This window comes from Heterocephalus glaber, unplaced genomic scaffold (genome assembly GCF_053883595.1).
Source record: "Heterocephalus glaber isolate CG9 unplaced genomic scaffold, H.glaber_assembly_v1.0 deba00000071, whole genome shotgun sequence".
NCBI lineage: Eukaryota > Metazoa > Chordata > Mammalia > Rodentia > Bathyergidae > Heterocephalus > Heterocephalus glaber.
In genome coordinates, this window is record NW_028258137.1 from 3,318,902 (window position 1) to 3,596,371 (window position 277,470).

At 51.5% G+C, this 277,470-nt stretch overlaps 10 protein-coding genes and 2 long non-coding RNA genes across 35 annotated transcripts in view; 6 read left to right on the forward strand and 6 right to left on the reverse strand.

Annotated features, from left to right (window-relative positions):
* Window positions 1-1,528, reverse strand: part of LOC110348705 (uncharacterized) — a 7,663-nt gene extending 6,135 nt beyond the window's left edge. Inside the window, exon 1 of the long non-coding RNA XR_002394185.2 lies at window positions 1,336-1,528. This is a non-coding gene — a long non-coding RNA (uncharacterized LOC110348705). The remainder of the gene's footprint in view (window positions 1-1,335) is intronic.
* A 27,653-nt stretch (window positions 1,529-29,181) lies between these two features.
* On the forward strand, window positions 29,182-44,202 carry Kcng4 (potassium voltage-gated channel modifier subfamily G member 4). Of its 2 annotated transcripts, XM_004842765.3 has the most exons (3): window positions 29,182-29,727; window positions 31,387-32,175; window positions 39,489-44,202. In XM_004842765.3, exons 1-3 carry the CDS (start codon window positions 29,542-29,544, stop codon window positions 40,266-40,268), a joined length of 1,755 nt encoding a protein of 584 aa, XP_004842822.1. In that variant the 5' UTR covers window positions 29,182-29,541; the 3' UTR covers window positions 40,269-44,202. The 2 variants fall into 2 exon arrangements, with proteins under 2 accessions (XP_004842822.1, XP_004842823.1); XM_004842766.3 differs by lacking the exon at window positions 29,182-29,727 and having other exon boundaries at window positions 30,990-32,175.
* A 9,097-nt stretch (window positions 44,203-53,299) lies between these two features.
* On the reverse strand, window positions 53,300-59,579 carry Adad2 (adenosine deaminase domain containing 2). Of its 2 annotated transcripts, XM_087201892.1 has the most exons (10): window positions 59,023-59,579; window positions 56,025-56,165; window positions 55,674-55,722; window positions 55,465-55,589; window positions 55,224-55,374; window positions 54,978-55,145; window positions 54,668-54,897; window positions 54,332-54,575; window positions 53,968-54,088; window positions 53,302-53,883 (listed from the first exon to the last, which is right to left on the reverse strand). In XM_087201892.1, the coding sequence occupies exons 1-10, from the start codon at window positions 59,471-59,473 to the stop codon at window positions 53,779-53,781; spliced, it is 1,785 nt and encodes a 594-aa protein (XP_087058018.1). In that variant the 5' UTR covers window positions 59,474-59,579; the 3' UTR covers window positions 53,302-53,778. The 2 variants fall into 2 exon arrangements, with proteins under 2 accessions (XP_087058051.1, XP_087058018.1); XM_087201925.1 differs by lacking the exon at window positions 55,674-55,722 and having other exon boundaries at window positions 53,300-53,883; window positions 55,465-55,590.
* Window positions 59,580-63,321: 3,742 nt separating this feature from the next.
* On the forward strand, window positions 63,322-72,888 carry Taf1c (TATA-box binding protein associated factor, RNA polymerase I subunit C). 6 transcript variants are annotated; one of them, XM_087202151.1, is made up of 15 exons: window positions 63,322-63,637; window positions 66,823-66,961; window positions 67,887-67,968; window positions 68,075-68,172; window positions 68,245-68,334; window positions 68,442-68,515; window positions 69,106-69,344; window positions 69,442-69,558; window positions 69,640-69,757; window positions 69,831-69,902; window positions 70,045-70,180; window positions 70,251-70,394; window positions 70,933-71,107; window positions 71,238-71,375; window positions 71,455-72,888. In XM_087202151.1, the coding sequence occupies exons 1-15, from the start codon at window positions 63,600-63,602 to the stop codon at window positions 72,366-72,368; spliced, it is 2,574 nt and encodes an 857-aa protein (XP_087058277.1). In that variant the 5' UTR covers window positions 63,322-63,599; the 3' UTR covers window positions 72,369-72,888. The 6 variants fall into 6 exon arrangements, with proteins under 6 accessions (XP_087058277.1, XP_087058298.1, XP_087058248.1 ...); XM_087202172.1 differs by having other exon boundaries at window positions 63,324-63,418; XM_087202122.1 differs by lacking the exon at window positions 63,322-63,637 and adding an exon at window positions 66,483-66,507.
* A 178-nt stretch (window positions 72,889-73,066) lies between these two features.
* Window positions 73,067-101,891, reverse strand: Dnaaf1 (dynein axonemal assembly factor 1). Of its 3 annotated transcripts, XM_013071472.3 has the most exons (11): window positions 101,537-101,891; window positions 98,832-98,967; window positions 98,215-98,306; window positions 94,124-94,345; window positions 93,824-93,990; window positions 90,217-90,338; window positions 86,211-86,374; window positions 76,621-76,739; window positions 75,189-75,248; window positions 74,073-74,426; window positions 73,067-73,387 (listed from the first exon to the last, which is right to left on the reverse strand). In XM_013071472.3, the coding sequence occupies exons 1-11, from the start codon at window positions 101,658-101,660 to the stop codon at window positions 73,184-73,186; spliced, it is 1,764 nt and encodes a 587-aa protein (XP_012926926.2). In that variant the 5' UTR covers window positions 101,661-101,891; the 3' UTR covers window positions 73,067-73,183. The 3 variants fall into 3 exon arrangements, with proteins under 3 accessions (XP_012926926.2, XP_021112308.2, XP_087058521.1); XM_021256649.2 differs by lacking the exon at window positions 98,832-98,967 and having other exon boundaries at window positions 101,537-101,863; XM_087202395.1 differs by lacking the exons at window positions 98,215-98,306; window positions 98,832-98,967 and having other exon boundaries at window positions 101,625-101,863.
* Window positions 101,850-122,706, forward strand: Hsdl1 (hydroxysteroid dehydrogenase like 1). Of its 4 annotated transcripts, none has more exons than XM_004842772.3 (6): window positions 101,856-101,980; window positions 110,966-111,027; window positions 114,188-114,413; window positions 115,199-115,644; window positions 115,841-116,068; window positions 120,423-122,706. In XM_004842772.3, the coding sequence occupies exons 3-6, from the start codon at window positions 114,194-114,196 to the stop codon at window positions 120,519-120,521; spliced, it is 993 nt and encodes a 330-aa protein (XP_004842829.2). In that variant the 5' UTR covers window positions 101,856-101,980; window positions 110,966-111,027; window positions 114,188-114,193; the 3' UTR covers window positions 120,522-122,706. The 4 variants fall into 4 exon arrangements, with proteins under 4 accessions (XP_004842831.2, XP_004842829.2, XP_012926927.2 ...); XM_013071473.3 differs by lacking the exon at window positions 101,856-101,980 and adding an exon at window positions 101,998-102,293; XM_004842774.3 differs by lacking the exon at window positions 110,966-111,027 and having other exon boundaries at window positions 101,850-101,980.
* A 3,864-nt stretch (window positions 122,707-126,570) lies between these two features.
* On the forward strand, window positions 126,571-181,674 carry Mbtps1 (membrane bound transcription factor peptidase, site 1). Of its 4 annotated transcripts, none has more exons than XM_021256644.2 (24): window positions 126,572-126,743; window positions 136,827-137,312; window positions 138,106-138,363; window positions 140,538-140,685; window positions 141,677-141,880; window positions 143,812-143,922; window positions 144,214-144,323; window positions 148,176-148,292; window positions 148,791-148,858; window positions 151,349-151,451; window positions 154,559-154,710; window positions 157,339-157,500; window positions 163,702-163,846; window positions 166,357-166,545; window positions 167,088-167,260; window positions 167,982-168,097; window positions 168,611-168,767; window positions 169,672-169,796; window positions 170,609-170,686; window positions 173,346-173,486; window positions 175,362-175,493; window positions 176,562-176,688; window positions 179,629-179,759; window positions 180,846-181,674. In XM_021256644.2, exons 5-24 carry the CDS (start codon window positions 141,868-141,870, stop codon window positions 181,040-181,042), a joined length of 2,547 nt encoding a protein of 848 aa, XP_021112303.1. In that variant the 5' UTR covers window positions 126,572-126,743; window positions 136,827-137,312; window positions 138,106-138,363; window positions 140,538-140,685; window positions 141,677-141,867; the 3' UTR covers window positions 181,043-181,674. The 4 variants fall into 4 exon arrangements, with proteins under 4 accessions (XP_004842832.1, XP_021112303.1, XP_004842833.1 ...); XM_004842776.3 differs by lacking the exon at window positions 140,538-140,685 and adding an exon at window positions 135,533-135,633 and having other exon boundaries at window positions 126,600-126,743; XM_021256643.2 differs by lacking the exon at window positions 140,538-140,685 and adding an exon at window positions 127,283-127,405 and having other exon boundaries at window positions 126,606-126,743.
* Window positions 181,675-182,830: 1,156 nt separating this feature from the next.
* On the forward strand, window positions 182,831-212,473 carry Slc38a8 (solute carrier family 38 member 8). 3 transcript variants are annotated; one of them, XR_002394249.2, is made up of 13 exons: window positions 182,831-188,939; window positions 189,362-189,567; window positions 192,991-193,189; window positions 195,606-195,738; window positions 196,472-196,573; window positions 198,962-199,019; window positions 202,508-202,622; window positions 203,751-203,898; window positions 204,217-204,425; window positions 205,222-205,273; window positions 207,207-209,325; window positions 210,158-211,211; window positions 211,997-212,473. XR_002394249.2 is itself a non-coding variant. In XM_021256651.2 (11 exons), the coding sequence occupies exons 2-11, from the start codon at window positions 189,379-189,381 to the stop codon at window positions 207,298-207,300; spliced, it is 1,299 nt and encodes a 432-aa protein (XP_021112310.1). In that variant the 5' UTR covers window positions 182,831-188,939; window positions 189,362-189,378; the 3' UTR covers window positions 207,301-209,328. The 3 variants fall into 3 exon arrangements, 1 of the variants encoding a protein (XP_021112310.1); XR_015447794.1 differs by having other exon boundaries at window positions 210,158-212,473; XM_021256651.2 differs by lacking the exons at window positions 210,158-211,211; window positions 211,997-212,473 and having other exon boundaries at window positions 207,207-209,328.
* An 83-nt stretch (window positions 212,474-212,556) lies between these two features.
* On the reverse strand, window positions 212,557-236,039 carry Necab2 (N-terminal EF-hand calcium binding protein 2). 5 transcript variants are annotated; one of them, XM_021256653.2, is made up of 14 exons: window positions 233,759-233,918; window positions 233,532-233,636; window positions 230,747-230,864; window positions 230,191-230,299; window positions 229,221-229,246; window positions 228,992-229,089; window positions 221,807-221,943; window positions 219,545-219,663; window positions 219,311-219,390; window positions 216,814-216,870; window positions 216,295-216,407; window positions 214,544-214,621; window positions 213,552-213,643; window positions 212,557-213,039 (listed from the first exon to the last, which is right to left on the reverse strand). In XM_021256653.2, exons 2-14 carry the CDS (start codon window positions 233,544-233,546, stop codon window positions 213,011-213,013), a joined length of 1,071 nt encoding a protein of 356 aa, XP_021112312.1. In that variant the 5' UTR covers window positions 233,547-233,636; window positions 233,759-233,918; the 3' UTR covers window positions 212,557-213,010. The 5 variants fall into 5 exon arrangements, with proteins under 5 accessions (XP_021112312.1, XP_087058661.1, XP_021112314.1 ...); XM_087202535.1 differs by lacking the exons at window positions 230,747-230,864; window positions 233,532-233,636 and adding an exon at window positions 235,830-236,039 and having other exon boundaries at window positions 233,759-233,783; XM_021256655.2 differs by lacking the exons at window positions 230,747-230,864; window positions 233,532-233,636; window positions 233,759-233,918 and adding an exon at window positions 231,412-231,932.
* Window positions 236,040-236,922: 883 nt separating this feature from the next.
* On the reverse strand, window positions 236,923-244,940 carry Osgin1 (oxidative stress induced growth inhibitor 1). Its single transcript, XM_004842779.3, has 6 exons — window positions 244,855-244,940; window positions 240,824-240,910; window positions 240,480-240,616; window positions 239,689-239,880; window positions 239,454-239,545; window positions 236,923-238,152 (listed from the first exon to the last, which is right to left on the reverse strand). Exons 2-6 carry the CDS (start codon window positions 240,888-240,890, stop codon window positions 237,219-237,221), a joined length of 1,422 nt encoding a protein of 473 aa, XP_004842836.3. The 5' UTR covers window positions 240,891-240,910; window positions 244,855-244,940; the 3' UTR covers window positions 236,923-237,218.
* LOC147830582 (uncharacterized) lies at window positions 244,838-263,862 on the forward strand. 2 transcript variants are annotated; one of them, XR_015447969.1, is made up of 4 exons: window positions 244,838-244,971; window positions 251,953-252,509; window positions 262,871-262,943; window positions 263,729-263,862. It is a non-coding gene; the product is annotated as an uncharacterized LOC147830582 (long non-coding RNA). The 2 variants fall into 2 exon arrangements; XR_015447966.1 differs by having other exon boundaries at window positions 262,871-263,736.
* Window positions 263,863-263,882: 20 nt separating this feature from the next.
* The window catches only part of Mlycd (malonyl-CoA decarboxylase), a 15,642-nt gene continuing 2,054 nt past the window's right edge, over window positions 263,883-277,470 (reverse strand). For both annotated transcript variants that reach the window (XM_004842780.4, XM_087202909.1), the window contains exons 2-5: window positions 271,083-271,195; window positions 269,686-269,842; window positions 267,441-267,590; window positions 263,883-265,556 (exon numbers count right to left, since the gene is read on the reverse strand). In XM_004842780.4, the coding sequence (XP_004842837.1) occupies window positions 265,023-265,556; window positions 267,441-267,590; window positions 269,686-269,842; window positions 271,083-271,195 (954 nt within the window). In that variant the 3' untranslated portion in view covers window positions 263,883-265,022. The remainder of the gene's footprint in view (window positions 265,557-267,440; window positions 267,591-269,685; window positions 269,843-271,082; window positions 271,196-277,470) is intronic.

The window sequence follows — 277,470 nt, forward strand, 5'->3', positions numbered from 1 at the left end:
ATTGTCCTGGCATGGAGGCTCCAATGGTTCCTCAAACACATCCTCACCACTGGGGCCATCACGGTCTGGTGCCCAAAGCCAGTCCTACGATCCTCCAGGAGCCACCCTGTTCCCCAGGAGGAGCCCAGGATGCTGCCTTCATCATCCTCCCTGGCTGTCAGTGCCTGGTCAGCACTCTCATCCCGCCAGGACTCCTGCCTCCTCCGCCGCTACTGAGCCCAGGCTCCTCCCACTGATGCCCCAACCCCACTCCATCCTTGCTCCTCCTGCCACCTCCTGTAGCTAGCAATGGTCCTCTCAGCCTGGCCCAATGGGTCTCTGCTCCAGCGCGCATCTGTTGGGCTCAGAATAAACCCAGGTCCCCTCATGTCACAGAGCCTCGTCCACTCTGCCACCCCTGAAGCCCTTCAGCACAGCTCTGCCTTCTACTCTGCTGGGCAGCAGGTTCTCAGCTCTGCCTTGAGCAGAGATGCACCCTCTGCTTGGACCACTTCTCTCACCCCACTTCGCCTGGGCAACCCCTCACCTTCTCCTCCTCTTTCCCATCATCCACAATCACAGCAACAGCAGATGACTTTTGAGAACCTACTACATGCTAGACACATGGCTTGCAAAACTACCTCCTAGCCCTTGGGCATAGGCCAATCTCACCACTTCGGACTGGGCTGATTTCCCCTTCTCGTGGCTTGGCCTTGTGACTTGCTTTGGTCAACAGAAAGCCAGGAGCCCAGGCCTTGGAAGATCAGCATCTCATTTCCCCTCTGATCACAGCTGCCATGCAGTGGGGAAGTCCAGGCTGTACTGCTGAGCAATGACAGCCTTTGTGGACAGATACATCAAGGGCCAGGCCACCCTGGCCACTCCAGACCCAGCCCAGGTGGCTGCCAAACCCCCAGTCACATGACAGGGCTCAGGGAGGAACACAGAGGGATGGCCCCACAGAGCCCAACAGCCAAGCCATGAATCCACAGCAATATCAAAGCCATGGTTGTTTTAAACTCCTAGCTTGGTTCATCTTCCAGCCTCAGTTTGCCTAGCTGAAAAGCAGAGAGCGATTCTTGCCTTCCAGGCTTATTGTAGGGTTAGGTGAAGTATCTCCTAAAAGGAGGTGGCCTGTTTCTAACTGGGGCCCAGCCATGAGAACAATGCTTCCTTTGACCCCTCTCCACCCACTGTGCCCCCAGCCCAGGCCACTGTCGGATCCCTAAATGGCCCCAGTGCACAGCTCTCTGCTCCCTCCCCGTCTCATCCTTCCACATCTGTGAAGCATCTGGGGCCGGGCTCTGGGCTCTGGCAGAGCACACAGTGGCCATGGGACAGATGCCTTCCACTCACCCAGAGCAGCAGCCCTTGGGTTCCAGGGGTCGTGGAGAATCCAGAGAAATCATCCCTTCCAGATGTGAGCACATTGTCCGGGGCACGCCATACCCTGGGCACACAGGGAACCCAGCCTGCTGCAGCCTCTGGCTGTGCAAGGCATCAGTTACTTGGCACAGGCAGCAGAAATGAGAAACAAAGGCCACTTCCACGGGAGGACATTCTCAAGGCCAGCTGTCCCGAGGTCACCTGCAGGGGCCAGGCCGGTGAGCAGTGCACAGACCAGCGAGCATGGGAACAGCTCTGTGTAGCGCCTACCGGGAGCTCTGTGGCCATTTCAGTACAGTCTTTGTTTGTTAACTCCATGTACAAGCCAAGCACTTGTAAGTCATTCAGAAAGAGGACCTAAGGTTGCCAGAGAAACACAGATCAAGTAAAGAGTGACCTGCATTCTTCTTGAGATGACAGAAATGTTCCAGATTTAGTTTGTGGTGTTGGTTACACAACTGTGAATGTGCTGCAAACCAACCACTGAACCATGCGCTTTACATGGCATCTATGGCATGCGAATTACATCTCAATAAAGCTGTTCCAAATGGGATGGCAGAAAAGAGCACAGAGCTCAGTGAATTCTCACATTAACCATGGCAGCACAACCAGCACCCAAGTTGGTTGTAGAGCCCAGCAGGTCCCAAGCCCGATCCTGGGCTCCATTTCATTTCTACACCCTTCCTTACTCTCAGAAAATGAGGACTTCTAACCATAGACTCATGTTTTTTTTTGGTACTGGGGATCAAACTTGGGACCTTGTGCTTGCGAGGCAGGCGGTGGCACCACTGTGCAAAATCCCCAGCCCATCATAGACTCATTCTACTGCCCTGTTCTTCTTATAAAAGGAATCACTCAGGGTATGCTCCCTGTGTCTGCCTTCTGCTCAACATGTTTGTGAAATATATCCAGATTCCCAGGTGGCAGAGATACAGTCATTTTCATTGCTGTAGAGTATTCCATTATAGGAACAGCTGATAACCAGCAATTCCCACGGTAAGCCTTCAGGCCACTTAGGTGTGACACCGTGAGCAGAGCTGCTCTGGGAGAGCATGAGCATGCACACGCACTTCTAGTGAGTCAGGAGCAAGGCGAGTGAGTGGGTGAGCCTGTGCTTGGCTCAGGTTACCTTGCCAGGTTACAAAGAGTCTGCTCTGAACCCCACCTGTCTCCCCCTGTGCTTGTGTCATTTGGCTGCCCCAGACACGCCTGCCTGGGAGCTGCCAGGGTCAGATCCCCCTCTGTATCCCAAGGCCACGTAGGAATAATGCCCCCTCAGTGCCTTCAAGGTCCAAGAGCACTGAGCCAGACAGCACAAGTCACTGAACTTGCCCACACACGTGGCCCTCAGGGGTGAGGTGGGCAGAACAGGGTTATTCTGTTGGATGTAGGGGTATCCAGGGAATTTGCCCCCAAAAGTACTCAAAAATAAATTGATAAAATCATGTCTTATTAATCCTATGTTTTCTCTTTAAAACAAAAAAATTTTTTTTTTGTTTTTTGAGACAGGGTCTCACTGTGTGATTCAGGCTGGCCTTGAACTCACTATGTAGCCCAGGCTGGCCTCAAACTCATAGTGATCCTCCTGCCTCAGCCTCCTGAGTGCTGCAATCACAGGTGTGCATGCACCACCATAGCTGGCACTGAAACTACTTTTGAATCATACATTAGTTCTGTTGTTTTAACTTCTGGTTTTCCGATTTTCTTAAGGTCAAGCTCATATTAAAAGTAAAAACATATGTGCAGTTGTTATATTTACAATTTATATTAGAAGTAAATAAAAGCCTTCAGGGTTATTAAAGTCAAATTGATACCAGAAGTAAAAGCACAGGCATTGGCTTCGGGAGCTTCTAAATCTGGCAGGCTCAGAGCAGCATCGGGTGTCTTTCTGTGAAGGTTCACAGCTGGCACAATGTCATTCTGGTGATCTTAGAGATAACTCACAGTCCCTTAGCCACTGTGGAGGCATCAATTTTCCCAGGCACCATTTTTGCAGGGGGACCAATGGCCTGGGAAGGAAAATAGGAGGCCAGAGGGTGAGATGCCCCTGAAGCCAGCCTCATGCTAGCAGAGGAGGCCCATATGTCCCTCGCTGATGATCTCAAGCGGTGAGACTTAATCTCGATAAGCTGCAATGTGTTCCAAATGATCTGGAACGGGCACCCAGCCCGGTTCCAATTTCTTGCCTTTTATTTTTTAATTCTCTCTTGATGACGGCTTAGTATAATTGAAGTGGTAGCTGGGGTTGAAAGATAAAACAGTTATTTGAGGGAGGGAATTTTTCCTGCTGAGCTGGAGGATCAATTAAATCCCCAGCTGAGATATCAGATCATTAGCACCTCTGGACCGGAGGTGGTGCAGCCCAGCCTATCACTCTGGCAGCTTGGAAGCGGCCCCCACTCCGAGCTTGTGCCATCACAGGGTGCAAGGCAGGAGAGAAATGGGGCAGGTGGTTCCCTGGCATCAAGGTGAGGAAGGTAGCAGGAGATAGAAATGCTGTAGCAGCTCCAGAGCAATTTGTGCTTAGGCTGTGTTAGTCAGCTTTCTCATCACTGTGACAAAATACCTGAGTAAATCAACTTAAAAATAAACTTCATGTGAGGCTGAGGCAGGAAGATTGTGAGTTCAAGCCCCACCTTGGGAACTTAGTGACTTAGCAAGGTCCATTTCTAAATAAAAAGGGCTGAGGATGCAGCTCAGTGAAAAGTCCTTCGGTTCAACTCTCAGTACCACCACCAACAAAAAAAATAAAAAACCAACAAAAAATTTAAAGGGAGGAAAGGTTTGTGATGGTTCATAGTTTCAGAAGTTCCAGTCCACGGTTTTGGCTCCACCACTGTGGACCTGAAGTGAAGCTGACCATCATGCTCCAGAGTGTGGCAGAACAAACCACTCCCTTCATGGTGTCCAGGAGGGGGAGGGCTTAGCTTAAGGCCATGCCCCCACTATGATCTACTTCCTTTCACTAGGCCCCAGCTCCGGAAGTTTCTGCCCCCTCCACATAGCACTGCCAGACAGAGAGCAAGCCTTGGCATGTGAGCCCTGGGGGATATTGCAGATCCAAACCTTATCAGAGAGGCCTGATTAGCACCCTTAGCAGGACTGTGCCCTCTGAGGCAGACTCCTCCTCCCATTTTTTGCTTTTGAGTTTTGAGAGTTGCCTGGCTTCACAAATCGGGCATGGATGTAGGACCCAAAATCCCACTTACCTGCCTTCTGGTGGGGTGGCCGTGTAAATAAGCTCCTGAAAGTGGTACTGTGTGTACCCAGAAAACTAGGCCCCAGTTTTCTTATCTGGAGAATCGGGCCAAATGATAACCCAGTTCTGCAAAGCTGTGGGAATTACAGGGAAGCTATCTCTTCTCAGCCTTTTGGCTAAGATCAAGTGGAATTACAGGGATGCTGCAGCCAAGCTCTTGAGTTGAGCCAGGTAGGTGCTCAGCACCAGCACTTCTTTCACTTCCTTTCTTGGCTCAGCTTTGCTTCAGATGTGTTTAATTTCTGCAAAGCCAGAGTGAGCTGGGTAAGATGGGAGTAACAGAAGACTAGCTCTTCGGGCTTGCTCCTTGCTGACCCAAGCGACCTCTGCTCGAGCTGACATGTGGCCCATGTGTAATCAAATGCCCATCTTGGCCACGCAGCCTAAAGGGTCTGTCCCAACCAATTAGCAAACAGCCTCTCCTATTGGATCCCCAGAGCCCCACACCAGCCTCCATGGTCCCCTCGCATCGTCCATGGTCTGCAACCAAAGGGCCAAGCCAGGGCAGCCAGGTCTCAGGGACACTGAGGGTCAGGCCCATTTGGACAGTGTCAACCGTGTCTCCACAGCACTGCACCATGGATGTGCCTTGCTTGGCTCACCAATGTTGTCAGTCCACCATCTGCGGAGCAGAAGAAACTGGGGTTCTGAGAGGGGACATAACCATTCGAGGTCCTCATGGGTGAGTGGCAGAGTCGAGATCTCCAGAGCCTCCCACATGCCTCCAAACGAGGTAGAAATGAGACAGAAACCACTGCAGGGTCAGAAGACAAACAAACTTCTGGGCCCTTAACCTGTTACTCATTAGAAGCACGACTTGTGTTTTCTTCCAAGTCAGGCACTTAAAAGCTATTTTTGCTTTTTTAAAAAAGTAACTGTTCACTGGACATACAGATGCTCAGTGGGTATCTAGAAGCAGGGCAGAGCTGGACCTTCATTTTGCATCTGTCTCCTTTATTGCCTGACAACTGTGAGTCAGATCCCTGCTCACCTCTGCATAGAGAGAGGCAGGTTAACCCTTCAGGGACTGTCTCAAAGCTGGCCCTAAGTTGATAGAACCTATCTCATCGCCCAGACTGGGGACACCAGGATAAAACATTAGCAGGTGCATTCAACTACCAGCGAGCACCCAGGAGTCTCTAAATCTACAGCCATCTTGGATTCCAGCAAAGCCTCCACAAGACTGAGACTATGCCCAGCAGAAACAAGCACCTCACAGAGTAAGGGGGAGGACTTCTCTGGAGCCACCTTGCAAAACCAGAACAAGGTAATGATGACCCAGACCCTGGCCCACCTTAGCCCCTCCATAAAACCTGGCATCATTCTTTTGTGAGTGGGCCAGTTAGATCATCTCCAGCAGAACTGTGTCCCCACTAGTGACTCATGCTAATGTCCCTTCCCTTGTTCTCTGACTTTCTAACTCTGCATAAAAAGTCAGTAACTCTGCCTATGCCTCTCATCCTGAAGTGTTTTCCTATGATGAATCTTCAAGAACCTGCCCAGACCCAAGATGAGGTCCCCATCTACTCTTCGGGGGGAACTGTCAGACCTCGTCTGATGACAGGAGTGAGCAGAATGTGTGGAGACATGCTACATGCAACCCATGTCCTTTGCCTCTGGGAAGACTGGGTTTCAGTATCAACTCTCCCATGGACAAGCTATGTCACCCCAGGCAACTAACTGGAGCCTTTTGGCTTCAGTTTCCTCATTCACAGTAAGACAAAAACAAAACAAAAATGAGGGCTTTTCAACCTGCCTACTAGGGACACCAGAAATAGTTCTTTGCCGTGGGACCACTCATGCTTGCAGGCTGTGTGGTGGCATCTGTGTCTACCCTGCTGTCATCAGTAGCACCTCCCCTCCCCCCAGCCAGGATGGCCACAGATGTCTCCAGACACTGCCTTGCATCCCGAGGGGCAAATTCCCCTTCCCCCAGTGGAGAACTTCTGCTTTATAGGGGTGTTCAGAGTACTAACAAGTTTAGAGAGAGATCCTGACATATAGTCATTCATCAGTTAGAACTGAGTTTGCCAATAAATAACAGTAACCCCAAATACTAGTGCCTTAAGCCAGACAGTGGTTTGGGTCACTTGCACATAAAAGGCCCACAGGGTGGGACTGGTCCACATTACTTCATCTCTATCATTTGGCCCCATTTTCAGGGTCCAAGGTGACGACAGCTCCAGACGACAATGGGAGAAGAAGTGTGTGAAAGGCACTTTGGCAGGCTGGCAGATTCCCAGATGCAGACATATTGACTTCTCACTGACATCCCATTGGCCAAAACTTAGCCACATGGTCACACAGAGCTGCATGGGAGGCTGGGAAATGTAGTCTTTATGGGGGGGGTGCCTTGTAGGAGAAAGAATCGGCTACCTGAGATCAGGGACACCCAGGCCTGCTGCAGTAAGGAAATGGGTTAAAGCCAAAGGCTTTCATAGCCGCTAGAATGCAAGGGTGATACAATCCTTGGAACATCTGGTCCATTACAGTTAATAAATCACTGGACAAGAAATATTAGCAGACCACACAAGAAATAAATACACAAGCTCTTCATGTTTCAGAAGAAATTCTGGGAAGTCCTGTGGGGCTGGTGCCCTTCAAAATCACCCTTGTGGTAATGACATCAGTACATCAGAAAGACAGAGCCCTCCTGATCTAACCATCTTTTATCAAGCACTACCTTCCAACAGTATTACCCTGGGGATTCCCTTTCCTTTTTTAAAAATTTTATTTTATTGGTGCATTTTATGTAGACAATATAATGACATTCATCATTGGAAATTTGCACCTTTACATAATCTCTCTTGGTTCTTATTTTTCCCCCCTTCCCCTGCCCTCCCTTCAACCCCTCCATCCCTCCCTATCTACAAAGACTTTGTTTCCATTTTTTCATTTTCTCATATTAATTCCATTCCCTTCTTTCCTTTCCCCTACCCCTCCCACTTCTCCTTCCCCTTTGCCCCTTTTCTTCCTATTTCACATGACCTATTATACATTTAGTCCTTATTTACACTTTCAGTTTCTCACACCAGAGAAACTATTTTGTATTTATACATGTGTGTCCTATTTATTTCACTTAAGAGTATCGCCTCGGGCTGGGGATTTAGCTCAGTGTTCTGCCACCTCCCTTGCAAGTGCAAGGTCCCGAGGTCAATCTCCAGTACCAAAAAAATAAAAATTAAATAAAAAAAAGAGTATCGCCTCAGTGTGCATCCATTTAGCTATAAAAGTCTCTAATTTCTCATTTTTTATGGCTGAGTACTACTCCATTTTATAAAGAAACCACATTTTCTTTATTCAGTCTCCAGCTGATGGGCAATTGGGCTGCTTCCAAGTTTTAGCTATTGTAAATTGTGCTGCTATGAACATGGGTGCACATATATCACTGTGGCATGATTCTTTTAATTCTTTGGGGAAGATAGCCAGCAGGGGAATAGCAAGATCAAACCAGTTCTAGTTCTTTGAGGTATCTCCATACTGATTTCCACAGTGGTTGCACCAGTCTACACTCCCACCAGCAGTGGAGCAGGGTTCCTCTTTCCCCACAGCCCCACCAGCATTTGTTATTGGTTGATTTCATGATAGCAGCCATTCTTTCTGAGGTGAGGTGGAATCTTAGCGTTGTTTTCATTTGCATCTCTCGAATGACCAGTGATGTTGGACATTTTTTCATGTGTTTATTTGCTATTTCTACTTCTTTGTCTGAGAAATGTCTGTTCATTTCAGATGCTGATTTTTGAATTGGGTCTTTAAATTTGGGAGATCTGAGTTTTTAAAGTTCTTTATAGATTCTAGATAGTAGACCTTTGAGGAACAACAGGTAAAAAATTTTTCCAACATTGTAGGTTGTCTCTTCACACTGTTGGTGGTTTCTCTTGGTGTGCAGAAGCTTTTTAATAAGAAGAGATCCCACTTGCTGATTGTGCTCATTCACGGACAACTGAGGTTTTGTTCACAAAATCTTTTCCTATATCAATGTTTTCAAGAGTTCTACCTAACCTTTATTCCAGCTGGTTCAGCGTTTCTATTTTAATATTTAGATCTTTAATCCATTTCGATTTTAGTTTAGTGCATGGTGAGAGATATAGGTCTAGTTTTAATCTTTGGCAAGTTGAAACCCAATTTTTCCAGCACCATTCATTAAAGAGGCTATCTTTCCTCCAGTGAGGGTGTTGGGCTCCTTCGTCAAAGATGAGGTGGCTGAGTGTGTCTGGAGTTGTTTCTGCATCTTTTAGTCTGTTCCACTGGTCCTCAGGTCTGTTTCTTTGCCAGTACCATGCTGTTTTTATCACAGTAGCTTTGTAGTATAGTTTCAAGTTGGGGGTTGTGATACCCCCTGCCACGTCTCTGTTACCTAGAATTGCTTTTGCTGTTCTGGGTCTCTTCTATTTCCAAATGAATTTTTGGATTGTTTTCTCAAGGTCCATGAAGTATGCTGCTGGGATCTCAATTGGGATTGCATTGAATCTATATAGCAGTTTTGGAAGTATGGCCATTTTCACTATGTTAATCCTTCCTACCCAGGAGCAGGGGATGTCTTTCCATTTTCTGATATCATCTTCAATCTCTCTTTTCAGAGTGCCATAGTTTTCAGAGAAGAGGTCTTCGAGTTCTTTTGTTAGGTTGATTCCTAGGTATTTCAGTTTTTTGGATGCTATTGTGAAAGGAATTATTTGCCCTATTTCTCTCTCAGTGAGTCTGTCATTCGTGTAGAGGAAAGCTATTGATTTTTGTGTGTTGACCTCATGTCCAGCTACTCTACTGAATTTGGTTATTAAGTCTAGAAGACTTTTCATGGCATTCTTCGGGTCTTCTATATAGAGTATCATGTCATCTGCAAATAATGACAACTCGACTTCTTCATTTCCTATCTGGGTATTCCCTTTCTAACACATGAACTTTCAGAGACACACTCAAATCATACAAGCAGTGCCTCAAAACATTAAAAACAGAATCACCATATGACAGAGCAATTCCACTTCTGGGTATGAACCCCAAAGAATAGAAAACGGAAACACACGCCATGTGTACATCTGTGTTCATAGCAGCATTGGTCACAATACACAAAGGTGGAAGCAACCTAAGTGGGCACTGAGAGATGAATGGAGGAACAGAAAGTGCAGTCTGGCCAGACAGTAGCACATTCGCTCTTAGAAAGGAAGGCAGTTCTGATTTGGGCTACGACAGAGATGAACCTTAAAGACAGGCTAAAATAAGCTGGTCACAAACAGACACGCGCTGTGGGATTCCATCTGTATGTAGCCCGCAGGGCAGTCAATTCACAGAAGCAGAAAGTGGATGGGGGTTGCCAGGGCCGGGGAGGGATGTGGAGCGTGGTCATTCGTTAGGCACAGAGTTTCAGTTTTGCAAGTGAAAAAGGTTCTGGAGAGGAATTGGTGGTGGTGGTTGTCGCACAACAATGTGAATGTGCTTAACACCCTGTATCCTTAGACGCAATGAAGTGGTAAACTTCATGTCACGTTATGGCATGTCACCACTTTATGTTATGTATATTGTACCAGTTTATTAACATTATTTAAAAATGTCTCTGTTAGTATGTATTTGCAGTACATAGTGATTACATTCATTGTGGGGAGCTGGTGCGTGTACATTGCACGTCCTGATTATTTTTACGCCCCTTCCTCAGCTCTCCTTCCCCACTCCCCCTATCTCTCGGTCCTTTTCCCACTTGCAAAAGCTCTGTCTCCCTGTTTCCTATCATCTGTCTTTCATTTTGCTCTCAAATGTATTATATTTGGGGTTTCTCATACAAGGGAAACCATGTGATATTTAAGCCCATGTGTCTGATTTATTTTACTTAACATTAGGGTCTTGTGGTGCATCCATTTTCCTACGAATGACTGAAGTTTAACCTGCTTTGTGGCAGAGTAGTGCTCCACTGTGTGTAAATGCTGAGTTTTCTCCATCCATTCACCTGTTGACCCTGAAATGCCTCTGCACTGTGGAAACACATTGGATAGCAGACTGAAGTGGGAGTCTCTGCACGGGCCAAGGAGCTTGGAGTCTCCGGCACACATCATGGAAATTTAGATGCCAGCCAGCGTTTTGAAGAGTTGGGGCCTTCAGGTCCTTCCTAACCCCCTGAAGCCTGCAGCAGGGAAGGGCAGTCCCCCACACCATGTATAACCGTGCTGAGTCCAGGATGCCGGCAGAGGTGAACAGTTTCTGGAATGGATCCCCTTCCCCTTCCCATCTCCTTCCCAGTGCTGTCAGGACAGTAATGCAGGTCTTCATGTTGAAAGAAAATAATAAAAAATAAATCAAATGATGTTGAAATGAAAGCTGGCCCAGGCTCGGGAGCCTGCCCTGGGGGTGACGCTGGCTGCAGATGAGCTGCTTCACACCCCGGATACAGGCCAAGGCTGAACCTGACTCTCAGAACATTTTGTTTGGGCTTACTCTTTAATTAGCTGCCAACGTGAAAAATTGCAATGTTTTGTTTAAAAACCTATACTTCCAGCTTCCCTTGGACCACGAGGAAGATCTGAAACTGTGGAGCCAGCTGTCCCACCGGGCAGCCAGCAGCTGGCTCTGGGACACTGCACCTGTGACACCGCTCCCTGTTGTCCGCCCGTCCGCTGGTGATGTTCCAGCAGTGTGCGATGGGTCGAGATTTCTGGCCTCTAAGGGTGGCTTCAGGACAGGAAGCCTACAGATAACCCAGATTGAGTCCATGTTACAGACGGGGAAGCTGACACTCAGAGAAGATAAACAACTGGCCCGGGACCTCAGTGCCTCAGGCAGCTGCACTGAAATGAGAAACCAGATCTCTAGGACCCCACTCCTGAGCACTAACCATTCTCGAGGCCTTAAAACATCCACACACCTGTGGACACACGCATGCACACACTCACACATGGACAGATCCCAGCAGAGGTGACAGATGGTCTTAGGGAACCTGGATCTGGACGGTCACTCTGCCAAAGCCCCTCCCCGCCAGGGTTGTCTTTCTGGAAGGCAGGCTTGGAGAGCAGGAGACTACCCATGCGGTTTTGCTCCAAGGCCACTAGCCTCCCCAAGGGGCTTCTTGTGGCCAATCCAGGAGGCCAAACAGCTTCCATTCCCTCAAACTGTCTGAGGGTCTTCCTTGGTCCCTCTGCCTTGGGCCTCCATCCAACTCCACCCCTGCCTGGCCGCCTTTCTTCTCCAAAGAGAGCCCAAGAAACAAGACGAGAAGAAGGCTGGGCCCATGGGCACCATGCTCAACATGGTGCTCACTGGTATAGACTCAGTGTGAGCTCATTTCCCAGAAGAAACACCAAGGCACAAGAGCTCTATGAGATGCACAGGCCAGCTGAGCTCCAGGGCCCGGCTTGATCTTCCAGACTCCACCGGCGCCCTGGGTGCAGTCAGTCTGGGATGAGCACAGGGTGACTGGCTCTGCCTCTGCTTCAGCCCTGCTGTCACCCGGCAGCCCGAGGGCCTGGCTTCTCTCTGGGTGCCTCACCGCTGTTCCGAACCCATAGCACAGGCAAGAGCTGGAAGTGTGCAAGTAAAGCCACAAAGGGCTGCCAGGATGAGACGCTGGGGCAGCACACACTCACCCTCCAAGCCTTCCTGAAGCATCTTCGCGCTGATGCTTCTCATAAAGCCATTCTGACTCAGATTGTAATGCAGAAAGGATTGAACTGGAAACACTGATCCGTACCCTGCTTCCTTCACCTAACAGGAAGATCCTCCCATGGCTGTTGCAGAAGGAGGCCACACTGTTATTTTTAACAGCTGTGTAGTGTTCCGTAACATGGCAGCTAGTTGCAGGTATCAATTTCACTGGGCTGTGGGCTGCCCAGATACCTGTTCAGACCTGATTCTAGGTGGGCCTGTGGGGTGTTTCTGGATGAGATTAGCATTTGAATTGTGAGATAGTAAAGCAGATGGTGGGCCTTGTGTCATCAGTTGAAAGCTGAGTCAGGCTGAGTAAGAAGGAACGTGCCCTGTCTCATGGCCTTGAGCTAGGATGTGGCTTTCTTCTGCCTTTGGACTCAGAGGACTCCATCAGCATTCCCATCTGAGGTTCCAGGTGAGCAGATTCCTCAGGGGCCGCTTTCAACCCACCATCCTTGCCACGACAGTTACACCAGCGACCATCTGCTGATGGCTCCTGCAGAGGCGCACTGCAGAGTCCCTACACCTTGGCCCTGGGCGGGGCGGGGCGGGGGGGGGGCACAATCCATGCTCTTCCATGGGGAGACTGGGCTGGAGGATGCAGCTCCCGCCCTGGGGTCTCCACTAGGAGGAGGCCGAGCTGGTTCTGTGTGGTTGTCCTGTTATCCGGTGCTTAGCCTCGGTGGCAAACATTCCCCACTCATGACAGGGCCCATCTTGTGAGACCAAAGCAACTCCATTTTGCCAAAATCCACCATTCCCCTAGCCTCTCACAAATTAATGGTTAAAATGTGTTTGCTCTGGGACAGAAGATACAATCTGTAACAAACCAAAGTTCCTAAGTTAATTACTCAGCCATCTGTTTGCCCAGGAAATGAATGTTCCGGGCCCCCTATCCATAGAACAATCTGTAGATGTGCTGACTGTCAGTACGTAAGGGTCGTGACTAATAGTCAGTGTGTCTGCTGGCCATCAGTACGTGACAGTCGACCACTAACCTTTGCCCTCATTTCCCTCGTAAAACCTACATGTAACCGCCCCTCAACCCCCCCCCCCACGCACCTGGCCAATCAAAAATGTACACTTCGTGCTTGCTAATTGTCAACCAATCATGTAACTGCTAAATGGAAAATCTCTAAACCTTGCTGTAACCTCTATAAAAACCCCGCTAATTTGAAATTCGGGGCTCTCGATCTTGATCCGCTGCGTCGGTGACAATTGAGAGTCCCTGTTCGAGCTTGAATAAACGATCCTCGTGCGTTTGCATCGGAATCGGCTCCTTGGTGGTCTTTGGGGACTTCGCGATCTGGGCACAACAATCTCACCCTCGCAAAATTACTTCAACCCCAGGCGTTTAATAACATGGAGCCGGGAAGACAGTCAGGCCCTCAGTGCTGAGCCCAGGCAGAAGACTGGCTTCTCCCCTGCCCGGGCCACGCCCTCGGAGTTGCCTCATTATGGCCCTGTGGGCGTTGATGGATTCCATGACTTGTAGCCCTTGTCCAGCCCAAGGCAAAACGAGCCTTCTGTGTGACTCCTGAGCACTTAAGTGCCCCCACTCACAAGTCATGAGAATCCTTTTTCTTTCTAAATACATTTGCAAATGCTTGTGTCTTAGCCTCAAGTCAACACCTCGTGAATAAGAAAAGTCCAGATCACAGAGAGCCTCATTGAGCATTTTCTCCAGGAACCAATGTGTCATTCTATTAAATAGGCCTCAGGGGTCTTTGAAAGTTACAGAGACTTGGGTTCAAATTCCTGCTCTAGGGCCTGGGATTTAGCACAGTGTTTCCACTGCCTGCCTCTCAAGCGCAAGGTCCCAAGTTGGATCCCCAGTACAAAAAAACAAAATTCCTGCTCTAGTCTTTGGAAGCTGTGTGATTCTAGGCCAGGGACCCAACCTCTCTGGGCCTTGGCATCACTGTCCACAAGGCTGGAGTGATACACCCAAGCCAGGTAAAGTGAAATACACTGTCGAGTGTGTGTAAACCACCACGCATGATGCAGATGTCTGCTGCTGTCCATCTTTGCAGAGTACGAAGAGGCCGCTGCCAGTGATTGACAATTGGGACCTCCTGGTTTTTAATCTAAGTTCACTTTGCTCCAGTTCCAACTCATTCCTTAAATAATTAATTTATCTTCAGACTTTCATCTTCAAAGCCCCACAGGCTTGTAGTCTTAGGGAGGAGGGGTGAATGAAAGCAATTAAACTCCCATGAGAGCCGACAGTGGCTGGCGGTTAGGAGCTCCCAGCTTGTTCCCGACGTGCTCCACAAGGCCCCTCTCAAGAGGCACTGTCACCTCTGCCACCTCCTCAGCCACACAGTGTGAGCCAGTTGGGAATTGGAAGTCCCTGGGCACCTATCAGCAGGCCAACATCCTTACCTTTGCTCATACAGGACACAGATTCACCTGTAAATCGCCAACATATATTTGCACATTAATTTGGCTATCTTTGTAAGGAAGGAGCACCACAGCAGGGAATTTACGGGCATGGGCTCACAATGCTTGGGTTCAAATCTCAACTACGCTTCTCTTGCTGCTGTGTGACCTTGGACAAGTTGCTTGATGTCTCTGAGCTTCTGATGCCTCACTGCACAAAGGTAATGTGAAGCATCCTGTCAGCGTTGTTGGGAGGGCTGAGGTCAGGATGAAAGGAAGCTCAACCATTTACTGCATGGGTCTGGAAATATGCACAGCAAGATGGAAATGAGGTGGAAGTGTGCATTTAGATTGGTGCACATACATGAAAACAATCATTAGGGACTGAAGGCTTGTGCTGCCCTCCAAATTTATAGGTTGAAACCCTAACCCCAGCAGGATGGTGTTGGGAGTGGCTGTCTTGTTCTCCTTCTGCCTAGAGAAGCCGGTCACCCTGACCGTGCCTGCACCCTGATGCCAAGCTTGAGCCTCCAGAGCTGTGAGAGACACATTTCTGTGCTTACACGCCACCTACTCCGTGGAGTGTTGTTTCATTAACTCAAACTGTCTCAGACAGCTCGAACTCATTATGGAAAACTCTTTGGAAGAAAATAATTGCAAGCGAGCAATCAACTTAGCCTTATTTCCTCTCAGTTGCTTATTTTGACAGTATTTTGGGAGAATCAGCATTTGAGTTTGTACAGATACATATTTTTTTTTCAACCCAAACAAGATTACCTGACATGTTCTGTGCATGGTTTTTGTTTCACTTTGTTTTTGGTCAGTGAGTTCCACCTTCTCCTTTCAGTAAGATTTCCAGTCCATATTCGAGTGACCTTGACATCGACCCACAATTTTTCTCAGTTAGATTGTCTACAGTGGCATCTTACTACCGAGCAGGGAACTGACAGCTCCTGACAAGACCCAAGACCTCAGGCAGCTTGAGGCATGAGAAAGACCCCTAGAGCCACACATCTGAGTGTCTCTCCGTCCATCCGTCCATCCGTCTTCTCATCTATGGCTCACACTGTGCCCATTACGTCAGCCCTGATGCCAGCTGCATACATAACCAGTTCTGGCTCTGGCTCAGCCTTACCTTCTGCAGTGGAGCCAGACCTGAGCCCTGCTCTCCAGACCCAGGCCCTCCCCACCCCCACAGAGCCAGGTGGCCAGACTGCCTCAGTCAGCCAGCACTGCAGGAACAAGGACACCCGGTCCCCAGCACAGTGGTCACGTCCAGACTCGCTCTGAACAGCAGGGCACCCACCTGTCCTTCCTAAGGATGGGGATAGGAAGAGCGTTAGCAGCAAAAGCCAGCATTTCTTCTGGCAGCAAAACAAACCAGACAAAATATTTCCTTTTACAATAACAAACATTTGTGCGTTCCAGCAAAAGGACAAAACTTCTACGTTAAAAAAAAGCAGGTCAATTATTCTATTGGTATTCGCTTCTCACTCTTTCCTGAGTCCTTGCTCCAGAATTCTGAGGAGCCAGAGGAGAGCAGATTTGCCTGGTGACCTTCTCACTCCCTTAGAGGAAAGTCACTGTCCTAGATTTGCCAAATCTTCAGGAAACCAAGAGAGTGTGTCTAGTGCAAACAGCTCTTAACAGGTATAAAAGCAAGTTATGAGATTTTTTTTCAGAAAAAACCCCCACAGTGCTCCTAGTACTGCAGATGCACATGCACGCATGTCTCCGCTCACACACAAGATGCTCGTGTGAGGACACTGGAATCAACTGTGACCCACTTATCTCTTTTCAGAGTTGTTAATCGACCCGCTAAGAATAAGCTCCATGGCTTGGCTCATGCCGAGTACTACAGTAGGGGTTAACATGCAGGATCTTTCTTCATCCTTACAATGGCCCTCTGACAGAACAGCTGTTAGCCCCATTGTGCAGATGACGAAATGGTTCCAGAGAACCCAAGACACTTGCCCAAGGTCCCAAAGCCGGACGTGCAAAGGACGAAGATTTAACCCAAGTAGGCTGATGTAGGGTTAGTCATCACATGACACCTGAGCTTTGCATAAAAGGCAAGTGTGTATGTGCAAAAACAAGAGAAATCGAGTCTCAGTCTTCCAGTCAGAGGAAACCTCTCAGCATCCAGATATATTTTCTTCCATTTTATTTTTCCTCTGCTTTTTTCCCCTACTGAATGTAGCATGAACATTCTCCCCTGCCAACAGGCACATTTCAGGCTGTGTTTTGGGTTCTCAGAGTGTGCCTCAGGAGGCCCAGACTCCAAGATTGAAAGAAACAAGAGGAAGAGAAATCACGATGGATAAAGAGCCCAGAGACCGTGTGTCAGAGCTGGGAAGAAACAGACTTGGGGGCCTGCTCTTCCCAGGGGCTCTTCCCTGGGCTTCTGATGGAGTCTCGTGGTTGGGATGAGGACCCTGTGTCCTCTGTCCTGGGGAAGCTGAAAGGTGGAGATGGAAGGGGAAAAGTGATAACTAGAGATTGCAGAGGGGCTGGGGGAGAGGTGGTCAGATTTGCTGAGTGCACATTGTAGGCATAGATGGAACTATGGCACTGAGCCCCATTAGTCTGCGCACACCTATGATCCCAGTACTCTGGGGGTTAAGGTGGGGGGATCACAAATTCAAGCCCAGCGTGGGCAACTTAGCAACTTAGCAACTTAGCAAGACCTCACCTCCAAAAGAAATTTTAAAAAAGAATGAAAAAATGGGCTGGGGATGTAGCTCAGTGCAAAGGCCTGGGGTTGAGCCCCAGGATCACAGAAAAGAGGAGAAGGAGATATCAAAACATAATTTTCAATTAAAAATTCCCTCTCCCACAAATATAGAGTGAATGCACAATCTAAACTACAGCTCAGAGGCCCAGGATTTAGCTCAGTGGTTTCACCGCCTGCTGCGCAAGCTCAAGGACCAGAGTTCAATCCCCAGTAACAACAAAAAAAACCAAAACTACAGCTCAAGTCAGCAAGGGACCGAGCATGGGACAGAAAACTGGCTGCAGAAGCACTGGAGGGCCTGAGGGCTCCCAGGAGCAAAGAGCAACACTGGGACCAGAGTTCTGGAGGAGACGGAACGACAACGCTGGCAAATGTCCTTCCCAGCCTGAAACCAAACCCCGGGTTCTTGCCAACAGACAGAAAACATTTTTCTCTCCCAGGCAAAACATTGCAAGTTAACCCATGAACCCGAGAATCTGGGCCCTACTCAGTAGTAGGAAGAGAGCAGAACAAGGGCATGATCCCCCAGAGAGTGGAATATAAATAACTCCGGCAGGCCCAAGTACAGGCGGGACGGGTTTGCAAGGACGCGCCAGCACTGTTTGCCTGACTCATCTGCCTGATTCCTGGATTTAGGTCACCTTTCCTTTCCTTTATTTTTTCTCTTTTGGGGGGGCTTTTTGAGTAGGGGTCTTGCTATGCAACCCAGGTTGGCCTCAAATTTAAGGTAATCCTCCTGCCTCAGCCTCCGGAGTGCTGGGATTATAAACTTGTGCCACCACACCCAGCCGTAGGTGACCTTTCTTATCAAGAGGCCTGGCCACAGCAATACTTGCTACCTTGACCACGCAGGTCAGACAGGCACGGAACCCTGGAGTCTTCACCCCATGTTGCTCCCTTCCTGAAATGGACATGGACACCAGAATCTGCCCACGGCCCACTTCCCACCTTGGCTGTGCCGACCTGGAGGCCTCAGGCCCTCCTGCCCCTCCTGCCTCAGGACCCCCAGTCCTCACACCCTTACTGGGCACCTCGGAGGCCCCAGACCCTCAATCTCCACTAAGAGCCACTAAAACACAGAATGATTCTGAAAACATATATGGCTTCCAAATACCAGAAAATCCCTGCTACTCATATAGATTTGGGTGTTTAACATATTGATTGGTTCATTGGCCAGTGTTGTGCTGGAAATGTCTTTGCCACACTGGAAAACAAGCCTTGGGCATCGCTGTCTCCCTGCAAGGCAGCCAGTCTGGGCAGGCACAGCGGCTGCTGCAGACTTGGTGCCAGTGCTGAATTAGATGAGCTTCTCTGAGCCAACAGCTCTCCAAGGCGATATGGTAAACACATTCCCGGTCTTTGCAGAGCAAGGTCCTTTCTCCATGTGAGAAAATGTAAGAATCCAGGAGGACATGAGAAAAGGCTCCCATGTAGGACTGGCCCTGCACCTTCCTTCGCCGTAGCTGTGTCCCCCGAGCCAACAGTTCTCACTCCTGCCAGTGGGATCTCATCCACCACTTCCAGCCCTAAGCAGACTCCACTCCTGGGGACCGACGTGTTCCACCACCACGCCCTGGGCACCACTGCAGCTGCAACTTGTCCTCTATCCGGAGCCTGGCACTAGCTGGGAACCCTCTTCCCCAGGACCTGCTGAGGCCCCAGAGCCTGCCAGCCTGCGCTCCCCACACGGGCATACAGGGACCTGGCCTCAGAGAGCAGAGGGGCTGCAGCTGCCCTGGCCTCTACCCCATGGCCCATGGAGAGGGAGAGCACCGTGCATATCACAGTGACACTGAGAAGCCCCTGGGAAGGGAGCAGCCTGACCCACTGGGCTGCACTTACAGAATAACATCTTTTACCTGGGAGCCCAAGGGGGCTGTCTTTAGGGCCAGCTCCTGGGACAGTGGCCACTGAGATGGCCTCTCAAGGATGAGGTTTCCTGGGAGGGGACCCAGACTGGGATGAGGAAAGATGGATGGGGGCATGGGGAGGGAACCTGCTAAGCACCCCCTTCACCCTGTGCAGGAAATGCCAGCAGCTGGCCAGATGTGGCTGAACCGCACCTGCTCTTCTTAGGGTCCTGCCCCAGTGGGGTCTTCCTTCACGGGGCCACACTCTCTGGCCTGTTCTTCAGCACCTCTGGAGGCCTCAGAGGGCTGGACATGGCAGGAAAGCTGCTCTCAGAGCACAGCTCAAGGCTCAAGAACCCTCGTGGTCCACAGCCCAGGACACCCTGTGAAATCCCCAGGACTGGCTCTGCGGGAGACTCTGTCCCTCAGGGACCCTGGGGACTCTGAACTCACTGAAAGTGAGCAGAAACCCTCATCTGCTGCACCTTTTGTCCACCAAATGCTTCCTGTGCCCCTCTTCCCTTGCATGGGTCTGCAAACCCCGCACTCACTTCCTTTCCTTCACTCTCAAACTCTAGGAGCCAGGGCTCCACGCCAGCTTCCTGCCTCCCCCCCCCCCCCGCTTCACTCTGCAGCCTGTGGCTTCTGCCCTCTATCGCTATGGAAACGGCTCTGAGAGGTGATCGCTGACCTTCCAAGTGCCCAACATAAGGTCCCCGGCAACGTGCTCCACCCTCCTCGTGAGTCTTCGCCAAGCATGGTGATTCACCCTAATCAGGGTGCTCTGCCCACCCTGCCTCCCTGTCCACCCCAGTGCTCCCCACTTCTGCACCCCTCTGGAGGTGACATCTGCCCCTAGATGGAGGTGCTGGACACGCTCACACCTGTGCTTTGGACTCTGACTCCCAAACAGTCCTGCCAACACAAGGGGCTAGAAATCTTGGGGTTGCAGAAGCTTCTTCTCGCTCCCTGCACCCAGTCCCTGCACCTTGCACCCAAGTTCCTCCAGGAGCACCCAGCTTGTTCCAGTCCCACCTTCTCGCATCTTCCCATGGCCCCTACTACAGTTGCTGTCCTGCCTCTGTCTTTGCATTCAATCCTAGATGCATCCTCTCTAAGCTATGTCCCAGCCCCGGTCGTGTGCTGCCCAAGATCTTTCCATGATTCTGCAATGCCTCTGGAATAATGTCCAAGGGCCCAACTGAGGATGGAGAGCCACCTTCACCCTGACCCTATGTTCCTTTCCAATCTAACCTCTGCCTGTCCTTCTGTGATGGCCACACACTCGCTCCCAAGACAAGCCTCTCCCTGTGCACCCGAACTTCTCGAGCCTCCGTGTCTGCCTCTCTCTGGGAGGACACCCAGAGTGACTGTGGAGGCTGTGGGTGCTGAGCTCAGTTCACGGGGCAGAGGAGGACCTCAGCACTTAGTGGCACTGCTTCGTAGCACCCCAGCCAGGCCCTCTCTGAGCTGGGACAAAGGACAAACCAGGAGCCGCGCTGGGGGCTCCCTGGAGAGGGAGCACGGAAACTTCCTACTCAGCTGCCCAAGTCCCTGCGTTCCCGTACCTCCTCCATGCCAGGACCAAAGAATAAAGAGTCAGGTCAAAGCATCACCCAAAAAGCTCACCGATAGCAAAGGTACAGCATGCCCTTGTAAGAGGGACATGTGCTGTGACCATGTGACCGGCAGCATGCCCCAGAGTCACCACAGAGCATAGCCATCATCTCGAATGCCCTGTGTCCTCACCTAAGAGGCATTCTTGACCAAACTGTTGAACCTAAGTATAATGGATACTTTCAACCTAGTTTCTCAAAAGCTAGGGACTCTGGGGATCACGCAGATAAACTGGGAAGGAGGAACTGTCTACAGCAGGCCTGATCACTTTGAAAAGGTCAGAGTCACAGGAGAAAAAGTACAGGCTGGGACAGACTGCAGGACAGTTGGAGATTACAAGGTAAAGACACGTCACCGGCAGTGACCTTTAATGGGATCTTAGTTAACACAGCTTTATGGGACATTTGCACAAAGAAAACTTAGATATGGAATATTAGTATTCAAGAGTTATTGTTCATTGCATTACATACAATCACAGTTTTGTGGCTATACGGAAAGTTATCTTTATTTTCCTGACTGTTCATAGGGAAGAAAGAATTGCAGGGCCAAATGTCACATCATCTATGAGTTACTTCTTAGTGTGAGGAAGGGAGGAATACAGAGAATGGTAAAAAAATACAGTGAAGGGGCCAGGGATTTAGCTCAGTGGTTCCGCCGCCTGCCCCGCAAATGCAAGGACCCAAGTTCGATCCCCAGTACCAAAAAAAAAAAAATACAGTGAATATTTGAAATTTTGTTTAAAAAAATTACTCTGATAAAAGACATATTGCCATTAATCCCCTTTGAAATACTCTCCCTCCCTCACTTCAAACACACTTGTCCCATCATTCTTGCCACTTTCTGAAGCAGTTCTGGAAGTAAGTCCTCTTTCGTGTCTTTAGTTGAACTGTAGGAGCTGTCTTGAGGTCCTGAATTACCTTTCAAGGCCATTCTGACTTCAAGGAAGAGCCGGAAGTTGCAGAGTGCCAGATCCAGTGAGTAAGGTAGATGAGGACACACCAAATCTTTTTACAAGCCTGGCTTTCCATTGGATGGCACTCAGCAGTGGCATTCGCCATATCTTTTATCACACCTTGTAGCGACACTCAGGAAAAAGGACTTCCAGGAGAGCTTCAGAAGGTGGCCAGGTGATGGGATCGTGGGTGTGAGAAGAGGGGGAGGATTTTAAGGGGGATCAGTGGCCACGTGTCTTGTACTGTAATAAATGTTTTTCTATTCAAACATACCATGGTTTTGATCAGTGAACATATATACACAGATGTATATATGTACATGCGCGCGCGCACACACACACACACACACACACACACGACAAAACGCTAGTGACAGGAGTGTAGGCACTGATTAGGCAGAGCCAAAGCACTGGCACTGCAGCCCGGAGCCTCCGATGCTGGCCTTTGAAGCTGATTCCACAGCAGGTCCCTCTGGGCAGGGGCAACTCTGACAAGCCATGGCTTCTGCACACTGCCCAAAGACAGGCGCTGGCATCTTGTATGGGGGATGACTGCACCTGGAGCCAGAGTTTTAAACAGTTTAAGTGATGGTGAGGGGTCCAACTGTGTCCTTTCCCTTCCCGGAAAAAGGACATGGAAGGTAGGGTCAGTCTGGCAGCGCTCACTCCTCTCAGAAGTCAGGAGGAGGTGGAGGGCATGGTCAAAGGTAAAGGTGTGGGCAGAGAGCTGGCCACATTATGGGCTTCGGCGGTGACTGACAAAAAATAGCTTGGAGCCAAGTGTGGTGGTGGCGCACGCCTGCATTCCCAGCGCTCTGGGAGGCTAAGGCAGGAGAGTCTCAAGTTCGAGCCCAGCCATAGCGACTTAACAACACTATCTTTAAAAAATAAAATATAAAAAAAGGCCGGGGACATAGCTCAGCGTGAAGGCCCCAGGTTCTGGTCCTGCAAAACAACAGCAAAACACCTTGTGAAGCTGGCTACTTGGAAGCGGGCCGTCTCTGCTGCACATGGTAGTTGTTCAAGAAAAAACCTTAACGGTGAACACATCATGCACACTAATATGCACACATCACTTGTCCAACTTGAGCTCCGAGTAAGCAGCCTAGACCTCTCTCCTGAGCCCTCCAACACAAGGCCATCCTTCCCACGACTCTTAACAGTGACAGTGGCAGCGGTGTCGAATTTTCCATGCCTGCTGTTGCACTGTCTGCACTCTGACGCCAAGCTGTAGCACCTGGCTGGGGTGCCGCCTTCTCCTTGCCATCTGGGACTTTGCCTGTTGATCACCGGGATGTCAGCAGGCATCCAACTTGTGGCTTTGTGACTCCGAGCCGTGACGAAGCATGTCATCCTGCCTGCTGGTGAGCATGCGCACCCTCCCTCGTGGGGACTGCCCTGGGAGCAGGATCTCTGGGGCATCAGACGCACAAGTGCAGCTCTGATCGCTGTACAAACCCCCAGCGAGTCGACAGCAGTTAGGATCTGAGCGATCAGCTTAGAACTCAGGTCGCCGCCCTTCTTCCAAGTGCCAAGCTACTGTGATGCGGCCACCTCCTCCTATGTGAGTGGGGGCATGGGCTCCCCATTTTTCCAAGCCCCTTCCCAGCCCTGTTTCACTTGGACTCACCTTGCTGTTGGGACTCTAGTGGTAAATGATTGGTGCGTACTTTTACTTCATGTCCATAATGACAATAAGTTGCCTCAGTTTCCCCAATGGGTCTGTCTACCTGACCCCCGTGACCTGAACACTGTGTTCGTATCACTTCAGTGGGGTCTGTAGCCTTGACCAGGAGTCACATTTCCCTGATATCAGGTGACGGAGGCTAAAGTCACTGAAGGCAAGTCGGAGGCCACCAGCCACCATCTGTCCTGCACATGTCGCCCTGTTCCTCCTGTCAACTCCCTGCCAGCCCTGCAGACCAGCCTTATTCACACTTCTGTCTCCCCCAGCCTGGCTTGATGAACACCCTCTTTCTTCCAGGCTGCCTTTTAATTAATTCCAATATCATAATACACAGAGAAAATGAGATCATCCTCACCCTTTCCCCAACCCCCTTAGCTTCCCTCCCAGTGCAACTACAGCTTCTAATTTCTTACCTTTTTTTCAGAAGCAGAACACACACACAGACAGACAGACAGACACACACACACACACACACACACACACACACACACACCCTTCTTGCCTGTGTTGACATAACCTAAGGCTTACGGCATGATCTCCCCCACACTGTGGGCTACCTGGTTCTTCCACGGCAGCACAAACAGACTTCCCTGGTTCCTTCCAGTAGCTACAATTTTCTCTTGCTTCTGTGACCATCTTTACTTCACTAGCCCCTCAGGGGATATCGTTCAGTCACTCCCAGTCCACTACTACCACCACCTACACTGTACTGATCATCTCTGTGCACACTTTGGCACACATCCCCAAGTATTTCTGTAAAACATCTTCCTGACCCGTGGTTATGAGTCTGAGGGCTCTGCATTTCCTCAGTGGATCAGTGTTGGCCCCTAAAGGAGAGACCAGTGTCCACTCTCCAGCGACACGTGAGGCAGCTGACGGAGCTGCAGAGTGGGCACAGCCGATCATTCCCAGACCTGGCTGCACAACAGGACCAGCTGGGGTCACGGCAATCCTGTAAGTGGGACCCCCAGGCCAAGATTCTGAGTTGATCTGAGTGTGGCCCGGTCGTTGCAGATTTCTTAAAACCTCCGAGATGATGCTTGAATGCTCCAAGGTGGAAACCATGGCTTTGAATTCACCAGTAGCTCCCCATGCCTGGCAGCCACAGTATAAACCCACACTCTGTGGCAGGCCATGGAAGGCCCATCATTTCCTGACTCCCACCTGCCTCTGCTCCTCCCCGAGGCACCTGCTCCTCCATAGCAATTCTCTGGCGAGGCCAAATCCACTTCGCTTTCCCAGGTTCACTCCTTCAGCCCAGCTGCCCCTCTGCCAGCACCTGCCCCACTTTGTGAGCCCATCAAGGCATAACCAAGGGTCCCGCCGTTGGGACCCCTCCATGACCCCTCTGGAAGCTACATGTGCAGTGACGTGCTGCAGCCGACCGGCACAGGAGCAGGAGCCTGTCCTTGTCACTTCTTCCCAATTCTGCATTCAATGGCTTTCTGCTGTTAGCCTGAAACTGGTCAGAGAGAGGGGTTTACACCACTGGCACTGGCAACCATCACAGATCAGGAACTTTTCCCTCCAGAAATAGCTCATCACTGTTTACCCTGACCCTTTTTGGTGGCCTGGGGTCACTTCGACACTGGATCTGCTCCTGCTGTCGGAGACTCGGGGTTCCTATAAGAACAAGGGACTGGCTGGGGATGTAGCTCAGTGGTTTCGCCGCCTGCTGCACAAGCGCAAGGACCTAAGTTTGATCTCCGGTTCCAAAAAAAAAAAAAAGAACAAGGGACAGTGAAGGCGGTGAGCACGAGAGTGGCCAACATTTGCAAGCATTCACCAAGGGCAAGTGTTCCACGAAAACTCGCTCATTGACTCCTCCAAACGGCACCGGGGGGGGGGAGGACAGTCACCACCCTGGTGCCCAGAGAGGTCGCAGCCAGTGAGCAGCGCGGACACAGCGAAGCAGACTCAGCAGGTGTCTTTCACATTAAGGAGGGGTCCCAGCCTCTGGAGATGAGCAAGATAGACAGGGGACTGGGGAAGCCCCAGCACCAACGTCCCCAGTGGGTGGCTGGGGACCCTCGTGGCCCTCCCCCATGGCGACTTTATTACTTTATTACTTTGCTAAGGCTGCTGTGACAGAGGTCACCACCTTAGTGGCACCAAACAACACACACATTTTCTAAGAGTGCTGGGGCCCAGAAATCTGAAACGGGCCTCATGGTGCTGCGGTCAAGGCGTGGGCCAGGCTGTGGTCCTTTCTGGATTCTGCAGAGGAGAATCCGTTCATTGCCTATTCCTGTTTCCGGGGCCACGATGTTCCTCCTTCCTTAAAGCCAGCAGTGCCCGGCTGAGGCCTCCAACCGAATCACTGGGCCTCTCTCTCCCACACCGAAGGACCTACTCAAGGGACTGACCAGCAACCCTGATTCCACCTGCAACCTCAATGCCCTTTGCCCCGTAAGGTAACACATTCACAGCTTCCGGGGATTAGGATGTAAACGTCTTTGGGATAACACTGTTCTACCTGCCACAGCCTCCTCCTTTGCTTGCTTGTTTTGTGGGAGGAAGATAACTCCTCTTCTGTAGAACACTTCCAGAAAGGGCAAGGCCTGCTGGGCACAGTGTCACACTCCTGCCATCACAGCCACTTGGGAGGCTGATCCAGGAAGACTGCAAGTTTGATGTCAGCCTAGGCCCTGTCTTAAAAGAAAAAAAAAAAAAAATTAAAAGGGCCGGGAGTATAGCTCAGTGGCAAGCACTTCTGGGTTCAATCCCCAGTACCATAAATGAATAAATAAATCAAGCAAGGCTTTGGTGACACCTGAACAGGATGGAGACAGTACCTCAACCCGCGTCTGGACTCACTTCCGCCTCCTCAGATAGTGAGGATGGTGATGGTGCCGATGAAGGCAGACCAAGTGCACAGCAGGCTGATGTTCCCACAGCAGGCTCTACAAAAGTGAACGCCTCTAACATGAGCAGGGATAATCGTCAGTACTGCCTCACAGTCGACACGGCTCAGCAAGGTCCTGAGGTGACGTCTGAGTGGCAGGGCTGGAGAGGACACAGGCAGTCCCTGTCCAAGCCCTCTGCCCTGCAGTCACGCCCCCACTCGCGGGTCTTTGGGACCAGGGACAGGAGCCATCTGAAGCAGGCTCTGCCAAAAACGGAGGAGATGTCTTGAGGGAGCAGGGACTTAGCACTGAGAACCCAGACAGCTGAGGCTCCATGGCCACCAACTGGATCTGGAGAGCGGGATGCAGGGAGCTCCTCCCTCCCTCTCAAGTCCCCATTTTTGCTCCTCCAATGGGACACGCCCCCTCCCCTTCCTCCTTGTGGATTCCTCTGCTGCTGCAGCACCACCTCACCTCTGCCTGATCTTATAGGGCCAGCATCCGACACCTACCTCCAAAGGCCCAGTCTTTTGGTCCAAACTCCCTGGAAAGAGAGGCAAATGTGATTGGTTCACCCAACCTATGGGTGCCATTCCCCCTTGGATTAGATGTCATTCCTTTGTCTGATTGGACGAAGGATATCATGACCCTAGCTGATTGGCTGGGGCCAGGAGGAGCCGGGACACTTGATATAAAAATCTGTGATAGGCAGAATAATGCTCTTCCTAAAGATATCCAGTGCAGCCTGTAAATGTTACCACACATGGCAAAAGGGACTTTGCAAAGGTGATTTATTTAAAGACCTTAAAATCTGAGACAATTCTGCTTTATGCTGTGAATTGATGCAATCACAAAAGCCCTTATAAGAGAAAGAGGGGAAGATGAGTCCCAATTAGAGGAGAAAAGTGAGGCAAGAAATAGAGGTAGGTAGACTGCTGGCTTTGAAGAGGGAGGAAGAGGCCAGAAGCAAAGGGATGCAGGCGGTCTTTATGCACAGGAAGAGACGGGGGTGGGGGAGGAAACGCAGCTCTGCCCACACCTTGGGGTTAAACTCAAAAGACCCCTTGCCAGCTTCTGAACTCCAGAGCCATGTGCTAGTGCAGTTGTGTTGTTACAGTGGTGCAGGACAGTAGTCATGCCACCATGGCCCGCCCCTTGTTCTTCAGAAGACATAGAGGAGGGGCCTGATCATGTGTCCAGCATCCCAGTGGAAGGGGATGGGGTGAGCCCAAGTGTCTCCATAGGGTGGGTCACTGGGAGCAGGAAGACGTGCACAGGCCAGCACAAGGACTCCGAGAATGCCTGGAGAGGGGCGGGCCCGCTGGGCGCAGGTTCAGTGTCAGGGCCCCTGGAGTCTGGGCGCAGCGCCTGTGCTAACAGGCACCCAGAGCTGTAGGAGGAGCTCTGGGCTGTGAGTCCTCACTGTATCCGGGCCCACCACGGCCACTGTGAAGGTCACATGGTCTTTCCCCTTGAGATCTCAGCTCCTTTCTAGGTCCAGTGAAGGGCTTGTGCTAGATCAGTAGGTCAGCTTTTCCTTTTCATAAAGTTTCCTCGCCAGATGTGGTGGCACATGCCTATGATCCCAGCACTCAGGGTCTGAGGCAGGAGGATCACCGTGAGCTCCAGGTCAGCCCAGGCTACGTAGTGAGTTCAAGGCCTACCTGAACTCTATAGCCAGACCTCATCTCCAAAGCCAAACATTTCAAAGTAAATAAGTCTTCTCAGCAGCAGATGTCCTCCTGTCTTCACCGTAGTCTCCCCTGTGACTCGGGAAAGGTTGCTCAGCTGACACTCAGAACCAGGGCAGGCACTGGTCTGCTCGGCACTCATCAGCGCAATGGAGGCACCATAACCTTCAAGTCACAAACGGGAAAAGGGAGGCCAGAGAAGCGAAGACACTTGCTCCAGGGCACACAGCGGGGAGGAGGTGCATTCTGGATTTGAACTCATGCACTGAAGGGAGTCTGATGGGCTCGAGGGGACACCAGCTCAGGGCGTCTCCTCTTCTCCTCTCAGCCACCACCGCCCATGCCAGGCCTTCAACCACTTCTGCAGGACACTGAGGCTCAAGTGACATGGTCTAAAAGCCACACAGGACCACCCACTGCCCGCCTGCCTGCCTGCCTGATGCCTTCGTCCCTGTCACCGGGCTGCAGGGAGCTGGGAAGCCCCAGGCTCTGGTGTCCCTTGCTCCAAGGTGGACCCCAAGTCTCTGTTTTGTGTGGGCTCCGGCCCCCTCAGGTTCTAGCCAGCAAAGTGACCTTGAGAAAGCCTCTCGGGGCCTTGACTCTAAACTGAGTTGTGAAGTTCACCTCCCTTCAGAGGCCAGAACCTTTTAAGGAAATGAAGAAGAACCACTGCATTAGACACGGCTTTGCACTTTTGGCTTTCACTGATTCAACTGTCCTCATTTGACCAGAGAGGTGAAGTGACTCACCAGGGCACACAGCAAGGCAGTGCAGAGTGGAGCTGGCCCGGCCCAGGCTGTGTGCATCTCCTCTTCACTTCTCCCCCAGGGCCAACCCCACAGTAGGACCTGGTTCTGGTGGTATGGATTTGATGCTCCTGAAACCCCTCTTGTTCCTGTATTTCCTGTAGACTGCAAAACTGAGGCTCGGAGGCACTACCTCCCTGCCTGAGGTCACCCAGCCTTCCGAATCAGAGCCGGGGCCTGGTGCGTGGGAGTCCCCAGTTCACACTTCCTCCTATCCCCTTTCCCAGTGCAGTCTCCCCAGTCGTCCATAGGCTCCAAGGCTGAGGTGTCCCCAGCTGTCCTAGGCACCCAACTTCCTCCAGCACCCCTGGCCCCATCATCAGTACCGAGGAGCCACCAGTGCACGGGGAGCTGCAGATGTCTGGCCCAGCCACCCCTGCCCCTCCCGGGCCGCGCTCCTCTGGGCAGGGAGGGAGGACAGCTCTCCTTGCCTGCCCGGGCGAGCAGCGTTGGCAGAGCAGCGGCTGCTCCTGCCTGCTGCCTGGCTGATGGAGAGATTATTCCTAAGCCCTTCCCATCCCCCCTTGCGGGACCATGCTGGCTGGCTGTCCCCGTGGGACTTGGAGCTCGAAGTCCGATGCTGAGGCAGGACAGCTGGCCCAGCTCCATCTAGCACGGACCTCCAGACCCTCATCTCTCAGGAGCACAGGGGCTTCGGGGTCATCCCCCAAACTCACCCCACTCCCCCAGGACTCCTCTGCAGCTGCCTGAGAGAGATGCGGAATGAATGAACTTCTGCTTTCTGGAGGAGGCGAGGGAGGAGACTGGAAACTAACTCTGCCAGAAACTGCTGCACTTTTCCTTCCCCTTCACCTGCACCACAGACCTGTCCCTTCCTTGGGCACTGAGACATGGGGTCCTCTTGCTCAACTAAGAAGCAGCTGGAAACAGCCTCCCAGAGACAAGAGGGTGAGTTCAGCTTCAGGGGAGGAAGTGGGTGTCTGTTGGGGGGGAGGCGCACAGCATTGAGCGATGCCTTAAGGCATCTGGCAAAAGCCCTGTGGGGAGTGAGCATCTTTCCCAGGCTCTAAAGCAGCTTGCCTGCCAGCTGCTGGGGTGGGTGTGCAAAACTGGGTTTGCTCCATGATTTCAAGGGGGGGCAATGTTCAGTTTCTGGAAAGAGCCCCATGCCGGGAAACTGAGTCCTGGGCTGGATTTGGATCTGCTGTGTAACCTTGGACAAGTCACGTCGGCTCTCTGGGTCTTGGCTTCTGTACTTGGAAAGTAAGAAAGCTCAGGAAAGCTCCCTGGATTTCCAGACCCTCTTCTCTCAGCAGACTGCACTCCTCTGGCTGTTCGCTGTGAGCACATAACACATGCAGCATACGAGAGCCCTGTGTGGGGAGCAGGTGAAAAACTTCAGCTGTGATTCACTTTCCACTGTCTGCTGGAATCCAGCTGGCTCTGAAATTGAGAGGAACTTTTATTTGCATTCAGCCGCCGAGGTTCCCTCCTGATCGGAGTGCATCTGGAAATGTAAGGGTATAGCAGCTCTGGAGACAGCCCTGGCTGAAATGAATAGTGTAAGAAATGATGGCAGAATGCTGAGGGGGAGAAACAGTGGAGACGATCTTTAAGAATATGTGAATGGCCTGGGGATTTGCTTAGTGGTGCCACCACCTGCCTCACAAGTTCAAGGTCCCAAGTTGGATCCCGGGTACAAAGAAAAAAAAGAATATGTTGAATGGGCTAAATCCGCAGGCAAGTGCTCCAAATAGGCCTGACATAGAGAGAGCACTGGAAACGCTTTCATTTTGTAGATACAAGACCAATACCCAGAGAGGGGGAGCAACTAACTCAAGGTCACACAGCAAAGGTAGCTGAGGCCAGCATGCACTGAGTGTGGAGAGGGACTGTCACCTCCATCCCCAGCAAGGTTCCGGAGGGAGAAAGCAATCAAGAGGGGTAGTGCCTTGCAGAGGCCTCCTGGGTGAGGCGCTGGGTGTAGCTGGCACAGCCTACCACCTTGGACCTTCAGCGGCCCTCACTGCTCCCTCCAGGATGGCAGGTGTCAGCTGGCTGTGAGGTGGCAGTGCTCCTGTCTACACCTTGGGGACGCCGGGCACATCAGAAGTGCCTGGAAGTGGCCCCGCCTGTGACCTTCCCTGCTCCCTAGATGTGGCTCCTGATGTGGCCAACACACCACCCCAGGCACCCAGAGCAAGCAGAGGGCCCGGCAGGCTGGGGCTGGGCCTCCCAGGGAATTGAGAGCCTCTTCACTCGCTGTCCCTGGCAGAAGGGTGTGAGTCTTGTCCTTGGAATGAACGAGGTTCAGATCAGAGAGGTGAAGCCACAGGTCCAAGACCATGCAGCCTGAAGGCCGTGCGGCTGTGCTAACACCCATTCCAGGCAGATTCTGTCTATAAGCTCCGTTCCTCTGGGCCAGGGTTGTTTACTGATACGCTTCAGGCACGTAGTAGCTGCCGAATAAATGTGTCCAGTGAAGTGTCAGAGAATGCATGATGCATGCGGCATTGCAGGAAAGCAAATGTGTGAAAATGTCCAGGATGCCCACAACTCCACCAGAGACTGACTACTCCTCGTCTTCTTGCTTTGCCCTCATGTCAGACAGGTGAACCCCCAGCTGCCGGTCTGGATGCCTCCAGGATGCCCACACCTTCCAGATACCGGAACCCGAAGCCCGGGCACCATCCCTATGGCTCCTGCAGCCCCCTGAGCCAGTTCCTGCACAGCCCCCTGGAGCCGCGGGTGGTCAAGGGCCTTTACTACCGCAGGGCACGGAGGGTGGGTGCGCCAGACGCCTCCCCGGCCACCGACCTGAAGAAGGAGATCCTGGTGAATGTGGGGGGCCAGAGGTACCTGCTGCCCTGGACCACGCTGGACGCCTTCCCGCTGAGCCGCCTGAGCAGGCTCCGCCTGTGCCGCAGCCACGAGGAGATCGCACAGCTCTGCGACGACTACGACGCCGACCGCCAGGAATTCTTCTTCGACCGCAGCCCCAGCGCCTTCGGCGTGATCGCGAGCTTCCTGGCGGCCGGGAAGCTGGTGCTGCTGCAGGAGATGTGCGCGCTGTCTTTCCGCGAGGAGCTGGCCTACTGGGGCATCGAGGAGGCGCAGCTGGAGCGCTGCTGCCTGCGCAGGCTGCTGAGGAAGCGGGAGGAGGCGGCCGAGCTGCGCCGCGAGGAGGCGTTGCAGCTGCGGCGCGAGGGCCCGGGGCCCGCCGTGCGCCCCTCGCGCTGGGGCCGCTGCATGAACCGGCTGCGCCAGATGGTGGACGACCCGCAGTCGGGTTTGCCCGGGAAGGTCTTCGCCTGCCTGTCCATCCTCTTCGTGGCCACCACGGCTGTCAGCCTGTGCGTGAGCACCATGCCTGACCTCCGGGCCGAGGAGGACAAGGTGAGTGGTCTCCAGGTGGCACGGGGAGCGCACCTCGGTCCCTCAAGGGCTCCATGCAAAGGTCTTTATTTCTTAAAAGCAAGAAGGAAACACTGCATAGCATTCCATGTGCCCTATGTTCATGTTTAGACCAGCACCGTCATAAAAGATACTTTTTCCTTTCTTCTTTTCAAGGAGGGGGCTCACAAAGGCCAAAGTGCCTGGGCCCTCCAAAGTCATTACGTCCCTGGCTCTGGTAAGGGGCCCTGGATGTTGACAAAGTCACACCTGGTCCCAGCCTCGCCTCACCAGGCTCTGTGGCGGGGGCAAATCACTTCACCTCTCTGAGCCTCAGTTTCCTCCTTGGTAAAACGGACATTGTCACCTCGAAGGTTCACAGTGGGGTGGTGTATGTTAACTGAGCAGCTACTTTATGCCAGTCACTAGCACAGTGTTCCCATGGGGGCCAGAGCTCCGTTTTCAGATGAGGACACTGAGGCATGGGACACATTTGCTTTTGTACCCTAAAGATGATGGCAGAGACTCTCTCAGCCTAGTCTTCCTGTCCATGTCTCAGTCGCAGATCCCTCGGTGAGTCTCAGTGGATGGGACTCAGAGGGAAGGTGATGTGTAAGTGGCCCTCCCCCAGGAGGCCAGAGCAGACATTTCACTTACCCACTCCTCTCTAGGGAGCTGGAGGAGATGCCAAGGTCGCCAGGGGACCAGATGGTCTGAGAAGTGAAGTAGGAACCTAGTAGTTCTCTAGGAGGAGAACTACTTGGAGAACCTCAGACTAAAACTGGATTGTTTCTCATAGGAACCGTTGCTCCTCTTCTGTTCTATACTCCCCTATGGCTCCCATTGTCCCAGCTCAGGGCACTGACCTTACAGGAGATGAAGAGAGCCGATGAAGACATACACAGATGCACCTAACAGGCGTGAGTGTATCTGAGTCCCCTTCCCTTGCAGACATGTCCCAGGGCAAGACAGTGGGGTCAGAGGACTTTCCAGATGGAAAACCTGCTTGTGCTACTCATACAGTAGGCTACCAATAAATATCTGTTGAATAAAACGTGTTTATCCAACCCATAAAGATTTGTCCTAAAAAAGACAACAAAAATACTTAGACTTTCAAACAGCAACCCCCACCCCCACGAGAGCTCTGATTGGAAGCATGTTTTCATTCTTTTGCACAAAAGTGTGGGATTTAGAAGGCCGCTTGCTCACGGACGTGTTTACATTTGGACTCTGTAGTCAAAAGATTAGGACAGAATAAGCCATCTCCTTACCCTGTTCCTCAGCTGTGGCCAGAGCCTGGGTGGTCACAAGCCTCTTCCTCCTAGGGCTCCACAGGGAAAGGAGAAACAGTGAGGGAGCCCCAATCTGAACTGTGCAGAAGCCTAATGGTTTGAAAAATAACTGAGGCTACAGACCCAGCATGGCTTAACATGACCTGGGAAATCAAATTAGAGGTGGTCACAGCCCAAAGCCAGAGTGGAGCAATCAGGCAGCCCTGTCCTTGGGGATAGGAGAGGTTGATGCTCATATCCAGCTGCAGTGTCTTTCTGTGTCCCTGCAATGAAACCACCTTTGCACATGCTGCTCAGATGTGCAGGCCAAGAGGGTCTGTCTTTGCTGCTGGGACAATAATTCAGAGATGCAGGGAGGCCGGGGATTTTTGTTCTTTCAAGTCTGAGGGTCACATTTGCATAAAAAGCTGCTGTTCCTTCTCCAACGCGTGCCTTGTATTTCATATTTGCCCTCCGAGACATCAGGCTAGAACAGCCCTATTTTATGAGCCAGCTGCTTTGCTGGCCAGCTGCTTCTGGGGCCACCCCAGAAGTTAATGTCACACCCTGGGGACATGATGACCCACAGAGCTCCTCCTGAGATGGAGGGGAGTGATACTTGTTGGAGAGAGAGAACCCCTAAGGATGCAGGTTCCCGTCCATCTCTCCTAGCTTCTCCAGCAGCGTACCTGGCTGTTGGGAGGGTTAAAGGTCTTGGCCCCAGATCACAAATTTAAATGGAGGAAGAAAGAGCCTCCTGCCAAGTGCCCGAGCACCCGAGAGGCAGTGGAGCCTGGAGCTCTGGGTTTTCTTGGGCTCCCTCTAAAGGGCCTGGCAGAACCAGGCCTGGGGTGTGGAAGACCTCATGGTTCTCGGGTCACACTTCCCCCACAGCCTGTGCTGGGAGATTCCGGCTCCTCACTAAGATTGGGCTGAGGAAGGAAGACACAGGGTGTTTTTGTTATATTGTTTTGCATTTTTGAGACGAGATTTTCCTGTGTAGCCCGGGCCAAACTCTCAGTCCTCCTGCTTCATCCTCCCGACTGCTCGATTACAGGTGTGCAGCACCACCCCAGCTACAGGGAGAGTTCTAAAGGCCAGGTGGGACTCCTGGGTCCCAGAGCCTTGCCCTCTTGTGCCATTCTAATTTGGCCACCTCCCCACTGAAGTTTCCACCTGCCCACTGCTGCCTCCTCTTTCTAGAAAACTCTCACATGCAGCCCGAATCTTCCCTCCTCTGTCCCTCTCCAGGATCCTGAGTCAGCTTCCCAAGGAGGCCCCTGCTCTCTACAGCTATTCTATGTTCAGTGGCATTTGGCAATTGTGCTAGCAATTCTTCACAGATTTCTGCTTTACTTGGGCTTTTTCCTCATCAAATCTCCCTCTATCCTGCCCAAAAAGATGCATTCCCCACTTTCTGGGCGGGGGCCACCTTTCCCGACTCTACTTCACACTGTTCCCTGCCCCTCATCACACGTGCTCAGCTCTGTGGGTTCCACTCCTGGCCCCCATCTGGAGCCTATAGCTGGGGCACAACTGGTGGCCCAACCCCATGAGAAAGTCCTCCTGGGTGGCCTCTGCCTGCCAGGATTGGGGGCCTGAAAGTCTTCTCCTTTAGTGACCATGGCCTGAAAGTCTTCTCCTTTAGTGACCATTCAGGACCCCAGCTTTGCAGCTGGGGACAGTGAGATTTGGAACTAATAGAGTTGTATATACAGGACTAAGTTTAGGGCACTCCTCACCCACCTGGGTACCAAAATCCAAGGATGCTCCTGTCCCTTCTATGAAGGGTGCCGTGTACCAACGTTCAGTCATGTTTAGATGACTTGTAACATCTAACACACTGCAAGTGCCGTGTAAATAGTTGTTCTGCTGTGTTGTATAAGGACTAGATTTTTTACAGAAAGAAAATCAGTATGTGTTCAGTACAGATAAAACTTTCCTTCTGAATATTTCCAATCCAAGGTTGGTTGTAAAACCGGTGGACACGAGGACCCGACTGTGCTTATTAGACCCGTGCTGTGTACCCAGCCCTGTGCAGTTATTTCCTTTGATTTCCTGATTTAATCATCATGACAGTTCTATTCTAAAGTGGGGAGACCGAGGCCCCCAAGGTTCCTGACTTGCCAGAGCTCAGCAACTCAGTGTCCTTGTATTTAGTGGAGCACCAGCCACCCCACTGCCCACGGTGTTGGGCCCAGGGCGGCAGCAGCAGCAGAAGAGGAAGGAGGAGGAGGAGGAGGAGGAGGAGGAGGAGGAGGAGGAGGAGGAGGAGGAAGAGCGGTTAGATCAGGAAGCATCTCTACAGTGCCAGCCCTGGGGCCTCACCCCAGAACATGCCCTGGGGGTCTTTCCCCATCAATCCACTGTGCCTGGCGGCAGTGCCATCCTGACAGCCATTCCGAGCATCCTGTAAGTGGGGACAGGCCCACAAGCAAGGACACCAACCATCCCCATTCGCCTCAGACAGAGAGGGGTCCCAGGACCTGAAGTTTCTGTGTGCAAACCCAGGAAGATGGAGCAAATCAGGGCGAGTCACTTCCCTCCCTACAAAATACAACTGGAAAGAAACTTTCTCAGAGAGACAAAGAGAAAACTTCTCTTTCCTTTCTTCTCCTCTCTTTTCTCCTACAAATATCTGCTGGGCTGGGGATTATTCTCCAGCTGGAGCCAGAAATGCCTCCGTCCCAGTCTGGCTGCAGAGGCTCTGACCTTTCTGACTGGTGCCTGTGCCGGGCTGGTTAGGGATGCAGAGCAGAGCCAGGTGCGGCACAGTGACTTGGCACAGCCGCTTGCTGCAGTGTGGGAGGAGCTGGCCAGGCCCAGAGGACGGAGAGGTGTGCATGGCTTGAATAGCCAAGTGACAGCATTGCAGGCAGCCTGGGACGGCCAGGTCTCTCTGGGCTGGGAGTCGCCCCCCTGCTCTTCCCAGGCTGCCAAGGGGGAAATTTCCAGATGTCAGCGAAGGAGGAGGCCTGGTTTGGAGGATCCAGCCCAGTCTAGCACTTCCAGCTGCTCAGAGTCCACAGGGAGTTGCCAAAGTGCGCAGTCCTGGACTCGGCTCCAGGGTTTCGTTTAGCGATGGGGGGGCCCTAAGAATCTGCATTTGTAACCAGCACCCTTGGGGATTCTCATGGCAGGGTTTCTGAACCAGCTATGAGAAATCCAGATTGTGTTTCAGCCTCTTCATTGGAAACCGAAGCACAGAGCGGGGGAGGCGTAGGGATCACTTTGAGGTCACATAGCAAGTTTGGAGCAGGACTAAGAAAAGAGGATCCAAAACTCCTGAGCCCTCCAGGATCCTGGAGCAAACCTCAGCCAGGTGGGGCAAAGCCCCGTCGGTGGGTCAGAAAATGTGCTCGGCGTCCTGTAAAATCCAGCAAGAGGAGGAGGTATGGCATCCTCATACTGAGCGGGTAGACTGTCTGAGGCCAGGGTATCCAAGTGGGCAGCGTGCTAATAGTTGTCGGCAGCATCATTTGCACTCATCACAGCAGCCTTTCTGGGCGGAGACCAAGCAAGAGTTGGAATTAGAAGCCAGACATGGTGGTGCAGAGTTGTAATCCCAGCACTTTCGGGGGCTGAGGCAAGATCACAAATCGGAGCCCAACCTAGGCAATTTAGCAACTAAGTGGGGCCCTGTTTCAAAAAGGGGTTGAGGTGTAGCCAATGTGAAGGTCCTGGGTTCAACCTCTAGTATTGGGGGACAAAAGAGGTAGGATTTGAACCTGGCCCATAAGCACTTAGGGCTCCATTTCTCAACAGCTCCGGCTCCAGGGAAGGGAAAGACATGCAGAGCAAGGGACAGGCCAACGGGGGTCGGCATGGGCCAGGTCCTTTCCTTTTCCGTAGCAGCCAGACTTAGAGAACATTTCGATTTAGGGTTCCTCTGAGCCTGGGCACTGGAAGTAATTTCCTTTTCCACTTTAAAGCATTTTAATGCAAAAAAATTACAGTTGCCAACATCTTGCTTTTCACATAGGCAGCTGGCTTTGGTCATTCCTTCACTCATCCATCAAGTGAGTGTGCACGTGTGTGCGTGCATGTGCGCATGTGTGTGTGTGTGTGTGTCTGTGCATCCATATGCATATATGATATTTATTACCAGATTCTCAACCCTGGCTCCCCATAGAATCATCAGCAGGGGTTCTGGAAAATTCTGCTGCTCAAGCGAAAACCTAGATCAATTAAATTAAAGTGGGGGTATGCTGGGCATCAGGAATTCTCCAAGCCCCCACATGATGTTAATGTACATCTGAAGCTGAGAACAAGGCACTGGAGCAGTTTCTCAAACCTGAATGTGCTGAGCATGGTAGCGCACCTTTATAATCCCAGCGCTCGGGAGGCTGAGGCAGGAGAATCACTGAGTCCGAGGCCAGCCTGGGCTACATGGTAAGTTCAAGGCCATTCTGAACTACATAGCAAGACCCTGTCTCGAAAGAAAGAAAGAGAGAGAGAGAGAGAGAGAAAGAAAAAGAGGAAGAAAGGAGGAAAGAAAGAAAGGAAGAAAGAAAAAAAAAGAAAGAAACCCAGAACCCAAACAAACAAACCAAAAAATTCACAGCAAAAAACCCAACTTTAGGGGCTGGGGATTTAGCTCAGTGGTTCCACTGCCTGCCTCGCAAGTGCAAGGTTCCGAGTTTGATTCCTGGTACCAAAAGACAAAAAACAAACCTAACTTTAACGTGCACCAGGGAATCTTGCTAAAATGCAGGTGATGAGGCTGGGTGTTCCTAACAAGCTCCTGGGAGACAGGTGTTTTGGGCTCTAGGCCCACACTCTGAGGAGCCAGGGGCTGGGGGCTCTGTGAAGAGCCAGGGCCAGGGAGCCAAGCCACACAACAGTGACCACAGATCAGCCGCACCTAGCTGGAAGCAGGCCAGGTCCCGGGGCGGAGGGTCACAGCCTCGAGTCACAGGGCAAGACAGCTGCCCAGCCCAGGCTCCTAGCCCCCAGAGCCATGCTGCTTCTGCACTGACTGAGACCCCAGAGCTGGGACAGTATCTGCAACAGGATGGGCCCCAGAGGGATTAGGGGTGGCACGCGGAGAAGTCACCAAACAGCCTATAGGGGCTAAGAGACCTGAATCGGGCTGGATGCTACCACCTACTAGCTATGTGAGCTCAGGCAAGTCACTGAGCTGCTGTGACCATTTTCTGGGCCTATAATGAGGCCATGCTGGACGTGAAGGCACTCTGGCTGTGACATCTGTCACCCCATTGATCGCCAGGGTTGATTCAGCTCATCTGGCTGGCCACCCGGGTGTTCCCTTCCTCTCTCTCCACTCCATGTGCTTCCCTCCTGAAGCTGCACACTCAGTGGAAGAGGACGGCCACCCCAATAGAGGAGGACCATTTCCTCAGTCAAGGGTATACGAGCAGCTGTGCTCCCAGGCTAGAACCTCCACACAAGCTCTCAAGGTCCATAATGACGCCATGCCACCTGCTCACAGCATTGTCATGTGGCTAAAGGGACAGTAGCAGAGCAATGGCGGTACCCAGAGATGCCTGTATCCGTGATGGCAGAGGTTTCCCTGTAACAAGGAGATGCAGGATAGCTCAGCTTCCAAAGCAGGGGCTGCTGATTTCTGTCTTGTGAAACACTCCCCGGGGGACAAACTCAGGCAAGCGGGCAGCTGTCCCTGTGAGACCCAGATTTTCCACCCAGATGTTCCATCTCCCTGGGGTGCTGGTCTGGTCTGCCTGCTGGGGTTGGTTGCAGCCCCATCTGGGCTGTGCTGGCTGCAGAAGGGGCTGGGGGTGCAGGAACTCACGCCAGTGTCTGACACTCCCAACCCAGAGGTGGTTCTAGGTAGGTGACAACTTGGTCATCTGGCCACACTTGGCTGGAAAGGGTAGTCTCCGACCCAGCTGACCTGCCACGTACCAGGCACTACCTGAAAACCATGCAAAAGGAGGTTGGGTGGAGAATTAGTCTATGCACAGAGCCGAGGCCCACACCTGTCTGTGAAGGCTTCTCCCCCGAAGGCGTCTCCCCTCGCCAGCGCTGCCAACCCCACCTGCCTTCTGTTGCTCTCCTTCGCAGGGTGAATGCTCTCAAAAATGCTACTACATCTTCATTGTGGAGACCATCTGTGTGGCCTGGTTCTCCCTGGAGTTCTGTCTGCGGTTCGTCCAGGCTCGGAACAAGTGCCGCTTCTTCCAAGGGCCCCTCAACATCATCGACATCCTGGCCATCTCCCCTTACTATGTGTCGCTGGTGGTGTCTGAGGAGCCCCCAGAAGATGGGGAGAGGCCGAACGGCAGCTCCTACCTGGAGAAGGTGGGGCTGGTGCTGCGTGTGCTGCGGGCACTGCGCATCCTCTACGTGATGCGCCTGGCCCGACACTCGCTTGGGCTGCAGACGCTGGGGCTCACAGTGCGGCGCTGCACCCGGGAGTTTGGCCTGCTGCTGCTCTTCCTGGCCGTGGCCGTCACCCTCTTCTCCCCATTGGTCTATGTGGCTGAGAACGAGTCTGGGCGGGTCCTGGAGTTCACCAGCATCCCTGCCTCCTATTGGTGGGCCATCATCTCCATGACGACGGTGGGCTACGGGGACATGGTCCCCCGCAGTGTGCCTGGCCAGATGGTGGCACTCAGCAGCATCCTGAGTGGTATCCTCATCATGGCCTTCCCGGCCACATCCATCTTCCACACCTTCTCTCACTCCTACCTGGAGCTCAAGCGGGCACAGGAGCGGCTCCAGGCCCGCCTCTGCCACCTGCAGAGTGCCCATGCGGCCAGCACCAGTGAGCGGGAGCTCCTGGCTGACGTGGACGACCTGGTATCCTCCGAGGGCCCTGCCCTGCCTGCCGCCTACCTGTAGCTCAGATGCCTTGTGTGTGCATGAGTGCAGCACGTGGTTCCAACCCATCATCCTTGCCAGAAACAAGCTATCTCTACAGATTCCTGGAGCTCTCCCAAAGCAGCCACTGTAAGCCCAAAGGTGTCATCTGTGTGACCTCTGGTCCTCCTGACCTTGAAGCCCTGTTCCCTTGTCCAGTCTGCTTGCCTTGTCCTCCCTGCCTGTCTGCTCAGCACAGCCCACCTAGCTGGGCAGGCTTAGTCCTCCATCTTCACTCTTCCTGCCCTGCCGAGGCTGTGATGTCCCACATTGGGGTCCCTGTGGCTGCAGAACTTCACAGTCAAAGTTCAGTCACTTGTCAGCGTCTGCCCTGGGACTTGCAGCAGTGGCAGCTCCTGCGCCCTCCCTGCCTCGGGATGCTGGGGGAACTGCTGGGAGGTGGCTGCTAACAGATGAGAAAACAACAGCGGCAAACAAAGAATGGCCAGAACGAGTCTGGGGACAGATCTAACCAGGGTCTGTGCCCCAGTCAGTGACCATGGTCCAGGAGACGGCAGGGGACTGTCCCCTGGACAGTCAGTATGGCGCCTGCAGAATCCCATTCTTCCCCTCCAACCCTCTTCCCTGGCTCTGTGGGAGGGGCGTGTTCTCTGTCCTCAGCACCGCCAGTGCTGTTTCCTAACGAGGCCACCATCTCTTCTTCCCGGGTTTGTGCAAACCTCCCACCTTCTACACCTCCCTCCCACACACACAGCATACCTGGGGCCGTGCGGGATGCCACTCGCCAGCACAGAGGCTCTCAGGGGCAGCTGCACTCTTGGCGGGATGCCCTCCAGCTCCCCAACCCTCTTAGGGCTCTGCACTGTCCCTGCAGAGACTCAGCTCTCTGTGCGTGGCTCGGTACCAGGGACATACCACAGCTTCGGGGAAGAGTCACGAGCAGCCTCAGCGTCTGCCCCACACAGACCAGGACCTGTACCCTGGGCGCAAGTTCCGAATTTCAGTGTGTTGGTTCATCCATGGAAAGATTCCTCGCCCTTCATAGCCCACAGAGGAGGCTGATGCAGGACCGTGTTGGGGCTGAGGATGGCAGGCCTCAGTGCTTCGTGGAGGGCAGAGTGATGTGAACGATTCCAGTGAGGATGACGGTGACACTCAAAGGGTCGTGCGACCAGACTGGGAGGGGAGGGTCCGAGTGTTTCGGGGAGGCCTGTGGGCCCAGCTCCTCTGGGTCCCTGACTGCAGCACCTCCGTCAGGCCCTGACCGGGAGCTCTTTGGCACTTCCCGGAAACGACACGGTCTGCACTGTTGCTCACACTGGCTGGGAGTCTATGGAGAAGGTGGCCAGGGTGCTCATGGGTGGGTGGGGCCTGTGGGTCTGGCCTGGGTGGTACGGGGCACAGTCGGCCTTCTATCATGGGTAATGAGTTCTTAGAGTTCATTCTTCCCTCATCTTTATTGTAGCACTGGGGACTGAACCCAGGGCTTTCTCATTGAACCACATCCCAAACTTTTTAATTTTTTTTTTTTTTTTTTGAGACGGGGCCTGGCCAAGTCACTAAGCTGCCCAGGCTGGGCTCCAACTTCTGATCCTCCTGCCTCTGCCTCCCAGAGTGCTGGGGTTACAGGCACGGACCATCACACCCAGCTTCTTCTGCTAGCCATTAGCAAGGCCTCCGGTGCCCCACACAGGCTCCCCTGACTACTGGGCAAGGCCGGGGGCACTGGCTCGGGGGAGCACTGGCATCTAGCTTGAGGCCAGGCCTGGCCTCCTCCTAGTATCCCCCAGCTGACCCAGGCACATGACCCCATCCATGTAGAACCGGAGTCCGGGGGGGACCTCAGAGCCTCCCAAGCTGACAGTCCTCCAAGTAAGCTCTTGGTAGAGTGGCCCATGGTTGTCACACGGGGAAAGCTCTGCAGCCTGTCAGACCCGCCCTGGGCACGCCACTGTGCCCCGGGAAGTGACCAGCATGGTCTTGTGGGCCTCTGGTTGTGTCCTGGGCACCTTGGACAACAGCCATATGAGTCTTGTTCTGGGCTAATTTGTCTGTGTATGGGGTGCTTGGAGTCAAGTCCAGGGCTTTTATACTGAGCTACATCCCCATCCTTTTCTTTTTCTTTTTTTTTTTTTCCATTTTGAGATGAGGTCTCACTAAGTCTCCCAGTCTGGCCTCAAACTTGCAATCCTCCTGCCTCCGCCCCCCAAGTAGCTGAGATTACAGGCATATGTGACCTCTCTGGCTTAATTTTTTTAAAATAACTACTCTTAGGCAAACTATTACTCTCACTGAGAGTTGGATAATTTGGGTGTCTACTGGGACCCCGTTTCTCACTCCCTCTGTGACTCTGGGTAGTCCTCATTCCCTCTCTGTCGCCTGTGGGTTTGGCTGGCTGTGTGGTTTTCTGACAGGTTCCCCCAGGCACCGTCAGGGGGGGTATAGCAGTCCAGCTGGGCAGACGGCTCTCTGACATGGCAAACCCATGCTGTTTAGAAGAATCTGAAATTTCCCAGATGCCATCTCTCCTCCAGTCAGTGCCTGTCCACAGCCCCAGGACCTGAGGAAAAATGCTCACCCCTCCTTCCCATGGGAAGCAGAGAAGAATCTTCCACAGCCATCAAAAGCCCTGGAACCTCCCCACACCCATTTGCTGCTCAGCAGGGACTGAGGAGTTTGTTCAAGCTGCAATAATTCCTAATTACCACTCTGCCCATTGCTGGAACCAACTTCCACCCAGACAGCTCCATAAAGGCCTTCCAAGGCTAAACAAAAAGTTTAAAATAAGTCCATCATCAATATTATAAGATTCCAGAGTCCCGGGGCCAGCGATTTAGCTCAGTGGTTTCGCCACCTGCCGCGCCCAAGTGTAAGGACCGGAGTTCGATCCTTGGTACCAAAAAAAAAAAAAAGATTCCAGAGTCCCAAACACTCCTGGTTGAAACTCTCTAAATTAGAGGTAGATAATTGGAATTGATTGCTTGCATGTGGGGCTTAATTAAATGCTCTAATTTTCCTCCTGGGTAACATCCCAGATGACAGGTTTAAATTGCCTGAGTCTCTCCTTGCTGAGCAGCCTCTCCTCCTTGTGGTTGGATGGGGTGGGAATAACAGGCAGGTGGCTGGCAATTTCTTCCTCCCCACAGGCCGGAAACCAAGTAGCCTTCTTCCTGCAGAGTGCTCTTTCTAGGGTGTCCTGCTGCTGCTCTTAGGCGTGTCCAAGGCGAAGTCCAAGCCCTGGAAGGAAATATTCAAACTGAGCTTAAAGCCCATTCTGCTGGGCTTTCCTGACAGAGGAAGTGGGGTTGTCTTGCGGTGTCCCTGGCACTTTCTGTGACAATGGACATGGACATCGCCTCCGTGGACCTCCTGACTCACCTGACCTCAGACAGGCTGAAAGTCCTTCCCAGCTGGGGCCGTGTGGGATTCTGGGAACGGTTTACACCACCAATCGGAGCAGGAGCAAAGAAGGAGAGGGGTACGGAGAGAGCCATACCGTGAGCCCTCTCCTATCCACAAAGATGCGCCTTCGACAGAATGTGGAGTAGTCCACCCGCAGATGGAAGTTCGCTGCAGTCTTTTCCTGCCCTCTGCCCCCAGCGGTTCCTACTGCCTCCCACGGGCACAGCTCTGGCACCCCCAGCACAGGGCCATCAGCAGTGGATTATTAGCCCCCTTCCTTTTCTTCATGCTGATGTGCCAATAAGGGGCATCGCCTTCTGAATTATTACTGGGTGTTGAGAACCAATCAGGTTTGCATCATTTTATTTGGAAAACATGTCAAATTCACAAAAAAGTTGCAAGAACCTTATATAGGGATAAAGCATCCGAACACACCTCTTTTTTTTTTTAACACATCATCCCATTTGCTTTGTGCTTTGTCCTATCTATATTTTAATTTTGTATCCATAGAGCATTCCACTAAACCACTTGAAAGTAAATTCCCTACACCATGGCCCTCTGCTCTCGAACCTAATTTTTTGGGGCGGGGGGGTACCAGGGATCAAACTCAGGACCTTGAGCTTTCCAGGCAGGCATGGTGCCACTGAGCTAAATCCCCAGCCATGAACCTATTTTTAAAACTATTATCAAAGATATATTTCATTGCACAGTAATAAGGAGTCACAAGCTTGGAATATGCAAAAATATCAATAAATGCCAACACATTTGTTAATTTAAGTAGATCAAAAGAAGATCATCTATGAGCGTTTCATTGCCCTGAGGAAATATAGTGTGGTTCACCCCCTACTCTCAGAACTGTAGAATGTGCTAACTGCAAGAACTCGCAGGCACCATCCGCCCAAGGATGCTTAATCAAGTTTGTTGGGTTTTTTTCTGTTGTTAACAGGGATCAAACGCAATTCCTTCTGCTTGCGAGGCAGGTGGCAGAACCACTGAGCTAAATCCCCGACCCACTTAATCAAATTTTTATGTGGTCCCAGAGGCCCAGGAACCTTTCCAGTCCAAAGTGTCTGACAAGTCCATCAGATTCCCATGGGAATCTATGGCCTCTGCCTGCCAAAAGGGCAGAGAGTTCAAAGGTAAACCAGCTCCTTCCTCCGAGGTAGAAGACCCTCAAGGATGACAGTGCATGGATCCCACACCCAAGGTCACTGCTGTCCAGAGCCACAGCGAGGAACTGCCACAGCACACTGACAGCAGATGCGAGGTTTTATCTCCTGTCTGCTCCACTTTGTCCACTAGCCTAATAATCTCCTTGTACAAGCCTTTTCCTTCCATCCAGCACAGAATCCAGGATCAGAGTGACTTTTCCTTGTCCTGTTGCCTTAGCCTCCCGCAATCTGGCCATTTCTACGGCTTTCCTTTGACTCAGAGGACATGACGTCAGGGTGACCACATCATACACATCACCCTGCACAGAACGCGCCTCCTTGTCTGTCTGATGTCTCCCCATGCTCGGGCTGAGGCTGCATGTGCTGGGCCAGGCCACTGCATGAGTGAGCTGTGTCCCTCCAGGATGTCACATCCGGGGGCACCTTGTCCCCCACAAGCCCTCTCTCTGGGAGGTGACCCCAGGAAATGCTGGCAGGGAGTGGGCACTGAAAAGGAGAGGAAGAGGAGGAGGATAGAAAAGTGCTAGCCTGGCCTAAAGACATCCAGTAAGAAACCAAAATGAACCCTGGTCCTCCTCCCAGCACAGCCATCCAGGTCGAATGTGCCAGCCTAGCCAGCCACGTGCCACCTCCCTGTCCACCTCACTCCGAGGACAGCATTTTCCCTGTGCAGATAAGCCGGTCCCCAGGGCTCGGCCTGTCACCTCTACCTGTGACAAGGAGGGAACCTCTGCTGCCCTCCCTCACCTGGCCATCTTCACCAATTCTTAGAGCTAAGAGGACCGGGGTGGTCACTGGGTCCAACCTGCCCATTTTACAGATGCAGATGAGACGGTCCAGGGAGGGGATGGAATTGGCAGGACACAGAGTCAGGGCCAGCCAAACCACGACCATCCTGGCTCTGGGCACACAGCCATGTGCTCCCCGCTCTGGGAGATGGGTCCCAGACCAGCCGGTCTCTGAGCAGCATCTGTCATCTACCCAAGGGACACCTCCAGGAATGCGACACTGGTTAAAAATAAAACAAAAGGAGCCAGCCCCACTCTGCAGTGGCTGCTTCCAGAGACACTCAGAGAACTACACCGTGTGTCTGTCGCAATTCACCTTCGCCGTCCAGGGAACAAAGCCAAGGGGCCATCAGGCTCCGTGTGATGCGACTTGGGAACACATCCCAGCACCCTGAACTAAAATTAGCTGATCTTGCTGCTTCCCAAAGCTCCCATTGTCCTCAGCCAGTGACCAGGCTAAGGTCCCCTGGGGACCAGTAGCAGGCTCACCTTGCGCCTTCCCGGGTGAGCTTTTGGGCCCCCTCCCTGTGCACCTGAGGGAAACATTACATGACACTAAGGCATAGTGCAGTGGCTTCTCTGGTGTACTGGGGACCACCTAGTCATGAGGCCACTGGAGTTGACCCTGGGGACTTAGAAAGAGATGGGGAGGATGTCCTGGAAAGGGATGGCGGGGCCCCGGGGTCACCCACCTCAGGCCGCTGGTAAGACCCAAGTCAGGAGTTGAGCAGGGTGAGGTCTTTTGTGTGAAGAGATCTATTAACTTATAGAAAATTGACAAGGAGGTGCAAAAGACATAGCATTTATTTACTAAACGGAGATTTGCAATTCAGTCCACTAAATCAGGGGGCCCTGAAGAATGTGCCCTATCTAGGACATGTTTAGTGTGGTTTGGTTTGGTGTGGTTTGGTTTCGGTTGGGTTGGGTTTGGTGAACCCAGGGCCTTCACGCTGAGCTACATCCTCAAGGTATTTTTACATACTTTAAAAAATTTGAGACAGGGTCTTGCTAAGTTGCTAAATTACCCAGACTAGGCTCAAATTTTTTTATCTTCCTGCCTCTGCCTCCCAGAGTGCTGGGATTATAGGTGGGCACCACCACGCCCGCTGGAACAGGCGTTATATGGGGGTTTCCAGTGTAAGTGTTTTCCAAAGGTGCTCATTGGCCGGGCACGAGTCTTAAATCACAAAGCTGATTGGACAGGTTAGTTAATTAGGGTCCTCGGCTGAGAGAAGCTGACCTCGCTGGCAGGGGCTCACAGGTCCATAGGATGAGTGCACGGTGAACATCCAGCATGCAGCATGTTACCCTGATGAGGACAAGGCACCCCTCCGCTTCAGAAAGCCTCAGCTTGAATGACCACATTGTCACTGACATCCAAAAACCACTAGTAGGGGGAAGGGGGACTCAGAGGAGGAAACCGCCCTCGCAGGGGCTGCTCAGACCTACTCATCACTGGGCAGCTGGAGTGAAGCACTGTGTGCTCCAGGAGACAGTGTAGGTGGAAACGCAAGGGCTCATGGGACAGATGTAAATTCCCTCTCATGCTACTCTCCCACTCCAGTGTCCCTGCGGTAACAGTGCAATACTTAGAATAACACACCGGTAAGTCTCAGAAGTGACTTCCTTCTATGTTCAAGAAGCTCCGTTCAGACTTCATTAGACAAATAAATGAACAAAATAACAAAGGAGGAATTGTTGGCTCGCATAGCTGAAAATCCAGGTGGAGTTCAGGTATGGTTTAATCCAGTGCTTCAGCCAGGAAGCAGAGCAGCCCTGAGGGGGGTAGAAGCCAGGTGTGGACCTTGCATTTGCACCCTGGGCAGAAGCAAGGTGGGTTCCTGTGGGGACTTGTGGCCGTAGGGACACAGGGACAGGGGCAGGCTTGGGTCTGCAGCAGAGAAAGTGCTGGAGGGGGCAAGAGAGGAAGTCCAGGGCTGGCAGGGCCACAGTGATGTGGAGCCTGTCAGTCATTCTGGCACCTGTAGAGTGACAACTGACCCTGTGAGGCCACCCACCCTTACCTCCTCCTTCCTGGTGACAGAAAGGATCTGAGGTGAAGCCAGAGCTCTCTTCACCAGCCCTGTAGTAAGGTGGCCTGTGACTGGACCTGGACCAGAGGAATATGGGCAGGGGGACTCCAGGATCCTCCTCTAAGAGCAGGCCACCTTAGCTGGGTGTGGTGGTGCATACCTATAATCTCAGTGCTCTGGGAGGCTGAGGCAGTAGGATTACAAGTTCCAGCCCAGCCTGGGTGACTTAGCTACTTAGCGAGACCCTGTCTCAAAATAAAAAATAAAAAGGCCTGGGGATGTAGCTCAGCGTGAAGGCCCTTGGTTTAATCCCTAGTACTGCAAAAAGGAAAATGAAAGATAAAAAGAGGAGGCCACTTCCCTTAGAGGTGAGGGCGGCAACACACACCCTCCTTGCAGCAGCCTTGTGAGGAAGAGCCTCCTTGGAACCAAAGGACTTGGCTGTTTGCATCACAGCACCTCAGCAGGCGCCTGCTGTGGACACAGGGACCTAAGTAGAAACTGGGTCTTTCAAAAAATAAGAACCAAGAGACTCATGTAATGGTACAAGATCCCGATGATGAATGTAACTGTATTTTATACCTAAAATGTACCAATAAAGTTAATGGGGGGAAAAAAAAGAATGTGCTCATAAGCCAAACATCCTAATTATCACAGTTTTAGTAATACCATATTTCAGTTATTCTAGGTATTTAAAAAATTTTATGGCTCAGGGAATCGAACCTACAACGTTTGCATTGAATTACATCCTCACCCTTTATTTTATTATATTTTCTTTTATTTCATTTTTTGAAACAGTGTCTTACTAAGCTTCCAGGTTGCTGAGATGGGGCTAGAACTTGATGTCCTCCTCCCTCATTCTCCCAGTGTGGCAGGATTAGAGCCGTGCACCATCATGCCTGGCTCTTAAAATTTATTTTAAAGTAATGTTTCATAGAATCTAATGGTTCCTATGGTCCAAATACTATTATTAGATTGATAATAGATAGATATTTTATTATACTTTAGGTAAAGCGAGAGCTGAAATCTTTCCTGCAGATTTTTTTGGTTACTTATTATCTTGTCTTCTCTAGTTGATAATCTTAATAAAAATTGATATCCTTGGGAAAAAAACCTGGGTCTTTCAGACAGCAGTGCACAGTCAACTAAGTTTTAAAAAATATTTCCTGTAACTACTTTTCTGAGATAGGAGCCACATACCATATGATTCACCCTAGTGTGCAACCTTTATACTTACAGAGTGATGCACCTGTCACCATATTCAATTTGAGAACATTTTCATCACTCCAAATGAAATCCCATACTCATCAGCAGACACACACACACACACACACACACACACACTCCATTTCTCCATCCCCCTAGCCCCAGACAGTCTCAAATCTACTTCCTGACAACAGATTTGCCTGTTCTGAATGTTTCATATAAACAATCCTACAATAGCCATGGCCTTTTGTGACAGCCCTGTTTCACTTAGCATCATGTTTTCAAGGTTCATTTATCATTCCACCGTATAGACAGCCACATGTGGCTCATCCACTCCTCAGTTGGTGGCATTTGGGCTGTCCCCACTTTGGGAATATCATGATAATGCTGCTGTCAACTTTTGTGTTCAGGTTTTTGAGAGAAGAATACATTCTCTGAGGATGATAGCTAGAAGTGGAATTACTGGAACTACTTTGAGGAACAGCCAGACATTTTTGCGCCCTGGCTGTGTCATTTCTGTTCCCCATGAGCAGGGCTTTGCCTCCTCACTAGCACTGTCCTCTTTGTCCTTTGATTGGAGCCATTGGTGGGGTTTGTTTTGCATCCCTTGATGGCTAATAATAAAGAGCTTCTTTGCCAGAGCATGCTGCCCTTTCAGGATCTTCTCGGGGAAAATGTTTATTCAGACCCTTGGCCTCTTAACTGGATTGTGTTGTTTATATACTATAAATACAAATCCTTTAACAGACAGATGTTTGCAAGTCTATGTCCCCCATTCTGTGAATTGTCTTTTTACTTTCGTGGTCCTTTGAATAGGAAAGTTTTAAATTTCAATGAAATCCATTTTTTTCTACTTTTTCTTTTTTTTGTCTGCTTTTGGTGCCATGTCAAAGAAAGCTGTGCCTAATTCAAGGTCATGACGTTTTCCTCTTCTATCTTTATATTTTCTTCTAAGAGTTTTGTAGCTTTAACTCTAATGTTGAGTGTATGACCTGAGTTGGGCTTTGTGCATGGCGTGTAAGGAAGGGCCCATCCCTATGCTGTCATCTGGGTACCCAGGAGAATGGATGTTCTGGAAAGCTATATCCCCAGTCCTCAGTAGGTCTTTATTGGCTGCTTCTGTGGGAGAGATATTTTCAAAGGGCCTGCAATGTCCTGTTAACTTAGAACAGGGTTCTATTCTCTCCCACCCCCTTCTGTAAGGCCATGCCCGAGTCCTAATTGCCAGTCAGTCAGTGCTTATCTGTCAGGCACTTTGATGTGGTAGCCCCCACAGGAGGGCATGGAGAGAAACAAGGAACCATCCCACCCTGGGGCTGATGGCAGAGCCAGGGACAGGTCCAGCCCACTTCCCACTGAAGGTCACTGAAACCTTGCAGCCTGCACATTTGTGAATGACCCTCACTCACTTGCCGGATGGAGAAACTGAGGCGAGTGGCCCCTTGGGCTCCCAGGTCCATCCTTCCACTTGGTGACACCCAGGGACAGTAAAGTGCAAAGGGTGCCCAGGGTCCAGCCAAGACTCCAGAGCCCCAGGCGACAGAGGAGGAAGGCTGGGGGCAGGGAGGAGCCGAGGAGGCAGTGCTGCCGAGTGCCAGGCGAGATCCACCACCTCCCGATTTAAAGGTGCTACTGTTGGCAAAACGTCCCCAGGAGGAGATTAGGCCAAGAAGACATCACCAGGCTCTCCGGTGCAGAAGTGGCATTCATCATCACCCTGCAACACTAAAGCTGAGTCAAAGAAACAAGCAACTGCTATGGAATGAAAGCACTGTCTGGGGAGGAAAAGGTGGGGCAGACAGACATCTGCCATCTGGGGGCGCACTGTACTTATTTGGCAGAGCACAGAGCAGAGTTGATGTCATTTCGGATAGCCTGTTTACCCAGCAAGTATGTGATTAATGAACACCACAAAGCTCACGGCACCAAGCTGAAGTCTGAGATGGCTGGTGTGTTTCTTCACCATTGCAGTACGAACAGTCAATCAATTTAAATTATCTTCCGGGGTAAACAATGGGTAATAAGTGGGCTAATCGAAGGGCTTGGGTGTTTCAAAAACTCTGGAAAATTATAAGCATGATATAATTATTTCGAAGTTGGCCCAATTTTTTAGAGATGATACCTAACGCTGGCTCAAACCTCCCTCCTGCTTGTCTCTCCCTCGGCAGGAAGTCACCCAACCTTCCCCTGGGAGCCCTCGGCACTCATCCCTCCCCCTTGGCAGCTCCCCCTGTGCAACTCCTCCCTGGGCTCTCCCAGCACCCATTTTCTCAGCCCAGTGACAGAGTTCTAGCTCTGATGCTATCTCCCCAGGCCCCTGGCCTGCAGCTCCCTCCCTGGGTGGCAGCTGGCTTCTTCCTGGCCTCCTGTGGCTTTCAGGAAAGGGCAGAGCAGAGTGACTAAGCCAGAAAAGGACCTCAGCAACAACACTGCCCAGTCCTCCTTTTGTAAATCAGTAAATTGGGACTCAGGGAGAGTTGTGTCCAAGGTCATAGAAGGGAATCCAACAGCAGCCCAGGCAATGCCAGAGGCGGGGGACCAGGGGGTTCAGACCTCAAACAGCTGGAGCTATGTACTGCCAGAAGGTTCCCAGCCTCACCCCACAGTTTCCTCACCTGTGCAACTGGGCTGTGGTCACACCTCTCATGCACTCCGGGCGGTTTCACTGTCCAGCCTGTGGAGGGCCTTGGGCCTGGGAAGGTAAAGCTCTCGCTGGTACTTTTCTCATGCCGTTTCCCAGCTGTCATGTGATGAGCAACTTCCCCCTACCACACTCTTCCACTATGATGGTCCTGCTGTGAACCAGCCAACCATGGACTGAGAGCCCTAAAACTGTGAGCCTAATTAAACTTCTATTGGCCCAAGGTGTGGGTATCTGGTATTTTGTCCCAGCAAGATGAAAGCTAACAGATATATCCCAAATGGCAGCAGCTGTGGTGCTGTAGGAATAGGGGAGAAGGGCCGAGCCAGGCCTCAGATTTGTCCTCCCTCACTGCCACTGCAGATTGGGCCCACGACCTCTGAGAATACCGAAGTCTGAGGATTCCAAGTCCTTTACTTAAAATGGTGCATGTTCCAGTATCTCCTGCACATCCTCCTGGTTTTGTTTTTTTGAGGTGCTGGGGATGGAACCAGGGCCTTGCACACTCTAAGCAAGTGCTGCCCCTAAGCTATGGTCACGGATGCTTCACGTCATCTCAAGCTTACCTATAATGCCTAATACAGCACAGTTGGCACACTGTGTTGTCTGACAAGAAAAAGCCTCTGTACCTGCAGTACCAGTGCACTTTTTCCAAGTATTTTCCACGTGGCTTTTGGTCGATTCTGTGGACATAGGACCTGAGGATTCACAGTTGCCACGCTTCTCTAGATGAGTGCACCATGTGCCTGGAGGTTAAGTGGCTGGCCACAGCCATGCAGTCAGTGGCGGGGACAGGCTGGGGGGAGGGGACCCAAACCTGGGCTCCAGGTCAGGACTGACCTAGTCCTGTGTGATAGCTCTGAGGGACCCGTTTGTCTTAGGTAAAGTTCTCCACAGAAACAGAACCGACAGGATGCACACAGAGTTACAGAAAGATTTATGATAAGGGTCGGCTCACACCATGTGGAGGCTGAGGAGTCCCATGACTTCTGGGCTGAACGTTGGCAGTCCAGAACGCTAGGCATATCATCTCAGTCCTAACCCAAAGGCCTGAGAACCCAGGGACCAGTGTGGGTGCTCTGGTTCCAGTCTGAAGGCCTGAGTACCAGGAGCGCTGATGTCCAGGGGCTGGAGTGGATTCATGCTTCCTCCACCTTTTGGTCTATTCCAGCTCTCAGTGGGTTGCACAGTGCCAGCCACGTGGGGGACGGCTGTCTTCCTTACCCTGTCTGCCCAAGTACACACCACTGTCTCCTGGAGACACCTCCCAGGCCCCCTCAGCAGGGATGCTCTGGGAGCACTCGGCCTAGTCATACTGACACATGGAATCACAGATGACCAGCTTTCCAAGGCCCATCTCTGTCTGCATCATGTAGTTCTGAACCCTGAAACTGCTGGGGACCAGGGAGCCTTAGACTGTAGAGCTGGGGCTCAGGATTGGCCATGGTCCTCAACTGCCCTCAACCCCAGGGCCAAGGATTTCAAAACTGCTGTGCTCCAGAACTGAGTGCATGCGCACCTACACTAGGCACCCTCTTCCACCCCAGCAGGGGCTGCAGAGCACCCACCACCCTCCTGGTTCACCAGGACCCCAGAGAGGGGGGAGGAAGAAGTACAGAGCTGGAGCTGGAGGAGCACTGTCCCTCGCCACAGAGGAGCAGGCAGGCTCTGGAAGCCACAGGACCTTCCCAGTTCCAACAGCTGGGTGGTCTGGGACAAGAACTGCTGAAGCCACTGCCCAGCCTGCACCCTTCAGCCTGGGGCTGCTCAGACCCATAGGGCTTCCTCCACAGGCCAGGATGGGCCTACGTGTCCCTTGCTGCTGCCCCAGGTCCAAGCCCTGGACAGGAAGGAATCAGAGTCTCCATAGTGAGTGGCCCTGCACCCACACTGCTGGAAGCAGCTAGGGCTCCACCACGGCCCTGTACACAAGCAGCGGGCAGGGAACCTACCTTCCTCCAAGCTGCTTCCACCAGTGTCAACTAGTGCCCACAACAGTGCAGTGACTGGGAGGAGGGGATCCAGGTGAGAGCCCAGCAGACGTGAGGCTTCTCAAAGAGAGGTGAAACACTCCTCCCAATCCCACTGGCCTCTGGCTCCCCCACAACATGCACATACCCAGAAACACCAGAAACCTTTTCTTTATTCGAACCCAAATGGGCAGCAGCCCTCACCCCATACTGCAGCCCCGACCCAGTTCACCCGGCATACCCCACGCCCTCCCTGCTCCCAAAGGGCCTTCCCTGGGGTTGCAGCTCTGCAAGGATCTCAGCCCCCTGAAAGTCCAGCTCAGCTCCCGAATTTGCCCACCAGTAGCTTGGAAGGCCAAGAGCCCAGGCCCTGCTGGTCCAGGAGGAGTGACAGCTGCTGGCGAGCCTCCTGGTAGGGTCCAGCCTGGACGGAGAGGGCAGGAGAGGTGAGAGGGCCCTTGCAGGGGCACAGAGGGTCTAGGGGAGGGGCGGGGGGAAGAAGACCCACCTTGGCAGCCTCATAGGTCTTTAGGGCCAGGAGGTGGGGCTGACCCAGAGCAGCAGCGGCCTGGCGGAAGGCCCGCAGGAAGGCAGCCTTACAGAGACGGGAAGGAGGCCCAGGCGTGGCCCTGAGAGGACGCGTGGAGGTCAGGGGGACATGAAGAGGCTAAGGGAAGAGCACAGTAGGCCTGGCCCACTCTTCACTCTCATTATGTGGCACTATCACAAGCCACAGGGTACTGGCCACTGCCACTCCCTGTGAGGGGCTGAGCCAAGGTGAGAACTACGCAGGCTCTCACTGCCCCCCAGCAGGGAGTGGGGAGCCCCCCACCCAGACCTCCCTCAACCCAGCTCCATGGAGCCTCTCTCACTTGGCCTTCACGCGGCCAGTAGCCACATCCACAACTTCCACGTCAGGGTCCCCCAGGCTCCAGTTGAGGCTCAGGCCGTGGGAGGCGCTGGAGACAGGGTTGGAGGGGGCCACAGGGGGCCCTGAAAACAGGTGCAGGGTGGTGCGGACGTAGGGAGGTGGCAGGCACGACCCCGAGGTGCTGTCTAGGCTGGGCCGGTCGTGAATGGCCCTGCTCAGAGTCGGGGGGTCATGGCAGGGATCAGCTGGGGGCAGAGGCACAGGACACAGCGTGAGTCAGCACCACCCCAAGTCCCCAGGGCCTGCTCCCTGCCCTGACGCCCCTCCCACCCCTTACCCAGGATGAGGCTGGTGGCGTAGAGTGGGGGCAGGAAGTGGGCCAGCAGAGCGCCACCCAGCCCCAGCACTGCCCAGCGCGCCAGCTTGTCGCTGGCTGACAGGCAGCCCACATGGGTGTCTCGGAGTGTGTGCGCCACGTAGGACACCGGCTTCAACTGCCCGCAGATGTGGGCCTGGAGGCGGAAGGAGGAGCTGAGCAGAAGGCCATCTTCCGAGGGCGGCGGGAGGCTGCAGACGACAGGGCATTTTTTGACCATGGTTCCTCAGGGAGCCAAGCTGGGGACCCCTGCCTCGGGGACCCCACATACTAGATGTCGTGGGCTGCTCCTTTGGGAGTGTTGCTGACGTACAGGTGCAGGAAGATCCGGGGCTTGAGGGCAAAAGGGGGCCCGGGCCCAGGCTGGGGGGCCAGCACAGAGCGCTCCTTGCCTTTGGGGCCCCCCTTCGTGGCCAGCAGCAGCTGCCGGAAGAAGAACCTGGAGTGACAGGCAGAGGACGACTTGGGACCACTGTCCCCCCAGGGCTGTGGCAGAGCCTGACCCACCTACCCTCACCTCATCAGGGCCCGGCGTGCGATGATCAGACCATGACAGTCGTGCAACTGCCGGCCCGAGAACTCCAGCCAGCTGGCACAGGTGCCACTGCCTGTGCCCAGTGCCACCAGCTCATAGATCTCCTTGGTGTGGCCCTTGGCACCCGGGAGCTCTGTGCAGGGAGGAGGCAGAAAAGGCTCAGCCCAGGGCAGGGGCCCAAGGGGGCCGGCCAAGGTGGGGCAGGGGATGGGGTGAACCCTACCGTGCTCCAGGATGACTGCAGCCACTGTCCCCATGCAGGCCCTGTAGGGAGAGTCATCGCCCAGCAGGCGGTCCAAGCCGGCACTGACCACGGCTGCGCAGCGCTGCTCGTGGGGCAGGATGTCCTCTGCACAAGGGCCAAAGGGCAGCAGTGGGGCCCACCGGTTTGCCTGCCTCCCCGATCTGGGGCTTGGGCCAAGAGCCAACCTATCTTTGCTTGGGTCAGTGACCGTAGGCTGGCAGGGGGTTTCGCGGGGCTCTGAAAGAGGCAAGGGGAGCTGGTTGCCGTGGGTGCCAGGCCTGACTTCCCACCCTTCCAGAAGCCAAGGAGAAGAGCTGCCACTTCCAGACAGAAAGGTCCCCAAGCTGCTCCACTCGCTCGTGGTGCTGGCCCCAGTGCGGGCAGGACTTCCAAGGACCCCAGAGCAGGGGTCAGCCCAGTTCCCTAGCCGGGAATGCCAGATGGTCCTGGCAACTACCTGGCCCACACACAGCCTAGAGCCGCTTCCGCCTCCTCCTAACCACTGAGACCCTGCACCTCCTGCCCAGGGGCTGGGTTACCTGTGCTCTCCAGCTGACTCCGGATGTAGCACAGGGCAGAGAGTGCCGCCTGCTGCTTGGCCTCCACTTTGGTGTTCGCAGTGCCCAAGGGGCACACCATCCCATCCAGTTCTGCACACACGGAGAAGGGGGAGCCAGGACCTGGGGAAGGAAGGTGTGGGGGAGGAGCCCTTTCTAGGAAGGGCCACCACAGCCACTTTCGCTGAGGCTCCCTGCTGACACCTGCTCGAGGACAACCAGAGTAAGGACCAGCCCTAACCCTCCCTCTCTGGGGACTCTGTGGACAGAGCTGCCGTGACTCCACTGTGTGGGGAAGCACAGGAAGGCAGGCAGTTTGGCCCAGCGAGGCCAGGACCCAAGTCCAGGTCCACCTCCGAGCCTGTGCTGTGTCTCAGGACCAGGACCTGAGCTCCCAGACAGCTTCCTGCCGGCTGCCAGGCACATCCTTTTATTTCCTTCCTCCTCCAGGGACCCCAAATTTGGAAGATTTTTCTCTCCAACACCATCATTTCATGTGTTGCTTATAACAGGACAAAGACAGATGAAAATCCTAGAACTGGGGTCACAGGTCAAAGGGCCAGAACATTTTAAAGTTCATGGTACTTGCTGCTAAACTGTCTCTCCAGAGGCCTGGCCTTCAGGAAGGGACCCCCCTCGGCACTGAGATGCACCAACCCAAAGGGTGACAAAACCAGCAAGTACAGCGTAGATGAACACAGAAAGAACGCTGCCTCTAGAAAACCACCATGCGGCAGCCACTGCAGCAACTGAATTTGGCATGATTGCGTCTGGAGGCTAAAACCACAAAGTAACTGTGCTATGGGACAGGATATTTACACAGGCTCCAAATGCTTCCCTTCAGATGACCTATTAAGCACAAAGAGGAAAGCAAAGACACCTGGCGGATTCCACCCTACCCTCATGACTGCCAGTTGAAAGACCCACTGAGATCCTAAGACCCCCATGGCCACCATTACAATGCAGACTGGACCAGATTCTGAGAAAACAGATGTCCAAACTGAAGGACAGTTGACAAGACCACTGGGCATTACGTTTCAAAAATATCAAGGTCAAAGACACCGAGAGATAGAGGGAGGGAGGGAGGTGGAGGGGAGGGGAAGAGGAAGTAAAAAGAATTAAGATGTGTCATGTACATGCATCAACTCCCCCATGACGGATGGAATCATCATGTACTGCAAACATGCAGTAATAAGAAAAATCAAAATTAAAAAGAGCAAGGTCATGCAAGACATAAGAGGGAATAACTGTCTTAGATAGAAAGATAAGTGTGATGGCCAAGTGCATTATGTCATGCTGGGAAGGGGGCAAAACGGCCCTTATGGAGCTGCTGGGACAAACTGGGAAAACGTGAGTGTGAGAATGGGTGTGGTGACGTGCATCTGGAATCCCAGCACTCTGGGAGGCTGAAGCAGGAAGATCACAGATTTGAGCCCAGCCTGGGCAACTTACTGACTTAGCAAGAGCCCATCTCAATTAAAATTTTAAAAAGGGCTGAGGATGTAGCTCAGTGTGATGGCCCAAGGTTCAATCCTCAGGACCATGAAACAATGACAACAGGAAAGGGAAAAGAGAAAGGGAAACAGAAGAAGTGACTATGGCAACTAAATGATAGCGTTTATTAAACTTCCACAAGTTGATCATTGTACTGTAGTTCTGTTCCATGTCTTTAAGAAATATATACTACCATGTCTAGGGGTGCAGAGCCCCTAGACATGGGGTCTGAAATTAACTTTCACACTGGGGCTCTGTTTGAGTTGGAGAGCTAGAGGTTGTACTCAGGAAGAGAAAAGGACTGGTCATGATTATTCTTAGGCTGTGTGTACAGTATAGTATTGCCTTTACCAAATTGTGTTCACTATCTGTGGTGGACTGACTAATGGGCCACTTGTACCACCCAGCTGAACTGAATCAGCGCGGTCTAGGCGTGAAGGATCCACCTGAGGACTGTTACCAATCGCCATAAAAAGAACTGGAGTCCCTTTGCCTGTTGATTTTTCTAGGAGAAGCTTGCTGCGGATGGTTTTCCTGATGGGAACTAGGCTGTTCTCATCGGAGGAGCTCAGGCCTCCCTGTCCTTGGGAATGGCTGCTGTTCTCGTCAGGGGAGCTCTGATCTTCACTGTGAGCATCACTTCCTGGCTCCAATGTAGATCTCTCAGCCTGGTGGCACAAATCCTTCATCTCACTGGCATAGGTTTTCTAGCTTCCACCACTGGCCTTTGAGCCCTCCAGGTGCAGCCCCTCAGTACAGACAAGCATGAGACATCGCCATGGGCTCTAGGCCACTGGCTGGACTCGAGGAGGACATTGCCTTGGACTAAGCCTTTAGCTGGACTTGTGTGGGAAGCTTCTGGGATCCAGGCCCTCAGCTGAATTCTTTGGGCTTCTAGTGTGTGGTTAATCTCTTGCACTCCTTTGCATTTGACTTTTTGGGTAATTATCATAAAATAATCTTATAAGTTATATGTCTTGTATTTAATGTATTCCTTTGCCAAATCCTGCTGACTACAACAAAATCTTTAAGTCATGGGCCAGGCCTCATTCAGGAATCTCCTACACTGGTGTGGCAAGGGAAACTGCATATAATTGGACCTTTAAAACAGTGTGTAGATGCTGGGTGGCACATGCCTGTAATCCCAGCACTTGGGACGCTGAGGCAGGTGGATTGATGCAAGTTTGAGACCAGCCTAGGCTACACAGTGAGTTCAAGGCTACCCTAAACTACCTAGCAAGACCCTGTCTCAAAAATAAGTGTGCAGAAGATAATAATATTCATCTAGCCATAATCCTGCCACATCTGACCTCAGCAGATGTTTGGTGGACCCTGCGACCCCACCGCCTCCCTGAAGGTCCCAGGCTCAGGTCTAACTCCGTCTTTCTCTCGTGTCCCCTGGGTTCAGCAAGTCACCCATGAGCCCTGGACCCCAGCTGGAGACGCTGCCCTTCCCCTCCCAGTCCCGTCTCTGTCACCACCTCACCTGCCGCAGGGTCCTCGTGGAAGGTTAGCGTGGCGCCCAGCCCCGCAGCGTACTGCGCCAGCAAGGCCACGGCCTGGCCGGGGGGCGGGTCCGCGGGCGGCAATCTCAGCTGCCCGGCCACCTTCAGCAGGTCCCCCGCCAGCCCTGTGGGTGGCACAGACACCCTCGCGTCGTCCCCAGCCCGTGTGGTCCCATGCTTCCCGCCGCCACCGCTGGCCCCGGCCTCCGGGCCACAGTCCCCTGCCGCCGCAGCTGAGGCCTGGGGCTGCTCACGCCCCTCCACGTCCTCCTCAGCCTTGCGGGCGGCCGGGGATCCCCAGGCATCCCAGCCCATGCTGGCTGACGACCGCCAGTCGCTGCGTGGGGGGTTGATCTGCAGCGACGCTGCCAGGCGGAGCTTCCTGCGGCCGACATCCTCGGCGCCAGTGCCCGTGCCGGCCGGCGAAGCCATGGCGGAAAGCGAAGGCCTTGACTATGGAGGAGACGAGATCTCGTGCCGCCTGCGGCTTTTTACACGCCAGCGCTCCCGCGTGGTGAGCACGTGCCTGATAGCAAGCTCCGCCTCTACCTAGTTCTGGCCAATGAGGGTGTACAGAGCTGGGGCGGGCGTGGTATGACTGACCAATGGGAAGGCAAGAGTGCAGACCTTGGAACTGCGGAGCCACCCGACCAACTTCCAGCTGCAGGGCGGGGCTGTGGGAGTGGGGTGGAGTGGGGTGGAGTGTGGGGGGGGTGTCACTGCATCTGCCTCTTCTCTAGCCGTGGGTGGATAAAGGAAGAGCAGGAGAAGATGCTCTGTAGGACTCACACTCGGGCTTCTACCCCAGGACACCCCCAAACCACAGTTCTATCTAGCCACTTCTCCTGAGACTGGGTCCTCCTCCGCCAAGGGCAACTGTGCACACTGTAGCAGCTCCACTGAATTATTAGCATCCTTACTGCAAAACTTCACCTCAGGCCTTTCTTAAATTAAAAGCAAGTGCATGCTAGCCAAAAACTAGCTCTCCCAGAGTTCCACCTGTGAGCGCATGAGGCTTTAGGGGGACATCCAGACACAAGCCGAAACAGAGATGGTCCTGTGCCGCAGACCAGCTGCAGTCGATGCAGGGTAGGAAGGGGAGAGGTCTCAGGCCGGCGAGTGAGAAAAGAACCTTCACAAGCAATGTGCAGGTTCCCTCTGAGAAGTCTCAGGGTCTGATTTATTTTTATATCTTTAAGCAATGGCCAGGAGGCATTGGGCAGAACATGTTTACATTTTAGGTTGCCTTAGCAATTTCTATAGAAATAAAGGTTATTTTTTACTAAACAAAGTATATTTTTCCTAAGCTGATTCATTTCATTGAACATCATGAATACATTTAAAAATTACAATTGTCCCCTTATTTACCCACACCTAAGCAGAACAGAAAGTAACTTAATCAAAATCTCTATATCAGCGGGGATACAAGCAAGATTTAGTTAATTAAATGTCAAACTTGTGGTCGTCAGCTGGCCCTTGAGAAACTGCACAATGGTTAATATAGTTTGCTATTAGCTCTCTATTTTTTCTATACCTTTATTCATCTTGCTTAAATGTTATTTGGGTTCATGGTCCATGAGCAGGAAATGTTTACAGTACTTTGAGAAAAGCTGAGTAACTTGCCTCCTTAGTGTATTTATCTGTCTTAACTTTCTTTCTATTTCCCATTTTCCACTGTGTCTTACATCTAAAATCTGTCCTTTCAATCTCTTTATAAGACCCCTTTAGTAAAAAGAAAGTCATCAATAGAAGAAAGGAGTTACAGTGTCAGGAAAACAGAGGGATTTTTAGGAGGGGTTTCTTTAGAAGTGGGTGTGACAATAAAACTAAGAGAAACAGGAATTTGGGACTTTTGAGCAAGATCAGATTTCACTACAACATTGCCAATTTGCATCATGGAGAATATGTTGTTAGTCACAAATACAATGATTCCTGTGACCAAAGTAACAATTGTAAACATTAGGGCAAGAAAAAATAAAACATGAGGGTACGATGTGTTCCACCCTCCTTTTCCCCCAGCTGGAACTTTGTCAAGCAGCATTGGAGGTTGGTTGGGCTTCGCCAGTCCTGGGTTATCCAGGTGAGTTCAGTGTAATCACAAGGGTCCTAGAGTAGGGAAGAGAGACAGCCACACAGATAGCCTCATTAGAAAGATGTGACTGGCTCCTGTTGGCTTTGAAGAGGGAAGGAGGGGTTCGATGAGGAATGAAGCCAGCTTCCAGGAGCTGGAAAAAGAAGACAATGGATTCGCACCTTAAGCCTCCTTAGGGAGCACAGCCCTGCTGACACCTTAACCTGAGCCCAGTGCCACCTGTGTTAAACTTCTGACCTTCAGAGCTGTAAGATACTGGGTTGTCTTAAGCCATTAGGTTTGTGGTAACTTGTTACAGCAGCAACAGGAAACTGATTTAAGTGTCCCCCCCATTTTTTGCAGACATACACCCTCAAATAATTGTGAAAAACCTATGGACCCTGATTCTTTCATCACAAGTTTGGTTACAAAGATGTAATTTCTGACTTATTATATGGTACAGTCATCCTTTAAATATATTTTTACCCAAACCATGGAAATGGCATCTTAGCTCTTCCACTTAGGAAAAATGCAGACCCAGATAATGGAATGGCAAAGCTCATGCTCTGAGTCAAACAAGTCAGCTAAGTCAGACCTACTTCCCATCAGAAAGCCTGACTTCATCTTTCAATTTAAACAAGTGTGCTGACATTTTTCCAGGAGAACCATCCCATTTCATTACCTCTTCACTGACTCAATATTTAAGGAAAATTTGCTCTTCTAGTTGTTAGGGATACAACAACTTCTGCGAGGGACTTCTCCAGACAGATTTCCTGACCTTGTAGGGAGACATCTCAATTCCAAGGTAGCTGGTTAAAAATCCATAGCCTAACCAAGAGTTGAAGTCTTGATGGGAGAAGGCATCATGGCTAGCAGTGTTCTTTTCTTTTCTCTCTTGAAAAGATGTTTTATGGAAGTATAATGTTACATATATAAATCATTCATTGAATTTTCACACACTGCCCATATTCATGTAACCAGTGCTCTGTTGAAGAAATAATAGCTCCCCAAATCTCCCTACTACACCCTTCAATCGTTGTTGTTGTTTTTCTTCACTGAACCTGCTTTACTTAGTCTTATAAGGGTTCTTTCTCATAAGAGGTCTGCTCTTTAGAATCTCCCTCTTGTTCAGTGGCATCCTAGGCCAATACTCCATGGTGGGAAGGGAGTACCTGGGAAAGGGAAGATGGGAACGGACCATCAGATTCCAAGCACCGTCCTCCAGTAGAAACTATGCAGAGATAGAAGCTGAGAATCTGCAAATTGATCCTTTAATACAGCATTTCTCAAAGTGTGGACCCTGTAGCATCAGCTTCACCTGGGAACTTGTTATAAGTTCACATAATTGAGCCATGTCCCAGACTTACTGAATCAAAAACTCTGGGGTGGGGCTCAGCAAACAGTCCTAACTAGGCCTCCAGATGCTTCCAGTGCACACAGAAGTTAGAGAACTCCTGGGCTAGGATAATGGTAAGATCTGTGACTGGATGGTGCCTCTTAAAGTGTGGCCCTGCTGGATGTGGTGGTGCACACCTCTAAATTTCAGCTACTCTGGAAGCAGAGGCTGAAGAATCATGACTTCAAGGCCAGCCTGGGTAACTTAGTCTGGGGGCGGGGCACAAGACTTACTCTGTGTGGGGGGGTAACTGGGGGTTGCTCCTGAGAGTATAGCTCAGTAGGAGAGCATTTGCTTAGTATGTAGGAGACCCTAACCCTAATCCCAGTGCGCGGGGGGAGTGGCAGGAAGCAGGAAGTCTTCACTCCAACCTCAATCTGACAGAGTTTAAGAACCACCCAGAGGGCTGCTGATGTACGCTAGTTTGAGAACCACTGCCTAAAGCTATTCCACCTGGGCATCCCTGGGACAGCCTCACATCCAAGGGCGTTTGTGTCTTTATTTGTAAAGCCAGCTCCTTAGCATTTAAGGACAATCAGGAAGGTATGTAAGACTAATACAGTGCCTGGGTTACAGTAGGTGCTCAGCGTTTGTTGAGTGAATTAACTTAGTCCTCACAACCGCTCTGTCAGATAGGAAGTTGCTGAAGCATAGGTGGGGTTTGAATCAAAGTCAATCCCGGTCCTCCAATTCTAAAACTTGATGGAATTTATTTCTACTGCTGTTCCACTTCCACTCGGTAGGTGGAGATCGAGGGCGCTCGTGGGGTCGGGCTGGGAGGCGGGAGTTCCTGTCACCCAGGGAGCACTTCCGGCCCAAAACGGAAGGCCGTTCACTGCTGCTGTTGGGGCGGGCTCTGTGTGAGTGCCGTTGATGGAGTGCTGCTTTCGGGTTCCCTTGTGGCACGAAGGTTAGGCGAGTGTCTCGGGGTAGTCCATTTCCCCGACAAGCACACGGAAGTGCGGCCACGGAAGTGCACGCGCAGACTCGGCGCGGGTCTGGGATGTTCGAGAGCGCGAGGAGGTGCCGGGGGTGCGGGGTCCGAACCCCGGTCCCCTGTTCCAGGCCCACGTGTGCTCCGCCTGGAGCTGATGCCGGCGCAGCCGGGTTCTGCCGCCCTGGAGTGGAGGTGTAGGACCTGGGGAGCTCCGGCGGGGGCGGGAAGCCGGCCAGGGGTAGTCGGGGCTGCTTTGGGGGGCTTTACTGAGGCGCCCTCGCCTGCCTGGGCTTGTTTTGGGCTATTGGAACCTTTCTCTTCCCATTCAGCCATTCCTAGATTTGTCCTTCTTTCATATTTATGTACTTCTGTGTACTGGTTGTTGCCATTGTAGGAATCACTAAGGGTTAGGGAGACTATACAGTTCCTTTTGTAAGGGGCCTGTTTGGACAGTTTTGTTTGTTTGTTGTGTGTTTGTTTGTTTGTTTTTGAGACAGGGTCTCCCTTTGTAGTTCAGGCTGGTTCTGAACTCACCATGTATCCCAGGCTGGCCTCGAACTCACGGCGATCCTTCTGCCTCAGCCTCCGGGAGTGCTGGGATTACAGGCGTGCGTCACCACGCCTGGCTTGTTGGGGCAGTTTTAATCGGACAGCTTCATTTTTAAATTCCAATCACAGCTTGCTACACACACTCTGGTGGGAGGAGACAGGGTGTAGTGGGAGTGTCATCAGGCAGGGTCTAGTGTAATGGTGGGATTTGGGTCCACGTCTCAGGAGGTCAAAGAATGAAGTTGAAAGGAGGAATCAAGAATAGAAAAAGGAAAAAAAAAAGAATAGAAAAACAGCTCCCAGGAGTTGGGAGGGTATCAAAAAGTGGGCTGCCATGGGAACTTTTTGTCTAGGAGTTTTTATACCAGAATGACCAGGGCTCAGACTTCTGTGGTTCAACCTATAGAACTACAGCCAGAGTCGAGGCACATAGCAAGGGTACATCTGCAGTGCTTCTGGGCCTCTATCCTATCCAAGTGGTTTATTAAAAAAAGAAAGTGAGAAAGAAAAAACATTTTCCAGATATGTAGGAGCAGAAGTTGTCATAGTGACCGTCCATCACCTTGCTTGTTAAGTCCCTGGACTTAATTGTCCATCTGGTTCTTATCTACTCTTGCTTGACCTCTTCTTATCTGACCACAGCCTGGTCATTCTGACTCTACCTTGGGCCCAGTCCCACCCCAGCAGCCTGGTGTCTTCTGCCTAAAGTACTAGGAGGTCCCCCTAAAGAGGAGTTGGGGACCTCAACTGTCCCCACCCACAGTGTAGGTTCTTTTTTGGTACCAGGGATCAAACTCGGGTCCTTGTGCTTGCAAGGCAGGCAGGCAGGCGGCAAAACCACTGAGCTAAATCCCCAGCCCTAGGTTCTTGACTTGTCTTGGAAGAGCATTTCAAGACTTGGACTTTGAGAGGAATAGATAGGTTTACTAAGCAAAACTAAAGACGTACGCACTTAGAAGGGAGTGTAGGCGTTCCAGGGGAGAGGTGCATTAGGATCAGGGTGGGCATATTTATGTGTTCTTGAGGATAGAGGTCCTGGGATTTATGGATCTATGGTAAAAGAAAGCATGGGCCTGTTGTATTTTTTTAAGGCTTAGGAATTTAGGAGTGAGCATCCTGGAAGGGGCAAAAAAATTTATAACCTTGGGTAACTTTGGTTGTGTCCTAAGGCTGCAAGTTTTTTAAAGTACAATTTTGAAGTTAAGATTTCCCTTGTCTCCTTTCTACCTATCTTTTATTCTATCCTACCTCGTGAGCCAGGGGTTGGGGAACTGGGAGAGGCATCCCTAACTCAAGAGCCAAAGGGCTTTGCAGTTGGGAACGTGCTGGTGCTACCAAGCAGAGACAGGATGGGCAAAGGCCCTGTGGTGAGAAATAGCATGGCAAGGAAGAGCCTAAAGGAGATCAGTGTGTTTGGAGCCCAGAGGCAGCAGAAGACCTTTTCTGTGCGTCTTCCAGTTTATCAGGAATGCAGCTATCTCTGGGAGGGCTGGGTGCTGTCCTGTGAAAGCCACATTTTTCACAAGGATTCACTGAGCACTTCCTCCATCCCTGGCAACTGTTCCCTCCTGTTAGGGAAAGGAAAGTGACAGCAACCACCACAGCAGGGACTCGGGGATGAATCAGATGCAGTCCCAGTCCTCAAAGAGCTCATGTCGTAGTTGTAGTGGTAGTGAAAGTGGAAAAAATACATGCCCCTCAGGGCATGTGTCAGTCTTGTTACAATTGTGGCACTTGTGTCTAATTAGAACAAGAGGACACATGCCCTGAGGAATGAATAGTCTTCTGTTGGCACATGATTACTTGAACTGTTAGGGGCTATGTGCACAATGCTGAGGGTTCATGGATGTTCATGGAGGTTGCAGAAAAAATGGATAAAATGCAGCAGGAGTTCCATGGGGAAAGATTTTTGCTTACTAAGACTGTAATGCAGGTTTTGCTTCTGGTGCCCGGGAGAGTAGTGGCTCACAACTCCAGCTCTGAATTCGATGAGGATCAGGGTGTGGCTCTGGCAGTCCCTGCTGTCACACTTGAGCAAGTTACGGCTTCCTGACCCTTAGGGTCCTGAAGCCCAAAGTATAGTCACTAGAAGAACAAAGCATGGAGCAACACACCTGGCAGATGCTGGTGTTCAGTGATGCTGCTGTCTTTGTAATAAAAGAGGAATGATGGGGCTGTTTGTACTCCTAGAGGGCTTTGTATTTAGCAGAGCTCTTTGGTGTAAGTTTATTTTTATTCAACACAAGGTACATTTTCTGATAAGCACTGTGCTTGACAGTTAGAGACAGATGAATGAGATTCACTCCCTAGCTGTGGAGGGACTGGAGCGTAGCCTTATGAATGTAGTGTGGTCTGCACAGGTCATTGTAGTACATAAGAGCTATGACAGAAGCTGACCTCACCCCCCCCCCCCCACTCTCCTTGTTCATCCTGTGACCTCCTAGTTGTTTCTCACGCGTTTCTCCCCCAGGACTTTCGCATTTGCAGGTTATTCTACCTGGAACGCCTCCCAGGTGCGTGCGGTGTCTCCCTCATGAGGTGCGGGCTTTCCTTGGTTGCCATTACTGAAAGTAGGTCCTTGCCCAGCACCGCCCCCTCCCTCACATTGCGTGCGTGCGTGCGTGCGTGCGTGCGTGGGTGGGTGGGTGGTTTTCTGTTTACTACTCTTTGGCTTTAGGCTGCATATTCGTTTGATTTTTAGTAACTGCTTCGTCAAAGAAAATATCCCTGTCTTAGGGCGCTTTGTGCACTCCCCAGGAACTCTGGGAGTCTTTTTCAGTGTCATGCGTCCAGAGAATGCTGGTGTGACGCTAGGTGGTGTTTTCCAGGATGGACTTCCCCAGCTCCCTCCGCCCCTCATTGTTCCTGACTGGCCCCCTTGGTGTGAGCGATGTCCCCGACCTGTCCTTTATGTGCAGCTGGAGAGACGCGCTGACCCTGCCAGAGTCCCCACCCCAGGACTGTAAGGTGAGGATGGAAGGGGCCCCGGCGGCTCCCGGCTAGGCCCTTTTATTCGGTCCCCTTGTTAGCAGTCATACCCGTTGGCATGGTGCAGAGTGGGCGGCATCAGTGCAAGTGTGCCAGTACCCAGGCCACGCAGGACCCGCTCCTTTGGGGGCAAGGGGACTGCCATCCATAGATCACTCAGTGGAAGCTGTAGCTCCCTCTTGCCTGCCTCCCTCTCCCCCAGACTCTCATCCTGTTAGGTTCAGCAGCCCCTGTCTGCGCCAATAATGCACGCTGTGTGTGAATTGGGATGGGTCAGGTGATCCCTGCCCTGGACTGGGTCAGGATGAGCGATCACATGAACGGACCCGTGGGTAAAATGACCACTCCGTGTGCTTATGGCTCTGAGCAAAACCCAGGGGGTTCTGAGGCAGCAGAAGGGGGCGGGAGGGAGGACAGACCGCCCAAGACTTGAACTGCCTCCTCGAATCCTGAGCCACAGGCAGTCAGGGGCAAGTGGGTGAGCGGATAAAAGGTTTCAGCAGGGCAGGAAGAGGAATCAAGAGTCAAGGCCAGTCCCTCTGGGAGCCTCAGTTGCGGGCCCTTTGGTCTGCCCTTGAGCCAACCCAGCTCTGGGAGGTGGAATGAGCTTCCGGTTCCTGATATGAGGGACTGGAAGGAGAAAGTGAGAGTTAGGTAGGATTCTGGTCAGCCAGTAATGGCATCAGGGCCTCCTTCCTTGAGAGCTAGCACAAGCAGAGATCAGAAACACGAACTCGGCCTGGGTTCAAATGGCAGCTCTTCTCTTTATCAGCTGTCACCTGGGCAAGTGGCAGCCTTCCTGTGCCTCAGTTTCTGCATCAGTGAAATGACGCTGACACTCTACCAACTTTGGAGGGTTGTTGTGAGGATTGTCTTGTCATCGTGGTGGTTTTTTTCCCTCCAGAACACAGCTCCGCACTTGGCCGAGGCCCTGCTATGGGAGCCAGCGATGCCTGGGCCCCTCCCGCTGCTGCCTCCCTGTCCCGGTAAGGGTCTCAGGCCTCTGAGCTCCCTGTCTGTCACTGCTCAAGCCCACCTCTCCACGATAGCCTGTGTCTTCCCTGCCCTTCCCTCACCTCCCTCTCCCCTCAGACCCCTGGGACCCTGGTGTGACCGCACAGGACCTCCTTTTCCGAGGCGGTTTCCGCTACCGGAGGCAGCCCCAGGTCGTGTTGGACGTCACTGAACAGGTGAGTGGTCCCACAGTGGAGGGCACTACATGGCCTGGGGTGTGCGTAGTGACCGGGCTTCTCCTGCCCCAGCTCAGCAGGTTCCTGTGGAATCATGGGGACATAGCCTTTGGTCCCCTGGGGAAGATGATGCTGGAGAATTTCAAACTGGAGGGAGGCCGGGTGAGTAACCCCTGCTGGCTGGGAGAAGAGCCCCCAATTCCCATCCTGTCCCCTCCACCTCGCTCAGAATCCAGGCTGTGAGAGCCTGACAAGGCCTTTCCACACAGAACCGCTCTAAGAAGATGACAGTGGTCAGCGCTAAGAGGCTGCTGCAGGACCTCGGTGGACACCAGCCCTGGGGGCAAGTGGCGAGGGGGAAGGGCCGGGCCAGGTAGGCCTAGTGATGGTGGGATGTAGAAGGCACTGGGACGCCGATCCAGGTCTCCCATCGTGTTCCTTCCCAGCCCAGCAGCGTGAGCCACACCCCTTCCAGCTGGCTTAGGGGAAAAGCGGTTTCGGTCCATGGGCTTTGTGCCTAGCTGCGGCCTGGCATTAGAGTCATGGCGACGGGGCTCCATGTTTTTATTTTCTCACTGCTTCCCTCTGCCTGCCTTAATTCCTAGCAAGGCTGCTGTCATGTGGCAGCAAGATGGCTTATGATTCCAAGGGAAGAGTCAGTGTCCTTCCTGAGGCACCGAAAGTCCCAGAAAGGACTTTGGTTGGCCTGGCGGGGGTCTCACGCCCAGCTGTGAACCAATCACTGTGCCATGGTGGTGGACAGCTTGCCCAGGTGGGGGTCTTGTGGCTGCGCCCCGGTGAGGGGACAGGGTGGTGGCCCCCAAAGAAGGAAACTAGGTAGATGAGGGCCATGTGCTCTGTGCCTGCCCTCCCTCGGGATGGTCCCCAGTCCTTGTTCTCACCACTGCCCCAGTGAGCCTCTGCTGTCCCCAGGTGTCCCTGGGCCCACCTCAGCCACCGACTGCGCCGCTTCGCCATCGTTGGGGGCCCGGTGCTGGGCAAGTCAGTGTCGAGTCTGCTGGGGAGGCTGCTGCACGAGGAGCTGGCCACGCGCTGGGAGCAGCTGCTCCTGGATGAGGCCTTCACTGGAGGCACCCTGGCCTGGCTGCCTGGAAGGACCCCGCAGGTGGGCCAGCTGGTCTACCCAGCTGGCGGTGCCCTGGACAGGCTTCGTATCCTTTCTCATCAGGCAGGGGTCCAGGGAAAGGGCAAGAAAGTTGGGGCTTACAGTGGCCAGAGCTCATCCCTTTTCCTTAGCCAGAGGCTCAGGTTTCCAGGAGGTCAGTCTGACCTCAGGCAGTGACCCCCAGGTCCTTGGGGACCCTGGGTGCATCCAGCTCCAGGGACCTGTGCGCCAGGTGGTGACCAACACTGTCCAAGGAGAAAGTAAGGCCCTTAGGCACCCCTGTCCCTCCGTGGCAGGCCTGCAGCCTGGCCCCAGGGCCTGATCCTTCCATCCCTCCTCAGCGCTGCTGGCTGTGCGCTCTGACTACCACTGTGCTGTGTGGAAGGTGAGGAGGCAGCGGCGGCCGGCCCCTCTGCAGGTGCTGCGGGTTGCGAAGGGGGCCACGGGGATCAGTCTCAGGTGAGGGGTGTTCAGCGGGGAGGTGGGCCTAGGCGGAGGGCGCCTGGCCACGCTAATCACAGTGTGCCTGTAGCCCTCACCTCCCTGGGGAGCTGGCCATCTGCAGCCGTTCCGGAGCCGTCTGTCTGTGGACCCCCCAGGATGGGTAATGCCCTTCCCCCTAAAAACCTCCACCACTGCAGAGCCCGTGCTCCCTCCCCAGTGTGTCCCGACCGGTCTTCGGTCCGACCCCTCAGCACACACGCCCTGCCTCCAGCCGTCAGCCCCCGCTTCCCCATCCCCCCAAGGCTGCAGCAAGTCTACAAGGACCCAGAGACCCTGGTGTTCCGGGACCCTTCTCCCTGGCGTTGGGCAGACTTCACTGCCCATCCCCGGGTGCTGACTGTGGGTGACCGCACTGGAGTGAAGATGGTCGACACTCAGGTATGGGGCGAGGGCTGAGGGGCAGCAGAGCCAGCTAGTGGCGGCAGGGCAGCTGACCTGTTCTCCGCAGGGCCCCCCGGGATGTGGTCTGCTGCTTTTCCGGGCAGGGGCTGAGGCCTCCTGCCAGAAAGGGGAACGTGTCCTGCTCACGCAGTACCCGGGGCAGTGCAGCCCCGAGTCACTGCCCCCGACTCTGCATCTCATCTGTACCCAGGTGAGCAAATCCCCCTTCCCTGTGCCATCCTGAGACCCCCCTCGCCGCGAGCCAGACCAGCCCCACGGAACCTGACCAGTGAGCCTGCGGGCAGGCTGGGAAGCCCTCTCTGGCGGTGTGGTCCTGCTTTGCTCCACTATGGATTAGCAGCTGCAGACAAGGAGGGGTGCCGAGGCCAGGATGCCTGCCCGCCGGGTCCCGAAGTGTGCAGAGGGAGGGGAGGAGTTCCAAGGTCACTTGAGGGTCTGCCCCCACCAAGGATCTCAGATGTTAGGTGGGTCCCAAACACAGGCCCAGGTGGCGGAAGGTCAGGTGGCTTCTGTGTGAGGAGACTGCTGCACATCTCTTCAGAGGCCCCTTCAGTCCATCCCTCTGCCTGCTCAGGAGGCACCTTCTGTTCAGGGCAGCACTGCCTGTTTAGAGTGCTGTCCCTCCAGGGTGTGCAGAAATCCTGAGAGCCCTGGGGCCTGGAAAGGGCTACCATACAGCTGTGCTGGTCTCAGCCAGGCCCCTCCCTCGTGTCCTTCTTGGCCTCCAGTTCTCGCTCTACCTGGTGGATGAACGCCTGCCCCTGGTGCCCATGCTTAAGTGGAATCATGACCTCCCCTCCCCCGCCCTGCTGGCCCGCCTGCTGCCTCCAGCCGGTCCTGGCTGCCCACAGCCTCTGTTCTTGGGTGGCCTAGGTGGGCAGGTACAGCTGCTGCATATCACAGGTGAGGCCTGGGGGGCGAGGCCATGGACAGGTGGGCAGGGCTTGGGAGGAGGGGGCCAGAGCCAGGGCCTCAGTCCTCTGTCCTCTGTCCTCTGTCCTCCTCTCTCCTCTCTCCTCTCTCCTTCCTGCAGGAAAGGAGGCCTCTGCACCCCGACTGGCCGGGCCCCCCCAGTCTCTACCTTCCCTGACTGACTGCCTCTCTGCATTTCCCCTGCTGGAGCCCAAGAGCCACCAGCAGCTGCAGGAGCGACTGGAAGCGCCAACCATAGGTGCGCGGATGGGGAGCTAGCTCGGGGCTGCGAGGGCTGCAGGCCCTGTGGGTCCGGGTCATCGTCATTCCTTCCCCAGGTCTGGCCTGTGCCTCCCCGCCCAGTGCCTCCACTCCCACAGCGTGGCTCTTCCAGCTCTCGGCAGCTGGGGATATCTTCTACCAGCACCTCGCTCTCCAAGCAGCGACCAGTTTCCACCGAGACTGCGGGCCTCCTGGCGACCCCAGGCCCGACTCCCCTGCACCCAGGGCAACAGCACCTCCTATGGATCAGAGGCCCCCACCCTCCTGGTCCCCCCAGGTCACTGCCTGGTGCAGCCGCTGGCTGGAGGCCCTGCTGCAGGTGCCGCCTGCATCCCCTGTGTGGACTGCACCCACCTTTTCCCATCGCCGCCTGCTAGGCCGCCTGGAGCCCCAGCCGGTGGAGGGGAAAGTGCCTCAGGCTCTGCGGGCGGCCATGGCCAGGGGGCGGATTCTGCAGCAGAGGGACCTGGGCCTGCTCCCTCGGGCAGAGCCACCCCCTGCCCCTGAGCCAGGCCCACAGGATGAGCTCAGTGAGCGTCTGGAGGCAGCCTGGGAAGGCCAGGGGGCTACATGGTGGAAGAGACAGCAGGGTAAGGCCTCGGAGCCAGGGAAGCAGACCAAGCGGCCCAAGCGCCGCACTCCGCTGTCCAGCACCTTCTCTTCGCTCACCAGCTGCTTGGACTTATCAGATACCAGCAGCCCCCCTCACAGCTCAGAGCTCAGGCCCCAGCCCCCTGTGACCCCACACTCCCAGGAGTCAGCTCAGCAACTGTGGGCCCAGGGTGACCACTCAGAGAGGTGGCAGACCCTTGGGGACTACATGGCAGAGCTGCCACTTACAAAGGGCACCCCTCCCCTGGGACATGTGCCCACACCCCCCTCCCAGGCCTCCAGTGTCCAAGCCACACCCTCCCGGCTTCCTACCCCTGGCTCTCAGCCCCACCGGAAGAGGCCACGGATGGGCTTCTGAGGGCACCAGTGCTGCTCCCACTGAGCCCGTCCTCCAACGTGGACCAGCTGTCCCTTCCTCAAAACAAACAGAACTTCCTGGTGTAGAGCTTTCTGCCTCTGGAATGCTATTGGAGACCTAGAAGAAAGCAGCTGGAACCAGGAGCTGAGTTGAAGGATCAGGACAAAGCAATAGTCTGTGTTTTGGACATCTGCCTACAAACAGACCCAGAAGCCTCTGGGAAAAGGCCTGGTGTGAACCAGTGTTGCTGCTGTTCCTGGAGACAGCAGGGCTGTGCTGGGAAGCAGGGCCCTTGTGTCTCCCAGCGTCTCAACTTCAGGAAATGGGGCACTTGTCCCACGTGTCTGACCTGGTGGCACAAGGCCCCATAGCCACTCCCTGGCATGGCCTCACAGGACGAGGGGGGCAGGCATAGCGCAGGCTGGCAGCTTGTGAGGCAGAACAGTCCCGTGTGTGTCTGTAGAGGGCAACACTTGGGTGCCAGGCTCACGGGTGGAATAAACCTGGCAGCCGAATGTGACCTGGAGTACTCATGTTTGCAGGCTGCGTGGTGTCCCCTCTGCTGGGGGTGAGGGGACACTTGCTTGAGGTTGTACGGACACTAAGGTTTGATCCACTGGGAGGGAAACCTCAGCACAGCTGGCAAATGCCTTGCACAGACAGCGGTCCGGGAGCACACTGATAGTACGTTTTCATCATGCTGACGAGACGTTTATACACTTTATCCTGTAAGTGACAGGGAAACGGGCTCTGGGCACAGGAGCGTCCAGTGAAGGCCGAGGGTACAAAGGGGGGCAGGGCCACACAGGCAGCTGTCACAGCCAAGACCCCAGAGCACGCTGAGCAGGCGGCAGCACTGGGGGGAAGAGGTGACCTGTGTCCACTCCTGTCACTGCTGGTGCGATGGTGGGGACCCTGGGCTCAGTCCAAAGGGAATTCCACGTCCCCCCAGCCTGCCCGCATGCTGGGCTCCTCGGAGGCCACCTCAGGCTGCGCTTTGTCCTTTTCAGTTTGGTCTCCTAGAGTTGGAAGAGACCAGGACTCAGTATTCCTAGGAGCAGAGCCAGTCCCTCCCCACTTCCCCTTCCATCAGGAGGGCATGAGGAGGTAGAAACAAGTCATGCCTGGCACCCCAATCTAGGTATCAAAAGGCCCTCAGCTCATTTGTTCTCCATGTGCGCTCACTGGCTTCACAGGCTGCCCCACAGTGCCAGCCACCAGCACAAGGGGTGGCCACTGGGCACTGTCCCTGCTTGGTATGTCAGGCGCAGGTTCTCCTGCCCCTGGAGCACCATACTATGCCAGCTATCGCCTTGGTTTTTTTTGCTTATTTGGGGGGGGGGTACCAGGGATCGAACTCAGGACCTCGCACTTGCCAGGCAGGTGCTGTGCTGCTGAGCTAAATTCCCGAGCCTTTATCACCTTGTTTTGTCCCCCACCCTTCCTCCCTCCTCCGGAAGCCTGGGTCTGGAAAGGCCAGGGCTGGGTAGTGAGGAGGGGAAAGCGGAGGTTCCGCAGCCCCCAGAGTACTGAGAGCTGCATGGCCACAGGGCCGGGGCACTTCAGAGTCATGGACTTAGGAGCATCACCTGTCAGGTCTCACGGCCCATCACAGACGCCTGCCAGGAACCTGGGGTTCTCGGGCTGACCGAGGTGCAGCTGGTCCCCCACTTCCACCCCAGCGTCCTGGGCTGGGTGCCTCACCTGGGGAAGAGGTTCCAGGCGGGGCCCGTCCCTGTCCCTGCCCTCCGAGGTGTCTCTCCGGCAACACGGGGAGGCTAGTGCTTGGCCAGAGGGCTTGTCGAGGAGCTCCTGAATGAGCGGTCTCGTGGACTTGGTGTCTTGACTTCGGATTTCCACGTCCCTCGTCACTTCTTTGTTTAAAATACCTTCGAAAGGTGCCTTGGCCTTCTTTGAGGTGTCCCTGGAGACTGTGAATATGTGTGAGAGCGCACCTGTGGGTGAGCGTTCTGGGCTGGGGAGCGCTGTACCGTCCAGCTCTGTGCCGCTGTCATGAGTCATGCTTGAGACGGCCTCGATCTTCGGAAAGCACAGCTCCTGTTGCGGGAATAGGTGTGTTTCAACATGCTGCTTTCACGACAGTCACTCTAAACCGCACCCTGCCAGCAGCTCTTCTGTGCCCACAGTGCGGTGACCCCAGGGAACACGACTCCAGCACTTTCTGCTGAGTGCTGCAGTCTGCTGCCCCCCACCCCGCCCTGGACCCCACACTGCACCCCGCACTGGCCCGGCCCCTCCCTGACACGGCACGCCTTAGCCCATCCTTGTGCAGAACACTCTGGAACTTTGCTCTTGGACACCAGTGCCCCATGGTGACCACAGCCACAAGGACCTGTTTCCTTTGATGGCGACATCATGCAGAGATGATGTCCCATGCTTCCTTTTCCCTCAGGCCCCTGTAATGCTGGGAGAGGGCAGGTGAATTAGGAAAGTGCCCGTGGGCCTTACCCACTCATACCTCCCTCACTTCTCCTTTTCCTTCCCTCTGTAGCTTTAGTCAAACACCTTCCTAAGATGAACATGTAAATGCACCATAACAATAGAAAATGCTTTCCAGTAATTATGTACAGTGCACAGTTATTACAAATAGCAATAAAATGGATGTGCAAGAAAACCCAAGTGGCCAATAAGAACACCTTAAAACAAGCAGGAACAAATAGCTACAGTTCCTTCAGGCAAAAATGTGAGCATATGCAATGCTTTCTTTGATCTCAGGACTTTTCCAGAGAGGAAACTGTGCTGAATGATAAGAACAAAGTGGAATTCGGTCTGATTATGGGACAAATGTGTACTGATAACCTTGTCCTGGTCTTCCAGAGGTGCGCCTGTGTCATCAATGTCTTCCAAGTCAGGCAGGTCCTGAAAGAGGCAACGAGCCACAGGTCACCAGACAGGCAAGATCAGGAAACACGGTGTGTGGGGAGCCTTTGGGATAGGCCTGCTGGGCACAGAGGAGGAGCACCGCTCCCACGCGGATGTCACTGTCACCAGCCCGGTGCTGCCTTTTCAAGCAGGGGCTCTAAGCTAGGAAAGTGAGAGTTTGCAGGCTGTGCCAGGCTCCAAGGATCTCCACATCTTTGCTTCATTTTATTTTGGAGACATAGTCGGTTCATTTTGGGAGAAATAAGGGGACCCAAATCAAAAGTACCGGTGTAGAGATGAGTCTTGGAACCCTAGTGGGATATTTTGTACCTCCCCAAGCTGGTAGATCTTTCACTTTGTTCTGTGTTTGTTCATCTGCACGCAGGGGAAAAGCACAGTGATTAGATGTGTGAACCCTGCAGCCCTGCGGCCTGGGTTAGAATTCCCACCCTGCCGCTTCTTAGCTGTGTGGCTCTGGGCGGACTGCGTAACCTCTCAATTTCTCCATCTGTAAAATTGGGATAATAGTATACACCTCTTAGAGTAATTAGAAGGGTTACATCAGTCAATGCAAATCATGCTTAGACCAATGCCACACACTGAGTAAGAACTCAAAAAATACAGGATACTAATATATAGTCAGTTCTCAAATGTTAAGCGATTAGTTGTCCAATTTTGTTTCTTACCTAAAGAACCAGAAAACTAGAAACCTCCTGAGGATATTGACCATGATCAGTTTAACGCTGAGTCCTGAAATTTTGAGATTTGGGTGTGAGAAATGAAACGCCAGTTGAGAAGTTTAACAAGATAATGATGCAGGGAGAGAGGGTGCCAGCTGCCCAAGGGGGGTGCGGTGACAGGTGCTGAAGAGCACTTCCCTGTCCTGCCCGTCAGAGTAGTTCCTGGGACACTGCGGCAGGGGTATGGGTTCCCACGGTGGCTGTCACTCGGCCAGTGTGTCAGACTGCAGTCACCATGAGGACAGCTTCAGGAAGGAAGGGTCCTGAGGCTGGGGTCTGACATTCACTCAACAGGCCCAAGGGACGGGGCTGGAGCAGTGCATCTGGAGGGCGATGAGAACTATGCCGGCCGGTAAGACAGAGAAGCTTGCCAGGCAGGAGACAGGGGCTCTGAGAAGCCCCGGTGACCCCATGGGGCTCTGGGGACATGAATAGCCCCAACTGCTTTGCTATTGACTTCGGGAAAACTTGTCTGGAGCTGGGCAAACAGCACTTGCTGGGCCCTCGCTGTGTGCCAGAACCACCTGGGCAGGTCTCCCCGCCTGCTGCCCCAAGGCCACACCGCAGAGGGTGGCGAGGACCACAGAGGTGGAGACTAACACATTCTCCAAGGCGGAGTGTGCCTGTACCTCGATGAAGAGCTTCTCCTCAGTTCCCGGGCTAATGGCTTCTGCGTCCTCAGTTCCGGTCCCACAAGGTTCTGTGGCCAACGCGCCCTCAGCAGCCGGCACCCTGGAGGAGGTTGACACTGGGGAACACAGCAGCAGTGGTCAGCCCTGGGTGCCAACAGCAGCCCCATGAGCCACAGCACAGGAATCACAGCTGAGGCCTGGTGGCAGACACCCTGAGCCCCTCGTGGAGAAAAGACCAGAAGAAGCCGCCCCTCCCTGCTGTGACCTGGAGTGAGGCCCAAGAGGAGGTGCCAGCTGGCCCTCAAGCAGGAGCCGGAGGGGGGACCTGACCCACAGCAAGAGGAAGACAAATGTGCTCACAACAGGGCCAGCTTCCCACCACTGGCCTGTGCCACCTTCCCGTCAGTCAGGGGACACTGCCCTCAGCCTCCAGGGCCCAGGATTTGTTCGAATCAGGAAGAGTGGATGGCAGGCCCTCCTTCCCAAGGCTCCCTGCGGGGCACCTGGGCCTGGGCACTACAGAGACCGTGTGTGACAGCAGCGAGCCCGAGGCTGAGAGGGCAAATAGCCCTGAGAGCTTCCAACAGAAGTACCATGCCTGTGGGGTCACAAGGCCCAGAGCGCCTCCATGGGGAAAGCTTTCTGGAAAATGTGGCCCTGCCAGGGAGAAACTCTTCCAGAAGCCCAGGGATGGTCGGGCCACGGAGGTGTTCCCTAGGGCGAAATCCAAACAAGGCAAATTTCTAGATGGACACAGGAGCCAGGAGAGGAGCAGTGGCCAGCACCTGGCGAGGGTGGCCGGGCTCCCTGGAGCAGCTTCTGTCCTCAGTGGCTGTGGCTGCGGCTCTGTCCTCTCTGTACTCTGTGGTTGGGCCTCTGCCTACTCTTCCTTCTCTTCATTTCTGACTCACCTGGCACCCAGTCCCAGTTTCAGGGAATCACTGATCCCAATTTTTGACAGGACAACGGCACGCGCACGCACGCGCGCGCGCGCACACACACACACACACACACACACACACCCCGTCTCCACAGCCTGTTCCCGTAGGCATTTGCATTTCCCACATAACTGTTTCTCTACAAAGATCCATGCTATGAGATTCCTCAGATGTTATTCAACATATGGGAAATGGCTAATAAGCCCGAACTCATAGAAGCACTAAGGCCAGGCATGGTGGCATATTCCTATAATCACAGCACTCTGGGAGGCTGAGGCAGGAGGAACGGGAGTTAGAGCACAGCCTGGACAACTTAGCAATCTAGCAAGAACTTGTCTCAAAATTTTTAAAAAATGGGGGAGGGAAAGGGCTTTGGGGCCACCATCCATCCTGCCACTCCTGGCCCAGAGGAAAGGGCTTTTTGGCTGCCTTCTGTCCCTCCGCTCCCAGCCCAGAGGAAGGGGCTTCTGGGCCACCATCCCTACCACAGCTCCCAGCCCCTGTTCCACCTCTCACCCCCCCACCCCCCCCCCCAGTCGAAATGAGAAAACATGTAAATAAGTCTCAAAACCAGACTTCCAGATCACCTACAGCAACCCCAAAGGGAAATGAGATGGAACACTCGGATACTCAACCACCTCGACCCACTGAACTGGCAACAAAAGGGGATCTGGAAAAAATGAAATCAGAAATAATTTCTCAGATAACAGCAGAGATTGTGCTCCTAGTGTAAGACATGATTAATAAATCTAGAGAGGAGCTGAGGAACATGATGGAATCCCAACATAGGAAACAAATGGAATCCATAAAACAGATGCAAATAGATTTCCAGGACATGAAAAACTCCACTGAAAGTAGACACAGCAGAATGAGCCAATGTGAGGACAGAATTTCAGATATAGAAGATAAGATTGCAATTAATGAACCAGGAAAAGAAAAATTGCTTCAAAATTACAAGGGAACATGAGAAATCAATCCAGCAGCTGCTAGACGATGCAAAGAAGAATAACATGAGACTGACTGGAGTCAATGAAGAAACAGGAGAGAGTGCAGATGACATAAAGAAAACTCTTCACAGAAGTAATGGCAGAAAACTTCCCAAGAAGGGGGAAACAACTAGACATACAGATAAGTGAGGCATATAGGACTCCAGATAGCCTTGATCAAAAAAAATCTACACATAGGCATATAATTGTTAAGATTCCAGAAACTCAACAGAAGAACAAAGTTCTACAAGCAGTCAGAGAAAAGAAACAAATCACATACAAAGGAAAGCCCATCAGAATCACAGCAGACTTCTCAACACAAACCATCAAGGCAAGAAGAGCTTGGAGTGACACATTCCAAGCCCTGAAAGAAAACAGCCTCCAACCCAGATTGATGTACTCTGCAAAACTATCTTTCAAAATTGATAGAGAAATAAGATACTTTCATGACAAAGAGCACCTTAGGAACTTTGTGCATACCAAACCAGCACTCCAAAAAATTTTACACAATATCCTAGGAACAGACATTGAGGATCACAACCCCAGGAAGCAAAGCAGAATGAATGCATCTGCCATGACAAGAAATTAAATGTAAAGGGGGAGAACCCAACAAAAAGAAAAAGTCATGGCAATGACAAGTCAATACGTTTCAGTTATAACTATCAACCTTAATGGTCTCAATTCACCAATCAAAAGAAATAGACTGGCAGAATGGGTCAAGAAGCAAAATCCAACAATATGCTGCATACAAGAAACACACTTAATTCAAAAGGAAACTCATAGACTGAAAGTTAAAGGGTGGAAAACAATACTCCATGCGACGGGAACCTGAAAAAAACCAGGAGTAGCTATCCTCTTGGCAGATCAAGTAGATTTCAAACCAACACTGATTAAGAGAGACGAAGAAGGACACTACATCCTTGTAAAGGGAAGAATCCCAGAGGAAGAGATGATAATCATAAATATCTATGCACCAAACACTAGTGCGCCCAACTATATAAAACAAATACTAACAGACATGAAAAGTCATATATACACTAATACAATTGTAGTGGGGGACCTCAACACCCCACTGTCACAGATAGATAGATCAACTAGACAAAAAATAAGTAATGAAATACTAGAACTCAATCGAACTCTTGAACAAATGAACTTAACAGATGTTTACAGAGTCTTCCACCCCACAAAATCAGAATACACATTCTTCTCAGCTGCACATGGGTCACTTTCCAAAATAGACCACATTCATACATAGAACATGTTTAAGTAAGTGCAAAAGAATTGAAGTTATCCCCTGTATATTATCAGAACATGGTGTGATGAAATTGGAGATCCATAGCAAAAGAAACTGGAGAAATTTCATAAACATGTGGAAATTGAACAACACACTTCTGAATAACCAATGGGTCACAGAGGAAATCAAAGAAGAAATCAGACAGTTCCTTCAAATAAATGACAGTGACAATACAACATATCGGAATCTATGGGACACAATGGAAGCAGTCTTATGAGGGAAATTCATAGCAGTGAATACTCATATTAGGAAAACAGAATGAGCCCAATTAAACAACCTGATGCTGAACCTCAAGCTTCTAGAAAAAGAAGGGCAGGACAACCCCAAAGGTCATACAAGGGAGGAAATTATAAAGATCAGAGCAGAAATCAATGCAATGGAGACTAAGAGAATGATGCAAAAAATCAATGAAGCCAAGAGTTGGTTCTTCCAAAGAATCAACAAAATTGACAAACCCTTAGCCAACCTTATCAGAAAAAGGAAAGAAAAGGCTCAAATCCATGCAATTAGGAATGAAAAGGGTGAAATTACAACAGACCCAGCAGAAATCCAGAGGATCATCAATACCTACTTCCAGAACCTATACACCAATAAGATGGAAAACACAGAAGAAATGAACAGATTCCTAGATATGTATGAATTACCAAATTTGAACGAAGAAGACCTAAAAATTCTAAACAACCCAATATCAACCAATGAAATTGAAAACGTAATTATAAACTTATCAACTAAGAAAACCCCAGGCCCTGATGGCTTCACTGCTGAATTCTACAAGACATTTAGAGAGGAACTACTGCCACTACTGTTTAAACTCTTCAATGAAATTGAAAGGGAAGCAACACTCCCAAATTCATTCCTGGAAGCAAGCATCACCTTGATCCCCAAAGCAGAGAAAGACCCAACTGAAAAGGAGAACTATAGGCCAATCTCACTAATGAACATAGATGCAAAATTCCTTAATAAGATACTGGCAAATAGAATGCAGAAGATCATCAAGAAGATCATACACCCTGATCAAGTGGGATTCATCCCAGGGATGCAGGGATGGTTCAACATACGCAAGTCAATCAATGTAATACACTATATCAATAGAGCCAAGGACAAAAACCATATGATTATCTCCATAGATGGAGAAAAAGCATTTGACAAAATCCAACATGCATTTATGATAAAAAACCCTACAAAAAATTGGAATAGATGGTCTCTACCTCAAACTGATAAAAGCCATCTATGAAAAACCCACAGCCAATATCATACTAAATGGTCAAAAACTGAAATCCTTCACACTCAAATCAGGAACAAGACAAGGATGTCCACTATCACCACTCTTGTTCAATATAGTTCTGGAAACACTAGCCACGGCAATTAGACAAGAGAAAGAAATAAAAGGAATAAAGATAGGAAATGAAGAAGTCAAACTGTCATCATTTGCAGATGACATGATACTGTACATAGAAGACCTCAAGAACTCCACCAAAAGTCTTCTAGACTTAATAACCAAATTCAGTCAAGTAGCTGGTTACAAGGTCAACACACAAAAATCAATAGCTTTCCTCTACACCAATGACAGACTCACTGAGAGAGAAATAGGGCAAATAATTCCTTTCACAATAGCATCCAAAAAACTGAAATACCTAGGAATCAACCTAAAAGAAAATCAAAAAAGAAATCAAAGACCTCTTCTCTGAAAACTATAGCACTCTGAAAAGAGAGATTGAAGATGATATCAGAAAATGGACAGACATCCCCTGCTCCTGGATAGGAAGGATTAATATATTGAAAATGGCCATACTTCCAAAACTGCTATATAGATTCAATGCAATCCCAATTGAGATCCCAGCAGCATACTTCATGGACCTTGAGAAAAGAATCCAAAAATTCATTTGGAACAAGAAAAAGACCCAGAATAGCAAAGGCAATTCTAGGTAACAGAGACATGGCAGGGGGTATCATAGTCTCCAACCTGCAACTATACTACAAAGGTACTGTGATAAAAACAGCATGGTACTGGCAAAGAAACAGACCTGAGGACCAGTGGAACAGATTAGAAGATGCAGAAACAATGCCAGACACACTCAGCCATCTCATCTTCAATAAAGGAGCCAAACACCCTCACTGGAGGAAAGATAGCCTCTTTAATAAATGGTGATGGAAAAATTGGGTTTTAACTTGCCAAAGATTAAAACTACACCTATATCTCTCACCATGCACTAAACTAAAATAGAAATGGATTAAAGATCTAAATATTAAAATAGAAACTCTGAACCAGTTGGAACAGAGGTTAGGTAGAACTCCTGAAGACATGTGGGAAAAAATCTTCACCTGCTTTTCCTCAGACAAAGGTCTACTATCTCGAATCTATAAAGATCAGACCTCCCAAATTTAAAGACCCAATTTGAAAATGGGCATCTGAAATGAGCAGACATTTCTCAGACAAGGAAGTAGAAATAGCAAATAAATACATGAATAAATGTTCAACATCACTGGTCATTCGAGAGATGCAAATGAAAACAATGCTGAGATTCCACCTCACTCCAGAAAGAATGGCTGCTCTCATGAAATCAACCAATAACAAATGCTGGCGGGTCTGTGGGGAAAGAGGAACCCTGCTCCACTGCTGGTGGGAGTGTAGACTGGTGCAAGCACTGTGGAAATCAGTATGGAGATACCTCAAAGAACTAGGACTGGGAAGTCCCATTTGACCCTGCTATTCCACTGCTGGGGATCTTCCCCAAAGAATTAAAAGAATCATACCACAGCAATATAGTGGGCCCATGTTCATAGCAGCACAGTTTGTGATAGCTAAAACTTGGAAACAGCCCAAATGCCCATCAACTGGAGACTGGATAAAGAAAATGTGTTTTTTTTTAATAAAATGGAGTACTACTCAGCCATAAAAAATGAGAAATTAGAGACATTTATAGCTAAGTGGATGCACATTGAGGCGATACTCTTAAATGAAATAAATAGGACACACATGTATAAATACTGAATAGTTTCTCTGGTGTGAGAAACTGAAAGTATAAATAAGGACTAAAATGTATAATAGGTAATGTGAAATAGGAAGAAAAGGGGCAAAGGGGAAGGAAGTGGGAGGGCTAGGGGAAAGGATAGAAGGGAATGGGATTAATATGAGAAAATGGAAAAATAGGAACAAAATCTGTGTAAATAGGGAGGAATGGAGGGGTTGAAGGGAGGGCTGGGCAAGGGTGAAAAATAAGAACCAAGAGAGATTATGTAAAGGTGCAAATTTCCAATGGCGAATGTCATTATATTGTATACCTAAAATGTACCAATGATTAGAATGAATAATCGATAATGCAAAATAGGAAGAAAAGGTCCAAAGGGGTAGGGGTAGTGGGAGGGGCAGGGGAAAGGAAAGAAGGGAAAGGAAAAATGCTGAGAAATGGAAAACATGGAAATAAAGTCTTTGTAAATAGGGAAGGGTGGAGGGGGTGAAGGGAGGGCTAGGAATGGGGAAAAAATAAGAACCAAGATGCATCATGTAAAGGCACAAGTCCCAATGAGAAATGTAATTGTGTTGTATACCTACAATGTACCAATAAAGAATTTAACAAAAAAAAAAATGGGGGAGACTGGGGACGTAGCTCATTGTTAAGAACTTGGGCTCAATCCCCAGTACTGGGAGGAGGAAGGTATACAAAGTATGATCAAAAATATGGTGTTTACTTTTTTGACAGTAAAAGACAAACTGTTATTAATCCTCCTCAAAATACTCTCCGTGGGCCAGGGATTTAGCTCAGTGGTTCTGCTGCCTGCCTCACAAGTGCAAGGTCCCGAGTTCGATCCCCGGTACCCCTCAAAAATACTCTCCCTCACTTCTTACACACTTATCCCATCTCCCTTGCCACTGCCCAGAGCAGCTCTGTAAGTCCTCTCTTGTGTCTTTACTTGCATTGTCATGGGTGCCTTGACGTCCTGAATGCGATCAAACTGTTCTCTTTTCGTGGTCATTTTTGTTTTAGGGAAGAGCCAGCAGTCGCATGGTACCGGATCTGGTGAACAGGGTGGATGAGGACACACTGCATGTGTTTACGACCTACCTTTCCTACCTTTCTGCATGGTACTCGGCAACAGCGTTTGATTTTTGGTGTTTTTTTTTTTTTTTTTTTGGTTCTGAGGATCAAACTCGGGACCTTGTGCTTGCGAGGCAGGCGCTGGAACCACTGAGCTAAATCCCCGCCCCAACAGCATCTGTTTTTGATCACACCTCCTAAAGAAACTCACGGAAGAGCACTTCCAGAACTGCTTCAGAAAGAGGCAAGAGTGATGGGGTAAGTGTGCTCGAAGTGAGGGAGAGGATTCTGAGGAGGACTCATGGAAATGTGTCTTTTGGTATAATAAATTGTTTTTGTGGTTTTGAGATAGTCTGTGCAGACCAGGCTGACCTCAAACTCTCTGTGATCCTCCTGCCTCAGCCTCCTGAGTGATGAGATTACAGGTGTGCACCACCATGCCCAGTGCTACTATAATAAATTTTTTAAACTTAAACATTTGCCATGTATTTTGATCACACTGTATATTGCTAATAGCTTTACATGTTTTTACTTTTTTTTAACACAGCTACTACAAGGTCTCTTCTCAGTGGCTCCTGCTGTTTTTCTGTTGACAGAGCTGCTCTGGGACATGGGACAGCTTGTGTGCTTTACAGTCTAGGAGCAGCAATAGAGAGGTGAGGCTCAGGTCCCAGATGGCACCCTTGCTTGGCCTGAGTTACCTTCCAGGGGCACCAGGTTCAGGTTTGGGTTTGGGTTCAGAGCAGGCAGGCTCCCTGCAGGCGGCCTGCCTTCCACCTTCAGCCAGTGACATCCCCAGGCCACACCTCTTCCCCGAGGGCCTCCTCTAGGGACAGCTCCATGTTCTGCTGCCCCTCCCGGCAGTCTGCCAGTGGCATCACCCCTGAACAAAGGATGTCACAGGTGAGCGTGGGGAGAGCACAGAGTGGTGCACTTCTGAGCTGAGCACAGAGGTGTCAGGCATCCAGGAAAGGAAGAACCCAGAGGGCTGGGCGTGGAGCACACCTCTGTAATCTCAGCCTCTGGGAGGCTGGGCAGGAGGATCACAAGTTTGAGCCCAGCCTGGGCATCTTAGTGACTGAGCGACACCCAGTCTAAAAATGAAAAATTAAAAAAAGGGACGGGGATGTAGCACAGCGCAAAGGCCCAGGGTTCAATCTCCAGTATCACCACACATGCACACACAACTGAGAGCGATGTTCACGGGAGTGTGGTTCACACCTAAATAAAGGGAGCTCAGTGTCCTGGAAGAGATTACTGAGTGCCTACTCAATGGAAGGGACATAGCAGTTGAGAAGACATCCAGCAGGAGGCCCTGAGGAGACGCCTGTAGGAGCCGTCATGTTTAAAGCCCACAATGTCCGCCTATACTTCCAAATGGTTCAAGAGAAAATTCAAATTCCTTGGGAGGCTGAGGCAGGAGGGTCTTGAGTTTGAAGCCAGTCTGCCCAACACAGGAAGACCTTTGCAAAAATAGGACTGGGGGTGTAGCTGTGCCCTATGAGGCCCTGGGTTCCACCCCTCAGACAAGAGGGGCAAAGAGTGAGCACAGAGACATGGAGATGCTGCACTGCAGGCTCTGAGGGCCCTGAGCCATGGGAGGTGGCTGCCACCACAGCTGGAAAAGATGAGATTCTCCCGGGGCCCCCTGAAGGGGCACAATGCCCAGGCAGCCTTGTGTGTGCCCAGTGAGACCACGGGGAAGTTTCACCCCCAGACCTATGATGAGACTAAGTGGGAACTGCGAGAAGCTGGAGTCACGGCCCGGAGCTCCTTGGGCCTGGACCCTGGACCACCTGCACAGTTAGTGCCTGGTCCTGGGTCCCAGTTCCTGCCGCAGAGGTCCCAGGCCCTTTCTTCCAGGGGGCCCGGAGCGCCTATTGTTCCTGTGAGGCGACCTCGGTGGGCATCTGGTGAGGGCTGCACGCCCCTCCCACTCCGTTCTCCAGGGAGGGGAGGCAGCAGGATGGAGCTGTCATCCACCATGAAGAGCCCTGAGCTCTGAGGTCAGCACCTCCGGGAGGTGCACATGGAGGTGGCAGGAGGGGGCAGCCCCCATGCCCCTGAGCTCCTCCCCCACACCTTGCCCTGGGCACAGCCCATCCAGCTGTTCATCTGGAACCCTTTGATGTCAGAAACCAGAAGATGTGGCGCACACCTGTGATCCCAGCACTCAGGAGGCTGAGGCAGGAGGATCACCATGAGGGCAAGGCCAGCCTGGACTACACAGTGAGACTCTGTCTCAAAAAAAAAAATCCTACACATTAGAGACTGAATTTGACAGCCCAGCCTGGCCTGATTGACATGGAACTGCTGGGATGCCAGCACGTACCTCCCTCTCGGCCTTTCTCTCTCCTATGCTCCTCTGCCCGCTGCTTGATCATGGCCAGGGCCTCAATGCTGTCTGTGATCTTCTTCTGCTCTCTGCTCTCCCAGAGCTCTCTCTCCTCCTTCTCTGCCGTGTACCCTCCTCGGGCCCAGGCCTCTGCGCATGCTCTACATGTGAAAATAAGACAGAAGCAGGGGAGACCCAAGGGTAAATCCTGTGCAGATGCTGTCTGACCAGACTTGCTCAGTTCCTTCAAAATCAAAACAGAAGGCACAAAAGACAAATGATTTAGGAACTTACATCCACACAAAAACCTGCATGTGGATGTTGACAGCAGCTTTATTCTAACTGGCAAAAGCCAGAAGTCCTCTATAGGCAACAGGACAAACTGTGGTACAGTGCCAATGCAGTATTATTCAACAACAAAAAGTAAGCTATCGAACCACACAGCTGCTATTAAGTGGAGGAAGCCAGTCTGAAAAAAGACAACATGCTGCAGATGCCAGCTCCCTGCATCTGCAAAACAAACGCACAACTGTGGTGACATTAAAGGACCACGATGCCAGGGGGGCTGGGTGGGGATATGGGTCAGATTTGCAGGGACTTTTGGGCATGAAACTACTCCATCTGGTACTGTAACGGGGCACACGTGATATGCATTTGTGTGACCCAAAGAATGAGCCCATAAGTACCGTCCATTGTAGAGTTCAGTGAATAATAAAGTGTCAGCTGCGAGACCCAAAGTATAGCAGATGACTCTCAGGTGTTAGTAACAGGGAGGCGGCAACGGGCAGGTGTACAAGGGAACCCTGAGAACTTTCTGCTTAACTTTTCAGCCAACCTCAAAGTGCTATCTTAGAGAGTCTATTTGTTTTAAAAACTGAGCAAAGAAACTGGATAGTCATTTTCCCAAAGAGTACATACAAATTGCTGCTAAAAGGATGCTTGACTTTCTTTTTTTTTTTTTTTGGTACCGGGGATCGAACTCAGGTCCTTCCGCTTGCAAGGCAGGCGGTAAAACCACTGAGCTAGATCCCCGGCCCAAGGATGCTTGACAATAGCCACTGGGGAAATGGAAATCAAAAGCACAATGAGACACCACTTCATGCTGCCTTCGAGGACCAAGTAAGAAGGTGGGTGGTGACAGGTGTGGTGAGAATGAAGAGCCAGAGGCTGCACACACTGCTGGGAGAAATGCGACATTGGCACAGCTGCTTTGGGAGACAATTTGGCGGCTCCTCAAAAGTTAAGCATAGAGTTCCCGTTTGATCCAGCATTTCTATCTGTATGCCCACAAGAACGAAGCCTACATCCACACAAAAACTTGTGCACAGAGACAGCAGCATTATTTACAATAGGCAAAAAGTAGAAGACCCAAATTTCCAACAATAGATGGAAAAACAGAATGCGGCAGGCCAAGATGGAATGTTATACAGCAATAAAAAAGGATGGAGCCATAGGTATGTGTGGTGCCATGAGTGAAACTTGACGACATGATGCTGTGTGATTGAAGCCAGGCACAGAGGCCGTGTGCTGGCTGAGTCCATCCATACAGAACATCCAGAACAGGCAGATCTGCACACAGAAAGTGGCCTGTGGGTTGCCAGGGCTGGGAGGAGGAAGGAACGGGAAGTGGCAGCCAATGGAGACGGTGTTTCCTTTCGGGGTGATGAAATACCCCGAAATGGTATTTCCGCAGATACGCTAAGAACCATTGCATTTAAATGGGTGCGCCATATAGGGAATGAGTTATAGCTCAATAAATCTGTTGTGTTTGTTTTTTTTTTAAGTCCAGTGGCTTAAAAGTAGGAGGTTTAACTTTACAGAGAGGAACAGATTCCCACTGGGTAAATCAAAGGTACAGAAGGTATCTGGTGCCACACCTGCCCGGCAAGCACAAGGCCCTGAGTTTGATTCCCGCTACTGGAAAAGAAGAGGAAGGAGAAGAAGAAGAAGAGGAGGAAGGGAGAGGGGGAGGAAGAACAGGAGGAGGGGCGGGGGGGAGTCTGGAAACAGTCAGGGTCTTGTGAAGTACACTAGAGCGGAAGACCACAAGTCCCCCAGGCAGAATGTGCTGTAGGAATTGACTCTGTTCTGGTCCCAGCCTCTTATCTCCAAGCGGACACCGGGCACCATGCTAGATAGGGGCTGAGGCCACGGTGACCCTGACACCCAGGGCTCCCAGGTGGGGTTGCCCTGCAGTGCGCTGGGTGGGGGGGAACAGGCCTTGAGGAGGAAGTGAGTCTGTGCTAGTGCTGGATGCGTCATCCCCAGGCGACAAGAGACAGAGAAGGTGCCATGCAGGATGGGTGGCAGGCCATGAGGTCCCTCCGAGGACAGCAGCACACACCTGCAGCCGTCAGGACAGCATGGGGACACCCAGGGTGGGCACTGGGACACGGCTGTGAGCAATGCCAGCCTGTGCTACCCTGGTGTGGGTGGCGGGGCTCACTGCTCACGGCTGCGTCTGCACTGAACTCTCATGAGCCTCGCCTGGCTGGGGTTCAGGCGGGAACCACAGGGCGCTGCTCCTTGGTTCACTGCTAGGAGCCCCATTCCAGGTTGGGGCCCGGCTGGGAAACCTGGCCAGCCTGTCCAAGACCTCCCGGAGCCCAGGGAATGGTCAATCACCCGGATTTCTGCTTTTCTTACCTGGGGAGAATAGGGGCTCTAACTTCTACTTGAATTGTTTGTTAGTTTGATTTCAAGTTATGAGCTCAGAAACACATTACAAGCTACATTTCTTTTGAAATGTCATATGAGTCAAAATTTGTATTTCATTTCTCCTCAAGCATTCCACTTTAATACACAGTTTTAGCCTAAATTAGAATTACTACTGACCTAAATCAAAAGGTAAAGACACAAGTGAAAGCAGTGACAGTAGCTGCTTCTCAGGAGGCTAAGGCAGGAGGATCGAAAGTACAAGGCCAACCTGAGTAACGCAGAGAGATCCTGTATAAAAATAAAAAGTTTTAAAGAGCTGGGAATGTATTTGTGTGTGTGTATATGTGTATGTGTATGTGGTTTTTTTGTTTTGTTTTGTGTTTTTTGAGACACGGTTTTGCTTTGTAGTTCAGGCTGGCTTGAACTCACTATGTAGCCCAGGCTGGCCTCAAACTCATGACGGTCCTCCTGCCTCAGCCTCCTGAGTGCTGGGACTACAGGCATGTGCCACCATGCCTGGCTGGGCTAGGGATATAGCTCAGTGGGTAGAGTGCTTGCCAAGTATTATCAAGGCCCTGGGTCTAATCCCCAGTACTGCCAAACAAACAAGCAGACGAAAGCTCATTTTAAACAAGGAAACTGGGGAGAAGTCATGAACGAACTATTCATAAAGGAGGGCTGGAAAATGACCAGCCTCATCAGGTAACCAAAAATGAAACTTAAAACAATGAGATACCATTTTCACTCAGCAAGTAACTTGGCAAAGATTCTTTTACAGGCTATGTGTGGTTAGATTGTAAACTGCTACAAACTCTCTGAAGAACAATTAGAAACTGTAAGAGTTTTTTGAAATTCTCAAACCATGTGTGTGTGTTACTGGGGATTAACTTCAATGAACCCAATGGTTTTACACTGAGGTATCCCCAGTGAGTTTATTTTATTTTTTAAAATTTGGACACAGTGTCTTGCTAAGATGCTAAGTTGCCCAGGCTGGGTTTGAACTTTCGATCCTCCTACCTGGCATGCACCACCACCCCTGGCTTCAAGGGACATTCTTTAACCCAGTGACACCACTCCCAGAATCCCATCCCAAGGAAATCTAGCAGTGAGGTAAAAAAGAAAAGAAAAAAAGCTTGTCTACAAGGACAGTTATCAAAGGAGTACAAGATTCTATAAATAAGTGCTTGGATTCTATTACAGGCAGATATGTGGCCGTTAGACTTGTGTCCAAAGAATATATAATGATGTGTGAAAATACACAAAAATCAGAAATGTAAAAAGCCTAATATTATGCATACTTGACATTACATATCCAAATATGACCCAGTGGCTTCTCCTTGTTCACCTGTCCTTTGGAAAAACTGGCCTGTCATCCAGGTAGGTCAGGTATTTCAGCCGCACGGTGACTGTCCTTCGATAATTTGGAATGTTCTTGATAACAGGGTTTCCCATCAGGTTCAGCACACGCTGTAAAGCACACAAGCAGAGCCAAACTTAATAAATGAAAAAAGACTGGATTAAAGTACATGTGCAGGGGCCTGGGATGTGGCTCAGAGGTGCCACCACCTGCCTCGCAAGCGCAAGGTCTTGAGTTTGATCCCAGGTACCAAAAAAACAAAAAACAAAAACAAAACAAAATAAAATAAAATGAAGCACATGTGCCGAGCCCCAAGAATAACTCAATACAGGGTCTCACTATGTAGTCCAGGCTGGCCTCAAACTTGCAGCGATCTTCCTGCCTCAGCCTCCCGAATGCTGGGAATACAATATATTTTCTTGAGCAAAATGGAAGTGCCAGGTCCTGTCCCGGTATGCTGATTGGCAATATCGGGACGTGTTGCCGCTCTAGTGCCGTTAGAACTGGCCAGATCACGGAGCGACCCTCTCTTCTGCTTGAGCTTCAGGCCTCAGACCTCAGTGTCCTTCCCGAGCAATACTGGAAGACATTTCCTGAGGCCTTTGCCAATTGCAGGGATTCTATTAGTTTTGCTGCCCAATCTCAAACTGAAGTGCATCTCAGAAAACTGATTGTTTTCTTTCCTCCCAGGGCCCATTTTGAGAAGACATTCACTGGTGACAGATAAGGAGCATGTGCCACCACGGCTGGCTGGGACTGAAGGGTGGAAAATGTCCTCATCCACTGTGAGCACCACAGCATGGAGGGCCTTTCTCATGGGGCCGAGGTCACAGACCAGGAAAGAGGAAGGCCCAGCAGTGGCCATGCTGTCCTGCCTCATCTTCAAATGCCAACCTCCCCATCTGCCCAAAGAAGCTCAAAGAAGGTGTATGGTTAAGACTGAATGAATCATTTTAAATCTGTTTGCCTAAGAACACTAAATATTGTTCATGTCTAAGCCAGGCATGGCAGTGCATACCTGTAATCTGAGCACTCAGGAGGCTGAGGCAGGAGGATCACTGAAAGTTTGAGGCCAGCCTGGACTACAAAGTTTTTGAGACCCTGTCTCAAAAACCAAACCAAAACAACACAATATTTTTCATACATCTAAACTGGTTTCTGTTGCTGCAGAAGATAAATGTGTTGCAAACTAGTTAGTTTACCATTTTTGACTCCATTCTGGTACCATCTGTGCCGAATTTTCTTTTTTTTTTTTTTTGGTACCAGGGACCGAGCTCAGGACCTTGTGCTTGTGAGGCAGGTGGTGGAACCACTGAGCTAAATCCTCGGCCCTGTGCCAAATTTTCAAGGAACTTTTTCTTCATGGGCAGGGGCAATATCCAGGGCCAGGTAGTAAAGGGATGTGTTGCATGAGAAGAATTTAAAGCAAAAAATATAGCAATATAGTTTTGTTAACATTACTGAGGATTAAACCCATGGGTTTCACACTGTGCTGTATCCCTAGCCCTTTTTTGATTTTCTATTCATTTTATTTTTTTAGCTTATTAGTACATGTCTAGTACATAATATTTACGTCATTCCTTGTGGGAAGCTGGTATATACATAACACATTTTACTTCCTTTTTTCATTCCCTTTTCTTCCCTTCCCCCTCCCTCCACCCAGTATTTTTTATTTTTGAGACAGATTCTTGCTAAGTTGCTGAGTTGCCCAGGTTGGCCTTGAACTTGTGATATTCCTGCCTCATCCTCCCAGAGTTCTGGGATTATAGGCGTGTGCCACCATGCCCACCTGCAACATGGCTTTATATTATCACCAAATGCTGGCAGCTCTAGCTGGTCCTTCCAGATAGGTCCTTCTGCAGATTCAACTGAAACTACAATTTGCTTACTGTTTTTTTTTAGGTGGACTCACTTTCCTCTCCACTCATCCCACCCTAAGCAGTCAACAGTGAACTCGAAGGTTTTGCGTGGTTGTTTTTGTATTTTTAAGACATACACACTATCAAAACATATTTTTAAGATAAATGGGGGAAATTGAACATAGACGAGGTATTGGGTGCAGTCAATATGTTTTAAATACAATACCGTTATTCTGACTATGCTTAAAAAGTCCTTATCTATCAGAGATACTCTAAAATATTTGTGGGTGACATGACAGGTGACATTTAAGATGCTCCAGCTAAAAACACACTAAAAAGCAAGGAAGCTGTCAAAGGCCACTGGAATCGAGTCAAAAGGATACAGGAACCCACCTGCTGAGGCTTTTACATCTAAAATGTCCTCCAAAAGTCTCACATTTGGAGAGGGGGCCAGGTTGGAAGGGCCGAGTTGCTGAGGGTGTGGCCTGGAAGGGGATGTTCTCATCCCTGGCTCCTGTTTTCTCTCTCTGCTTCCTGGCTGCCATGGAGTGATCAGCTTTTTACACTAGCCCCTTTTCACCATGATCTTTCTGCCTTGGAGCCAGGTGGCCATGGACAGAAACTGTGAGCTGAAATAAACCTCTCCTCCTTTAAATGGTGGGTGTCAGTATTGTGTCCCAGTCATAGGGGAAGCTGGCTAATATAGATGGGGAAACCTGGACATCAAAACTTAAAGTGAGAGCAAGATACTATGCATCAAAATCCATGAACTCACAGTGACCACAACAAAGGAGAACCCTTTGGGGTCACAATTAGAGGTTGAGAATCTCAACTTGGTTTGCTAAAAATGAGTAAGGTAAAATGAAAGACTCAAACATTTATCCTGGTCTTTTCAGTGTAAACCGGTTCTGATGGGTGAAAGTTCTTTGTAGAAGCATCCCAACTGTTCCATGCAGAAGGAATAAGAATTAGAAAAGGTCACTGTGGAGTCCTAATGAAACAGCACATCCAGGGCTCCTCACTGGCTGCCAAACAGGAGAAAGGTTGATGGGAGCTTCCTGATGACCTGACCAAGTGCAAATCTGTACCCACTATACAGTGGACACCAGATGCACCAGTGTGGTGCGATGGAGAACACTGAACCAGGAGCTAATTAAATCTCTGACTTCATCATTTTATGGGAAATATTGTGGACAGCAGAACATGTCAAATGACACCATGAGGGTGCGACCAACCAAATCCAGAAGGTGGGAAGCTGCTCGACGGAGGGCCCCAATTTCTCTACAAATGAATGAGAGGAGGAAAAAACAGGGAAGGGAAGTTGTCACAGACCAAAACGGACCAAGCTGACAAGTAACCCAGGGACAACAACTACATTTGGTTTGGATTTCAACAACCCAACTGTCAAAACATATTTTTAAGATAAATGGGGGAAACTGAACATAAATGAGATATTGGGTGTGATCAATATGTTTTAAATACAATACCGTTATTCTGACTATGCTTAAAAAGTCCTTATCTATCAGAGACACTCTAAAATATTTGTGGGTTACATGACAGGTGACATTTAAGATGCTCCAGCTAAAAACACAAAGATGAAAGAATATGAAAGAGGAAGGAAAAAAGAAAGAAAAGGAGCACAGAAGCAAGGGTGGGTGGGAGGAATGAAGGAAATGAGACTGGTGGTTAAAATAATGGTGGTAAAATAATGCAAGTTGGATCTGTTTTGCGTTTACCAAATCAGGTATGCTTTCAAGGATGTTCAGGATCTCTGGATCGCTCAGCTTATTGTGGGAAAGGTCAAGGACGCAAAGTTTCAAACAATCCTTTAGGTGCTGGATGTCTTCCACCATCTCCAGGCAGTTGTGGGCGATCTGTAGTGTGTTCAGGACTGGGAGGCACGCTGGAAGGGAGCACAGCAGAAGTGAGCAACTGAGGGCTGAAAACGTTTCTTGCCTATGATATAAACCCCTAGAGATTCTCCTTTCCTGGCTAGGTGGCTGTAAGGCAGAGAGAAAGTTGGCGGAGGCTCTTACAGAGGTTCTCGATGGTCTTGATGTAATTGTTGCTGAGGTTCAGAGAATCCAGTTTCTGCAGAGGTTCCAGGTTCTCAATTTTATGAAGCAAGTTCATTTGCAAGAAGAGGCAGCGCAGCTCAGTTTGGGCCTCCAGGTTCTGGATTTTCTGTATTCCGTTGCACTCCAGCCAGAGACAGCGCAGACCCGTGTACTCCTCCAGGTTCTCAATGCAGTCAAATCCTGGGGAGAGGGAAGGGGGTGTTGGCCAAGCTCCTAATACACAGGGGCAGAGGGCTCGAGGTCACCTTTGTTTTTGTCTGTAGTTAGGGAATGGACGGTTGTGTCCCCTCAGAATTCATATGTTGAAATCTCTTTTTTGTGTGTGTGTGTGGTACCAGGGATCGAACTCAGGACCTTGCGCTTTCGAGGCAGGTGTGGTGCCACTGAGCTAAATCCCCGGCCTGAAATCTTTTTTGGTACAGGGAGTGAACACAGAGCCTTTGCACTGACCTATATCCCTAGCCATTTTATTTTATTTCATTTTATTGTTTTGAGTCAGAGTCTCATTAAGCTGCTAAGTTGCTAGGCTGGGCTCAAAGTCATGACCCTCATACCTCAGCCTCCTAGAATGCAGGGATTTCAGGCGTGCACTGCCACACCTGGCCATACATGGAAATCTGAACCCCTGCTATGATAGTAGTAGGAAGTGGGAGCCTTTGGAAGGTGACTGGGTCGTGAGTGCGGAGCCCTCCCTCACAAATGGGATTAGTGCCCATATAAAACGCCTCTGAGAGCTCCTTCACACCCACTCCATGTGAGAACCCAGACAGAGGGCTCATCTATGAGCCAGAAAGGGGACCCTCATTGGACACCAAATTTGCCAGAGCCTTGACCTTGGACTTCCAGCCTATGGCAGCCCTGACGGGACTAAGACACCTACCTAGGAACCATCCACATCTCATCCAGTAACTTTTCTTTGAGCAACCATTGCTCTCCCACTGCTGCCCCCAGGCTCTCAGGGTAGCCGGAGTCACAGTGATTCATTTGGAGCTGGTCACCCCTAGCCAAGCAGAGCCAACTTGGATGAATCCTGGAGAGTTTCGAAGGCTTCCCTAGAAAGAAGGGGTCTTTCTAGTGGGGCAATGCCCAGCACTGCAGCAGCCACCTGCCCAGAGGCTGGAGTGGCAGTGAGTGAGGGGTGAGCATGCCTGATGGAACCAGCACAGAGGAGATGCGGCCAAGAAAAGTAATGAGGAGCCTGGTGGGAAAAACTGTGAACCGCAGATCCAGCCAAGCCCAAGGCCAGTGCAAAATGTGGGCCTTGGCTTGTTCTATTTTTCGGGTTTTCTTTTTAATTTTTTTTTTTTTTTGAGACAAGGTCTTGCTGTGTATGCCAGGCTGGCTCCAAATTTATGGCAATCCTCCTGGCTCAGCCTCCCAAGCACTGGGATTATAGTCATCTACCACCATACCTAGCTTACTTTTCATGTTCGGTTTTATGAGCCAAAATTGCTGTTAGAGAAACATTGTTTATTTCTTTTAGTTACTCATTATCAATTTGTAATTCATGATTCATCTATTACCAAAACTTTAAAAAGTTATGTATTTTTGTCTGAAAAAGTTCTGAGTAAACATTTATATATATATATATATATATATATATATATATATATATATTATTTATTTATTTATTGGTACTGGGGATCAAACTCAGGACCTTGTGCTTGCAAAGCAGGCGCCAGAACCACTGAGCTAAATCCCTGGCTAAACATTTTTAATATTAATGCTAAGTACAAAGATAATTGCCCCACAATCCTCCACCCCAATGATCAAGCTGTTTTTTTCCTCTTTATTTTTATTTTTTGTTGTTGTTTTGTGTGGGTTTTTTTAATTGTCTATTTGTTTGTTTTGGTACTGGGGATCGAACTTGGGTCCTTCCACTTTCCAGGCAGGTGGCGGCACTGCTGAGCTAATCCCTGGCCCTCCTCTCTACTTTTAAACTTCTTGTAAGCACACTTAACCCTTACACAGTTAAAACCATAGAATACATTTAAACTAATATAATACGGAAAGATTTTTTAAAAATTCTTTCATAAAAACTTTTATAGCCTCAGAATCCTTGTTGTGCCAATATCTGCATACTGAAGTCCACTTCTCTAAAAAGGACTCTTTTTGTCTTAAAGACAACCACAGCCAGAGTGCAGCTCAGTGGTAGAGCACTTACCTAGCACCCCAGTACCCAAACAAACAAGAAAGAACCACAATGTCATCATGACATCTAAGCAATAATTCTTTAATGTGACCAAATAGCCCATCACTGTTCCTATGTCTCTTGCCTCTATTTCAAACTGTTTATTGCCTGAATCAGAATGTAAGTGATGTCCAAACAAGTTGATGTCTCTCATGTACTATTTTTCCCCCTCCAGTGTTGAGGATGGAACCCAGGGTCACACACATACATGCTAGGTGAGCATCCTACCACTGAGCTGTACCCTGGCCCTCTGAAGTCACTTTTCAGCCTCTCTCTCTGTCTCTCTCTGTCTCTCTCGTCTCTGTCTCTGTCTCTTTCTCCCACTGCAGTGTTCTGTTGAAGAAACTCGACTGTGCTCATTCAAGTCACCAAGCTTGCAATTCACCTCTGCTCTCTCAATTCTACAACCCGCTGCTAAGGTCCTCAGTGCCACCCTAACTGCTGAGTTCCAGCGTCAGTCCTCTGAGTGCTGGCCCACTCCAGATTCTGGAGGTCCTCTGGGTCACTCCATGCATACTAGGACTGAGCTCCCTCTCTCCGGGACTTAGTCTTCGAGAAGCCTGCCGACACAGAGAGGCCCTGGGAGAGAGGGAATGAGTCTGTGTGCACTGACAGCCCCGGGGTCCTGTCGCTGTGAGCCCAGGGTGGGATTCTCAGGCTTCAGATGCCAGCTGACTGCCCACTACAGCCTCAGGAGTGACCCTGAGCCAGAAGCACCTAGCCAAGCACTCCTGGACTGGTGGCCCTCAGAAAAAGTGTCCGCTAATGAATTTGTGTTTTAATTTGCTAAGTTTTGGGATTACTTGTTATGCAGCGATCGATAAGTAATGCAGGCACCTCTCCCTGGGTTCCTCTACCTCTCTGACTCTTTCTACTTGGCCTAACTTGCTGGGTCTTCTCTCCTATCCTCCCGTCAGAGTCCAGGGACCTGGCCTCCCAGGTCATCTTTCCCACTGCTGCACTTAGATGCTAGGTTGGCAGTTTTGGAGGTGAGGAAAGCAGGAAGAAGCCATCCAAACTCGAAGAAGTCTGCGCTGTGGAGGCCCTGCATGCCCCTCCCTGGCACGGCATCTTCCCTCTGGGGGCCATCCATTCCCCAAGCCACCTAAAGCATCTGTGCCGAATCCATTTCTGGATTCCTGGCACTGAGCATCGTCCCTGGCTCGAAGAAAGCTCTTGGCAAATACTTGCTGAATAAACAAATGAGCAAAAAACTGTCTGATGGAGCAGGTCGGCCACCAAGCTCAGCACAGACTGAGATCTCTTTATCACCACCTGGAAGAGCCCTGCCTGTAAAGTCGAACTTGGATGTAGAGGTGATACTGGACACGAAGCCTGAGCCCTAGGGGTGCCCTTGTTCCTACCCGCCCTGGAAAGCACCCCCATGGGCCTCATCCTTTGCTTCCTGTACCAGTCTTCACAAGCCCAGAGTATTTACAAACTAGCTTCTGCTCTGGAAAAATCATAAGCCCTTAGACAACATAAAATAAAAGAGGGGCTGGGGATTGAGCTCAGTGGTTCCACCGCCTGCTTCGCAAGCGCAAGGTCCTGAGTTTGCTCCCCAGTACCAAAATAAATACATAAATAAATAAATAATAAAAATAAAACAAAATAAAAGATACCAATGTGTTTTCCTGATACTCATAGCCAGTGACCCTGTTTGTGAACTCTAGTCAAGCAAGACTTTTTCTGAAATGGTATATTATTTTAAAATATAATAAATAAATCTGCATTAAATTCTGACATTTCTACTGAAATATAACCTGAGTACTAAAGGTGACCTTTGCAGGCATTTTTTGATACGACTGGGTAAAGCCTGTCCAGCTGACAGGAGTTGTCCCCTCCCCTAGGTCCTTACCTTTAAAGTGTAAATAGAGCACATCATTCAGGGCTGGGGTAAGGTAAAGCTTGTGCTGCTTGCAGAGCTTTTGTAGGAACTGTTTAGTCATTCTGTCAAAATAAAAAACATGGATAAGACATTTATAAAGTATATCCCGAGGTTCATCATTATACTCACGTATGTCTAAAATTCTATATCCCGATACATATATGTCTGACACTTATTTTAAATACTTCCTCCTCCTCTCTTCTCTTTCCCTCCATCTCCCATCTCTCCTTCAACTTCTTTCCTTTCTCTTACTCCTCTTCTTTCTCCTCCTCCTTCTTTTTAGGATAGCTGTTAGGACCTCATACAATATTACTTTCGATATTCTTAAAAATTGCATTTTATGTCCTAATAAAATACTTTTAATAATATCATTGAGAATTATAGATGTTTCTTTCTCCAGGTCTAGCATTAAAGTTTAACAGCACATGGTTAGTTATGCTACAGAAGCAGCACCAGCCAGCCAGACTCCTATTTAACAATTCTCAGACAATGAGTGGCTATTCAGCCTGCATGAGCCCCTGTCTTGCCTCTACAAGGGAGTGATTACCCTACACACATTACCTGATGTTGGCAGCAAGTCCACATACCTGGGGCCCTGATCTTCCCTGTCACCTCTTGGTTGTGCTAAGTGACTGATTGATTCACTATCACCACTCTGTTTCTGCTGGCTTGGGCAGAGTGTGTCAGAAGGACCCACACATATTTCCTTAGGATCATTAATTTCTGTAAAATAAGACATCTGGTTTATAGAGATCGAGAAATGCACAAAAACAAATCCCCCAATTTCAACTTGGTTGACAACTGTGTACTTCTAGTATGGAACACCAGAAATCTTTAAATGGGTCACAGTTTTTAAAACACTGACAAAAACTATGTAAATTTCACTTCTTGGTTGATCATCTACAATAACTGTAAAAATGTACATGGAAATGCATGGAAAGATAATTTGTTTTCCCATTATTTGTAACAGCCCAAAACTCTTACTAAACCAAATGCCTATCCAGAGAGACTTATATAAAACAATGAATTACTCTTCTACCTTTGGAAAAAATGCACTAACGGCCACATCAATCAATAGGATTATTCTCAGAAATATACATGGAGTGCAAAAAACATGTTTTCATAAAAGGATCCCATTGATATAAATTAAAAACATTCAAGCCAAGGTTATGTATTGTTTAAAGATACATATATGGAAAAGTGACTGAAGACTCCTTATGAAATTTTGGACAAGGAAGAAAGAGAATGGGAATGGAGGGAGAGAAATACCAACTTTATATGAAATATTTTATTTCCTTAACTAAAAGACTTCATGGAAATATGACAAAATGTTAACTGTTTCCAGTTCTTGGTGACAATACATGGGTACCGTATTTGTTATAATGTTCTCTGTCCTTTTGTCTTTGAAAAAACTTTCTCAGCCAGGCATGGTGGGGTGCGCCTGTAATTCTAGCACTCTGGGAGGCTGAGGCAGGAGGATTGCAAGTTTGAGCCCAGCTTGGGCAACTCAGCAATTTAGCAACGTCCTATTTCAAAATTTAAAAAAATCAAAAAAAGGGATGGGGATGTAACTGAGTGGAAGGCCCTGGATTCAATCCCCAGCATTGCTCACACACACATATGTGCGTGCACACACCAGGCATCGTGGTGCATGCTTGTAATCCCAGTATCCAGGAAGCCGAGGCAGGAGGATCACCATCATTGGGAGGCCAGTCTGGGCTACATAGTGAGTTCAAGGCTAGCCTAAACGATATACCAAGATCCTGTCTCAAAAAACAAAAACAACAACCAAAAGAAAAAGAAAAAAAGAGAGAGAAAAGGAAAGAAAGAAGAAAATCTTAAAACAAATGCATGAAAAGAAGCAAAGATCATGAAATGCTGGGAGTACCTTTGGTATGAGTAAAATGAGCACGTTCAAGTACACTTAAGTTTTTTAAAAAGATCAATCAAAATTGGCCAATTCACTTGCACATAATTTCAAAGCTATTGGCAGCTACTGGCTTCTGTGTGCATTTGGTCTACTGAATGAGACCAAGCACTCTGTGGGTGGGGACAGCGTCTGATGTCCTTTGCCTTCTCATTGCACACACTGCCCAGCCACAAGAGGAACTAGATAAATATTTGTGGAATAAATAATGTGTACTCAATATACAATTGATTGATTACATTAATAAGAAGGGCTGTCATTTTTTTTTTTTTTGGTACCAGGGGATCGAACTTGGGACCTTGCACTTTTGAGGCAGGTGTCAGAACCACTGAGCTAAATCCCTGGCCCCAAGAAGGGCTGTCATTTATTAGTGGCCTAGTACATGCCAGAAACTTTCTTTGTAATTATCTTTATATACTGCTGTATAATTATCCCTGCTTACAGATGAGGAGACTGAGGCTCAGAGATGTTAAGCTCTAAGCCAATGGCCATAAAGCTGGGGAGCTAGACAGTTACAATCTGAACCCAGCATGAGTGATTCTGAAGGCTATGACTTTCCACTGAGTAATATCAATTCCTTAGACCTCCTCATACAGTTTGCTCACCAGAGTTTGGGCAACAGCTGCTCAAGATGTATTTGTTGGGCTGGGGATTTAGCTCAGTGGTTCCTCCGCCTGCCTCGCAAGCACAAGGTCCCAAGTTCGACCCCAGGTGCCAAAAAAAAAAAAAAAAAGACACTGCTCAAGATGTATTTGTTGACTGGGTTCAAACACAAATCCAGTCACTCACTAAAAGGTTCCCCGTAAGCACAAGCGGGAGCAAAGGCTGAAGCCTATCTTTAAGCCCTTTCTCAGAAACTTTGGTGAGGAATCACACACTGGTCCCAGAACTAACTCTTTAGTCTTTCTACATCTGTCAAGCCCTGGACTAGACACTTTGAATTCTAAACTATCACAATAGCCTGCCCTGAGGTCTATGTGCTCGCAGTCTACAGGGGGAGAAAACCTTTGCTTTCAGACAGCGATAGCAATAAAGATATACATTCAAAATAAAATTTGAGTGAGAGGAAAATGTGTGTTGGGCCAGGGCTTGGGCTCAGGAGTCTGACTGCCCAAATCTGAATGTCTGTTGTATAACTGACTAGCTGAAGGCAATAGGTTGGGAACAAGTTGAAGCACCTCTTAAGTCTTGGCTTCTTATCTGTATGAAATGGGGAGAGAATGAAGCAAATGCTAGGCACATCTCCTTTAAAACTTGTTAGTTGCTATTACGGCTACTATTGCTATTGCTATCACGGCTACTACTGGCTGTGAAGACTGGGCTAGGCCCATCGCCTCCCTCTGTCTCCCCGGGCGGGGTCGGCACCTTCCTTGCTGGCCCTTTGGTCCACATCGCCGTGGTCACCCGCGCATTCCTCTACATCGGGCTCCTGCTCGCAGTCCAGCTCCACTACCTCCTCGGCCGCGGGCTCCGAGGCCCCGGGGTGCATGCCTATTCCTGTAACACCGAACACCTTGGAGTAGTCGCTCTCCAGCCCCACCGGGGAAGCCCGGCTTTTCTTCCTCAGAGACACCAGCTAGGTAGGGCTTTGCAGTCAGCTCAACACCTCCCTGGTCGTCACGGTAACCGTTGCGCGTGCGCACTCCAGGTAGGTCGTGCAACAGGGAGCCGAGGGAGGGCTCCGCCCCCAACGCGTGCGCGGGTCACGTGAGTCGAGGCCGTTACTGCTGCGGCGGCGGCGGCGACGGAGACAGGGTCGGCGGTTGCGCGGGTCTGGTTGGATGGGTTCTGGAGACTGCGCCGTTGCAGGTACCGCGCCCTGTGCCCAGCCCGCCCAACACCCGGCCAGGGTGCCCCCCTCAGCCCCAGCCCGGGGCCCATCTCGTCCCCTCCCTTTGCGCCCAAGCCACGCCCCCCGGGACCACGGCCCCGCGCACTCCAGAGCCCGGGACTCTTGGTTCCGCCCGCCCCTGGCCCCCCCCCCGGACCGAGCATCCTCCTCCAGTCCCTACAGCGCGCTGCGCCCCGGGCCTCGCCCGCAGACCCTCGCCCTGCTCCTCCCAGAGGCGCCAGAACCGCCCTCTTTGTGCCTCTTTATTCTCCTTTTCAGCGCCGGGGTTTGGTAAGGTTCTGTGACCGCCCTGTTTTTCTGAAATAGAATGAATTCAGCATAGTGGTGCTTTTAAAGAAGGGGCGCACGGCTCCTTGTGAGCGGGCCGGGTCCGCCCGGGTGCTGGCGGGGAGGGGTGGGGATGAACCCGGCAGTCCTTGTTCCGGAGACTGCCTCGCCGCGCCACACCCCGAACTCTGCAGCCTGGGGCGCTGACGGCAGGTGTGTGCCAGTGACTGAGCGTCACAGCCAGACCAGGGTCGCACGTGGGGTCCACAGCCAGGGCTCCAGACTGGGGTCGATCTTGGTCTGGATTCTGGTCCGCCACTTAGCCACGGGGCCTCAGTTTCCCCATCTGTAAACGGGGGGAGGGGGGATGATTATAGCTCTGTCTTATAAATTTGAAGAAGGAATAAAGTGAGACGGTACAAATAAAGCATTTTGAAGCTTTTGTATAAAGTTAGCTCTCTATAGATTATCTGCTAACATCAAACACTGAATAATAGTGCCTAATAACTAAGCTTTACGGAGCACTTACTAAGGTCACTCACTGTTCTAAGTGCTTTGTATGCATTACCTCATTTAATTCTCATCATACTCTTAGGTGGGAACTGTTATCCCATTTTTACAGGTGACTGAGGAAAGTACCTTGGTTAGGTGGCTTCACTCACCAGCCACAGCTCTTAAGTGGGGCCTGGATTCGAACCCAGGCATTGTTCAGTCTGATTTTAATCACTGCAGCGATACGCTAGGGGCACAGTTCAATAAATTGATGGCACTTTCTTTAGGAGGTAAATTTTTATTAAGATAAAATTCATGTAAAGTTTTCCATTTTAGCCATTTAAAAGTATATAGCTAGTAGTTTTTAGTATAGTTGCAATGCTGTGCAGCCATCACCAGTAATTAATTCCAGAACATTTCCATCAGTCCCCTCCCCCAGAAAACCTCCGAAGTCCTTCATTAGCAGTCCTTCCCCTCCCCCACCTCTTCCTCTAGTAACCCTAATCTGCTTTCTGTCTCTATGGGTTTGCCTATTGTGGACATTTCATACAGGTGGAATCATATAGTATGTGGCCTTTTGCATCTAGCTTCTGTCCCTTAGCATCATGTTTTCAAGGTCCATCCACGTTGTAGAAGGTATCAGTACTTCATTTTTTGTTGTTGTTTGTTGATACTGGGGATTGAACTCAGGACCTTGCACTTGGGAGGTAGGCCCAGTACTTCATTATTTTTTATGACTGAATATTATTCCATTATATATATATATATGGGCCATGCTTTGTTTGTTCATTCATCTGTTGATGGCCATTTTGGTTGTTTTACTTTGGTGAATAAGGCTGCTCTGAACATAGCTATACAAGTTTTAATGTGAGTAGCAATTTTCAGTTATCTTGGCTATATGTCTCGGAATGGGGTCACTGACATGAAATTCAGGTATTGGGTCTTGGATAAGAATCCTAGTTTTGGGCCGGGGATTTAGCTTAGTGGTTTCGCCGCCTGCTGCACAAGCGCAAGGACCCGGGTTCGATCCCTGGTACCAAAAAAAAAAAAAAGAATCCTAGTTTCCTATTGCCATGTTGCTGCTCATTCTACTCAAATCTTACTGTTAGTGTAATTGAATATCAAAACTGGCAATGGAAGCTAAGGAATTAAAAAAACAACCATGATGTACCAGTAATAACTTTGTCGAATTGCTGATTCAAAGTTTGAGATGCTTAAGTTTTTTTCTCGAGTGAAATTTGAGCTTTGAACACAAGGCAGTATTGGATTCTGTTTTTTAAATACTTTGTTCAGAGCAGTGTACTAGGTGCTATGGAGTAATATTAAAAAATGTATGTGAGGGGCTGGGGATTTAGCTTAGTGGTTCCAACACCTGCTTTGCAAGCGCAGGGTCCTGAGTTTTATCCCTGGCACACACAAAAAAAGTATGCGAGTCCAGCATGACTCCATGGACTATTAGAGAATCCAATCTAAAAAGTAAAACTCTAAAACTTGTAGAAAATAATGTGGGGGAATTTCTTCATGACCTGAGGCTAAGGTGCAATTTCTGAAATAAAATATAATGAGTACCCATACCGTAAAGGAGAAAGATCCAAACATTTGGCTACAAGAACATTAAGATTATTGGTTCATCACCTGCCCTAGAAAGAGACACAAAAAAGATACAGAGGACGTACATCTTGAATACATAAAACATTCTTATAATTCTAAGAAAAAACCCAACAGAAAAAGGCAAAAAAGGGAACAGGCATTTCACAGGTTAGAAAACAGCATTACATGGATTTCAAAAGAATTTCAGCCCTATTAGTAAGAAGAGAAGCATAAGGCTGAACTACCACTTCAAAGCCCCCTCTGGGCCAGAGGTGAGGGCGTAGGTGATCCTACTGCATTGAGCGTGCAGTGAGTTCGTTTTGTTCTTTGGAAAGGCATTTGGCAGTGTGGTGTTGAGTACCCGAATACCATGTGACCCAGGAGTTTGCTCTGGAAGCATGTCCCTTCGAGAGCTCTGGCAAAGGTGCCCCGGAGTTGGGGACAAGAATGTGCATTGCACAGACAAAGAAGTAGAAATAGCAAATAAATTCATGAAAAAATGTTCAACATCACTGGTCATTCAAGAGATGCAAATGAAAAGAACGCTGAGATTCCACCTCATTCCAGAAAGAATGACTGCTATCATGAAATCAACCAATAACAAATGCTGGCGGGTCTGTGGGGAAAGAGGAACCCTGCTCCACTGCTGGTGGGAGTGTAGACTGGTGCAAGCACTGTGGAAATCAGTATGGAGATACCTCAAAGAACTAGGACTGGAAGTCCCATTTGACCCTGCTATTCCACTGCTGGGGATCTTCCCCAAAGAATTCAAAGAATCATACCACAGTGATATATGTGGGCCCATATTCATAGCACAGTTTGTGATAGCTAAAACTTGGCAACAGCCCAAATGCCCATCAACTGGAGACTGGATAAAGAAAATGTGTTTTTTAAATAAAATAGAGTACTACTCAGCCATAAAAAATGAGAAATTAGAGACATTTATAGCTAAATGGATGCACATTGAGGCAATACTCTTAAGTGAAATAAATAGGACACACATGTATAAATACTGAATAGTTTCTCTGGTGTGAGAAACTGAAAGTATAAATAAGGACTAAAACATATAATAGGTAATGTGAAATAGGAAGAAAAGCAAAAGGGAAGGAAGTGGGAGGGGTAAGGGAAAGGAAAGAAGGGAATGGAATTAATATGAGAAAATGGAAGAATAGGAACAAAATCTTTGTAAATAGGGAGGAATGGAGGGGTTGAAGGGAGGGCTGGGCAAGGGTGAAAAATAAGAACCAAGAGAGATAAGTAAAGGTGCAAATTTCCAATGATGAATGTCATTATATTGTATACCTAAAATGTACCAATGATAAAAAAAAAGTGCCTTGCAGCCCTTTCGTGGAACCAACAAAACAGTGTACATCCGCATGTGAGTTGTGTGTGCTTAGATGGGACAACAGTGAAGGCCAGCTCTCCAGCTGCAAGTTGTGGGTGGGTTTCCATCACATGCTGTTGTGCAGGAAGCAAGCCACCACGGGACACCAGTGATGCTCAAACCAGGCGGTGTTCAGCAGTGCTCGTGGTTCTGGATACGAATTTGGAGTGTGCACCTGGCATCCCAAAAGCCAGGGAACGATTGGGTGAGAGTCTGGGGGGTACTGCAGGGGGCTGTGGCCAGGCAGGAAGCTGAGGGCTCCCAGGATGCTGGTTTTGTTTAAGTGGGCTGATGGCTGAGCAAGGTGGTTTTATTTGTCTTTGAACTGTGCATAATAGGTCTTGCACACTTGGATATATCTTTTAAATATTTTTAAAGTTTTAGATAGAGTTACTGCCTCAAGAGGCGTGAATGCTAATTGGAAGACCAAGATTAAACACTTGGATAGGGCTGGTTGGTGTGGTGGTGCACACCAGTGATCCCAGCACTCGGGAGGTTGAGGCAAGAAGTTTGCTGCAAGTTCCAGGCCAGCCTGGGCTGCATAGTGAGTTCAAGGTCAGCCCAAACTACTTAGTGAGACCCTGTTTCCAAAAAACCCAAAACATTTGGAGGGGCACAGAGTAGTGTGGGATAAGAGAGGTACTCAGATTGTGTGTGTGGGGGGGGGGGCTGTTCCCCAGGGCTGACACAAAGTGGGTGCTTGTCAGCAGGTGCTGGGTTGAACCCAGGAGAAGGGATGGACTCCAGTTGGAAGAATTTAGAATATGAGTGCAAGACAGATTCTGAAAAAGTAAGACGTATGTGAAAATATTTTTAGCGAAAACTTACCCCTCTAAGAGCTGGACATGCAGGCCACGGTGGCTGAAGATGGTGAGGAGGACCTCGGCTTCACCCTGTCGGTGCAGGTCCAGGGAGTCTGGGGAGACCTGGAACCTGTGCACTGACACAGACAGAGTGTTGCTGTCTCCACTGTCTTGAAAGCCAGACCTGACAGTTCATTCATCACTCCACTCCCCTCCCCACTCCACCTGTATCTCTTGCTGTGCAGGTTACCATCAAACCAGTGGTTTAACACAGATTTGTTACGTGAAATTCTGAAGGTCAGCCTCTGAAATCTGTGTGCCCTGCGAAAGCCAAGGGGAACAGTCCTTGGCCCCACCTTTGCCAGCTGCCAGAGCCCCCCCCCCCCAGTCCTTGCTAGATGACCCTCTCTCCTTCCCACCCAGCAGGCCTGCACCCCCAGTTGTGGGGCACATCACCTGCTCCGTGTGTGTTCATACTGCCCTCCTCTTACAAGGACACATAGGATTACAATTCAGGATCATTCCCCCTCTACGGGTCCCCACACGGCTACTGAGTTCCTCTGCCAAGTAAGGGCCATGTTTGCAGGGCGTGGGATTAGGATGTGGCTGCCTCTGGAGAGCGTTATTCGGCTGCCCGCCCTACTTGCACTTGGTGGTGCTCAGATTGTCTTTCCCCTGCATCCTCACTTTATTTTTTTTTTAAGCATCTTGACCACTGGGAGTGGTGGTGTTCACCTGTAATCGAAGCTGTGTGGGAGCCTGAGGTAGGAGCATCGCAAGTTCAAGGTTAGCCTGGGGAATGTAGTGAGTCCCTGTCTAAAAAATAAAATGGCCAGCGACTGTAGCTCATGTGCAAGGCCCTAAGTTCAACTCTCAGTACCATAAGAAAACCAAAAAGTAAAGCGAAAATCATCTTGACCAGCCTGTTCTGTGTCCTTTTATCATGTTCCCAGGTCTTGTTTGAGTAGCTTGGTGACATCTGTGTTTCAACCAGGACTTTTCTCTTGGAATGCTTGATTCCTGGAGGTTTTCCTACTTGGTTTGGTTGCCCTTGGCACTGCTCCATCGAGGCTGCCATGCTGTGGACCAGGATACTGTTGTTGCCGCAGCTGCAGCAGCTGTGCTTCAGAGGTGACTTTGCTCCTTGAAGTTCTTTTTTTTTTTTTCTTGAAGTTCTAATCATAATTTTACATGACACTTGTGCATGTAATGTTTCCTTTAGTCCCCCCCACCACCAGTACTAGGAAATGAACCTAGGGGATTCACACTGAGCTACGTCTTCTGGTCTTTTTTTGCATTTTGAGACAGGGTTTCGCCACATTACTAAGTAGCCCAGGCTGGACTCAAACTTGTGACCCTGCTGCTTCAGCCTTCCAAAACAGTGGGGTTACAGGCGTGTGGCACCATGCTTGGCTCCTTTAGGGTTTTTAATGAATCTAGCCCTGATGAATATTGTCCTATACAAGTAGAAAATGCCTTAAAGATACAGAATTACTCTTCTTTTTCTACTTTGGGGACAATTCTATTTTGTTTGTTTACAAATATTTTTTTCTAGGGCCGGGGATTTAGCTCAGTGGTTCCACCGCCTGCCTCACAAGGGCAAGGACCTGAGTTTGATTCCCAGTACCAAAAAAACCCCCAAAAACAAATATTTTTTTCTGGAGAGATAGGGAAACATCTCTTTAAAAATCTATAATTTATTTGAACTGCGCCTATTTAAGATGCACAGCACAGCATGATGGATGATTTGAATATGTATACATTGTAGGTTAAGGTATCTGGTTACTATTTAGTGTGCCTAGAGCACTTAATCTGACCTCTTAGTACATCTCAAGTGTGCAGTCACCTTGCTTTACATTAGATCTTCAGAACTTGTAACCAAAAGTTTGTACCCTTTGACCAAATTCTCCGAGTTTCCTTCACCTCTAGCCTCCCACCACCACCCAGCTACTCTTTAAGAAAACAAAGCTTTATAATAACCTTACGAGTATACAGAATCAGGCTTTTACTGTGCGTTAGTATTGTTGAGTTTCTCTCTAGTCTTGGTCTGCGGGCTGCTACAACAATACACTAAACAGGGTAGCCTGTAAACAACATTTTTGCTTCTCACTGTTGAAGAAATTCAAGATGAGGGCACTGGCAGATCTGGTGTCTGGTGAGAACCTGCTCTTCCTAGATGGTGCCTTCTGGGTTTGTCCATGCACAGGGCAGAGCCCTGACCCAATCGGTCCCCACTGGGGTAAGGGTCCAACCCATGAACTTGGGGAGCGGAGGACATGAACATCAAGGCCTCAGCATACACTGATAGCTTTTATCAGTTCACAGAAAAACGAGTCCAGGTCGGTGTCTGTATGTACTTCGGTAGGCTTCTTAATAGTGTGATAAATGCCTTTAAAACTTTCAATGGGAGGCCGTAGAATTTTGGAATTTAATGGCTTTGGGGAAAGTGCAGATTTCTGCTTTCATTAGACATTTTCCACCCTGTGGGTGAGGGCAGGGCAAGGACTGGGAAGATGAAGTGAGCCGGTGATTTCCTGTTATTTCCCATTAATGGTCCCGGGGGCTCTGACCCCATGTGTGGGACACGCTGGCAGGGGAGAGGGCTGCAGAGCCTTGGGCTCTGGCGCAGCCCCCAGCCCAGCTACAGCAGCCCAGGACCTTCGCCTCCCACCTCCCTGCTGCCAGTCGCCTTTGGGAGCCAGCCTGATTGGCGCCCTCCTTTGGTGCCTGGGGAGTCAGTCCAGGCACTTCCATGTGGCTTGTGACCATTGCACAGCCTGGCCTCACCCAGCCCCGATGCTACTGTGCACACACCACGCTGCACACACTTTGGGCTTTCACCACGCCGAGTGGGCAGGCCTGCAGCAGTGCAGCAGCCTTGCCCTCTTTGCCTGTCAAGTCTTACTCATCCTTCAGGGCCCCTTTCCTCCGGCACTGCCTCTGCTACCATGCATTGCACTTGCTCAGTTTGTCTTCCGGAGTTCCCTGGTTTCTTCATCATGGTGCTCTCTGTCTCTGTCTTTGATACTTAGTTGTCTTTTTTCATGCTGTTCAAGTAGTTTAGTTTTCTCCATTGTGTGAGATCCTCCGCAGACTTGTACCGTGAGCCTTTCGTTAGGTTGTTCTGTATTCATAAGCAGGTTGGTGTTGACTGATCAGGCTTCCGGGGGTTTGGGTTTCTGTACTCCAAGGCAGTGGACTAAAGCTTGGGTATATCAGCCCTCCTGACTCTGTGACTTAGGATGGCACACATCGAGGGTACTGTGCACAGTGGAGCTGCATGTCAGCACTTTGTGGCAGTGACAAGAATGAAAGGTTCCCCAGTGGGAGATCTGGGAAGCTGGCCAAGGTGGGCCCAAGGCCCCTTGCCAACAAGTTAGGTACATCTGTGCTGGGAGGCCTGAGCAGGAGGTTCCCTGGTGGATTATGGATGCAGTTTTTCTTTCTGTGAAAAGGTCTGTAGGATTTGTGAGTAGCCCCATCCTAAGCTGGGAACCAAGATGGTTGCTGCCATGGGGGCCAGGGCAGGAAAAGGCTCAGCCTGAGAGCTACAGCCAGAGCCTCGGTCATGCCATGTCACTCAGCAAACCCATTGAGCTCCTCTTGGAACGGGGGCTTGTGGAAGGAGACGGGCTGGCCTGTGGCCTGGAGGAGCTCAGCCCGCTGGAGGTGGTGCTGACGCAGCTGTGTGGTGGGGGCTGAGGGCCATTGTGCACACAGCTGCTTCTGCTTCCTCCTCCTTAAAGCCCTGGTCCTTTCACAGCACAGGGCTGCCCCAAATATCACTACGCCCTTTCTCCATGCCACCCTTGCCAGGGGATCAGATACGTGTGGGTCCCTGAGCTCAGGTGGGCCAGCCAGAATCTGCCAGGAACGTGGAGCAGAGGTGCCAAGGTGGCCGCTTCAGTGTGGAGGTTGAGGTGGAGTCCAGGAAGGTGGCCCTGGGGAAAACCCCGGCAAACAGCGAGAGACAGGTGGCACCAGTGCTGTGGGTGGCTCTGAGGGTGCCCTTCCTCAGATGCTGGCTGGCTGCCCGAGCTCTGTTTCCTTCAGGGAACCCTGCTATCCTTGCAGATCAGCATCTGTCTCCAAGCTAATTTGGATGGATTTGTGTCCCATTTGATGAGATGTTCCTAAGAAAATAAAGTGTAAGATAGCAAGAGCGCTCTGCCACTGAGCCTTGAAGGCTGAGTGGACTGTCCCTGGGGCGGCCCTCACGCCTCTGGATTCTGAGATGAGGGCATTGAGTGCTTCCTCAATACTTTCAGCAACACCCCTACTTAATGGCCTGAGAATTTGTGTTTTCTTAATCTTGCAAACTTTAATCTTAGTTTCATAGAAGGTATTTCTAGCTGAGCTGCAAGAAAAAAAGAAAAGAATGAGTTAGTCTTGGTTTTTGTTCACAGCTTGACCTTAAGAGGAGGACAGAGCTGCAAATTGCCAAAGGCCCAGAGCCAGCAGAGGGAAGGTAAGAGAAGACCAAAATGGGGGAACAACCAGAGCAGAGGACCCCTTGAGGTCAGGTGCTTTTCCCTCGAGACCCATTTTACAGATGCCCAAGTTCTTGAGAAAGTTGGATCCGAGGGGCAGAAGTCCCTTTCTCCAGTCTCAGTTCGGGGACCTGGGAGGCCCGAGGCCTTCACTCCTTGGAGCTTTAGTACAAGCACATGGATCTTGATAGGTGGTATTTATTTTTCATTGAAAATGTTTTCTAGCATCCTAGATAAACATCCACTTGTCATTAGAGCAACAGATGTATTATTCCAAGCGTCTAGGTGTTTTTCAGTCATAGGCTTATTCCTCATTTTGTTACATTTTGTTTTGAGGTGTTTTAGTGCATACAAAGAATTTCTTCTGTGTGTTCTTTTTGCATGGTGCAGTGTTTAGTGAAGACTGAATGTACACGAACACTTGAAAAAGATTATGTCAGGGGCTGGGGATGTAGCTCAGTGGTTCTGCCGCCTGCCTCAAAAGCGCGAGGTCCTGAATTCAATCCCCAGTACCAAAAAAAAAAAGTAATGGCTGAAAAAGATTATGTCGGGAACTCTGGGCTTAGCATGGCTTGGTCCAGCATCTCAACTTCTAATGTTCTTCCTTGTAGGAAATCAATGTCCGGGTCATTCTGAGGGCAGGTGCTGTAACAATTGAGACTTTTGAGACACTGCAGCCAGTGTGAATACTCTGATGCAGCACCTGGTCATTGTCATCTCCAGCCAGTGGTGGCATGGGCAGGGACATGGTGTACTGGGACAGCAGAGCACAGTGCTGTGGGAATGCTTACCCCTCTCCCTCATCTACATCAGGAGGCTTGGAGAGGCAGCCTCTTGCACAGCGGAGAAGGAGGGACATTTTTGAGACAGATGACCCTAACTTTCCATGTATTTCAGAGGGTTTGGGAACAACAAGGGGTGTTGTTGACCTCTATACAGAGGATTGGTCAGAAAAAAAGACATGTTTCGTGCAAACTTTCTTATCTTACTTTCCTCATTGCTGGGACACAACACTCGACACCTGCAATTTAGAGGACGAGAGGTTTATTTTGGCTCATGTTACAGTCCATGGTTACCTGTCTCCGGGCAGGAAGGCATGGCAGGGGCCAGAGCAGAATAGAGCTGCTCAGGGCGTGGTGGAGACTGAAGTGAGGAGCCTGGGGGCAGCCAAAGCCTCCAGGCCAGTGACCCCATCTCCTACCAGACCCCACCTCCGGACAGCGGGCAGCAGCACTCCCGCAGTCCAGTCCCCTCCCAAGCATCTCAGGCTCTTGGGGGACATCTAGATACAAACCGAACTCAGGAGTTCTCAGCTCTCCTGGTCCTTGAGGAAAAATTACCCCAAAGGGGCGTGCATTTGAATTGTTCTCATTAAATATTTGGTTTGTGTTCAGCAGAGTTTATAATGTTTTCTCTTCCTGGTCCACTTTAGCATTTTTATTGAAGGCGGTGAGTTTCTCTGAACAGAGTCCCAGTGTGTACAGCATTTTTCCTATAGGAAATAAAGTGGCTCGATTTTTTTATTTGAAAAAAACATTTTTTTTTTAAACTTGATGTCACATCAGCTTAATTAGTACAGTGGTAGCGATGTGAAACTTACTGCTGGAGAGGTTATGTCCTTACCTGGGCATTTAGGAGTCCTGCCTGTCCACTTACTCAGTTTTCTGTTGTATTTCTTTCATTGCTTTGTAATTTGGGCTGCATTTTCATATTTATTCATAACTCTCTGGTGTCATGTATGGTCATTAGTTTTCTCTTGCTTAGTTCACTTTTTACTTTGCAAGACTTGGTAGAGATCAAATTATATCGCAGTGTTGTACAAAGGAATTCACTCATTCTCCCTTAGGCTTATGCCAAGTTTTGCTGCTGTTGAGTATTTTCTTAGTTTCAGGACTTTTTTTTTCTATTTTAATGAGATTTCTTTAAGACGAGCCACTCCCAGAAGTTTTATATTTCTTTTTTTAGCTTAAAATTAACTTTCTTACATATAAGCTGTATCTTTTTTGTGTGTGTCTGAGCTCCTATAATTTAGTTTCACCTGTGATTTAATTTTAGTGTATTCTGGCCATTGGGTGTTTTATCCTGCAAAGACGGCACAGAGTTAATCAGCCCGCAGTGGCCCCCAGTTCAGACGAGGATGAAGTTCACCTTTGTTAGTCACTCTCCAGGCCCCTGTGCCTGGCCCTTGTCAGTCTCTCTGGGGTTGGTGTAAGTGTGGCAGACACACTATACCACCAATTGTCGTTTTCATTCCTCTTGTTAGGTTTCTCCTCTTCACAGAGACAAAATCATTTACTTTCTCTTTGAATCTTAGCATCTTTCACAATATACAGAACATTGTCAGTGTTGGGCAGTGTCTACCATATGGACGCTGATAAGAGTTCTCCTGGACTTGTCTGCACTCAAACTTAAGGGGTCAGGCAAAGAAAACGGTGTACAAATCAAGTTAGTAAGATACGTCTGGGTAGGAAATTATTTTCTTCAAGTTTAGGAGGTATTCCCTTTTTGGAATATACATTTTAAATTTATGTTAAAGTTTCTGAAAGCTTAGTTTTGTCCCTAGGGGATTATAAGCTGCTGGAGGCCAAGGGCATGTCCTAATACTACCACTGCTTCGTCTGCCATGGGTAGCAGGTCCTCTCACTGGCTGTAAATAAAGCAGAGAGATGGATGTATCTCCTGGCTGGTGTATGAATTAAAAAGTATGCTTCTGGGCTGGAGATGTAGCTCAGTGGTGCTGCTGCCTGCCTCGAAAGCTCAAAGTCCCGAGTTCGATCCCTGGTACCAAAAAAAAAAAAAAGTACATTTCTTTTTACTCTAGAGTAGGAGCTTTATCGGGGCAAGAAGCACACCATGTTTGTCTCTGTATCCAAAATACTAGCACAGCATCAGAGTTTTAGGAAGAATCTGGCAACTCTTGGTATTCATGTTGATTAATCTCCTTGGAAGAAAAGAACTTTATAAACTACTGGTGCTAAATAATGAGATTGCAGATTGACTGTGTCCATGGCTGCAGGCTTTGCGGAAGTTTCTGTTGTTTAGATGCAGACTGTCAGGATCTGATCTCCCCGAGTGTCTGTTTCACTCAGGCGATGCCTGTTCAGTGGAGAACATCTCTCTCTTTTCCCCTCCCTGCAGGCTGCCATGGCTGCTGTTGACAGCTTCTACCTCTTGTACAGGGAAATTGCCAGGTCTTGCAATTGCTATATGGAAGCTCTGGCTTTGGTTGGAGCCTGGTACACGGCCAGAAAAAGCATCACCGTCGTCTGTGACTTTTACAGCCTGATCAGACTGCACTTTATCCCTCGCCTGGGGAGCAGAACAGACCTGACCAAGCAGTATGGAAGATGGGCCATCGTCAGTGGTAATGCACTTGAAAGCCACATATTCTTTTCTATTTAGGTTGTATTTTAAGTTGGATGTTTTAATCAAGGAGCTGTTGAATTGAATGTGCCATTTTTGTGGGAATATGATGATGAAAAAAAATCTCATGATTCTTGTTATGATTATATTCACATGTTCTTACTTCTGTCTCCTAATAACAGGCCTGCTCTACCCCCACCTCCCCAGTCCTCACTTTTCCTTTCCCTTTTAAAATTTTTATTTTTTGGTAGTACTGAGGATTTAACTCAGGACCTTGGTACTAAGGTACATTCCCGGCTATTTTTATTTTTTATTTTGAGACAGGGTCTCACCAAGATACTAAATTGCCCAGGCTGAGCTTGAGCTTGAGACCCTCCTGTCTCAGCCTCTCACTTTTCCTTTTTGCTGTTTTGAAATCATCCATAGAAACTCTCCCCACTTTCAGAAATGCTTCAACTATTTGGAATTTCATTTTAATTTATCATTGTGTCCCAGAATGGCACTTCTTGGCACCCGTGCCAGTCAGATGGAAGTCTGGAAACAAATCCTACTGTGTTTTTCATCCACTTGGTGAATGTAAAATGACGCCATGTCTATTGGGGGTGTGGGAGAGGCTTTAGCGTGCAGCATTCACATTATGGATTCAGCATTGTCTTTGACTGATAAGTTATAGAACTCATTCTTTCTAGTGTCATTATTTTCTGGTTAAACCTGGTGGGTAGTTCAAGTTCATTTTAAAGAACATCATGCACTGAGCACACTCATGTTTCCCGGCTTGCATCGTAGGTGCGACCGATGGGATTGGAAAAGCCTATGCTGAAGAGCTAGCAAGCCGAGGTCTCAATATTATTCTGATTAGCCGGAACGAAGAGAAGTTACAGAATGTTGCTAAAGACATAGCTGACACCTACAGAGTGGAAACTGATGTTATAGTTGCAGACTTCAGCAGAGGCCGTGAGATCTACGATCTGATTCAGGAAGCTCTGAAAGACAGAGATGTTGGCATCTTGGTGAATAACGTAGGCGTGTCTTATCCCTACCCCCAGTATTTCACGCAGGTCTCCGAGGACAAGCTGTGGGACATCATAAATGTGAACATTGCGGCCGCCAGTTTGATGGTCCACATAGTGTTACCCGGAATGGTGGAGAGAAAGAAAGGTGCTATTGTCACCATCTCCTCTGGCTCCTGCTGCAAACCCACTCCCCAGCTGGCGGCATTTTCTGCTTCTAAGGTCAGGCTTTACTTGGTGAAAAGTGGAATCTTCATGCAGTAGAGCGTTTATTACAGTTGTTAGGTCCAGTTTGTTGTCAGCAACTTAAGTTGTGCTTTTTATTTTTCCCGAAATAATGATAGGCAAGTCTCTTTTACTCCTGACTTTTCCCGCAGATTCTGGATTAAAAGGCTTCTCCTCCCCTCTGCTTTAACAGGCTTACTTAGACCACTTCAGCAGAGCACTGCAGTATGAGTATGCTTCTAAAGGAATCTTTGTGCAGAGTCTAATCCCGTTCTACGTTGCTACCAACACGGCTGCTCCTCGAGGCTTTCTGCACAGATGCTCATGGTTGGTGCCTTCGCCAAAAGTATACGCACATCACGCTGTCTCTACCCTCGGAATTTCCAAAAGGACCACGGGGTACTGGTCCCACTCCATTCAGGTACCAGCACTCCTGGAGTTCTTGGGATTGGGTTAACACACTCTAAAGCTTTCCGAGTGGCACATGGGAGCCTGATTGAAGCCTGACACGGAAAGAGGAGAATCGTGAACTTGGCTTTTTAAAACCTTATTCTCTTACTGATTTCAGTTAAGATCCTCAATTCTATTATATTCTATTTGTTGTAATAAAAATTTTCAGAAGTTTAATCTGTCTGACGCCTGAAAGATAAAATACCTTGCTTCAATATAACTGGATAGTAGGAATGTAAAAATACTAAAAATTTATATGACAGTTCCAAAGTAAAGATGCTAGTAAGGTTTGAAGGGAAGGGGTACCTCTATAGTGAAGTTTAATCCAGAAAAAATACAACCATAAAGTAGATCAGACAACATGTCAGAATATACTTGAACTCATTTGCTCAAGAAGCACAGGATTAAAATTTTTTTTCAGATCTGACAAAGATTTGGGTCTTTTAATAATATTTTAATTTTGTTAAGTATTTAAAATTGTGATTTTTAAGTATTAGAGAGAGAACTTATGATTTATATTAAACTATTTATAATAAATTTTTGTTTTATTATCTAAAAAATAGATATGCCCTCATATAGATAGTTTTCTTAATACTTAGAGTTTTTTAAATTACCAAATATTTTTGAGACTGTTGACATAAAGATTATTAAATTTACTACTACAAAATAAACCTACAAGTAAATCAACAGTTAATTTTTACTTTAATCAAAAGATTTAGCTAAAGATTTTCTTTAATAAAAAGCAGTTTATTTAAGGTGATTATTTTTAGGTACTTAATTGCTTGAGAAAAGCAGAAAACCTAAGTAGTTGTTTTAGAAACCACCAACCTTGAAGTCCTCTTAGAAATGAAAATAGAGTGAGGATAGTGTAGGTACTATAGATATTTTCACTGTGTTTATAAAACACCAACATTTTAATCACAGTTAAACTTTTTTCTTATTTCTTAAGGACATGCTTTTCTGTCCAATTCTGTGAAGCTAATGTAATTCCTAGAGTAGCTTTCTATACAGAGTTGTTACACTTTCCCTTTTTAAAATTTATTTGTTTGGTTGGTTGGTTTGAGACGTGATCTTAGTGTGTAGTCCAGGCTGGCCTCTTAACTCAACCGTGATCCTCCTGCTTCAGCCTCCAGAGTGCTGGGATTACAGGCATGTGTCACCAGGTCTGGAAAAAAATTTTTTTTTTTGGTACCAGGGATCGAACTTGGGTCCTTGCACTTGCGCAGCAAGTGGCAAAACCACTGAGCTAAATCCCTGGCCCCAAAACTTTGTTTTTTAAATTTCATTTTCACTTTACTCAAATTGTTACTCAAACACTGTTTTGTTTTCAATTTTACAACAAAGATTAGATGCATTGAGTACTGTTTTATTTGAGACATAATTCTCTGGTAGCTTATGCTACTATGACTTATATTTTATAGATACTGTTTCTTGTGAATGCAGTTCCCCCAGGGCACAAAGATCTAAATTTTATCAAGATTTCGGTTCTCTGTGTTTAGTATATGAGAAAGAAATTTGATATGTCAGACAAATGGAATGAAGTTTTATTTGGTGCTGTTTTTTCCAGTTTGTCTTCTATACTGTGAATGAAATAAGAATGCTATGCTGAATTTAGTATTAGTTGAGGAGAGGAGGGAGTCAACAGTAAATGTGTCTGTTCAGCCTGTTAGAAATCTGCATTAGCAATTCAGATTGCATTCACATTCCCTTTCCAGCTGGAGAGACCATGAGATACCACCTTAGACACCTTAGAGGGGTTGAAGGAAAGGTTTGTGCTTCAGAAAGTCGGTAGTGCCATGGCTCAGATAGGTAGCACTGGAGGAGGAAATGAGGGATGGGGAGAACTAGTCCAAGCTGGCTCTGAAAATCCTGGGGAAGATTGAAAACAAGAGGAGGTGGCAGGTGTGTGTGGGAGACAGAGGTGAGCAGGTGAGGAGCATTTGGCAGTGTGACAGCTGTGAGGGGTGGGTGGCACACCTGCCAGAGCATGTGGGAGAAGAGCATTTAGTGTGAGCCTCAGCGTCTCCAGCAGGGCAGGGAAAGGCACAGGAAGGAGGTGCAGCAGGGGCTGGGTTCGGGGGTGAGGGCACGGGGAAGTCAGGTGGGGATTGCAGCGGTTCCTCAAGCTGGGAAGGGCAGTGCAGATGCACATCTCTCCGGGCAGCTCTTCTTCAGCCTCTGAGGTAACTCCAGCTTGAGGGCCCTAGCTTCTGTTATTTATTTATTTTGGTTTTTTGAAACAGGGTCTTGCTGTGTCATTCTCGCTGACCTTGAACTCACTGTGTTGCCCAGGCCGGCCTTAAACTCTTGGTGATGCTCCTGCCTCGGCCTCCTGAGTGATGGGATTACAGACATGCATCACCACACCCAGCTTCTAGCTTACATTACTTCGGCTCTTTTCCGCTCCCGTTTAGTCCTTACATCTTTAAGCCCCACCTGTCTCAGCCTCTGGGGAAGGGATGCCATCTGTATTTTAATTGCTAATGTAGATTTCCACAGAGCTGAACATGCACTCTGACTACTGACTTCCTCCTCTCAGGGTCCCCAAGTCTTTCTGCACAGTGTCACTCCAGGGACTGCCACACCTCAGGAGACGAGGCAGGCGGCGGAACCACTGAGCTAAATCCCCGAGCCTAAGGAGTGGTACTTTCTTAAGCCTGGGCAAACTGGTCAGGACCCTGATACGGAGCAGACCTTCTCCTGTAGCCCACCCTCCAGCCCCCGGCACGTTCCCTCTTCCCTCCATTTTGGTGTACTCTGCCTCAGTTCCCTGTACACAGAGCTTGGCATTCCTTCTTGGTAACCTTTGTCAGCTAAAGGACCAGTGAGTTGGCCGCTTTAGTTTATCCAGGGAATCAAGGTCTCTGTCCTTCCAGTGCCTCCTCCACCCTGCTGCCCAAGGGGCCAGCCCCTCTGGGGGCCAGTCAGAGATGGTGCAACATTGAGTCCCCACTCGGCTCCCTCGGGAACTGGGGAACATGCCTTGATGCTATTTCCCAAATACATAGTGGTCAAGAATGGAGTGAAAAAACAGATTTTTTTGACACCACTTCCACATTAAATAATCACTGAAAACACCTATATAGAATATCACATCAGAGGGGGGTGCTGTTGATCTAGACTGTGTCAGCTGCCCACATTTTTGTCCTCCTAAGGGACCCCTACAGGACTCCTTTTATCTCCCTGGGTTTAGAATGGTTTGTCTTTGGGCACTGGCTCCGAGGAGGACTGATCAGGCCTTTCCTCACTAAACCCTTTAAGGAGACCCCAGGATATTGCAGTTATTTGCCCCAGAATGTTCCCCGTGGCTGCAGGCCAGATACAAGTCTCCTGTCTTGCAGGTGGCTGACCTGGAGCCTCTGCAGAGCCTGCTAGAAACAGCTGCAGCTTTACAACTATCATTGGGTAGTTAGTGATACGAGGACTCATCCTTATTTGATGTGGGCCCCTGGAGGTGCAAAGGAAGTTGGGTCCACATATTGAGAAGAGGGTTGAGTGACTTCCGTGTCATAGTTCTGTTCAAGGTTAGAATGTAGACAAGTTGTAAGAACTTCCATTCAGTCCTGAACAGATGTCAGAGGAGCACAGGTTTCTCCGTCCCAGCACCGTTGGCACCAGCAGTGGATCATTCCCTGACAGAGGACTGTCCTGGGCATTGCAGGATGTTGAGCGGTGTCCCTGACTATACCCACAGGATGCCAATGGCACCCATGCCCAGTCTGACACCTAGAAAGGTTTCCAGACAATGCCATCTGTCCCCAGATTGAGACAGCAGCAGCAGCAGCAGGACTCCCTCCTGGTTCCCTGAGCACCTCATTCTGTCCCCAGACACAGTTCCAAGGGCCTAGTGTTTCTCAGTTCTCTCATTTAATTTGCTCCAGCCTGCCCCTCAAAACCTAGTTTTCTCCTAGGATATTAACCACATGGACATCTCTTTATTCCAACTGACTTTATTGCTGTAATGAATTTGCAGTTCTTAACTGGTAATTGTACCACTCATATCACATTAAGTAAAGATGGAGTTATCTTCTTTTTTGTTTTTATTTATTGTTTTTATCTTGAAGGTTTCTCTAGACTCAATACAGAAAGGGGAGTGGTTCCTCCTGGTAGTGACCATGTTTGTGTTCGTTGTGGAATGTGGGGTGGGGTGATGTTTTATGCAAAAATAGATGCTCAATACAGAAATGCCCAAGGGCTTTTTCCTTTGTTGTATTTCCTGTGGTTGGTAGATACTTACTGGATTAAATCATGTGCTCATCTGTGTACGTGTTTCTTCAGTGGTGATGGTGATGGATGCTAACCTTCTAACCGTTTTCTCTTTCCAGTTTCTTTTTGCCCAGTATATGCCTGAATGGCTGTGGGTATGGGGAGCAAATATTCTCAATCGCTCGTTACAAAAGGAGGCCTTATCCTGCAAAGCATGAATCCAGATGATCGGTGAAGTTTTGCCAGCTTCTGGTAACCTGCAGTATTCCGACATTTGGAAAAGGACATTTAATTTATCGTATGTGTTTCCTTTCGTGACTGATTATCTAGCATCCTGTCGATTCATTGTTTGCAAGGCAGACTTCGAGAGTGCTGTGGAAAAACCTCCAGGGCTCCACGGATGACACAGAGTAAATGACGACTAGAGCTTAAAGAACTGATGGAAGAAACCTAAATGTCAGTGCTTTTTACCCAAGCTGTTCAAAATTTGTGTAATTTACATTGTTCTAGGAGCCACAGTGATCTAGCACTTTAGGATTTGATTAGTCACCTCTTACAATTTCAGATGTCTTGTGAAGGAAATTACCTATTCCCCTTTACACGTGACTCCTGGTCTGGTGTTCAAGAGTTGATCAGGAAAGGCCAGGGATTTAGCTCAGTGGTTCTGCTGCCTGCCTCGCAAACACAAGGTCCTGAGTTTGATTCACGGTACCAAAAACAAAAAGCTGATCAGGAAGACTACTGAGAAGTGTTATTTTGTAACTGAGAGTGCAGTGGTTGCTGGTGTCAGTGGTAGAAGTCTGTGTGTCCTGCTGCATAGCTCCCCGTGTTGGGGTGTGTGTACATGCTGCTCTTTCCCGAGGTTTCCCTAGGGAAGGATGTGCGATGTGTGTGTCTAAGGAACTCTGTGTGTGGTTGAGTTACTTTAAAAGAGATTTCTTGTGAAGGTGACATGGAACCTTACGGGGTATTAACACTAGGTTATTCCTTCTCACAGTGAACAACCCTACCTGCTTTTGTAATGTAGGTTTGGTATGTCTAGTACTGCTTCCTTGAGATGTCTTTGTTTTTTTAATTCTACAGAATGAATTCATTCCTCGATTTGGATATGTCATCTTTTGATTTATAAGATAATGTTGTGGATAAGTAGTGATTTCTCAGCCTATGATCCATTTTATAACTGAAATTTAGCCCTGTAGAGCTTGTTACATCTGTTGTTTCATACAGTTTTCTATGTAATATCCCATTCCAGTAGCATTATTGATGTATTTATGACGGGTGGATAAAATATTGACAAATTATGTGTGTGATATATCTGTTGAAATAGGAAGTTAGAAGCTCATTTTTGGCTATGTAATGAGTTTACACGTTATAGTGAATACTTTTATTGGTGTGAAGATAATTATGCACAAGCCCCCACAATATGAATTAACATTGAAACCTACTGTGAAATATCTTTAATTCAGATCCTGTAAACCCTATAAAGTCATTTTGGAGGACCACATACCTAGCACTTTGAAAACTTTAAGTCACTAAGAATATGGCAGCACGTATAGATTTAAAATTAAAACTTAATATTGTGACACTTATGTAGTTTGTAGGATGTAGGATGTAGTTTGAGGGTCAAGTCTGATTGTTTTCTTGTGAAGGGGTACTCCACTGTAAGCCTGACCATGCTTTTACATTAAGCACACAGGTTGACTTGTGATATTGCCTGCAGCATTTCTAACTGTGACTTGGAGTCAGAAGATCAGTGTTCCAAAGCTCTTTCACTCCTTAATCAGAATGTAAGATGTGGAGAACTACGCACTCGGAGATGCTGTGTAACAGCAAAGGTTTTGGTGGAGGTAGCTCAGAATCCTCCTGACTTTGTGCCATACTGATGAGAACTTTGATGGATGTGTAATAAGCAGCAGCAACTTTATGTAAACACATTGTCAGTTACTGGTAAGGTTGTGTGTGCTATGTGATGAGAACAAGTAAACACACATCGTCAGTGATGTTTTAAATTTGCCTTGGCAGGACCTGGCTAAACACGCTGATTGTTGTGGTGCAGCACAGCTGTCTGTAGCTTCAGTGAAAGACCGAGCCTGGGAATTTCCTTAAGCATTCTAGCTTTTATAAAATACTTTTGCCTCAAAAGCTCACGTGAGAGTTAATCAGACCATGATGGATAGGGTTGCTTTTTAAAAAATGTGAGAAATCTGAACATTTAAAACTAAGTGTGTGGATTGAAAATGTAACAATAAAATCAGTTGCTCTGTTTCCTCTGGACAAGGTTTTGCTGTGTTTGCAAGCTGGTTGTTTGGAAAGAGATTAATTTTTCCTTGTAGAAATGATAACTGAAAATTACCCTGTGAACACTGTGGTTGTAATTCATTAAAAGCTGATGCTAGCCTGGCATGGTGGCCTGTAATCTCAGCTACTTGGGACACCCAGGCAGGAGGATCAAAAGTTTGAGCCCAGGGCCAGGGATGTAGCTCAGTGGTACCGGACCTGCCTGACGAGCGCAAGGTCCTGAGTTCAATCCCCGCCTGGTACCAGGAAAAAGAAAAAATCTTCCAAAAGTTTGAGCCCAGCCTGGACAATTTAGTGAGACCCTGTCTCAAAACGAACAAACACATGCGTACAATTAAAAGGCTGTGAATGTAGCTCAGTGGTAAGAGTGCTTATGTAGCATGCACAAGGCCTAAATTCAATCTCCAGTCCTGGGGAAATGAAGAAAAGCTGATGTTTTCATAACAGAGTTGTGTGTACCAGTGTGTCTGGCGAGTCTTTGAAGCACCTGTCTTGATCTCATCTCCTGATGACTGAGTAGGATGGAGATGGGTTTGGTTGTTGAATTTGGTAGTGTGGTAGTGGTAGGTGATTTGCCATGAGCTGTTTCAGCTGAGTGGTGGGACTAAAGGCAAGATTATGGTGTGTTCAATAAAATATACCTGTAATCCTAGCACTTGGGTGGCTGAGGCAGGAGAATCACTGTTTGAAGCCAGCTAAGTCTGCTTAGTGAGTTCAAGGCCAGCCTGAAATACTAGCAAGACCCTGTCCAAAAAAGAGCAGCTGGGGATTTAGCTCAGTGGTGCCTTGCCTGCCTTGCAAGAGCAAGGTCTTGAGTTCTATCCCTGGTATGAGGGGTGGGGTGGATGACAAAAAAGAGCAAATAGAGACAGTTTTGAGGAGTCTTTGTTTTTTTCCTACCTCAATTATGTAAAATTTTGTCACATTTGGGAACCAAGGGATTAGATGGTGTGTCCTCACTTGACGTTCTGTGTCCTCCAAAACCAGGTCTAGTTTGTCCATGACCGTCTCTCAGTACATACAGCCCCTGACTTAGGACTTATAATGATCTATATATAATTTGTTGACTTTACAATGGTGTGAAAGCTATATACATCAAGCAGAAACTCAAGTTTGTAATTTGATCTTTTCCCAGGTAAGTGATAGGCAGTTTGATCCTGGCTCTCGGTGCTGGGCAGCCATAGTGAGCCCAGGACCTAAGCAGGCATGTGGGCACAAAGTTACCATTCAGTCACCCCTTGGTGTTTATGTGGGGTGGGTTCCAGGACCCAAATTTGTGGATACCCAAATCTGAAGATGCTCAAGTCCCTTATATAAAATGGTGTAATATGTGGATATGATCTATGTGTATCCTTCTTTAGACTTTAAATTATATCTAGGTTACTTCTCACACCTAATCTTTAAATGCTATGAAATGGTTGCTATTGTTTAGGGAAGAATGACAAGGAAATAGAAGTCTACACATGTTCAGTATGGACACAATTTTTTCCCAAATATTTTCAATCCAAGATTAGTTGAGCTGGTGGATTTGAAACTCACCAATACAGAGCCAGCTATATAAAATAGGCTTTGTGTTAGGTAGTTTCGCCCAACTGTTGGTTAATACAGCGGAGTGTTCTGAGCACTTTTAAGGTTGGCTGTAGTTGTGGGGCCAGGTATACAGTGTTGATGAGCTTGGGAATACTGGATTCATTCTTGATGGAGAGGGTGGGCTTTTTTAGGCAGGAGGTCTCAAACAGTGCCCACTATGTATACGTGATGGACCACACGTCTGCCTCAAACATGTCCTTTCTGGCTTGCCACCTTGGGAGCTAGGTAGTTAGAACCCATGCAGGGCCTTCCTCTGCTCCCTATGATATTCACCACTTGTTGCTTGTTCCAAATCCTGTTTGACCTCCAGTTCCTCATTTAGGAAGTTTGCCCACCCCAAGGTGCCAGTAAATAACCCAGTTTTGGTGTAGGTATTGGCAGCCCAAGACGATCTGTTGAAGGTAGTGGCAGGCCTCGGGCTCAGTCAGTGCCTTCTTCCTCTTGTGCAGCTTAGGAGAGACCTCCGGGCAACCATGAACATTAAGCTGTGGTCCTCAGAAAAGCCCTGAAACCTACAGTGTGCTGGTGAGGAAGCTATGGAGATGGGTATCTCCATGGGCAGATTGAGCAGCAGTGTTAGCAGTCTTGCCTCAAGGTCTCAGTGTCTGTGCCAAGTTGAAGCTGCTGTGCCCTAAAAGGAGCTCCATACATGGCGCTGCTGGCTGTGCAGCTCCACTAGGACCTCTGTGCTTGTAGAGTAGAGTAGCTGTCAGAGCTGGGACCTGCAACTTGGGAACTCTGGCTTTCCCCTGTTCGGCTGATGCCTGCACCATCTGCTGTTATTCTATAAAATAACAATTGGAATACAGATTCACTCATCCATGGAATTGCAGATGCTTTGTTCTGTACATGAAGTATGAGTTTAAGAAGTTATCTTAGGACCTGGATTGGTGGAAAAGTGCCAGACCAAGATCCTTTAGGTTTCAGCCCTTGGTGATATCCAAGGGACTTCTCTGCCCTGTGCTCCAGCTTACAGGCATTCTAAGGAACTGGCAACAGGATCCTCTTCCCTTCGGGGCTTCAGGGATGTTTACAACCGAGTAGTCTACCCAGTTCCAGATGCCTGGGCCATAGTCAATGGCATAGTGACTACAGAGCTGTTAAAAGAACCCTGGTCAAAATTATTTCACCCCAAGTTAGAACAGAATGACTTAAGTTTAAAATCAAATGCATTTATGTGGTGGCAGAAGGAAGTACTTTCAAGATTTGGAAATACAGAAAGGAATTCTCTGAAAGTTCCTAACATCAAGCTCTCTGGAAAGATCTGAAGAATCCACTACCATTTATTGATTATAAATGGGTCATCTACATTATGTGTTTCCTGTGGTCCTCATCCTGTGAGGTACGTTATTAGTATCCCTGGCTTTTGGGTGAGAAGGCTGAGATACAGAGGTTAAACACCTTGGTTAGCGTCACAAAGTATGTCTGAGGTGGGATATGGTGTTGGAGATTGTCTTATCCACTGTGTTGAAATAATTTAAATCATTGTTAAGAAAAAGGTGCTGTGACTTCTTGCCATATTGGTACCACTCAGCATTACTATGGTGCCGTGGAATGTTCAGGTTCTACAGTTTTGTCTGGCCAGGTAGCACATCCTTGCCCACTAGTTCTACTGGAACATGCTTGCTGTTCTGCGCTTAGGACCAAGCAGGGGCCAGCTCAACATTGAGACTGAAAACCACCAGTCATCCTAGTATCTGAATCACCCAGGTGGGGTGGGTTTTTTTTGGCAGGGACACTTTTCAGTGTTTTACACATCTGTTTCTTCAAAAAAGGAAAGTAAGCAGTTGGCAATAAATAAGTACTGTTTTCACAAAGCCCAGAGATCTGTCGCAGCACAAGAGCCCTCCCAGCACTCAGGCCAAGGCCGTGACGGTTTAGGAGGGTGCGTAGATGGGATTTAGGGTTTCCATGTCTGGGTGGGTTCAGATTCATTTCAGTCACCTGCCCGGGTCTCAGCTTACGGGTGGGTGAGAGAGTTGTCCGGAGGAGGTGCCTGGGGGTGCCAATAGGCGAGGGTGGGGATCCTAGGCCACCCTAGCGCGGAGGACCGGAATTTGCTTGGATTTGGACTCCGGCAGGAAGAGCTATCGCTAGAGTAACGCGCTTTCCTCACGTGGATGGCAGAAGCCGGCGAGGCGGGGAGCTTCTCGCCACGGACAGGAGCTTCTCGTCCTATCTAGAACCCGGCTGCTTTCAGGTCTGTGCTGCTTTCCCCAGCTCTTGGTTCTAAAGCCCAGAGAATCCAAGCCCGAGACTGGCGCAGTACACCACACACGCGAGCGGGCTACGCCCACTTAGCCGGGCCTGCAAGTATCGCGAGACTTCAGTCCACTCTCCCGGTGTGCATCCGCGGCCCTGGGCCCCGGGAGCGCGCACGCGGTTCCCGGTGCGCGCACGCTGGGCCGACTGCCCGACCGTGGGCCCCTCCGCCAGTGCCGGAGTCTCGCGAGAGTTGTGAGTAAACAGCCCCGAATGGAGAGTCGTAGCGTGTTCGCGGCGGAGGCTCCGTTATCCCTGGCCTGCCGGCTCCGAGCCTGAGGCGGCCGAAGGTACGTAAGCAGCCCTCGCCCGGGCACCCGGAGCTGCCGCCCCTTCTGGCCTGCGGACGGCCGCACGCGTCCCAGGAGCCGGCCGCGCCCGAGGCCCGAGGCGCTGGGCTCCTCCTGTCCCGCCGACCCTGCACTGCGGCTAGACGGCGCCGGCCCGGCCCTCACCGCCGGGACACCTTCCCGGCACCATTCGGACATCCCCCAGCCACCCGCAGCGCCGGGCCTGTCCGGCGGGCTCCCGCACCGGCACACGGTTGGGTAGCTTCTGCCAGTCTGTTATTTCTTTATGTGAAATAAACTCTAACGGAGCGGTGCAGTGTGGGCTCTGGCCCGGGGCTTCCAGACAGCCGCTCATGTCTGGGTGCTTCCAGGCAGCTGCAGGTGTCAGGTGTTAAGAGACCGCAGTTCCGGCCCACATTTTAGCTCGTCTGCTTTGCACCGCTAATGCTTAGAACGCGGCCTGTGACGGATAAAGACGGGAGAGGTTGGTAACTCAGAACCATAAAGATGATTCATAGAGAACTTTTAAACCTCCCTAGATCTTGACCTGCCACGGACGGCATGGTGGTGCTACTACCGAAGACTGCTGTCGATCGTCGGCTTCATTTTTATTAAGATGTTTACCCCGTGCCTGTAGAGCCCCTGAAAATCTTGGTCTGCTGGTCTGTACAAATTAAGTTAAATATTTACTTTTACATTAAATTCTAAGTGACGCTTCCAAATGACAGGAGCAAGAAGACCTGGAGGTTGAATTGTAGAGCCTTTCGTGGCTCTATGCTAGTGAGCACCTCTAATATTTTGGGTTTCAGGTTTACAAGTGTATAAAAAGGAGGGGCTTGCATAAGAGCAGTTTTCTCTCCAGTTTTTTATTGAGCTGCAGAATCCTTTCTTAGTATAGCTATGTTTTCATATAAGAGCTTCATTTTGGTAGAATTTATATACTGCATTAAATGCAGAGTTGTGCAGTTATCACCACAATCCGCTCTTAGAATATTTCCATCACCCCAAGAAGACCCCTCTGTTCACTGGCAGTCAGTACCCATTTTCAGCCCCATTAATCTACTTTGTCTCCCTAGATTTGCCATTTCTTAGTATTTCATCTCTTCAAATAAGAAGTCATGATATTTGGCCTTTTGTGTCTGGCTTCTTTCACTTACAGTGTTTTCAGGGCTCACCCAAGCTGTAGCTAGCATGTATCAGTACTTCATTCCTTGTTATGACCAAATGATATTCCATTGTATGGGTAGCCTACATTTTAAAAAATAATTCATAGAGAACTTTTTTCCCTTTGGTTTTTTGAGACAGGGTCTCGCTATGTAGTCCAGGCCGGCTTTGAACTCATTATGTAGCCTGGGGTGGCCCGGAGTGCTCAGCAGTCCTTCTGCCTTAGCCTCTTGAGTGCTGGGATAACAAGCATGTACCATGAAGACCAACATGCAGAACACTTCTTGCAAATAAAATTTTATGCTACAGTGTGTGATACCCATGACAGCAGCTTTTTATTAGGGCCTCCTAAGTCTCCACTGAGTTCCCCAAGCAACAGCAAGAATTTGTCGTTTCTGTGTAAAAGTGGAAGTTCTCATGCAGTGCTGGCAGGATCTTTTTTTTTTAGTTATCGGGGATTGAACTCCGGTCCTTGTGCTTTCGAGGCAGGCGGCGGAACCACTGAGCTAAATCCCCAGCCCAGAGATTTTTTTTTTTTTTTTTTTTTTTTTTTTGGTACGTGGGATCGAACTCGGGACCTTGTGCTTGCAAGGTAAGCGGCGGAACCACGGGGCTAAATCCCAGGCCCACGATCTTTGACTCACATAGGAATGAAGGGGTGTCTATTTTGGTCAGATGTTTATCATTTCTTGCAAATTCATGTTCTTTGATTGTATTTTCTATCAGCCCATGACAGGTTGTTCTTGGACTGCCTTTTTATTTGCATGACAGCCGCCACAAGTGTCACAAATAATTAGAATAACAAAAGTAGGAAGACTGAAAGCAGAAGTGAACTGCACATTTCCCATTAGTGTCTTTAGTGGGGCCTAATGCCCTGTCTCCTCGCCCTTTTAGGAATGACCACTCTAACTTTTGGAAACCTGAAATACTAAGAACAGGAGATTTGACCTTCCTTTTCATGTTTGGGTGGGGGACGGAGGTTGAAGATAGAATGGTCTCTTTCAGTGTTTTACTTTGAGGCAGGTTGAAGTGATTAAAAAAAGTTGATTTCTGTTTCCTTGTGGCCTGATCCGTTTTGATGTGCTGCAGAAATCCATTAAGTAGATTTATTAATTTTGACAAGGTTCTGTTTGCCTAAGGAAACTGATTTAAGATGTGGTAGGATAGGAAGTTTGGTGGCGCCTACTGTGGCTGACTAGTTTTAGATGGCAAAAGGATAAGAGAAGACTGCTAGGAGCCCAGAGCAAATATGTGAAAGAAGAGGCAGTGATACACTGTAGACAGGGTGCTCTACTGACACATTGGGCTAAAGAATTTTTTTTTTTTTTAAATACAGTACTGATGGACAGAATGTGCCAGAAGAAATGGTTCACTCAGGCTTAAGAATACACCTTTATTTTAAGATAGTTTGTTCTGGTATTGCTTAATTGTTAGCCTGTTAAACAATGGTACTACAGCCGACTATGCAATTAGTTACAAAAGTGGTAGTTTTTCAGGCAGCTTTTAATTAAACTGTATAGTACCCTTTCATAATCTAAATACAATTCAGTCTTTGGTGTTATTTCAGTAAACTAGTTTATTAAAAAGCAAGGTATAACTGCATAGTTAGATGATTATCATGTGATACAAGTAATTTCCTCTCACCTGAATTATGTTTATAAATTATTTTTAAGGAAATAGTTTCAGATATATTTAAGTTATACCCAGGAGTATAATCTTTGTGATATTCATTATGCAAATTATGAGTTTCAGAACTGCAAGGCAAGTTAGGTGTCAGCTAGATCAGTTGCCTGCCCAAATTATGTATTTCCTCTGCTTTGTCTCCTTTTCACACATTTTATACCGGAGCATACAATTTAAACTGTATCTTTCATTTAGTATTTGATCTCAGGTTTATCTTTTTATTACACCTGTATTAAAGGTATAGGAAAACTCATGGAAAAGTTCATAGGTGGAAATACCATCTTTTAGGGTATGCCTTTTCTGGGAAGATAACTCAGGTATTCCACATAAAGAATTCATGGAAATTAAATCTAATCACCATTTAGTGGGGCTGGTAGCAGCCTAAGTAAAAGTTCTGAGAGTAAGTGATAATACAAATGATAAGCCTTTCCTTAATGAACCAGCTAGGAGCAAAATGTTTTCAAAGGGTATCTTTTCTATAGGCTGGTGGTAGCTGGAGACAGATTTTTCTCTTCTCTTCTCTTCTCTTGTCTCCTCTTGTCTCCTCTTCTCTTCTTGTACTGCAGATTGAACCCAGAGTTTTTACATTACCCTACATCACCAGCCCTTTTTATTTTTCTGTTTTGAGACAGAATCTCACTGAGTTGCCCAGGCAGGACTTGAATTTGAGATCCTCCTGCTTTAGTCTCCCAGCATAGTTGTTGGAATTATAGGCATGCACTTCCACACCTGGCTTGGAGACAGATTTTTTTTTTTAGAAAAATTCCTAGGAAATAGATCTCTTTTAAGCTCACTGTATGTACACAAAAAATAAACACAGTTGAATTTTTGTGCCACTTTCTCACTAGAAATTGTGATTTGTTTTTCTTTCAAAAATTTTTTAAAAGGTTTATTAAAACATTTAAACAGCATGTTTAATTATAAAAGTAACATGCTTTTTGTAAAAATATAAATAAAATAGAATTTAAAAGAAAATAATTTGTGACTATCCTATTATAAGGTAGGACTGCGGTTACCGTTTTGGTATATTTTTTCAGTGTGTTTTTTTTCCGGTGCCCTACACATATTTAAAAAATAAAAAATTGGATCATACTATCTATGAAGTATTTAATATTTCATTGGCATTTACTCATATTCTTATTGCTGATATAACAGTGGCTTAATCAACACGGATTTCCTGTCTTACACGTCTAGAGGTCAGAAGTCCTAAAGCAGGCTCACTGGGCAAAGTCAAGGCACTGTCAAGGCTGGTTCCTTATAGAGGCTGAGGAAAGAATCTGTGTCTGACCTTTTCCTTGCTAGTGTCTGGAGCTCACTGCTGTGTTGCCTCCTGACTTCTTTCTCCTCCCTCAACTCCTTGCCTCCATCATCACACCTCCCACCACCCACTCTGCTCAACTCACGTAATCACACTTCCCCCACCTGGATACTGGAGGAAGCCTCACTGTCCATAGAAAGTAATGTTCATAGTTTCTGGGGCTGAGGACATGGACATTTTGGGGGGACCATTGTTCAGCCCAGCACAGAAACAGTCTGAAATTGCTGCAAGGCATTCCCTACTACAGATGAACCATAATTATTCCACTTGCCCTCTACTATTGCACATTTAGATGGTCTCTCATTTTTCTCAATTATAATCTTCAGTACATATCCTTGGACATAAATCATTGTGTGCTTTCTGATTCACACATGTTGGAATGAATTCCTAGGGGAGATTATAGAAAAGCAGGCTCCTTCACTCTGAAAAGTTTGGCCTCTGGAACCAGACCTATTGAGTTCCCGGGCAGGGGTTGGGGAAGGCAAATGGCTTACCTCTGCTGGACCTCAGTTTTTCCATCTGCAAATAGGGGTCATAGTCATTTTTTGTGAGGATTAAATGAGTTAATGCATACCAGTTACTTAGAATAACACCCAATAGATAATAAATGCTCAGTAAATGCTTTTATTGTTACTATTGGGTTTATTAAGCCAAAAGGTTTTTAATGTCCATTATAAAGTGTTTAATACCTATCAGCAAATTGTCACTCTAAAAGATTATAAGGGTTTTTTATTTTTACCAGCAACATATGAGAACATTTATTGAGTTTGCTAAATTCTTAAATGTGATTTGTATTATATATATATATATTTTTATTATATATTGATTGCTTCATTTTTTTCTGTCACAAGGTGAATCATAGAAACACTAAGGTTAATTTTAATAGATATTTTCTTTAGTGTGAGTTTCCTCAGGAAATCTGTCAGGTCCTCAGCAGACCAGGTCTACTCTGGTTCCATACCCACAGAATCAGCCAGCCACTGATTGGAAATATTTGGGCAAAAAATTTACATCTGTGCTAAACATGTACTGACTTTCTCCCTTGTCCTTATTTACTAAGCAATATCGTATAACAACTGTTTGCATAATATTTACATTGTATCATGTATTATAAATAATCTAGTGGTGATTTAAAGTCTATAGGAAGATGTGCATTTTATGTAGGGCCCTTGATCATTGTGGATTTTTTTTCCCCATTAAGTTTATTGGTACATTTTCGGTATACAATACAATTAGATTCATCATTGGGATCTTATACCTTTACATGCTGTATCTTGGTTCTTAATTTTTCCCCATTCCCCTGCCCTCCCTTCCCTATTTACAAAGACTTTGTTTCCATGTTTTTGCTTTCCTCATATTTTTCCTTTCCCTTCTTTCCTTTCCCTTCTTTCCTTTCCCCTACCCCTTCCACCTCCCCTACTCCTTTAGACCTTTTCTCCCTATTTCACAATATCAATTGAGCATTGTGGATTTTGAGGGGTCCTGGAACCAGTCATATTAGGCCTCATACCTTTAATTTCACTCGAGGTATAGCTCTGTCCCATCTCTGGGGATCCTTGAGGTCACTCTGTGTAACAGTCCAGGAGTGTAGCGTTTCCTTGTGGAATGTTCCTTGTGTGAGGTCCCTTCAGAATTTATGATTTGACTCCAGCTGTGCATCTTTGGCAAGTCATCGCAGAAGCAAACCTGGGCTCTTCTCAGTGCCTCTGCTCAGGCAGACCTGGGCCTGAGCATGCTGTGGCTGGTTAACTTGGATGACAGGATGAGGTTTCTCCACTGCCGTCACCCTTCTCCCTTTGTAAATAGTGTTCATTGGGCCCAGGAATGGTCATAAATGTCTGGCCTTACGGGCCCCTGTCCATGCTGTTGTTCGTTGGTTTCTAGCCCCCTAGTGGCATTTTTGTTTTCTCAAGGGAAACTTATTTTGAGGCCTTCTTATTCTAGGCTGGGAAACTAGAAATTTCAGGATCTTACATCATAATTTTGAGCCATGGGTCCTTCACATGGCTCTCTTCCGAGAGCCTGGTTTCAGTTTACCTTTAGGAACATAAGCAGCTAGACTAGATCCAAACAAAGCAGGGAGGTGCTTGGTCATTTTCGGTCATTTTCAGCCTTGCCATTTATCCCCACAGGACTTTTGTACGTGGTGTCTTTCCTCATTCCTTCCTTCCAGTGCTGGTGGGTACAGAGATGAGAGCAGGTACCTGGAGTGGACAAGCCTGGTATAGTGCGGTCTGGGGCTGGGCTGTTTGTACACTAGGGTGGCTCTTTGCTGGCAGGGTTCAGTGACTTTTTAATCACTAGTCAATGGTCTCTTGGTGGCCTTCCCTTCTGTGATCATAGTCTGGATTTGGTTTTCTTTTGATCTTCTTGCCCTCTGTCTGTTGTCTCCCCCCAAAGAAAAGGCCCTGGATTGCCTGGGATTCTGCCCCCAGCCCTGCTCCTCAGCTCTGATGTTCATCCTAAACTTCACACAGTCATAGCTCAGCATCTCCTTGTGCTCCCGAGCCAGCTTCGCTGTGGTCTTCATCTCAGGGGCATGTGTCATTGGCTCAGGTGGCCAAGAGGCTTGGTGTGACCTTGACCCCTTCCTCGCAGTAGCCCTCCCATGGCTGGTCATCGGCAGTCCATCGAGTCTGCTTTCCTATCTCTGTAACCTGCTCCAGGACAACGTCTGTCCCTGGTTTATTAAATGCATGAGCCTTCCAGTTGATCCTCCTTCTGCCCCTGCCTCTTCTGCACAGAACCCAGAGTGAGCCCTGCCCCCTTCCTGCTCAGAATCAGCTCGTGCTTCTCCTCCTCTTTGAAAATGAAGTCCTCTGTGACTTGCAAGGCCCTCCCTGGTCCGGCTCCCTGTTACTTATCATCTCTGCCTTCCCTTTGTTCACACTGCTCCAACCACACTGGCTCCTTTGCTTTTTCTCGCACACTCCAGGCGTGCTCCGTGTCAGAGGGCTTTTGCATTTCTCCCATTGCCTGGAATGTTCTTTCCCCAGTGAACATGGCCAGCTTCCTACTTCCTTCAGGTTTTTATTCAAAAGTTCCCTTCTTAGAGGCTTCTGTGGCACTCCAACTACACACTCAACCATCTCCGCTTTACCTTTTCTCCTTTCCAAACGTCATGTTCATCACTCACTGAATGCTGAATGTTTTAGCTTGTTTCTGTCTTGCTGCACTGAATGGTAAGCTCCATGAGGTCAGAGGTTGCTCAGCAGTCTCATCCTGTGGCTGTCTGAGCTTGCACAGTCCACTGCAGTGTGTGGAGATGTCTGTGTTCCAGTTTAGGAGTTGTTCTGCTCATACCTAGTATCTGCCTGAGCTCCTCACCCACTCAGTCTTTCAGCCCCTCCAGGCAGGCAGCTCTCCGCCTCCCTCTGGGCCTCCTGCTGATCCTATGTTCTCTGCTCAGGGTGCTGTGCTCCTCCTCCCCCAGTCCTGTGCTTGAGGCTCTGCCCAGCTCAGCAGTGCTGCCTCATCGGCAGAAGCCACCTCTCCACTGAAGAGGGGACCCTCAGTCTCAGTTCAGCTTGCCTGACAATATGCTCTTGCCTCTCCTTGTATAGTACTTTCCTGTGTTTTGTGTAGGTGTTGTGTTTGTGCTCGGACTCCTTCGCTGCCACACATGTGTAGGGCTGTGTCCCTGACTTAGGTCTTTGCCCTGCTGCAGTGTCTTAATTCGGTAAGCCCTCTATGAAATTGCATGATTATTTAATGACTAAGGCAGACTGCCCTGTGATGTGACCTTCTTGGTGATCTGTTTTCCAAAAACCTGGAGTTTATATTTTTATGTGGGAAGAACTGAATACCTTATGGACTTTTTTCATTTGAAAACCTCCAGATCACTTATTTCCAGTCAAACCTCCACCTACTGTGTGAGAGAATATTAAATATTAGTCCTCTTTTACAAGAAGACCACAGTACAGTAGAAGTTCAGTGTCGCTACATGTGAATGAATTATTGAAACAGGCTCAGTTAGAGTTGATTGAACTCAGTTAAGTCTTAGATCTTCTCACTAGTATTGCTCACTAATATTTGTATTATATGTAACCCCAGAAGGTCATAGTCTTTAGCTTGAGGCAAAAGAGTTTTAGGAGATCTTTTCGGTCATTTTTCAAAAAATTGAGTGAGAGGCTCATTTAAATCTTTTAAATATGTATTAATTTACTATAACATGAGAACCACTATTATCAGTGGCTAGTTTTATCTTCTTTGGCCAGCAGTCTTTAATTACGCTGTGTATGTGCTTCATGAAATTATATTCTTGGATACTCCATTGTGGGAAGCATCAACCAAAAGTCTGGGTGGCGGCTGTGAAATGTGTTGGGGTAGCTGTCAGTGTCCACTGCTGCTGTCCTACTGACTGTGTCTTGTGGGTTTTGTTCTCATCATCTTTGCTCTTACAGTTGGCATGCTGGTGCTCTTCCTGCTGAGATGGTCAGAGATAAAGTAAGGTCCACTCATCCCTGCTGAGTCTGTCCCACCAGCCATAGCGCCAGTTCTAGAGATAGGCCTGTTTTCCAGGATCTTTTGTTGTCACAGCAACAAAGTTCCTACTTGTTAAACTTTAAAAAACCCTGTACATGGTTCATACCCTTTGTACTTTCTCTGTTTTTCCTGTTTGCAGAAGTACATGTGGATAGTTACAGAAACCAGAAACTCTCCGTGCTCTGAAGTACCAGTTCCTGCCAAAGGAATGATTTGAACAAGGACCGCCTCCCTGGAAAGGTGGCTCACTCCTTGTTTTGAGTGGTTTCTTCTTGTCACAACACAAGGCCTGTCTTCCTTCATTATCTCCCTCCGCTGGATTATTTATATCTCTGGTGTGATCATCGTAATTGATTTTTCTGGTCATGCTACAGCCACCATTGTTTTTTTTTTTTAGCTGCTGTTCTTTTTCATTTTGAATAGTGACTATTTTTTTTCCTACATTTCAGATATTTTGGAAGATATCTGTGCCCATGAGTAATTTCATACTCAAAATAACATTTTCCTTATCAGCATCTTTCCATGCTAATTGTCCTCTCTTGTTACTTTCAGGAAAGAGATAACCTGGTTTTATAACAAATTTAGGAGTTTCAGTTTGAGACTTCATGTAAAGTAAATTTAATGCATGGGGAGGGGTGAGGGGAATGGGATTAAATTTCAAAAAGTAAATTTAAAGACTAAAATAATTTTATCCTCTTCTTATAGAATTGGCAGAAAGTATTTCAATATTTGAGTAATTTTAATACAGTGTCTCTATACTTTAACCTAAAAAATTGATGAAATTTGGGGAAAATTAAAGTGCTGGCTTGGGAAGTGCCCTAGAGATGGAGAGTTGCAAAATAGAAAAGTGGAGCATCTGAAAAAGAAGCAAAGCGAAGCATTATGCTCCCTTCTTCTTTGGCTGCTGGGATCGTCTGGGCCAACCCACTTCCTATTCCTGGTGTTATTTAGTCATTTTTTATTTCTTTCATTTTTCTCATTTATTTTATTCTTTCTTTCTGTCCTTCCTTCCTTCCTTTCTTTTTCCAGTGCTGGGGGTTGAACTCAGGACCTTGTGCTTGCAAGGCAGGCTCGGTGCCACTGAGCTAAATCCCTGGCTTGTATCCTTTTTAATTTTTACTTTATTTTATTTCATTTTGGGGGGGGTACCGGGGATCGAACTCGGGACCTTGTGCTTGCGAGGTAGGCACCAGAACCACTGAGCTAAATCCCCGGCCCTCTTTTATTTTTAAGACTGCCTTAAAACATTTTTGTGTGTGAAACCAGTGAGAAGTAAATAAAAGTGAAACAATGAGATGTTTCATGGCTGTGTTACACATTCGTCTTCTAACTGGAGTGTCTTTTTGACTCTTTTATCTAAATTGTAAATATAAGTCATATGTGGTATGTCAGAGTGCTACAGGTGTATATGTATGATGTTTTCTGTCTCGCAGATTGGCTCACAGAGCAAGTAATCAGCTCCGTTGGACTTGGTTCTGTGGTCCAAATGGAGTCTAGGACTCAGTTGTCTCGGCCCGAATGAGAGAGGCCTCATCTCCAAGATGGAGAAGAAGCGGAGAAAGAAATGAAAGCCTCTCTTCAGGCCAAGCCACAAAAGGCCATGGGACTTCACTTTTATTTACGTTGGACAAGACTGTAAGACAGCTGATCAGTAATGTTGCAGCTCTTAGCCAAAACAAAAATTCACTCCTAACCAAGGAAGACAAAAGTGTGATTTGAATTTATGTGATTTTTATGACCGTATTCACCTATGACCATGAAGCTTGTCAACATCTGGCTGCTTCTGCTAGTGGTTTTGCTCTGTGGGAAGAAACATCTGGGTGACAGACTGGAAAAGAAATCGTTTGAAAAGGCCCCATGCCCTGGCTGTTCCCACCTGACTTTAAAGGTGGAATTCTCCTCAACAGTTGTGGAATATGGTAATGACATCAGCTTACATTTTAGGACCTCCCACCCTGTTGTCTTCAAACTTAATATAAGTATTAGCTTTTGCCAAGGAATTTGTCCTTTTCAAATTCATTTCAGGTGGGATGAATGGGCAACACCTGGATGTCAGCTTTGCTTAAGTTTGTTTTCCCAGGTTGTTTGCTCCTGTGAAACAAGGAAGTTAACCTACAGTTTGATTTTGGATCACATGCCATTGTAGCTGTTGAGGATAGGTGGTTTGGAGGTGCTGAATGTTTGCTCTAAAGTTCAAGTGACCAGATGAAAGTAACTAAGAAAATAATGTGGTATTATCTATTCTACAGTTCTGGTTTTTTCAGTAAAATTAACTGAACATTCAATTCTCTGAATTTCTTTCTCCTATTTGAAAAAACTGTGTTTCCTTAATGCACGTTTAAACACCTATAGAGACTTGCTTTTTAAAAATCTCACAGGTGGGATGTGGGAGAGTGCAGGGTGAGCATGTAGGCAGCACCCCCCCATCACAGGTATCTGGTTTTGAATGTTGTATGCCATGTGATCAGGGGATTCATATAAAACAAAATGTTTAAAAACATTAAAACATTTAAATATGTTAAATGTTAAAATAAAGTTTGGCAAACTGCTGCTGTTCTGGACATTTAAATTAGTCTTTCTGTTTTTTGCACTTTGTTTTACTGTGAGTTTTCAGATCCATAATTTTTCTTTTACCAGTGAAATCTCAGGTTAGATATAATCTGAGTTACATATACATGAATTTTTATTTTTATTTGTGGTCATCGATTTCAGAATATATTGTGGCTTTCAATGGATACTTCACGGCCAAAGCTAGAAATTCATTTATTTCAAGTGCTCTGAAGAGCAGTGAAGTAGACAACTGGAGAATTATACCTCGGAACAATCCATCCAGTGACTACCCTAGTGACTTTGAAGTGATTCAGATAAAAGAGAAACAGAAAGCGGGGCTGCTAACACTTGAAGATCATCCAAACATCAAACGGGTAACACCCCAGCGGAAAGTCTTTCGCTCCCTGAAGTTCGCGGAGTGTGAGTATTGTGCCCTCTGGTCATCCCGTGCCCTGTATGTGCAGCTTCACTTTGAGGATTACATGCTGTGCAAAAGCTGAAAGTAGGTCAGGGAACTCCTGTGTCCCTTCATCTCGTTCACCAGTTGTGAATGTTTTCCTGGCAGGCACTTTTTTAAAGAAGAGACATGTTACTCTTGTGGTGGGGAGGCTCCGAGGGTCTGCACTAGAGGGTGGTGGTGATCTCCGTTTCTGCTGGAGTAGTCTCTGCCCAGGTTCACCTGGAGGCGCAGAGCCCTTTACATGCTGAAGGGAAAGACCTTGCCTCCTCTGTGCTTCTCGGTCCTGTGTCTTCTCTGTGCTTGCATTTTGTTCAGTATGGCAGTGTGGAGGTTTGTTTGTTTTGGCAGTGCTGGGGATTGAACTTAGGGACCTTTGCACTGAGCTGCATCCCAGCCCTTTTTTATTTTTTGAGACAGACAGGGTCTTGCTAAGTTGCCCAGGCTGGGTTTGCCTCAGCCTTCCACAGTGCTGGGATTACAGGCATGTGCCACCATGCCCAGCAGGGTTTTTATTTTTTCAATCACTCTTGTAAAAGATCTTTTCCTTGGGTTTCATTTTGTTTCTCTTCCAGCCCTCTGACCATGAATAGCCGTGCCTCAGCTGGACTTGTCTCCACCACCGGCCTGCAGGTGCAAGGCTGGAAGGAGTTGGTGCTCCCTTCTCAGCCAGGGCTTAGGCTTTCCTGCCCCGTCACAGCTGGGCTACTGAAGAGAGAGTTTATCCTTAAGTAATGAGTTGTATGTTTATTGTGAAATAGTTTACAAAGTCTATGTATTACCAGAGCATAGGCTTTTTCCTGTGTATTATAAACCAGTTAATACATTGCTAATTGTGTTGTTTACTCTCATTTTTTTTCACTAGAGGGAAAAGGAGAGAGAATTGGGCTTTTTCTCCTTTGTCTACCATCAGACTGGGCCTGAGAGGCTCAGGTTTTGTGCGTTTTAGGAAGAGTTAACCTATTTCCATAGTGTGACAATCCAGTTCTTGAGTCAGCTGTAGACTTCTGACATCTGACTTTAGAGCCTTTTCTGCTAGTCCAGATGTTTTATATTATTTTTCTCTATAAAAAGCAGTAGTCCTCTAAATGATCCAGGAAGAGAAAAACAACTCAGACTTGGTATAATTAGCCAAATGTGTTGTGCCGTAACTTCATTTTTATTTTTACTTTACTACATTCGTCTTACAGAGCTCTAGAAAGTTGTAGGTGACTCTGAGATGCCTAATTTTAGTACAAGAACTGTAGACCGTTCTGGCAGGGATTCCCATCTGTACCATCTCCACTGTGTTAGTCACATGCTGTGCCTGACACCCTGTAAGGAAATGTGCTGCCTCCTGATGTGTTTGTTATTTTTATTTATTTTTTTGGTACTGGATATCGAACTCGGGTCCTTCCGCTTGTGAGGCAGGCAGCGGAACCACTGAGCTAAATCCCCGACCCGTGCCTGTTATTCTTATATTTAGCCAGGACCTTGAGTAGTAAGCTCCTTTTCATCACCAAGCTTTGCTGTTCTTCGCCCCCAGTGCAGAGGTGCTACCTACTTGACTGGTTCTCATGAAGTAATGTGTGGGAAGAGTACTTAGCAGAGTGTTCAGGTTGCTGGAAGTAACACTAAATGATACTTCTTTTCACATCTCTTGTTGGAAGAAGGTTTTGCCGTATTTGGGGTTGAAGCCTGTCTCATGCTTGTTTTATCCCGTGGGTCCTAACGCCTAGCTAACCCATTTTCCACAAGACAACATTGAAAGTCACTAAGAAGATACCGTCTTTCTAAAGATGTCCATGGTGTCTTCTGCGGTGGTTTTTCCTCTGAGAGCTAATCCCAGTTCCTTCAGTGGTTATTCATGACATGGTTCATGTCCCTTGCCATTTTATTTGTTTTCTTTGAATCCAGCTTTTCTAGATTGTTCTTAAAGAGAGAAGGCCAGACATACAATACTTCAAATGTAGTCCTGTCTGCTCAGGGCAAAGCAGAACCAACCCCTCCCTGTTCCAGACGTTCTTCATTGGTAACTCCCAGATTGTCCTGCTGTTGACTCAAGGGCCGGAGCCAACAGCAGGTCAGTGCAGAACAATTTCAGTTGGACTGTGCAAACAGTTATTTCATGGAATTGACAGGAGTATGTATTTCCCAGGTCCCTGAACCTTCATGAGTGTAGCCTGATAAAGGCTGGAAGAAAAAAGGGAGCAGTTTGTTTTAGAGATGAAGTGCAATAGCATAGATTGCTCTTAAAACTGACTTGAAATATGGTTTGCTCTTCATTATAACATGGACTTTGAAAGGTAAATCTCTTGTAGTATTTGTTTCACACACCCTCCTCCTACCCCTTTTATTTTAAATAAAGAGATTTACAGATGATAAAATTTATCCTTTAGTAGTTTGGCAAGTTTGGGCAAAGGTACACAGTCAGGTGTCCAACCAACAAAATTAAGACAGAATAGTTCCTTCACCCTCACCCTGCTGCCTGGTTTGCTGGAAGGTGAAATTCTTGTAGGTAAGAACATTGAGCAATATACAGTTTTTAAAAGGTTCTATTGCTGTTTGGCTGCAGATATGTTTGGTGGGGTAACACAGCTTTTTCCTATCCCAGAAGTACAGCACAGTAAAGCCTCATGATCAGTCAGTGGCCAGTTTTTCCAGCTTTTTTTCTTCCTTCTTCTGGTTAAGTGAGAATAAGCTGCTGATAAACAAATCCGGGCTTTCATCAGTTTTAATAAGATGATTACTTTATTTCTTTACAAATTATTTTTTTAGTCTATCTTTGCTGTACGTTGGTTTGAAAATTCTCAGTAAAGAAACATTTAGAATAATAAGGCAATTAAATAATGTCCCATAATTATAATTTAATTTAGAAAATCTTTTAAAAATAGAGCGCTGGGTATGGTGGTCCACACCTGTAATCCCAGCACTTGGGAGGCAGAGGCAGGGGAATTGCCTAGAGTTTGAGGCCAGCCAGGGTTACATGAGTTCAAGGCCAGCCTACACTACAAAGCAAGACCCTGTCTGAAAAAAAACCAAAGGAAAGGCTGGGGATTTAGCTCAGTGGTTTCACCGCCTGCTGTGCAAGCTCAAGGACCCGAGTTTGATCCCTGGTACCAAAAAAAAACCAAAAACAACAAAAAAAAAACCAAAGGAAAAAAAATAGAGAATCCTACCTTCCTTCCAGTAGGACTTCAAGGTAATCATCGCATTGCAGGGTGACAGTTTTGCCCACCAGGACAAGGTAGCATGTTTATCCTCTTTGGTTCTGATTATTCTCTTTCTTGACTCTAGCTGACACTCTCGTACCTTGCAATGAAACCCAGTGGAGCCAGAAGTGGCAGTCATCACGTCCCCTGAGAAGAGCCAGTCTGTCCCTGGGCTCTGGCTTCTGGCACGCCACAGGACGGCATTCGAGTAGACGGCTGCTGAGAGCCATTCCACGCCAGGTTGCCCAGACGCTGCAGGCAGACGTGCTGTGGCAGATGGGATACACAGGTGTGTGCTGCCCATCGGGATGTGTAGAAAGGCCAGTGGCCAATGAGGTCCTTTCTTGGAGTGCCTGGTGCCACAGCCCTGCCGCCTTACGCATCTGTCCTTTTTGCTGCCCTTTGAATTGGAGGTAGTAAAGTACCCCTGTCTTTAACTCCTGATATGTGGGGCATCTGTTTCTGTGATTTCTAATTGTCACCAAATGAGCCTTAGTTTTGTTACTGTTTTTGAGGTTAGAAGGGGCAGATTGTGGAGCATTTCCTTCCCGTTAACACAAACACCAAGAAGCACAGCACTGCTCACAGCCTGAGCTGGCTGGCAGCACTGCCGAGGTCTGTGACCTTACACAAAAAGAGATGACATTCAGAGATGGTCACCTGGATGTGAGCAGATTCATGGCAGTTCATTTATCATTTGGTCTTGGTCCCCTGTATGAGGAGTGACTAGGTGATTGACTGTCACACTTGCTAATCATCTGCTTCAGAACAAGAAACAGCATTAATCATCATACCTTCTGAAATAAAACTCACAACCAATAAAGCTTTTCCTTTTTTTTTACTGACCTATCGTGGCAGAACATTCCTATTTTAACTAATGTGAAAACTTTTAACCTGACTTAAGTGTAAGCCAGTGTCTTGCCCCCAGTTACAAGTGGTTTGGTGTCTTACCCTCCCCCCAGGGCATAAAGACAGACTTTCCTATGATTTCCTCAGACCCTTGGCCCTCATCAGGTCTAAGGTGCTTAGACTTTTAACACCTGGCCAGTTGACCTTTTTTATTAAAATAATTGTTTCTGGGCCGGGGATTTAGCTCAGTGGTTTTGCCGCCTGCCGCGCAAGTGCAAGGATTGGAGTTCAATCCGCAATACCAAAAAAATAAATAAAATGAAATAAAATAAAATAAAATAATTGTTTCCTCTTGCCCTTTTCTTTTTAGAGTGAGAGCTTCCTCACAAAACAAATTCTTTAATTAGAAATGCATTTTTATTCCTCTAAAATCAGTTTTATGTATTTTTAAAAAGCAATAATTTTAGTAGTTACCATAGTGTATTGATTATATAACGGTACCTTGATATGTACAGGAGTCTCAAAGCTGAAACCCATTACTTTCATTACATTGGTTAACTGTTAAGTAATACATGTGTCTTGGGTGCTTTTTTAGATGTTTTCTAAACTGACCGACCATTCACGTATCACATGAGTGCAGGTGCTTTTGGCCAGTCTGTGAAATAGATGTACTACAGACAAGTGCATATTGGAGTGACTTTCCTGACACTGATTAATTCTTCACAGTGCCCTTCTGCAGAGTTTGTTGTTATTAATGAGCAGCACTGAGTAAATGGCTGTCTTTGTCAGGAGCAGGGACAGTTTCCCCTCATGTTTGCCATGTCATGCTCCTTAGCTGTGTGCTCTGTGAGTCTTTGCAGGGCCTCTGAGGAGGTGTATGGGAGGGTGGGTACCTAGAGTAAGTTACCAGAAGGGGAAGCCACTCAAAAGGTCACAAGCCTGGAGTCTGAGGAGCCCACATGGGATGAGGAGCAGTGGTTCCATTCCTGAGTGTTGTGACAGTTGTGACAGTTGAGGGGCTCCAGAGAGATGTTGCTTGTTCTCGAATCTTGATTCACAACTGAAAGGCAGCATTTCCCCTTCTCAAGTCCTTTTTTAGTCTTGGCTCAGCCCACAGCCCTTGGATCCTCTGAACCTCTGACCTCTTGGCCTCAGGCTCTGGCAGTTTCTGTGGATCCCAGGATTCTAGTCTATGTGTTTTATACTTTTTTTTTTTTTTTTTGGTACCGGGGATCGAACTCGGGTCCTTGAGCCTGCACAGCAGGCGGCGAAACCACTGAGCTAAATCCCCGGCCCTATGTGTTTCATAGACAGGAATCCAGAAAGATGAATTTATTAAGCATGATTTTGCTGCTTTTTTTTTTTAATAAGGTGCTAATGTCAGAGTTGCTGTTTTTGATACTGGGCTGAGCGAGAAGCATCCCCACTTCAAGAATGTGAAGGAGAGAACCAACTGGACCAATGAGCGAACCCTGGATGATGGTGGGTCTCAGTTGAGAGAGTGTTTTTCTGTTGTCACCCTGTTTTTGTTGTGGCAGCTTTCCTGGAGCTCTCAGGATGTGAGGAGGCAGGGTTGGAGAGGGAGGGGAGTGCCTGGTGAGGAGAGTTTGGTGGCTGCCCCTCGGTGATGCTGGTGCCAGCTGGGTCTAGGTGGAGGCTCCCCACCCAGGCCACACAGGGTGAGCCCATGTGAGATCAATGGTTTGGAATTAGTGTTTTGTAGCATGTGTTGTCAGCCCTGTCTCACGGGCCTCTTCTTTCTTGTGGGCACAGGGCTGGGCCATGGCACATTCGTGGCAGGTGTGATTGCCAGTATGAGGGAATGCCAAGGGTTTGCTCCAGATGCAGAACTTCATATTTTCAGGGTCTTCACCAACAATCAGGTAGGTGTTTTGAGGCCCCTGAAACTTTAAGGAATCAGTATTGAAATGTAAAAAATAAAGCAGAAGAACATAAACACCCATTTGAAAGCAGCCCACATCTGTGACTGAGCTGCCTGTGGCCTAACATGTGCTGCATCTCTCACCATTGTCATTCTGCCTTTGGGTGGCAGGGCCCTTCTGCCACCCCCTTCCAGTCAACTATGAACCCCGACTTTGAGGTCACTGTGTTCAGGGATTATTTCTTGTTTCATCCTCCTTTCAGGCTTGCCAGAGGCCTCTGCTTGACAGAATGATTCAGGGTGTGGGTCACCTCCCTGGCCAGATTCCATCCGCTGCAGGGTTGAGCTGTATTATTGGCCTCTGTATTCCAGCATGATGTTGGGATCAGACTCATAAGCTGTGTTCTTCCCTTTTCATTTGGAATCTGTGTAGAAGAGGACAAGGATACTTACTACTATTTGTTTATTTTTAAAATGTAATTCTCGAGTAGGCGATACATAGCTCAAAAATATCAAAAGGCAGCACAGTGAAGACCATTTGTCTCATCCAGTGGGTTCTTAGTTGGCTCCCCACATAGTTCATGTGATAGTATTCTGTTATGGCTTATGTCTAGATGTCCTCCCAAAGCCTCAATGCAGTCAGGGGTGGGGCTTTTTCAGAGGTGGCTGAACTAAAGTGTGTGATTGATTCATGGTACACGGCTAGGAGTAAGGGTGAGTGATTACTAAATTAGTCCACTGATTGGTTTGGCACTGCCCTAATCTTGGTAGCCTGGATGCAATATAAGGGACAGAAGCTTGTCTTGCCCCTTGCTTGCTTGCTTTGCTACCTTCTCCCCACCATGAACTGATTCTCCTCTGTGATACCTACCTGCTATGCCACCCTGCCTTGAAGCCAGCTGATTATGTACTGAAACCTCTACAAACTTTGAGCTAAATAAACCTTTCCTCTCTTGTGGGTATTGGGTATTTTGTCTCAGCAACAAAAAAGGTAACTAAGACAGAATTTGGTACCAGAAGTGAGGTCTTTGCTGTAATTGTACCTGACCACTTGGTTTAGGAGCCTTTGGAGCTGGTTTGTGGGAAAGGGAAGAATAAGGAAAGGTTCAGAGATGCTGGCTAAAAAAGTAGAGCTGGGATGCCTTAGGCTGTACTTGATGGGAGATTCTGATCAGAGCTCAGAAGACCAGACTGCTGACAGAAATGATGCTGGTAAAGACCAGGCTCAGGAGTTTCTGATGGGAATGACTGCATTGGCCATTGGATTCCAGATGATGTGTGTTGTATCTTGACAGAAAGGTGGTCTACATTTTCCTCATGTCCAGAGACTTTGCCTGAGACTGAGATTAAGGGCAGTGGACTAATAGAAGAAATTTCAAGATGGTGTAATGTTAGGGCAGTGGGAGGGCTTCTGTTGGGAGCTTTTAGCCAGATTTATGTTGAAAATCAAGAGCAAAGAGCCCAGCATAATGATTCAGAATGTTTTGAGTTTGGCCAGAAAGGAAGCTGCAGTAAAGTTGGGGCATGCAAAGATGGAAGAGAGGAGAAATTGGTTGCTGAAAAGACTAGAAAGAAAAAGCCAAGTGTTCAGAAGAAGACAACAGAAAAGATGGTCTGAAGGCATCACAAGAACCAGCAGACTCCAGCCTTTGTAGCCTCAGGGTTGCAAGGGTGAAAGACTGCTTGGAGAAGAGAGCTCCACAGCACCATATTGAAGAATGGAGATGGCCTAGGGAAGTTATTTCTCGGGATTTGCTTCACGGTCACTTGACTCCTATAGCCAAGAGAGAAGAAAGCCTGGCTACAGCTCCAGCTGACAGCAGACCTTGGCATCATCCACATGGTGCTGGTTTTAGGTGCATGCAGAATCCAACAGTTATGGAGTCAGGAAGGCTTCCACCCAGGCTTCAGATGAAGGGGTGGGGGGACAAGCAGTGTGCCTCTGGGAGGGCAGTGTGTGAAGCTGTGAGTGTGAAGCCAAAGGTATAGTGGAGATCCCAGAAGTTTGGAAAAGCCAGGAATGTGGATCGTCTGAGGAAAACTTCAAGGAGGGAGCAGAGCCGGCCCAAGAGAGAAGCTGTGACAGGAGCTATACCCACCAGAAGTGCTGTAGGGGCAGAGCCACCCAAGCCCTTTGGAGTTCACATCTTGCCACAGATTGACGTGGATCCTGGACATGGAACTACAGGACTTAATGTTTGCCCTACTAGATTTTGGACTTGCTTTGGTCCCATTCCTTTATATCCCCCTATTTGTACCTTTTGGAATGGAAATGTCTACCTGGTGCCATTGAATGTTGGCAGTGTCTAACTTCCTTTTCATGTGTACAGGGGCTCGCAGCTAAGAGTTTGCCTTCAATCTCAGTGGAGACTTTGGACTTGGACTTTCCAGCAGTGCTGAAACTGTTAGGACTTGGGCAACTCTTGGAGATGGACTAAATGCCCTTTGCATAAAGGGATGTGCATGAGTCTTTGAGAGGCCAGGGTGGAATGTTAAGACTCGTGTCTAGGGCTGGGTATTTAGCTCAGTGGTTCTGCTGCCTGCCTTGCAAGCGCAAGGACCAGAGTTCAATCCCCGCTACTGAAGAAAAAAAAAAAAAATACAAAGACTTGTGTCTAGATGTCCCCCCAAATCCTCATGTAGTCATAGGTGGGGCTTTTTCAGAGGTGGCTGAATCTAAAATGTGTGATTGATTCATGGTGCAATGCTAGGGATTAAGGGTGTGTGATTACTAAATCAGTCCACTGATTGGTTTGGCACCACCCTAATCTGGTAGTCTAGATACAGTATAAGGGACAGAAAGAGGCTTGTCTTGCTTCTTGCTTGCTTTGCCACCTTCTGCCTGCCATGAACTGTTTTTCCTCTTCGATTATGGACTGAAACTTCTACAAATTGTGAGCTAAGTAAACCTCTCCTTCCTTAACTTGTGGGTGTTGGGTAGTTTGTCTCAGCAACAAAAAACTTAACCAGACATGTTTTTAATTTTTTGTCTTCTCTTAGGATTTCTTTTACATATACAGTGGTCTCTTGGTTCACAACTTAATTCTTTCCATGATTCTGGTCGCAAACTGAATTGGACAAGAACCCACTCGGTTTAGGACCAGAATCGTGGAGAGAATTAAGTTCATGAACCGAGGTACCACTGTATAAGCAAAAATATAAGTCTGTACCTTCACTTTTCAAAGCCTTTTAAAAATAATTCTTAATCATTAGGCTACTTCTCTTTCCACTGTAAATTAATCTTATATTTAAAAAAATACAACTAAATGATGATCCACAAAGTAATTTAACTTATGTAAGGAAAGTAGGAGGAACTGGACATCAGAAACCTAATACTCTAAGTATTACTGCTGCCCTTTGTCCTTCATTCTGTTTAGGCTTAACAAATATTGGACAAACATATTAAACTGGTTAGAAATGCTTGACTTAGGGAAGTGCCTTAGGGCACATCCGTTTCTAAAAGAGGCCATGAGAGGTGAGGTCATCCCAGAAGGCACGCTGAGTAAGAACTGCCTATCACACCTGAGGGAGGACACCTGCAGCACATAATCCCACTTCCTTGGGTCCAGCCTCAGGGACTTCAGGTTTCTGGGTATAGTATTGGATATTCTAGAGCATTATTCATACTTGGGATTTATTTCTGTTGTTAATTTCAAAAAAGATTAAAAGAAATATTTCATGCTTTGGAAAGTCTGTGTTCTACTCTTAGAAATAAAAATTGTTGGGTGGAGGATGTAGCTTAGTGAGGCCCTGGATTTAATCCTCAGCACTGGATACAAACAAAAACCAAGAACTATTGTGACATCTTGAGACTTTTACGGGAACACTAAGAGGGTTGTTTTAATTTAACTAGGTATCTTACACATCTTGGTTTTTGGACGCCTTCAACTATGCCATCTTAAAAAAGATTGATGTGCTAAACCTCAGCATCGGAGGTCCCGACTTCATGGATCATCCCTTTGTTGACAAGGTTGGTCTAGTCACCACACAAGGATGTTGTATTTGGGTGCAGCTCCTGCTCTTTTGCACCTCAGCTTTGCATCAGTTCTAGTGTGCTGGTGGCTTTTCACCCAGGTGGTGACAGCTGTGTGAGAACAGACTGTTAATGACTTGAACTTTAGTGACTTGTATGTCATAAACCCAGGAGACGAGGGACCTTGGAAGTAGGTTTTTGTAAGAGGCACCTGGCACCTTGTTGATTGCTTCTTACCTAAACCTGCAACTTGTTTTCCTGAGAATGTCTGGGAGCTGGGGTCTACCCTGGGTATTGCACCACTCTGCCTTCTGGGTGTTGTTCTCCTTTAACCATCCTGCTCACCAGAGGGTCCTCTGTAGTGACCAGTGCTGCATTTGAGGAAGCTTCCCTACTTTTTGGGGACTATTTGTAGAAGTTGTGGGGTTTGAGGAATAATTACATATTGATTAAAATCGTATATTTTTATTCAGTAAACGCTTGCTAATTTTGTAGGTGTGGGAATTAACAGCTAACAACGTAATCATGGTCTCTGCTATTGGCAACGACGGGCCTCTTTATGGGTAAGCAGCCCCAACAGAGATGACCCCTGAAAAAATGGAAACTGTTATCAATCTGTTTGTATATCTAGCCATGTGTACTTGTTTATATCTGTCTGAAACTTTGTATTATGAAAGTTTCCAACGTTTAAAAAATAGAATGTGTAATGAGCTCCCGAGTAGTCACTGCTGGCTTCAGCAGTCAGCTCAAGGTCAACCTGCTAATTTTTTTCTAAACATTGCTATAAACAGCAGCTAAGAATCTTAAAATTTTTTTCTGATTGCTTTTTTTTTCCCCTTAAAATTCAGTCAGGAAAGTGAATCTGTTAGAAAGGGACTTTGAGTATCTGTTGAGACCCACTGTGTACAGAATGCCGAGGGAGGGAGGGAGGAAAGAGGGAAAAAGAGAAGGTGTCCGTCTTTCCAGGAAAGATCAAGTGCACAGTGAATCCATGGTGAGGAAGCAGAGGGTGCTGGGGCTTGGTGGGGACACAGACGGTGCCTTCAGTTAGAAGAGTAGTCACAAGTCACCAGTCTTTGTGCTGGTTGCCATGGGTTGAAGCAGCAGGAGAGATGGAAATGTCCCCACTGAAACAGCCTGTAAGCTTTGGTCTGGTTTGAGATCTCAGGTCTCTGGCTGCTTGCCGCTCTGATTTTGATGCTGCATAGAAGGTATGCTTAAGTATTTCTTTTGCCATAATGCTTTCAGAGGAGGATGTTGGTCATTGTCCAGTATTGAGTAGAGAGAGTGGATACAGGTCAGTATTGTAACAAAGTGTCTCAGGCAACTCAGGAAAGAGAGACAGTGACAGAGGGTGTGAGCTCACGTGCCATGGCAGAGTGGAGGAGAGATGAGTGTCTGCACTGTCCTTCTGTGTGTGCTTCTGGCTGAGACATCCTGGGAGTGCTGCTGAGGGAGAGCAGGCTGTCTGAAGGCTCAGAGCATTCAGACAGCATGAGGCTCAGCTGTGTGAAGGTGATGCTCATAGAGTCAGAAAATAAGGATGTCAACAGTCATGTGCTTCCGGTCTAGTTCGTGGGAGAGGCCTGGATTCTGGATGTGCTGTGGCCTCCCCAATGAGTGTTGTGGTTGGTAGAAATAAGCAGCATAGATGTACCTTCACTGTAGCTCTTCCATGAAAAACACTAGTTACTGAGCCTCGGGGCTGCAGCTGCCCCCTTTTCAGTACTAGCAGCAGTATCTTTATTTCCCAGCACTCTTGGTGCTAAGCATTACAGGGGTTGACAGGAGAGAGAGGGTGGGAAGTGGTGATCTCCTGCTGACTTCAGTAGGTGGTTCTCCGTGACTCCTGTACTCATCTTTGTTCCTTTCTTGGATGGAAATTTGTGCACTTTTTGCATCAGGTGATGGAAAACCATTCTGGTTCCTCTGGATGGCCACCTGGTAACATGTTGGTGGTCAGCAAGCTCAGAAGGCAGAACAGGTGTTGACTCGGTATAGTTGAAGTTGGTGAGTACAATTCCATGCTCTAGAATCTTGTTGCTATTATCCCTTAAGCCACTTGGACTGGGTCATAGTTTACAAATCGTCAGAGTATGTTTTTCTCAATAGCGGAGCTGTAATACAAAAAGTTTAGAAATACAGTGTTGTGCCAGGCATGGTGGTGTGCTCCTGTAATCCCAGCCTCAGGAGGCTAAGGTAGGGGGATTGCTGAGAGTTCGAGGCCAGCCTGGTTTACAAAATGAGTTCAAGGCCAGCATGAACTACGTAGCGAGACCCTGTCTCAAACAAAAACCACACAAACAAGGAAGGCAGACTCATAACTGATTAGTTCATATGTTCAAATCAGTTTCTTCGTGACTTGAAATGTTTTTGTCGTAATTCATTTCACTCTAGCTTCTTTGCAGATCTAGTGCACTTGTGTAGGGAGAATGGCATGGTTTTCTGGTCTGTCTTTTCTCTAAGGTGCTCAGGGTTGCAGAGTAATAGCAGCTGTTCCCATGTGCTTCTGAGGAAGTTGGATATGCTGTAAGAGCTCCATTGAAAGCTTTGACTTTGGGCTGTGGGTCTCCAAAAGTGTGCCTATGATGTCTTACCAGATTCCATCTAATATAGTTGAGGCAAGAAGAATGCACTTGGAATGATTGAAAAGTGACATGAGAATGTGTAACTAGGTGGTGCATTGTGAAGTGTGAACTCCTGGAAGTTCAGGGACAGAGAAATCAGGGAGCTGAGAGGAGTGAGGGAGAATGTGTCTGGAGCTGGGCGCAGTGCCCAGCAGTACGGTGACGAGGAGGGGAGAAAGCAGGGCTGTTCTGTTCCTGATGAGAAGACGGAAGTTGACAACAGCGCAGAGGTGGCGGGAAACATGGCACTTGATTGGCACTTGATAGGCACCTGTGAGGAGCAGCAGCCTGTTAAAGCCAAACAAGTCTTGTCAGGGAAGGACCTTTAGTAAAGCCTTACATTTTTCTCAGAGTATTCACTCTTATTTGAATTATTCACTTTAAACTATTTCTCCCCTCCCCTTTTTTGTGTGTGTCTCAATTTAGCACTCTGAATAACCCCGCTGATCAGATGGATGTGATTGGAGTGGGTGGCATTGACTTTGAAGATAACATCGCCCGCTTTTCCTCCAGGGGAATGACCACCTGGGTATGGCTTTCTGTTTAACGTGGGTCTGGAGCCATCGGTCTAACACTTCAGTATTTGTCAGTGCACAGGGAGAGAAGCGGCTTGTGACGCAGACCCTGAGCTGCACAGGTCGGGAACTAGGGCTGTGGGTTGTGCCTGTCATGAGGTCTAGACTGGCGAGTCCGGCAAGTCCAGAGCCACCTCACAGGGCATGGGTCACTTCTGAGCAGTGTCTTCCAGTTCCGCTTCTTTTTAATTTATTTCCAAGTCATCACTTTTTAGGTGAACTGGACTCATGCTCACTTGTCCTAACTAGTAATAGGAAGATGAACAGTTCCCTCAATGTAAGGTGAGATTGTTTTCTCCCCGTAGGAAGTAGAAGCCTACTTCCTCAGAACAGCTTAATAGCAATTCTGCTAACACAGAAATAATTGTATTTAGTTGTACATATTAAAATAACTCCAACAAGTTAAGAATTCAACTGCTTGGGGTTTGATTATGCAGCGAGTTCACCTCCTTTACCCGTCAAAACAAAGTTTGATTCAAAATTAGGTACCTCTGGGCCAGGGATTTAGCTCAGTAGTTCCACCGCCTGCCTTAAAAGCAGAGGGTCCCGAGTTCGATTGGTACCAAAAACAAAAATTAAGTGCCTCCTCAAAGCAACACTCCAGGTCTTTTCCCCCTGGCTACAGGGAGCTGGGTACAATTGCATGCTCTAGAATCTTGCTGCTGTTATCTCTTAAGTCACTTGGACTCAATTGTAGTTTACACATTGCCAGAGTACAGTAGGTTTTTTTCAGTAGCAGAGGTGGAGTTGTTTTGGAGTTGTTCCTTGTTCTGACTTGACATGTACTGAGCTCAGGCCTTGGGTAAGGCCCCAGAATGACTCACAGCTTCCTGGGAATGTCTGGGCTGGGTCCACACCTGTCACACTCCATGCCATAGTCTTCACTATGAGTCTTAGTTCAAGACAGTGCTGGCTCCCAGGCATGCACGCAGGTGCGCGCGCGCACACACACACACATACACCTACACCCCACCAGACTGCACGCCTCCTTGTGGAATTGATCCTCTGCTTGATGCCACAGACTGGCCAACCTCACTCTGATAGGCAGGTCCCCTGCTCTGTGTCCTCTCTTTTGTGCTCCTCAGCCCATCCTCTGTGCCATTGGACCCTAGGGACATCTGCCACCGTGGGTTTGCAGCTCACCCTGCACTGCAGATGTGATGTCATGCCCTTGGCCTTCACAAGAGCATTTTGAGAAATGTTTCTGAATTTATGCAGAGGTGTGGCTAATGGTACCTTCACTCAGGGCCCCATATACAAGAAGTGATCAGAATACAGTGAATGTTTAGCTAAAGAATGTATTGCAGGGCTGGGAATTTAGCTCAGTGGTTTCGCCGCCTGCTGCACAAGCGCAAGGACCTGAGTTCAATCCCTGGTACCAGGAAAAAAAAAAAAAAAAGAATGTATTGCAGTAAAAGCTACATTGCTATTAATCTCCCTCAAAATATTCCTTCTCTGAAACACACTTATCTCATCATTCTTGGCACTTTCTGAAAATCCTCTTTTGTGCCTATAAGAGATATGATAAAAAATAATTGGGTGAATGTACTGCTGAGTGCCATCCAGTGGAAAGGCAGGCCTCTGAAACAATATGGTGCATCCTTAACCACCTTATTCACCGGATTGGACACTGAGCAACTTCTAGTTCTTCCCCAAAATGACCACGAAAGGTAAACATTTTGAATTGATTCAGGACATTGAGGGTAGCTATGGCAGCACAACTAGAGACACGAAAGGGAACTTCCAGAACTTCAGAAAGTGGCAAGAATGATGGGATGAGGGTGTTCAGTGTGAGGGGGATTCATGACAGTGTGTCTTTTACTGTCGTAAATGTAAAAACAATTTTTTTTAGCATTTAGCTTAGTTTTTGGTCACATGTCTTAAGTGGTTCCTGTTTATTGGTGATTGATTGCCAGGGAAGGTTTTCTCATTCAGTCAATATACTTTTCCTCAACACAACATAATATCCTATTGTACTTCTCATTTTGCCCCAGTTTTCAGGGAGCTTAAGAGTAGACATTTTTATTTGTATCTTAAAATGAGTCATCTGTTTTCATAAAAATAAAACTATTAAAATGCTGTTTGATATATATAATAACTTGAATGATACTTCTACAAAAAATCATAACTAATGATATGTTTGTAATAATGGCGATTGTTAGATTTTTATGAAAAATGAGTAGCTGGAAATATGTAGCAATACTTAGTTAAAATTTTGGACCTCAGATACTGTGGCTGTCTAATGTAATCCTTTAAAAATTCTCTGCATTGTCAGTAACTGTAGTATACTTATTGTATAGTACTCAGTATTTTTTTTAAAGTTTATGAACTTATATTTATCAAATAAAAATTTTCCTACATTAAAAAAAAAATCTTACATGGACCTTCTTGATCATTCAAAACAGTTTCTTACCCCTATGAAACATCCAGTTATAACCATGTACTTTTTTCCTTATAAAGAAATATTTTTTCCTAATTTTTAATTTTAATTTTCTGATTCTTCCAATATATTTCTAAGTTTTGATTTATCTAGGGATAAAAGCAGTTTCCAGTTTCTAGTCTTAGTAATAAATCTATGGCTAGTTTCTGGTCTTACATGTTAGCAAAAGTGAAATATTTACTTTTGATTGCTTTATAACCTTGCTGTTGTACTGGTTGTATAAAACATTCTAAAAATAAATCTATTTTCTACATTATCACCTAAACTTTTTTTTTTTTTGAGTACTGGGAATCAAACTCAGGTCCTTGCACTTGTGAGGCAGGTGTTGCAACCACTGAGCTAAATCCCCGGCCCCCTAAGCATTATTTTTGTTTTTTGGTACCGGAGATCGAACTCAGGTCCTTGTGCTTTCGAAGCAGGCAGCAGAACCACTGAGCTAAATCCCCGGCCCTCCTAAGCTTACTTTTGATATGCACTGAGTTTCAGACCCAAACCCATACCTTCCCCAAGTGACACTGTGTTGAAGTCCCCATGTTTCTCTTCTGCTTTTATTCCCTCATGACCCCATGTGGCCATGTACCCGCACATGTGATGGGGAACCTGAGTTACTCTTATTCGTAGGAGCTACCAGGAGGCTACGGTCGTGTGAAACCTGATGTTGTCACCTATGGTGCTGGAGTGCGGGGTTCCGGTGTGAAAGGGGGTTGCCGAGCCCTCTCAGGGACCAGTGTCGCCTCTCCGGTGGTCGCAGGGGCCGTCACCTTGTTGGTGAGGTGAGTTTTGCACAGCTGAGATGGGCCGCTCTAGCCTCAGGAAAGGGGACATGGTGCATCTGACCTGGTGGTTGTGGGGCTCGAGGCCCGCACCGTCTCTGCTCCTTCATCTTTCCAAGAGGGGTAGGGCTCCCTCCTGTGGTGCTTCAGTGATGTGTGCCCAGCATACTTTGTAAGCCTAGAGTGAGCTGTAAGGCGTGTGCAGGGCAAATCGCTATTACTCCTGTTGTGGGCTGCATTTTTAAATACATTACATGCTAGGCGTGGTGGTGCATGCCTGTAATCCCAGCACTTGGGAGGTTGAGGCGAGAGGATTGCTGCGAGTTTGAGGCCAGCCTGGGCTACATAGTGAATTGAAAGCCAGCCTGAGCTACATAGTGAGACCTTGTCTCCAAAAAAAAAAACACTTGGGCCAGGGATTTAGCTCAGTGGTTTCACTGCCTGCTGTGCAAGCGCAAGGACCTGAGTTCGATCCCCGGTACCAAAAAAAACACAAAACCCAAAATAAAAATACATACATTTATATGCTGGAACTGTGTATAGATCAGGCAGGGAGCATAGAGTAAGCTGTTTCCCCACCATGCCCTTGAGGATGTACCTTTTGTTAAATTTTATCGTGTTTGTTTAAGATGTACCACATGATGTTATGGGGTATGTGTAGGTAGTAAAAGATTTCACCAGTGAGGCAATTTAACATTCCTGTCTTCTTGCATATTTACCCACTCTTGTTTTTGTGGCAGAGACTCTCCTCCATACCCTTAGCTAAGGGAGGCAGTCAGGGCCTCCTCATGGGAGACAAGTTTCTCTGGGCCATTTGTACTCATTAAATCTCATATAAATTGGAATAAAGCTTAGTCACTGGCCCTTACTTTTGCAGATAAGAGAACTAGAAAAAAGTCCTCAAACATAGACCAGCTTTAAAGCTCATGTGCTGACTTTTAAGTCAGGTAGGCCTTGTTTCCTTATTCTCAGAGTTATCAAAAGGATCTTTGGGCCCGAGATTTAGCTCAGTGGTTTCGCCGCCTGCTGCGCAAGCGCAAGGACCCGAATTCGATCCCCTTGGAACAAGCATTCATTTTGTCACAGTATGTCCCCCAAAATTAATCTTTCTTTTTTCTGTCTAGCTGAGGTACTGTGTTGTGATAACACAAAACTCTGCATATTTGAAATTTATAATTTATGCCAATTAAGGAATTAAATTAAAACACAAGTGATATTAAATGTTTTTATACTTAAAATTCTCTATAAAAAGTGAATTACATGTTGATCTTTAGCTTCTAATGCCAGAGATTATTAGTAATCTTTGATGGAGGTAGCTGTCTGCCTCTTGCTCTATCCTGCTCTTACAGGCCAGAGCCAAAATTCTTAAAAAGGTTGACATTGGCCAGAGTATCTCTGGAGACTCAACCTTGTGCCTGCTAGAAACTCTCTCTCCCTAATGTGACATAAAATGAAGCAAAGAAAGAAGGAATCAATACTCTTGGATTTACCTGATGGTGAGGATTCAGCTAAGGCTCCTTTTTCCAGGCCTGTTGAATCTGGAAGTGGAAAACACTGGTCGATTTCTCCCACTCGCCGTGATGTAGCAGGGAGCAAGGGTTCTGGCTTCACCACTGAGCCCATCAGCCATCTCTGCTGTGAAAGTAGCAGGGGGTGAAGAGCCTGTGTTTTCATCCTCAGCGCAGCTCTCACTATGCATATTTTGAGCATCAGGGAGACCTTTCACTCTCCCCATATCCTGCAGCAGATGAAATGCTTTTGTGATGTTCAGAAATGCTTTGTGGCTTGTCAGTAGCTTGTGATAGATGCCAAGCAACAGGGAAGTGGAGCGTAACCTTTAGTTTGGCTTTATAGACAGGAAGAGGAAGGAGGATTGTTGACCTATAGCTTCTAATAATTCTTTTATTCCATTATTAACAATCCTATAGTATTTCCTCTTATTGTCAGACTTCCCATTTAAAAAGCCTGCCTAGACCTAGAGACCAACCACCATCATATAAAAATATTTATGAACTTGGGCAAATAAGTTTTCCCTTTTTGCCTTCTGAATTTTTTTCCCTCAATTTAGGAAATAAAATTTACTTGCATAAAATGCACAAAAATGAATGTTTTAGTGCTAGAGTTAGCCAGGTTCCTGGCCCGGTAGAGCTGTGTTAGTTTGCTCAGGTGCATCTTAGTGGAGTGCTGCAAGTGGCCTGAAGTCTGCATGTTGTGAGCCTGTGCTGGAGTGGTTCACCCCATATGGGCCTTCAGATCTGGAAACGGCGGCCCTCTCCCATGTCAGCCCTTCTCTCTGGCGAGATTGTCTTCGCCCTTGCCTAGCAGCTATCCCCGCCCTTGGAAGTCAGTACCTCTTTGATGTTCTTGCATCCTGCAACCTGCGTGGTCGATTTAGTCAGATAATCAGGGAAATTTGTGTTACTCCTAAATTTAGCATAGACATAGCCCATAAGTCACTCACTGCTGAGAAAAGGAATGTGGGCTCAGTACTGAGAAGTGTAGCTGTGAGCCATGTCCTTGTCTCATGGAGCACCACCAGGGAATGCTAGTTAGTTATAAAGCAAGGTTGGAAACTGATTTTCACTCTTTTACTAAAAAAAAACAACAAATGCTTGATTTTTCCCCCAGCACAGTCCAGAAGCGTGAGCTGGTGAACCCTGCTAGCATGAAGCAGGCCCTGATTGCATCCGCCCGGAGGCTGCCTGGTGTCAACATGTTTGAGCAAGGTCATGGCAAGCTGGATCTGCTCAGAGCCTACCAGATCCTCAGCAGCTACAAGCCCCAGGCCAGGTTGGTGCGAGGCTTTCACAGCAGCCTTTCTCCTCCCTAGGTGCTGGTCCCCTCTGCACCCAGGACCCTGCCTCACATAGCTCCACTGAGCACTCAGCTGCTGCTGCTGCCTGGGCACTGGATAGCCAGAGTCCTGTTACTTTTCTGAGAAATTCATAGTTTGTTCAACTTTTTAAACTTTTAAGATAATCCTAGGTTTACAGACATTTTGTAAAAGTAGTTTTTAGTTACCATTTCCCTGGCTTCCCCAAATGCCAGCCTCAGTGGATCATAGTACAGCTGTTAAAAGTGATTCATCACCATTGGTACAGTACAGTCCTGCAGGGATCTGCAGCCACTTGCACCTCAATTTTTCCCTGTTGTCACTGAGACACAATGCCCAGCACCCACAATTTAAAGGAGGAGAGGTTTAATTTGCTCCTGGTTTCAGTCCACGACCCACTGGCTCTAGAAAAGAGACATGATGGAGAAAGGGTGTGATGGAGGAGAACTGCTTCGTTCATGGTGCCTGGGAGCAAGCCGGGGAGAGTGCCAGCGTGGAAGGGCCTGGGGCCAGACAGACTCCAAGGGCACATCTCTGACCCGCTGGACACACCTGGAAGTGTGCTCCACCAATCCCCTGCGGACCCCAAAGCCAATCAAGTTGAACTTCCACTCTAAGTGCCACACCCCTCGTGTTCCTTGTCTGGTTCAGGGTCCAGGCTCGGAGTTGAATGCTGTCATCTTGGTCTCCTGTGGCTGGCACTTTATCCTTTTTTTTCTCTAATACTAGGGATTGAATCCAGAGCCTTTGTAATGAGATATATGCCACTCCTCTTTTAAATTTTTGTTTTGAGATAAGCTAAGTCTCCAAGTCACTAAGTCACCGAGTTGCTCAGGCTGACCTCGAATTTGCAGTCCTCCTGCCCCAGCCTCCCGCAGTGCTGGGACTACAGGCTTGCACCACCATGCCCAGTTGGTTCATCTGTTGTTGTCATTCCTGACCTTGACTCTGATGGAGAGTGCCAGTCACTTAATGTGTAGACTCTTGATGTTGAGTTTATCTGATGTTTTCAAATAAGGTTCTTTTTCACCAAGAACATTTTTTTCACCTTTTATTTTAAAATGATTTTAGCTTTACAACAGAACTCCACAAGTAGTACACGAGAACCCAGGGAACCCATAAATCTTTCGTCTAGCTTTCCCTGGTGTTGGCTTCTTCCATCACCACACTGGCAGCCTCGTGGCCTGGAGACAGACCGAGTCGCGCTGGAGACAGCCACTGGCTGGCTTACCCACTGGCCCATGCAGGCCCTGTTTCTGCCCTGGGACCCCACGCTCCACTCAGTTGTCCTGTCTCCTTTATCTCCTCCATCAGGGCAGGGCCTCATTTTTCTTTGTCTTGTGCTAGTCCTATTAATTGTCAGTGTTAATGAAGATGATGTGTCGGTCCTGGAGCAGGTGCGAAGGTAGGCTGCAGTGGCCGAGAGAGGCACTGGTGTGTGTTGGGGGGCCCTGTAAGGGCCAGGGGGAAGGTGAGGCAGGGGGAGTTTGGGACTGTGGAACAGCTCTGCTGCCTGTGAGGGGCAGAGGGAAGAAGGGTTGGTGGGGAAGAGCCACAGACCGGGAATAGTTTTGGCTGCTGAGAAATCCTGGAACTGAAGCTGCCCAGTGGAGGAGTGCGGTGTCGCCCCACTCTGTGCTCGTTCACTGGCTGGAGCAGCCAGGGGAAGCACAGCCTTGTCACCCATGGGGCAGGATCATAGGGCAGGGCTGCATTGTCCCCAGCTGTGTCCTGCAGCGGCGGCCAATGGGCACAGCTGCTGCACTCCTCCCCTGGGCAGCGTCTGTTCTTGCTGGTGACTGTTGTGTGCTCTTCAGGACACACTTTGAGATGATCTTGTTTCTCAACAACTTGCACTCCTGATTTTAGCATCCACTGATGGCCTTTGCTTGCTGTGGTTACTACTGAGGAGTTTTACATGTGCTGGTTTTTGTTTCCTTTATTCTGCATTCATTTAATTGATAATTGGAATTGTGCTGGAAGGAAGAAGTACTTTCTCTACTACTTACTTAATTCAGTTATTTATATTGGTGTGGATATTTATTTTATTCTATGAATCATAATCTGTTGGCCTCATTGTTTCATTTGTTGCTCAAATTGTCCCAGCAATGGCTGGTGGGAGCTCCTTCCAATTGGCTTCTGTATCTTTTTAGCGTGTGTCTCCGTCTTTTTCTGAGCATTTTCTCTCCTGGGCAGCATAGGACATTTCACCATGTATTTCCACACTCCAGCTTTGGGTTCAGTTCTTCCCTTTAACTGAGAATGATATAATATTTAGAAACCAAGATGTGGGCACCAGGTGTGCTTTTAGCTGATGCATGTACTCACATGCGCACGCACGCACCGTCTGTACCTATTTCTGTATCTCCCTCTATATGTAGTTAACTAGAAACACAGTCACACTTTCCAGCCCACACCGTCATACTCATTCTAGCCTCCCACTCCTGTTTGGTGCTCCTTTCTCCAACAGGGAGAAGCCTGGCTCTCACCAGCCACGGTGCGTGTGCTGATTTGCACCGTCCCAGTGTGTACCTACCACGTTGTTTTAGAATTGCTAACCTGTACCCTTGTGAAGAACAGATTTACTAACAAGTACAGTATTTAAGAATGGTGCTTTAATCCTTGCCATTATAGACTAAAGGCATACTGTTTTCTAGAGTTACTTAGGTTAAGTCTTCTTGCTGTTCATTTTTTAATATAGGTGGGCTCATTTTAGTATTTGTTTTCCTTTCTGAATTTCCTCACCTCCTGGCAAATTTTATCCAGCCATTGAGTGTGTGAGATGTTCCCATGGTTGTCAAGTTAGAATTGTGCACAAAGGCAGACCCATTGTACCCCACAACCCCTTTCCTTGCTTCCACACTGCTTGTAATGTTTGTGTTTTTTTAAATGAGCAAATACACGGGAGGATATTACTGTAGACATTCCTTTGCGCTTTGCCTTCTCACTTAATAATGTACTGGAAATCACTCTGTCAGCAAATAGAGAACTCCCTCCTGTTTTACAGCCACATTGAGTGAATGCACCATTGTTTATTCAACCCTTTATCTGTATATGAGTATTGAGGTTGGTTCTCTATTTTGAAGTCATAAGCTATTGCAATGAGTGACCGTGTGCCTTTTTTTGGAGGGGTTTCTTCCGGGTAAAGCCCTAGAGGTGGCATCGCTGGGTCATAGCTCTGCGCAGAGACAGCTTGTTAGATGTTGCATATCCCCCCTGAAGGCTGGTAGCAGCGTCTCATTCCACCAGCAGTGTCGGAGATTGTGTTGTATTTGTTACTTTTACTCCAGTTTAGTGGATGAGAAATGGTGTCTTTGTACTGTTTTAATTTAGAGTTCTCTAGTTTGAGTGAGTGGACTATTTTTCTTTCTTGTAAACTGTAGTTTCTTTTTCTTATTTTTCTATGAAATGTTTGGTCCTTTTGTTTTGAAGAGTTCTTTGTGTATAGTACTCCATGGCCAGTGATACATATTGTAAATCTTTCTCCCAGTTTGTCAGGTGTTTTGGTTTGGTTTTTTGAACTTACGTAAGAGGTTCTTTGCCTTGTAGTTTTTCCTTTTGTTTTTTAAAATAAATTAATGTTAGTCATTTGTTGTTGGTGCCTCTATTTTGAGTCGTTAGCCTTTCTCTGGACTGAGTGAGGTTAAAAGGAAATTTTCCCATCTTTTTTCTAATACTTGTTTGCTTTTTTGAGATCCCCTGATCTGTTTGAAGTTTATTCTAATGTGTGGTGTGAGGTCTGGGTCCAATTTATCTTTTAGCAAGTGGCTGCCGATTCATTACAGCTGTGTGTATTCAAAAGTCCGTCTTTGCCTCGGTGATGTGAAGTGCCGTCTTCGTCATGTTCTGACTTTCATGTGCACACTTGGGTCTGTCATGGGCTTTCACTTCCTGGCCACTGGTCTGCTGGTGTACATGTGTACTCCACACTGCGGTGATAGTGAAAGTTTTCCACCTCTTCATGGCTAACAGCACTAGTTCGCTGCCAGTTTTTTCAGTGTTTTCTTGGCTTTTATTTTTTTGTTTGTTTGGGGTTTTTTTCAGGGAAGGTGGTACTGGGACTTGAACTCAGGGACTCCCACTTGCCAGGCAGATGCTGTACTGCTGAGCTACCTCCCAGGCCCTCTTGGCTTTTCTTGAATGCTTGTTTTCTTCATGTGGATTTTCCTGTCAACTTACCTAATTCCTTAAAAGAAGCTTTTAATGCTGAGCAGAGAATATGTTTCCATTTGTTGAAGGCTTCCATGTATCCAGGTTGACCATTGCTTGCCTGTAGGTTTCACACATTTTTTGGTAAACTTAAGTGTTTATTCTTTTTGTTGTTGTTGTAGATAGCATTTTCGCTTCTATTCTCTATTAAGTCAGTTTTGTTACTGTTGGTTTTATATCTTTTGAATTACTGAGTGAGTTTTAGTATTAATTCTTTTGGGTTTTCTAGGTACTTTATAATGTGCCAAATGGAAATAAAGATAGTCTTACCTCTTCTTTATCAATTCCTTCCTGTAGTGCTGGCAGTTGAATCCATAGAACTGGGCTACATCCCAGCCAGTTTTGTTCATTTGTTTTTTTGGTTTTCCTTACCAGTTCTTAAGCCGTTATTGCTTTCTTCTGTCCAGCTGCATTGGTGAGGACCTGTAGCATCGTGCTGAATAGCAGTGGAGATGGTAGGCATCCCCGGATTGTTCTTCATCTTAGTGGAATTGCCTCTTGTATTTCTCCATTAACATGCTGGCTTTACAGCCAAGAAGTGTAATATTATCATAGTAGGGTATTATCCATCAGTTACTATTTTCTTGAGTGTTTTCATCAGGACTGTGTGTTCAGTTTTGTGGATTTTCTTCGGCATCTGTGAAGGTAACCATAAGACTAGTTTAGGCCAATTAATATGGCTTAAGCTATTAATGGCTTTCTAATATCAAACCAATCTCACATTCCTGAAATAAATCCCATTTGGTTGTCGTGTATTGTTTTCTTAATATGGTGTTGAATCATTTGCTAATGACAATTTCTTAGTTGGTTCTCTTTAGTTGGAGTAAACTGTTTACAGTGCACGAGTACCAGCAGAGTTTCCCGACGTGTGTCAGATAGAGCAGGTGCCTTTGCTGCCTCGTGCACTGGTAGCCACCACTCAGGAGTTTTAAACTAGCTTGGACCTATTTTAAATGACTGAATGTGACACATATTAATTATAACTGCTGATGAACGTCCTGGTATCCCTAAAGGTATTTTTTGGGTTTGTACATATTCACTTGGCCCTGATAAATGTTTGTTACTATCAACTAACCTAAAGTCCTGCTGGCATGTTGGTATTCACAGTAGGTGAGCCATCCTTAGTGAGGTGAAGCAGCAGAGCAGGGCCAGGTTCACGTGCTCCTGACTTTCTGGGCAGGGTTCTCTCGGGTCCCATCCTGTCTGAAACACTCACCTCCCCCATGTCTTCTAACTGACCCTGGAGCTGCTAGGAATGTTGACCAGCACACATTCTTCTCAGGTGAGGGGAAATGGTGACGCAAACAAAAGCATGGGAGCACTGTGTCTGCTCCTCTGCACTACTTCTGTCTGGGTCCCAGGACCAGTACAGGCTCAGTGCTTTGCTAGAAGGACTCACAAGGTTCGGCTAAGATGAGGGTGTGGTTGTGCACTGCAGTGGCACAGTAAGGGTGTGGAGCAGATATGTAAAGGAAAAGGACACTTAGGTGCAGGGAGTGTGGAGAAATCCAGGCTTAGGCTTTCTTAGTGCCCTCCGTCATGCCCACCCCAGATCTCTCAGCTGGCCCCTCCCCCAGTAGCAACTGCATGAACACGTGTGTATTTCTGCCCAGGAAAGCCCCCTCTCCACTTTTTGAGCCTGAGGTTTCCATCAGGGCTGGTTGCACATGGATTGTCTGCCAGTCATAACAACTACCAAGGCCCCAGACCTGCAAGATGCAAGAGGTCGGTATCCCTGTGCACTGTGCTGTGCTGTTTGTACCAACGGTCTAGCAGACTGGCACAGAGCCTTATCGGCACAGGAGCACTGCACAGCTCAGTTCCCAGGTGCCACCCAGAGCAGCCGGGCAAGCACATGTTTCTGAAGTGCACTGACTGCTTCCTGCTCATGGCACTGTTCTCTGTCCTCCTCACTGTGGTCTGCGCTAACGCTGCATTTCTTGTTTCAGTCTGAGCCCCAGCTACATCGATCTGACCGAATGTCCCTACATGTGGCCCTATTGCTCCCAGCCCATCTACTATGGAGGAATGCCAACAATTGTCAATGTCACCATTCTCAATGGCATGGGGGTCACAGGAAGAATTGTGGATAAGGTAAAAAACTCTCAGACTCATTGGTGACTTAGATACGGCTCAAACCTTTGTGCCTTAGGTATCTCTGCTGAAGCTAAGAAAGGAAAAATGCTCCTCGCCTCTCTAGGGTCACAGCCATTGTAAGTGGTGGTTTCCCGTCCCTAATACCTGAACAAAAAGGTTAGGGCATAAGTTAAGGAAACCAGTTTCATTTTTTTGCTTTGACATGATGAGTTTGATTCTTCATATTTTATTCCTTAATAAGCGTGAATGGGCTGTCGTGTTTACAAGGTATGATCTTTCTTTTGAATTTTGCTTTTATAATTTTTTCATGACTTATTTTGTAGACATTATCACAACAGTAAGGGACTGGGGAAAAAGAGTGGGAAGAACTGACTTCTAGCCCCAGCATACTAATACAGGTCTGTTTTTAAAATATTTACCAATCCCTGACCTGAAATACATACTTTTTGTTATCTTTGTGTGATACATAAAAATTTACCATCTTTTTTCAGTTCTCGTTATGGTGTAAACCTTTAAAAATGTACCAGTGTACTTTTAGTGGTTTTTTAACATGATACTGAGTTGATAGATTATAATTTATTTACTGTTTTCCCTTGCTTGAGCAATTAGGTGGCTTTGAACTCTGAACATTTCATTATATTTGAGTGTATGGTTTCCTTAACATAAGCTCCCTGGTTTGGAATCCTGAATCAGAGAGTGTGAACACTTGGCACATACAAACAAATTCTTTCCAAGAGAGTTACGTCAGCTCAGACGGCTGCTGGTATTTGGAGGGAACATGTCTCTAGCATGTCTGTATTGATGGTACAGCTATCTCTTTTACTCTTTTATTTCATGAGTTTTGTTAAAAAATGTACATGTAATTTACATACCATAAAATTTAGCCTTTTAAATTGTGCGATTCAGTGGTTTTTAGTATATTCACGAGGTTGTGCCAACATCTCATTTCAAAACATTCCCATCGCCCCTTACAGAAATGTTGTACCCATTAAGTAGCAGTCACTCCCCATTCCTTTCTCCCCTGGGCCTGGCAGCCACTAGTCTGCTTTCTCTGTCTGAGTTTGTTTGGCATTCTTTATGTGGATGGGCTCGTATGGCATTTGTCTTGTGAGTGGCTTCTCATTGGGTTCATGGTGAGTGCTTCGCCCCTTTTTATGGCTGAGTACTACTCCACTGTTGGAGTGGGCGTTTGGCTTTTCCAGGTGCTGTGTCTTTTGACTTCACATTTAGAGGGATAGGCACTCTTTCAGTTATTTGTGAGGTGGATCTCTCCATGTGAGATTACTGATTATATTTCCTCTGTTTGAATTCCCCTTTTTGTTGGCCCATTTTTATACTGGGATTGAGATTTTTTCCATCAATACTAACTGTCATAGAGAAACTAGACATTGATATATTTTATACAAAAGTTCCTGCCAGGTTCTTTATCCTTTTGTAAGAATTTATATTTTGATGTAGTTGCACTTTCTTCTTTGGTGATTTCTTCTATTGTTGCAAAGATTAAAAACTTGTCCCCACAGAGACATATATAACCTGTTTTTAATTTTTTAAATAATATAATCTGTTTTAAATTTCCACTAATTTTCCTGTTAAATACTGCATTTTTTCCACCTGTGTTAGTTTGCTGTTTGGCGTAAGAGATGGGTGAAAGTTGATCTTTGCCAGTTTCTAAGCAGTAGCCCTGAGAGCACTCATTAAAAACCCCTTCCCTTCTCACTGTTGTGATGCTGTATCCTACAAATATTTTTCTTTCCCAGATTTTTTCTTTTTTTGATATACTGATTCACTTGGGGAGTATGTTCTTGCTCTGTGGCTTTTGAGGGAAATGAGTAATTTAGGTTCATTTGAAATATTGGCAATTATAAGAGCAAATGCATGTTTCTTCCAGCTGGTCTCACTCCTCACTCCGCTTTCCTCTGATCTCAGAAGAACAAGGGCAGTCAGACCACAGCCAGGCCTGCCCTGTCTGCATCATCCCCTCACTAGATTCGGGATTTGGTTAGGGACAATCGATGTTCATGGCATTTGATGCTTTTCAATTAATGGATTCTTTCAGTATACAACTAACTGCCATCTAAGAGGTTTCATTTGTATAAGTTCTTTTTTTTTTTTTTTTTTGAAACAGGATCTTACTCTGTAATTTAAACTGGCCTTGAACTCATTGTGTAGCCCCAGGCTGGCCTCTAACTGAAGGCAGTCCTCCTGCCTCAGCTTTCCGAGTGCTGGGATTACAGGCATGTGCCACCATGCTCAGCTGAGATAAGCTCTTTAATCAGAATTTTCATCAAAGAACTTGGCATGTGTCTCTCATTCTTTATTGGGGGGGGTTCTGTGAAATTGGAGAATAAAATAGTGGTATCTGCATACATTTCATCTTTCCCAATGTAATGAAGTACAGAATTTCTCGAGAGCTGATGTAGATAGTGGAGGAACTGAGCTTTACCTGGTGCCCAGTGTTCCTGCTATGTGCCTTCACTTCAGCCTGGCCTGTTTTCTTTCTCCTGCAGCCTGACTGGCAGCCTTACCTGCCACAGAATGGAGACAGCATTGAAGTCGCTTTCTCTTACTCCTCGGTGTTATGGCCTTGGTCAGGCTACTTGGCCATCTCCATTTCTGTGACCAAGAAGGCAGCTTCCTGGGAGGGCATTGCCCAGGGCCATGTCATGATCACGGTGGCTTCCCCAGCGGAGACGGAAGTAAGCAGAGCCAGAAGTGGCTTGTTTTCTTTCACCTTTTACTGTCCAGGGAGGAGGGGCATCCTTAATGCTGGGATCTCAGTTTACAGTGCAGTGGACGGACAGGGTAAGCTTTGCCGCCACGAGCAATGGTCCAGGGCCCCCGAGCAGTGGAGCTCACCACCAGCTCTGCTGATGGGACCATGCTGCTGTTCTCGGTGCGGCACCAGGGATGAGCTTGTTGGGCAAGATTTCGGGCTCAAAATGAGGGCATTGGAAATGGCCTTCTCTAAAAGGAAATGTAGGGTCATCCTCTGTAGCTCTCATTTTTTGGAACAAAGGGCCTTAAATTTTGTCTTCAGCTCTTAAGAATTTGAATGGAATGTAGCTGTGGCATGTGAACCTTAAATCATACACATATGTGTTGAAGTTCTCATGTTCAAATTTTGTGTGGTAAATAGAAATGACTTCTTTAAACCTGAAAACCTTGGAGGTTTTTTGTTTGTTTGTTTGTTTTTCTGAGAAAAGGAGACATTTCAAGTCTGGGATTTTTTTTTTTAAAGTCAAAAATTGGTGCAGAACAGACATCAACGGTGAAGCTCCCAGTTAAGGTGAAAATAATTCCTACCCCACCCCGGAGTAAGAGGGTCCTCTGGGATCAGTACCACAACCTCCGATACCCCCCTGGCTACTTCCCCAGGGACAACTTGAGGATGAAGAATGACCCTCTGGACTGGTAAGTGGCCACCATGCTCAGGTGCTCTTTACCCCTCCTTCCACTTGGGGCTGAGTGCCCGCATCCCTGCCACCTTGTCGTGCTCTGAGGACACCCAGCCTCCTCCTTTGAGCTGTTCATAAGTATAGTTGAGTAAAGTGAAAACCTTGACGTCCCCCTCTACTGATGTCTGTCCCTGACTTCTCCCATTAGTCGACCAGCACATCTGATCAGTCCCACGGTCAAGCTGTTGCCAGCCCTTCCCTGTGTGGCCTTCTCCTCCGCCCCTAGCTGAAGCCACACATTCCTCTCTCGGCTCCTGGTGGGTCTCATACTATTGGTTTTGTTCCCCTAAATTCCATTCCATTTCATGTTTGAAAACAAACCACAGTTTTCAGTGATAGTCAATAAAGGGAGCCTAGGTGTGAAAGCACAGACTCCATCATGATTTCCTTCATTCTCTAGTGACTGCCTCTTCAGACATGTTCATATGGCCAGACCCCCTGGGGTGAGTTGCATGGCCCTCCTGGGGACGAGGCAGCTTCCTTCCCAGCCCTCACATGGCCTGGCTAGCTGCTGACCCATGCCAGGCTGCTGGGCTGACTCTCTCTTGGCCCAGAAGCCAGGCACATTTCTGTTGTCCTCCTCTGGGCTCAGCACCGTGCTCCTTCAGAGATGGCCAGGTAGGCCTCTGTTGGGAGTGAAGATAGCTCATTTCAGTGCCCGGCTTACTGCCTTCCAGGAACGGTGACCATATCCACACGAACTTCAGGGATATGTACCAGCATCTGAGAAGCATGGGCTACTTTGTGGAGGTCCTCGGCTCTCCCTTCACGTGCTTCGATGCCACGCAGTATGGTGAGCAGAGGCGGTGTGCTGGCCAGATGTTCTTCCAGCCTGAGTCGAATGTGTGTGAAGTGTTTGAAAACGAACCACAGTTTTCAGGGACACGTCAATAAGGAGAGCCTGGGTGTGGTCTCCACTTCCTGCTGGAGGTGGAGAGCAGACCCTGAAGACCTGCATACCAGTTGCAGGTTTGGGCAGTGACAGTTCAAATACAGATGTGTCCCATTGATTGGGAACAGGGACAAAAGAAGCTCTAGAACTGTATTTTGCTCCTTGAATAAGTGAAAATTTTTAGAGTGAGCACAAATGAAAACCAAAGACCACAATTCACTGTTCCCTGTGTATGGCCAGGCTCTGATTCTTTTATTTTTCACCCTCTTCTATGGTGGTACAGGGTGGCACAAACCAAATTATAGAAGCCATTAACTTGAGGTATGGATCCCGGTAAAATAATGTCTTTCTAAAACAGTGACATCCTGTCATTCAGAGGTGACAGTTCTCAAACCTTGGCACTTTGTCCCTCAGGAACTTTGCTAATGGTGGACAGTGAGGAGGAGTACTTCCCTGAGGAGATCGCCAAGTTGAGGAGGGACGTGGACAATGGCCTTTCGCTTGTCATCTTCAGTGACTGGTACAACACTTCTGTTATGAGAAAAGTGAAGTTTTATGATGAAAACACGAGGTAGGCAGAAGTTGGCATTTGGATAAAAGCATGACTTCAGGGGAATTAAATTTTACCTAGCAAGTACTTTGTGACTCTCTGGCCTGCTAGTGGTCTTTCTAGGCAGCAGACAACATGAGTGGAAAAGCTCTGTGTATATTCAGGAGAAGGCTGCTCATAAAGTAAGATGCTGGTTGATCCCAAGTGGTAATTTACAGGCCCATTGTCTTTCTTTATTGATCTTAGATACAAGGACTTTTAGCTTTTGTTTAGTTTTCTAGCCTCCCATCTCTCATTACTGAATATGTGCAAATTGAAATGCACCAAAGGAACTATTATTTAAAGAGCACTACTCGTTAGTTAAGTATTGACCAAGGATTCCTAGTGTGTTGCAAATATGTCATCTTTATAATATACTTTGAATTTTTCTCTTTGGAGTCTGTGACTTTAACTTATATAAGCTTCTTTCTTATTTACTTTGGTTCATTGATTCTGGCTAGGTCTGGTTATATGTGGTGCATTTCAATGAAGTAGAGTTTTAGTTCATTCAGTGAAGCCGTACTGTATTCTGTACATTGGCTGAAGCAAGTTATGTTTGCAGTATTTCTGAAACCCAGACAGCTGGTTTCAGTTGACATTTTCATGTGGATGAATGGACTGGATTGTGGCAGGAGACATTTAGCTTTGTCATGGAAAGATAAAGTATGCATTGGGGGTTTTTTTGGTTTGGATTGGTTTGGTTTGGGATTTTTTGTGGAACTGGGAATTGAACCTAGGGTCTTTGCCCTGAGCTACATCCTCATTTTGAGACAAGTTCTCACTAAGTTGCCCAGGCTGGTTGTGACCCCATGATCCTTCTGCCTCAGTCTCCCCTTGTGAAAGTGTTTTAATTCTTGCCCTCTGTGTGCTCTTACTACCTTCATAGGCAGTGGTGGATGCCGGATACTGGAGGAGCCAACATCCCAGCTCTGAACGAGCTGCTGTCTGTGTGGAACATGGGGTTCAGTGATGGCCTGTATGAAGGGGAGTTTACCTTGGCCAACCATGACAGTAAGGCTTTGTATTGTATATAGAGGGTGCTGCTCCTGGGGAGGAGGAACACAAACTGAAGTCTGGGGTTCAGAGAGAATGGTGTATTATTCGATAAGCTGGCTAGAGCTAAGTCAGCATTTTCAGAAGTGCTTCTGTAACAGTGTCAGCCGTTCAAGTTTTGTCTTGGTGTTTAAAATGAAAATATTTTGTATAAGCATTCTAATTTTAGTACTGCCTGTAGGATCTACATTATATATATATATATATATATATATATATATATATTCTCAAATGGGAACTACCTCCTAGGTTCCTGGTTATTTTTTAAATTCTGTTTATGAAATAACTTTACATATCCCATTTAAGAAGTTTCTCCACAGGTAAGTTTTTGGTTCTAGTTTCTAGAATAATGTCTTGAACACTATTAGTGGTTTCGCAAGTACTGATTCAGGCTGTTTTGAGTCTCTGACTTTTCTGACTTACAAGGTCTGTTCAGAATCCTTATTTTACAAAAAAAAAAAAACCAACGAAATCATTGGGCCGGGAATTTAGCTCTGGTTTCACCGCCTGCTGTGCAAGCTCAAGGACCTGAGTTTGATCCCTGGTACCAAAAAAACCCCAAGAGAATCCCTATTCTAGTAGTATTTTTTTACTTGAATTTTGAGACAGTTATTTGTAGTGTAAGTGTGATAGGCAATAGCAGCTTCTCTCTTAAGATTAAAAACAATCTTTAAAAATATACGATGTCTGAAGAATGTGTTTTGGATAAATTGGGTAGCTGTGGATCGAAGTGTTCCTTGTTTCTGTAACTTTGACCATCTGTTTTCCAGTGTACTATGCTTCAGGGTGCAGCATTGCTAAATTTCCAGAAGATGGCATAGTGATAACACAGACTTTTAAGGACCAAGGTAAAAGACACTGCTCATAGGCTCTTTGGTTCCTTTTTCTCTTCCTCCCTCACTCATCTCCTATTCTTGGCTTCTTTTTTTTTTTTGGACCGGGGATCAAACTCGGGTCCTTGTGCTTTCAAGACAGGCGGCAAAACCACTGAGCTAAATCCCTGCCTTCTTGGCTTCTTTTGATAATAGCTTTATTCTATAGAATTTACATTCTGTAATGCCTTCTAAAGTATTCAATCTGGTTTTCAGTGCATGCACAAAATTGCACACCGATCACAGTCTGCCTCCTGACCCAACTCCCACCCTAGAGATCCAGTCAGTTCTGCTTCCTTTTGAAACTCACTGCAGTGCTGTATGGTGCCTGTCCTAGCGTGGCTTCAGCAGGGCTCATTAGAGGAGGCAGAGGTGGGCAGCACAGACTTGTGCTGACAACTGGCGTGTGCGTGTATAGTGACCACTGCAAAAGAAGTAGAATAGCTGTGCACAACTGTTTGTTTCTACATGAACTGTTCTGCTTCTGATTGTCAGATGATCAGAGAACATTTTGACTGTTTTGAAGTTCTTAGCTGTATAAAGATATAAAAACATTAATTATAGAGTAGCCTCTAAAATTCTCAAGGTATGTTCCGTTCAGTACTGCTTCAGCTGTAGGCAGACATCAGTGTCTGTGACAGCACTGAGTGCACACAGCCCACTTGGTGAGCCGGGGCAGGATGGGCCACCTCTGCCTTTGAAAGCCAGGGCAGGCCAGTAGTGCAGAGAGGAGCCCAGGACATCCTTCCTGTGCCTTGCTTGAGGGCTGCTGTTCTGAGCCATGAGGGTCCTCTCCTCTCTCTCACAGGCACAGTGAGGCTGTTAGGTGCCCCAAATGACAGCCCTGTGGAAACCTGCAAGGCGATGGTGTGTGTTTCTGAATGACAAACCTCTGGCATTGTAAAGATTGCTATTTTCTGTGATTGAGAAGAATAGTTTTATTAGTTGAAAATGTAGAGCTTTAGGATTTCTCAGCTTATCTATCTGCAGTTCCAAGGTGGAACTTTTATTTGTATTACCTAGAAGGTTTTCCCTTCCTTTCATCAAAGCAAGGTCAGTTGCTGAGCAGATCTGTAGTTCCTAGGGTTCTGTTTTTTTGGAGTTTTTTTTTTTTGGTACTGAGGATTGAACTCGGGACCTTGTACTTGCGAGGCAGGCAGCAGAACCACTGAGCTAAATCCCCAGCCCCAACCTAGGGTTCTGTTTTAACCTTAAGCACATAGCGACCTTGTCTTCCAGCCCTCGGCACAATTCCCTGTGGTTTGGTGCCTCTGTTTAAAAGCAATTCTCGGGCCGAGGGTTTAGCTCAGTGGCACCGCACCTGCCTCGCAAGTGCAAAGTCCTGAGTCCGATCCCTGTTACCAAAAAAACAAAACCAATTCTCACAGGCAGCATCAGTGCAGGCAAGGGTTAAAAGGGTGGTCTCCTGGTTTGCTGCCTTGTGGCCACTCATTGTTCTGGTGGTGGTATGGGGGGATCAAAAGTAGATACGAGGATGCATATTTTATTTTGTCATTCTGGTATAGTCTGAAACTAAAAATCAGTTGCCTTGATGGGGTGAATAATCATTTGGGTGCAAAGTAGAACTTTGAAAACCCAGGTCGTGCTGGATCAGAAAAGACCTAGTGTCAGAAAAAAACCCACATCAAGCCGCGAGGCCAAATGACAACACAGTGCACATCTTCCCTGCTGGGTCTTCCTCCTTCCAGAGATTATCGTGCTTTTTCCCCCATTAGCTCCTAGTGAAATGATACACAGTGGACAGCAGTGTTACACTTATGTAGCTGCAGACATTTTAGACTGTATTGACACAGAGAGTACTGGTTTCTGATGCAGCTATGCATCATTTGCCAGCACTAAGGAAAGCATCTGCTTTAAGGGTAGAGATCCTGGGATTCTGTGAGGATAGCTGCTGCCCATGGCATTTGTATATTTTTTGCTTGCTGATTCAGTAAACATTTTAGATTAGTGTCATCTGTTAGGGCAAAGATAAGAATAAGAAGGCTTTGCCATTGGAAGTTCATATTTGTGAAATTAATGTAACGTTCTTAAAATCTAAATTGAAAATAGTATGTGGATATACATTTTAAAAATCAGTTACGGTTGCCAGGGATTTAGCTCAGTGGTTCCGACGCCTGCCTCGCAAGGGGAAGGACCCGAGTTTGATCCCTGGTACCAAAAAAAAAAAATGAGTTACGTTTGTACTTGCCTTTAACAATAAACACAACACCTCTGTTGTCAGTCTGTGTAACTGTTCAGTTGAGCAAGAGCTGCTGGCTGGCTGCCCCTGGAGAGCAGGTCCAAAAGCACCTTTCAGCATAATAAGAAAAATAGAAGTTTGTTTTTTAGGATGAAAAAGAAGTTACATCTTTAAGATTGTAAATATAATGTGCTGCTGTTTAAAGTGAAAATGAAAGAGAGTGAGTACAGCAGTGCATGCAGAGTGAATTCTGCTAAAACCAAAATTAATAATACTTAAGATAATGCTTTTCTGCCTTAAAAGTTTGCACTGTTTTGACTGAATACTATTAGATTTTGCTTTTTTTTTTTTCTGGTCCTTTTGATTAAATCTCAAGTGGCAACTAAGAAATCTTTCTTCAACCCAAAGGCTCATTACTGCCTTGTGTTGTTTCAGGCTTGGAGGTTTTAAAGCAGGAGACAGCGGTCGTTGAAAATATCCCCATTTTAGGACTTTATCAGACTCCAGCTGAGGGTGGAGGCCGGATTGTGTTGTATGGAGACTCCAATTGCTTGGATGACAGTCACCGACAGAAAGGTACGAGAAAAGCAAATGGGATTTAGTGACCTGGGCACACAAATGCCTTCTTCCCTTTGTGCCTGGAAAAGCAGTGACAAAATGCTGGTGAGTAAACAGACATCTGCTCATGCGAGCTGGGGACAGCTCAGGAAGTTCCAGTGGCTTTGATGCTTGGAATATCTTGATGGCATTTAATAACCAAAATAAGCCTGCCTTTGCAAGTTGCAGTGCCCTCCTCCATCTTCCAGTCCCATAGCCAGTGGCCGAGTGTCACCACACTGAGTGACTCAGGTTCTGCCCTTCCTGGACACCCCCCTCAGCTCACCGGTTATGTGCACCTCGGGGCTGCAGTGACATGTGACGTATGTACCCTGTTCTGGTCTGAGCTGGTCTTCAGGCCATACTGCCCAGAGGCCTCTCCCCTAGCTGTGCCCCAAGACCTACAAGCCTGGGCTGTTGAGACCCTTTCTCTGTGAGGCTCTTCTGTTATATTTTTAGGGGTACAGGGGAGGAAAGGGGCACTGAACTCTAGAGCTCTTCTGCTCCTCATTGCCAGCCTCCTTTGGTGAACCTTCCCAAGGTGGGGGGTTGGAGCTTAGACACAGACTGTTTATTTTCCTGATTTTGTGAAGGAGGAAACAGTGGTGAAAGTGTTATGTGTGTTTATCTGGTGAGATGGTGACAAAACCAGAAGAGAACCTGACTTTGAGGGACTGCTGGAGAGGGGTGGGTGGGGAGGTAGCAGGTGAGGGCCCATGGACAGCAGGCAGCTCCTGTGGGAAGCAGGTCTCGGGTGGGCGAGGAGAGCTGAATGTTGTACCTCTCTCTGACTTTAAGGTCTGGTTGACTAAACTCCAGTCATTTATGTAAATCCTGAGAATATGATTGGTCTTTTTAAAATAAAAAATGAGAGTTAAAGTCACAGTTGAAAGAAGATTAATGTTTTATATCCACAGAGATTGTCTTTTAAATTCTGAGATCTCCTGGTAAGAGTCTTTATTAAAATTTTAAATACCTAAGAGACTGTCCTCGTCTTTAAATTTCAAACAGGAGCTTTTAGGATCTTTCAGGGCCTTCCTGCACTTGACCAGAGTGCTCTTTTGAGAAAGAAAAGCGCTTTGCAGCGTTTTCCTCTCCTGATGCTCATGTCATCGTAGGTGGTGTTGATGAGCTGGGCAGGCAGGCTGGGGAGAGCAGTGTGCAGGCAGAGTTCCAGCCTGGTACAGCAAGGGGCCATCCAGTGGCTCTCAGTGGGGTTTGTGGACAGTCTGGAGCCTCAGCTCCAAGGTATCCCCAAAGAAGAATCACCCACTCTGGCCAGGACCCCCTGATTCGAAGGCCAGCCCAGATTTTTGACTCTGCTGTGTGCCTACCTGGAGCCCATGTCCCTGTGGTGTGTCCTCACGGTGCGAATCAACTTCCTGCCCTCCGGAGTACTTCTCGGACAGTGGCAGAAGCTGAGAGGCTGTTGTGCCCTCCTCTCTTCCCCTTTTCCGTGGCGCCCCTGCTTTCCAAGCTGTTCTTTCCTCAGTAGGAGACACGTGCTCTCGCCAGCACTGAGCTCCATCCTGTCCTGGTCTGGGAGGGGCCCACAGCAGTTGGCCCAGCCCAGTGACAGTGGCAGGAACCTGCCTGGAGCCCTAGGCACTGGGAGTGCACCCGCCGTTGGCCAGTACTGGTGCATGCTGACCGGAGTGGGCTGTGATGCCTGCTGTGGAGAGTCTGGTCCCACGAGAATGGGGGACCTAGTGTGAGCCAGGGTTAGTTTAATCTCACTTCTGAGTCCTAGATACCAGCTTCCCCTTCTTTTAGGGAGCTAGCTTTCTTTTATTTCACTGTAGAGATTCCTTTTTCTAAAACTGGATTCCTGAACAGCATGCCTGTTACCCGCAGACTGCTTTTGGCTTCTGGACGCGCTCCTTCAGTACACATCATACGGGGTCACCCCGCCCAGCCTCAGCCACTCGGGGAACCGGCAGCGCCCTCCCAGCGGAGTGGGCTCGGCTGCTCCCGAGAGGATGGAAGGTGAGTAGCCTCCCGGTGGCCTCATTGCTGCTTCAGGAAGTGGGTTAGCGGGGATCATGGACGGCGTTTCTTAGTGGCTGCTGGTGCCGAGCAGGCAGGGGCCCAGCCTCCTGCTCCCGGGGTGGGTGGACATAGGGCCCATGCAGCCAGCCTTCCCATGGTCACTGCTGCCCTCACAGGTAAGACGTCTGTCCCCAGGGTCTTCAGGAGCAACCACCACCATGCTTGGGCACTCACTGGGTACAGGCACCGAGCTGGGGTCCTTTTCAGGGATTAGCTCACCAACCCCTCCAGGAATCCTGTGGAAGCAGGTATTATCATTTCAGCTTACAGATGAATAATGTGGCTGAAGGGAGCTCAGGAACTGCCCAGGTCACGGGTAGATGGGCAGTGGAGCTGGAAGCTGGACCTCCAGGCCTGTGTTAGCGCTCTGGGGCCTCCACCCACTCTACACACAGCAGCCTAGGTCCCATACCCGCCCTGGCTACAAGTTCCAATCCTCCAAGCACTGTCTCTAGAAATGAATGTGATGTCATTTCAAACTTTCAAGGTTTCCAAACCTTAAAAAAAAAAAAAAGAAAAGTGAAATTCATTTTAATAGTATACTTTAGCACAGTACATCACAGATACCATCTAGACATGTGACACTGAGTACTTGTCAGTTGCTCAGTGGGCACATGTAGCTAGTGGCCACAGTACAGGGTGGGGCAGATCTGAGAGGATTAAATATTTCAGAAGAGAAAGATTTCTTTTGTGACCACATCTCTGGATTCCTTGAAGGTGGCCTTGTGTGTGGTGATGGTTAGCAGAGGTTGGCCGACCAGTGCCATGCGCACAGATGAGGAGGCTAAAGGGAACTGAGCTGGGTTTTCCGCACCCCTGATTCAGTGGGGAGGACACGTGCTCTCTGGGCAGCCCGTCAGGTGGGCCCGAAGCCTACTGGGGGATGGCTGCCAGGCCACAGAGGGCTCTCAGCAGGAAGCGCAGACAGGCACATGAGCCATGTTTCCTCCCTGTGTTCATCACAGTGACGGTTTCCTTTCTTGTTGACATTGCTGCTAACCACAGGAAACCATCTTCATCGGTACTCCAAGGTCCTTGAGGCCCATTTGGGAGACCCGAAGCCTCGACCTCTGCCGGCCTGTCCACACCTGTCATGGGCCAAACCACAGCCTTTGAATGAGACAGCGCCCAGGTCAGTGTCTGACTGCACTTCCTGTCCTTCTACAGGGCATATGACTCATTCTCTTTTTTAATAGGAGAGAATGGAATTCTACTGGCATTATTAGTGAATAATCAAATCATCTGGCTTGTCATTTTCTGGTGGTTTAAATTAGTGAACCCCCATCGTGACCTTTAGAAATATGTTCTTTGGTGGCATCCTGCATAAAGGAGTAAGTATTTGGAGCATCACCATTGTGTTGTTAGTCATCCCATATTTGAAAGCCATGGTCCAGCTGTGCTGCCACTGAACAGCAGTGGCTCCTGAGAGGTGCTGTGTGCAGTGACGCCCCATCCAAGGTGTCAGTACACATAGATCCCTGTGCCACCCCCAGGCTCTGGGTAGGTGTGGATCCTGCCACAGCAGCCCAGCCAGGAAAACTGTACCATTTGCTTCCTGTCTGGTTGTGTGGATGGTGGAGCACCTCAGTCTCAGGGAGGCCCTGACTTCGTCCACCAGTCATTGCATAGCTGCATGTGGTGCCAGAACATATTACTTGCTTCTCTGTCTCAGTGTCTAAGCCGACCTCTTGATTTACGTCATTTTCCTTCAGTTGCCAAAACGTGAATTATTGGTACTGTTGCTGCTGCGGCTCTCTTCACCCAGGCCAAGCCAGTTGTATCTGATTTCACCTCCTTTCTCTCGAGCCAAGGAAATGTGAGATGAATGGAGGCTTCTCCTGGCATGGTGAAGCAGGAACCAAGTATCGCAGTACCTACTTGCCCACCTCCTGACCTTTGCTACCTGGCACCCGCCACACACATCTAGCCATTGGTGGCCTCTGGAGAGGTTGCCTACCTGCCTTCTTTCCCTGCTCTTGAGGCTGCCAATGTGCTTGGGTCAGGGAGAGACAGGCCTGGGATGGCCATGGACAGACAGCAACCATCCACGCTGTGATGAGGAGGAGGATGCCCATGGAAGGCATTGAAGTGTTCTTGGCTTTACTGTTCCCACAGATAGGGGCCAGGGATTTAGTTCAGTGGTGCCGCCGCCTGCCTTGAAAGTGCAAGGTCCTGAGTTTGATCCCCAGTACCAAAAAAAAACAAAACCATTCCCATAGGCAGAAAGGGCTAATTACACCACTTGGTGACCACGTGCCTTCATTTAAAATAGGCTTGATATTGTGAAAGTTGTGGACATCACATTGTCTTCTCAGAAGCAATTTTCTTTGTGAATCCTTTAATTACTGAGTACTTTTCCATTCCACTTAATGTCCCATCATTTAAAACTTTGGAGATGTTTCTGTTTTTGCATCCTATTTATTTATAACCCATTACTATCCTAGCATGTAGATCAGACTTAAAATTCCAGACATAGCAATTCATACCCAAAGGACAGTCTAAGCGTTTGCTGAAGTTCCAGAGAACAAATTATGCTCAGAGTGTTGTCCAAGACTCTGAGAAACAGATAGCAGCATCCTTTGCGATCCATCTGTCTACGTCAAATAACCCTTCAAAAACTGAGCCCATCAAGGGTGCAGATAACGCACTACTCCTGAAATTTAATTTTGACTGTCGTTTTCAGTAATTTCTTTTCCTTAATACACTGCCACGTTTCACATTTGTCTCACATTTCACATCTTGTTGAAGATTATTCCCAGTCCTCAGAGACCTAGATAGAGGCATATTCTGAATCTCTAAAAGTCATTTTGAGACCAGCTTTGGATAGCTACAAGCAGCCATGGGCCATGCTGAGGGCAAAATTCCATCTTTGAAAATTAAGAATTTTCTGGGGCCGGGATTTAGCTCAGTGGTTTCTGCTGCCTGCTGCACAAGCACCAGGACCTGAGTTTGATTGCCCTAAATAAATAAATAAATAAACAAATAAATAAATTTTAAAAATGATGAATTTTCTGATATTTCACTGAATGTCAGATGTCCTTACTTAAGAGTCACTGTCTGTGGGAGTGTCTCTGGAACCCCTGTTTGGACAGACCTCTGTCTTTGCATCGTGTACTGTGAAATTCTCTCAGGTGGCGGCACAAGGGTGCTGTTAGGATGACTGCTCCATCAGGAAGTGCCATCACCAAATGATTAAAATGGACAGCACTACTGGAAGGACAGCGTAGCCCACTGCTGAAAGGACTGACGTTTTTACCTTCCCCTGGCCAAGGCAAAGGCGCAGGCCAACGGTGTGCCAGGGAATAAACAGCACAGACAGGGCTGCCCTCGTTGCAAATGTTTCCCCTTGGGTTTCCATTTGCACCCTTTGCTGTAACCGAGGCGTGTTCCCAAGCTATCTGCTGCCATTGCCGTTCCCAGCAGGGAAGCTGCTGGGCTCTGCAGTTCTCTTCACATTGGCCCAAACAGGTTCCTCCGTGGGCTCACGGAACGCCCAGGTTCCACCACATGATGGTCACCCAGCCCACAGTGGGGTGGGCACGGGCTTCTGCACATTCACTCACCCTCTCTGGACTGGCCCCCTTGAGGACGTGATGACGTCTGGTTCTCAGCACCCATCTGCTCCTGAATGTGGTGGCTGTGGGGTCCCTTTTGCTGGTTTGCTTTGTGCTCATCAGAAAGCAGGTGTGACCGCTCTGGCACCTCAAGGAGAGGACCTGGTGCTGCCCTGCAGTCCCAGCTGTGTCACTCACCTGGCTTCAGCTGCTCCGTGCTCCCCAACTGGCTTCTCAGGTTGCTTGGCGATGTGTCCAGCAGCGAGCTGTTGTTGGCAGTATTATAAACCCAGTGGGACAGACCCCTTCTGGGAGCACGGACTTGACGATGACATTTCTGCCTCAGCACCTGGAAGTGGCCCCTTGCTCTGGTTGCTCCACAGTGGCAGTGAGGCCCAGAGAGATGGAGATGCCCCAAGGCACCGTCTAGATCACTTGCTATTTCTTAGGCATCTCCAAGCTTCCTAGGCTGGTACAGTTGCTTATCTTTATTTTGTTTTAACCCCATTTCTCTCAAGTAATCTTTGGAAACATCAAAAGTTGCTCTCCATCGACTTGGACAAAGTGGTGTTACCCAACTTTCGATCGAATCGCCCTCAAGTGAGACCCTTGTCCCCTGGAGAAAGTAGTGCCTGGGACATTCCTGGAGGTGAGGCTCAGGAGCTTTGTCATTGTGCTAAATTGTTCTGTGTTTGTCCCCTCAGGAGTGGACCAGGCCCTTTGTGTCCGAACCGTCCTTGGTGGTTCTGGCTTTCTGTATAGTATAAATCAGCAAGGCCAAGGGCAGGTCAGGATGAAGACCTTGTTTCTCTAGGAAAACTCTGCACAGACTTTCAAACTTCAGTTTCTTTTATATTAGCCAAGTGATACATTTACATTTTTCTGGAGTAACTTGCACCTTCTGAAAATTTTGCAGTCATGTATTATGAACCCTAGGAGTGCCTGTCCTCTGATGGTTTTGTAGTGGCCTTGCTGGTTCCCCAGGTCTCCGGTTCTCTGCCCTAGCTGTCTGGGATGGCTCTTGACGAAGCTGGGGTGACATATCCTGTCCCCTCCCCATAGACTGCCTTTGGTCTGAATCGGCTGCTTGGGCCGCCACCTTCCTCTGTAGCTGGGATGATTGGTACCGGATCACTCAAGCGAGTGTGGGCAGCCCCTCTGCTCTGGACACCACCGCAGTGTCTGGGTTCGGTAATGACCCCAGCTTATGTAGCCCAACTCTGGGCACTCCTGAGGTCCTTGTGTGTGAGTCACGGGGAGCACTGACGGTGGGAGCTCAGGAAGCCTTGGAGTGGCCCAGTTACAGTCCCTGACATTCTAACCGAGGGTCCTCCAATGGCCACTCAGCTTTTCAGCCACACGCCCCATCCATGGAGACCACCTGTCTGACCAGGGGACATGGCACGCGGTCCTCACTACCTCTTTCTTCCTGCCGCTCAGCTAAGTGGGACTGGAGCATGCCCCTCTTCCTCCCTGGACTGAGGCTTGGCGTCCTGTTGGTGTTAGGAAAACAAAGCACCTCTCTGGGCCCCGCTGTTGTAGGCTGTCCGTGTCTGCAGGGAGCCCGGGAGGAGCAGCAGGTGCCCCACCCCGAGCCCACAGTGTTGCTGGCCTGGTCACTGCGACCGAGGTTTAAAGTGAGGTTTGCACTGCAAGCCTGAGCGGTAACCTGATTCGTAGAAGAAGGCTTCATTGATGGCACTGACACTATTGACCATTCCCTGTCCTCTCGCAGGGATCATGCCTGGCCGCTACAACCAGGAGGTGGGCCAGACCATCCCTGTCTTCGCCTTCCTGGGAGCCATGGTGGTCCTGGCCTTCTTTGTGGTGCAAATGAACAAGGCCAAGAGCAGGCCAAAGCGGAGGAAGCCCAGGGTGAAACGCCCGCAGCTCATGCAGCAGGTTCACCCTCCCAGGACCCCATCCGTGTGACACCCGCCCTGGCCGTGTGAGCCAGAGTGCCTTCCAGGATGGCTCTGGTGGACAGGCAGACCCTTCGAGGGTTTCCTGGGATGGCCTGGTCTTCATCTGTGGCTCCAGCCATTGGTCTGCACGAGCCTCCCCTGTGATGCACCCAGGCCTGCAGTACGTCTTGAAATACGCCATGGCCAGGGACCCACCTGGGGGAATCCGCTCAGCCTGGAGCAGCGTCGCACGCAGCAGCTCAGTGCACCAAAGACACGGAGGACTAGAAGGCTGTTGGCCTCGGCCCTGCAGGGGAGGGTAAGCTTTTTAAATAAATGAAACAACCTTGACCAAGTTAAGATACGCTTGTTAAAGGCTATTTTCTATATTTATTGTTGGGAAAAGTCACTTTAAAGACTTGTGCTGTTTGGAAGCAAAACTATTTTTTTTGTCAATGGAATGCCGTTTTGTACTATTCCAACATGCAGAGTCACAGATCCATCCGTCATCTCCTTTGTGATGAGAGGGCAGACAGATCTGAAGAAACAGACCTTCGCTTTATTTTTATAAGTATCAACTGCCACCATGTTTTGTAATTTGGGGTCTTGGTTTCACCGTTGTTGGTGAAGAAAATTTTTAATAAATATGCGTTACCTGTATGAAGCTGGGAAGTGTTGTGTAATGGCTCTTCTTCTGCCTGTCCCATTTGTCCGAAACAATGTGGAATGAGTTCCGAGTCAGCCTGCTGACGTTTTTTGTTTGTTTTTTGTTTGTTTTTTGTTTTTAATTGAGACAGACATTTCCATTTCTTACTTATTTATTTATTTATTTTTGGTACTGGGAACTGAGCTCAGGGCCTTGCACTTTCCAGGCAGGCGCTGTGCCACTGAGCTGTATCCCCGGCCCAATCTCCATTTTAAAGTGTACAGTTCAGTGAGTCTCAGCGTATTCACTGGAGTATGCAACCATCACCACTCGCTTCCCAACTCCACAGTGTTTCCAGGGTTCCCCAGAACACCCTTGTGCCATTAGCACAAACACCCGCATGCTGTCCCTACCCCCCAGGGCCTGCCAGCCAGGCTCCTGGGCATGCGACTTCAGTGGATCCACAGTATGCAGTCCTCCCAGCTGGCTTTCCCCATGTCAAGTCCCCAGGGCTCATCATTCCTCCTTATGGCTGAGCATGGTCCCGCTGTACAGATGTAGCACCAGCACGGCTTGTTTCTCCAGATCTTTCCTGCTCTTGTGAAGCGAGCTTCTGTGAGGTTCCTGTGTGTATTTTCATCCAGGAGTGATGTATGGTTCTGAGTTAACTTTCTGAGGAATTGCTGACCTTTGCTGCAAAGGGCCTGCACTCTTTTACACGCCTGCCAGGACTTGGATCCTTCAGCCCAGAGGTCCAGTTTCTCCACATCCTTGCCAACTCTTGTTATTTTCTCTTTCTCGTTAAAGACACCCCACCAAGGGTGAAGTGGCATCTCACTGTAGTGTGACTTGCACTTCCCTAAAAACAGGATATGGAGTATCTTTTTGTGTGTTCATTGGTCATTTTTTAAGAGTTGTCACACCCTCAGCCTCATGCAGTTCCTGGAACATATTAGGTCTTTGTTAATTTGTTGAAGGGTATCCTTGTCATTTGTGTATCTTTAGAGAAGTGTCGCCCTCTTTTAATTGGGCTGTTTACATCTTTATTCTTAAATTGTAAGAATTCTGTATGTATTTCAGATAAAATCCCTTAGCAAGTATTCTCTCTCATTCTCTGGGTTGTCTTTTCACTTTCTTGATGTTATCTTTTGAAACATAAAACCTTTGGATTTTGTTCAGGTCTGGCTGTTCTACTTATTTCTTGGTTGGTTGGGTCATGTCTGAGAAGTCATCACCTGACCCAAGGCGGCCTGTCCCTGTCATCCCTGCCTGACAGGTGTGTTCTGTGTGCCTCCTAGCCAGCGCTGCCCGCAGACACAGGGAGGGCAGAGGCCCGGGGTGTGACAGGGTGAGGCAAGCAGGAGGAAGTCGCAGAGGGGAGAGGGGAGGAGGGCCATTCCGGCCACCTTTTCCTTAGGGGTCCTCGTTGCTGGCAGGTCCCATGGGTCCCCGCAATGCTGGCTGCGTTAGTAGCTGCTGTTGCCTGCAGGACTTCCTAAGTGTTCCTGAGAGCCTGTAAAGCATTACTCCCTGTCAACACAGCCCCGAGGGTGTCAGAGTTTGGCACGGGGTCCAGTACTCATCATCAGCAGATGGACATGGATCCGAGTGTGGCCTCTACCATCCAAACGGGCAGTTGGCTGTGGAGCCCCTTGTCTCCCTGCCAGTCCTCCACAGGTGAGGGTCACTCACTGTCAGCCCCTCAGCACTGTGACAGCAGGGTCACCAGCACAGCCCTGGCATACAGGGCCAGGCGGGTCACAGGAGAGAGGAGAAGGGCAGCTGTTGGCCTGAGAGTGGACCATGCCTCTCCTCACTGTGCGGCATGCTCACCCTGCTCTGCAAGGGTCCCTCTTACCCCTACCGTGGACCCCCATTGTCTGTCCTAGTGAACAGCTGCATCTCTAAAAACTGAAAAAGAAGAATCATCCATCCTTAACCACAGATCCACCTGAGAGTCCACAGGGGATGCTGGGCTTCCTGTTATTCTCTCTGGTGAGTCAGGTAGGGCCCTGACCACAGGGACCTTTACAATGCTGCATGGGTTGAGGTGCCAGTGGTGACTCAGCAGGGTGCCCTGGCCCACCTCAGGTGGCCCGGTGTAGGGGACAGTCGAGTCCAGGCCTTTCCACACACACTTGTCCATGCCGCATTGTGCACAAGCACGTTCCCCTGCACCATCACTCGGGCCACCGCCCACAAGGACAGACCTCTAGAGGCCCGCCAGGCAGCAACTGCACTGGCACCTGCCAAGCACCTGCTTCTGGGCGTGAGCTGAGGTGCAGAGCAGGAGGCCCTCAGGTGTTCTAGGCCTGCAACCGAGATAATCCGGAGCCAGCTGGCATGAGCCCTTAAGCCCTCCATGCCAGGCGGGCAGAGGAAACCCAGTAACCAGAGGGCCCATGGATCTGGAGTGGCTGGACACAGAATGAAGAGTCAGGGCTTCTTGGAGGGCAGGCTGCCTGTTCTTACGTACACTCGACAGGCGTTTCCAGAGAAGTATCACAATTCTTGGTTTTTTTAAGGCCCACCCCGGTAGATCTTAATAGAGGGTACTGGTTTCATTTGCTGGTGATACAGAGGCATTGCAGGAAGGTGTCCTGGAAACATAGGACTTAGGGCTTGTCTCCCCAACCCCCAAGTTACTTCATTGGGAAGAACCTGAAAATGTGTTTCAAAGCTCCTCCAGGACAGAGTTACTGTACAGCCCAATGGTTCCACTCCTGGGCACCTTCCCAAAGAAAGGAAAGCAAGTGGACAATCAAAAACCTCTGGGAGAAAGTTCATGGCCGGAGCATGCACGGTGGCCAAGAGGCAGAACCACACTGGGCTGTCCGTGAATGCCATGGTCTCGGCAGACAAGTGTCCCCCTGCCGTGGCGGGGGAGTGGAGTCACAACCCGTGCCTCAGCGTGGTGAGGCTCAGACACAGTGCTGAGAGGAGGGAGAAGCCACAGTCCAGACACCACATCATCTTGTCTGATCGCGTTTCCACAACATGTCCAGAGGAGACAGACCCGAGAATACAAAGCAGGTCAGTGGTTGCCAGGGCTGAGGGCAGGAGCTTTCTTTCGGGGTGAGGAAAATGCTCGGGAATTAGGTAGTTGTGGCAGTTGCACACTATTGCGAGTATACTTCAAGCTACTACAGTGCATACTTGCCAGTGATTAAAATGGTGAGTTTTATACTAGTTCTGCCACTTTTCTTCCTCCCGAGTGCACACATGTACCTCCCCAGTGGACGTGGCCAGGACGACTCCCTGGGAGCCCTTGGGTGGAGACTGAGTGAGGCTCTCTGCCTCTTCAGACCCCAGTATGAGCGAGGGCCCCAGGGGCGGGGACATGGTGGACACAGACCCTGTGGCTCAGTCTGTGCTCAGCCCTCTCAGCTGCCAACTGCCCTCTCCAGCAGGCAGGAGGGACAGGGACTGAAAGGGCTGTAGGAAGGCTCCCACGCACTGAGTTTCAGAGCCCTCTGTCCTGCTACCCCTTCAGGCTGGGACTCCTGAACCGGCTGCATCAGAGGGAGGGGGTGGAAGACTGTGGAGGCTGGGAGCTAGTGGCTTAAGGTCCCTCCAGCTAGGACTGAAACAGGCCGGTATCTTCCCTTCCAGTTCCTGCAGTAGTGACTGCAGATCTAGTGCCTTAAAACAACGTTTGTTCTGCATTTCTGGAGCTTGGGAGCCTGAAAGTGGCTCACTGGCTAAAGACTTGGTGCTGGTCCTCCAGGAGAATCTGCTTCCCACCCTTCCCAGCTCCAGGGGCTGCTGCATACTTGGCTCTGGCCTCTTCCTGTCTTTCATCCCCACCCCCACCCCTGCTGTCTGCAGGGTGCCATCTCCTCTCTGACCTCTGACCCCTGTTGTGCCCTGTTCCAAGAACACTCTGATGACACTGGACCCACCTGGGTAACTCAAGGGCCTTGAGATGGGAGAAGCTTTGTGTTAATTCACATTCTACAAGCTCTACAGGTTAGGACGAGGACATCTTGGGGCCCTGAGCAGCTGACCACACTGGGTTTCTCCATCCCAAAAGTGGCGTGCATTTCCATGGGAGGACTTTGGGTGCAACCATGCATCAGAGTCCAGGGGCCCTGCATGGGAGAACATGGAAGCCTTGCTCTGCTCCTTCAGAGTCCTGGAGGTGCTGCACCAGCATCGGTCAAGCTGCCCCTGTGGGTCAGGCCAGGACTGAAAGCTGCAGAGTAGGAATGGCCACGGCCTTAGGGGCAGAGGGCCTGTTGGACGCCCTGCCAGTTCAGAATGCAGCTTAGCACATCAGGCCGTCAGGCTTCCTCTGGGAGCATGGTAGGAATTCTTTCCTGCCCTGCAGACCACCAGTTACTCTGGGACTCCAGGGGTTCACTGGCACGGCAGGCGAGAAGGATCCTCAGGTCCGAAGACGGTCCAGAAGGTCCCAGCAGGGCAGAGGCTAAAAGACAGACTCGTACAGGGGAAGGTGACCATGCCTTCCCACTGGCTCCTCCCAGCAGCCCCAGACAGGAGGCGCCGAGGAAGCCAGTGAGTGACAAGGCTCCCTCCCCTTCACCTCACCTGGTGGCTCTGGAGTCCTGCCCGCCATCTGACCCACAACTTCCCAACGTGTGAGCACCGAGGAAACAGCTGCTCACGCTGCCCTGAGAGTCCCTGGCCATCCTCTGATGCCCCCTGTGGGCAGGAAGGAGGGGTCCCCAGGAGCCCCTGATGAACAGGGAATGCAGAAGGGAGATGGCCACAGTGTGTGGGGTGCTGAGTGGGTGCTCTGTGGTCCCCAGGCTCCTTCGCACCCCCCTTGCCTGCCCTCCACACCAGAGCTGGCGCCAGGCCTGGCGGGCTGGGCAGAGTGGAGGCGGCCACGGCTGCAGATGGGGCCCAGCAGGGCACCCCTGCACAGCTCAAGAAAGGTCACGAAGCCCTGTGATGCCGGCCGCAGAGGGTGGATATCAAAGCTCCTCAGAATTAAGAGGTTTTCCCCATTGCCTGGAATTTCACAGCCTAGTGGCCAATTTCTAAGTCATGCACACTAATGGGCAGCTAATGAGGGACCCACGGCAGGGACAGGGAAGTGGCCCAGCCGCTAAGCCAGATTAAGGAGAACAAAGCCCCAGCCACTGGTGCAGGGCTCTGCATGTTCCCTCGGGAGGCCCAGTTTCAAGGGAGAATGAGTGGTTTAGCTGCTTAGAAGCCCCAGGGTTGTGTGAACATCGTGTGTGGCCCCCTCCGCTCTGCCCAGCCCCATCTTCCCAAGGCTTACGTGTCTGTCTGTCTCCCTGCCAGGCGACTGACCGCTGGCATTGGGACAGCCAAGGGGAGAGTCATGCATGTACCACCAATGTGTAGGCCAGCAGGAGCGTGCTAGCGACCTCACTTGAGTGCTGAGGACTTGGGCTTCAATCCCTGGTGCAGCAAGAAGGGCCTTAGCCAGCTGGGCCCAAGCCCAGACCTCAGACCACCTCGGCCTCCTAGCAGCCTTGGCTCAGATGGGCCCCAGGTGAAGGCAGAGGTGGGGGTGCGAGTGACGTGGCCACAGCCACCAGGAGCACTGTCCCCCCGAACCTCTGGAGGGAGCGAGGCCCTGCCCACTCCTTGACCTTAGAATTCTGGCCTCTGAAACCAAGAGGGTAAATGCTTGGTTGGTTTTCCTGTTGTTTTTATTTCTTCAGTACTAGGAATTGAACCCAGGGCTTTCAGAATGACCTGTTCCCCTAACCCCTTTTTATTTAGTTTTGAGCCATGGTCTCCTAAGTCACTAAATTGACCATGCTAGGTTCTTACTTGTGGTCCTCCTGCCTCAGCCTCCCAGAGTGCTGGGATCCTAGGCGTGTACCACCATGCCCGGCTAAATTCACTTTGTTTTAAGCCACCATGCTTGTGGCATTTTGTTACAGCAGTCACAGGGACCTAATAGCGTGGAGAAACAGTGACTTTCCCTTTTCTAGAGTCTGTGCATTCATTCATGCATCCAGTTCACCCTTGACAGAGCCGGGTCAGAGTCAGCTTAGGGCGCCGAAGCAGTGTGACGTCTCAGCTTTGGAGGTGAGACAGACTCACTCGGATGTGAGTCCCAGTCCCATCCCTGGCCACTGGGGTTGCTGGGAGCTGCCTGCTGCACCGGCCTGAGCCAGCCCCTGCACTGTGCCAGCAGTGCCCTTTCGGGCTTTAAGTGAGCATTTGTCCAAAGCTTGGATCATAGGGTGCATGAGTGTGCCCAAGTCATCCGCCCCGGAGCTCCTGGACCACAGGACTGGCTCCCTTTCCACAGCTGTGCTGAGGAGCTGGTCACAGCTGCTCAGGCTCTGTGTGCTGCTTCGAGAAGGTAACCAAGCCAGGAGCCGAGACAGTCCGCAACCAGTCAGTGCAAAGACTTTGGGGTCTCAGATGCGGGCTGTTGGGCTGGGGCAGGGCTCTGGCCATCAAAGATGCTTGATTTGAAGCTGCAGTTCTCAGCGAGGGCCCCAGGACCCTCAGCATTAGCACTGCCTGGGAACTTGATAGGAATGTAGATTCCCAGGCCCTGGGCCAGCCCCACTGAGGCAGAAACGCTGGAGATGGGGCCTGCAGTCTGTTTGAACAGTGCTCCAGGGAATTATGATGCCAACCTCAGGGTAGGAATGGGAGTGAGAGGGAGGCCCATTTCCAAGGACAAATAGGCACGGATTCAAGATTCGACCTCACCTGTCAGTGCAGAGTCTTTATCTGGGCCGTGTCCACAGGGAAGGAGTCAGCCTGCTTCAGCGGGCGCGCCCAGGACTATCCTGAGGGCACAGGATTACCCTGAGGAGCCTCATCCCTGGAGCTGGGGCAGGAAGGAGTGGGAGGAGACCAACTTCCATAATGCTCCCTTTGGAAGATGAGGTCACAGGTCCGGGACACTCAACTCAGTGCTTTCCACAGCATCCCCCCAAGCTAGGGCCTGGGGGGGCCGGGGCTTCAACCCCAGGTCCTGGGTGGAATCAGCTGAGCTGGGTGGGCCCTGATCACTTCCAGCTGAGCTCCCTCCAGCCCTCCAGGGCTGCTGAGGAAGCCCCACCCCAGGGAGGGCCTGGGAGAAGTCTCAAGTTTTAAAACACCCTGAACAGGTCCGCAGGCTCAGAAGCCACAAGCTCTTCGGACCAGTGGTCCTGACTGCTTACCCCTGCCCCATACGGGTCCTCCAGGGCTCCTGAGTGAATGACCCAGCCATCACTGGCAGAGTTAGGTTCTTCCTTGGTCTGTCCGACACCCTGACCCAAGCCTGTCCTGGGAGGCCAGACTGTCCTGCCCCTTACAGCGGGATTTGGTGGTAAGGGCTAGCTCATGGGCACTGGGTGCACGAGTTAGGAAGCAGAGGAGTGGGCAGGGGTGGGGGGTGTCGAGGATCGATGGGAGGAGGAAGTTGGAGTTTGCAAGGAAAGAGGGAAGGAGGAAGAGGTCTGTGTCGCCTAGGGGGTAAGGGGGTCTCAAGGGAGGACTGAAGTGAGAAGAAACAGTAAACAGGGTAGACAGGTCGCCGCCTGAGGACCAGAAGTCGTGGGGGCAAACGGATGCTTTGAGCTTTGACTTTGGAACGTGAGGCCAGGGCAGAGGAAGAGGGCAGGGCCGGGGGAGGTTGAGCTAGGGGCTCTGCTGCTTGTAGACTTGGGGAGGAACCTGCCAGATCTCAGGCTGGAGACTGAGCTGGGAAGACAGGAAAGGAGAGTGGTGACTGCGTTCCCTTCTCTCCAGTCCTCTGCGCCCCGGCCATGGAGGAACAGCCCCGAGGAAGCGGAGGCCTTCCAGAAAAGCCGCTCCCCGCCCCTGCTGTCCCCACTTTGTCCTCGTTGGGTGCTGTCTTCATTCTGCTGAAATCGGCACTGGGGGCCGGCCTGCTCAACTTCCCCTGGGCCTTCCACAAGGCAGGGGGCGTGGTGCCTGCTTTCCTGGTGGAGCTGGTAAGTCCCCGGGAAGGATTCGGGCTCTCTGGGGGAGTTGGCATTGGCTTTTCTGGGTGGGATCCTTGACATAGCTAACGAAGAGCTGCTGGTCTCACTCGCTAATGGGGGGTGGTGACCCATTGCAGCCTTAGCCAGAGGACATAGCCTTCCGCGGCTGGTGAGCCAGATCCACAGCCAAATGGCTCCCAGGTAAAGGCCAGCTGGGCCGAGTCTTTGCAGCCAGGAAGGAGCCGCCTGGTCTCAGCTCATACCTCAGCTGCAGTGCTGTGTGCAGACGGAGCCTAACACAGGTGTGGCACTGCCCATCAGCGCAGGCCAGGCTTGGTGGAGCATAGAGGCGTCCGCCCCTCCTGCTTCTTCAGTCCAGCCTGGGCCCCTTCCAGGGCAGTTAGACTCAGCCTCCCGTGCTCACCCGAGGCCCGTCTTCCCATACTGCTCTTCCCAGGCTCATGGAACTGCTGATTGGGGACAGGTGTGAGCTCTAACATGCTTGATGGGAGCCAGCTGACATCGACCTGGCTCCGCCCCAGCCTCGGGGCCCTTCATGTCCTCGGGAAGCTGCTCAGCTCACTCCATGCCTGGTGTCACATGAGCAACCCAGTGTGGTTCCTGTCCTCGTGGAGCTTTGTTCTGATGAGAAGTCAGATGGGACACATGAGTCAGTGAGAGTCTCGGTGGAGGAGCGGAGGGTCACGTGCAGGGTTAGACATGACCCAGCATGGTCAGCAATGGCCAGGGAGGAGGTGAGGTAAACTGAGCCCAGCAGATGTGGCAGACACTTCTCGAGGTGTGTGTGTGGGCCAGCATTCCTGTGTTTCTACCCGAGCTCTGTGAGGGCCACCATAGTAAGAACAAGCACAAAGCTGGTCCCAAGCCGTCATAGGGTCACCATAAAGTAGCAGTGGGCTGGGCTCAGGGTAGACAAGGCAGAAGGAAAGGCTGTGAGGCCAGGAGATGTGTCCCTGTCCCGAAGCCTTGTGCCCAGGAATCTCCTGTCATCTCAGTGACGTGATGTGTCACCCCTGCAGGCTGGGTAGCATGAGATTATGCTCTGCTTTGCCTCCGGGTGACATCGCCGTTCCCCTAGACCTGAGAGGGAACCCAAGGGGAACTCCCTGCAGGGAAGGGAGCCAGGCTGGTGAAGGGAAACCTCCCACCTCCCCTGACCGGGCTTCCTTTCTCCTGGGAGCTGCCTGGGGGGTGGAGTGGGACAGCAGGTGACATCAGCATGAAGATCCAGGACTCTGGAGGAGTTGCCTCTCCCCCTCCTGAAGCCAGGGAGACTCTGCCCTGACCCCGCCCCCTTCCCCTTCCCCTTCCCCTTCCCTGAGCTGGCTCAGCCCTGGGAGCCTTTGCCTGTGGTTCCCGCTGGGAGGTCAGTGGACAGACCAGTGTCCCTGTTGGGGTTGGAGGTTCGACATTGAATGGAGCCCAGACCCGCTGTTGGGCACTGCAGAGACTGGGCCTGCTGCAGGGAGCCAAGGCTCTTACCTGCCTTGCTGACGCCTCTTGATCACTCGGTCCTGTGGGTGTCCCCAGGCTGGGGCCCCTCGTGCCCTCTTCCCTTCCTCCAGCCACAGGTATTTGCTGAACGCCTGCAATGGGACTAAATGGCAGACAGAAAAAGACACAAGCTGGCCTTCCAGGAGCCTGGAATCTAAAGGGGAGCAACACCAAAGAACCCCAGGGCAGGAGGAAAGGCTGAACAGCCCCTCCCTAACTGCACAGCTCTGACATCTGTTCCCACAGCCGCTGTAACAAATTCCTGCAACATGTGGTGCTTAAAACCCCAGGGGCTTCCTTCTCACAGCTCTGGAGGCCAGAGTTCCAAGATCAAGGTGGCAGCAGGGTCCCAGCCCCTCTTCTGGCTCTCCCGTGGCTCATGGCCATGTCACCACCTGTTCCCACGGGCTGTGCTTTCCCACCTCTTGTAAGGACACTTGTCATTGGATCTGGGGCCACCTGGAAGACCCAGGCAGCCCTCACCTGAAGCTCCTTAATTCTGTGGCCAAGGACTCTTGTTATTTAATTGCATTTCCATTATCGATATCGACAAAGACTGTTGCCAGGTCACATGCACAGGTGCTGGGAGTCTAGCCAAACAAACCGTTGATGGGCATGAATCTTCCCCCACGCCAGGCCAAGTGGAAGAAGCCAGATATGAAAGTACCAGAAGGCAGAAAAATACCAAGTCAGTGCTTCCTCCTGGGGACCAGACGGAGGCAGAAACTGATGGGGAAGGGGCCTGAGGGACGGTGTAGGGTGTGGTAGTGCTCTGTGTGCTACAAGGGCTTGGATCACACGTGTGTGTCACACCACCCTAGTGAAGCACAGAGGATTCTGCATTGCCCTCTGTGAAGCTGAACCCGCGAGGGAGAAGGAGCAGCCTGGCATGATGGGCACACGGGAGTGTTTGGGGGAATTACACTGACACCTGCAACTTCACATGCACCCAGAAATCAGCCGGCATGGTGGCACACACCTGTAATCTCAGCTACACAGCCAGCTGAGGCAGGAGGATTGGAAAATGGGAGGCCCTGGGAAACTTAGGGAAACCTTATCTCAAAGTTTTTAAGAAAGGGACTGGTGATGTAGCTCAGTGTGAAGACCGTGGGTTCGGGGCCAGGGATTTAGTTCAGTGGTTTCACCACCTGCTGCGCAAGTGCAATGACCCGAGTTCGATGCCCGGTACCAAAAAAGAAAAAAAAAAGACCTTGGGTTCAGCCCCCAACACCACAAAAAAAGTTTTAAAAAATTCAGATGGATTGGTCCTGCACAGATGGAGACATGATGAATGGCCATCAGAGCCTGCTCATTGTGCAGTCCAGGCTTTGAATTTTGAGAGTTCGTTGCAAAATTCTAACCCTCTTGTATGTGTGGAAGGTGTTCACAAGAAACATTGGAGGAAAATACTGTATTTAAGCTGCCATGGAGGGATCCCAGGAGGAGGTGAGGGCCACCGTTCTGGTGCACTCGGCCCGGGCAGGGCTGAGCTGAGGAAACCTGCTGTGTTCAGCACCCTCAGCAGGTAGGCAGGGCTACCCATTTCACAGATGGGAAAGCCGAGGCTGACGATCTTCACCACCCAGCAGAGAGCAGCTGAGTTAGATTCCAAGGCCAGGCTCGCCTGCTCCACCTCAGGTCTGGCCACTACACCCTTCCTGCCCACAGCCCAGGTGATTTCGAGAATAGTTTCTGGGTCTCCCCTGACCTGCTGAGGCAGGATGGTGTCCGGATCCCGGATTTGCAGACACGGAGGCAGAGCCTCGGAGCTGCCCTGGCTTTGCAGCTCTGATTGCAGGCGGGGCTGTAGTGTAGCTGGTGGAAGCCCCGTCCCTGCCCCTGCTCTTGTCAGTTGTCAGGGCACACGCAGGGTGTGTGTACCTGGGGTGTGCCCAGCCCCGCGGTCCTGCTCCACAGGTCTCCTTAGTGTTCCTGATCAGCGGGCTGATCACCCTGGGCTACGCAGCCTCCGTCAGCGGCCAGGACACCTACCAGGGCGTGGTCCGAGGGCTGTGTGGCGCCGCCATGGGGAAGCTGTGTGAGGCCTGCTTCCTCCTCAACCTGCTCATGATCTCCGTGGCCTTCCTCAGGGTGATTGGGGACCAGCTGGAGAAGTGTGAGTACCTTTGCTGGAGTCTGGGTGGTCCAGGGCACAACGGTCAGGGCCCTAGTGGAGCCCCGGGGCCAGCAGAGGTGAGACCACCCCTGAGCTTCTGATGTGGGGATGGGAGACTCAAAGCGGCAGCAGGACCATAGTGAGGCAGTGGAGGGGAACATCCCCTTCATGGGTGGAGAAATGGAGCCACTGCAAGGAGCCCTGTCGAGACCCCCAGGAGCACCCCTGTGCTTGGAATGACTGGGATCAGCCCCACAGCCTTGGCCTCTGGTCTCCTAAGGCTTTCCTTTAGGCCTGCTTCACTGCCTCTTAGCCATTGTGAAACGTTCTGTTTGTCTCCATGCCATTGAAGGTATTTGCTAAGTTTTGCTGCAGTTTCTTTTTGACCTAGGGGATGTTTGAATTAAGTTCCATTTGGGGAGATTTTAAGATCCCATCTGCCTCTGCATTGCGGCCAGAGAACCCGGGTGCTGGGAGTGGAACCCAGGGCCTCACCCGGCCTGGGTAAGCACTCTACCACACTGCTACACCCTTAGCTCTCGATCTTTGAGGGGTCTGTGGCCCAGCACATGGTCGGTCTTGGCGAGCAGCCCACGTATGCTGCCGTTGCCGGTGCAGTGTTAGAGACAGCCCTTAGATCGAGGTGCTCAACAGCTCTCTTCCTTCGAAGACTTCTTGGCTTTTTAAAAATTCTGTTCTAGTTCTATCAAAATCTCAGGAGTGTTAAAATCTGCAGCTATGATTACAGATTGATTGTTTCTCCCTTTAATTCTGTCAGTCTTTGCCTCATGATTTTTGGAGCTCTGTACTAGGTGCATCCTTCTGTTATGAAATATTCTGCTTTACCTTTGGCATTAAGTGTGTACCTTCTCTGCTGTAGTTAGGGCTGGCCCAGCCCAGCTTCCTATGTATGTACAGTAGGCATCTTTCCTCTTCTTTTACTTTGAACTTACCTGTGGCTCTGGATTTTAAAATGCATTTCTGGTAGGCAGCATATGCTCAAATCTGGCATTTTTAACCATCTTGAGAATCTCAGGCTTAATTGGAATGTTTAGACATATTTGGAATGTAATTGTCGATAGGGTTGAATTTAAGTCTGCTATTTTGCTACTTTTTTTTTTTCTGTCTCTTGACTTATGCATGAAAAGGCTCCTGGCTGTGGAATTTTGGAATGAAAGCAGCCATGGCTTAGGAAACTGTCTTCCACCACAGAGTTTTGCGGTTGGCATCTCTGAACCCCTTGGTGGGTGGATGTTCACAAAACGCCCTGCCTGACAGTGGCAAGTGGAGTCTTCCCCGAGTTTCAGTTCCGGGGAGCTGATGGTGTTGCTGTGTTGAAGAGGATTTGTCAACACACAGTCAGTGGGGGAGCACTGTGACTCTACTCATTAGGATAGGCACCCCCACCGGGCTCCAAGCGAGTGGGGTGGAGAGCACTGCTCATGGGTTTCTCCTTAGATGTCTGGGGGGAAGGGGGGTGCTAAGTGGAGTTGGGCTGCTTAGGAGAGTCATTGCATGAATTACGTACAGACGACCACTGTCTGTGGTGCTGAGGACCTCAAGGAGCGCCCTAGAAGTTGCAGGTTTAGGGAGGAGCTGGGGTTGCCCCAACATCGGAGCAGGGCCTTCCTGATAGTAGCTGATTCCAACAGATAGGAAGGGCTGCACCCTGTCCAGCATGACGTAGAGGTCTAAAGCCCGAGGTGTCTATGCCTTTTGGGATCTGCATCCTTCTGGTGCCTCAGCCTGGAGCCCAGGCTTCACCTTCCCACATGGATGGCTCTGTACAACAGCATAACTCCCCCTGTGCCATCTCAGCAGATGAGCTGGTCTCAAGGTATTTCTTTCTTTGCATGGCCATCTTTGTTGAGAACAAAGAAAGGTTTACTAACCATGTGCAGATGTCCCCAGCCACCAAGACCCACCCTCTGCCTCTGCCCTCAGTCGGATTGCAGGGGCCGCCTTCCAGTGCTCCCAGTGTTCCAGCCATCATCTGCCACCCCGCTGGCTCCCTTCCCATCTGTCCTGCCTCTTAGATCAGCTCCACATTATCCATCTAATGGTGGCAGAATAAAACCAGCCCCAGATTCTTTGCTGCTGCTTCCCCTTAGAGGTTCTGTCCCCTGCCCTGGCATCAGGTGGGCTCTTGGACAGCTTTGCCCTGCAGGATGTGGTAGGCGGGACCTATCCAGCTCTCAGCTTGGCTTCTGTGACAGGCAGCTTCCGCCTTGGCCTCTAGGAATCCCCAGCTGCCATAGGTGACATTGGGCTGGTAGTTGGAGGCCCATATGGAGGGACCCGGGACTGCAGGGCACCCCCAAGTATCCACAGGCAAATCCATAGTGGCCCCAGTTTGACCTCAGGCAGCCCCTGAGCCCCTGAACTCCCAGCTCAGCTTCTGCCCGGTTCCCAACAGTGTGCGAAGCCCTCCTGCCTGGCATCCCACAGCCCTGGTTCACTGCCCAGCGCTTCACGCTGCCCCTACTCTCCACACTGGTCATCCTGCCCCTGTCCGTGCCTCGGGAGATCGCCTTCCAGAAATACACCAGGTACACGGGCTGCAGAGCATGTGCCCAGGTGGTTGTGCTGGCTGCACCCATCTGTGAGCACTGGTGCAGAAAGGACACAGGAGCCTTGGGCTGGACCTCCTGTTTGGAAGAGGAGAAAAATGAGAAATCTTGCAAATAATATGAGCCCATGGGAGAAGCTATAGATGTCACATCCTGTTTTGTATTTAACTATTAGAGGCTCTGCGTGCAGACGCCGAGAGATGTGCAGGCCTTTTCTTCACCTTTGCCTCCGGGCTTTCCGTGCACTTTTGGAAGGAAGCCTGGCACCAGTCCCAACCCCGTGGGCTGCCTGACCTTCCTGAGCTGTGTACAATTAGTGGGTTTTCCCTGGAGACATTAGCGGAGGCCCACTGTGCACTCCTGTCTGTACTCCTCGAGCCCGGGCCAAGGTCGCTTCCCCCTCCTGTGTGACTGAGCTGATGGTGACCTGACTTGAGTGCCAAACCTGAGCGGCCGGCTGGCTGTCATGGCATCCTCAAGGGTGCCAGATGACACTAGGATCCCACAGGCCTGACTCTGGGCCAGTGCAGTGCTGCCTGAGCTCCCCACACCACTGTCCTTGGACAGATGAGGGTATGCAGGTTCTGGAGCAGGGGGTGGGCGTACTGCACTGGCCGGGGCTGAGCTGGGGTTCAGTGCTGCCGTGCTCCCCGGTATTGGCCACATGTGTCACCCCAGGAAGCTCCTGACACTGTCCCCATCTGCGTGTCAGCATCCTAGGCACCTTGGCTGCCTGCTACCTGGCCCTGGTCGTGACGGCACAGTACTACCTCTGGCCCCAGGACTTCAAGCACGAGCCCCACCCCTCACAGAGGTGAGTCTTTGGGGAGGCGCCTTCCAAGCCTTCCGGGGTTGGCTGCAGAGTCCAGCTCCTTCCCCTGGGGCCTTTGTGTCTCTGATGTGTGATAAAGCCAAGGGAAAGCCCCCTTCCTCCAGGAAGGACAGGCCTAGGGACATAAAGGCACCAAAGGCCACACCCGCCTGGGGCCCCACCCCGGCAGATGCAGAGGCAGCGGAACCCAGCAGCTGGACACAGGTGCCTGGCACAGGAAACAGCAAGAAGGGGGAGGCCAGGCCAGCTGGACCCAGGGCAGGGGCTGGGGTGAGGGTGGGGCCTCCAGGACAGCTTGGTGGTCTCCGGGTGAGTTGGGAGACACTGCCTGTTCTGACCGCAGCGGTGGCTGTGCTGGGGCTTCTCTAAAGGACACCTGGGCCCTGTGGACTGCTGAGTGGGGTCAGAGACAGAGACTGTAGGGACCCTGCCCAGATCCTGTGCTTCCAACTGAGGAGCTTGGGGAGGAGATGACAGACGTGATCAGACTTGCTGTAAAGTGACCCCACCTGGAGGGCTCATGCCATCAGGAACGCCTCTGGGTTCTGGAGCTCAAGTCCAAAATCAAGGTGTCTGACGGCCGGGGTGTGGGCAGCGCTTCCCTGCCTCTTCAGCTTCCGGTGGGACCAGCAACCCCTGTTTTCTCTGTCGTGCAGAAGCCTTGCTCTCTGGGCTGCCGCCTCCTTCAGATCAGCTTCTCCCTGAGTCTCTTATAAGGGCCACAGTCGCAGGGTTTGGGGCCCCTGACCCAGCATCACCCCACCCTAATCTAACTGCGCATACATAGACCCTGTTCCAAATAAGGCAGATTCTGAGGTATGGGGGACACTACCCCATGCAGGGTGGGGATAATAGGGGGTCCCTGAAATTGACAAAACTGGAAGGAGGTCGGAGTAAGCAGCCACCAGGGTGTCAGATTTGGCCATGGAGGTCACTGATGCTGCAACCAGTTGGAACAGGTTGGGGCAGAGCCAAGGTGAATTAGGTTCAAGGAGGGGATGGCAAAGATCCACAGAGGCGCCGCAGAGCAGGGAGAGGAGCAGGCAGTGTGAGGGGAGCTGGTGGGCCAGAGGGCAGCACATTTGGGGGCCTGTGGGAATAACCACAGAGAGAAGTATAGGAGTGGGCTGCCAGCTGCTGGCCTTTGTCCTGGGGGGCGGGAGGGGAGGACCCTGCCCCTTGGCAGGGAAGCCATGAGGTTGGGGCTCCACTGCTAGTGCCTGGGGACAGGAAGGGCAGGCTGAGGCCCAGGGCCTGGCAGGTGCACAAATGCAGGGTGGAAACACAGGCATCCCATGACTGGGGAGCCCAGCTGCCCCTGGGTGTGCCACAGCACAGCATAGAACAGGAACAGCTCTGGCTGGGGTCCCGCAGCTGTTGTGGCAAGGGGCCAGGGCTTAGCAGCGTGACACAAATGTCCTGCTCCCTGTTCTGAGGTCAGAAGCCCAACCCCAGAGCCACACGGTGCAGTGAAGGGAGAGGCAGGGCTGGCTCCTTCCAGAGCTCCAGAGAAAGTCATCCTGCCTTCGCCAGCATGTCACAGCCACCCGTGGTCCTTGGCTTGGCCCTTCCTCTTCCCACGGAGCAGCCACCTGTGTTTCTCTGTGCCTCCTGCCGCTGTCACCACTCCCTCTGTCTCTCTGTCCCCCACAGCCGGGCAGGGATCTCTGCCGGGGATACTGTGCCCTTGGGCTCACCTGAATGACCCGGGGGACTCCCTGTCTCAGGGTCTCACCTCATTCCCAGAGTTCTTTTGGCCTGTGCGGTGACACACGTGCAGGTTCCTGGGGAGGGAGGGAGCCTCTCTGGAGGCTGCTGTTCTGCCACATCCAGGGAATCCTGACTGCAGGGCCACTGTTCACATCCCAGCCTGCTGTGTGTTCCCTTTTGGTGCCAAAGGTTGGCACGTACAGGAGCTTGTCAAAGGAAGCTGAGCCACCAGGGGGGAGCCCCGGGGCTTGACCTGCAGGCTCTGGCCGTGCGCAGCTGTGCCCTCGTTGGTGGCTGGACTGACTGCTGGGGTACGTTGGGTGGAAGCTCCCTGTGCCCCCACCTCGCACCTGACACCTTGGGAGCAGGTCCCCTAGGAGGGGAGGGAGGAGCCCTGATATCCCTCAGCTTGCGCAGGCCTCGCCCACGTGGGGACTGCCACGTTATCGAACATCAGGAAAGGTGTTTTCCGACAGTGCAGCGCGGATCCAGCATCCGCTTCCATCCCCCAAGGCCTGGTCAGGGGCACAGTCATTAAAAACACCCCTCACGGCCACACTGGGTCACATCTCCCTGGAATCATTTAGATTCCTCTTCTCCCGTCGAAGGCGACCTGAGTCTGACCATTCTTAGTGAACACCTGTTCCTGTCTGCCTGCAGCCCCTCCTCCTGGACCTCGCTGTTCAGTGTCTTCCCCACCATCTGCTTCGGATTCCAGGTGAGTGTGGGAAGTGGCATTTCAGACACTTCCTGCTCCCCGGGGATGGTATAGCCTCCCTCAGGGACCGGCTGGGGCACTTGCTCTGGGATGCGGTGGGTGTCAGTCGTCTCCCCCAGACTCTGCAGATGGGACGGGATCTGGGCTCCCTAGGGAGCATAAACTGCCCTTGAATTTGGAGACCCAACTTCCACATGTAGCAACAACAGCGCTGAGCCTGTTGGGTCTGGGGTACAGCAGGGACCTGGGACCTGTCCGCCTCTCTGCAGACGCTCACAGGACTGTCACCGCAGGAACACCTGGAAACAGGTGGATTCTGTCAGTGTCCTGGGGCTGCTGTGGCCCGAGAGAAGGTTCACACCTCGGGAGGCCCTAGGCTGGAGGGGCCAGGAGTGCACAGGTGTCCACAGGTGTCCTGGTAGTGGGGTCGGGACAGACAAGAGTCTGTGCTAGAACCTCTGCTGGAGTGAGGACTTGGTTCCATGTGGCATCTGAGAAGGGGGCCCAGGGCATCAGAGACACCTGCGGAAGGTGGTGGTGCCAGACAGCCTGGAAGGACACATGGGAGGAGCCAGGTGGAGGGAAGCGAGGTGAGGCCCGTGGAGGAGGTGGGCGGCTGCTCACGTCCCAAGCAGGTGGTGGTCAGCGCTGCCCTTCACGGGTCCCTGTAGGGACAGTTTGCCTCCGACTCCCGAACACAGCCACTGCTTACCAGCACCACCACCACCATTCCAAGCACAGCCAGGTCCGTGGGCTTTGGGACGGGTCCTCAGTTTGCAGCCTTTGAGATTTTCCTTCCCTTTATCCACCAACTCGCTCCTGTTTCTGTTCTTCATCTTGCGCTTTCTGGGAGAACCATTTTAGAAAAAATCTGAAACATTTCTATTTCTCTTTTCCTTGAAAAACATTTTTGAAAACACGTAGGAAATGTCCCCATTTCCCTTCCTTATAAATAACTAGTGTCATATCTGGGGCTTGGCTGGCAGCTCACTGGGCTCCTTGTGTTCCCCCTTGCACACCCGATATTTTAAAAGATGCAGGGTCCCGAGTCCCTGCCAGCCGTCGTCTGGATTCAGCGCGGCTGCCCCGGGCCGGACCGAGCTGCTTGGCACCTTCCAGATGCCTGCGGGCCGCACCTTTGCCCCTACAGCTCCTTCATCCGTTCTCCTAGCAACGAGGCCAACTGTGGTTGCCTGGCACATGGGCCTCAGCGATGGGGAGCTGAGGGGGCCAGAACGTGAGCGTGACGGCCGGGCTCAGGCCGGAGAGGGCGTCAGGATCTGGCTTAGGGTGTGGAGGGCTGGCGGGTGGGGAGAATAAATGCAGGTGAAGGTGCCAGGAGACCACCAGGCCCGCCCTGCTGTCCCCAGGAACTCAGACCCCTCCCCCAAACACATTTAGCAGTGCACAGCCGCCCCCCGCCCAACGCTGGACAGAGCCCCTGTGGCCACACTCGGACTTCTGACTTTTGATTTTATGCCTCTTGACTGACATGTAACTCACCTCCCATCCAGTCCACCCCTCTACGGTGTACATCCGAGTCACACAGCCATCACCAGGAGTCCTCAAACCCTCCGTTAGTAGTGGCCCTGCACCCCTCCCAGCCTCTAGTAACCTCTGGCCCACATCGGCCACTGGGTTTCCCTGCGGCGGGTGTTTCATACAAAAGGGGTTGTGCCACGTGCACCCCTTTGTGTCCGGCTGCTTTCCCTGACGGTGTGTTTCCAAGCTCTTCTGCCCGCTGCATGCCATAGCTCCATTAGGGTTAGTAGGTGAGTGAGCTCCAGGGCGCAGACAGCACAGCCTGCCTATCTGCGCCTCAGTGTGCACCTGCGGGCTGCCCCTGTGTTACTCCTGTGGCTCTGCACTTGCTCTGCCTCCACAGCCAGCCTGACACTCCTGCAGAAGGGCCCCGCTCTCCCGCCAGCCAACCAGAGACACGGCCTGTGCAGGAGTAGGACAGGGTCGCCCTGCAAGGTGTCCGGGTGCCTGACATGAGGGTACTGGTGTCCCTGAGCTGTGCCGGTGGCAGGGGAGGAGCATGGCAGAGGTCACTGTTGTGGGCAGCAGGGCTGCAGGTCCCCTGGGGCATCCCGAAGAGTCAGGACGTGTGACAGGTGCAGGAGGCAAGGACTTACCCACGAGTCCGGCTGCTGCTGGTCGAGGTCCAGGGTGCCCCGCCGCCTGGCTGAGCCTGCCAGCAGCCCAGGTGCCCCAGGAGGTCAGGGGGTCCCCAGAGAAGAAAGCAAAGGCTCAGGGGCCAGGAGGGTGGTGCCCCACTTCCACAGTGTGTGCTCCATGAGGGGCGCCACGCTGGCTGGTTCACAGTGTGCCCCAACTTGCATGGGGCTGGACTCGAGCATTTGCGTGTTGGCCAGCTGGAGGGAGGTTGCTGCTCCCCCTGGATGTGGCATGCTTTGTGCTCGCTCAGGACGAGCAGGGCTGTAGGACCAGGCCAGGAGCCCCTCCAAGGGAGCACCTGTGCCCCTTGGCTTGGGAACAAGGGGCCAAGTAGACACGAGGGGGAACCCTGCCAGGGCCAGGAAGAGCCCAGTATGAAGGGGCACCCGTGGCACCATCGGCCTCAGCCCTGTTGCCCCTTAGGGCCCTCAGCTCTGTGGCACTGGTGCTGGGACCACCAGAAAGCTGGATTGTAGGCGGCTTCTGGTGTTGGCTGGATGATGCTTATTGTGACATTACACGTGACCTGAAAGTGTGTGAATCACAGGTTGGGTGTTCTCCATGTGACATCGCCACCTTCTCCAGTCAGTAGCTCCCCTTCCCCTGCCCTGAGCCACTGTCCTACTGTGCCACCATGCAGCTAGGGGCCCAGCAGGTGGTAGTACCCTGGGGAACACGTGACCGCTTGTAAATCCGTTTTGGGCCATCGTGGATGGAGGCCCGGGTGCTGCATGTCATCCAGCAGGACATGGGAAAGCCCCACCACCAGCAGTCGACTCTCCCCTTGTGTCACCAGGGCAGAGGCCCAGGCACCTATTGTAGGCTTGTCTAGCTTGTGACCCGACATCAAGCATGTGGAGATGTTCTCTCCTGGGAGTGGGGGTTACAGGGGGTTGAACCCAGAGCTTTTATACTGAGCTGCATCCCCAGCCCTTTTTATTTTTTGAGACAGTCTTACTAAGTTACTAAGCTGCCTAGACTGGGCTCAAACTTGCAGTCCTCCTGGCTCAGCCTCTCAGAGTGCTAGGATTAGAGGTGTGCACCACCACTCCGACTATCTGGCTTCTTTTTTTGGGTTTGTATTGTGTCCATATGACTGTTCTGTATTGAGGCATGGGGTCATGCTTAACCTTTTTCAGAGCCACATAACACTCCACAGTGAGAATCCTGTGGTTTGCTTCTAACTCTGCTGCTTGGGCACGGACAGGGTGCTCCACGCCTTTTGGACACAGCACTTGCCCCGTGGCTCCGGGTGGGTCTAACATCCACTGGCTAGAGTGCTGCTGAGCCGCAGCTCTGTGTTCCAGTGTCACGAAGCTGCTGTGTCCATCTACTGTAGCCTGCGCCCGCGGAGCCTGTCCCACTGGGCCCTGGTCTCTGTGCTGTCCTTGCTGGCCTGCTGCCTCGTCTACTCACTGACAGGTGGGCACTGCCTGGGGTTGGTGGGGGCAGAGGAGGAAGAGCAGGGCGGTGCATGGTGCCCTGCGTTCTGAGGGCCTTCACTGGTTGCTTCCTCAGCACCCACAGGAAAAGGCCCCAGTCCATAGTGGGGAAGCTGAGGCCAGAGGGTCTGGGGCTCAAACACAGCCTCACACGGGAAGGGCAAAGCTGAGACCTGAGTCTGGCTGCCCACCCCGCCCAGTGTTTTGGGGGACAGCCTGGTGGTGTCACATCCGGGTGGTGCATTACAACGTGGTGCTCCCTGCTTTGTGAGGAGGCTGGGGCTCTCAAAGGTGACGAAAGTCTCAGCAAGGGGTGTGACATACCCGAGGTCACACAGTACATCAGCAGCGCAGACAGGGCATGGGCTGACTTCCGGGCGGCCGCTGTCCAGCCTGGCTGTGCTTTCCTTCATTGGGCTCTTCTCCAGGAAGGGCCTTGGGCTGCCAGCAGTCTCCAGGGCACCTTGGGCTCTGAGGTCCCAGAGAAGCTTGCTGGGGGACCTCTTCCCAGCAGGGAGGTCCTGAGGCTCTGCAGCCCGGGCCAGAGCTGTATGTCTGCAACCGCACGGCACCTCCTGACATCCCTGATGCTGGGCCAGCAGGATCATGGGACTCTTGGGCCCTGGGAGAAGCCAGAGGTGACGATGCTTCAGGACAGCTGGGGATGGGGGTGACTGAGACAGCGCTGTACCGGGCCCCGGGGACGGGCAAGCTGGCCAGTCCTGTGTGACTGGCTCTGTGATTCTGGGCGATGGTTGACGCCCCAGCTCTTGGTCTGGCCCATTTGGAAAGTGGGTGCCCAGGCAGCTGCTCTCTGTAGCTGCTGTGGAGCGAGGTGGACAGCCAGGAGGTGCATTTGGTTCCCAAGTGCTGCATCTCTGCCAGGCCACTGTCACTCTAAAGAAGCTCTGTGAGCAGTGTGCAGGAGGCCCAGCCCAAGGCAGTGGCCTGCAGGCTTGGGAAAGGACAGCCACGGGAAACAGCAGGACGGGTCCCGCGCAGGACCTTCTGCCAGCCTGAAGGAAGTCCGTGGGGGCTGTAAGTGCACTGGGGCAGTGGCGACGGTTTCCAGAGGGAGCTCCCTGGCCTCCATCTTTCCCCTCTGCAGGGGTTTATGGCTTCCTGACCTTCGGGACGGAAGTTTCCGCTGACATCTTGATGTCCTACCCGGGCAACAACACAGCCATCATCACTGCCCGGGTCTTCTTTGCCGTCTCCATCGTGACCATCTACCCCATCGTGCTCTTCCTGGGGAGGTGAGCCCTGCCGAGGGCGGAGGGGGTTCCCCCGCCACACAGGGTGCTTCTGGGCCTCCTGTGGCAGGCGGTAGCTCGATGCAGGGCTGTCCTCAGCTCTGAGGACCGGGGGAAACAGGCACGGAGAACTTAGGCGGTTTGCCTGAAGCTGGCCACGCACTGCCCTCCCCGGCCTCTCCATGCTGCCAGCAGCCCAGGCCTGGTGGTGGTGGAGTGGCTGAGGGTGTAGGGCAGGAGGCCCGCTGGGTAGGGGTAGGGGCTGGGGAGGGCTGGCTGCTGCTTGATCCCCCTGTGTGCCTGTGACCCGGTGGCCTGCAGGTCCGTAATACAGGACTTCTGGAGGTGGAGCTGCTGTGGGGCGCAGGGGCCACTGGTGCTGGCCGACCCCTCGGGGCCGTGGGTTCGGGTGCCACTGACTGCCCTGTGGGTGGCTGTGTCGCTCGCTATGGTCCTGTTCCTGCCCGACCTCAGCAGCATCATCGGTATTATCGGCGGTGTGAGCGCCTTCTTCATCTTCATCTTCCCAGGTGAGTGGTGCAGTCCGGCATCCTGCCTACCGGTTCTGGCCGGCTGGGCCCTCCATGGAGCCCTGTGCTGGACAGAGGTGGGAGCCTGGGGTGGGTGCCTGGTCACCGAGGTGGGCCCACGCTGGGCCCTCCGTACCCGCTCTGGTGGAGCTGCTCAGCAGCCCTCTGTGGGCCCACCTGTGTGAGATGTAATCCAAAGCTACAGTAAAAGTAGACATTTAAAAAATTTTATCCCACTGAAGGACACATTGCCGCGAATCCCTCAGATTACTGCCCTCACTTCCAACACTTACCCATCCTTCCTGGCACTTCCCGAAGCCGCTCTGGAAGTGCTCTCTGGTGTCTGTAGTTGTATCGTCATGGCTGCCTCGAGGTCCTGAACTGATTCAAAATGTTTCCCTCTCGTGGTCGTTTTGGCTTTGGGGAAGAGAAGAAGCCACACAGTGCCAGATCTTGGGAGTAAGGTGGATGAAGACACAGCCATGTTTTTACAAGCCAGCTTCTCCATTGGATGGCACTCGGTAGCCGAAGTCACATATTTCTGATCACACTTGTAAAACACTCAGGAAAGAGTTGCCGGCCTCTGGCTGAGTGCTTACGGGGTGCTGGCCCCCCAGGCCTCTAACCACAGGCTGTGCCACCCAGCCAGGGCTGAGCAGGGGTGGGCGGGGGACGCCTTCGCCAAAGGCCTTGTGGTCTCCCGCGTCCCCTGCGGGATGTTGGTGGCTCTCGGCCACAGCTCTCCCTTCCCTTGGTCTGCTAAGGAGGGCAGAGTGACCCTGTGTCTCCTCCCCAGGTTTGTGCCTCATCTATGCTGTGGATGTCGAGCCCATAAGACCAAGAGTCAAGTGAGTGTCCCCAGGGTGGGGGTGGCGTTGTGGCTGGGAGTGAGGCTGCTCCTGTCCTGTAGATAAGGGACAGAAGGCTGCCCTGGGAGGTGGCATCTGGGCGGTTGGGACACCCGGCCAGCCACGCTCAGGCCTGAGTTCTGTCCGTCGACACCTTCGGCCCTGAGTGGTCATCTGTGGCTGGAACTTTCTGTGGATCTGGCTTGGGGAGCCCATGAGTGGCGCATCTTCCTCCCATCTCATTACCTGGTTCAGACTAGGGCAGGATCGTGTGTGTGGAGGCCTCGAGCACCAGAGCCCAGCTGATGTGTTGTCATGGTAGCAGGCTTGCTGGGGTCCTGTCTCTCCACCCCTCTGGGAGTCTCCCTACCCTGTGGATGGGGCGAGGGCAGGAACCTGCTGAGTCAGGGGCTCAGCCTAGGCCCCTGGATCTGAGCTCCTACGCTGCCCGCCTCCCACATTCCCTTCTGCAGATGTGGAAGCAGAGGCCAGGACAGAGAGGGTGTGTTAGTTTTTTGGGGGTACCGGGCATCAAACTCAGGACCTTGCGGTTTGGAAGCAGGCAGCGGCACCACTGAGCTAAATCCCCGGCCCAGCTATTAGTTTTCTGGGGCCACTGTCACAAATCACCACCAGCTGGGGACTTAAGGCAACAGAAATTGGCTGTCCTCTTCTGGAGGCTGGAGGCCAGAGGCTGAAGTGAGGCTGTCCCTGCTGCTGGAGCTCCTGGGCTTTTGGCTGCATGGTTCCAGAATGATCGCCTCAGTCTTCCACTTCATTACCAATCTGCAAGGACCTGTCACCAAATGACATCACTCTCAAGTGCCAGGCAAGGGGAATCTGGGGGCGCTTCAGTCCCCTGCAGATGCTCTGAGGCCACAGCAGCATGGACCTGGGTCCCAGGCGCAGGCCTGCACCCCACGTCCTCTGGCCCCAAGCTCCACCGTGCCCAAGCCTGTTTCTCCAAAAGTGCAGCCATGGTGTGGTTCCCAACTGGACTGAGAAGGGTGTTGTTCTGGACACCCCCAAACTTTGCTTGGGCTCCCAGCTGTGCCCCAAAGAGACTTCTACATCCCCTGGAGTGCTGCTTGAAAAAAAAATTTTTTTTGTCAGTATTGAGAGTTGAACCCAGAGCCTTGGACCGAGGTACATCCTCAGCCCTTTTTTATTTTGAGACAGGGTCTTGCTAAGTTGGCAAGTTGTTCAGGCTGGGATCAAACTTGGGATCCTCCTGCCCCAGCCTCCAGGGGGATGAGCTTACAGGTGTGTACCTCTGTGCCCAGTTCTCCTCAGACCCTGGCTGTGTGGGCTTTGTCCCAGGACGCAGCTCATCACAGTGGTTACCCGTGAGCCTTTAAGAATTTCCTGGAATTTCCCTCAGTCCTTCTGCTCCCCGTGGTGTGGTTTCAAGGGGCACTGTGGCCAGGTCCCCTCTGTCTTGTGGGACCCTGAGCAGCCACGTGACAGCCGGTGCGGTGCTGGGGACCAGACACCCCCATCACATGGGTTCCCTGCCTCGCTAACGGGGCCAGCAGTCCCTCCGGCAGCCCTGCCATTTGGTGGAAATTCTCATTGGTGTCCTCTTCTCGGTTGCATCTGCTTACTCCAGGAAGCTTGGGCCTGTGGCCTCGGTGGCTGTCAGTCCCTGCTGGCCCTGCTCCTCCACCCTCTCCACCCATCTGCCAGATGTGCATGTAGTAAGCAATAGAGCAGGGTTTTAAAAAGGCTCAAGTCGGGCCGGGGATTTAGCTCAGTGGTTCCACCGCCTGCCTCCCTGCCTCGCAGGTGTAAGGACCGGAGTTCAATCCCCAGTCCCCCCAAAAAAAGGAGCTGCTGTGGGTTGGACAGCACAGGCTTTCTCCGCACGCTGACCCCTGGGGCGGAGGTGGAGGCCTCCAGTGCAGGCTGGCTGATGGGCTTTGTGCCTTGGCAGGTGCTTCCTGGAGGCCTGGGGTGTGGTCTCGGCGCTGCTGGGCACCTTCATCTTCGGGCAGAGCACGGTGGCCACCATCCTGGAGCTGCTCTGAGGGCCCCCGCCGGCGTCTGGCTTAAGAGGAGACTGGTGTGGCTGCTGTTAGCGTGAAGATGCCAGGGCACGGCACCACCGCTCCCCGGCTCACCGGGCTCTGCCTCCCTCGGGGTTCTGGGTGCACCAACTCGAAGTGGCTGCTGCCCATAATTGGAATGTGGCAGGGCTGTGTGCTCCCTCTGGAGGCCCCTTCTTGCCCCTTCTTCCTTCTCTTTCCTGCCGGGATCCTGGGGTCACCTGACTCATTGGTTTCCCTCCAGTCTCTGGTTTCATCTTCACGTGGCTGCCTCCCTGGATGTCTGTGTTCAGATTTCCCTCTTGCTGTGACAGTGCTGGACATTCAGTTAGGCCGCAGCCTAATTTAGTGTGTTGGCATCTGGACTTGATTGTATCTCATCTTAATTAAGATGTGCAAGAGTCCAGTTTCCAAGTAGGGCCATGTTCTCTGGGTCCAGGGCTTAGGGCTTCAACTTCTCTTCCTGTGGGTACAGCTCAGCCCTTAATAGGGTGGGGGTGAGGCCCAGAGAACCAGGCTTTGGAGTATTGGGATCAAAGCTACCAGCTGAGCACCTTGGGTGGGGGCACAAAAGGGAATCTAGGGTGTGTCCCTTGCAGTGGCAGTGGTCTCAAGCTATGGTCACAATCCCGTCTAGACCAACAGAGCCCAGTGTGATGGTTTAGATCTAAAATGTACCCCCAAAGTCTTGGGGCCCCATGCTTGCCAGTAGATTCATCCACTGGTGAGATCATGGCTGAACGTGGTGGTAGGAGGTGGGGCCTGGTTGGAGGTCACCGGGGATGTGACCTGGAAGGGTGGATTCTTGTCCCCAGCTCCTCCCTTCTCTCCCTGCTTCCTGGCTGCCATGGGTCGAGCCTCTCCCCTCTGCCGGGCTGTTTCTGTCTTGGAGCCAGCCAGCCATGAACTAAACCCTCTAAAACCGTGAGTCCAAATAAACCTGTCCTCCTCTAAGCTGTATCAGGTATTGTGTCCTAGTGACAGAAAAATGACTGATAGAGACAGGAGACGACTGCCCAGGACAGGCCTGTGCCCTTTCTTCCACTCACTGCACCGAAAGCCTAGAACCCGAGTGGATCATGGGCCCTGTAGCTCTCGCCTGACCCCTCCCTGACACTGTGCAGTTGTCACACCTGCCACAGTGTGAGAGGGCACAGAGGGTCATCCCCAGGGCCTCGGAAAGCGGAGTAGTGGGAGTGGGAAAGGTCCCGTGTCCTGCCTTTAACCCCGCCTGGGGCCGTGTCCTGGATGTTGGTAGACTTGGGCCGCCTTTTCTACCTCGGATTCACCCTCTTAGAAGCCAGCAAGGTGACAGCCAGGGAGAGTAGAGCTGACGTTCCCGACACTTTCTATCATGCATCGCCTTCCTGTTTATGTCCTGTGCTGTGTCTGGGACCATGTGAGGTTAGGAGTGATAGGCTCAGACTTTTCTTTCCAGCCCATCCACATGCATGCATTTGAAAAATGGCGATGTAATTTGCATGCCCTAAAATCTGCCCCTTTACAGTGCACTGCTCAGTGGTTTCCAGTATGGTCACAGGGTTGTGTAGCCACTCCCACTGTCTGTTCCCAGCATGCTTTCATCACCCCTAGAAGAGCCCTTAGTATCAGTCACTGCCCAAGTCCCCTGTCCTCAGCCCCAGGCAGCAAGAGTCTGCTTTCAGCCTCTGAGGTTTACCTGCCTCAGCTGCCTCCTGTAGATAAACTCAGGTGGCACAAGGTCCTGTGTGTGGCTCCCTGTATGTCACGTGATGCTTTCAGATGTATGCATTTTGCAGGTGAAAGCCACTGAGGCCTGGCAAAGCCGAGCCTGCCTGTCCTGCAAGGCACAGAGCTGAGATCAGAGTTGGTTTGGGGCTGAATTTCGTTGTCCACACTCCATGCCGAGGAGGCACTGTGGGCTGGACCAGTGTGCCTGGCCCGGGGGAGGAGAGGCGTCCTCTGCCAGCCTCCATCCTGGCCACAGCGGCAGGGGCATGCACTGTGCAGTGGCCAGCATCCTGCCAGGTGAGGCTCTGGGGAGCTGGGGCCATGCAGGCAGAGTTGCTTCAATGGAGTTTTATCATCTCAGCATGGGCTGGGGGCAGGCAGTCTTTCATTCATTATTGATCCCCGTCTGCTTCCTGAAAGGCTTTTCGGTGCCAGCAGGGAGGGCTGGGCAGTGCTGGGGCCAGTCAGGGGGTTCCCAGAATGACAACTGCGCAGGCGGATCCTGCCCCAAGGAGGCCGTGGAGTCTTGGAGTCGGGAAATTGATGTTTCCTAACAGTGCCTTAGCAGCAGCCAGAGCAGGCTTACTGTGTGATGTGTGTTTTTTAAGACAGAGTGCTGGTGACCCTCAAACAGCTGGCGCACAGCCTTGCACACGGTGGGGACCCAGACAGCTTTGTTTCAGGAAGCCTAGGATCAGCTTGGCAGAGGAACATCAGGGTTCCTTGCACCCGAGAGCAAAGGGCCATTGTGAGGATCTGAGGGCTCACCCAGACGCAGGAAAGCGCACCAGGACGAAAGGGGCCCAGCTGTGAATGCTGAGAGGGAGGCTGAGGGCTCTTTTAGGCACAGCCGAATGTTCCCTGTAGGGCAGAGGTTTCTGTCTTGACTGTGAGCCGCACATTAACCATTGCACCGCAGGGACAAGGCCTGGTGTCAGGAATGTAGGGCTCTGCTCTCCGGCCTAGGGGAGGGACTGTCCTGCTCCAGGCACCTCATAGCTCCCTCAAGGCCTGGACTGTGGCCACACGTGGGGAGGACACGTGTGATGTCTTCAGGCAGGTCGTGTGCAGGGCTTCAGTGTGCGCACTGGGGCAGGGGGAGCTGAGTGTCCTCTCTGCCGCTTTCCAGCTGTGTCTTTGGTGAAGGCCCTGCTCTCCGTGCACGGTGCCTGTGCCTAGGTCGCCAGCACATGCTGTTCCTGGTCTCAGCGTCCTGCCTCTGGCCATAGCTTCCATCCTCTGTGTCCTCATCTGGGACTAAGCTGAGGACAGCCCCTCCCTCCAAGGCCAGCCCTGAGGATGAGCAGAGGGCCACCTGCAGTGCCCTTGGCAGGGAGCCTCGCCTGCCATGAGCTCCAGGTCAGTGCGGACAATTCTGCCTGGGTGGAGAGACCCCTGTCTGTCTCTGCTCACTACTCCCAGAATGGCCAGGTGACATCTTACACGGGAAGGACCTGAGCTACCTTGGGCATCGTGGGCTGGTGGGCACCACTGCTCCAGGGGCGCCTGTCCACAGGCTCGGTGGCCCAGCCTGGTACTGCTGGCCCTGCAACCCCGAGTCATCACCATGTGCCTCCCGCAGGCATCCTGGGCTTGGTATGGGGCCCCGAGAGGATGTAGATGGGGCAGCTGCACACAGGTGGAGCTTGCTGTGGGTGAGTTGATGGGATTTTGAAAACTGCAGTGAAATTTGTGACAGCAGATTGGCCACTCTAGGTGTGCGATCTGGGGTATCTGGTATATAAGGTGCTACAGCCCTGTCCCCTCTGGCTCAAAACCTGTCCATCAGCCCAGTAGCCCGGGGTGCCCCATCAACTGCCTATCTGTGGAGCTACCCGGCAGGGACATTTCCTGAAAGTGCAGTCATATGTCACGGACACCTTGTTCAGCAGGCCCACCCAGTGTGCCGAGTTGCCACGCGCCAGGCCTTTTTAGGGTTGAATGTAGTCACCCCGGTGAGCCCACAGGGCGTGGGTTCCAGGGCCCACCGACCTCGAGTCTTCATGTACAGCGGTGTGGTGTCTGCCTGTAGCCTGCATCTCCGTAAAATGACCTGCAGCACCTGATGCAGTGCATGGTCACGAGGCTGCAGTGCGCAGGGAGTGATGGCTTGGAAAGTGCCCTGCACCGGGTCAGCACAGATGGACACTGCGGGCCTCGATGGACCTGACTGCAAAGTTCAGGTCAGCAACCACGGGGTGATTATTTTATTCTCACCCATGCCTGGTCGAACCCACAGCTGCAGAACCCGTGGGCACGGAGGACCAGGGTGGGCACAGCAGTCCACTGTGCCTTGCGTGTCTGTCACTGGCTGGTGAATGGGAACCTGGGCTGCGGACACAGGGCCGAAGCGCTTGTGTGGAGGTGCTCTGCATTCTGTGGGGTGCAGCGGCCCTTCAGGACTTCTGTTGGTAGCTGGTGTGGATAGTAATGTGGAGCCAGGTGTTGGTGCCATATGGCGGGTAGGTGAGCACAGGGATAGGGTCGATGGGTCTGGGTTTAGATATGACCTGGGCTACTCATGTGCTGTGTGACATCTGATGAGGTGCTGGCCCTCTCTGTCTCACCCCTCCTGATGGGCACAGGATGGCTCAGTGTGTGTCCCAGGTGAAGGCCTTCATGGGCCACGTTAGTGCCCAGCACTGGAGCAGGGATCAAGGGTTAGCTATGTCAGGTACAGTCGAGACCTGTACTTGGTGAGCCACTCCCACCTGCAGCAATGCCAACCCGGGAGAGGGGCAGGTGGGTATGGGGACACAGGGGGCCCCAGTGGGGCCACTCAGTTGTACCCCAAAGAGCCCCAGCTCCTGAGAATGATTTTTTTTTTTTGGTACTGGCAATCAAACTCGGGACCTGGCCCTTGCGAGGCAGGCGGCAGAAGCGCTGAGCTAAATCCCTGGCCCCAAGAATATGAATTTTAAGTCGAGTTGCCAGGGAAAGCGGCAGACAGCATGTTCTGGCCTTTCAGGCACTGCAAGGAGGTGGCAGGAGGTGGGGGTGCTGATCAAGGGAGCGGGGGCTTCCAGGTAAGCTGAGGGGCAGGAGCGAGGCAGGGCCGACTGCAGCAGTGCGGCCCGACTGATGAGCTCCCCGGGCTCCCCAGGACCTGCCCGCGACTTCCCTCCCCCCAGTCCTCCCATCCTGTTACCCTCACGGGGAGGGACTTGCTGCTCTCGCCGCCTCTTTGTGCCCTGAGACTTCTGTGGCAGTCTGTCCTGCTAACAGGACAGAAAGATGGGAGAGGAAGCCACAGAGCTTCCGGAACAGCACTTGGGATGGGATGGAAGTGCAGTCGTGGCCCCTGTGTTGTGGGAATAGAATTCCGGCTGCGTGGCAGAGGATGACACCGGCCAGTCTCAGGGACCCCTGGACTCAGAGCTGTCACCACCCCCGTCACGAGGAGGACACCAAGGCCTGGGAGGCCCAGTTCGACTTCCACGGTAAAGGAGGGGCTGTCCTGACTCCGAGATGCCCAGGCCCCCAACGCCGACAGCTTCATCCCTCAGCAACGAGGAAGCACAGCGCACAGCCGGTCCTGACCGGAGTTTATTTGGTGCCTGTGCCCGGTGGTGGCAGTCTGCCAGGTGTGGCCCTGGCTACATGGACTCTACTGCTGTCCATGGGCCCGGCCCGGGCTGAGCTGGGGCACTACAGGGTCGCGGCTCCTACCAGGCAGAGGAATGGCAGCAGGGAGGGAGGAGTGGGCTGTCAGGGTGCCCTGCTGAGCCTCAGCCCTGTGGGGTGTGGGCCCAGGAAGCCACCCTGTCGCCACTGCTGTGGCCTCAGCAGGACACTGCTCTGCCCACTCAGGAGGGGAGGCTGGGCAGGGTCCTCCTTCACATCCGGCAGCAGGGAAAGCCCATTCCTCTTTAGAAGTATATTGAAAAGACAGCTCGTGTACCAAAGTGTCTAGAAAAGAGGGGCATCCTTTACAAGAGGAGGGGCCAAGGTAGCAGGCTCTTCCTCAGGGCTGGGGTGGTGGTCAGTCTCGGCCCACGGTGCACCAGGCAGCTGGAGGGGGAGAGAGATCGGGGGGACTTTCTGGGGAGGCCGGACCCTTCCCTGTATTGTCAGTGCAGGTAGGGGTGGCCGTTGCCCAGGAAGGCACAGTGGCATGGCTCCCTGGCACTGCCCGTCGGATCCATCTGCTTCCCCACCCTCTGTGCGGCACAAACACAACGGCCATGGTACACAGCCCTGCGTCTGGTGCTGATGGGGCCGGAGCGGGGGAGGGCACCGCCAGAGTCACAAGCAGAGCCAGGCTTTGGAGCCTGCTGTGGTCACCCAGGTGGCCACGGAGGGGTCTTGGGGGGCTGCTATGCGGGGTGAGTGTTCTGGTCTCTCTCCTTGGCCCTGAGCCGTGCTGTGGCTATCTTCCCTCTGCACAGCCAGCCTTGGCGGCCAGAGCTCACAGGGGGACCTTGACTCTGGCGTGAGGAGCGAACCCATCTCTAGAGCTGCCTGAGTCTGCCCTTCTCCCAGACAGCGAGGCCCCCATCCCCTTGCTGCTCCCAGCCCTCTACCTGGCACGGAGATGTGGGACAGGACCTCGGGCTGGCTCAGCGTGTCCACCTTCACGTGCCGGAAAGCCTTGCACACGGAGCTCTGCAGGTGCCTGTAACCGGGGCAAGGTCACGCAGAGGGCGAGGAACGAGTGGGCAGGGGCCGCGCTGGGCCCAGGAGGCTGCCTGCCGGGTCTGAGCCCTCGCCGCATCCCAGCAGGGAGGGACTCTGGCCCCTAGGAGCTGTGACCGCTGTCTGCTGGGGGCGGGCAGTATGGTGGGACGACACCGGTGTAGAGGACCCTGGAGCCCCGAGAGTGAGCAGAGCGCGCACAGGTACTTCTGGACTCCGTCCCTACGGTCACCCGCCCACCCCGCCCACTGGGGGCCGTGGCGTGCGTGCGCGTGTCAGGGAGGCCAGGAGCCACCCACATCTGTGTCTGCTGCCACCTGGCGATCCGGAAACCTCAGGGCTGCTGCTGGTGAGTCCCGGCCCCATCCAGGCAGGGCAGCCAGTGCCCTGGCTGTGGTCTGAGCAAGGACAGCCCGACAGACGGAGGCCCCCACAGCCCCCCTCCCCGCTGTGTGTGGGAGTTGGTCGGTGGTAGGGCCCAGGACTGAGCAGCGGGTCACAGCCGAGTTGTGCGTCCTGGGCACTGCACCATGCCTTCAACTGAGGCCCTTGTGCAGGAGGGCGCCAGGGGAGACACGGGGAGTACCTGAAGGGCTTCCCAGAGGGCACGAGGTCTGGACTCCAGAGAGCTGAGGGGCAGAGGGGACTTGGAACGCATGGTGTGGTTTTCACACGCTCATGTGTGGCAGGTGGCCGAGCCTGAGTGGGCCGGCCCTGCTGAAACCTGCTCCTGGAGCCCCAGGGCCCGAGCTGGGGTGAAGGGCAGAGGCTGGCTTGCTCGTCTGGGGGAGACACGGCTGAACCTGGAGTGGGGCTGGGCAGCAGCATCCTACCATCTTGTGTATAAAGATCCTCTGGGCAAGGAGCGAGGCGCACCCACCTCTTCCACTCCTCCTCCGTCTCCCAGAACTCATAGACGACAAAGGTGCAGCCATCAGCCAGCCTCACTGCGGCGATGCTGCAGGGAGAAGAGGGGCTGGGGCTCGCAGTAGGGGTCTAGGGCGGCCTGCACCAGGCAGCTCCCACAGGATGCTGAGGCTGCTGGGCTCCCAGCACCTGGTCTGGCCTTGTCCCACGGGTCCCGGCTCCACCTCCTCTCACACCCCGGGCAGCAGTGCACCCTGAGCCCTCTGTCGGGGTGAGTGCCCAGCCGCGGCAGTCCAGGCAGCTCCAGGCTGGGCCTCACAGGCCAGTGCAGGGAAACGAGGCCTCCAACTGCATGCAGCATCGTGGGCTGTGCTGGGCACGTGCTCCCTGTAGGTGACGGAGAGCCTGTGCCCTGTGCTGGCGCCACTCTGGCCCCCACCCCAGCGCCAGCACCAGCCCCAGGTCGTCAGCAGCTCTTGGGGTCATCTAAGGTTGGTCACAGCGGCGGGATGCAGCCATCATAGTAACAGTGCTCGCTTGGCTGACGCTCTAAAGCCCCCTGGTGAGGACAGATGGCTGTCGTAGACATGAGTTGCAGGGAGGACACACATGCATCACTCAACACACAGGCATGGGACCTTCCTCTGTGCGTCCTGCAGCTGCACAGTGCCACCAGGCGGTCCCATCCTAGCAGCGGGGCGCACAGAATCACCAGGGAAAGGAGGAAGGCAAAACAAAAAACCCCAGGGACACAAGGGGGCCAAGAGCTCAGAGAAGGTGGCAGCTGTGGCAGTGTGGCTCACCCTTCTCACAATGGGTGGCTTGGAGCACCAGCTGCAGCAGTGGGGTGTGGCTCAGTGGTAGAGAGCTTGCCTGGTACGCACAGGCCCCAGGTCCAATCCCTAGCGCCACACAACCAAGAGCCATCTGCACGCTGCTGGGCCACGTGCTGTCCTCAGTCGGCTGTGCCGCCTGCCTGTCTCCCTCACAGGCCACATCCTCTTCAGACTGCTGTGCCTCTGCCCCACCTCCTGCCAACTCACTGGGCAACCATGCGGCTCCTCCTGGGTCTCCTCTCAGGGGACGCTGGTGCACCCCAGCCCATCCTCATGCAGCAGAGCAAGGAGAACCTGGCTCCTCACAGTGTGACCTGGCCCTGGTGCTTGGCAGGACAGGTCCTGTTGTCACCTCGGTGCTCCTGTCCTCCATCGGGCCACACCAGTGCTTTCTCGCTCCCAAACACGCCTAAGCTGCCGCCTTGAGCTCAATACCTCTACTCACAGCAGCACCCCGAGCCCCTGGGCACCAGCTCTGTCTCCCTTTTCCTGCCCATAATAAACATTCTGCTGAGACAGCCTTGTGCCTGCCTGTTTGCCAGCAGCGGTCCCAGGACTAGAGGGCAAATGAACATGTGCAAAGGGGAAACAGGCCGGAGGGCTGCTGTCCCTACTGACCCTTGGAAGAGGCCTCCGTGGGAGGCCTGCTCCCCATCCCCGTGACTCTGCACGGACCACGTGATGAGGGGCAGGGTGGTGGCTGCTATGTGTCCTTCCTCATTTACTCCGGGTGCCATATGCCAGGCCCAGTGCTTTGTGACAGTGGGAACAGCAGCCACCATGGGTGGGGCTGAGGGCAGCCTTCACACTTGCTGCATTTTACTCCTAACCCTGATGAAGCCCAGCTCCCCTGTCACATCTTCCCTGCGTCAGAACTTGAGCTTGCCCGGTCCAGCCCGGCCCCTCCCCTGCAGTGCAGCTCACTCACTGGAAGCAGGGCCCTGCTCCGGCGGTGCCCCGAAGGTACTGGCGCAGGGAGCCCAGGAACTCGCCCAGCTGCTCGGGGCACACGGCCATCTCCTGCCGGACCAGCTGCAGGTGCTGCAGAGCAGAACGCGGGGTCGTGGGCACTGGGCCTGGCTGCCCCCACCGCAGGCCTCGCCCCCCAGTCCGAGTCAGGACAGCTGGGGCAGAGTTACAGCCGTGCCTCTCACCCACGCTGCACCCTCACCCGAGAGCTGGCTGAGCGGGACCAGACCTGCAGCAGCCAGGCGTGCACGGCCGCCCCCAGCCCGACAGGATTCGAGGAGGCTGGGAGGCCAGGGTGCTGGGCCCTGCAATCTACACCGGTGCTGCTCAAGGCTGATTTGTCTGGGTCAAAGCCCTGGGCACAAAGCGCTGGGGCTGCACTGCCCTCGGGGTCCCAGCGGGAGGGGGACGGGAGCCACACAGACACTGCGTCCCTGCTCCGGCAGGGAGAAAGTGGTGTTCAGACAAAGGGCCTCACCATGGCGGTGCCTTCGTCGTCGTCGGAGAGGCGCTGCTGCAGGTCAAACCAGAGGGTCTGAAAGAGCAGAGCAGGGAGCCCTGCCTGAGACAGGGCCACCTCCACCAGGGGGCCCTCCAGGACCCCACAACACTGGAGGACTCGGGCAGCCCAGGGTTGCAGCCTTTGCCTCTCGGACCAGGGCTGCACCCATAGGGCTGCCTCAGAGGGAACCCACCCTAGGGAGCAGCAGCAAAGCTCCTGTGCCTTTGCCCCTTGGGGCACAGAGGTGGCACTCAGGAGGCTGCACATGCCTTGCTGTGGGGGGTGGCGGTGACCACTGGGAAGCTCCAGGCTAGGGCACTCGGGGTTTTGGTGGGGGCTGGGTGATACTGGGGCTTGAACCCAGGGGCTTTGAAATGGGCTACATCCCCAGCCCTTTAGTGAGGCAGGCGGGATTTGAACTTGCATCTTCATGCCTCAGCCTAAGTGTGCACCATCGCACCCCTCTTGACGCGGGAGTTTTGCCACAACTGCTGATCAGAGCCCTGAGGTTTCTCACTCCCCACACACTGCCAGGCTTGGCCTCTGACTCCCCATGGAGCTACGGGCGTGACAGGGGTGCCCTGTACTGGGGCCCTCCCAGGCCCTGACGCAGAGGGTTACAAATGCACCTTAGTCTTCTGCCTCCTGAAGCAGGAGCAGCGCCACTTTGAGCTCTGTCACCGCACCTGGTGCCTAGTACGGGCCCAGCTCTCAGCCTTGCTCGAGACACCGCTTTACAGCGGACAGCTCTGGGCTTGGAGCTCACGAAAGCAGGTTAAGGGCCAGGGCCTAGTTCGCACTGACCCTCTCTCCTCCTGCACGTAAATCACCACTCTCCTTCCTTTAACTTGGGCATCCAACAGCCACAGGCTCTGTCCCTGCCCATCCGCAGGGCGACAGGCTGGATTCACTTGGAGCACACAGACACGTGTGCAAGGTATATCTGTTGTCAAGGGAAACAGCGGCAGGTGGCCTGGTGTGACCCATACAGTCCGCACCTGTGACTCAGGGTCACTCAAGGGCCCCTGCACAGCCTTTCTGAGTGGCTTTGTGAATTATAGTCAGAGAGGCGGCCCCGGAGGGAACTTTCTACGCAGTGAAGGCATACCCAGCAGGGACATTTCTTTACAACCATGCACATGGCTTCTAGAGGACTGGGGTAGCAACTGGCTTCTCAGAGGATTGGGGGGACCGGGTGGCACCCAAATCTGCCACGGCAGCCAGCACACTTCCATCCAGTGCCGGCTGGGCCAGGAGGTGGCTCAGGTTGGCCTTTAGGGGATGGGCCAGGAGCCAGGCCCTGATTGGCCGATGCTCGAGTCCAGAGGCAATCGGAAACCAGGAGGGGGGCCCTGCCCGGTCTCCAGGACGCCCAGGTGCTCTATGGTAACCAGCCAGCATGGTTGTTAGGGCGACCAGGGCACTAAAAATAAGCTTCAAAGAGCTTCCCTCCAGAGGCCCCTGCTGAGTTGTTATGACAACCGGGCGGCAGGGTCCCAGGAGCTGCTCCCACCAAGGCAGCCGGCTGGGGGTGGGGCTCCCACCCTGGCCTCAGCCCTGCAGCCTCCCCCCTTTGACTCCCTGCCATCAGACCCTGCCTCTGTCGCCAGACCCTGGCCTCTGCCCCCGTGAATCGCTCAGAACCAACCCTCACATCCATCAAAGTACTAGTGCCCTCTGCAAAAGATGAAAAAGATGAGCAAATACAGAGAAGAGGAAATGTTATTTCGATCCTAGGCTGCGATACCTGTACGTGCTTTACGTAGGTACACAGGGATGGTATGTGCTTATGCGCATGAATTCTGGTAACAGAACGTCTAATAATAACTGCTAACGCTGCTAATATTAAATGCTAACTAGGACAGAAGGTTCTGTGGAAGGCATTAAGACGTCATCTGACTTAATCCCAACACCACCCCTGAGAGGGGTACTACTGGCCTGATCTGTCATCAGAGGTGGAGTCTGAGGCTGAGAGAGGGTGAGTCACTAGTCCATGGCCACACAGCCCGAAGCTCAAATGCCAACAGCCTGACACTCAATCCCACCCATCCATCCGTAAGCCTAATGCAAACTGTTTTCCTTCTTGCTCCAGACGGTCACACATACTGAGTCACAAACCCTTCCCTGAGAACACGGCTCTGTAAAGGCTGTTCTGTGTGCTGTCCTCTGTGGACCCACCGCCGTGTGTGCCACAGATTTCCTCCACTGGCCATGCCTGGTCACCCCGGGGCTCCCTCCCCAGGATGCTGTTTCTTGGCCCTGCCTGCTCGGGCCACCCTGCCACGTGGAAGTGACGTCCCCTTGCAGCAGGGTCTCAGGGGCTGACCACTCTCTGCTCCTGTAGCTGCTGTCCGTCCTGCTGTGCACCCCCATGCCTCCCCGAGGCTCCCTGACCCGCCCAAGCCAAGGGTCCTAGGGTGTGCGTGCGGGGGAGGAAGAAGACACGGAGGTGGGCAGGGGCAGTGCAGCTCACCTTGCTCTCCAGCCTTCTGATCAGCTCTGCCAGCCGGCTGATCTGGGCCTCCAGACTCTCCTCCTTCATGTCTCCGGGGACTGGGACAGAGAACCAGGCACCCTGATGTCAGGCAGGGCTGGGACTGGGTGCCGCAGGGCATGCAGTCCCCTGGCCCAGTGCCATCTGAGCACCCGCAGAGCTCCTCAGGACCCCCAGGCAGTGCCCCCACCCCGGGGCACTGCTCACTCTCACCAGACGGAAGGCTCTTCCCTTGTTCCACAGCCATGAGCTTGGGCCCGGGGGCACAGGGAAGGGTGGAGCTTCCATACCAGCTCTGCATGGTGCTGTGGTTGGGTTTACCGTGATTCTGCCTGTAGTGAGCGGAGAGAAACACAGTCAGCAAGGGCAGCGGCAGGGCCAGGACCACTCTCAGCAGTGTCCACAGGGCTTTTTCAAGCCTCAGCTCTCGGCTGAGCCATGCCCAGAACCTACCCTGGAGAGCCCAAACCCTGCAACCCCTGCAATGGGGGAGACATGGCCTCCATCTGACAGGGGAGGAAACAGCCCAAGGAGCCCAAGGAGCAGGTGGCATGGCCCAGGCCACGCACTGGCTCGGGTAGAGCTGGGGCAGGAACTCCATGGCATCCTCGGGGTCAGCCCGGGCCCTGTGCCCCGGGATGCAGTTCCAGGGCTGAGCCAGGTACCCATGCACCCCAACAGTGCACAGGCTCCCTGAGCACATGCTGAACCCAGGCATGGAGACACCAAGCCTCCTCCTTCCCTGCCTCACTAGAAGCCCATGTGGCATTCGGTGCCCTCTGGTGTGGGAAACTTGGGTTTGCACCAGCAACACCCCTGCCAAAAGAGCCCTGTGAGACTGAGTGGGGTTAACAGGACAAGCCCCTCTCCTGTCCCTGTGCGTAGTGACAGCTGGGCAGAGTGAGTCGGAGAGGCTCCCACTCTGCTCACCAAGCACCATGCCTGGCACATGGCAGGAACAGACACCCCCAGGGAATGACCGAATGGACCCTCACTGCAGAGGGCACTGGAAAACCCACCGAAGGCATCAACGGGCGTGACACAGCCCTGGCACCGCTGCCCTAGTATGTTCTGGGATTTACCTCCTGCAAACCTCGAAAGCCTGGTGAGGCTCTCTCCTGTGTGAAGGGGGCGAGCTTGGGCCCCGAGGGAGGCGAAATCTGCAGCATCTTTGAGGCACCCAACATGGCTTCTTTACAGGCCAACAGCGAACTGTGTCCTGCAGACCATGAAGGGTGGAGTAGGAGGCCCCGGGGGCGGGGGGCAGAGTTTGAACCAGCGGCTTGTGCCTGAACACAGTGGCCTAGACACAGGGGGGCCGGAGGGTACCCAAAACTTGGGGTCTGGGGCAGTGTGAGGTGGCGCTGTGCGTGGAGCAGCACTCCCATTGTGACACGCCATCCCTCCAAAGTGTGCCCAAGTCAGGCCCCACCCAGGGGCTGGCAGCTGTGACTCTAATGTGACAGAGCTGGCATGGTGCAGGAAGGAGGGCCACAACAGGACAGGAAGCGCAAGCTTTGGATCACAACAGTAACCAAACAGAAAAAGAAAATCTTAGTGTCAGCTCCCAGCGCACCGGCTCTTAACTCTGGGGGCTCCCAGGTTCACAGGACTGAGTACGGATGCAGGCCCTCCCCGGGTCGGCCACCCGGCAGCCAGTGTCTGGATGTGAAATGTGCCAGTTGGCTGTCCCTGGCAACTGGGCCCAGGCACTCAAACGCTGTGAGAACGGGGTCACCGAGGGGCCTCCACAGTCCCATCTGCTCGGGACCAGCTCCTCTCCGCCCAGACACCTCAAACTCGGTGCACAGCCAGCAGCATCCCGGGTCACGCTGGGCCTCTCTGCTCAGCCACCCAGGGCTGTGTGCAGAGAAACTTCAGGCCAGAGCGTCCAGCCCCTGTGCGAGACCCCCGGTGCTCGCCTGGGCCAGGCACCCAGGCAGAAACGAGACTCTGCACGCTGGGTAACCTGTGAGCAGTCACCTGCCCTGTGCCTCTGTCAGGGCCCCCGGGAAAGTCTCAACAGGATCCTGCCCATCTTCCATGCCCTTCAGCCTTCTGTCCCTGTATAGCAAAGAGGGCACAGGTGGTGGGGCTGGGTGGGCACCAGGTGAGAATTGGCTCTGATCCCTACGGCTACTGTGTGACGCTTGCTGTCCTGTTAGTGTGGCATCCAGCATTTCTGAAACTCACTTCTAGTTTTAAAAAGTGGGCCAGACAGTGGAACTGTTCTGTGTAACCTGTGAGTGGTACAGGGACAGGGCAAATGGACCAGAGCCCCGGAAACGGCGCCTTAGCAGTGTGTGGGAGCTGCTGTACACACGCACACCAGGCCCAGCTCCTCAGTCTGCACTGTGGCTGAGGCGCTCTGTGCATCACCGCTCCCGTATCATAGCTAAGGGTGGAGGCAGAGGGCCATGCGGCGCTCTGGCCCAGGTGACGGCTCCCAGGAGAGCCCACGGCCCGCTGACACACCGGATCTGGCTGGTCTGCTCCTCGATGGCCTCCACCGCACTCTCCACGGAGCTGAGCAGCGACTGGATCTGACTGGCCGTCTCCTTCAGGAGGAAGCGGGTGACGAACTGGTCCACGTTGCTCCCACCCTCGTATACCTGTGGAGGGAAGGGCAAGGCACTGAGGGGAAAGGGGTCCGAGGGGACACACGCAGCAGGGGGCCTGGGGCTGGGGGCTGGGATCTGCCTCCTGCGTCTTCGAGGCTTCAGACCATCCAGAACAGGGCCACGAACTCAGACCGGGAGGTGAACCCCGGGCTTGCCACACACCAGCTCGGCCTCTCGGGGCACGCCAGGCAGTCCTCCAGTGTGCATGCTCTCCCTTCGTCCTCGCAGTGAGAACAGGGCTGCTGCAGGTCTACCTCACAGAGCTGTAGTGAGGACCCAAGGGCAACAAGTATATTGGATGCTAGCACCGTGCCAGCCATGGAGCAAGTGCTCAGTAAACAGCAGCTGCTACGACAGACACTGGTGACGGTGCTGGTGGTGCTGGTGCCAGCAGTGATTGGTGGTAGCTTTTTTGTCTTTGTTTTTTGGGGGTTTTGGGTCTTTTTTTTGTTTCCTTGCCTTTGTTTTGTTGGAAGAATGGAGATAAAGCATTAGGGAAGCAGTCACAACCTCTGTTCTTTCCTTTCTCCTACACAGAGAATTCTTTGGGCTCCTGGGTCTTCATGTTGGCACTCAAAGAAATGATAGAAAAGAAACAAATGCAGCTGAGCAGGTAAACCAGGCTCCCAAAGAAAGTGCCTGAGGCTCAGGAGGGAGACGCAGCACACACCACGGGGAGGGGGCTCTGGGAAAACACTCGAAGGGGCTTTCCAGCAAGCGCTGCTCTGTGGTGTAAGATGGAATTTCTCCCTTTGTCACAAGCCTCCAGCACTGATGTTTCTCGGCTGAGATTCTTTGGCTGCAAAAGGCTTTATAGCCGATGAGAGCAGACTCTGGCTATTCCAGGCCACTCAAGGAATGAGACGCAGATGAGAAGGGCACAGCCACGATGTGGTGGGGCAAGGGGGAGATCCCGGTCTCAGACCCGGCACTATTCCCCGGTCTCCTTCACCGAGACCCTGCCTCTCTGAGCCATCCACCCCCGCACCTTGGAATCCTGCCCAGTCCCTGGCAGAGACAGGGAAAACAAGGCTCTCAAGGAGAGCAAATTAAACCATCCATCACTCTGACTGGGAATTAATTAGCAGTAACTGCAAAATGGGAAACACGACCAGGAGACAGGAATGAGGGAGGCAGGAGCAGGGCCTGAGGGAGGTACACAGGGGGCATCCTGTGCCGCTGCCCAGCCAGGGTCACCAGAAGCCACTTCGATGGGCATGGGATCCTGGCTGAAAGTGGCAGCCTGATGGATCGCAGTGATTGATTTTCCTTCAGGGTCGACAGCTGAAACCACACATGGCCCAGTGATCAATGGAGCCACAGGGAAAAGCGAGCTGGGTGTTCAAGAGCAGCCAGCGGGTGCAGAGGATGTAGGCAGGGATCAGGAGGGGTGGCTGGTTTGACAAGTTCTGAGGAAGACAAGTTATTTTCAAAGGTGTAGAGATGAAGTTTTAACACGCGTCCTCTCTGCCCCAGTCGGTGGCTTGGCCTAGAGCCCTGCTCTGCAGATTCCAGAGGGAAGGAGCAGATCTACCAATTCTGCATCCAGCAGACAAGTTACTGTTTGCAGGATGATAGGGAGAGACTCAGAAATCTGCAGCGTTTCTAACGTTTACCAGGTAAGCATGTGTTCTGCAAAGAATGCTGAAGAATCTCTCCTAGATACCTCAAAGAACTGGGACTGGAAATCCCATTTGACCCCGCTATTCCTCTGCTGGGGATCTTCCCCAAAGAATTAAAAGAATCATACCACAGTGATATATGTGCACCCATGTTCACAGCAGCGCAGTTTGTGATAGCTAAAACTTGGAAACAGCCCAAATGCCCATCAACTGGAGACTGGATAAAGAAAATGTGGATTTTTATAAAATGGAGTACTACTCAGCCATAAAAAATGAGGAATTAGAGACATTTATAGCTAAGTGGATGCACATTGAGGCAATACTCTTAAGTGAGTAGGACACAGATGTGTAAATACTGAATAGTTTCTCTGGTGTGAGAAACTAAAAGTGTAAATAAGGACTAAATGTATCATAGGTCATGTGAAATAGGAAGAAAAGGGGCAAAGGGGAAGGAAGTGGGAGGGCTAGGGGAAAGGATAGAAGGGAATGGGATTAATATGAGAAAATGGAAAAATAGGAACAAAATTTTTGTAAATAAGGAGGGCTGGAGGGGTTGAAGGGAGGGCTGGGCAAGGGTGAAAAACAAGAACCAAGAGAGACTATGTAAAGGTGCAAATTTCCAATGATGAATGTCATTATACTGTATACCTAAAATGAACCAATGATTAGAACGAATAATCGATAATGTAAAATAGGAAGAAAAGGTCCAAAGGGGTGGGGGTAGTGGGAGGGGCAGGGGAAAGGAAAGAAGGGAAAGGAAAAGATGATGAGAAATGGAAAACATGGAAATAAAGTCTTTGTAAATAGGGAAGGGTGGAGGGTGTGAAGGGAGGGCTAGGAATGGGGAAAAAATAAGAACCAAGATGCATTATGTAAAGGTACAATTCCCAATGAGAAATGTAATTGTGCTGTATACCTACAATGCACCAATGAAAGAATTTAATACAAAAAAAAAGAATCTCTCCTAAACCATCTAAATTGCAATTGCAGAGGGAAAATCCTTGAATAGGAAAGTTGTGACTGTAAGTACTCAAATTACACACAAAGGTTGCAGAGGTCCAGAAATAAAAAACATTCACTGCTAACGGTTTGATTTCTATGACACTGGGTTGTCAATACACTACGGGAAAAATAAGCCCAATCTCAAGCACTCCTTTATTCCCAAATGGAACAGAAAGTGTCATTAGCTAAGTATAAAAATAAGATTATGAATATTCAGTTTTTTAAAGGTCACTCATAAAATGAAAATGATAACTTTTACCCTTTAAGTCACAAGCCACTTGACAGCAGTGACCATCAAATGGAACGCAAACGATGTGAAGAAAGAAAATGGGAAAATGTCAAATTAGATCAGCAGTCAGAGCAGATAGAAATTCCTAAGAAAGAAAGAGGCTGGGTCTCCAAGTAGAGGTAGCTCCTGAGCTGGCGAGACACGAGTGGCCGGGTCCCCTCTGCCAGAGCAGCACACAGGTTCCCAAAGGGAAGCACGTGCCAGGGATCTGTGAGCAAGTCTGGTCGGACGAACGGGATTGTACGGATCACTACTGAGCTAGAACTGAGAAGAGCAAGTGCTGCCCGAGGCAAGAAGGGGAGAAGAGGAGGATGTGAGGTGCGCCGTCTAGCAAGCGTGTGCCGCTTCTATATCTTCACGGTCCAGGGGGGGACACTGCTGCTGGACGCTGACGGATCCAGCTATTATCAAAGCAGTTTTGCTGGATGTCAAGAACCTTAAACTGTTCAGATTCTTCCCAATTCTGATACTCTATTCTTAAGAAACAGGGCAAAATGTGAAATGTGTAGGATACTAGTTACAGTCTTGGTCATAACAGCAAAAATGTGGCAATAGCTCAACATGCCCAACAAATGAGGGGAAATTAGTAAATTCAGATAGGAGTATTTAAAACGATGCTTTTCAACAGTGTTGGTAACAAGGGGAAATCGTTTACATGTTAGGTTACAAAAAGAAGAAAATAAACTTTGGTAACAGAATATTAAAATATTAAAGGCAGGGCAGGGGATGTAGCTCAGTGGGGCCACCACCTTCCTCGCAAGCACAAGGTCCCAACTTGGATCCCCGGTACAAAAAACCAAAAAATTAAAGGCAGTAAATGAAAATCTCCATGGAAGTTAAGGATCCTAGAATTTTTTTTTTTTTAAGAATCCTAGAACTAAAAGTGATTTGCAACTTTTCTTTACGCTTCTCCCCAATTCCTAAATCTCACATATTGAATATCCATCATTTACGTAATAAAAATATAACGAAAGTATACATATTGAACAATGTGGCCAAAATACAAGAAAAAAACATGAGAAACACAAAGATTAGATGACAGAACAATTTAGTGTGAGAAACTAGCTTGCCATTGTCCTATAGGACAGACAGGTTAGACAGTAGCAGGACACAAAGGGTATCACCAGAAAAAACTGTAAACACCTTTGAAATGGGAAAAATGAGGCCAGGGTTTCTCATCTAGCACCCTTCTCTAGATTATCTAAGTCTTTCTTTACTTGGGAGCTATTTTTAAAAGTCTGTAAGATATAGAAAATCTGTAACAATGCAGTAATGCTCAATCACAGAAATGCCCGCCACTTTGGTGAAACTCAACTCACCGTTCCTTCTGTTTTTTTGGGTTTTGGTACCGGGGATCGAACTTGAGTCCTTACGCTTGCGAGGCAGGCGGCGGAACCACTGAGCTAAATCCCCAGCCCAACTGTTCCTTCTGTATAGTGATCAGTTTGGTATTTACTCATAAATTCATTTCCAAATTCGTAGCTGCCTTTACACACATAAATTCACACGTGTGCCTCCTCAGAATTCTCCTGAGCCAGCTGTAACATCTCACTGGTTCAGAACCCTTGCCATGTACATTTCAGTATTTGTAGAAGAGTCACTCTTTTACCTCTATATGTATATATTTTAAAAACTGCCATCCAGCTGTATGTGGTGGTGCATACCTGTAATTTCAGTACTCCAGGAGGCTGAGGCAGGAGGACGCCAAGTTCAAGCTCAGCCTGGGCAAAGCAGCAATTTAGCAAGATGCTATCTCAAAATAAAAATGGGCTAGCGCTATAGCTCAGTGCAAAGACACTGGGTTCAAAATCCCAGTATCAGCAAAATAATAGTAATATATACAACCCCTCCACAACACCTGTCTTAACAGCATGTATTTCATAACAAAGGATAATTATTTTCAAATTTTATATTCTGCAAGCACTGTATCTTCCCTGGAATTCATGGGAGAGTTATAAAAACAAATGAAATCTTAACGCCATGACGATACCTCAGTACATTGTAAGACAGGGAAGAAAGCTTACTGGTCTCTTCGTTTTATAACAACACTAGGAAATGAGAAGCAAGTGAGGATACAGCAGACTATCCTGAGAGCAAAAACACCAGTTAAACCTCTGAAAATTTCATTCGAGGGTAAATTTTTAAAATTTCAAAGTTTTTTATCCGAAGGAAGACCAACTTGCAGCATTCTTCTTCACATATGGAAAAGAGCAGCCACAACAAAACAAGGCAGGGGGATGACATCAAGGGGCAGGAACAGCGCAGCAACTGGAGAAAGGACCCCACAACTTCAAGGAAAGTGTCAGGGCTGGTTGTCAAAAACAGCCGATTAGAACAGGCAAAACTCTGTCAAAAATAGGAGTTTAAAACGTAGGAAATTTGGGCCCGGGATTTAGCTCAGTGGTTTCGCCGCCTGCTGTACAAGTACAAGGACCCGAGTTCGATCCCTGGTACCAAAACAGAACAAAACAAAACAAACAACAACAACAACAACAAAATATTGGAAATCTGCCAGGGCTGGTGACATGCACCTATAATTCCAGCACTCAGGAGGCTGAGGCAGGAGGACTGCCACAAGTTTGAGGCCAGCCTGGACTGCATAGACCCTGTCTCAAAAAAAAAGGTAGGAAATGGGATCAAATTTAAAATAAGACCTTGGCTGTCATCACATTTTATTTCCCATTAGTGCCTCTTTTGTGTCAAACTGTTTTAGATTTTTAAAAATAATCCTAAGATTCTCTCATATATAATGGATCAAAAAACCAAAGGTGTTTAGGATAATTATTCAGAACTACACCAAAATGGACACAGAAAGTAAAAAAAAGAACTAAACCTACGGTTGACCTTAAAATACCTATTAAAAGTCATTCCCTGGCCTGCTTGACACCTTGACCAATTCCGTTTCTGAAAAGAAAAGTGATTCTCTGACAAGGAAGCCGAATCACACCCAGCGAACATTCAAACCATCATCCTGTCTCTTTCCCCAGGAGAGACATGACGCATTGAGTGAGTGACAAGGACGGTTCGAGCTGATAAAAGAATAATGTTCCCCTGAGACTTTACCACAGGCGGCCACGGCCTGTTCAATATGAGAATCTAAAAATAGAACCCACCCCATCAAGAGCTTCAGCAAAATCATCTGATCATTTATAAAAACCGAAAAGGCATTTGAAAAAAATGCACTACCTCCTCCTGAGACAAAATTTTAACAAAGAGAAGGCAAAAATATTTCTGTAACAGGCTGGAAAGAGTCTAAAATAAGTGCTGGTATTAGGACTGTAACAAGTGCAGAAATGCCAGGGGGTGGAGCATCTGGGAGCAGAAACACAACAGCGACCCCCAAGTGGCATCATCGGGGAAACGGGGCCCAGTTAGAGACACACAGAGAAGCCGGCCTGGTAACAATGGACCAGTGTCACCCCTGAGTCATAAGAGCATAGCCGTCAACTAAAGTCAGACACACAGAAGCATTTAAAATATAACCAGTGAGCTGCCTTTCTGCAAACAAGGCCGGCCAGGAAATTATGCAACACACAGAGACGCTGGTCACCTCCACGAAGGGCTCTGGCACCACCCCCCACACCCAGTGCTGTCTCTCAGGCCCTGGGCCGCACCTGGGGACACCTGAGACCCCCTCCCAGGAAGAGCCAGGTCCTGTTCCCGGATGTTGCTGGCCAGAGGCACCGGCAACGTGGACAGGGCTCCTGGCCCACAGCCACCATGCAGGACTTTGGGACAGCAAAGGGCACATGGACAGGAAGTCGCTTTAAAATGGCAAAGCTCGACCTCCTGTGACTCGGGGACAGGGACGGCAGCAGGGGCTCGGGATTTGGCCCTGATGTTCAGACGTGCGGTCAGGGCGAGTCTCCGATCCACACAGATGCGGACTGGGTGGTGAGGGAAGAATGTATGCAGTTGGTCTTAAACTATTCCTGGGCACAACCAGGAACCGAATGATAAAAGCAAGCTGTGCCACGCAGTGCGCCCACAAGGTGGCCCAAGCAAGGCCCAGGGCTGGTGCTTGTCCTCACAGACCCAGGCACCCAGAGGCAAGGAGGCCCAGGAAAATCTGGAAGCAAACCACAGCTCTGGCCCTGGCCCTCGGGGCGCCCCCGGCCCCACTGACCTTCTTGGTGTAGCCCATGGCCTTCAGGACAGAGTGGTTCAAGGTCTCCAGGGAGCCCAAGACATCTTCATAGTCCCCCATGTGGTCCACAAAGTAATCTGGGGGAGGGGAAGCAAAGGCTGGGGTCGCAGGGATCCTGCCCCTCCCACCAATGCCGCTTGTGCCCACTTCCGGCCCCACCCCGCCCACCCTGTGCCCCATCATGGCCGCTGCATGGCCAGGCACCTACCACACAGCTCCTTGGTGTCCACGTGGCTGCAGAGAGAGGCGTCAGAGTGGTGGACCCATCACTGCGAGTCCCCTTACAGGAGAGGGGGCAGCAGGGCCTGCTGCCCACTGCCCCCCAGTTCTGTTGGAGTCTGCAGACCACACCAGGGGTAGATGGGGCCAGGAAGGGAGGGGCCTGGACAGCGGGGCCAGGACCGAGATGGGCCCTCGGGGATCTCAGCTGCCCACTGTGCCACCCCGGCCTCGGCAGGTCCCGCAGGTGGCAACCCTGGGATTCTGCCGGGACTGGCAAGGTGCAGAGCTCTCCGGCTGGTGTGAATCTCTGGCCCAGGCCACCAGGGACCTAGGTCCCTTGCAAACTGGCTCGGTGGCAGCTCCTACTCTAGGCCATGTCTAGTTTTCTCGGGACCCTCAAATTATCCAGTCTGCCCCAGGCCGCTCCCAGCTCTAGTCCTCATCCTGAGTGGGCCCCCATCCCTGAGGGCTGGAGCGAGGAGCGAGGGGCGAGGGGCGAGGGGCGAGGGGCGAGGGGCGAGGAGCTCGGCCACCTCTGGTATAAGGGGCCCCAAGGAAAGGGCAAGGTGGAGTCGGGCTTGGGTTACAGCTTGATTTAAAATGGGCCTGCGGGGGGCGGGGGGCGGGGGGGGGGCCTCAATGCCACAGCTAAGGCTGGGACCAGAGAAAGCACAAGGCCCCAAGTCAGGGTTGAGGTCTAAAGGGGAGGGAGCCAGCAGGACAGTCACTGCCAACCGGCACTGTGCAAAGCTGAGGGTGCCCCCTTGCCTGGCCACGCTGCCAGGACAGACACATCCGAAGTGCCGCCCTGTCCACTCCCTGTGTACCCGGCAGGGAGGCCAGACTGATGGGACTCTGGAGGAGCCAGCTGGGGTGCGGCTCAGGCCTCTTGCCTGAGGGGTCCTCTCCTCCGAAGGGACCAGAAGCGGAGGGCCCACCCTGCGCATCAGACCCACTTGGTGTTGTCGGAGTCGATGGTGTGGAAGAGGTCCTCCAGCTCCTTCTCATTGAGGACGCCATCTGCGAAGAAGAGCTGGAATTCCTCCAGGGACAGCTTCCCGTCATCTGCAGGGCACAGGGAAAGCAGCTGGTGTCTGCAGATAAGCACCCCCTACCCAGGCAGCTCTGATTTGATCGGCAGATAAGCTCCAGCTGGTGCAACCCCTGCGCAGCTGATCCCAGCCTCACGGACAAACCGTTTCGTTTCATTATCTCTTGCAGTACTGGGGACTGGACCCTGGGTCTTCACACTCAGCTACAGCCCCAACCCATTCTATTTTGGGACAGTCTTGCTAAATCACTAAGTTTAGTCACCCAGACTAGACTCAGACTTGGACCCTCCTGCCTCAGTCTCAAAGAGTACTGGGATTATACTTGCACACCACCACACCCAGGCTGTACCCCATTTTAGATCTCTCCTGCCTATCAGCTCATTCCCAAGTTAACCATTCCACTGACTCATTCATCCAGGTATTTCACGAACAGGTGACTCCCCAAGCCAACAGGTACTACCAGAGCTCACGGGCTGGCGCCTGCTGCAGACCAAACATCTGACAGGCATTCCACACGTGCAGAGTGCCTGCTCCCTGCCAGGGATGCTCGCCTTCACTCTGAGAGCCCCCAGGGCGCCCTGTTTAAAGCAGGCAGGCTTCAGTAACTGGCCCAACGTCACACCACGGGTAAGACGGACTCCAGCCCGCAAGCAAGGGACCACCGCATGCTACGCTCCAGAGGGGCTTTTGGGGAATCACCCCCACCCGGCCTGAGTCCTGCTCTGGGACAGGAGACCCCTCCGTGCTGGGCCCAGCGCTGTCTGGCACCAGGCAGCTCAAGGTCACAGGTGACGCAGGAGCCACCACCCTGAGCTCCTGACAGGCCAGCTCGAGGGTCTCCGCCTGCCCTCAGCGTCACACGCTCCCCTCCAGGGCTCCTTCCACACCACTGCTGGTCTGCACACACCCACGGCGTCACAGGTAGCACCGTCACTCCATTTCACCGAGGGGAAACAGAGTCACAGAGCAGGGAGGGGACAAACCAGTTCCCAAGGTTGCAGCGTGAACTCTGACCCTCCAGTCGCTGGGGCAGGACCTTGTGGCAAGGCCTCCATCTCCCAGCATGCAGTGGGCGCTGGCACACTCCCCTCCCTCCGTAGTGAGGCTCAGTCGGGGTGGTCTCACATGGGGGCTGGCAGCCAAGCCTGGGCTCAGCAGGGGTGTGCTGTGGCCGCTCCACCATGCCTGGCCCCGGCACAGCAAGGACTCCCGGCAGGCCCCAGGCCCCTCCACCTCCTCCTGTCTGCCCTGGCACCTGGGTCCCCTCTCAGGAGAACAGGCAGACAGAGGCCTGAGGCCCCAGAGCACAAAGCCCTCTCAGCTGACATTTACCCTGCACGCCAGCCACGGGGCTAATGGACCCCCCAGAGCTAATGAGGGATAAACATCTCTGTCCAGGCCTGAGTCCAATTATCGGAGCCAAGTGGGCGGCACCTCTGCCTCCGCCCAGATCCCAGGCAGGGCCTTTCCAGGTGTTTCTGCTAACGAGCCTGCGCAGCTGATTCGGTGACCTTTCAAATGCTGAGAGCCTGGCAGCCATGGCATCCCCCGGGGTGTGCTGGGTGGCCCCTGCCCCTCTGCCAGCTGCCATACCCCTTTCTGGGGTCCACACCGGCTGCCAGGCAAGGCCCTCGCTCTAGTTTCCTCTGGCCCAGTGCCTACCTCAGCCGAGCCCATCTGTCACGAGAGCCCATGACGGCCAGCCTGTTCCTTGTTCCTTTAATCTCCAAGGCCTCTGCCCTCCAAGACTCAGGCTGGGGTGGGCCGAGCCCGCTGGAGCCCTCCTGTGGGTGCTTCATGGGTGTGTCTGCAGCCGTGCCGGCACCTACATGCACACCTGTTCTCAAACCTACTCACACACTACTGTGACTGTCCACTCACTACCAACCCACACCATGTTTTTAATCTCGATGACCGCTCAGCATCTGCTGCCACTGCTGGCCACCGGAAGGTGACCACCTGCCTGCTGCTGGCCTGGCTTTGTCACCTGGGAGAAGCAGAGTGGCTATGCCAGGAGAAGGGCCACTCCCACCTTGGTGTGTACAGGTACTCCAGGAGGAGCCAGACTGCAGACAGCTGCACCCCTCCGAGGGCCCTCACCCCCCGCCTGGCACTTGGGAGCTCCTCTCTGCACATAGCCCAGACACAGGTGCTGACGCTAACAGTTACAGATCGGAAATGGAGGCCCCTAGCATGGCGACTTGCTTGAGAGCACAGCATAAGGGGCTTGGTTGGGGTGTGAACCCAGGCAGTGGGGCTCCAGGTGGACTCAGCACGGTCCCTGTGGGGGCCAGAGGAAGGGGCCTATCTCACCTCCCATAGGCCCAGGGCCCCCCAGATGCCTGCTGGTAGCAGCATGTCAGGCCCACATTAACCTTGGTGATGACCGCCCACAGACACGAGGAGGAGCAGGCCCAGCCTCCGTGGGGGCCGCGGGAATGAAATGGGGGTGCCCGCAGCTGCGCTCAGAGGGTGGGAGGCAGCCTGGCAGGGCTGGGGGCAGCCAGAGAGGTGCCACCCACACACCGCTGCAGAAGTCAGAGGCACAGGCGGCAGGGTGCAGAGGCGCTACAGTCAGCCAAGGAGATGACAGCTGACAGACACTGCAGCCACGCCCAGAATCAGTCACTCAGGGATGCGCCTCGAGACGGGACAATGCCAAATTCCTCATCCCAAAGATCCCGCCATTGTGCCACACTGACTCACTGCTGGTGGCCCTTCAGCCCAGGACCGGGAGGCGTGCCAGACACCCCAGGGACAGGGACAGGGTCAGGGAGGGGCCCCGCGCTGATTCCAGCATAGATGTGTACCTGCCCCCTCCCACCCAACAGGAACCCCTGGAGATGGGCAGGGCAGTCAGCTGAGCAGGTGCTAACACCCCAGTCTGAGGAACTGTGCTTTGGCTGAAGTCCTCAGGGATGCACTGAACCCAGTAATAACTGTGTTGAGCATGGTGTGACGCTCTTTCATCCCTCCCTTGTGAGGTGCAAACCAGCCTTTCTGGGGGTTGCAGTTCTCCCAAAGACCAAAGGACTAGAGGTGCCACGAATTCCGGGGCCACTGCCATATACGCTGCTCACTGCTTGGAGGACTGAGGGACAGGGGACACTGCGGGGTCTGTAAGGCAGCCTCAGCTGGCCAGGACAGGGCTGCAGCAGATCCCCCGCGGAGGCGTTGGCTAGGTCAGGAAGGGCCTCGAGTGAGGCTGGGCTTCCTAAGGGTGCCCTCTGGGTCCCAGCTTGTACCCCTAACCGGTCCATAACGGCGGAAGTACTCAGGTGATCGCTGCCAGCTCGCTCCTGACGTCCTCCAGGCAGTCCTGCTAAGCAGGGGCGGTTAAGATGGGGAACCTGAGGAACAGGGCCTTCTGTCTTCCGTCTTGTCCATGTCACCTTCCCCAACCCCTTGTCCCTGAAGCCTTAGGACAGACAGGGTGCAGTACCCACGCAGAGGAGTCCGAGAGGTAACTCACCGTTTTTGTCTGCACGTCGGAAAATCTGCAGAGAAAAAGCCAGGCCTGAGCAGGAGGGGCAGGCGCCCCCCAGCGGCTTCTGCCCGCACTGAGCCCCTCACCGCCTCCCCAGGAGCAGGTCGGGGCTGGGAAGGCTGCACTAGCTTCTGGAGACCCTAGTTGGGCCGTGGGGAGGGAGCCTGGGCGGGGCCCCAGCTGCTCCTCGGAAGCAGCCGCCCCCGCTCCCTCTGCACTGCTTGCCTACCCACGCCGTGGCAGACGCACGCTCGCTGCACTCACACACCCACACAACCCTGCAGAGCCCACAGGCTCCTGATGGTCACACTCGGGGGGCAGCGTCCCCTGGGATACACGGAGAACCCCTTTACCCTCAGGGGTCTCCAAGGGGCTGCCTCCATCTGAAAGAGGCCTCCCGGGGCTTGGCAAACCTCGGGTAAGGCAGGCCGAGGGCAACACTTCCCAGCCGGTGGCAGGAGCCTTGTGCCCAGGCTAAGCCAGTGGTCCCTCCCTTGGGGCTCCTGACACTTCCCTTGGGCCGCACCCAGGCTGAGCCCCAGCCAGGGCATCAGTGCAGTTAAAGCTCCCGTTACAGCAGATGTCCAAGCACGGGCTGAGGTGTCCGGCCACGGGCACGTACTTCTGGGAGTCCGTGGCACACGCAGCATGTCGGCCTACCCTGGACCCACTGAGTCAGGACCTACGTCTTAGCCTGATCTCCGGTGGCAGATTCACCCCCATCATGGGTCTGAAGAGGACCCCAGGGCCTAGGGTAGCCCAAGCTCAATAGAACCGGTTTATTACAGATGGGAGGCTCAGCGACTTGCCCAAGTTTCCCAGTGGTTCCTGGATACCCGGGAGGTGTCCCAGGACCAGGGAGCTCCGAAGGACCCCCTGCCCACCTCCCTGCCAGCCTGAGGCAAAGGCAGGTGCCCTCCTGCCCTGCACCCTCCACGCAAGGAATGGGCATCTGCCGCTTTTACAGGCCCTGGGCTGTCAGAGAAGCAAGGCTTGGGGAGGACGGGCCAGCAGCGTCTCCTCCTCTCGGCGGGCGCCCAAGTTGCCTCAACATCAGCCTAGGCACCCACATGGCTGCTCCTGACTGGGAAGGTTCTTGAGGCTGGGAATCCAGCCCAGGTGTCCCCTGGCCACAGCCCCACACCCCGCTTCACAGATGGGGAAACGGGGTTTCCAGGCCCGGGGAGTCTCAGCCAGAGGGAGGTGGCAAGAGAAGCTGGGCAGGCTGAGCTTCCGCTTCTGCCCAGGCCAGTGTCCTGGGAGGGCGCATCTCTGAGTCCTGCGGGGTGTGTGCGTGCCTGCGCGTGCCTAAGGCACTAGAGGCCCCTCCCCACGCCATCCAGCCCACCTATGGGTTCCTGATTGAGAAGGGAACAGAGAGAGGAGCCCCTCTCCTGCAGGCATGGGGGGGTACACAGAAACCCACAACCCAACACAGGCTGGGGGACCCCCAGGGTCCGGTCTGCGGCCGGACCCCAAGTTTCCTCCCCGGCTCAGCCTCTAGGAGTCTCCCATCCCCCAGCTGCCCCACCCCCACGTGGGAGAGGTGGGCTTCCCCGGGGTGGGCGGCTGGGGACAGGGTGGGGAGTTAGAGGGGGGAGGGAAGAGCCTGGGGTCCACGAACAGAAAGTGGGTGGTGGGGAAGGGAACGGCAGGTGGGCGGGGGCTTCACAGCCCAGCGCGGTCCTGGGGGAACTGGTGGGGAGAGGAGTCGGGAAGCCAAGAGGCGGGGCGGAGTGGCCACTTCCAAAGTGGGGTGCAGAGGGCCTCGGGATGGGAGCGGGGCTGGGGGCTGGGGAGGGGCTCGGCAAAGTCTCGCTAGGGCTGGAATCCGGATGGAGAAGAGGGGCTGGAGGCGGCTCCCGTCCCGCAAAGACCAGCGGGATCTCGATAGGACAAAAACGGGGGGCGGTGGCCGGGTGTGGGGGCTCAAGGTCCGGGCTCCGGGAGAGGAGACGGGGCGGGGAAGGGGGCGCCCGAGACCCGGGCGGAGGTCGCGCCGCACGGAGGGGCTGAGCCGGGGTTCCGGGCGCGGCGGCGCGGGCCGCGTACTCACGTCCAGGATGACGGCGGTGCCCCCGCGCAGCGCGGCGCGGCCGGGGCCGGGGTCCGAGGCGGGGGTCGGCGGTGCGGGCGGCGGCCGGGGCTCGCCCATCCTGGCGCCCACCCAGCGCAGCAGCCCGCCCAGCGCGCGGCCCTGCGGCGGCGCCTCCCGCAGCAGCCTGTGCGCGCCGGCCCTGCACAGGCGCGCCGCCCGCTCGCACATCGCGCCCGCCGCCGCCCGCACCGCCGACCCCCGCCCGCCGCCCCCGCACGACCCTCCCGGCGCCGCCCGCCGCCGCCCCGCCTCCCGCGCCGGCCGACACCAGGGGACGACGGCCGGCGCGGGGGACGCGGCGGGGGGGGGGGCCGGACCCCAGCACGCGCCCGGCGCCCCAGCCCCGCCCGCCCCGCCCCGCCCCGCCCCGCCCCGAGGCGCTGCCCGTGGGCGCTGCGGCGGGGTCTGGGGGTCCGTCCCCCGGAAGTGCCCGCAGACCCCGGCGCAGCCCCTCGCCCCCGTGCCGCCGCCGCAGGATCTGGCGAGCCCCGAGCGCCCTCTGCCGGCCGAGTCCAGGGCTCGGCGCCCGCGCCCCAGCCGCCCAGCCGCTATCTCCTCCGCGCCCCAGAAGCCCTGCCGGTCCGGCCAAAGGATCTGAAAGCGAGCCCACTGGGTTCAGGTGACAGTGACAGGCAAAGGAGACCTAGTCTTAGGGCCTCTTGGGGCGGGACCCCGGGGTGAGTCCGCATCTAAATTCAGAACTCAAGCTGATGTGCTCCGGCCACCGCAGGAGGGCTGTCCCCGGCAGCCGCGGAGGCTGTGCCCTGAGAGCCTTTCTATGGTAGCGATGCTTACGCTGAGATATGAGTGGCCCTGGGCTAGAGCTTGCCTGTGCAAAGGCTCTGGGGCAGGCAGGAACTAGGGACTGAGAGCAGAGTGGCCGGGACAGGGACAGGCTGGAGTACGGCCGCAGGCGCCTTCTGGAGGCCGTTCCCTGCACACGCCTCCCTGCCTGGCACAGGTCCCCCGCGGTGCCTGCGCTTGTCCCCCAGCCACGGGGCGCCTCCTCCAGGGACCCCCTTCCTTCCCAAGCACAGTCCTCAGGCGGAAGTGCAGGCAGACACTGGTTTATTTGGGACCCGATTCTGGGTGGAGCCGGCATGCAGTCGTTCTGGCGGGGTGCTCAGCTGGCCCTGGGGACCCGGGCTCCTCCGCAGCTTCCCCAGATCCCAGGCCCAGCCCTCGCTGGCCTTTGGCCCCTGTCCGGCCATGGAGCCCGCGTCCCTCATTCCTCTGAGCAGGAGGGGCCGCTTCTGGTCCAGTCTCTGGACCTCACGGGGCATCTTCTGGGGGCCCTGCATGCCCCAGGGCTGTGCTCTCCTCCTCAGGGACTGGGTGCCAGGGCCACTAGGGTGGCTTCCGGGTCTCCTTTCTCAGCAAGGAGCTGGCCACGGCCAGGGCCCCGCCCTGCACAAACCGCACGAAATTGTCCCCAGCCAGAGGCCCGAGGGCGTAGAGGCCCTCCTGGCACGTGCTCTGGTAGGTGAAGGGGTCCACGTTGATGGGGTTCCTCTTGGCACTCAGGGGCTGCTCAGGGTCAGAGGTGAGGTTGGCACCTGCCCCTGGGAGGAAGGAGAGGTCGGGGTGCGAGCCAATGAGGACCAGCACTAGGGAGACGCCGAAGACCTGGTGGCGGCTGCACGGGTCACACAGCACAGCCTGGCGGCCCTCCTTGAAGAGCAGCGGCCGGTGCCCAGGGAGGCTGCAGTAGCCCTCGTAGGGGCTGGGTGATGGGGCCGACTGCTCCCGCATCATCTGGTGCACCTTGTGGTACTCGGGGTACAGCATCTTGGGCAGCTGGTTGAATACCAGGCCCGGGTTGTCCACTGGCCGCCGGAAGGCGTGGATCACAGGGAGGCCACAGTGGCGGGCGTAGAGCACTGCATCGGCCGCAGACAGCCCGGCGCCGATGATGAGCACGGGCTCTGAGGCCGGGGTGACGGTGCCCGCCCGCATGGCCGCCTCCAGGGCCGACAGCTTGTGGTGCACATAGGGCAGGGCCTCGCCCGGGATGCCGAGCCGGGCCGGGCTGTCAAATGTGCCGGTGGCCAGGACCACACTTCGGGCCCACAGCGAGAAGGGCCGCTGGCGCCGGTCCTTAGCGGTCAGGATGCCACTCACTCGGAAGAGGGCACTGGGGTCCTTGGGCTCGGCTCCCCCCATCTCCACGCCTGTGACCAACGCGCCAGACAGGAAGTTGGGGCTCAGACCCTTCTCGGTCACGTAGTCCCTGTAGTACTGGGCAATGTCCCCGGCCGTGGCCCGGCTGTTGCGGAGACCTCTGGGAAGAGGAGAGGGGTGGGAATCAGTGAGCCCCTGGCTGAGTTTCCTCCTTGTGAAGCCAGAGCGGTGAGGGTGACAGGCCCACATCACGAGGCTCTGGACCCTGAGCGGTAGGTGACGTGAGGGCTGGTCACCTTGTCAGTGCGCGGGGCTAAGTGACGCTCGGGAAACACCGTGTGAGCCCGTCTGTATAAACGCCCGCCCGGAACAGGCAACCTTCTCCTGTACTCAGGGCCCGGGAGCTTTCTGGATGGAGACTGTCTTTCGCTTTAAAGGCTGACTTTAACGACATCCCAACGCCAGGCGAGGTGGTTCGTGCTTATGATCCTTGCACTCTGGGAGGATGAGGCAGGAGGACCAAAAGTTCGAGCTCAACCTGGGTGACTTAGTGAGGCGTGGTCTCGAAACTTAAAAAGAAAGAAGCGGGAAACAGAAAGGGCCAAGACTGGAGCTCAGTGGTGGCCGTGGGGCCAGGGTTCCCAGTCCTAGGCGTGGCCTCACCTCAGCAGCCCAGCTGTGGCCTGGGGTGACCTCCACCCCGGCTGGTGGGCGCCCTGCTGGGTGAGCATGGGTGGCACCGCAGGCTGCTGCCCGCCAGCCTGCTGCCCTGAGGCGGAGCTCAGCCTTGGCTCCTAGAGCCTGCGGCCCCTTCTCCCCTTCTGTACGAGCCGTCAGCCCAGGGACAGTTATTTACTACTGACAGGAGGGCAGAGCCGGGCGTGGCTTCCCCCCCCCAGCACAGGGCACGGCTTGCAGTGAGAGTGCAGCAGAGCCTTGCTGACCCGGGCCAGGTGCGTGCCCTTTGGGAATGTTGCCAGGCTGTGTCCTCGCCGCCTGAAGCACTTCAGGGGCAATGTTAAAACATCAAGGTAGGGCGTGCAAGGAGCTGTTTCCAGTGAAGAGGAAGCTGCCCTGCCTAGGGGCGCCTTCCCGTCAGCTCTGAGGCAGTTCACAGGCACAGTGAAGTGTGGCACAGACCCCTCCCCTGGGCGTCCCAGGGTGCACATCCCGTGACGGTTTACGGGCTGGGCAGGTTCCTCCTTGTGGCCCGTTCGGCATTCTAAGTGTGGCCAGGTCGCTAGTGGGGAGTCACTTGCGTGGAGCAGGGGCGGCTCAGGCCTTCCTTAAAGGCTGGGACGCCACCCACTGGGGCCCAGTCGGGGGCTGTGGCAGGGGCAGGAAGCCCAGGACCCAGGAGCCCGCTCGGTGTTTACTCCTGCTCCTCTATGGGCCCATCTTTCCCCCCCTCAAGCCTCAGTTTCCCCTCTGGAAGGTCCCTCTGCTCCCCTGGCATCTCACCTGCGCTTCCCCCGCATCCAGTCCTTGACCTGCAGGTCGGGGAGCCCCATCCACTCGCCCTGGCTCAGGGTCACCATGGAGCCTTCCATGGCCTGCAAGGCAAGGGGTTCTCAGAGCCGGCTGGCAGCACAGTGCCCGGGGCAGGAGGCTGGGCAGGAGGGGGTGGAGAGGGGGTGCTCGAGAGGAGAGCAGAAGCAGGAAAGGTGGGCAGGGAGCCCCAGACAGCCCCACTCACATGCCAGGCACCCCCGGGTGGGCCGCAGCCCAGGACCAGGTGGGGGACAGCTCGCTCCTCCTGCCGCTTCCAGGAGAGCACGGAGTCCAAGGTGCCCCCGAAGTCCGTGTCTGGGCGCAGGAGGGCATCAAAGAGCAGTGCCACAGGGCTCTGGCTCCGGCCTTCGAGGCCCTCAGACAGGTAATCCAGGTCCTGCAGAGGGGCACAGGTCAGGGAGAAAGTGGCAGGCAGAAGGCTGAGGACTGGGGCTGAGGATCCAGTGCGTGGAAATGTCCACAGGCCAAATGGGCAGCCTAGAAAGGACTTGAGCCGCGGCCTCGCCTGTGTCCTGCCCTAACATCGGGGTTGGGAGATGGTGCCTTTTCCCAGTGGATGCATCCCGCCTGCTGAAGGCTCTGACAACTGCAGCTGAGTTCTGCGGGCACCAGCAGTCCCCAGATTTCTGAGTGTGGGGCTGTCCTTTGCAGGGTCATGCAGGAGCTGGTGTCCTACAGAACGCAGCCTGAGGGGCTGCACGCTTGTCCTCACGCCGGGCTCAGGTGGGAGGGGAGCCGATGAGCACTGTAGGGCTCGGGTGCCCCCCATTCAGTAGTCCTGCACCCACTGTGACAGCCAGGACCCTCAGAGCCCAGTGTCCCTGGGCAGAATGCGTCCCCAGCCGAGGACTGGGAGTTGGGGTGTGTGGGTCTGGGATGCCCTGGCCTCTCCCTCACGACTCCCCAGGCTGGGGCCGACTGTGGTCGGTCCCCACACCCATGGGTCTTCCCTGAGGACGCGTGGACGACTCCCACCTGGTCCAGGAGGCAGCGCCCCGAAGCCTCGGCCAGCTTCCTGTGCAGCAGCGGGTGTGGGTGGACGGCATCCGGCTTCACGTAGGGCGCATGGCCTGAGAGCAGGTAGGACAGGCAGATGCCCGAGGGCCCGTTGCCTGCAGAGACAGGGCAGGGTCAGAGACCCCAGCGGGGTGCTCGTTCATCCATTTATTCTCTGTCCACGAAAGGAAAACATTCATTCCGCCCTCAGCCTGCGCCAAACACCACAGCAGAGAGGGCGCGGGAGGAGGAGCTGTTGGAGCTCCCTGTGCGCCGGGCCTGGCCAGCTGCTGACCTCAGAGCCCCGAGTGCGTGACACTCACCGATGATGATGACGGGCAGGGGCTCCGAGCTGCTGGTGCCCACCTGGTCCTTCCTGGACTCGCTCATGGCTGGGGCTGGCGGCTGGCCTGGGGGGGTGGGGAAGTGGGGAGCAAGGGGTCAGGCTTTCGGCCTACGGTGGCCCTCAGGGCCAAGTCAGGGTGCAGGAGGCCTCTCATGGCACGACTCCCTCGTCTCTCCGTTATGGCTCTAGATGTCCCCAAAGCCTCTTGGGCTCAGAGGAGGGGCTTTTTGGAAGCGGCCGGACCATGGGTGTGTGATGCTGGGCTAGGGTGTGGAGAAGTACGTTAGTCGTCCTCCGTGGGTATGGCACAGTTCTGGGTGTGGATCATGGGAAGGTCCACACTGCGGGTGTGTGGGGTAGAGAGGGAGGCTCAGCACTTTGGGCCTCCGGGCTGCCCTGCACGGACTGTTTCCTCTCTGCCATGCCCCTCTGCCTTAGAGCCCTCGGATCCCCCCAACTGCTGAAATAACCCTCTCCTCCTCTAACTGGTGGGTGTCGGGTATTGTGTCCCAGCAAGGAGGAAGTGACAAGACACGCCCGCTCCCCATCTTCCCTTCCTGCTGGCGGGGTCACCCTGCCCCTTCCACCTCAGCCCATGGGCAGGGCAATGCCCAGAGGCGTATCTGCCTTCCCACGAGGCCTTCTCTGCCCACCGCAGCACTTGGCCTCAGACCTTCTGGTGCAGTGTGCTGGACTTTGGAGCTGTCCCTGCTCCTGGTAAGCTGATCCTTAGCTGTCCTGTGACTTCTCTGAGTCTTGGTTTCCTCAAGTCAAGTGGAAATAATGAGTCCTAGCCTCAGGGGCTGCTGAGAGACAACAGTGGAGCACCTGCTCGGGGTGAATCCCCCATGGGAAAGGCCCGGGCTTGTTGCCTGGTGGTCTAGAACCAGGGACTCAGAAAGGTGGGAAGCAGGCGGTAGAGGCAATGCCTGCAAACCTGCCTGTCTATGATGTGCTGGCGCTCCCTGCTGGCCATGGGTCCAGATCATTCAAGGGACCCAACCAGTCCTTCCAGCACCAAGCCCAGGGGTTTCAGATTGGCTTTATCCACATCCCAGTGTGGCTACCAGGGTCACAGCCCCACCCCAGTCCCATCCACACCCCTGCTGACTGAGGCCTGCAGGTGACACCTGTGCACGGGTGAGGGACAGTGGCACTGAGCAGTGACCAGTGTTTTCTTGCTGCCCTCCCACCCTGATCCCATGTGGCTCGTGGAGGGCACAGCCAGTGTGAGCATCCCACTGCACAGGTGCATGTGGAGCTCAGTGGGGCCCACGCACGGCTCAGCCAGTCAGTCTGTCTGATTCTCTTTCTTGGGTATTGGGGATTAAAGCCAAGACCTTTGCACTGAGCTACGCCCCTGGCGCGCTTGCGCGCGCGCGCGCACACACACACACACACACACACACACACACACACACACACACGCTCTCTTTTTATTTTGAGACAAGGTCTTGGTAAGTCACTAAGTTGCCCAGGCTGGGCTGGAACTTTTAATCCATCTGCCTCAGCCTCCCAGAATGCTTGGGATCACGGGTGTGCACCACTGCACCCTGGGCTCACACATAGGCCTGCCCACGACACTGGGCCTGTCCCCAGAGGGGCCCTGCAGGGCCCGAAGAGGAGGCCACACACTCATGAGTGGAAGAGCAGCTGGGCTGGCATGGGGCTCGGGGTGACAGCCCCTTCCCACAGGGTTCCTCCAGCAGAGGCACAACTGTGGATTTGGTGTGAATTCCGGTTAAGAAAAGTGGGTAATTAGGAAAAGTGGCCCATTTTTTGGTAAATCTGTCACAGGCCAGCAAAACCTAGCTGAGGCCAGTGTGTGATCTCTGGTGTGGACAAAGGCAGAAACACCTGTGTCCAGGGCCGGGGATTTAGCTCAGAGGCACCGCACGCCTGCCTCGAAAGCGCAAGGTCCTGAGTTCAATCCCTGGTACCAAAGGGAAAAAAAAAAAAAAGAAAGAAAGACACTTGTGTCCACCACTGGCCAAGTCCCCAGCCTTGGAGACTTCCCCACCCTGGAAGAGGAAAGGTGGCTTCCTGATGATACTGGGCACCACACGGTGGGGCCCATGCTGTCTGCTGGGGAGAGGAGTCTGGGGGTGACCTCACCACTAACAACAGCTCTGGCAGTAAACTGCAAAGGACTGACAGTCCCACACGGCCTCGGGGTTGGCTGGGCGCAGAGCAGCTCAAATGCTGCACACGTTAAAGTGTAATCTTCCTCTCAGTGGCTTGTTCTAAGTCCACTTAAAATCGATCCCTGTGAACTGAACCCACACAGACACCCCGAAGCGCCCCTGCCTGGAGAGGAGTGTGTCCACCTGTCCTGCAAGCCCCACTGCCCCCAACATACACCATGAGAAAGGCACTGGCAGAGCCCCACTGGGAAGGAGGAGTCAGAACTGGTGTTCCTTGTCACCCTCGGCAGAGGGGAGGTTCTGATTTAACGACAGGGTTCTCCAGGACCGGGGTTCCCCACCCCACAGGCACTGAACAGAAGCTTCTGGATGCCACACACATGAGGTCAACGCCCAGGGGCTGGACCTGAGAGGTCACTTCCTGTGCAGAGTGATACAGGACATCCCCAAGTCCCGAGCAGCTGAAAGCTCTACCTCTCAGCCTTGGACAAATGCACGCTAGGAACTTAAAATGAGAGGGTCGTTCAAATGTTCATTATCCCAATTCCCTTCATGCTCATTTTTGTGGGGTTGGACTCATCCTCTAGGGCCTTCATCTGAGCTATATCCCTAGCCTTTACAAACATTTTTTTGTTTTTTGAGGCAAGGTCTTGCTAAGCTGCTAAATTGCAGAGCCTGGGCTCAAACTTGCAATCCTCCTGTCTCAGCCTCCCAGAGTGCTGGGAACACAAATGTGTGTCACCTCGCTTAGTTGGTTATCCAAGTCCCTCTGATTGGCACATGTTGGGAAAAAATGTTAACCTTAAAAGTTGGTGATTCAAGTTCCACAAAAGCAAATAAGCATAAACAAAATGGGAACAGTTGCATCTTCAAATGAAGTTTCAGCCTGCAGTGCTGGCCCTGGCATCCTGACAGCTGCGCAGTGCTCAGAGGGCACCTGTGGGCCGCATTCTGGGGCCCCCTGGAGTCCCTGTGCCCACTTTATGACACCCAGAGCCGGGTTTCCTTAACCTCATTTTTTGTTTGTTTTTTGGTACTGGGGATCGAACTCGGGTCCTTACGCTTGCAAGGCAGGCGACAGAACCACTGAGCTAAATCCCCGGCCCTCCTTATCCCCATTTTGCAGAGAAGGAACCTGAACAGGGGTCAGGAGCTGGTGACATCTTGCTCCAAGTCACCCAGGAACGCCCACGCGGCACAGCCCAGCTCTGCCCACCAAGAACAAGTGCCCTGGAAGTAAAGCAGCAGGTAACAGCGACACTGAAAAAGTGACCTGAAGCTGGGCAGGGCGCATGGGGCAATCTCAGCACTCTGGGAGGATGAGGTAGGAGGGTGGTGGGTCATTCAGGGACTTAGTACACGCTATCTCACAAGAGAAAGTAAAGAGTGACCTGAGGGCCGGCCTGGGGCCTGAGGCTGGGGAAGCAGCAGCTGCCAGCCAAGTGCTACCTGCCGTTAGTCACCAGGCGGCCTGCTCCCCTCCCTGGGTCGCCCCTCTTCCCCGCCCGGAGCCTTCTGTGAGAAGCCCAGTCCCAAGATCCCCGTGGGGTCTGCTGCCCTCGGCAGAGATGGGGGAACCTCAGGCAGCGCCTGCCCAGTCCAGCTGCAGGCCTGGTGGCCGCTGGACTCTGGGCAGCAAGCCCGCTGGCCACACCTCCTTCCTGCCAGCAGCAGTTGCTGGGACCATTGCCTGGCAGTGGCACTGGGGCTGAGGTGGCCAGGCCCCCGGACCCAGCATTGCGAGGAGGTGCGGGGGGCCCAGGGCGGCAGAGCGTGCAGAGCCATGGCGCCCCCGGCTGGCTGGCTCCCCACCCCTGACCACCGGCCACCACCTCCCACCCCCAGCCCTGCTCAGCGCACTCACCTGCCGGGCAGCAGGTAGGAGGAGGCCCGTGGGGCTGGCCTAGACGGCCACTCGAGGCTGCGGTCACCGTGCTGGTTGCGGGAGCTGGACGCCTGCGAACACGCGGATCGGAGACCAGTGAGAGGGAAGCGGGTATTTCAGGGCTCGGGAGGAGGCGGGGCGGGGGCGGGGGCGGGGCCAGGAAAACACTTTCATAAGCGTGAGTCAGCAGGGGCCCCGGGTGCAAGAACTCGCCCCGGGCCGCCTTAAAGGGCCCTGGCTGGGCCGCCTGCCAGGGAGCAGGAAGCTGACCTATCCGCGGCCAGGCCCCTTCCCTGGGGCTCTATCCCTTCAGGAGGAACCAGATCCTGGGATGGGCCACCCTTTTCCCTAAGGGAGGCGGAGAGCACACTTGGAGGGGTAAGGGAGGACTCCTTTAAGTGGGGAGACACACACCCCCTTCCCCAGGATTCCACTGCGGGAGAGGAATCACACTCCAGAACCAGCCCTGTGGCACCAGGAGGGCCCAGGACCCAGCTCTGCTGCTTCGTGGCCAGGCACTCCTGGCAGAGACAGACTCCTGGGTGGGCGAGGGTCACTGGTCGCCCCGCACACCCTGATCTGCCCATGCTGGCTGTCACTGTCCCCTCCCTGTCCCGAGTCATCCAGGGTGCAGTGCTGCAGGCAGTAGGCGCGGGATTTGTTGACCAGATACAGGAAGGGGGGTGGGACAGCCTTGGCCAGAGTCCCTCTTAGCTGCTGCTGTTACTGTCGCCTCATCTTCTGTCACAGGACAGCTGGGGGGTGAGGTACGGCCCTCACTTTGGGAACAAACTAAAGAAGAGCCAAGACTCTCTCCAGTCAACTGAAAACCCCCACATTTTGATGCAATTTTCTGAGAAAATCAGAATGAATGCAAAAAGGGCCGGAATAAGGTGTTAACTTTTAAAATAAAGACAGGATCCATACATAACACACAGGTCTGATACACAAGGAAAAAACAGGATTGCCAGTCCTGTCTTTATTTACATATTTGGTATTTTGCCCATCCTGGATTATTTTTATCATAAATTTTGACTTTTAAAAAACTGCATGAGCTGGATGTGGTGATGCACAACTGTAATCCTAGCACTTGGGAGGCTGAGGCAGGAGGATTGCCACGAGTTTGAGGCCAGCCTGAACTATATAGTGAGACCTTGTCTCAAAGAAGAATTTTTTTCAAAAAATTAAACCAAAGAAAAGAATACTGCCTTGAACACTCATGCGTCCTGACTGTGGAAGTACATGGTGTCCAGTGTCCTTGAACTTCTGAGCCCCAGGCAATGCCTCACCCTTCTCACCCTGGTCCTGCCTTGGAGGCCACAGGACGTGGCATGAGACCCACAACCCAGCCGAGCGCTGCCTGCAGGGCAGCAGAAGAGAAGGTACAGGTGTGCTGTGGGGGCAGCAGAAGGAGTGCGGAGAGGGCTGACAGGTGGCCCAGGCTGGGGAGAGGTCGAATGCCCGCCCGCCCCCCCCCCCCCACTCTCCTCCCCTGCAGGCTGCAGGCTGTGAACTTTGCCCAGGTCCTCCAGATCAGAAGAGTCTGAGCCTGGTTTAATGCCTTGCTGTCACTGCCTTACAACTCTAGGCATCTGGCCCAAGGTGTCTGGAGCGTCCCTTGCACATGGCCCTCTGAGCCTGGCCCCACGGAAGCTGTGCTGGGTGAGCCAGGGCCCAGTCTCCCCCCAGCCTCTGTCCCAGCTGTGGCTGGAGACCCACACTACTGCCACTGAATGTGCAACCCTCCCGGGGCCGGGGCTCTGAGCAGCGGACAGCTGGGGGCCGAGGGTATCTGTTCAAACTGCATCTCTCCCGCAGCTCCCTGGCCTCCACCTGCCCAGCCCACAGGTCCCAGTCTGCAGCTCCTCAGTGTCTGCCCATGTGAACTGAGGCAAGGACATGCACCCAAGATCACAGGTGCCCTCCCTGGAGTGTCTCAGCCTTGGGGCAGCCTGTGGGGGATGCAGGGGACAGCCCTAAGGAGGGGTCTGCCTGGAACCAGCCTCCTGGCCCGCCCCCTGGCCTGACTCCTTATCTGGTTTTTGCTGATATGGAGAATTTGTTGATAGGGAGAACTAGGGGCAAGGTGTGGACTTTCTCCCCCATCACTCTGTTTACCTCCTGGGTGATTACTGGAAACAGTTATTGAGCTAATTCTAGAAAGCGAAGACACACAACAGACCATGTCAAAAGCAGGAAAAAGGTGAAGGCTAGAGGCCGTGGAGAGGGGGCAGAGGAATGGGGCTCGGTGGATAAAGGCAGGGCGCCTCTCGTCCTCTGGCCCGCCTGTGCCCTTCTGGCCTCAAGGGCAGGTGGCCTCCAAACATGTGACCATGTGGCCCCGGCCCCAATTTTGGACATGTTGGATGCAGGCTGGTGGGGGAAGAAAAGTTGGAGGCATCCAGGGAAATTTGAATTTCAGACCCACAGGAAGTGAACTTTTAGTATAATAAGTATGTCCCGTGCAGTACTTGTGTATACTTACACTAAAGGTTTATTTCTTATTGACTGACCTAAAATCCAAATTTTCCCAAGTAGCCTGTTTTATTTTAATTAATTAATTTTTTGAGCCAGGGGCTCGATATGTAGTTCAGGCTGCCTCGAACTCACTATGTAGCACTGGCTGGCTTCAAACTCAAAGCGATCCTCCTGCCTCAGCCTCTCGAGTGCTGGGATTACAGGTATGCACCACCATGCCAGGTTAGCCTGCATTTTATTTGGCAATACTAGTTGTTCAGTATAAAATATACACTAGTTTGAAGAGTTAGTACAAGAAAAATTAGATGGAATGTCTCCTTAATAATTTGGCTAATTGGGTTATGTAAAATACATGATTAGATTAAATGCTATGCATTCTTCCCCGGGTGTAAAGTGCCTACATTAGAGTTTCGGGTGGCATGGGGTACTGCTGGCCTGGACATGGGCATCTCTGCTGACCCAGGGGGAGATCCTGGCCTTAGTACCATCCGGAGTGTCTCCCCCCTTCCAGCCTGGATGAACAGGTTCCCTGGGGCACTGTGAGTCACTGGGCAAAGTGGCCCTGGAGAGGCTCTTCCTTCCCAGCCTCAGTTTCCCCAGTGAGCATAGGAGCTACCAGTGTGGAGCTGGAAGGGCAGCAGCGGCTAAGGGGCAGGCCTGGCATCGGCCAGGGGCTCAGGCTCAGACCCAAGCCCTGCAGGCTGCTCAGCCTGGAGTGTGAAGGAGAGGGTCGAGTAGCCTTGGGGCGGTTCCCTCAGACACGGGGCACCGAGAGCAGCTGGTTCTTCATACCCAGTTGCCTGTCAGAGAGGCGCATCTCAGACCCAAGGCCACCAGCCCAAGTGGAGGGGGGCTTGAGCCCAGGAGAAAGGCCAGGTGGAATGGACATGGGGTGCCGGTGCCATCCACATTCCCCAGGCACGGTGAGCAGCCCCGCCTGTGCGCGGATCCCACAGTGAGGAAACTGAGGCCCGGAGCATGGGAGACACAGCCAGCTCCCAGCGAGGGCAGAGCAGGGACTGGGCCGTCCAGCCCTTTTGGCGAGTGACAAGAGAGCTAATATTTGTCCAGGCCACACTGTGTGCAGGACCTTGTCTTTGGCACTGTCTCATCGATTTTCCACTCACAGCAGGAGGCAGGAGGCTCAAGGCTGCAGAGCTGGAAAGCAGCTTCAGTCCTCAGCCTGTGTGGTGGTGGAGCCCGTGCCAGTGCCCAACCCTGGGGGAGGGCGGCCCAGAGCAGGGTGCTGCTGCTGCATAGCCCAGGGGAGAGGGAGCGCGCCTGCCCTCAGTCTTTGTGGTCCAGGGCCTGGTCCAGGGCCCGGCCCAGTGTGAAAAGCTTTTGCTTCGGAGTTGGACAAGCAGGGATTGGGGCCCCAGATTTCTGCGCTGTGACTTTCATCACGTGGCTTACCCTCTCTGAGTGCCCATTTTCTGTCCCCAGTGAGAAGGGGACAGTGATACCCAACTGGGCAGTGCTTCTCATCCCTGCTGCACACTACCCAGCCCTCCCGGAGGGATTCCAGAGCTCCTGGTGGCCTGGGCTGGTGCTGTAGGATATGGGCATTTCACCCCTGCGATGTCCAAGGGTACAGAGAAACTAAAACTAGAATTTCCATTTGGCCAGCTATTCCTCTCCTAGATATCTTCCCAAAAGAGTTAAAGACATCATATCCCAGTGATCCATGCATGCCCATAGAGCAAGCAAGGGGATCTGGTTGTAGCATCAGCACTAAGAACAAAGACTGCCAGCGAGCGACTCTCCTGTCCACCTCCTGAGTAGACTTCCCTCAGGGTTGGCTTGAGAGCAGAGAGGAATACCACTCAGCCCTAAGAAATGGAGGCTGTAGGAGGGTGGAGCAGGGGACTGTGGGAGATAGACAGGCAGATTATATTATGAAAACAACCTGAGCCCCAGGGGAGGCTACAGGCCTGGCCAGAACTGGAAAGGAACTCGGGAGGGAGGAAGCTGGCAGTTGCCGGGACCGAGGCATTTCAGTTGCATTTCTTTTCAATTTTCATTTCTTTATTAATACATGTTTGCAGTACATAATGATTACAGTCCTTGTGGGGCTATGTTTGCACGTGTACATAACACATCTTCACTCCTTTTACATCCCCTTCCCCTTTGAGAAAGATCGATTTCCCTATCTTCTATGATCTATCTTCTACTTTGCTCTTTACTTGTATTTTTGGGTTTCTCATATTAAGAGAAACCACTGAGATTCTAGCTCGTGTGTCTGATTTATCTCACTCAGCATTAGGGTCTCACAGTACCTCCACTTGGCTACGATGAATTGTGCTGCCATAAACATGGCTGTGCCTGTGTCACTGCGACAGGATGTCTTTAGCTGTCTGGGGAAGATTCCTAGAAGGGGGAGAGCTGGGTAGGATGGAATTTCTAGTTTTAGCTTTTTGAGGAATGTCCGCGTTGAGCTCCACAGTGGTTGTACGAGTTTGCATTCCTGCCGGCAACGTGGTAGGGTTGCTTTCTCTCCATGGCCTAACCGGCACTTATTATTAGATTTCTTGATGGCGGCCATGCTTTCTGGGGTAAAATGGGATCTCAGTGTTGTTTCGGTTTGCATTTCTTAATGGGCCAAGATGGTGAACATGTTTTCACGTATTTATTGGCCATTTGCTCTTCTTCTGAGAAGTGTCTGTTCATCTCAGTTGCCTATTTTTAATTGGGTTTTTTCTTTTGGGAGAGGTCTAATTTTTTGAGTTCTATATATATTCTAGATATTAGTCTTCTATTTGAGGAGTAGCCGGCAATTCTTTTCCCTGTTCTGTAGGGTGTCTCTTCACTATATTGGTTGTTTCCTTTGCTGTGTAGCTTTTTAAGCTTGAGTCAAGTGGATTTTTAAAATTCTGAGTTCCATCATTTTGTATAATAAACAATTATCATCATTTTAAATAAAAAGCAGTTCAGAGGGACAAGGATTTTCAGGGCTTGGCATCATTCACTTGTGTCACAGATACCTAGCCCAGGGCCCAGGACATAGTAGTAGCTCAACAAATATTAACTGAAACGAATTAGTCTTGTTGCTTTCAGACTTTCCTGGTAAACTTCTGAAACGTTTCTGAGCATGGAGGTCCCCTTTGGGCTCTGGGTTGATAACGGCTTCCATATCTTTTAAGTTTTTGACTCCAATTCTGAATGGGGCTGTGGTAATGGCAGAGCCCTGGCACACCAGAAGGCCCCTCCCTCCAGTGAGCATAGCTCTCTTGCTGGCCAAGGTTCTTTCTGTCTGTGGAGTCAGAGGCCCTAGGCAGCATCTTGGCTCTGGAATTTATTAGCTGTGTGTCCTCAGGCAAGTCGTTCCACTTCTCTGGGGTCTGATGTCCTTATCTATGGACTAGGATTAAGAAGGTCTGTTGCTAAGGCAGCTTGTTGCCTGGCAACCATAGGTGCTCAGGCAATGGTGAGGAGCGCTCTGGGCATCTTTGAGGCGACCCACGAACTTGTCTGTCACATAGCCCACATCTCCCAGACAACAGTCTCCAGGGTGGCGATTCTCAAAGTGTAGTCCCCAGTCAGCAGTACCAGTAGCAGCCGGGACTTAAGACAAATGCAGAGTTCCAGGCCTTCCCTGTGGCATCCGATCAGAAGCTCCAGGTGCGCCCAGCCACCTGATTTCCCAAGCCTTCTGGGCAGCTCTGCGGCGCACCCATGCTTGAGAAGGAGAAGCAGGCCTCAGGACAGGATGGGACGCTCCACACAGGACAGGGCCACCCCAGACCAGTCTGTAGCACAGCAAGGCACAGATGGGTGACAGCATCTGGGGAGCTAAGGCTGGGCCTCAGGTCACAGTGTCTCTGTAGAGCCTCCTAACCTGTGAGCATATGCTGGAACCTGCCAGGAGGGACTGTCAGCCTCAGGACCCAAGTTGTAGCGTGGGCCTCATTTCTCGGAAAACCAGGGCCACCTGCTTGACCCTGCCCTCGAGGGTCTTGCTGGTTTCCGGTGACTCCTCAGCCAGATCAGTGGCTCTGAGGGCCAGTGCCCAGGTCCTGCAGACCAGAAATTCACCGTGTGGTGTGGGAGGTCTGCAGACCCGAGGCGGCCCGGCCTACCTGACCGCCCCTCGCCCACGCTTCCGGTGTGTCCTAACAAGCTGTGATTTGTGTGGGCCCAAGTTCACTGCCTGGCCAGGGGAGCCCCAGCAGCCAGAGGCGATCCAGCTGTTTGCTCTCTGGCACCCACGTCCGTCACCCCTTGGGCCCCTTTTCCCTTTTGTCTCATGAGCCGCTAAAATAATCCTGTTTGCCACCTTAGCAGGCTGTACAACCACCTTGGAGGTGAGGTCGATGACCCCAGTGTCATGACAGGAGCAGAGGATGGCCCAGGAGCAAGAGCAACTGTGCCCTAATACCTGCCATTCCCAGGAGGGGCCGGGGGCACCTCGCCTGCCAAGGACAGAGGGCGAGGATGAGGGAGCAGGAGGGCCCTCCCCTTCCCACCTGAGCCCGGATGCCTCAGGGACTACACTGGTCCTGCCCTGTCCTCCCCACAGAGCCTGCCCCAGAGCTCCCTGCTGCCCTCAGCCCACCCACCCCCACCTGGTGACCCCTGCACCCCGATTCTCACCCTCTGCAGACCTCTCAGCACTCAGCTGATTCTCTGCTGTGTGGGTAGACAGAGAGGGCCTCGGGACCCGGAATCTCCTGACCTCCCTGTGCTGGGCTCCTCCCCGGATTTCGCAGCATGTTCTCTTCTAACCCAGGAGGCCACTGCCCTCCAACAGCACCATGCAAGCCAGCAAGCGTATCCTGTGCTGGTGTCCTCAGCTCTGCAGAGGTGCTCTGCCAAGCGTAAGTTTCGGGTTGCTGGATGGCATGGAAAGCCCCTTAGGAGGTGGTGCTTGCTCTGGGAAGGGCTGGGCGGTTGCAGAGGGTCAGGGGAGGTGGTCAGACCCTCATGCAAAAGCTGACTGGGATTGGGGTTTTGCCCCAGGAATGAGGCAGAAGGGCGACCCAGCCAGGTCCCACAGAGCCTGCAGCCTGGAGACAGCTTGGACATCACTGGCTGCACTGGGTGCCCTGAGGGGCTTCGTGCTGAGGACGGCACGGATGGCCAGGAGTGGACGCAGGAGTTAGCAGGTGTGGTGGCTGCCCAGGGTGAGCTGGCCACGCCTCGGGGCAGCATGCTAGGAGGTGAGAGAGTGAGTGGCTGGGCTCTAGGTCCCTCCTGGAGGCGCGTGAGTGACTTGCTGGTGGATAAAACCTGGGGAGGGAGCAGTGGGGGCCTGCTAGACTTTGGGTACCCTACTCCCTCAATCTGAAAAGCCCTGGTGTGTGCGACTCCCAGCGTTCAGGACTGCAAGCTGCAAACTTGTACGCAGACTTAGGGAGAGCTAAGGGACCTGTCCAGCAGTCCTTGACTTGCTGGTCTCCTTCCAGCCCATGAGGATGGAGTCTTGCTCCTGGCCGGAGCCTGAACTCACTAAGGGACCAGAAACTTTTGCTTTGGGTTGTGATTTGGGAGCCCTCCGGGCCTCTGGCCACACCCATGGGGATCTTCCAAAGCAGCAGAGACCCGTGCTGCTGGCTCAGGGCTGGGGGACAGGGTGGCCTGAGGAAGAAGACAGAGGGGCACTGAACGGCCAGGATCAGTGAGCCAGAGAGAGTAAACAGACCAGGCTATGACAGAGAAAAGGCTGTGGCCATTACATCCTAACCAAACCTAGCACAATTGGGGCGGCACTGCCTGCGGCGAATCCTCACATCAGCCCTGGAGGAGGGCACTATCAGCAGCATTCACACATGGGCAAATCGGGGCAGCAGTGCCTGGCTGCAGCCTGGATCACGCACCTGGCTTCACCCATTTCCTCCCCGAAACACGCACTAGCACCTTCTCCTCTGATGTCACCCTTGGGTTGCTTCTGGTTGCTGTCAGTGTTAACATCGTCACCATCATCATCACCACCGCCATCCGACCATGTTCACTGCCAACTCCACCATCAACATCATCTCTGTCACCACAGTCACCTTTCTAACTGGCGTCCGTGGGGAGTGGGCAGGGGTCACTGCTGAGCTGCATTTGCAGATTTTCTGCAGTGACCAGGAATGACTCGTATGTTTAATGGGAGGCGTTCGAGGTAGAGCCCGGTACTGCGCTGGGCCGGGGCTGTCTGCATAGGTGCCTTCCCTGCCTCTCACAGCGCCACGCCCCACAGGACCTGACAGGCCTGGGCTCCGGGGCTGACTTCCCTCCCGCCTTTGACCTTGGCTGCCGCTGCCTCCCTCAGGGCTGGGGTGCTGCCAGTCGGCACAGTCAGGTCTGGGCAGGCCTGGAGCTGGCACACTGGGCACCCGATGGAGACGGGAGTGTGCAGACCGCTGCACTGGTGGTGCCCACACCATCCTCGTCTGTGGACAACGTCTGCATTCAGGGCCATGATGCCCGATGGAGGGACTGCAGCATGGGGGACAAACTCCCCCAGTGGGGCTGGCTCTGCTACCCAGAGCTAGCTCTGTGGCCTCACAAGCCTGGGCAAGGATGGGCTGCTGTTGTCGTTGATTCTGGGCCCAACTCCAAGGCCACTCTGCTCTGGGCTTCCTCCTGCTGCCAATTCACCCTCTGCTCTCCACGGATCCTGCTGGGCAGGTGTTGCCTCCCCAGCTGGCCTCAGGGTCAGATCTACTTTGTGTCCTCCTTAGCCCGGGTCTAGATGATTCCTGCACATGGTGGGGCCTGGAGGCTGGCCGAGAGGGAGGGGCTGTCTCACAGCTGTCCCAGAGCCCACACCTCTATGGGTTTCAGGGCTCCTACCCCTCTCCGGGCCACAGCCTGGGATGCTGTGCAACCTCAGGGTGGAACGCACACATGGGGCTCCTTTCTTAACATGACAAGAGTTCCAAAGTGGTGACAGCAGAGTCACCATTTCAACCCAGTGTGTTCTGTTCTGAGGGCCATGTGCTCATCAAGTGGGCCCTGGGCAGGACCCATTCAGAGGCTGCAGGACTGGGGCTCTGCCAGCCAACCACCCACCCATGCATCCATTCACTTACTGGCTTTTTGAGACAGGGTCTCATTACGTAGTCCAGGCGGCCTTGAATGCCCTGTGTAGCGTAGTCTGGCGTTGAACTTGTTGCGATCCTTCTGCCTCAGCCTCCCGAGTGCTGGGATTACAGGTTGTGCCACCAAGCCTGGCTGATCGTTTATATGATGTGAAATGCCCCACGGCAAAATAGCTTCCCGGGGCTCTGGCCTGACCTCCTCCTCTCATTCATTCATCCATGCCATGAGCAGGGGCTGAGCTCCCGCAATGTGCCAGCCTGCCTGGGGCCCTGAGATAGGAGAGTAAGTCGGTCCGCCCCTGTGCCGGCCTTGGGCGAGCATCCCACAGCCATAGTTTCCGTGGCCACCCAGGCCATGTCCAGCCCAGAACTCGGGTGGCCCCCAGAATGGGAATCCATGTGCTAGGCTTCTCCCCTGCCATGCCGGGGTGCTCCAGATCAGAGGGCTCTGCTCCCCAGCAGCACTCTCCCTCCCCGGAAGAGCGGGGCATGAAGCCCTATCTTTTGCCCTCCTCCACGTCGTCTGTCCTTGACCCCAGGGCCCCCTCATCTCCTGCCTGCTTTATCATTATTGTTTTTAAAGAAGGCATAGCCTGACTCCCAGAAAGCACTCGAATCTTCACGCACAGCCCCGTGACTCATGCAGATGTATGTGCCCATGTGACACCACCCAAGGCCAGATGCGGCCACGTGACACCGCAGGGGTTCCCTCCAGCCCCAGCCTTCCTGACTTCTGTCCAGACTGATCTGTCCTGCTGCTCGTGGCACTGACACAGGTGGACTCACATGTGCCCAGCTTCTGAGTGTCACAGGTGACGTGTGGGCCTGCATTCTCCTCCGAGCGCTGCACGGTGCTCCTGCATCAGCGCTGCTTGCTCTCCGTTTCTGCCCAGGCAGTCTGTGAGTCTTTGTGTAGCCAGTCTGCCTGTTTGGGCAACTGGGTGAACACCCAGAACTGAGGGTCCCAGGAGGCACAGTTTTCTGGAGGGTCCCCACACCTCTGGGCTCCTGTAGCAGCCTCAAGGCTGGCTTTGTGCCCCTCTGCCACTAAGCCTTCTTCCCACGCACCAAGTGGGCAGCTGCCCCTCCTGTACCCTACTCGGATGGCCGCTGGGTCTGCAGAGCCCAAGGCCCTCCATACTTGTCGGTCCCACCCCCACAGGCTCCCGGCGCTTTCCTCTGACCTCAGTGCAGGTACTTCAAGCCCCCAAGCTCTGAGCACACGTCACTTCTGTCCCTCACAGTGTCCTTTCTGCCTGAACACAGCTCCTCCTCATGCTCCTGGCATGGCCTCCCTGTGGGCAGGGGTGTCTCTGGAGCACCTTGCAGCGCTGACTTCTTCGAGGCCCCGAGCAGCCTCCTTCGGCTCCCTCCATCTGGGCTGGCACTGTCTGTGGGAGGCCATGTGGCCAGGGCAGGCATGGACTTCTCCTCAGGTTTGTCCCCAGAGCCCTTCTGTATGCCAGGTACCCAGGAACCCTCAGGAACTGCACAAAGCATGGGGGCACATGCTGAGGTTTAGGGGCCATGTGGTGAGGTGCACACATTGTAGTGAGTAGCTCCAGGTTTTGCAGATGTGCACACCCATGTGACCACCATGAAGTTTGTGTGGGACACGCCCAGGCACCTGGAAGGCTTCCCTGGGCCCTGACTGGTTTTTAAACCTCTTAACTGCCTTTTGAGCCCCAAATTATTTTGCCTGTTCCTGATGATGACAGAAGTGGCCTCCGACAGGACATTCTCTTTGGAGTCTGGCTTCTCTCAACACGGATCCTCCTCTTGGCCTGGCAGCTCCCCGGCCTGAACCCCCCTGGCCTGACCTCCGCATCTTCCCCAGGCTGTACTGGCTGTTTCTCTCTGGTTCCGTTTCCTTCCTCAGCCCCAGTGGGGGCTTTGTTTGTAAAGTCCTGGTTTCTGAGCACGAGGCCCTCTTCCTGTTCTCAGCAAGGTGGCCTTGACATTCAGGATGTGAGACGTCCTTGGAAGACATGAGCCATGGGGCAGCCCAGCTGTTCCCAGAGGAACCCAGGCAGTGTGACCCATGCTTCTGCCTCCCAGGCCTTGCTGTGCCCCTCTGCAGCACCCTGGCCTTCTACTGGTCCACCCGTATCTCCTTGAGCCACAAGGAGAAGACTGCCTGGCCACTCCTCCTCCACGCTTGGTGCTGTGACAACACGGGCCACAGTTTAGCACACTCCTGGCTGTGATTTCTACATGGGGTCCTCAGACCAGCAGGCTCAGCACCCCAGGCTCGAGGGTCAGAAACCCTGGGGTGGGGCCGTAACCTGTGTCCCACAACTCCTAGGGGCTGGGATGTAGGTGCTTGCGTGCGTGCATGTGGCCTGTGCCTGAGCAGGCTGTTATCACACTCTGAGATGAAGAACAGGGATAAGGAGACAGGCTGTGTGGCTTCCCCGAGGACGAGCTAGTCCCCAGGGGGCGCCAGGTCAGTGCTGACGCATGGGGACCTGATCCTAGGTCACCCCGGCAAAGGCGCACAGCCAGAGGTGTCCTACTCCCTCCTCTGCCGCCAGCTGAGCCCCAGGCACTGTGCCCACGGTGTGCTGGCTCCTGAGTGGGTCTAATCTGTGGGAGGCAGGGGCTGGAGGTCCGAGGGCAGGAGGACACCATGCTGGGGGGGAGCAAGGTGCTGGGGCCCTGGCTCTGTGGCCCGCTCCAGGAAGGACAAGGTGGGGGGCTGCCCTTCTGTCTGTGTCCACACCATGCCCACCCAGGCAGGAAGGAGTCCAGGGAGCTGGTTCTGCAGGCGGGCAGTGGCCCGGTGTCCCTGGCTCAGGGTGTGCTTGAGGTGTCTGAGTGAAAGGCTGCTGGACAGAACCCAGGGTCACTGTCCATCCTTCGAGGGCAGGGTTAGCTGTATAGGAAGCTCATGGCATCTCCGCTGTCTGCACTTGCTGCCCTCCCTCTGCCCCAGCTCATCTGGTGACCTAGGGAGAGGGGATGGCTTCACAGTAGTGTTTCCCAAATCCACTGACTGCACACCCTTCTTCTCAGGCATCTTGCAGAGCTGGCATTCCCGGGAACACACTTTGGGAACTGTGGGCTATACATTTATGTAAATATCGACTGTCACCCTTAAAGGCCTAGAGACCAGGAACTGGGAGTCAGGGACAGTGGTTGATGCTGAAGGGTCAACAGTGTGTCAGTCTTTTGGCCCTGATCACCCACCGTCATTGCTGGGGCCATCTCCAAACCTGCTGATTTAATGGGGGTGGGGTGTGGCCAGGGAAACTTTTAAAAATTCCCCAGGTGACTGCAACTGTGGGGCCGGGTGAGAACTAGGGCTAGGACCAGTGGGTGAGGCAGGAGGACAGTGGTCTTTCTGTATTACAACCTTGGGTCTCATCAATAAGGGCACAGGCTACGGAATGTGGGCAGTGATGTCCTGCTTGATCTGGCACTGACTCATACTTAGTTCTGAGCCCCACATCTTCACAAAAACACCTGCTATTGGAAAATGTTCATCAAAGAGAAACAAGTGCATCAAGAAGACTCCAACCCCGGTCTTGAGAGGGTCGAACAGAGCCTGTTCTCTCTGGAGCAGCAGGCACTACTCGGAAACAGAGGTGGTGGGCCTGCTGTTTGCAGCACCTGCCCTCGGCTCTCCTAGCCAGGAGCTCATCTTTGAAGCCACACCAGGTTTCTGCCCTACTGCTGGGATCATGGGGTGGGGGGAACGGAAGTGACAGGGGACCCTGGGATGAGCAGCAAGATGAACTCACTGAACAGCACCGATTCTCCGGCTGGGTGGGGACTGGCTTGTCTTCGGGGCACAGCTGCATTCAGTGAGCACCTGAATTTTGCTGAGCAGGAGCATGAGGCCTGGGTTGGGATGGTGGAGGGGATTCGGGTAGTGGTGCCCAGCGTGGGGTCCCCCTGCAGGCAGGTCTGCCATGCCTGCCTCTCTCCTGTCCCGGGCTTCTGGCCCAGGGCTGCACTCAGGCGGTACTTGGTGACCACCACGGGAGGGGTGAGTTTCCTTGATTCAAGGAGACGGGCAACCAGCACTGGGAATGGGGACGAGCGGTCCAGGCAGCACACGCAAAGGGCCAGGGGCTGAAAGGGCTTCTCGTGTCTGAGAGCCACCACAGGACCTCATGTGACCTGGGGGGAGGGTACAGGGGTGGGAGAGGCAGCACAGGGCCGCCACTTGGGACTTTGGGAGACAGCAGGATTGGAAACCCAGCCTCAGGGGCCCTTCCTGCTGAGTGAAGGGACAAGTAAGTACCTCAGACATTCTGGGCCTCAGCCCTCCTTCTGGAAATGGAGATAAAGACAGCCCTCATCTCCTCGGCCTGGGGCTGTGTAACTCCAGAGAAGCCCTGACAGCCTGGGCCAGGCTCTTTCCTTTCCAGCTGTGCGACCTCTCATGGCTCACACACGCTGCCAGCCGGGCTGGCTCCCGGTCCAGTGCAGGTCATTCCCCAAGGCCTGTGTCTCCCACGGCTGAGCACATCCTGGAACCCTGGGGTGGGCAGGCCATCACCCGGCAAGTGGGCAGGACCCTGTGGGGGCTCCCAGGGACAGTGTTTCTCTGATCCACCTGGCTCCTCCCAGGGCCACGTGGGGCCGGCCGGGTGCTGGGTGGGCAGCTGACCCTTGGAGAAGGTAGTAACTGGCTTTGGAAGGGAGGTGCAGCATGAGCAGAAGGGCAGGCCCGGGGGAGGAAGACAGCCCGGCCACCTCCTCCCCGTGGGAGTAGGGCGACGAACGCTCCCTGCTTGGGGAACGCTGCTCTGCCCTCCCAGCCCAATCTCCCTCCCAGAACTCTCCTGCCCCATGGCTCCTGCTGAGCCTTCAGTCAACCTTGATTCTCACTTGCACCCAAATTCCTAGCGAGTATCACAAGCTCCAGATGCGAACACCCGTGCTCACACCTGGACCACCTCCCACACCCCGCTGGCTGAAGGGACCAGACAGGGAGCCAGGAGGCCACAGCTGGGCCTCTCTGGTTGGAGGGGGGACCCAGGGGCTTAGTACCAAGAAGGCCAGGTCACGGAGGTGTTCACTGATGGGTGGCACTGCTTGGGGGTGGCCGTGGAAGCCCGGAGACCTCCTATGTCTTGGCAAAGATCAGATGGCTTTGGCGGAGGGAGCAGCTAGGGCACCATCACCCCAGGGTGGGGCCAGGGCCTGGTGAGTGGGTCGAGGAGGAAGGCAGCCCTGAGCAGGGAGGGCGACGGTCAGGGCGGACGATGGGGGATGGTCAGGGTTTGGGCTGGGATCTGGGCTTCAGGCCTGAACCAGAAAGAGGCCCTGTCAGCCTGAGCCGAAGCCCACGAAGGGCTGGAGGTCCTCTAGGACAGCTGTGATGCCCACATCCAGCAATGACTTGGACAGGCAGAGCTGAGTGCAGGCTCTGGCTGGGGGTAAAAGAGCCGGACAAGCTCCGGAAAGCAGGGGTAGCGCTGGCGTGGGCAGCCCCAGCCCCTCTCCTGCAGCAGCTCTGAGATCTGGTACTGGGCCTGAAAGAGGAGCGGGCTGTGCAGTCTAGCACAGGTTTAAGGCCTGGGCGGGTGCCTCACCTGTAAGAACTCAGCGCTGGGGCTGGGGATGTAGCTCTGGGCGGTGGAGCACTTGCCTAGCATGTGCAAGGCCCTGGGTTCCATTCCAGCACGGCAAAAACCAAACACATGCAGCCAAACTAACACAGTCAGCATTAGGCTCCCAGGCTTCTGGAAGAGGATGGGGAACCGAGCAGCGCTCTCTAGTGGCGACAGGGTGGATAGCGCCTGGACTGTCCCATTGGGAGACCACCAGGAGCTGCCCGCAGAACAGCCGGGCCTGCTGTCCGTCAAGTAGGGGCAGGGTGGCGGCGAGGTCTGAGGGAGTCGGCCGACCCCCAGCACAAACTGCACAATAAACAGACAGCTTGGGCCTGTGTAAGTGTGGCCTGGACAGACCAAAGCAGGACCCGGGTGTGAAGGGCTCCTGCATTTACGCCACAACCCAGGCCCAGTCACTCTGCACCAGCACGTAGGTGGCCAATGAAGTCCTGGAAGCAGATGCGTCTCCCAGGAGGGAAGGGGACTCTGGACTAAGCCTGGAAGGCTGGTCTGCCACACTGCGCTAGGAGAGCGAAGGGCTCCTCAGTGGAGGTGCCCAGGGTGTCGAGAAGAGCAGTAGCCCATGCTCCTGGGTAGACACCTGGTGGGGCAGGCCCCTGGTCACTGGGGGCCTCGGCAGGAGCTGGCAAGGAGCGGTGGCGTCAGAAGCCACGTTAGGCGGCCTTTGCAGGCAGGGAGGAGGTAGACAGTGTGCAGGTGGCTGCCCTCAGGACTGCCCCGGCGCCGGCAGTAAGCATGAGGGACCAGGTCACATACCGGTGAGCTGTCCATGCAGGACCAAACATCTACCCACCCCGCCCATGCTGGTGCGACAGAGACTGAACACAGCGGGGTCCCAGCCTTTGTCACAGATGCTCACAAGGGGCCCAAACCAAGCTCTGCACACCCCTCCTTCCTAGGGACCGCTTCACCCTCACCCTCAGGCGGAGAGTGGACTCCCACCACTGCCAGAGAAATCTGGCGCTGGTCCACCCGCCACAGAGCCCATTCCTCATCCACTGACCTGGCCGGCCACAATCTGTCTGTCCCCACCCCCTCCCACCAAGAGTGAGCCTGGGGTGGGAGTTGGGCAGCCCCGGAAGGCTGACCCTCCCCGAGGCAGGGCCGAGCCAAGGCCTGACTCCTGCACTGCTCAGCTGTGTCTGGGCTTGATTTCACACCTGGTTGCTCCGCCTTCCCTTGGATTTTCTGGGCCCACATTCCCCATTTGTCCTGAACCAGCTGGGGGTTCTGACCACGACAGAAAGCACTAGGGACTGCCTGGGACAGGCCTGCTGGGGCCACAATGGCAGCGCCCTAAAATCCCCAACACTGGCTCCAGTGGTCCAGCCCGGCTGCCTTTCTGCCCCATCCCCCTTTGTTCTTGGCAAAGAGAGCAGCTGGCAGGCCCGGTCCTGCGGGGCTTCTCCTCTTGGGGCCTTGGTGTGGCTGGGCACTGACAGGGAGGCCGGGAGTGAGTCCCAGTCCGCCTCGCCAGCCGCAGCCAGCTCGGGGCCTCCTGGCTTCAGGGTTGGACACAGATGGAGACAGGAGTCCTTCAGGCAGGAAGGGAAGCCCCAGACCAGGAATGTGTCTGGACACCTGGCCAGAGCAGAGCCTCAGGAATGGTTTCTCCCTCCCTCAGTGACCATAACTAGTGGGTGAGGAATGAAATGCAAATGGTAAAGAACCAAGGCGCGAAAGGTCTGTGGTCACCTCTGTCCATTTTGCTACACTGCAAATAAGAAACTTTCTGTGGTGAACAGAAATTCCCCTGCAGCTTCTGTTTCTGAACAGACTTCAGATTCCAGGGAAGGTCTCAAAATCCCACTACAAATCCCAAAACGCACGCTCAATTCAAATCTAGCGTGTGCTGCATCCTTAGTTTCAAGTGAAGCCTAGAATAGGTCGATGCTTGCAAAACTGTTGAGGGTTCCAACCCCTCTTTTGAAACCACATATGGAGCAAAGAGGACGGCGGTCCTCTCTTCCAGGAGAGTGTCAGGTCCCCAAGACCATGCGAGGGGAGCTGGGGACGGAGCTCAGTGGCACCGCGCCTGCCTCGAAGCCCAGGGTCCTGAGTTCAATCTGGAGAGGAGAGGGGAGGGGAGGGGAGGGGAGAGGAGGGGAGGGGAGGAAAGGAAAGACACTGAGAGGGCAGAGCTGTCAACTCTTCCTTGTTCCTGACCTGAGGAGCCAAACCCTCGGAGGGAAGGAGAGGGAGGAGACACAGGGACGGCAGACAGAGGGGTGGGAGTGACCCCTGCTAAGCAGGTCCGAAGCAGCTGGGAGCGGGCTGCTCCCCGGCCTGGGCCTCTCCTCCAGAGGGGCTCCCTCAAGCCCCCATGCCACGCAGTGCCCAGAGGAGCCTGGGAATGAGTCAGTGCCAGCTGAGGCCAGAGAACCATAAACACTCTAACAACCAAGTAAGGGGACGGCAGATCTGAGAGCCTTCATTCAGGTGACTGAGGGACCCAAGTCCACTGTGAGTCTTTATACTGAGCAGCAGCACAGCTTTGTGAACCAAGCTTCGGAAAATGCTTTACACACGTCTCCCTTGAGCCTCTTAGCAGGGGCAGGTGCCTGGGGTACCCCCAGTTAAAGATGAGGAAACTGTGGCCAAGCAAAGGTTGGAACTGGCAAGGCTGGGACCTGAATTGGGCACTGGCTGGAGCCAAGGCCTGTGAACAAGTCAGAGCATGTGCACCCCAAATCCAGCAGCATCCCTTGGATCTCAGTCCCTCCCTGCAGGGCACAAGGCTGAGCCTCTGGGGAAGCCCTTGTGGATGAGATGGAGGGACTGGGGTCTGTCTGAAGCACAGACTGGAGAAAGGACAGGATCAGAGATAGGCTGGGGGGGGGGTGGCCTTAGCCTTGAGGCACCGTGGAAACTAACTTCTAATGACAATTTCTGTGTACCTCCTGGAAGCCACCATGCTATCAGACACTTTGCTGAGGAAGATGCAATGGTCAGAGTGGTTGCCCAGTGCCCTGGAAAGCAGGTAGGTGGAAACAGGTCTGGGTGACTGAATGCCTGCAGTGGGGTCCCCTGGCACTGGGCAGCACTCCTGGGGGATGCAAACTCAGAGTGCAGAGACCCAAGGAGCAGTTTCACTGCCCCCACAGCTGGGTGCTGCTGGCTGCTTTTGAGCTCTGCAGACAGAGCTGCATGAGTTCCGACCCAAGGGAGTACACGCTGTGCAGTATCTGGGCAGTGTGGTCAGCACTTGGTGGGGTGTGGAGCCAGAAGCTACCTTCTGTCCTTTAGGGGCTCTTGCCTATGTGTGAGCGGCAAACAGCCAGCGAGGGGCCCTGGGTAACATGTATGATGGGAGGCTCAGTTATCACAGCTGTGCCCTGGAGCAGCAGAAGGGGCGCTGGCATGTCTACCTGTTGGTCTGTCCAGCCAGCCCTTGCTGGGCATTGCTAAATGCACTGTAGGAAGACAGCCACTAACAACTGCGGGAGCTGAGGGATGACTTTCGAGCTTTACCATATCTGCCTTCTCTTGCTTTTCCGTTTTTGAATTCTCCTTAATAAGAGGTAGAACAGGGACCTGAGTTGTGGTCTCAGGGTGCACCTGCCACCCAGAGGCCCAGATGTGGCAGCTCGCCCGAGCCCCAAGAGGCCCAGGTGTGGGAGCTCCTGGGATGCAGCAGCCTGGGGGCTGGCAGATGAGAGGGAGGGCAGAGAGCCCGGCTGGGCTGGGTCCTGGGCCGAGCTTGCTGCCCTGGGGGCTCAGGAAGAGGTGGGATTCTAGTGACCACCACTGCACTGTCTACTACAGGCCAAGACAAGGCAGACAGAACAGGGCAGAACCTGGCATGAATCTGCAGGTCGAGGAGCAAGGAAGGGGAGGAGACCAGCGTGCCCAAGTGAGAACAGTGACGCGTGCAGACACGGCAGGCACACACAGGCAAGGAAGGACACAAGCACATGTGTCGGGAGCAATGTTACATAATTCTAGGGCAAAATCATTTGGTTAGCCTAGTTCTTCCCTACAGCCCAGCTATGGCATTCCGAGACACAACTCCATTTTGGCCTCGGGTCACAACTGAGACCTCAGTGATCCCATGATGCTGCGATGCTCCAGGGCAAGACCACACCTGCAGGAGACTCCAGGGAGGAACCAAATCTTCATCTGCTTAGTTCCTCACTGTTCTTGGATTTCCGCAGCCCCCCAGTCTTTTGTTACACCTTGCTTATCCGAATATGAGGCACTGAACTCTGCATTTCACTTGTTACATCTGTTTCTCCCGATGTACTGAGTACTGAATAAAAGGTGCAGTAAGCTGGGGGTCTTTTGTCTTTGCCGCCCAGAGCAGCACTGATCAGACCCACAGCTCAGCTTCTTCTCAGTCTCATTTGTCTACCTTTCCTGTAATTCGCTAGGACTTACTGCAGAGGTACTGGTAACGTCCCCTTCCCCAGTTCTCCACACACATGCACTGCCACACCCTCCTCCCGTGGGCTGGCGGGGAGCCCAAGGCTCAGCCGGCTCCTCAGAGCTGATTCCAGCTTCCCTGGAGTCTAATCTTAAGGACAACCACCATTAAATAACCACGTTCAGTGCTTTCTAGAACAAACTCATTCTTTACTGTGCAGTTCATTATGAACTTGACTCACTAGCTTTAGTCTCGCACTCGACTTCGGCCTCGGGCAGCGACATCTCGGTCAGGTGCCTGGTTAGATGGGAGCTTGGCGCTTCCTTGGCAGAGCACAGCACAGCCCGTCAGCGCTCTACACCGAGCAGAGAAATGGCCCCAGCAGCCACGGCCGAGGCCCGCCCCGCCCCGCCAGCTCCAGGGAGAATGGTTCCTGACTACACCCCTGGGTGACACAGAGGTCACAGAGCTTCCTGGCACCTTGGGGGGTGCACAGTGGCCCCCAGGGTGTGGGCACCAGCGCCCGCCACCTCCTTTGGGTGGCACATCTTTGCCAGTGCAGCAACAGCTGCGTCACGGCCTTGAGGAGTGCCCTGCTGCAGCAGGTGACACAGCACGGCTGTGTCACAAGGCCTCTCCTGACCCCCAGGAGGTGACCCTTTTGGGATGGGGCCCTGAGCTGTGGGAGGGCTGTGCCTAGAGCTTGCTGTTCTCCTGGAACTGGGCCACCAGGCGGAGGACCTGCTCGGAAGCCTTGATGCTCTTAGAGCCCAGGTAGGCGGTGCTGTTGGGGCCCAGCTCCTCTGAGTAGTAGCGGAAGTTGGCCATGAGGCCACATGAGCTGGTGAGGCCCCTGGGGCTGCGGTCGGCCATCCAGTTGATCCGCCACATCACAGCCCCGTTCTGCAGGTGGAAGTTGGCCACATGGCTGAGGGCGAAGCCGCGGTGCTTCTCCCCGTACAGGTACCAGGCGCAGACCCGCATCAGGGGCACTTGGAGCGCCCGCACCAGCTTCTCCGACTGTGCCCACTCGCTGCTGCTGAGGAGAACCCTGAGGGTCTCGTGGACTGGGCTGCCGACAATCTCGGCGATTTCTTTATGCTCCGAATCTGTGAACAGTTCCTTCCGCCCATGCTCCGTTGTCTGCGAGCTCAGAAGCCCCAGAAGCCACTTGGTGAATCCAGGTATGGGTGACAGACTGGAAATGGCCCCCAGCTGAGGAAACTCTTTCTGTACAGCAGGTGATGGAGAGAGGAAGGTGGAGAAAATACAGATTCAGCAGACTCGAACCCACACGGGACACCACTCAACTCACTGTCTAATATCACTGCTCTGTAGCAGACAGGGTGACACGTGACATCGATGACTGTGCTTTTCTTCTTTCAAGGCACATGTATTAGGAAGCTGGTGTGTGCCAGGGCCTGGAGGCACCTTGAGTCCCCAAGGCAGGGCTTTTAAGGTGCTGTCTCCATCTGCACCATTGTTACAGTGGCAAAACAGAGGCCGGGGAGTTGCCTGCAACCAAGCAGAGCTCTGGCCCCGAACCGTGATCGCTCTGACCACCACCGGCTTCACCTTCCCATCGCAGCACACCCTCCTGGGAGGCCATTGGAGCACGGAGTCTGGTCTGACACGTGGCGGCACTCAAGGGCCCAGGGAAGTGTGAGTGGATAAGCAACACCCAGCTACACTTCTGAAGGGATGGTGGGGGACCGGAGGGGCAGGCAAGGGTCTGTCACCAAACCACACAGTTCCTTCATTCCTGTTCAAATTGTCCAGAGATCTTGATTATTTTTAAAAGTCCAGAATTTTATGATTATAAATGTAATATGTGCTTATTATAGATTTGTTTTAATTTATGAAAAAAGAAAAGCACCATACTCCACCACTGTGAGAATCTTCCTGTCAACAGTCTGATAAGCGTAATGCTCTGGTCTCTACGAGGCTGGGAATCTACTGTACAGCCTGCATCACGGATGTATATTAGGAGCCATACATTTTCTAAGTATCATTTCAAATTCAAAAATACAGAACTGCCACGGCTCCCCTAACCACGGCCTGCATGCTGGGTATGTGCGGAGGCTCGTCTTTGGCATGTGCAACCCCGTACAGCCGCTTGTGCAGAGGGCAGCCTTCCTTCAAGGTTCCTGCAGGCCTCCGGCTCAAGCTGAGTGCACGGAAGGGGCCCTGCCAGGGTGGCTGCTCGGTCACGGTGCAGTGTGGTGGGCTCACACAGAACCCAGGATCCTGCTCACCCTCTTACTGCCTTTCTTGCCCTTACAGCCCCACACCCCAACTGCACCAGCACAGAAAAAGGCTAAGAAGAAGCGTGTACTAATTGGATGTGGCCTGTTAGCACCTCCGGGGGAAGAGCAGCAGAACGGCAGTGAAGAAACCACACGCTGAGCTCCCGGGTTAGAACTGATCATGAGCGGACTCCACTCTGCTGTCCTCCGCTGCAGCAGCCACGCTAAAGCAGCGCAGTGCTCAGCGATCCGGTCACTCTGCCGGAGCAGACCCATGCACAGAAGCTCTCTCCAGTGCCTCTGGGGCAGCTTTCAATCTGGGCCCAAAGCAGCGGTGTATTGCTGTCACAGGGCTGAGGAAGTGTCCTTTGGAGGCAGCAAGAAGGGGTGAGGCCAACAGCAAGCTGCAGTGCTTGCTCGCTCTAACCAGGCTGTGAGAAAGCCCTGCTGATGGACCGACAGGAGCCAGGGGCCCTGCGCGGTGCAGGCGGCCAGGCACAGGTGTGAGGCCCTGGGCCCAGACAGCAGGGGAGTGGAGGGAGCAGCGGGGACAGCTCGGGCGGCGAGGAGCAACTGGCCAGCCAGGGCAAGGTGGCCCTCAAGGGCTCACGGTCTCAGCCCACAGCTTCATTTGCAGTTAGCGACAGGCCGGGTTTTGGGTGGCCTCTCTCAGCAGTCTTGCGGCTCCTAGGACCTGCTGAGGAGCAACGGGCACTGTTCTGTTCCTCCTCTTTTCTTTCTGCTCACTCCCGTCTCTGTCCTGTGCCCAAGGAGTGGGCAGGACCCAGCTCCCATCAGGACGCCTGACAGCGGGACGCACCAGTGGGACCACCAGGATGTGGCCACCGCCTCTCGAGGCCACACTCACCTGCAGCTCGTTGAGGACCCGCTTTACGAGGAAAGTTCCCAGCTCGACGCCCTGCAGTCCCTGCTGTATGAGGCTGACGGAGTAAAAGATGGCGGTGGTGATTCTGCCCCTCTCCTCCATTTCTGACGGGGGCCGCTCCTTTATGATGGCCTGAGACACACGAACCAGGGGTCCCAGGTGGGGAGGCCGCTCTCCCGCCTGCAGCCCGCCCCTGCCAATGGCCACAGGATGCTTCTCAGAGAGATCAATGGTTTAGGCTGCAATGCTCTCTGCTGTTCTGAAAGTTCTCACAGCTGACCACTTCCCCACCTCCCCGGGGTGCCTGCTCAGCGCCTTCATTTCTGCTGTTTTGAGACTCTTATGCAAGCTCTGCTGAATGGCTCTTCAGTGCCCTTTTGCCCCTCCCAGGCCTCCGCGCAAACTGGCACTTGATGCTGAAGTGCCCCTGCCTGGAACCTGCACTGAGGCCAATGCGGCCATCTAAGCTCTGGGTTCTGTACATTTTTCTCAAAGCCCTGCTTTTCTACTCTTTAGTTACTTTTGCTCCTTTCTCTGAACGTTAGTTTTTCAGATTTCTCAGCAGGCCAAAGTAAATTATCTTTTTTCAAAATTAACCCTTTGAGGGCTCTTCTTTTTAACTTTTTAATTTTGTGCCAACATCCTTAGTTTTACTAAATGAAAACTCAGATTCACACAGACACACATACAAAGCAATCTATGAAGACTGGAAAGGCACTCAGCTGAAGCCTGACTATCAGCTCACCTTTGCGGGCAGGTCTTTGGAACCCTAGTCAGTACTCGCAGCGCACCAGCAAGCGGCTCCCTTTCAGCAGCTGAGGCAGGCACACAACTGGCTTTGGAAGAACACCTCTAAGCTGCTTTACCTTCCACCAGCTACACTGGGCTCCTCATGAGGGCTGCTTCGCCCAGAACTCATGGAAAGCACTTTTTTCGTGGGGTCACAGACACAGGCTGGGTTTGAATCTCCATCCCATCCCTACTGCTCCAGACGGTGGGCAAGTTACAGCCATTTCCCTAAGCTTCAGTGTTCTTATGTCTAAAACGAGGCCCACGATACAACTGATACATAGCTCATGCAATGCTGAGCCATTTCACACAGAACATGTTTCACGGCCCAACGGATAACAGAGTATGCTCAACAGATATCACAAATATTGTAATTAAGGCTGCACACTGCGTGCTTTTCTGTAACCTGGATTATTATTCGCCAGTAAGTCCAGGCTGGCTTTCTGTGTCAAACATAAACCTACACCACCATTTAAACAGAGACCCCGTGTGTGTGTGTGGTGGAGGGCCTGTTCTCACAGCATCGACTGAGCAGCCTCCACTGAAGGACAGCGAGGACCTCGAGTGTTCTACAGTAGGCAGCGCTGCATGTCGGGACTCTGCAGTGGAGATTTCAGGCTGGTCAGAGGAAGGCATCCCTCACTGGAACACACTCCAAACTGCCCTCTCAGAGGCCCGGATAGCCTCCAGTCCTACGGCAGCGCGTGAGAGGCTGCTCCTTCACACTCCAGACCTTTGAGGGAGTCCCCGGTGACTGAGGCACTGCCTGCTTGCCCTGCTCAATGACTGTGACATCTCAGATGCACAGACTCTGCCCCGGGGCATCTCTTGCAAAGTCTTATCGCTCACTGCCTGCCTCACAGCTATTCTGATCCCAGGCCTCGGGCCTCACAAACCCTCAGCCCCGGGCCTCACACTCCAACCCACTGCTGTGATCTCCACTGAGACCTGCAGTCCTATGTGCGCTTCCCTGGAGGCCCTCTTCCTCCAAGAGGAGCCCAGCTGGCCACAGGAGGGACCGGCTGAGGCCATCATGCCCCGCCCTCTACTCCGCAGCAGATCTGCACCGCTCTATCTGACAATTTCTCAGTCACACATCTCTTAAAAGTGCCCACAGGCACTTAACAAAGTTCTGTAACTACACATCTGGAGGGCTCATCAGCCCATGTCCAAAGTCTATGAAAATTCAAAGCAACTGCTTTTAGGAAAGAAAATAAGCTGGGCATGGTGGCTCACACCTGTAATCCCATTACTCAGCAGGCTGAGCCAGGAGGATCTCCCTGAGTTCAAGACCTGCCTGAACCACAAAGCAAGGCTCTGGCTCAAAAACAAAAACAAAAAAGAGGAGCAGAAGAACATAAAACCAAGCTAAAAACAAAACAAAACCTTAAGGGACTCTGTGAGATGCTATCTTGTCCTGAGTTCCATCTGTAGGTACCTGGATATTGTTGGAAATGTCGCTGGTGAGCGCCACATGCAGAACGATCAGGGGCTCCCCAGGGGTCGAACAGTGAGAAAAGATATAACACCGCCTGTAGGGCCCCACGCGCTGTTTCAAATCCATCCAGTTCTTTACAGGATGCACGGCCTCAGACCTGACGAGGAATCACACAGAGAAGACGAACACAACTTACTCGTAAAGTTAAATAACAACTGCTGATTTCTACGCCCGCTACCCACAAAGGCCAAATACATCCTTCAATATAGCTCTCAGTGACACTAATGGAAAACTCGAAGAAAATCATTTTAATGTGAAACAGCACTGAGAGAAACTGCAATTTGCGACCACTTTACACACAGGGCTGTGCTCTCATTCGCAACACCAGACTGCTGGTCTGTGATGCTGACCGTGGGCCTCGCCGTAGCTGTCTCTCCTTGGGATCCCTGGGTTTCAGGTGGTCGCCCAAGCTGTGCACGCTCCCTCTCGGGTCCCTTTGTTCCCCATCCTCATCCCCACCACAACTTTGTCTCAGCAGGCACTGTCATCACCGACGCGTCTAAGGGCAGGACGTTCTCAGGCCTCAGATGCCACAGGACAAGACAGCACAGGGTGTGGGCAGGAGGCCGCAAGGCACAGGCTGTGCGACGCTGTGTCCCAGACATGCGGCGATCACACACTTGACACAGCTCATTTAGATTCTCACCAGGGAGACGTAAGAATTAGATGAGGTGAATGCTTTCTTTTTTTGGCACCGGGGATTGAACTCAGGTCCTTGCGCTTTTGAGGCAGGCAGCCGAACCACTGAGCTAAATCCCTGGACCCCGCCCCCCCCCTTTATTTTGGATTTTTTTTTTTTTTTTTTTTTGTACCAGGGATCGAACTCGGGTCCTTAACGCTTGCACAGCAGGCGGCAAAACCACTGAGCTAAATCCCCAGCCTATTTTGGCTTTTTGAGACAGGGTTACACTAGGCAGTTCAGGCTTACTTGAACTCACTATGTAGCCCAAGCTGCCTTGGAACTCAGAGCAATCCTCCTGCCTCAGCCCCCTGAGCACTGGGATTATAGTTGTGCACCAAAATACCCAGTGATAAATGCTCTCTTGATTACTAATGCAAACACCTGGTCCAGTGAGTTCACAAAACTCTGACAATGTAGCCTGAGGAAGCCATAAATGGGCCTGTTTGCTTTAAACAGGCTACAGACAAGGCCCGGGTTATTGCCAGACAGGAGAGCTTCTCTCCCGGCCCTGCCCCCATCTCAGTGTCACGTGAGATGGCAGCCACCGCACTGGTGAACACTGGGTTGGGGACTTGTTAGGTCAGAATAAAATGTACATGTGGATGGGCGTTGGCCTTCAGCTACAACATAAAGATGGGAAAACTTTGATACTCACTCGCTGATTTTCTGAAGCACCTCACATGGCGAATGCCAGGTGACCCTTTCTAGGTTCAGGAACCCAGGGGAAAACCATTCTGAGAGCATGCTTTTCAGCACCCCATTCATCTCCTGCAAAGAAGAGACAGGGTTGGTTATCGAGGTACCTCAGCCCCAAACCACCTTTGCATCACCATGACACAGCAGGTTAAAACGCTTAGCTGTGATAGAAGAGAAACTTGCATGACGATGTCCTGCCGCCTCTAAGGAACTCGCATCTCAAACCAGGCCTTAACCTGCTCTCTACTTAGACTTTACCACTGTAGTCTGTAAGATGTTTGAATGGGAAAGTTAATTTTGAGCTAAGCTGCCCAAATCATACAATCTGTTCCAATAAATTCACTGCAGCGAACCTAAGTAAACATGTAATAGGATAGCTGGGCGTGGTGGAGTGCAACTGTGACCCCAGGATCTCAGGAAGGCTGAGGTAGGAGGATTGCTTCGGATTTGAGGCTGGCCTGGGCTACCTAGTGAGACTCTGTCTCAACAAACAAACAGGACAATGAAACATGCACCTTACACGAAGCAGCAATGTGGACCGCACAGGCCCAGCAAGCCCTCCCCACATGGGGCATTCTTTGATGTGGCACATTACGCCCGTGCTTCCCAAGAGAAACAAGGACTCGTCCAGGATCTGTTTTATCAACTTGAAGATGCCGCTTCTTCATGTTTGAACATCAGGCAACACCTCGTAAAGAATGGTGGTTCACAGCTTAATTGGTAGCATTTTAATTGGTGGCATCTACTTTAGGGGAACCTAAAATATAGTGCATTTTGCAAACAATGTACTTCAGATTCGACAAAATTATACTATTTTGCTTTACTTCTAAAAATGCTCTGAGCTGACACCAAAGACCCATTTGTGCTGAAACCTTTCAGGCAAGAGTTGAACAAGAGGTACACAAGCTGGGGCAGAATCTGCACTCAGGGCAGCCTTGTACAGCTGAGCATGGAACAGCAAAAGGCTGCTGCCAGACACAGTAGTGAGGGTGCCGAGGATGGCAGGTAACGCTGGGGTTGTCCAGCGGCTGCTTTCTCTTCCTTCTAAGCAAAGAGAAGCCTTGTTTTTCAGCCAGGCACATGGGTGTCCAGAATAAAGACTGTGCTGCACCTCGGTCCTGTGACCAAGATCTGGCTGACAAGGTGTGAGCAGGCCCCCTGGCAGCTCTGAGGACCCCTAAAAGATTGCAGAAGCACGCCCTTTCCTTGTCCTGTGCTATGCTGGAATGGCTAGCATGGGAACAACCATGGGGGCATGAGGTGACTTCCAACATGGTTTTTCAGGGCAGAATAACTACCGAAGCCTGGATCACTGAGCACACTACAGAGCAGAAACAGCCCTGGGCTGCCTACCCTTAGACTCTGACCACCCTTGAGACCAACCTGTTTTTCAAACCACCATTTACTTTGGGTTTCCTGTTACTCATGGGTAAACTAGGTGAACTATATGCTACCATATACACCGAATAGTATTATTAAATGACAGTAAACATCTCAGTGCCTCTGGTTCTGAACTGACCTTCTGAATCTTGGTGTAAGGTTCACCAAGGACATGATGGGTATCACCTATAAAGTCCAGTTTTTAACAGCTGTACGAACTTTGTAGTGCCAACTTATGTTTTAATTCCTGTTACAAGATGAAAAATCTTAGACCTCTGTCACCTGAGCAAAAGGTGCAGTGGTGGGTGGCTTGGGGAAGTTTTTAGCAGTGTATGAGGTCTATCTTTATATCCTTAAGCACTAGGGCACAGAGAAGGCCAGGGAGAGGACAAATCTAGGACCAACTGTGGAAGTCACAGACACTCAAACGGGACTGGATTTAACGTCAGGAAGGAGCTCTGAGGGCAATGCTGTCCGCAGATGTCATTGTGGGAGAGGGTGCAGTGCATCACAGATGTGATGTGCACAGGACAGACGCAAACCCTGTGGAGCTGAGAAAGGACTCAGCGCTGGATAGGCTGCTGTGCAGGATAATCTCTGCAGCTCCTTCACCTGGATTCCCTACCTAATCTCCTTTACTCTCTGTCTCTATCTAATCTCTGTAAGGGTAAAGTCCATTTCTGATTCATTTCTATAGTTCCCACAGGATTCATTAATGGACTGATATCAGATAAAAAGAAAAAGGAATGATGATTGGGAGTAGCAGGCCCTGAGGATGAGAGATTATTTGATCATTTGCCAGGCAATACAGAATGGCTCTTAAAATCTGTGCTCTGCACTTGACCACAATGGTTCTTAATCCCAGGATCCTCCCACTCTCAAGTATGTGCTAAAAATCACTGAACCCCCAATGCCAACACATTAATAAAATGTTGCATGCAATTTCCTGGGGCTCGAGGAGGCCAAGTGAAGAACTTCTGTACAGAATGGTCAGGAACAGGCTAGCTCAGCCGTAGGGCAGAAGCCGCGCTGGAGCCCTATTACACTGAGGACAGCAAAAAGCTGGAAACACCTGGTTTCAGCATGAACTCAGTTGCGGCTTATGTTGAGATGTGCCCCCAAAGCCTCATGCAGTCTTTTTCAAAGGTAGCTAAATGTGGAATGTGTGACGCTAGGATCAAGGGCGTGTAACTACTAAACCACTACATGTGAGGGATTGGTTTGGCACCGCCCTAATCCCCCGAGTCTGAATAAGATAAAAGGAGCAGAAAGACGGTGTTAAGGTTCCTTTTGTTGCTTTTGCTACCTGGTGGGTGCCATGAACTATTTTCCCTCTGTGATTCTCCTCCTGCTTCTCTTGATTTTGCTGCTTCACTGCCATGAACTGTTGCCCCTCTGCCACCCTGCCTTGGAGCCAGCAGATTACGGACTGAAACCTCTACAAACTGTGATCAAATAAACCTCTTCCCCTTTAACTTTGGGTGCCAGGTATTTTGTGTCAGAAATGAGAGAAAAATAACTAACACAAACTCAAGAGTTATAAAAGAAACGGGCTAATGAAACCTCTCCTCTCAAAGTCTCCTTCTTCTATTCTGGGCTGCTGACAGCTAAGGCATGTGATGCTGGACCGGACCACCAGGAATCTAGGCTAAGGGTCAGAAGTCCAGTGGCCAGTTCTAGCACTTGATGACAGCTGTTCAGGATGCTACTTACCACAGCATGTAAGATTGCCGCATTACAAGCAGCAGGCGAGAAAGAAGTCTCTGTTTTTCGCTCATTAATGCAGCAATTGCAGATCAACAATGAAAGGCTGGACAGTGCAACTGCTGGGAATATTTTAGGTGATGCTGAAGCTGGCTTTAGTTGCCAGTTTGTTGTGCACTGCTAACTCCAGTTTTCCTGATGACACTGTTTAAGAGAACAGCCAACAAACTTTTGGCTCTGAAGATGTGCTGAGCTTAGGTATGAGAAGAGAAGGTACTCAGGAGCCCCAAGCTGGGAGGGAGGAGGCAGCCACTGCAAGGAGAGTGGTGCATGGACTCAGAAACTCACACCTCCCAGGTGTGCGCTGTACACAGTGGGGTGTGCTTTTTATCTAAAAATAAACTCTTATTTAGCATAGCTAAGCACAGACTTTATGAGAACACTCAGGAACACGGTACTGACTTACGGGTCTGACGGAGCTTACTCCCTTCTCTGGCTCCCATACTTCCCTTAAGGCTCTTGCACCTCCCACTTCACCATGACTCCCCTGTTGCAAATGCCCATCAAGACACCTCTCTGCGCTCTCAATGCCAACATCCACCAGGCACCGTCCAGGCTGAGCAGCACCCAGACCTTCAACTACTCTGGGGATTCAACTGTCTCACTGGGATGTCGTCTCAAAGAAACTTAAGCCATCAGCCAAACGGACCCCATGAAATGTGTATGGAGAAAAACAAAAATCCTACAAGCCTCACCCTACAGCACACACCTGCCACACACCCCTAGATGGATCTCTGAAGGAAGGCAGGCTGGGCACAGCTGGCCACACCCTGTCCAGAGGTGGCAGTGAACAGCATTCCTCCTCTGGCTGAAGACTTTGTTCCCTCCATGGCAGCCATATCTGGCTGACATTAGCTGTCACCTTTTACAGTACTCTCCGTGCACCCGAGTGCGGTCTGGAGATGAGGAAACAAAGTGATACTGACCGTGGATCTGAATTTGCGCCTGAGCCCAAATGGCATCTCATGAAAGAACAAGTAAAACCACTAGTTTCTGCAAAAATAACAAGCCCACTAATAAGCCTCTAAACCCACCAGAACTTTAACCAAGGAAAGAACATTTTCTAACCAAAAGGAATGCATCTGGCGTGCTGAAGCTGCTTTATTGGTTCCAGTTCACTCCCTAGGCCGACTAACTCCTTTACTATTCCCTTTTCTATAGGTTAACATTTTGGGTTTTGTGACCACAGAGGTCAAGGATATTAAGTGCCTTTTCTCCAAATTCCTTGATTATTAAAATGACTAAAATTCCTCTACTGAAACACACCATGAAGACCAGTTCACTTGTAATCCAAGAGTCCCACAAATCTACACTGTAGCAGTAGAGATCTGGTACTCATGACTCAAAAACCCCAACGCCTGTAATGTTTTGAAAATAAACTTCAGGCAAGGTTCACATTTTCTTTTTCCACGTATTAATTTTCTATCTTGAAAGACACAACCCAGATATTTGATCTTTGCCACATGGTAAAAACTTTCAAAGTACCACTTGTACTTTCCAGCAAGGAGACTTGCTATTGACTTCAAACTTTGTGGCCAAAGGATTAAGCATCCCTAAGGGAGAGAAAAGAAACCTTATCTGATTTAAAATATCCAAGGAATCCCCAGCCTGGCCACCTGCCTGCAGTCCTTTGGCTGGGCTGCCTGGGTAATGGAAAGGTCCATCTTACGAATTCTTACATTTCCCATAGTCACAACCCTGACGAGAGAGCAAGAGCTCCTGACAAACTGTGCCTCCTTTGTTTACGGTATGTTTAGCAAAGCTCCAATAAATCTCTCAGGGCATCTCTTAGGAAAAAACCAGGCTGACGTCGAGCTCACTCCATCAACTGAATCTGCAGAACCAATGGGTGTAGGGGAGGTATATTACTCGGCTAGAATCACATCTTTTAGTAGATGGTGTGAAGGGAATGGGACTTGCTCACTTCCCACTCTGAGCTTCCTCCACTGGACCACTCAAGGGGGTCCTGCTCTAAAGCGTCCTATGCCAAACTTCTGTAAGTTTTTAACACTGAATTCCTGAAAGCAAAAAGTTCTAGCTGAGTTGCTTCTTTAACATGATACAAAGTCCTAAAGAATGAGAATAGACTGAAACAGAACACCCACAGTGAACTCTAATGTCCGCTATGGACTCTGGGTGACAGTGATGTGTGTGACTTGCAGATGTGTGTGGGAGGCTGAGAGTGTGGGGTATCTGGGGAATCTGTATTTTCTATTTAGCGTTTCCATGAACCTAAAACTACTCTAAAAACTAAAATTTAAAAGAGCCGGGGATTTAACTCAGTGGTTCCGCCACCTGCCTTGCAAGCGCAAGGTCCCAAGTTGGATCCCCAGTACCAAAAAAAAAAACACAAAAAAACCCCCACAACTATAATTTAATTAAAAAAAATAATTTGTGAGACAGGGTCTCATTATGTAGTTCATTCTGGCCTTGAACTTACCATGCAGCCCAAGCTGGGCTCAAACTCAAGGCAATCAATCCTCTTGCCTTGGCTTCCTGAGTGCTGGGATTACAGGCAGCCACCACACTCGGCTAAAACCTATTTAAAAAACACCCAGCAGCTAAATGATTCTGATGATAGGTTATGAGATCAAACCCCAACAGACAATTTCTAGAGATAGAAAAAACTATTTTCAGAATGATTTAAATGACAGAGATTTTTAACAAATTATGTAACTAAGTAAAGTGAAGGAGAAAGGAATTAACTGACTTTATGCGATGGACATAAAGCTGGGGTTTCTAGGTGGACAAATGATTGAGGCACAACACAGCCACTAGAAATTTCGGTGGCCAATGAGTCCAAACTATGTGGAGGGCCAAAGGTCAGGCTACTGTATCCATTCTCTGCTCAATACATTTCTCTATTCTCCATGACTTCTGGCCTGACAGTCTGCAATGTGTAGGACAGCCTAGATGAATAAAGCGATGTCTAAGGGCTCAGCGTGGTTGTCTTCCCTGGATTTCCCGGAAGCAAGCTCCTCCCCAAAGGTCGTCTCTGAGCTGGAGCATTCATTCCCCTCGAGGCTCCCCGTACGCTACGTGATAACCATGAGTTCCCTCCTGTGGGGAAGAACAAGGGGGTGTAGACTCGGATGGGACCTCAGGAATCAGCCCGAGCCAAGCTCTCCAAATCACTGCTATTATGACTCTCCGCTGTGCGGAAGCTGTTCTAGCCCTTCTTGGCTTGCCTCTGGGTTCGGAAG

Excerpts from the sequence above, each read along its gene's own strand:
- Kcng4 (XM_004842765.3), top strand. The coding sequence starts at position 29,542 with ATGAATGAACTTCTGCTTTCTGGAGGAGGCGAGGGAGGAGACTGGAAA. Across the intron at positions 29,728-31,386 it reads AGCCTCCCAGAGACAAGAGG|ACAGGTGAACCCCCAGCTGC; the intron begins GTGAGTTCAGCT and ends CCCTCATGTCAG. Across the intron at positions 32,176-39,488 it reads TCCGGGCCGAGGAGGACAAG|GGTGAATGCTCTCAAAAATG; the intron begins GTGAGTGGTCTC and ends TCTCCTTCGCAG.
- Adad2 (XM_087201892.1), bottom strand. The coding sequence starts at position 59,473 with ATGGCTTCGCCGGCCGGCACGGGCACTGGCGCCGAGGATGTCGGCCGC. Across the intron at positions 56,166-59,022 it reads CCACGAGGACCCTGCGGCAG|GTCCTGGCTCCCCCTTCTCC; the intron begins GTGAGGTGGTGA and ends TTCCTTCCCCAG. Across the intron at positions 54,898-54,977 it reads GGAGCAGCCCACGACATCTA|CCTCCCGCCGCCCTCGGAAG; the intron begins GTATGTGGGGTC and ends TGTCGTCTGCAG.
- Taf1c (XM_087202151.1), top strand. The coding sequence starts at position 63,600 with ATGCCGGCGCAGCCGGGTTCTGCCGCCCTGGAGTGGAG. Across the intron at positions 67,969-68,074 it reads GCTGCTGCCTCCCTGTCCCG|ACCCCTGGGACCCTGGTGTG; the intron begins GTAAGGGTCTCA and ends CTCTCCCCTCAG. Across the intron at positions 68,516-69,105 it reads GGTGGACACCAGCCCTGGGG|GTGTCCCTGGGCCCACCTCA; the intron begins GCAAGTGGCGAG and ends TGCTGTCCCCAG.
- Dnaaf1 (XM_013071472.3), bottom strand. The coding sequence starts at position 101,660 with ATGCACCCCGGGGCCTCGGAGCCCGCGGCCGAGGAGGTAGTGGAGCTG. Across the intron at positions 86,375-90,216 it reads CCAGTTTTTCCAAAGGACAG|AGCATGCGCAGAGGCCTGGG; the intron begins GTGAACAAGGAG and ends TTTCACATGTAG. Across the intron at positions 76,740-86,210 it reads AGAGAAAGGCCGAGAGGGAG|TGTCAACCTCCTCCAGGGTG; the intron begins GTACGTGCTGGC and ends TGTGTTCCCCAG.
- Hsdl1 (XM_004842774.3), top strand. The coding sequence starts at position 114,194 with ATGGCTGCTGTTGACAGCTTCTACCTCTTGTACAGGGAAATTGCCAGG. Across the intron at positions 114,414-115,198 it reads AAGATGGGCCATCGTCAGTG|GTGCGACCGATGGGATTGGA; the intron begins GTAATGCACTTG and ends CTTGCATCGTAG. Across the intron at positions 116,069-120,422 it reads ACTGGTCCCACTCCATTCAG|TTTCTTTTTGCCCAGTATAT; the intron begins GTACCAGCACTC and ends TTCTCTTTCCAG.
- Mbtps1 (XM_004842775.3), top strand. The coding sequence starts at position 137,144 with ATGACCATGAAGCTTGTCAACATCTGGCTGCTTCTGCTAGTGGTTTTG. Across the intron at positions 167,261-167,981 it reads AAGAATGACCCTCTGGACTG|GAACGGTGACCATATCCACA; the intron begins GTAAGTGGCCAC and ends ACTGCCTTCCAG. Across the intron at positions 170,687-173,345 it reads ACAGACTTTTAAGGACCAAG|GCTTGGAGGTTTTAAAGCAG; the intron begins GTAAAAGACACT and ends GTGTTGTTTCAG.
- Slc38a8 (XM_021256651.2), top strand. The coding sequence starts at position 189,379 with ATGGAGGAACAGCCCCGAGGAAGCGGAGGCCTTCCAGAAAAGCCGCTC. Across the intron at positions 199,020-202,507 it reads CCATCTGCTTCGGATTCCAG|TGTCACGAAGCTGCTGTGTC; the intron begins GTGAGTGTGGGA and ends TCTGTGTTCCAG. Across the intron at positions 205,274-207,206 it reads CCCATAAGACCAAGAGTCAA|GTGCTTCCTGGAGGCCTGGG; the intron begins GTGAGTGTCCCC and ends GTGCCTTGGCAG.
- Necab2 (XM_087202535.1), bottom strand. The coding sequence starts at position 236,039 with ATGTGCGAGCGGGCGGCGCGCCTGTGCAGGGCCGGCGCGCACAGGCTG. Across the intron at positions 221,944-228,991 it reads CCATGGGCTACACCAAGAAG|GTATACGAGGGTGGGAGCAA; the intron begins GTCAGTGGGGCC and ends TTCCCTCCACAG. Across the intron at positions 214,622-216,294 it reads GGAGCAGGGCCCTGCTTCCA|CATCGCCGCAGTGAGGCTGG; the intron begins GTGAGTGAGCTG and ends TTCTCCCTGCAG.
- Osgin1 (XM_004842779.3), bottom strand. The coding sequence starts at position 240,890 with ATGAGCGAGTCCAGGAAGGACCAGGTGGGCACCAGCAGCTCGGAGCCC. Across the intron at positions 239,881-240,479 it reads GGCGCTGCCTCCTGGACCAG|GACCTGGATTACCTGTCTGA; the intron begins GTGGGAGTCGTC and ends GCCCCTCTGCAG. Across the intron at positions 238,153-239,453 it reads TGGATGCGGGGGAAGCGCAG|AGGTCTCCGCAACAGCCGGG; the intron begins GTGAGATGCCAG and ends TCCTCTTCCCAG.